General features: G+C 39.7%; 7 protein-coding genes across 14 annotated transcripts in view; 5 read left to right on the forward strand and 2 right to left on the reverse strand.

The window, feature by feature from the left end:
- Positions 1–9,806, forward strand: part of mrnip (MRN complex interacting protein) — a 12,545-nt gene extending 2,739 nt beyond the window's left edge. The window contains exons 3-8 of one of the 2 annotated variants that reach the window (XM_079480094.1): positions 3,044–3,150; positions 3,237–3,300; positions 3,780–3,910; positions 5,480–5,588; positions 6,772–7,252; positions 9,516–9,806. In XM_079480094.1, the coding sequence (XP_079336220.1) occupies positions 3,044–3,150; positions 3,237–3,300; positions 3,780–3,910; positions 5,480–5,588; positions 6,772–7,252; positions 9,516–9,529 (906 nt within the window). In that variant the 3' untranslated portion in view covers positions 9,530–9,806. Of the gene's footprint in view, positions 1–3,043; positions 3,151–3,236; positions 3,301–3,779; positions 3,911–5,479; positions 5,589–6,771; positions 7,995–9,515 lie in introns of those variants that run through there. The other variant, XM_079480093.1, reaches the window with a different exon arrangement.
- Positions 7,525–12,829, reverse strand: sqstm1 (sequestosome 1). The gene is made up of 8 exons (XM_079480092.1): positions 12,522–12,829; positions 11,995–12,090; positions 11,353–11,690; positions 11,128–11,251; positions 10,161–10,241; positions 9,893–10,056; positions 9,540–9,738; positions 7,525–8,161 (listed from the first exon to the last, which is right to left on the reverse strand). Exons 1-8 carry the CDS (start codon positions 12,688–12,690, stop codon positions 8,010–8,012), a joined length of 1,323 nt encoding a protein of 440 aa, XP_079336218.1. The 5' UTR covers positions 12,691–12,829; the 3' UTR covers positions 7,525–8,009.
- A 3,541-nt stretch (positions 12,830–16,370) lies between these two features.
- On the forward strand, positions 16,371–141,878 carry mgat4b (alpha-1,3-mannosyl-glycoprotein 4-beta-N-acetylglucosaminyltransferase B). The gene is made up of 15 exons (XM_079480525.1): positions 16,371–16,715; positions 52,098–52,277; positions 54,186–54,329; positions 61,506–61,639; positions 66,351–66,397; positions 71,966–72,079; positions 91,429–91,504; positions 91,885–91,999; positions 106,992–107,122; positions 109,040–109,147; positions 118,625–118,818; positions 120,615–120,693; positions 137,258–137,345; positions 139,002–139,114; positions 140,608–141,878. Exons 1-15 carry the CDS (start codon positions 16,619–16,621, stop codon positions 140,629–140,631), a joined length of 1,644 nt encoding a protein of 547 aa, XP_079336651.1. The 5' UTR covers positions 16,371–16,618; the 3' UTR covers positions 140,632–141,878.
- Positions 141,879–144,833: 2,955 nt separating this feature from the next.
- On the reverse strand, positions 144,834–173,669 carry canx (calnexin). Of its 6 annotated transcripts, none has more exons than XM_079479856.1 (16): positions 173,531–173,583; positions 172,742–172,821; positions 166,388–166,567; positions 165,949–166,022; positions 165,769–165,827; positions 165,239–165,380; positions 162,139–162,220; positions 155,528–155,720; positions 154,353–154,542; positions 154,146–154,259; positions 153,860–154,016; positions 150,416–150,631; positions 148,948–149,067; positions 148,719–148,839; positions 148,415–148,494; positions 144,834–146,955 (listed from the first exon to the last, which is right to left on the reverse strand). In XM_079479856.1, exons 3-16 carry the CDS (start codon positions 166,562–166,564, stop codon positions 146,896–146,898), a joined length of 1,785 nt encoding a protein of 594 aa, XP_079335982.1. In that variant the 5' UTR covers positions 166,565–166,567; positions 172,742–172,821; positions 173,531–173,583; the 3' UTR covers positions 144,834–146,895. The 6 variants fall into 6 exon arrangements, with proteins under 6 accessions (XP_079335982.1, XP_079335981.1, XP_079335980.1 ...); XM_079479855.1 differs by having other exon boundaries at positions 173,435–173,548; XM_079479854.1 differs by lacking the exon at positions 172,742–172,821 and having other exon boundaries at positions 173,531–173,667.
- Positions 173,670–178,650: 4,981 nt separating this feature from the next.
- On the forward strand, positions 178,651–216,124 carry maml1 (mastermind-like transcriptional coactivator 1). 2 transcript variants are annotated; one of them, XM_079479853.1, is made up of 6 exons: positions 178,651–178,816; positions 179,412–179,873; positions 188,568–189,941; positions 199,508–199,681; positions 202,635–202,830; positions 213,845–216,124. In XM_079479853.1, exons 2-6 carry the CDS (start codon positions 179,544–179,546, stop codon positions 214,870–214,872), a joined length of 3,102 nt encoding a protein of 1,033 aa, XP_079335979.1. In that variant the 5' UTR covers positions 178,651–178,816; positions 179,412–179,543; the 3' UTR covers positions 214,873–216,124. The 2 variants fall into 2 exon arrangements, with proteins under 2 accessions (XP_079335979.1, XP_079335978.1); XM_079479852.1 differs by having other exon boundaries at positions 178,675–179,873.
- Positions 216,125–216,526: 402 nt separating this feature from the next.
- ltc4s (leukotriene C4 synthase) lies at positions 216,527–231,595 on the forward strand. The gene is made up of 5 exons (XM_079479860.1): positions 216,527–216,703; positions 218,439–218,538; positions 218,674–218,744; positions 230,589–230,670; positions 230,752–231,595. The coding sequence occupies exons 1-5, from the start codon at positions 216,646–216,648 to the stop codon at positions 230,846–230,848; spliced, it is 408 nt and encodes a 135-aa protein (XP_079335986.1). The 5' UTR covers positions 216,527–216,645; the 3' UTR covers positions 230,849–231,595.
- Positions 231,596–261,554: 29,959 nt separating this feature from the next.
- On the forward strand, positions 261,555–270,721 carry prpf19 (pre-mRNA processing factor 19). The gene is made up of 16 exons (XM_079480598.1): positions 261,555–261,874; positions 262,217–262,366; positions 263,099–263,175; positions 263,277–263,418; positions 263,516–263,589; positions 263,665–263,730; positions 263,821–263,862; positions 263,970–264,044; positions 266,469–266,544; positions 266,633–266,742; positions 266,819–266,974; positions 267,712–267,781; positions 267,863–268,036; positions 268,117–268,199; positions 268,309–268,414; positions 270,358–270,721. Exons 1-16 carry the CDS (start codon positions 261,856–261,858, stop codon positions 270,453–270,455), a joined length of 1,518 nt encoding a protein of 505 aa, XP_079336724.1. The 5' UTR covers positions 261,555–261,855; the 3' UTR covers positions 270,456–270,721.
- The last annotated feature ends 17,637 nt before the right edge of the window (positions 270,722–288,358 follow it).

Below are 288,358 nucleotides of genomic sequence, written 5' to 3' on the forward strand. Positions count from 1 at the left end.
ATCCCATTGCACACCTGTGGAGAGATCTTAAAATTGCTGTTGGGAATAAACATGTGTATAGCAAAACATGTGTTAATGCAATACTTTTCTGTGAGGAAAAACTTGATTTTCTGAACATATCTCAGGGGTGCCAACAATTTTGGCCATGACTTTATGTATGAACCTAACTGTATGTTAAAGTTCAAAATTAAAATTCTTTCCTTTTTTCACATTATTGCTTATTTATTTAAAAACGTTTAATGCAATGCGATTTCTTACTTAATGTAATAAGCTTCTGATGATTTGTTGATTTAATAGTCTCTGGGCTCTGTAAAGAACACAGCTTCTGTATTATACAGAAAGGTTAAGTAACAGCATATGTGCATATTAAGAACATATTATGCACATATGTGACCCTGGACAACAAAACCAGTCTTATGGGTCAATTTTTCGAAATTGAGATTTTTACATCAACTGAAAGCTGAATAGTTAAGCTTTTTATTGATATATGGGTTGTTAAGATGGGGCAATATCTGGTGGAGATACAAGAGTGTAAAACTCTGGAAGTAAAGGGTGCAAAAAATCTAAATATTGAGAAAATCGCCTTTGAAGTTGTTAATCTGAGGCTCTGTAGCAGGCCATCCACTCACAAAAATAAAGTTTTTATATATTTTGGGTTGAAAATGTACATAATATCTTTATGGAATAGGATCTTTTACTCAATATCCTAATGATTTTTGACATAAAAGAAAAATCTATAATTTTGACCCACACAATGTATTTTTGGCTTTTACTAAAAATGTTCCCGTGCTACTTAAGACTGGTTTTCTGATCCAGGGTCACATATGTTAAATAAATAAATATACATAAGCAGTTGCATTACAAACATTTACTGCTCAATGCTCCAGGGGCTCGATCACCATATTAAATACAGAACTATGAAAATCTCAAATAACAAAACAAAAAAATCTGTCCCCCCACACTGGGACAACAGTGTGGTCAACTTCATTCTGCGTTGCGTTGGGCAGAACATTAAAGTACCGCGAGAGCGATTAGAAAGCACTGCTTCCTCTTTCTGGCATGACAACCTAAAGGCTATTTCTCATAATGCGTTCTTGTCTGTACTTGTGTTCTTGTTGACCTGTGAAACGTCATCAGTTGCAGCCCAAGTACTGTTCCAATTCGAGGTTCACATCTAGACAAGAACGGTTAAAATCCCTGGATTTGTCCTTGATCCGCCTCACCTTGGCAAATGTATTTGAATCTCACGACTGGTTTTGATGTATTTGTAGCGATTAAACATGAGATTTAATTGATTTCCAATTTCTCTATGCAGGAAAAACCCTGCTGTTTAGTTTAAATTTGTTAATGTTTAGGAAATTCTACTCCGATATTGATCCTAGTTTGATCTCTCTCGATTATATCTTCTTGTCCCAAACTCTTGGGTCATTTGGTATAACCGTATGTCTTTGTTGACTGATAGTCAAGGCAAGTCAGCTTTATTTATATAGCGCTTTTTAGAATTTTCATTGTTACAAAGCAGCTGTACAAGAAAACATTGACTATAAGTAAAACATAAAAGGTTATGGAAGTCAAAACATAGGTCAAATATCAGACACACAATAAATTCCTATATGCAGTGTTAATTAACTAAGACTATCAAATGCTAGCAGCCCCCCCGGCCAGGCAAACAGTGCAAAACAATATGCAAACGGTGGCGAGGAACCCAAAACTCCATTGGAGGAGAAAAAAAACCTCAGAGGGAAACCAGGGGATTCCAGTTCCCCTCTGGCAAAAACTGCAGCCTCTGCACAAGCTCGACAGTGCTTGCACAACAAGGCAAAATAAAAAAGTTAGATTTAAATTTTAAAATGATCATTAATAATCTAATAGCAGCTGAAGTTTTGTTGAGTCGCCACGTCCTTCGTCCAGCATTTGTCAGGTCTGAGAATGGATTGCGCCCTGCCCGCTCCGGTAACCTTGGACTGCATCCTGCCTGCTCCGGTAACCTTGGACTGCATCCTGCCCGCTCTAGTAACCTTGGAACAATGAGACAAGACTGGCTGAGAGTAGAGTACTGTTCTGCACTCTTTGATGCAACAAATGCATCAGTTGTTATTGGAAGTGTCCCTGGTTCCGGTTGATCTAACTAGTGCAGCCTAGATCTTTGAAATATATATATTATGATAGTTCATGCAACCACTATTTGTATGTTCACATGAGTACGTGTAGTGTTGAAAATGTGCTTGTATGTGTTAACGGGATTATGTGTAGTGTTAATAATAATAATAATAACTTTATTTTATATAGTGCCTTTTCAATGTGCTTTACGTAAATAATGAAAAAACGAACATACAGTAGGGATGAGAAATTCAAAATATAATAGAATTTAAACAAAATAACAACAAAATGGAAACAGTATTAAAACAAGAAATAATACCTAAATGCATGATATGCATATAATAATGCAAAACAACTAATAACTTAAGACAAAAACATTTGACACACAAAAGCAACCCTAAAAAGTTTCTAATCACAGAGGGCAGGGAATTCCATAATTTTGGGGCCATTGAGGTAAAAGCCCTTTCGCCCATAGTACTTAATCGAGTTGCCGGAACAGTTTAAAGACTTACTAAGAGCTCTGACAGATATTAAAGAGCTAAATCATTTAAGGCCTTATGGGTCAGCAGGAGGATTTTGAAATCAATTCAAACTTGACAGGAAGCCAGTGCAAGGTTTCTAAGATTTGTGTAATGTGAACTCCTGGTTCTAGTCAAGATACAAGCAGCAGAATTCTGTACCAACTGTATTTTACTGAGGGTGGCTTTTGTGACTTCAGCAAACAATGCATTTCAATAGTCAATTTGGGAACAAACTTAAATATTGATTAACTTTTCAGCAACAGGAAATTTCAACATGCGGTGTAATCTGGCAATATTTCTGAGATGTAAAAAGGAGGTTTTTCGAACATGAAGATCAAATGTTAAATTGGCATCAAAAACACCCCCAAATGTTTTACTTTAGTTTGAAACGGAGTTGATAATGTGCTTGTATGTGTTAACAGGAGTACGGTCGGGGCGCTGCTGTTGACTGTAGACGGCATGTTCAGAAACTAAATTATCTGCGTGGAGAACAGCTGGAGGTGAACACTGAAACAGTTTTGTCACCATGGTAAGCAGACCTTGGGAATCCTGGTGGGTAACCGCACTAATAAAATGAGTGATGAATTGTGATATTTCTTGTATGTTGTTTTGAAGGGAGCAAGACAAAGATTTTGAGAATGAATGCGTTAATGAAGAGCTGAATTCAAATAAATCAGAGGTAAAGCGCATATTTTGAGTCTTTTGGCTGGTCAGTGGGCTGATAATAATGATTATACCTGAGTATACCAATATGAAGTACCATTGTGTATAAATAGAACATGGTTAAGCTTAATTACCATGGACTATAGGTAAATTAGGACTAAAATTGCATTTTATATTAGATAGCTACAACAATAAATGTGTATTAATGTATATTGTATGAGTATTTGTCCTATGTCATATTATAAATCATCTTATTATGTAATGCCTGATAAAATGATGTCTTTACAGTCTTTTTCTGCAAAGTGAAATAATAATAATTAAAGCCAACGAGTAAATGGTTGAATGACGACATTTTAAAATACCAGTTACATCCATGACTGTGATATTAAAAAAGGGACTGCAAATCTTTTCTTGGAACTTGCTTTTTTCTGTCACTGTATAATTTTAAATGTGTTTCTGTGCAGAAATGACTGAACACATATTTTGTGTCTGTAGCAGGTAGTGGCTACTGTTAGCTGCTGGAGTAAATATGTTAATCAAACAACTGAAAGTCCTAAACAAGAAGATGAGAAGGAAGAAGACAATATTCACCCAGAAAGAGACCAATTCAAGACCCAAGGAACTAGGTCAGTTGCATGCAAAGGCATTCGTAAAAAGTACTCAAATGCATTTCTTAAAGGTGCTTTGTGTAATTTTATGAAGGATCTATAGACAGAAATGCAATATAATATACATAACTGTGTCTTCAGAGGTTTTATAAAGACCTTACATAATGAAGCGTAATGTTTTTATTACCTTGGAATGAGCAATTTTTTTCATACATGCTGGTCCCCTTTTATGTAACTGGCCATGTTGTGTCAGCCGCCGTAGTGCTTTTAAAGGGAGGGGTGGAGCTAGATGCTGCAATATTTCATGGACTGGTCCTTTAAGGTACAGTGGGCCTCATTCATAAAGCGTTCGTAAATATATAAGTAAATTCGGAGTGATTTGCTTGTGAAACTGAACTCCCCGAAAACTTTCCTCCGGATTCACAAATACTTCTAAAACATCAGATTTGATTGTTATATTTGTGTATGTTAATGAATTCCAATCATTTGTAAATAAGGGTGTGCATGCACACTAATTCATTATTAATATATTCCCCGCCTACCAACAGTGTTGGTGCAGAAGTAGTGACTAGTAGATACTAACTTTACTACCTTTTTCAGTAACTTGACAGTAGTTACTTTTTAAACATTTATCCAGTAGTTAAATACTTTTATCAGCAACCAAAAGCTACATTCTGTTTTGACTTTTGATAAACGTAACGTTCGATCCAGTGCAGAGTCTACGGATTAAATCACAATCTGAATTAGTTCATTATCGCCATCTATTGCAGCTTTACATTTCATTGAGAAGGCATTGTCTGATGATAAGGACATAGATTAGAGAAATGGACTGCTATTTTAGGTTCGATACACCCAGAAATATTTTTATATTATCTCAGGTATTTGTATTATCCCACATGGAAGAAATTTACATATTTAAGTATGTACTATATTAAAATCCAACTGTGGTAAAATGTTATAGATTATAGTAATAACTAAACTTTGTTAATGTACACTACATTTTTCTTGTCAGTGTATTGATAAACGAATAACTCCTGTAGTACATTTTAATATTTACTCTGGAAAGATTTAAAGACACTATACAATATCTAGGGATTTACCACAGTTTACTAGGAAATACTAAAGTATAGTATTTTTTTTCATGTGGTATACAGTGTCACAGTAAACAAAATCCAAGTTTGTGTAATTCAGTTAGGACATAAAGAGGTGAAATATTATTATGTTCCAATTGCAGTGTCATCAGTTTACCACACCTTCAATTCAACTTTATTTATATAGCGCTTTTCACAATTTGCATTGTTCCAAAGCAGCTTTACAGGGGAACATGAAACATGAAATATATTCACACACCATTTACACATAGTAGGGAGCAAGTGTAAATTGATTTCGTACCAACTAACATTTTGAAAATAAAAACATTTTCAGAAATCTATAAATTTATGTCAGATCTTTACAAACTATTTACACACACATTTGTTCTGCTCGTGTTTCATGAATGAGGCCCAATGATGGTTTTAAAAATGGTTCATCCAAGAATATTTTTTTTATTATCGACAGTACTTACAAAGAATGTTTGTTTTATAACAGAAAAAGACAACTAGTTTCCAAATTAAAGTTTGATGGTGACCACTGTGGTAACGGTGAGGATAAGGAGTCATGGACTGGTTGTCAGCATTTTAAGAGGTGGCGATACCAGGTAAAATGACATGCATTGTGTTAATATACAGTGAGGGAAATCATTATTTGATCCCTGCTGATTTTGTAAGTTTGCCTGCTAACAAATAAATGAAGGGTCTATCATTTTTATGGAAGTTTTATACCTGATAGAGACAGAATATAAAAAATCTGGAGAAAATTTTGTACCACAGATTAGTCCTGTCACTTTAAGAAAGTAAGCAAACCATTGGAAACACGCTATGCCACAATATATTTAAATCCTGAATCACCCGTAATGTCCTCCTGCCCAAGAAGGCCCGCATGGCTTGTCTGAAGTTTGACAATGAACAACAAAATGATTCAGAAAAGGCTTTGGAGAAAGTGCTGTGGTCATACGGGAAGAAATTTGACTCCTTTCTTTGAAGGGAGAGAAATGCTGACTATGACCCCAAGAACACCATCCCTACAGAGAGACACAGTGTTGGAAACATTATGCTTTAGGGCTTTTTCTCTGCTCGGGTACATGATGAATTCACTGCGTGAGGGAAGGGCCCATGTACCGTAAAATATTGGGCAAGAACCTCCTCCCCTTAACTAGATCACTGAATATGGGTCATGGATGCGCCTTTAACATGACAAAGACCCAAACAATATTGCAGAGACAAACAAAGATTGGCTTAAGGAGAAGCACATTAACTGTCCTAGCCAGTCTCTAGACCCTAGTCCTATAGAAAATCTATGATAGAGGTTAAAAGTCCAATTTTCTGAGCGACAGCCAAGAAACCTTAAAGATTCACAGAGGAGTGGACTAAAGTGTATCAGAAATGTCTGACCTCTGTGATTGCCAACAAGGGTTTCTCTAGTAAGTACAAAGTTATGTTTTGCTCCGGGATCATATACTTATTTCACTGAGTGAAATTCAAATATATGTATAAGCTTTATATAAGCCCCTGATTTTTTTATATTCTGTCTCTATCAGTTAAAAGAAACCTAACATAAAAATGATAAACCCTTCATTTCTTTGTAAGCAAGCAAACTTACAAAATCAGCAGGGGATCAAATAATTATTTCCCCCACTGTATGTGCACCAGTATTATGATCAGATGCTACATAAACATTTCATGACATTTGTAAAAATGTATCTGTAGAAACAATATAGTGTAGTTTGCACAACACTACACTAGAGGAAGATGAGACCTTAACAGTTTTTGTTTGCATTCCAGGAATTACAGCATCATGAGAAGTTGAGTTCATCATGGAATAAAGGCTGTTTTTCTAAATATTCCCACCATAACAGTCCAAAAAATGTCTCTGAACAATGCACTAGCACACATCTCCCATCATCCCCTCAGGCTGTTTCCAGTTACCATACAGCCTCCACCAGTTACAGCCACACAGTGGCAAACTGTAGTAAAGGCCAGTATAACTCTTCACATAGCCAGCCAAGAGTTGAAGTATCTAAACATCTTCTCCAGCCCAACAAGGGTCCTTCTGCATCTTTATCTAGTCGCAAGTTTGCTGAATCAAAGCTTGAGAACAATTCATCTAAATGGAATAAATTCCTCACTGTTGTCTCCACTAAGGAAGAGGATAATGTGAATGATCATTTGTCTCCTTCAGCTTTTATTGACAACCCAGTGGTATCTGAATCAACAGAAGCACTAACGGACATTAATTCAGAAGAATACAGATGTCCACTGGCTGGTAAGATAGACACTGGTGTTCCAGGGAAACCAAAGCCTGATGATGCCATTTGCAGGGATGGACATTCTTCCTATCAAAGCAACAGTCATATGTTAACCTCAGAACCAACTAGTTCTGAAAATCCTGTGTGTAACCAGCCTCCACTTACCAAGGTGTTGTGTCCAGGCCTTTTTTTAAACCCCCTATTTTTCTCTGAAGAAGACTTCGATGACACATTTTAATGTGTTTGTAAGTGATTACTAATGTTAGAAAAGTTGACATTCAAGGATATTCAGAAAACAGTTCATCATCATGCTTTTATTTAAGCATTCTAATAAATTTGACTCATCTAAGTAAAATTACATTTCAAAATAATTGAAACAACTATTATTTAATTAGTAGCATTTTATTAAAGATAGAAAAGCAAGAAATTATTGAATACCTAGTTTTTAATTTGTCAAAAATGTATGGTTGTGTGTTAAGTAAATATGTTTGTAAATGTAAATATCTACTTAAATGTCAAATAATAAGTAATCTGCATACATGCAAACTATCTGTATACTTATACATTATTGACTACATCTTTTGCCGAAAGCCATTAACAAAATTATATGCTAGTCACTTGAGAAATTTATTTTTGTTTACATTACAAAAATAATTTGTCATTGAAAAAGTGCAGAAAGATCTAGTTGGTGGAAGAGGCTATAGTACAGACTAGGAACTAAAAATGTCATTGAGTAAATACAGCACAGATCATCTGTTTTCCTTTGCTTCCCATTTACTTATGTTGTTTAGAGTACTGGATGGTGTCCAGAGCAGCTCCAATGTCATAATTCTTGGCATGTAGCAGTCTGGTTAGCCAGCCACCCTCATCAGGGAAGCCCATGGAGAGCATCTGAGAAAGGGACTCCACCAGCTTAGGGTCTGCATCTAGAAGAGAGAATACTTAAAATATTAGGTTGTTTGAATCTAGTTATGGTTTGCTATGGGGTAAAGACCTGGGGCCTCATTGTCTTATTTCACAAAACATGCCCTGAAAGAGACGTACAACACTTTTCACAAAATATGGGATTTATAAAAACAAAAATTTGCACATGGGGTCTCATTTATAAACGTTGTGTACACACAAAATAAGGCTGTAAACATGCATACTTTCCACACAAAGGTTGTTATACATTAAAAATAAACTTGAAGGGAGAATGGGCGCACCTGTAAGCAAACTCTTACCCATGCATATACAGCCATTCTTGAGACAAGGGGAAGTGGTGAGACAGATGGCAAGAACAATAGCTAAATTTACATGGACGTATTGGGTTGAATTTATTCAGATTGTGCAATCTGAATGTAGTGTTGAAAGGTAAATAAAGTGATCTGCTTGACATGCACGTTTACATGACAAGCTTCAAATCTGATATAATCTGCTGACATGCGCACACTGCACAAGGGTTCACCTAAATACCCTCTAAAACAGCGTTTTTAAGCACACGTTTATATTTTACATCAAAATGTCTACATATTAATGAAGCAAGGTGGTTACAGCCACCTACCAGAGCACATATAAGTAAACGATAAATAAAATAAATGTTCAGTAGCCTACCACGAATGTAAATTACATTTTAAGTTTGTACATCTGCAAATATATCGTGTTTTAAGAAAATTTGGGTTAAAAGACATTTTAAATGCATAAAAACATTGCATTTAGATGTTCATTTAGAGATGACAAGCATAAGGAAATATGTACCGCTTGTCAGATTTATTTTTATTGGTTTCTTTAGCAACAGCTGCATCGTTCCGTGCGTCATACACCCTTACGTCTCATGACCCTTCATCGTCTTTGCAGAAGGGCTAAAACTTCCTACTTCTGATTTTTCTGATCAAGCGGATTACAAACAGCATAAACCACCCCTTCCAATCCGACTGAAATTTTTAATCGGTTTGAACAATTGATTGACTGATTAGACACGTTTATAGGAAGCGTTTTTTTTTCCGATTGGTCTTTTAATTGGTTACATTGGTCTGTGTAAACGTAGCTAATGATCATCGATTTGCACTTTGATATTATTGTGGAAACTGCATGATCGGGTGGTGGAGCGGCCCATTGGCACGTATCTTCCACATGTCTTGGGCGTTATAAATCTGAAAACATATGCAAAATCTTCCTTTTGTGCGAGCACACAATTCAAGGATGAAATCTTATGATTCAATTTATTCAATTTATTGTCATTACACACATACAAGTACAGTGCAACGAAATGAGACCCCTGAACTGAATATTTTTCTTCAGGGATAAGCCGATGATGCAGTATACCTTGAGGAAGATGTGGGTAGAGAGCTGCTTCATGCAAACCAGTTGGACCATGTGTGGCACCTGTACTGGAGGTGATACTTGGAGGGGCTTCTGTCCCATCCTGCTCAATCTTGAGGGACTGTAGTTCTCCTGTGGAGGGGTCAACTTCTTTGGAGCTGAGATGAGTCCATTCCTCATCGCTGCATTGGTCTTTCTGCCCCTTTTAGATCGTGGTTTTAAAAGACAGAGTATTAAAAGGATACCCAGACTGTCACATTTAAGTCTAGATAACAGCTTTGTTGGTTCTCAAATTTTATATCTAACTTGATTTGATAGGTTAATATTTACCATTGTGTCTTTTGATATGAAATTACCTTTGTTTCCTCACTGGTGATCTGACTTTCTGGGCCTGAACCTCTGGAGAGAAGCCCAATAGATCCACTATTGTCACTCTGGCCACTAGGTGGTCCACTGGAAGTAGTTGGAGTAACTTTGGTCCGCTTGCCTTCGTGCTCAACATCAATGTCTACATCTATGCCTGTGAAAAAACAAAAAGCATTTTATTCAAATTATGTACCAAGATGGAGCTTAGAATCCAAGATAATTTAGGAAAGAAAAGAATAAATCAAGCAAGACGTTTACCAAGAGGGCCTAACATGGCAGCCACACCTTCTCCAATGTTCTTTAGGTATTCCACATTAGCCTGGGAGCAGGTAGTTGTACCTGTTGGGGGAAAATAACACTGAGTAACAGACATCTTAAAAATGCAGTGAGAAAGAAAGTGATCAAGGAATAAATGCTTAAGTGTTTTGTCAGTGTACTACATAAAGCACATAAAAACTAAGGGTGTGAATCGTCACTGGTCTAACGATTCTATTTGATTACTATATCTAACTGTACTGTTCTGACATTTCATGTCGGATTGTGCTACCCTATAATTGACCAGGTTTAGGGTTTGAGGAGGCTTTAGAATATTTTTTATGGGAGGTGGCACAATGTGAGCTAGTAGTACAGATCATCAGAATACTAATGCCTGGTTTCACAGACAAGGTTTAGCTTTAGCCAGGACTATGAATTAGGATATATTAGTCCCTTTTGTAATAATGCCTTGGAAAGAAACATTACTGGTGTGCATCTTGAAACAAAAAATGGCACTGATATATTTTAAGATATGTCAGGCAGGTATTTTCAGTTAAGACAAACATTCTTTAAGTCTGGGACTAGCCTTAAAGGCAGGGCGTCTGATTTCTCTTAGTCTTTGTTGATGTTAAAATCTCCAAAACAAACACAGCCCCCATATTTTGCTTTCTTAAGCGCTCGGCTCGACAAATGTCCTTCATGTGCACTATGGACCGTAGTCATTTAGCAGACGCTTTAATCCAAACAATTTACAAAAAGTTCAGGGACCAATAAGCGAAATGTCATACAGGCGCAATAATACAATAACCTGCTGTTACTCCTGGTTGGCTACAAGGTTGTTTTGGTACTCGGCCCGACTTGTCTAAACAAGCGTAATTCAGAGATCGGACAACCCCGCCTTTAAACCTTATCTGTGAAACCGGGCATACATCAGCTTTATGTTTGGGTACTTTGACCAACATCGTCTCACCATTGTCCTCGCTGTTCGGCGAGGTATTCTGGTTCTCCTGGGCTCCAGAAGGACCTGGCTGGGCCTGCATATTGGACCACATGCAAGGTCTGGTTTTGCGCCAAAACTTCCCACGAGGGAACCACTGAACCACAAAAAGATGTGACTGGTTATAATCTTATTTCTCAAGATAATTTTTCATATCGTTTTACATGTTGAAACAAAACACTGAATACGATGATTCACCTCAAACATGTTGGCCATAGGGTGAAGGATGGGAAGGAAAGGGTGCTCCTTGTGGAGGCCTTTTCCCTGACAGGTAGAACACAAATCGTAATCGGGGCAGACGGTGCACTTGAAACGTGTTCCAGCCACCGCGCCCTCACACCCATCACAGGTCACACCTTGGTGCAGCATTGGTAAGTTATGAGGAGGACCTGCATGGGGATGTCCAGGAGGCCCCATATGAGGAGGGCCCATATGGGGAGGGCCCATATGGGGAGATCCCGGAGAACAAAAGTGAGAGGGGAATGGAAACCCTGGGACCCCATGAGAGAACAGGTCCCGTTTGTGTTCCTTTCTTTCTGAAATGGTAAGGAATAAAGCAAAATTTGAGAGAAAATACACCACGGTGCTTGTATGACATTTTAAAATGGTTTCTTGCCTCTTAGATTTAGTTTTATGTTCACACTTTTTGCACACACAACTAAAACATTACAAGCAAATACTGGCTAAATGTCATCAAAAATTACTGCAGCTAATAGATCTTTTATTGTGAAAGTTACTCTAATATAGCTTGCTATCACACATAGCACTTATGTGCATGTAACAAAAGCATATATATAGCAAGGACCTATAACGTGCAACAAAGCTTTGATAGGGCCTTACGTTTAATGAATAGACGAAAGGTGTCATCCTTTACCAGAGTCAAACCCATCACCAGTTCATCATCAGAGGAGAAAGCGATCATGTCACCATCCTCATCTATACAGCAAGTCCAGAAATATTCACGCATGGTGTTATAAAGATTATTATCATTGTTCTTATGGTTGCATTTAGTTCGAAGTAAATGTTGCTATCGTTACAAACATCGGATTTCACATGACATAGACCCTAATACACCGGGAATTTAACTTCTTAAAAACAAATACACAAATAGCATGTGGGTGTATCAGTATGCAAAGTATTTAACCAATAGTGTTGTAAGGCATAACTTATCACTAAAACATTATGAATTATGCATTTACCAATAATATTTTATACGTACGTATGCCGAAAGGCGTGTTTTAAAATCAAAGCCACGCCCACTGTAAATTTTATAGATGTATTTTAAATGTATTTTGTATATAATGATAACACGTTGAATGTGCAGCAGATTTAAACACATATAACCACATAAAACAGATCTGTCTTACCTTTATAGTACATTTGAAAGGGCGCAGTACCGAGACCGACAAAAACATCAAGCACTTTTCGTTTCAGATATTCAAAACTTGTGGAGACATCCTGGTCTACGGCAAAGCGACGAATCTCCTTGTTGCATTCATCCTTGCCAATAAGATAAGCTTTGACTGTCATCGACATTCTGATAATTCTTCGAAAAATCGCGACTGAAATGGGATCTGGATGTGTTGCGCAGTTGAAAATGCTTTTCTTCTACGTAGGAGCCTTTACAGGTCGCGTTCGTGAATGCGTTTCCTCCTACTTCAGTCGACAGTGCTGTATATAAGCCGGCACGGGGAGTGCACGTCATATGCAAATGACACGAGAAACCAGCCAATTATCGAAACGAGCGCGAGTTGAGGGGCGTGCCCGAAAGCGTCTGGACAGAAGGGGATGTCCACGTACACCGTCATCGCAGGGCATGGTTCATATTGTTTATGATCATGTGAGTTAGGTTTGAAAACAGAAGCGACAAGCTTCAGTGATCTCAGGAATGACACATCTTTTTATGAGAGGAAATTCCCTTTCCACTCACCAACAGGGCGAATATTATATATAGGCCTACTTTCATAATAAATATGTTACATACATACTATATTAATAAATTCACTTAGTGAAATTACTTGCTAAACATTCTACAAATGACACAGGAAATGTCAAGTAGACTAAATGTTAAGCAAACAAACAATGTTTTTTTAAAAGTAGGTTATTAGGCACAGCATGCTACTTTTGCTTGGGTGTTACATATTCATTTTTTTTTTAGGCTAAATCTTTGCAATTCTGTTGTAATAAGCATGAGAAAACAACACTATAGCTGTGCCGAAGGGGGAAAATTATGAAATCTGGATATTGGTATGAGGTTGACATGGGGAGTGTTCAAATTAAATGCTGTGTCATCATGAATGGGAGCTGTATGCTCATTCAACATAAAAACTCCAGAAAAAAGGAATCCGCGCGTAATAAATAAATCAATAACGTTTAAAGTCATAACTATATAATAATTTTGAAGTGAAATTGATTTAATATTTACATTTCCACCTGTCACGTTTTGATATAGGCCAAATGGGCATTGGGCACTATGGACTTTGTTTTTAAATAACTTTTTAATGGCATTTTCGATTGATTCCACACATTGGTCTTCGTGATGACATGGTCAACGTTTCTGTTCTTTCTAGAAAGCTCATGAAATGTCTGAGAGTGGAAAGCATGTTGTCATTCTCGAGGAGCGTGGCTCTGTCAGCTGATGCTGACTCACTTGCATCACATGACTTCCTTTGTTTACATGCAACGTCATTCGTGGATTCAAGTTCTCCGTCGCTACGACGAATGTCCGTCAACTTTTCATAATGTAAACCGTTTAACGTGTACCAACCATATAGGTACCAACATACCGGTGTTATGATTCTGGCTGATCCCTGCAGCGTACGACCACCCCGGGTCTGATTAGAACATTCAGTGCCGGCTCAATCCTGACTACAACTGTGCCGTGCTTTCAACCACATAATATTTATCGTAGGATTCAGACACGTGCCCACAAGCACAGCATACATCTAGAGATTGTAAAATACACACTGATGTCTATGGACGTGCAATAAAAATATAATTTGACGGATGTGTTTCACATCAGATACACATTATCTATTCTTCTAGATTTAGTTCACCAGGCATTTACATTTGTTAGAAAATGGATGAATTCACATGCCGTATATGCGATATACCTCAGACCGCGGCAGAAACAAACATGGCAGCGCCCACTTGGCTCAACTAACGCGACCATTATAAAAGTGTTTAAACTACAAAACACATTCACATGCATATATTTGACCATCGGAATATGTATTGTATTAAAGCAAAATATGTCACACAGCTGGAGCAAAACCGGTGCGTAACGTTTTGCTACCGACACGTTTCCTTGAAACGGTGCGCAACGGCGTTTGAGATACGTTTTCTCTTTTTTGGTGGGTGTGTCAAGAATGTCATCCCAATCTCCAGCAACATGTATATAACCCACGCGGTAGAAAGAGACAGCTCGCACAGTCGTTGAAATGTGTCCGCAGCAGGGTATATGCAACAATTAAAGATATAGAAAACATGTAGTTTGCCGTATAAAACACGTATTTGTACCGATTTCATCAGGCTCTGAAAATTATTCAAAAATAACTTAAAGAATGGTCTTCTCAGCTGCCATGGTTCAACACTTGCGTCATCACAGCAGGGTGTTCTGCGGTTTTTCACATGATAGTAGTGCCGCGTCGCCATGGAAATGTTAGTGATAGCTTCCCTATTAAAAGTTAGTCAAACACTGAAACGGGTGTCAGGTCAGGTGTAGGCAAGCTTCAGGAATGTGTTCACAGCCAAAAGGCAGAAAAAGTGAAAAGCACTTAGGAGACTTTTGCACAAGAGGCACTTTTTTTTGGAAGCCCGTTTCCGCCAGGGTTGGGAATATTTTTTGAATTAGTATCTCATTATAATGATTTAAGTATGTCAAAATAATGAGAAACTAAGTCGAAATTTCGACTTAGTAAGTCAAAATAATGAATTAGTATCTCATAATAATGACTTAGTAAGTCATAATAATGACTTAGTATCTCATAATAATGACTTTGTAAGTCATAATAATTACTTAGTATCTCAAAATAATGACTTCGTATCTCATAATAATGACTTAGTAAGTCAAAATAATGACTTAGTATCTCATAATAATGACTTAGTATCTTATAATAATGAGAAACTTTTTTGAGATACTTAAGTCATTATTATGAGATACCAAGTCATTATTTTGACTTACTAAATCATTATTATGAGATACTAAGTCATTATTATGAGATACTAAGTCATTATTATGAGATACTAAGTCATTATTATGAGATACTAAGTCATTATTTTGACTTACTAAGTCATTATTATGAGATACTAATTCAAAAAATATTCCCAACCCTGGCGGAAACGGGCTTCCATATTATTATGACTTACTAAGTCGAAATTTCGACTTAGTTTCTCATTATTTTGACATACTTAAGTCATTATTATGAGATACTTATTCAAAAAATATTCCCAACCCTGGCGGAAACGGGCTTCCATATTAAGCAGGCCTGTAATAAAAATATATTTTATCTTTTGCATTTGTCTTACCTTGTTTTTTTTTGTTTAGCATCATAGAAGTAAATAAAAAGGTAAACACCTATAACAGGATGGGTTAATGTCATGATTGATCATGTGAACTACAGTTACCCAAGAAATTACAATGCATTACAATATGAGACTATCCGTGAAATTTGGGTTTAAATCTCATAATCCAATTAGAAGATTACCATTACAAATTTTTTTTTCAGAGTAACTTTACTATGATTTTAATCTTGGACTTGGCCTCACTCGTAATATTAACAAATACGAGTTGTATTGTCACAGAATGTACTTATATTATGTAGGACACATTACATAATGTCACACATGCTTCTATTCTATTCTACTCTACTCTACTCTACTCTACTCTACTCTACTCTACTCTACTCTACTCTACTCTACTCTACTCTACTCTACTCTACTCTACTCTACTCTACTCTACTCTACTCTACTCTACTCTACTCTACTCTACTCTACTCTACCCTACCCTACCCTACCCTACTCTACTCTACTCTACTCTACTCTACTCTACCCTACTTTACTCTACTCTACTCTACTCTACTCTACTCTACTCTACTCTACTCTAGATAATGTATATATTTAGTAGGCCTACTATTAATAAAACATATCCACTATATTGCACACACAATGAATTGAATTGCTGGCACAAAAGCTGTGCGTTTTTCTGTTCTGACCACAAGGAGGAGCAACTGCACAAGCCCGCGCGCACAACATGGGAACGAATACATTTCCACGCACAAACACACCCTCGCGTTTAAACGCCGTCTTCTCTCTGTAAACGCGCAGTCTGGCGTTGGGACAAAACCTTCGTCTTCACTCATGCGAGCGCCGCTGTCATCAGCTATCGGACGTACCACGGCAGCGCACTCCATACGCGCTTAAGCACACGGTTCGGTTCGGACATGATACCCGCGCGGATCCGGAGATGAGGCTCAGAAATGGCACCTTCCTAACAGTCTTACTATTCGGCTTATGTGGGCTAATATCGTTATCCTGGTACACAGCATTCAGCAATTCAAAAGGTAGGACAGACTTTGAGGACGCTGGGGGCGTGTTTTTACTGTGGCCATATGTATAATGTGTTTAATGCAATGCTTTTATGCATTCTGTCAAGCATCCTTATGCAGCACTGAATCATAGCTGCACGATATATAAACAGCTGTTTGTGCGAGACCTTCAGGTTGGCGTCTGTGTTTGAGCCGTCTGTGTTCAACTCACCCTGAAACTATCCAGAAGGCCCGATGATATTTACAAAAATAAACGACTTGAAGCTATAAATAGGGTTATGTAACGAAATGAAAAGCGATAATGCAAACCATTTATGATTCACCTTTTATGCTGATATGTTGCTAATGTGTTTAAAATAGGGTTGCCAACATTGGCTTTTTGGTTGGAGTGATACTGATCTTTTTTGGTTGGGTGGGTACTTGGTGGAGGTGGGGGAGTAGAGGAATTAGAAAATAAGCATCCTAACATTACAAATTAGGGGTGTCATATATTTATACAGCACTATTCATGCAGCTACCTTTTAAATGTTCTATATTCTTCTTGCTATGTGCATGTGCTTTCTCAACAACACCACAAACGTATCCATACAAAGTGTAAAGAACTTAATTCCCCTTTTTACCAATGATTAAACAATACGTTTCTAAATACAACCCTCTGTTAAGGGCTCATACTGGGCTCCATTTAAACTATTTCATAGATTTTTTCAACTTTTGTAATTTTTTACCAAAACAAATTTCAGATCATTTTGGTTTGATAAGTACAAAGTTTTGCATTATGATTACAGTTAAACATAAAAAATGGTTATAAAGGGAACACATGGAAAGCTTTCTTGTTACTTAGTATTTGATAATTAAAGGTGCCGTCTAGGACTGTTACTCTGGCCGCACAACCTCGGTGAACCGGAGGTATAGCACCTCACTGTGACAAATATAAGTGTTATAAAAATGACAGTTGTGATAAGGATTGGCAGCCTTTCAGTTGTGGAGGTTTTTATTTAAATAATTTTACATTAACCTAGAAATAATTTGTTAACGTTACCGTTGGTGCGTTCAAGTGCAGTCTTGCACAGCAAAACCTAGGTTACTCTGCAGGTTGTTTTCTTGTTGTGAAATGAACCGCTTGCCTGGTGTTGGAACGCACGCAGGTTGCACTCTGAGCACATCTTCTGAGCACATCTTCTGAGCACGCATTTAGTGCAGCTGTACACATCTTAAACTGGATAATGCAACATGTTAGTTTCCCATCAACGAGTAGTAAAAGGTCACTTTTTTTATGGCAATCTGAATAGTAAATCCAAACTTAAACAGTGTATCAAATGGAATTGTTAAGGACTTCAAGGGTTAATAGCCACTGACTCAAGTTGTCACTGCAAAAATTGCTTTTTTATTTCTATTCAACTTTCTTATATTATTTAAGTTTTCATTATTTACTTATGTTTATTTAAATGTAACTGCTGTGTGCCGTTTCACTGATGGATTTGAGCATTAAACATGGACATTTTGCACATGGATTCCAACATTTGTGCATTAAACACCATCCTCATTTATTTCAGATAAACAAGGACTATATTTCTCTTTCACATTCATGTGGTTGCTACACGCAAATATAATAATATAAATATTATTTATATAAATAAATAAATAATGTATACTTCCCAACCACATTAATTTGTCCATTACCACCGCTGTGATAAACAACTGCCACCGTCACAGCCCTAGTGCCGTTCTTTGGCAGCCCTAGTGCCGTTCTAAGTTTTTATTTCGTTTTTTTGTGTTTAAAGTGGATATTCATGTATATAGTTTCAAAAAACGCTTTATATTTGACATATTTTATCTTCTCACAAAACGATCAGATTTCTTCTGGAACGCTCTGATTGGTAAAGCTGACCCAGTCTATCCTGATCGGTTCCCCAATTAGAGCATGTGCCTTAAGATGTCCCACCCATACCATATCAGCAAGCTTCCACTTCTCAGGCTGTTGTGATTGGTCGGTCCCCCTCTCATTGCATGTGTATTCATAAGCTTAAGCTTTAAGCAATACACAGTAACAATGGCGTTAACTTCACTTAATCAGTGAAAAACATGCAGATTAATCGAAGTGAAACAGAGGTCTGTGCAAACGTTAATTAGTGACTGGCGGTATACCGGTATGGCGGTTAAACAATGTGCGGATTGTATTTTAAATTAATTTATTGATTTTATTTAACAAATTTTCAAAATCTTGCTCTATTGCAACCTTACCAGTTTTTTTTTTGAGTGTGTGTGTTTGTGTGTCTCAAGTCTACTTTATTTATAGAGCCCTTTCCATTGCAAAGTAGACCAAAGGACTGTACAGCCACAACAAAATAAGAAAAAACAACAAGATCAAATATAACAGAAAACAAGAAAAATTAAAACAATTCATCTTCCCAAAATCAACAATTTAAAGCAGTAGAAAACATCAATTGAGGGTGGGGATCTGATGTCAGGTGGAAGGGTATTCCATAGTCTTGGGCCGCCGACCGAAAATTTGCGATCCCCTTTGGTTTTTAGCCGAGCTTTCAGAACTGAAAGCACTAAGCAATTAAATGATCTTTGAGGTCTAACCGAGTTCATATGAATCAAGTCTGTAACATATCCTGGGGCCTTATCATGGACAGCTTTAAAAACGTACAGCAACACCTTGTACTGAATCTGATATTTAACTGGAAGCCAATGCAACTTTTCCAAGACTGGAGTAATATGCTCCCTTTTCTTTGTACTATGCAGCCTCACAGCTGCATTTTCGGACCAATTGCATTTTTGAAATAAGAGATTTCTGTGTCTGTCATTTTTGACCACAAAGGAGCACAGTGTAACAATTTTTTGTGTGGCCCTTTAAGATATACGAATCATGTCCATAATTTTTTTGTATGTTCACTAAGCTAATATGACTAAAAAATTTTCATCTCATTCTGATGAAGCTACGATCTCTAACATTTCAAAATGTAAATTTTTTCGGTTAAGAATGTCCCAGAGGCTTAAACTAGAAAATTGCATATTTAAGATTTCATATGTATTGGACAGAAATACTAAGGTTACAAATGCATAAAGTGCCATTTACAATTAGTTTTGGAAAGATTGATTTATTACATTTGTCTAGCTTTTGTAAGTAAACTTGTCATTTTGTATCACATCTACCGATGGCTAGTAACACTTTTATTCAAATATTGTTTTTAGGGCCGAAATTAAATTTTTTAGGGGGGTTTCAAATTTAGTTTGATTGCTTGGTACTAACCAAAAAAACATATACAAATAAAAAACATATACAGTACATGTCATCAATCCAGCAGCTGTTTACCTGGTTACTTGTAGCGACGATGCAGGGGAAGGGGTAAAACTCATGACATGGCTCACTTAAATACATTTATTAGTTAGTTTTATTTCCAAAGCCTCAGTACATAGCAGCACTTTCATCTTTTTTTTGCAAATGCTCTTAACACTTAAAGTTCTGTTCAGGGCTGATCTTTAACCTTTCTCATGATCATCTCTACCCATTGGGGAAATCTTGCAGGGAGCTCCAGACCTAGGACAATTGATAGTTATTTTGTATTTCTTCTATTTCAAACTAATAATAAATAATCGCGCCAACAGTTGTCTCCTTCTAACCAAGCTTATGTCTGTAGCCTATTCAAGGTTTGAGCTGGTCTACAATCTTGTCCCTGACATCCTTTGAAACCTATTTGGTCTTGACCATGGTGGTGGAGAGGTTGAAATGAAAGATACAGATTCTGTTGGCAGGCATCTTTTATATACATAACAAGCTGATTTAGGAGTACTTTTTTTAAAGTGACTAGACTAATCTGTGGTCCATATAGGCACATAGCCAATCTGTGGAGCCTGAATTCTTGCTGGTTGGTAGATGATCAAATACTTATTTCACTTATTGAAATGCAAATCAATTTATAACCTTTATATAATTTTTTTCCACAGATGTTTTGATTGATATTTGGTTTCCATCAGGTTAAATAAACCTACCATACAAATTATAAACCCTTCATTTCTTTGTAAGCAGACAAACTTACACAGTCGGCGGGGATCAAATCATTATTTCCCCACTGTATGAGTTGTTAAGATAAAAAAAAGTAGTCGGCGCCAATAGCCCTGTGGTTAGCGGCCGACATATAGTGCCAGTGCACTTGCGGTCCGACCCGAGTTAGATTTCTGTCTTGAGCGCCCTTTGCTGGTCCCACTACCCCATTTATGTCCAAAAGCTTTCCTGTCTGTTCTCCACTGTCCTATCATACAAAATAACAAAAAGACACAAAAAAAGGAAAACAATAAAGCTTGTTTTTGATGCTTTGATTATGTTTTTTGGGTGTTTATTTTTATATTTCACAGATTTCAAGTCTATTTTTCACGTTTGTCCATCTTTTAACAAATTACTGGATTTCTTTCGGTCTAGATAAAGTCCCTCATTCCGAAACGCTCTGATTGGTAAAGTTGACCATTTCTGTCGTGATTGGTTCCCCGCTTCGAGTGTGTGTGTGGATGTCCCGCCCATACCATATCAGCGAGCTTCTGCTTCTCAGGCTGTTGTGATTGGTCGGGCCCCCTCTCAGTGCACGTGTATTCATAAAGTTTGGCTTTTAGCAATAAACAGTAACAATGGCATCAGCTTCATTTTATCAGTTATAAAAATGGCGATCGATTGAAGTGTAACACAGAGGTCTGCTAGTGCAAACGTCAATCTTTGTTAGAGATATTAAAATGTTTTGACCTACGATGGCGGGGGAAATGACACTGGACCGAATGGTGTCAGACCGGTTATATTAATTAACACTAATAACAGAAGCGTTAGTTTTGCCTTTTTATATTGGACCCGAGTTGGATAATCAAGTCATGGAAGCTGTTATTTGACTGCTGGTTACCCAAATGTGTGTAGCTGAATTCTTATTACCAGCTGTAGGACTGTGATTAAAGTGAAAGTTTAAGTTTGGCGTAATCCTTTGGGCGGAGGTTATTAAAAGCACTCGGAATAGTGACATTATGTACCCGGGAAGTAGAGGGCTGTAGTCCGATTCCAGCCATTCTCTGTAGTCCTTGAAAAGCGAATTCTGTTAAAGACAATATCTCGCTTGGCACTGAACTTTGAGATTTATAATTTTGCAGGTATTGTGTATGCTCTTAACACCACTAAAGGTTGAAAAATTTAGTCAAAAGCGCAAGGAAGCTCTTCAATACAAAGTTAAATAAAAAATACACTGCCCGTCCAAAAAAAGAGACACCACCTGGATTTAACTAAGCGAATAGGGAGGAGCCTTCCATTGGATTGGAGGACTAGTGCCCAAAGAATGAGGTCAGCTGACTACCTGAATAAACTGAATGACTAGGTTATTCCATTAATACTTTTTTCTTCCCTGATGGCACGGGCATATTCCTGGATGACAATGCCAGAATTCATCGGGATCAAATTGTGAAAGAGTGGTTCAGGGAGCATGATACATAATTTTCACACATGGATAGTCCAGACCCTAACCCCATTAAAAATCGTTGGGATGTGCTGGAGAAGACTTTGCGCAGCTGTCCAACTCTCCCATCATCAATGCAAGATCTTGGTGAAAAATGAATGAAAAAATTGACATTCTGGACATTGCAGAAGCTTATCAAAATGATGCCACAGCGAATGCATGCCATATTCAAAGGCAGTCCTTTTTTGGGATGGGCAGTGTATAAAGTTATGAAACTTATTAATTAAACAAATTAATTATACGTATATCATGGTTATCTGCTACTGCGCCAGTCGCAAAGGCCTGTTCACGAGTGTACCCAACGGATGTGCGTAGTCTTATATTGTATTAATGATAAAATACCAGAAATGTAATCATGTCTTTTAGCACTGAATTTATGTTCAAATGTAGACACCCACTTCATTCTGCTACATCATTGAATCATGTATGTATACATAACATTACATTATATGAAATTATAAATGGCTTAAACTTTAAAATTAATAGAATTGAAATATGCATTAAAGCAAAATTTTTCAACTAATGTGGAGAAACATAATGACCTTAATTATCATTATTTATTCTTTCAGAGCTTTAATTCTGAATTTGTGAATAAAGCATCTCTTTTTCAAAAATATAACATTGAACACTTAAAAATAGTTTAGTTTATATTACACCTTTAATAAGCATCATAAACTAGTGATAGTTCACAAAATTTGTCCCGGTTACACTGTTTGACTTTTCAATTTAAAATCATATGTTACAAGCATAAATGGAAGCCTATGTATTTTTGCATGTACTTTCTATGTACTATGCATTTTATAATAACTATGAATTATAAACTTACTCCTGGAGTCAGACCATTTGACATATATACACCTATGAATTCCTGAACTTACTGAAGAGAAAAGCAAAAAACGTTCCAAAAGGAACCATACAAATTTTATTTTCTCTCAAAATGATTTAAAACCAAAATTTCAGTCTTGGTCCTCAGGAAGAGAAAGTAATTTGCCAATTTATTTTGAAATGTTTTAAACAGGGTTTTATTTTGGCATAAAACGTCGAACAAGACAGCCCTGGCTATATTGTAGTCTCAGATGGTTTTGTGCATTAACTTGTTTTGTCTACTCTTCAACTGAAAGTTTCATTGGTTGAATTAATGACAGACAGTTTTAGGAGTTTTAGGGGTAGTCATTGTGACAGCGATTCTTTGTCTGTAGCTTGTTATATTGAAATATAGGTATTGGATTTAACCCATTACAGCTAGGCAGCATTCATAAAAAATGTATAAACACATTGCTTAAGCTAAAAGCGTCTTCTAAATCTAAATGTAAATGATACCACACTTCTACTCGAGTGATATTGCGTTCATATGGCTGCATGTTGACAACTTGAAATTTCTTCACCGTACACATGGATACAAAGCCTTTTATTGACTGAATCAACTCAAAATATTAATTGCTTTCTCCCAAACATATTGTTTTTCAAATTTCCAGTCATATTTCTCATTCAGGTTACTTGCGGTCCTGGCAGAGACACGGTTTGGTAAATACATCTGCCCACACTCAGCTGTCGACGGTGTTATAGTTAGCTACAGGAATATTAATGCATTCGGTTTAGAGCAGGTGTATGAGTGCAGAAGTCTGTTACCATCACTCAGATACAAGAGTAGTACTTAAAGTTTACTTAAGCAAGCGTGTTTGCTCATGTTTTCAGGCCCTAAATAAAATATAGAGAACATAGTAATCAATTCGAGGTTTCGGATTACCTCATTATAGCAAGTCTATTTTGTGTCTCTTCAACCTATTTGAACCAGCCGCAGTCTCACAGGAGATGGGCTGAGGGGGAATCGGTTCAATCGAGGAGAAAGAGATGTTAACTTTCCTGCTTAAATGTGCCCGTGGGTCGGACTCTGTTTGTACTTGGTATTAAGATGCGTTTTGGTCAATCTTTCTATCAAATGGATGAAATAAGTGCACACAATTTATAAATAAACGTGACCAGGGCAAATAAACATACAGAGAGAAGGGTGTGTTAAAATTCTGAAATGAACAGGAAACATTCTGCTTGCTTGGTACGTTTTTCGTCATCAAATCAAAAAAGTCTTCAGCCAAATTTTAATTCCTGACTTGTTGTTGTTTCCTCTTATTTACGCATTATGTCTGTAGGTGGTCTTTTGTGGCTGTTTAAAAGCATTCGACTACAAGAGCTTCTACTTTCCTGTCAGGCGTTCTACTATTCAATAAAATTTTAAAAGGCTAAAAGATAAATATAACAAAAAAAACCTTTCAGTTTTCACTTAGATTATGACCATTTGACTAATAGCAGTGTCTGCCAATAAACATAAACCAAAAGCATGCTTCAGAGAATTTAAGAAGGTGCTTAAAAGTTTGAAACAATGTATTATTATTACTGTAGTGGTTTTAGCTGCGTGTTAAAATAATGGTGAGCTTAGCTCACCAAATAAAATTCTCCACAGATCTATTAAGATCAAATTCATGAACTGAGTTTTTTATAACATCAGTTTCAGTTAAGGAATTAGTTTAGCTAAAATACGTATAATAATCGTTATTAAATATACATATTTTACAGTCTCTGATTAGTAATGTACAGTGAATGGATCAATGATTAATACACTTTCCGTTATCTCAATGCCATAAGTAACGTGACTTTACCAAACAGAATTTAGAGCAAAGGTAGCGTAAATCTAAACACGGTTTAAGTGACTTTGCATTGTGAGCATTGAGCACAGAAAACTAATCACAAGTGGTTGTTTGTTAAACTCTACATGGTAAATCGCAAAACACAAACATTACACAACATGAAACACAAAACAACACATGAATTTAGGGAGCGCTGAGAGAGAGATAGATAGATTGTGAAAGCCGCGATTTCTGAACACCAAACAAAGAGGCACAAACTTAACGCAGCTATTCTCTAAATAGAAACGGATGCTTGCGAGCTCTGTGCTAGATGTGTATCCGTATGCCAATCCTAATGCAGCATTATTTTACGTAATGAATGACCAAGAAATGTGTTGTTGAAGTTCTTTCATTATAATTATCTAGAGTGTTGAACTAGTGGCTGTTTTAACATTTGTGATTGTGTATGTGTTGGTGTGTGCGTGTACACACCTTTGGAAAGAGCTGAGTTATTCAATACTGAAGTGACTCTAGACCTCTTGAAACTCCCCCTTTGAAGGGACCCGACTGAAAGAGAGCCAAAGCCAAATCTATCTGAGTGAGAAGAACATCTGAATATTTTATTCATCCAAGGCCATAAATTAAGTAAAAGCCCTGATCAGTTTGCAAGGGTAATTAATGAGGCTTTTAGACTTGCTCTTTTACCTGATTTTTGACAGGAAATTGGAATAGTATATTGAAAGGATATTGAGGATGCTGCATTTCTCTATATACAGTCATATTTAACCGTTCGGTATGACATTCATGGTTCAATGCTGTGTTGAATTGTGAATTTATTTTGCGCTAAAATAATTTCTGTGCATTTTGTTACTTTCAACTTTAAGTATAGCTAGCTACCTTATGTAAGTGCTCCATCCACGTTACTTTTGTGGTCTAGGCGTTCCAAAGTCATTTTGTGACCTTGAAAGGTACTGCTGAAAAGGACGTAATGGAAAGTGTCGTCTCAGATGAAGAGAAAATGGTGTTGTTTTTATTTCTCAGTTTGCCAAGTGAGATCCAAGGCACTTGGGTGCGATTGATATTTTCAAATAAGTTTTAAATGCTTTTCTATAGATTACACTAATAATAAATAATTATTGCATAGACCGATCGATTTCCTTCACACCGCACGCGCAAGCAGTGCGTACAGAGCAGAGTAGGAGCAGTGTCGCCATTTTCCTTTCACATCGGCAGCATGCAGCTAAACCACGGCTTTTCTATAGCAGCCTGTAAATAATGGGTAAGTTTTTTTTTATTCTCTATCAAATCGATTTAAGATAAACTCTTGTCAAAAACTATCTATGCGTGTCGTTTAACTTTTGTTTGTTTCATCTTTCATCTTTCTTTTCCGAGTAGTGCGAACTGTTGACAGAAGAAAATCCATTGCACTATAAGTGTTGCTTAGGAGGTTTGCTTATGAGGTTATGCAGAAGAAGGAGATGCAGACTTTGGATTCACTCAATGAATCAAAGGACGAGACAGTTTTGCATATATTATCATCTGGTTGCTGAACGACCAAATGGATCCAATACTTTCTCTGATCGGAGCCAACCTGATGAGACAAACTACAAATTACAGGATGGCCATTGTACCGAAACAGCAGCTTGCAGTTACACTGAGGTAAGATCAATATAAAAGAACAATACTTAAGTATTGATATATTGTTTTTCAAGAGAAAATATAAATTCTGAGTGAATTACGTTAAAAGGACGAAATCCAGCAGATTATGGGTGCTGGCTAACAATTCTGGTATTCTGTGTGCTGCTGCTGCCTGTTTCCTCCAGGTCAAGCCAGGATGGTCAAAATCAAATTTAATTTTTGCCCTTGTACTCCTAGGATGCATTTGATTCAGTTTTGGAACCAAACTGAGGGCAAAGTGGTACATTTCGTCCTCTTGTTTGGGGACGTTTGGGGGTGCAGAGGTAGCGGGATGAGTTAGTAGCTGTGGTTCTATTGCAGTCGTTGAAACCGTTCTTTTTCTTTTCTGTCTGTGTTGTTGGCTGTCTAACCCCATTCACACAGACCACTGATCCCAGAAAATTGCTGTTAAATTGCAGAGTGCCTTCTGTGTGAACACAAACGCATCCCGGATTGATACGAAAAGTGATTCCAGAAAGGGGACCTTTTAACATTAACAGGACAAGGGCAGAAACAATGCCGTAAAAGCACACATCTATAATAAATCGTAAATAATTTGGCTATGAAAACAAATATAGTTTAGCGAGTAATTTTGTACGTTAGTAATTATAAAAAATAATAGGCCTACTATTTCTCTTAAGCTATTGAAATTATTGTAAACGATATAAACATGATGATAATATACTGACCTAAGCGTTTTACAACACGTTCAATGAAAGGGAAGGAGACTGGAACCGGCGAACATAAAATAGACTTTTAATTAATAAAATCAAACGTAAATAGACAGCCGGCAGCCCCCTCATGGGCGCCTGCCGGCGACACACACAAACCATAACATAAAGTCCAGGCATGGTCCTCTCTCACTGACGGTCCGGTCACTCGTCCTCTTATGCTCCCAATCTCCTCCATGATACGAGACCGGTGCATGTACAGCTGACGCTCGTAATCACTCACCGGCCTCGAAATCCCGGCTCCTCACTACAAGTTTATTTATGGTTTATGGCTGAAGAACTTTCACCAGTGTGAAATAGGCCTATATGCTTGTTTTTTCCGTATAAAGATACAAGATAACCATATATCACAGACTTTCAGTGGACGTTTTGTGTGTATTGATTTGTACAGTATGTTTTCTTTTTAAATCATACTGTATGTAGGCTATTTTTTCTTTTTTTCTACATCGAAAAAAACATATACTGGATATAATATTAATGTATTATGAATATTTAATGATAATTAGAAGTGTGATATGAAATTGTGACTAAATAAAAAAATTAACAAATTACGTCATTATTAACTTAATTAAAACAAACGAATATTCGAATATTCGTTTTTTTATGAGCTCAAATATTCCATTATGAAATTATTGAAAATGCCCATCCCTACTAAAAACACAGCAAGGAAATATCTTTCACTGTGATCAACCCTATTTTCACGACAAAAAAGTGCACATAACATTATATTGCAGTATATAGCGTCATGTGTCTTCATTGGATGTTTGTTAATGCACGCACAGATTCCAGAAATCATGTTATGAATGTATTAGCAATAACAATGTTGTGATGCTAATTATTTTTTTTATATACTTGACTTTAAAAAAATAGGGACAGCACTTCACAATTTTGGTGGATGGTGGATGTCAACCACTGTTCTATGCTAACCTTATTTATAGGGCACAAGATATTACAACACTGACATATTTCCACTCCCGCACTGTGCCACCAGAACCACTGGTGTTTCGCACAAAAGTATCTCTCAACACCTTTCATTTCCACTTGGACTCATTTGCTCTAAAATAAAAGCTCTCTGTGTGTGTTTGTTTATATATATTTTGTTTGTGAGCATATAAATGTGCATACACAGAAAACAATTTTTTTTTTATTCATGTCTTCCACAGATATCTTGCCATTGGCTAGAGCTTTACCAGCCTGGCCTTCCAGTACCCTCTAGGAATTAGCACCGAGTCGGAGTCTGTTCACATGACTTGTAGAGCCATTGAGCAGCAAATGATGGAATCATTTGTCTAAATTAACAGAGGGAAGGTGGACAGCCATAGCCTCCAAGTTTTGGGAGAAATGGAACTTCCCAAACTGCCTAGGTGCTATTGATGGTAAACACTTCACCATTGTGTCACCTGCACATTCCGGAAGATTGTACTTTAACTACAAAAGGACTTTCTGCATGGTTCTACTGGCACTTACTGATGCAGACTATAAATTCACATTCATCCAGGCTGCTGATTTTGGATGAACAAGTGATGGTGAAGTTTACAGTGGGTCTGCTCCTGGAAGTGGCATTGAGGAAATACTTTGTCGATCCCTGCAGACATGCCCGTTGCCAGGATCTGGTGTGCAAGACCCAATGCCCTACACCATTGTAGGAGACGGAGCATTACCACTCAAAACATATATAACTCGATGGAGACGGATTTTCAATACAAAGACTGTCACGAGCCAGGATGGTTGTTAAATGTGCATTTCGAATTTTGTCATCCAGGTGGAGGTTACTCCATACTAGGATGAATGTGAAACTAGAAAATGCAGACCCTATCGTCATAGCTATGTGTCCTGCACAATTACCTCACAAACCCATCTGAAAATCAGAGATGGCTGGATGAGGCAGAACAAAGAGGTGAAAAACATTTTCTGTTTACTTAGTTTGTGTATATGTATGTATATATAATTTTTTCAGTTTATTTTATTTTTGATTGTAAATTATGTGTGCTTACAGTTTAAATAAATGCTTTGCCTTGTTTTTATTTAAAGAAAACATAAAACGATTAAAATGCACATTATTTTTATGTTGCTGGGACCAAATGCAATTGCCCCTTTGCAAGCACTTTGATTGACAGGCGATCTGACCAAATCATAACGCTGATGTTATGTACCCCGTGACGGAGCACCATTTTGTCCGACAAACAAACTAGTCCGACAAACTTGGCGTAGCAGAGCTTTGGTGATTAATCTGAAAAAATAACTTTTTAATTATTGTAATAGTAAACAGAGAGATATATACCCAGCTTTAATAGACGTTCACACTATAATGATAACTAAGTTATACATTTTACTAATTATTAGAAATAATGGAGTATAGCGGAGTTCACATCACAACTATTTTTATACCAATACAGATATGAGACATCAGGCTGTCCGCGCGGTAGTAAAAAGAATCTACCACAATTATGTCCCTTTAAAGGTAGTAAAAGGTAACAAACGCAATTTGACTTAGTAGTAAATTTTGCATCACCACCCCAATATATAAAGAGTTTCCATTTTTTGCTTAATATTTGTGTCTCCATGTTTTAACTTCATCTAGCCTAGTTTAAAAATATATACGGTGCTAACAGGACCCTGAGTGAGTCGGAGTTGATAGTAATGACGTAGAAGTAACCTGTGTAGAGTTCCGTGTGTGATAGGCTATCAGCAATGCCAACAACATTTTCCTCAGTTGATATTAGCCACTTGCTTCTATTTTCTACCAATTTTACAGTGTGAAATGGGGAAATGTAAGTTTTCGCGAACTTGGGATGACGACCCGTCATTTAATGACTGGCTTAAGCCCGTCAGGGGGTATGACCGGGAAGCATTTTGCACTGTCTTCAAAAAAACTATAAATGTTACCTTCAACGGCATAACCGCTATGAAGTCACACAGTGGATCGAACATTCAGCAGCAGCGGCTTCGCGTGAGGGGGGAGCAGCTCCCTATTTCGTTGTTTTGCAATGCTAGCAGCACTACACAGGTCGCGGCAAATCATGCCAACTCGAGGTCAGCTGTTGTCGCACCACCTAAGCAGTGCCACCAGCACCACCACGACCAGACAGCAGACCTTAACTCAGGGCTGAGTTTCTCTGGTGCCTGAACCATCATTAATATAATTCAAATCAGGGCATTGTGGAATTGTTCAAAAACATGTTCACTGACTCCGATAGCCAAACGTTTTGCATGTGGCAAGGATAAAATGGCGTACATACTTGAATTCGGCATTGCTCCACATTTTAAGAAGCTGCTTATAAATGGTTAGGATAACTCAAGGGCTAGGGTTAAGGTAAAGACAACTGAAACTCAACTCGACACTACAAAAAACATAATTCACAATGACAATACTTAATGATCACAATTAAACATTAGTGTACCTAATATGTATGATGGGTGTGACAGTGTGATGATAGAGTGTTCACACCAAACGCAGGAAATTGCGCTATTCGCGTGTTGAACGCTTGAACATTTTGAGTTTACTCGCATCATTCGCGTGTGAAATTCACTTCATTACAGACGCAAATTCGCGTCATGGGAGGGGCTTCTGCCGCTCTCTCACGGCCCTACTAGAGCAAGCTCCTGATTGGTTAACACTGAACTAAAAAGTTCTGATTTTTCAACTTACGCAAATGCTCAATTATCGCCGCCTTATTCGCACGAATCGCACCGCAAGTAGGTCATTGCGTCTTTGCATTGACTTAACATGTTAATCACTCGCGCTTAACGCTTCATTCGCGCTTGGTGTGAACCAGTGGTCTCCAACGTGGTGAATGTAGGCACCTGGTAGCCCGCATGAACTCTGTAAGGTGCCCGCTAAACACAGTGCTCCCCAATAATGCTCAAGACAGTTGACAAATCTGTGACTATACCGATCAGCCAAGTGCTACATCGTCATGAAAGTTTATTATTAACAAATGTTATAAGCTTTAATATATTCAAGTGCAAAAATATCTGAAAGAAAACTGAATTTGGTTCTGTGAGCGTAAAAATAAGGCATCACATGTTTAAAGTTTGAAAGTATGTTATCATCAAGTAGCCCTCTAAAGGATTTTGGTAGCCCTCGCTTGCAAAAAGGTTGGAGACCCCTGGTGTGAACACACCCTTATAGTAAGTAGTAAGTGGTGTTTTGCATACCCCCCACCCCCCCAAAAAAGGGCTGCTGCTTGATGTCGTGTTGGTAGTAAAAAATATTTTGGAGGTGGTTAAAAAGGTAGTAAAAGGTAAATTAATCTCTATGATTCCTGCATATACCCTGGACATGATATTGTTGGCATTATTAATGTGCGAATCACAGACAGGAGTGTTCGGGAAATTGTGTTTTAAGTCGGAATATAATACTTACGAATGTATGAGCAAGCTGGCAAGAAGAAGGGTTTTGTGAAGGGTCAATTGTGAGGTCGTGAGATCGCATTGCCAGAGTTAATGAAGTGTTCTTCATTAAGTTTTCTCATGGTACAGTGAAATTCTCTCTCTCTGTTTCGAATTTTTTTATTTTATTTTGACTGCTCATTAATGCTCAGTTAAGTTTGGGTGCCATTATGTTAACATGGTGTTTATGTTTTAAAAGGGAAACATTCAAACTTTGCTGGTTTCTAGTCTCAAACGTGTCCTCTCTGAATGTTTATGTGGATTTGACTGTTTGATCAGTCCTAGTGTTTCACCTCCTGGTTGCTTGTGAATTTTGTTTTTATTTCTTCTCATTTGTTTCTTTCCATTTCATACTTGAGGTCATGTTTACTCAGAGTTCACTGAAACCAAGGAGGACAGATTTTTCCGTAAGCCATTGCACCTGCAACCCTTTCAAAGTTCGCTCTTAATTTTACTTTTACAGTGCATTTAGAGCGCCATACCTTTGATTCAAGCCCTGACATCTAGACAAGCCTACCCTGAAACTAAGAAATTGTCTCTTTCAATAGAAGAGGAATGCGCTCACGGATTTAACAGTAAAATCCCTCAGATACAAGGCAATACACTGCTGAACTTCCAGTTTTATTAATTTAAACCAAGAGTGTGACTCAATTGTAAATGAGGCAGGGAGGTCTATAATTCTTAAAAATGCCATAGAATGGAAACCTGTATTTACCTAGGCAAAGCTCAATAATAAGAGGTCTGTACATGGAAATTACATATCGTGAGCCTCAAACACATTTGTTTCCTCCTTTTGTAAATCTTGTACATGCAAAAGACCACTGAAAAAGAGGCTGATTCATTAAGAATGTGGCATAAGAACATTGCTCCAGAAGAACCATGCTACATTACCACCTTCAATAAACTCTGTACCCCACAAGCACTTGGTCATGCTTTCTTCATTTATGTACTAGAAGCATTCTAGTACACTGGCGAGCCATCCAACGACTGCTCAGCCAAATTCAAGAAAATCGAACACTCTTCTGACAGTTAAACGGGCGCATATCCATATGAGTGTTGGGGGGGATAAAGACCTGTCTGATAGACTTGTGTGAGGATGTGTTTTAAATGATTTATGGCCTGCTCGTCTGAACGTTACATGTATCACGTAATAAACACTTATACATATGTACACAACGCAAATGTGTTTTCTTCAAATTAAAAAGATGAGTCGTAGATTTCACAGTAAAAGAAAGTGTTATGGGTGTCTTCTGTGGTTTCACATACGCAGTCCAATTGATATTCAGATATGAGTGTGACTTTTGGTATACTTTTGTTGGTTTAGATTGGTTTTGATGTAGTCTTGCAAGCCAGACTTTTAACTATGGACATAAAACCTAGTGGATATATTACCACATTCAGCACAAAGTTGATTCGCCTTGAAATTGTGTTCTGCAACATGTCAAAAAACTAATTCCATTCTTGATATAAAATCCCTGGCATACACATACAAATGCAGAAAAGAAAACATTGGTTAGACTATTATTGTTATTTGCCTCCATCCAATAAGCACCAACAATTTCAAAAACATTAAGTTATTACGTACAAAACACAATATACAGTTTTAGGATTTTGTTGGCAGGGGTGGGTAGAAACATGCTACATTCACTTTGTTACATTTACTGAGTAACATTTTGGAAAATATGTACTTTTAATGTCAAATTAAAAGTGGGTACTTTTACTCTTACTTGTACAGATTATTAGAAATACTCATTTATTTTGTTACACTGCGTGAGGTTCCTTCATTTTAAGAACAATTTCATTTAAAGCGTTGTTTATTTCAAGGTTGTCATTACTTTTTACTGGGGCATTCCCCGAGTTGTTGATTCTTTTGAAAGTATTAATTTAACAATGGGGAAAACCTTCTGAATAGGTTCAGGAATAAGTTCAACTGATTTGTTCAGTTCGCAGCACGATCTAAAGCTGCAGATTACTCACTCCTCGTAGCGCGAAACTTAACACGCAAAACAAAAAGAGCATTGGATGAAGTAAATATAGAGCTATATCTATCCATTCAAAACTGCAAATCCGTCATATTGTTTGCCAGCAATGATAAATGCCCTCCATATTTGCGCACCCGCACGACCTGCTCGTCAGACACAGCAACATGCACGCGACCTGTTAGACACAGACATGTGGGGTTGCAGAAAGAGCTTTTCACAACACAGACATGTGACACATGAGTTTTGTCTAAAATCAGTGCATTTCATATAAGAGAGCACTGCAAATATTCTAGATCATTTTAGGAAATGCTCATTGTAAACACAAAGCTCTGCAGCTTCACTTTAGTTGACATGGTCTATATTATTCTAAATAAATTGTAGTTGTGTAGGCTACATTGATATTGGGACTAAATTACATTTACAGAAATGCTTGTCTCTTCTGTGCTTGTCTGTCATGATCTCGGGTGGTGAGACACGGACAGAGGACCCAGGTGCAGACATCGGGTAAGGGGTTAACAGAAGACTTTAATAAGTATAAAACAAACACCCACGAGGGGGTAACATAACAAAACAGGGAACTATAACAACAAGACAGGACTAAAACTAAACTTAAGAAGACTTAAATAAACTCAAAACAAGAACTACGAATACAATAGACTAGACTAGACTGACAAGACACCAAAACTCACCACACAACCACATTGAAACAGCACAAGTAACTAGCTACTTGAGTAGTTTTTTCATTGCTTTTACTCAAGTCATTTTTCAAATAGAGACTTTTACTCAACAATTTCTCCAGTTACTTCGATTTTGGCCACTCCACCCACCTATGTTTGTTGGCAAACCTTCATATGCAAGAAACCATCTGACATAGGTCAGGTGACCACATCAGAGACCAAATTTAAAACCATTAGTTGAGCCTGTGTTGTTAAATCCAGCCCAGATGGCCATTCTTCTTTGGTCAAGTTTGGAAAACTCTTTAATAATCTTCATCTGTTTTGTGATTAAGAGAGTATGGGAAAACTAACACTGTTACACATAAACGTTTTTAGAGAAGACCATCTTCAGTCGGTGATAGAAAAATACCCAAAATACAACTTGCTGACTCATGGGGGATCTTGCGGGTTTATACAGAACAACAATAAAGGATAAGTTAACACTGCTGGGGCCTGTACCATGAAGCTGGTTTAGGTGGCTAGCCAGCTATGTTTCAGTTTAGTTTGTGCCAACCCTGGGTTTTAGGTACCATGAGAGTATCTCGGCTTTATTCTGTGTTTATTCGGTGTTCGTCGCCATGGTATCTTACGCAAAGAAACATATAGGTGACGTAACTGACTCACAGTGCGTGTTAGAATGGCTAGTTATTTTTTATACTGTTTAATAAAATAAAAATACTAATATAAAAATATATATTACAAATATAAAATCAAATATTGTTTACTATATAGGTAAAATCTGATTTTACAGATTTGCTGGCTTTCCCTTACACTCTTACATGAAATTCAATTTACTTACTTATATTCCACTTTTATTGTATCACGTGTATTTGCATTGCAGTTTTTACATTCTTGTCTGTGTTGCAGAACATCTAGAAATACTTTCTGTTTCACTGTATTAGGACATTTTTCTTTGTCCTGAACCGTAGTTTTCATTAAGGCTTCAATGAAATGACTGACCCTGGTTAATGGCGCAAAGACTAGTCTATTAAAGGTAAAGGCTTATGCATTCTGTTGTAAAAGCAGGCCGTTTTATTAAGTGTTATTCTTATATTTTCTTCCGCTTCTCTGTGTTGCAGAACACACCGCTATTTATAATTCTGAGCTCCGTTGCCTTTCTGCAAAAAAATAAACTAGTTTTTTTCCTGCAGAGCATCATATCAGACTAAAAGGAGACCAACATGCAACCAGTCCGCGTAATTTTTTGGGCAACTTGTTTGACACGCATTCATTGATTTTAAACACGTAAGATGTCAGAGTTTACAATGCAGAAGCTGTGTGGTGTCATTTGCCTGTCAAATTAGCCGTTTACAGCTTTAACAAATTTGTACAGAAGTTCAGAATATATGAGAATGACTTTATTTGCACGCAACTCCTCTCATGTGTACTCGGAAGGGAAATGATGAAGCAGATGTAAGGTTAACTTTCTTGCTTCTGCTGCCTGAATGGATGTTTTTTGTCCGCACGAGGGTTAAAATTGCAATGCGGGAGCTTCAATTAACATTTGTTGTAATATTTCTGTACCCATGCCATACATAAAAAAAGTTGCCCGCAAGGACACGGACCCCTTGTAGTTCCACCGAGGACCCCGCGGATCCTGTTTGCACTACAGTAAATGTGTGTACTATATAGTGTTTAACTTGCACATTAACGCAATCAGCAGTGTTTCTGAAACACTTCTCTCTTGCGTAGACAGCAGAAACATATCAGTCCATGGCTGAAATTCATTTTTGTGTTCATATTGTGGAAATCGCTTTATCCATTTATAATGCGATTGGTTTAGCCATGCTGACGTCACTCGTTCATGTGCACACGCGAGCAAACTAATCTTAGCAGGATCAAAGCTTGAGTTGACAAAGAAACTCCATGAGCTGCTTCATGGTACCAACAAAGCTTGATCACGTTGGTTTGGTTTTGTCAACCCAAAACTAATCCAATTACCCTGAGTTTGTTCAGCTACATTCATGGTACAGGCCCCTGGTCTCTGAGTACCTTGGCCCGATTGCAAGAAACCCCTTTAGGTAAGAATGTTTTGTCTACGTCAGGCGCAACGCGATATCAAACTCAACATTTGTGGAAGATCCCAAAATGCATCTTAAGTTGACCAATTGTTTATCTTTCTCTCTGCTGTATGGAAAATGCCACCAACATTTCTGTGCCCACTAGAACTACATAATGAAATAACTTTGACTATTTGCAGGAAGCCTTCAGCTCCTTCTGTTAAAAACTGAAAATAAAATCTATTTGAAAAATATTTCTGTCATTTGAACTCAATCGACCCACCATCACAATGAGCTGATGCAACCTGCTAACTTGTCTATTGAGCATCTTAAGCTTTGTACGGTATGTATGGCGTGATTTCAATGAGTGATTTCAAACAAAAAAATAAGAGCTTTGGTTTACCCTAATGGATCAGACATTAGCCAGGAAAAAAACATATGCAGATTCAAGTGATCCAATAATTCTGATTTATGTTCAGGATGAGGTTTTGTTAGCGGTACACCAGGATCCATTAGAAGCACTCTTTCAATGTTCTGCCCTACCTCAAACCCCCTCATGAGGACATTGTCTCATTATAGATTGTAGATTCTCTCAGTTTTGGAAAGTATAATGGTAAATTTCAGTTTTTTCTCTGCACTGTAAAACTTGCTTGAACTTTCTGCTCAGCATTCATTTTTATTGCGTTAATACTGAATGTATTTCCCAAAATGTTTTCAGTTAACTATAAGTTTGAAAGGTTGGTCTGGAGCACTAAGCTATACCTTATATTATCTAAAGGTGCATCAGCTGGCAAACCAAAGACTTACAAGTATATTTAAAGGGAAAGATTGTTTGAAAAGATTGAAGTTTAGTCAAACTGCAGCGATACAGCAAATATTTTTGCTAAATCAAAGACCCCGCCATACACTCCCCTTTTATTACCCTACTTTTTACTTTTCTTGTCATGAATGAATACATTTAATTGTGATATCAAAATAACTTATTGTAGGGCTGCACAGTTAAGGCATACTTGTTTATATTTCTCCCTTTGATATTGTAAGTGTGATTAATATTTTTATTATTATTTTATAAAGAACTATCTGAACTATCATTGAAGCAGTCACTGTATATAGTGAATAATTGATTGCCAAATTATCGATATCCATTAATTCAGCACCACTGCCATGGACAGCACCTGGTAAAGTGGGACGTAAGAAAGTAACCTCCTAAGGTATAGAACTATATATAAAACTTCACTCTTCTCCCCCAAATGCTGTAGCTCGTGAGCCTCATTCAGGGTAGACCAATAACGGCAGACTAGAAAATCACGCTCTGGTAACCTTGGAACAATGAGACAAGAGAGTAGAGTACTGTTTTGCACTCTATGATGCAACAAATACATCAGTTGTTATTGGAAGTGTTCCTGGTTCCGGTTGATCTAACTAGTGCAGCCTAAACCTTTGGAATTTCTATATTATGATAGTGTAGTGTATGCAAGATTAAACGTATGGAAAGAGGCCTGCACATCACCTGTTACGTGTAGAGGTTTTCGGTCCAATAAGTAACTCTTCTGTTTTGTCTGAGTTCAGTAATAAGAAATTGTTACTCATCCACTTTTTTATATAGATTATGCATTCCACTATTCGATGGAATTGCTGTTTTTCATGAGGCTTTGAGGAAATATAAAGTTGCGTATCATCAGCATAACTGTGAATCTAACTCTGGGTTGTTTTATTATATCTCCTAGAGGTAGCATGTATAATGCGAAGAGCATTGGCCCTGAGACGAAGCCCTGTGGTTCACCGTACTGGACTTGTGATTTGTGTGACACCTCATTGTTTATTGCTACATATTGAAAACGGTCGGATAAATAAGATCTAAGCCATTTCAAAGCTATTCCCTTTATGTCGACATCATTTTCGAGTCTATGGAGGAGCGTGCTGTGGTCAATGGTGTTGAATGCAGCACTAAGATCTAACAGCACCATTAAGGAGATACAATATCGGTCAGACGCCAAAAGCAGATAATTTGTAACTCTGATCAAAGCAGTCTCTGTACTGTCATGTGCTCTAAATTCAGACTGGGAATCTTCATTGATGTCATTCCTTTGGAGGAAGGAACACAATTGAGTTGAGACTTCTTTTTCCAGAACATTAGATATGAAAGGTAATTTCTCCTTAAGGGCGCTGTAGTTAGTTGTTTGCTAGGCGGGTTTCACTTCTGGTTGCATATTTTAAAAAAATTCTCTAATATCTTGTATTTTATTTGTGAAATAGTTCATAAATTCATCACGCTATGCTGGTTTACAGAATCAGAAGTCACTGACGATTTATTTTTGGTCAATTTAGCCACTGTGTTAAATAAAAACCTAGGGTTGTGCTGGTTTTCTTCTATTAATGATGAAAGGTAGGCTAGATGTTTTTGGGTATTTTCTGTATTTTCTAATAGTATCCTTCCACGCTATACGAACTACCTCTTTCCGTGCCGCTTTCTTTAGAGCCTGAGTGTGTTCATTATACCATGCTGTCGGACTGTCATTTTTAATCTTCTTTAAGCGCATAGGAGCAACTGTGTAGTTGCTCCTAGTGTTTCCGAGAAGGTGGCGTTAAAAATTTCAATGGTAAAGTCAAGATCTTCAGCGTTATTACTCATGCTAGAGATTTGAGACAATTCAGGCAGATTATCAAGAAACGCACCTTTGGTGGTTTAGTTTATTGTTCTACCATATTTATAACAAGGAGTTTGATTTGCAGCCATAGACCACGGAAGCAAGGAAGATACCAGATATTGATCTGGAATGTCTTTGCTCTGCTGAAGGATTTAATCATAATCCACATTTATACCGTAAAACAGTATTAAATCTAAAATATGAATACGAAGGTGAGTGGGTCCTGACACATGTTGGCTAACGCCCATTGAGTTAAGAGTGTCTTTAAAAGCCATTCCTAAAGAATCTGTATCGTTATCTACATGAATGTTAAAGTCACCAACAACAAGGACTCTGTCTGCGGCCAGTACTAGTTCAGATAAGAACCCACCAAATTCTTTAATAAAATCTATGTGGTGCACCTCTAGATAATATAATTAAAAAGCTAACAACCATCAGTTTAATGACAATTATAGTCCTTGCATGAAAACACATTAATATACTGGTGTATATATATATATATTTTTTTTTCATAGACTGGGATGTAAAGAAGCTTTTTTTCACAGTGGCCACTAGAGGAGTGAACTCTTAACAGTGATAAACTTAAGGTTGGTCCGTGCCAAGTCCGTGCATCATGACGTCATATCTGCATGGTTAAGTTAAATAAGTTTACAGTTCTAAGTTGCAATTCAGAAAGCATTGACTCTAATAAACATCAATTTTCATTTTTTACAGTGCAGAGAAAAAACTTAAATATACCATTTCACTTTCCAAAACTGAGAGAAAAAAATCTATAAGGAGACAATGTCCTCATGAGGGGGTTTGAGGTAGGGCAGAACATTTAAAGAGTGCTTCTAATGGATCCTGGTGTACCGCTAACAAAACCTCATCCTGAACATAAACCAGAATTATTGGATCACATGAATTTCTTATAATTTTTTTCCTGGCTAATGTCTGATCCATTAGGGTAAACCAAAGCTCTTATTTTTTTGTTTTAATCACTCTGCCATACATACCGTACAAAGCTTAAGATGCTCAATAGACAAGTTAGCAGGTTGCATCAGCTCATTGTGATGGTGGGTCGATTGAGTTCAAATGATATTTTTCAAATTGACATTTTTTTTCAGTTTTTAACAGAAGGAGCTGAAGGCTTCCTGCAAATAGTCAAAGTTATTTCATTATGTAGTACTAGTGGTCACAGAAATGTTGGTGGCATTTTCCATACAGAAAAGAGAAAGATAAACTATTGGTCAACTTAAGATGCATTTTGGGATTCTCACTTACTCTTTTAACACCTAATGAATCTCAGAGTAGCAGTTTTGCTTTAGCCGGGGGTTTAAACATTTGTGAAGGATAGGGTGGGTTGTAAAGAATTGTGCTATAATCTTACCAATAAATGTTTTTAAAAATTACACGTTTATAGTAAATAATAAACCTTAAAAATTACCTATACCTATGAATAAACTCATTCTTGGAAGTTTATATGCAGGATTTTCATTTGACATTGCTATTGCTCACATGCTACTGGGTAAGTCTTTCGGGAAGATGGATATCATTGTTTGCAGTGAGCAAACAAACAAAGGTCAAATTCCATCAGCCGATTGAAGTGGCATTGATGGGTTTGCTCTTTCTCATGCTGGCTGGTTGACACGTGGGCATGCTGTTCTAGGAGAATTGTCCAATAAGGGACTACGAAACCCTTTTTACAAATCGTGAATCCATGTTAAAAAAACTGTATGAACCCTGGCACAAAGAATCAGGCATAGAAATACTACGTCATAAGCTCAACTTGTTTTTTGACAAGTTGACCATCTAAAGCTTGAGAAGTCAGCACGTTTACCAGTGTAAAGTACGGAAGCCGTGAAGTGCCAAACAAAACAACAAATCGCAAAACGCAACACCAAATCTGAAAACACATTAACAAACCATAAAGCACAACAACAAATCCGGAAAAAAAATAACAAATCAGAAAACACAACGACAAGTCAGAAAACACAACGACAAATCCGGAAACAAAATAACAAATCAGAAAACACAACGACAAGTCAGAAAACACAACGACAAATCCGGAAACAAAATAACAAATCAGAAAACACAACGACAAGTCAGAAAACACAACGACAATTCGGTCAAACCGGAAAAGGTAGGTCTTTTGTGTGACAGGGTAGTTACTGCTGATTGGACGGAACCCCTGTCAATCAAGATAAACAGTCAGGTGTGTTTTTTCATAGAAAATAATGGAGTTTGTTCAGCACTACTTTCAAGAAGGACATTCATATGGCGTGATTCTAGATATGCTTCTAAACATATCATGATATTAAGATCAGCTTGCGCTCTATTGAAAGACACCTCAAGAATGCAGGTTTATTCAGACGAAAAAACGATTCCCTATTAATCGATGTCAGGAATGCTTTCAGAGCAGATGCAAAACACCAAATTTGAACCCACAATAAGGATAATACATTATATATTTGTGTACACTGACGCCAGCTACTTCTTGTTATTCTGTGCCGCTAGCTACAGAACAGTACTTCCTGTTTATCTTGATTGACAGGGGTTCCTTCCAATCAGCAGTAACTACCCCGGTCACACAAAAGACCTACCTTTTCCGGTTTGACCGAATTGTCGTTGTGTTTTCTGACTTGTCGTTGTGTTTTCTGATTTGTTATTTTGTTTCCGGATTTGTCGTTGTGTTTTCTGACTTGTCGTTGTGTTTTCTGATTTGTTATTTTGTTTCCGGATTTGTTGTTGTGCTTTATGGTTTGTTAATGTGTTTTCAGATTTGGTGTTGCGTTTTGCGATTTGTTGTTTTGTTTGGCACTTTACGGCTTCCGTAGTAAAGAAGTCAAAATGCATGAAATAGCACGTTACCTCCCCTTAAAAAAACTTGAATGAACACTTTGTGGAGGCATGAAATTTGAGTGCTTCTGCTTTCAAATTTTATGCCATAATGCTTCAACAGTAAACAAATACAATATGTATCTTTCCACTTGTTTCATTCCCACCCACATGTAGAGATCCAATATCCAAAAAACGAAAACATTTAGCTCAATTCTTGTTTGTGTTTTTTTCTAAATGAAAAAACAAAAAAGGAGCTTGTTTTCTCATTTTCAAATTTAAATAAAAAACGACTTAACAGATGATGCATAGATTCAAACAGCAATTGACAATTTGAGAGCCTTGTCCTTCTAATTGAGTAGGGAACTTGGGCACGATTGGTGTTCACCTGAAGTTTCAGAAAAGACTAATTGTTTCTAACGTTTTGTATTTCAAAGTTGCAAAACAACAACTAGTATTTTAGTATTTGCGTTTCAGCTTGGTAATGTGTCATGTTATAAGTTGCTGCTTCTACAATAGTTATGTGGAGCACTTAAAAAAACCCAGACCCCCCCAATGGGGAAAGTCACTGTAACTTGCCTTGTTTCCTTAGTCGTGCATATACATGCCTGTGGACAAATTAACATGCTCAGACTGTCAGAGCTGTAGTCAGTTGTTCATGTGACACCAGTCTCTCACCGGCCCTTTGTGCGTGTAAGTTATCCATCTCCTGTTTCACTCCACTGAGCGAGACTGAGATAGAGAGGAGAAACATACACCAGAACAAACAATCAGCTGCTCTGAGCTCCAGGTTTACCCAGGGGAATTACCTGCTAATGGGTCTCAGCATTGGAATACTTCTCTTGGGGAACCACGGGTGGATGTTTCCCTGTGCTGGGCTGGAGGGTTTTAGGTTTCGCGATGACATAGTTCTCGGTCCATTAGTCAATAAAGGATTAATACTGCTACAGACTGTACTGCAAAAACACCTACGATGAGAAACTGTAAAAAGGTGCTGTAAACTTACATTAAGCACCAGTTGTGTTGTGATATACACAGTGTTAAAATTGTGCTGGGGCACATAGGCTGACGGTCTCGCTCTGCTCCGCACCAGTGTGCGGCTCATCTAGTGTTTGGTGCAGCACTCCATCATGCCCCAGTAAAATACTGCTGCTCTCCAGTATAAATCTTAAGTTTACATTCAGATTTTGCTTTTTTGTCAGTGTTTTTATTTAGATTAATAATCGCGGAAAAATATGTTTGCAACATTGTAACCCAATTCAAGCTTGTAACGCATACATTTTTATAATTTTCATAATTGATCATAAATAATGAACTGTTTTTCAAATTATGTCATTTTAATAAAATGAATGCATTAAATTCGTTTTTTTTTTCATGATGTGTGCAGCAGCAACGGCAGTAGCGATGCACAAGTTAAAACTGTAGATCATCTCAGTCATGGCAAATGTTGCATGAAGCTTTGACAAAAAAGAACTGGAAATAAACAGGTCATACATAAAATTCTGTGGACGTTAATAAATGAAGATTTTTAATTAAGACAAATGTCTAAATGCTCTAAAGATAACATGATGCTGAAAAAGTAATAGGAGGCCTGTGCCCCGTTAGAGCTTTATGCCTAGCAATGCCCCTCTTTGAAGTTATGAAATTCTAATTTATGTTCTACTCAAAGTATTTTGTATTTATATTCTTTCTTTTTATGGTAACATCATTCCAAAAAAGGCACAGGCCTACATAAAAATATTTTATTCTTATCATATGTAGCTTTGCACACTGCTGGCACCTTAAATGATTTTGATAATCATTTTATTGTTCATAGTAGAAGGCTCTCTTAACTTTTTTTTACAGTTTGACAATTGATTAGATTTTATAAGCTTTGCATATGTACCCCTCGAAAGCTCCCCCAAAGAGCCCCCCACATAAGAAATCATAATTTAAACCCTGAATATACAGTATGTACATGCAGAATGGCATGCTATATACTGTTCTGGACCACACCTGTAAACACTCCGGTTTTCACCGGGAGCCTCCTGATTTTCCACCCATCTCCCACCACCCTTTTGTTATGTCTCCAGGGAAACCCTGTTTTTTCTGTTATTCTGTTTTCCCATGAAACGCAATCGTGAGGTCTCTTGGATTTTAGTACCCACATGTTGACAGGTAGCCTGTGCTTGGTTTGAAGGGGTATATCGTGCAATTACACTACATGACTTAATTTTGCCTGTACAGTGGTTTCAGCAAACATTATTCATATTAGTAGAATAATAGAAACAGAGACTCGATACAAGACTTGGACTCCACCTCAGAGTCTTACAACTTGACTTGGATTTCACTTCAAAGACTTGAGACTTGACTTGGACCTCAGAGACTTAAGACTTGACTTGGACTCCACTTGAGAATTGACTTGTACCTCATAAACTTGTGAAAATTTCTGATTCATACACAACATGATTTTAAGACCAGCCTGATCAAAAGTTTATAAACAATACTTGATTTATTGCTGTAAGATGCAAATGCAGATGTGTATTTAGTGATGATTACTTTAATGATGAAGAGTGAATGTAACATCTAGGTTAAGGGCAAGTATATTTTTGCATGTGACTTTATTCAGTGTTTAAATACTGGTAGCAAAATTATGTCATGTAAAGGAAGTACCGTAACAAGTTATTCTTAATATTTCTGTAACTACAGTATTTATAATAGTGAAATAGAAGTTGTTAATAAGTTATTGTAAATTAGTTTATGTATTACACAAGCTTAAACCACAGTTCCTCACCTAACATTTATTTAATCAATTCATTGAATGTGATGTTTTAGCTTAAATAAAATGTTCCCTCCAGGCGGTCCGTCAAAGAACGCGACACACTCATCTACCGGAAATCCTGTGAAATTTAACCAATCAGATGACGACTTTGAACGTGCTGAAGTGTTTCCAAAAAAGTGTGCCAAATGCATCATACCTTCAGCCAACAGATCGTGGGCATGACATCTGAGGCTGAGACTAGTATAGTGTATGCTTTTGTTTACTATTTTACTAGATTTTTTACAAACAATCGTGTGCACTTTGTTTATATGAAGGCAGATATGTTTAATGAAAAGGATACATTTTATTTTGTTACTTTCAACAAAACACTGAAAGAAAACAAAAAAAGAATAAAAAACATTTAGTAATAATATGTTAGTAATAATTTTTAATGCTTTGTTTATTTAAAATGTAGCCTATATTTATTTGGCATTTATTTTTTCTAAAGGGAGAAGTTGTTTAGGTATTATGTTTTTGTTTCTGAACAAATACAAATCTAAGTTTTAAAACTTTCCACTAAATAAATAAACTAATATTTTTGCCATTCACTATAGTCCTTGAAAAGCGAATTCTGTTAAAACCAAATCTAGCTTGGCATTGAACTTTGAGTTTTATAATTTTGTAGATATGATTTATGCTCTAACAGCAACATTACACACAAACTAAAGTTTGAATATTGGCATCACAGGGAATAGCACCTTTAAACAAATAGAGTTTATTCAGCCTGCCACCATGATGATTTCAATACGAGCCTGAGAGGCATAGAAGTCTAGAGCGCAGCATTACACTGCATTGATTTCTTCCTGAATGTCGATTGTTCGTCCATTCCAAAGGACAGGAAATAACTATGGAAAACAGGGATTATTTAAATTAGAAGGGTGTAACCACCTAATTTTTAGTAGTACATTGTGTGTATAAAATCTATTTTGAGCATTTAATGTTCACATGTTCACATTTATTTAAAACACTAATCTAGTGCTTCAATATTACAACAACTGAGTTTAAGTCTACAATTTGTATTGATTACATAGAATGCAAGTGTGTGTCAAATTTTTTTCTACTGCAAATTTTTCCAAGAGCATATTTTTTGGAACACTCTTGTTTTCTTTGCAATTCCCATTTTACAAATGGGATGATGCAGGGCAAGGACAATTTTGCGCTCTTGGATATAAAATTGTATAGAAAAGATTTTAGTTGCTTTTTCTCTCTTGTGAGGTCTGGCCTCAGGTGGTAACTTCGGAGAACTGCATTGTTAAGAGACTGTAATTTAAAACCTGACTTTGATTTTTCGTACAATAGACATAAACAATACGTGTTTAAAATAAATGATCTGCTTGACTATCAGAGTTCCCCTGATCTCTCCATTTCTATGCGAATATGGTGTAGTTGATGTCAGAAAATATACTGAAAGAAGGTAAACATGCTTAGAACCTTATAAGCTAGGAATTAGCAACAGCTTAATATCCAAATATATTTTTATATAGACAAATCACTATTCTTAATCCCCAAATTGGGTGCTAACACTATTATTTTAAATAATTCCTGTTTTCCTTAGTTCTCTACTCCATGGAAAATAGTGAAATTACTGTATGTATTTTATGTGTTTGATGACCAAACGACTGGCATCCTGATAGAAAGCAATGCTGCGCAATGGACTTCTATCCTTCCCTGCCTTGTTTTGAAATAATCATGAAAAAACTAAAAGGGCAGTTCCATGCATATGTCAACCTTACCATGAAAAAAAGAGATGTTTTCGGCATACTGATAGCTCAGATGCAAATGGTGGTCTAAAAACCATTTACCGTCTCTAATAAAAATGTCTTACATTTTTTTAAAGCATTTTCCAGTCAGATAAATGCTACTTTCAGAACTGTCACATTTATAACTGTCTTTATTATTAATTTATGGGCATATTTTTGACTCTGGACCACAAAAAACAGTTACATTTACATTACATTTACATTTAGTCATTTAGCAGACGCTTTTATCCAAAGCGACTTACAGATGAGGAAACATTGGAAGCAAATTATAACAACTTATGCCACAAAATAAATAAGTGCATCAAACTAGTCCATTAAAGCCTAGCACAGTATAAAAAGCTAAGAATAGTGAGGTTAGTAAGGTTTTTTTTTTTTATAAAGAAGGAAAGGGAAGAGAATTAGGAAAAAATCAATCAGCGACGTGTTGACGGAAGAGATGCGTTTTTAGGCGTTTTTTGAAGATGGCAACCGAGTCTGCTGATCTTGTAGCAGCTGGTAGATCGTTCCACCAATGTGGAACAGATCCAGAGAAGGTACGGGAGAGTGACTTTTTACCTTTTTGGGATGGTACCACTAGTCGTTGTTCCTTTGCAGACCACAGTGATCTGGCAGGAACATAGATCTGCATTAGCGGGTGGAGATACGATGGTGCAGATCCGGTGTTGGTCTTGTAGGCCAGGAGAATAGCTTTGAACTTTATGCGGGCGGCAACAGGGAGCCAGTGTAACATGATGAAGAGCGGAGTTACATGCGCTCTCTTCGGTTCATTGAAGACCACTCTTGCCGCCGCATTCTGGATCATCTGAAGAGGTTTGATTGTGGAAGCAGGAAGTCCAGCCAGAAGCGCATTGCAATAATTCAGTTTGGACAGGACAAGAGCCTGGACTAGGACTTGCGTAGAGTGCTCCGGTAGGAAAGGTCTAATTTTCCTAATGTTGTAGAGGATGAATCTACAGGACCGGGCGGTGCTGGCAACATGACTTGTGAAGTTAAGCTGATCATCGATTACCACTCCCAGGTTTCTGGGTGTGCTGGACGGTGTAATCGTTGATGAGCCTAGTTGAATGGCAAGGTTGTGGTGAATCTTTGGGTTGGCTGGGATCACAAGCAGTTCCATTTTTGCAAGGTTTAGCTGCAGGTGATGATCCTTCATCCAAAGCGAGATGTCACTCAGGCATGCCGCAATGCAAGTAACGACCGTCGGATCGTCCGGTTGAAATGACAAGTAGAGTTGTGTGTCGTCGGCATAGCAGTGATAGGATAAGCCATGCTTCTGAATGACCGAGCCGAGGGATGTCATGTAAATGGAGAAGAGTAGCGGTCCAAGCACTGAGCCCTGTGGCACCCCCGTGTTTAGATGTTGGGACGCGGAGACCTCATCTCTCCAGGATACTCTGAATGACCTACCCGAGAGGTAGGACTCAAACCATTGCAACTCCATTCCAGAGACACCCATATCCCTGAGAGAAGCATAGAGGATGTGATGATTGACAGTGTCAAAGGCAGCAGACAGATCCAGTAGGATGAGCACAGAAGACATGGATGATGCTTTTGCCAGTCTCAGGGCTTCGATGACTGAGAGCAGTGCAGTCTCTGTGGAATGACCGGTCTTGAACCCAGACTGATTGCTGTCCAGGATCAATGATTTGCAATGATTTGCATGAGAAAGGAGGAGAGCTGGTTGAACACAACTCGCTCCAGGGCTTTGGCGATGAAGGGAAGAAGGGAGACAGGCCTGTAGTTTTCTAGCAGTGTAGGGTCCAGGGTGGGTTTCTTTAGAAGCGGTGTGATGCGGGCCTCTTTGAACGCTGTGGGAAATGTCCCAATGGTGAGCGAAGAGTTGATGATGTGGGTCAGAGCAGGCACAACCGTTGGAGAGATGGCCTGGAGGAGATGGGTGGGGATGGGATCCAGTGGGCAGGTGGTAGGGTGGTTGGAGCCAATGACCTTGGAGACATCAGCTTCAGACAGAGGAGAAAAGGTGGGGAGCACACACGTGTCAGGGATGTGGGCGGGTTCGACAGGTGGTGGCGTAGAGAACTGGCTGCTGATGGCAGTAGTTTTCTTTACGAAGAACGATGCAAAATCAGCAGCTGTTAACTCAGATGAAGGTGCAGGAGCAGGCGGACAGAGGAGAGCAGAGAAGGTTTTGAAGAGCGTTCAAGAGTCCGGAGAGTTGCAGATCCTCGAGTGGTAGTAATCTGTTTTTGCAGAGGTGACATCTACGGAGAAAGAAGAGAGAAGAGATTGGTAGAGAGAGAGGTCTGCAGGGTCTTTTGACTTGCGCCATTTTCTCTCAGCTGACCGGAGGCTGGCGCGATGCTCACGCAGTACATCCGATAACCAGGGAGCCGACGGGGATGCACGGGCTGGTCCAGATGCAAGAGGGCATAGGTTGTCCAAGCAGGATGAAAGCGTGGAACACAGAGTGTCTGTGGCATTGTCTGTATTCAAAAGAGAGAGCTCATCAGAGGGGGGGAGTGCAGAGAAGACAGCAGAGGAAAAACAGGAGTTATAAGTAGCATGAGTTTATTTGTAGCAATAGCCAACAAAACATTGTATGGGTAAAAATGATAGAGTTTTCTTTTATGATCTTTATGATTCTTATGTTCTTTAGGATCATGTTCAATGAAGATGTTTTGTAAATTTCTGTAATTCTGTAACTATAAATATATAAAAACTATTTTTTTGCAGCAAAACTGCGAACAGAAATGGCTGGAAACATTCCCACAAACTTTGTACCCCCTCAAGTTCGAAATCTATGTATATCTTAGAATTTGCACTTCCGGGTTCATCTACTCTCCATAACATCATTACAGCTCCAATCCAAAAGAAAGCTTTAAAAAACGGTTTCTTCTTAGCAATGACCTGCTTTAACACATCTGATGGACAAGCTTATTTTCTCAATATTTTGTTTTTTGCACCTTCATATTTCATATTTTCAAATAGTTGTATCTATGGCAAAATTATCCTACCCTAATAAATCCTACATCAATGGAAATCTTATTTATTCTACTTTCAGATGTGTATAAATCCCAATTTCAGAATATTTACCCTTATGACAGTTTTTGTGGTCCAGGGTCACATTTAATGTTCTGTGAAGATACATGTTTTTCTTAGATATTCTTGCTGCTTTTTGCATATTTCATGTTTTCTCTGCAAATGTCACACCCAAAACTAGGGTTGGGTACCAGACTCTGTACTTTTTTAAGGAGAGAGAGAGAGAGTGAGAGACATTTCAACACACTCAAAGCTAAAGTTAAACATTTTAACTTTTAAAAATTGAGAGCGCTCTCGGTTCCGTCAAGAAAACCGACCTTGTAGCCCTCTCATGGACTGCATGCCAAATGCGCATACCATTCCCTCTTTATTTATCTGCTAAGGCGAACTCGTGAAGTGTACAATGTACAAATTGATTTTATTGACACACATTCTGTTGTGCGATTGACATCATATGCCCTCGTCTGGGAAACCTTGTATACTTCCGATTAGTTTAAAACCGTTAAGTATTCCATTTGGGACGATTAATTCTCATCTTAAAATCATACATTAGAAGATGTTTGAGGGCATAGTGCATAGTTTAAGGACATAGTGTATATTATGTCATTTGGAACACAAATTCTGTTCAAATGCATCGCTTTAAGAAGTCATTCGTTTGCGAGAGGTTCTGATCACAATGTGAGTTCATACCAGCGAACTCGCTGTGTGTACAGTTTAATGCTGATTCCCACGAGCCAACTCCACAGTTTTAAACATTACACTGATGTACGCCACGTTAAATGTTAAGTACTTTGAAGCAAAATAAACAATATTCACATGAACAGCTGAAAAATACAGCAGGTAACAAGCGCTATATAAATGAAGTTGAGTTGAGTTGACTTTCTCGTTTTGGTTGCCATTTTAAAGCATTTGAATAAAATTTTAGCTGAGCAGCCTATTATTTTCCGCACTTTATATGTTTTATGCTTTTCTTCTGAACAATGTGTGGAAAGACCCATTTTACTCAGGTTTTCACAGAGAAATGCACAGTAAAACATTTGCTGGTTTTGTTGGTTTTCTATTACTCTACTACACCTACTAGTAAAATATTTGCCATTTAGAAATATAATTTCTACCAAAAACAGTGACTGATCTAGTTAGTGATGTTGGACTGCTATTACTTTGAACATAACTATATGATGTTGTTAATTAACATTATTGGTGCATTGATGTTTTTTTAATTTATAAGATTGGTTAATTGAACACACTGTAGGGCTGTTTTAATCTACATAAACGTGTCATATTCTCTAAAATAAAATATTTTTTTTCTAGCTCTGTATTTGTTAAAATAAGTAAAATAAGATATGAAATATCTCTGCTGTGTCCTGCTGCTGTTACCACGAAACATGAGCAACAGGAGACGCAATTAGGAAATCCTCTGCGAGGCTCATTTCAGTTCGGTTCTTGGACTTTTGAGGGTGCCTGCTTTGAAGAATAAGTCCTTGTTTTTATGTCCACGACCTTAGAAGGTTGCAAATTGGGACACAGCTAGGGAGTAGAAATATTCCCCATGTCATTTAAATCAGAGGTCTTCAACGTTTTTCGGGACAAGGACCCTTTAGATGAGAGATGCATGGAGCAGGGACCCCCTTATACAAAATTTGTAAACCGAACTATTTAAATAGAAACAATCCTCATTGTCACAGCACTATTATGTTAAGACATTACTTTAGCACTATTATGCATGTTATTGTTGCACATACACACTTTTCTGTGTATTATTTTTATTATTAATATACATTGTTTGATTCTTTTAGGGGATTTGCAGTATCATACATTTTCATTTTACTGTGATATGGACAATTTTCTTGTCCTGAACCTTTTCAACGATTTTATTAAGGCTTATGAGATGACTGACCCTGGCTAATGGCACAAAGCCTATTCTAGTGGAGGTAGAAGTCGTCTCTGCAGGTGAAAGAAATCAGTGCAGAAGTTATGCATTCTGTTGTAAAAGCAGGCAGTTTTATGGATCAGCATTGCTGTGTGTTTTACACGAAAATTCACACTTTTTTCTACAGAGCATCATAACAGACACAACACGCAACAGTTATTTTTGGGGCAACTTGTTTGACGTGCACCATATGCACACGGTACGCGTTTCATTGATTTTAAACACGTACAATAGTTTTGTCAGAGTTTATAATGCAGAAGCGACAGCTTTAACATATTTGAACAGAATATAAAACTCCTTTCATGCGTTATTCTCTGAACTTATCGTAAGGGAGACGATGAAGCAGATTTACCATTTATTTTATTGCTTCTGCTGCCTGAATGGATGTTTTTATATGCACGCAGGTTAAAATTGCAATAAGCGGACGTGGCAGCTTAAAGAGAACATTGATTGCAATATTAACATTTTTAACAAACGTTGCCTGTGAGTAAACCATAATTAGCGGACCCCTTGAAGTTCCACCAAGGACCCCCTATAGTTGACCCGGACCCCTGGTTGAAAACCCCTGATACAAAGCATAAGGAAAAAAACTTTATTTTAGAAAAAGTTGCATAATACTTGATTAATTATTAAATTATTTATTGAAGTAAAATTTTAAGGTTTCTGTATCTGGATTGTTGAATACCATGTAAAACATATTAAACAAGCAGCCGAAATTAAATATAATTGTTTTAACTAGTTAAAAAACAATGGCTGCAGAAATAAAAAAAAAATGAAATCAAAGAAATTACCAGTAAGTTTCTATCTCACTTTATCTTCTGGTTGTTTTTTTAGGTGATGTAGTAAACATTTACCAGAGGGAATTTCTGGCTCTTCGAGACCGTCTCCACTCTGCCGAACAAGAGAACCTTAAACGCTCCAAAGAGCTCAATCTGGTGCTGGATGAGATCAAGCAAGCCATCGCTGAGAAACAAGCATTGCGGGACATCAACCGTACCTGGAACAGTCTGTCGGGTAAAATACAGACACAGAACTGCTAGAATAACAACACACACAGCAAGACATATAATCAGTCAAAACCAAAGCGATGTTATATACCTACAGTACTTTAGTTAATGCACTTGTGTACCATGGACTTAAAAGTTCTGTCATCATTTACTCACCCTCTTGTCATTTCACAAAATAAGATACAGTATTTTGAACAAAGTTGATAACCGAATAGCACTGCACCCAATGGCGCCTCCAGAAATTTTTCAAAGGGGTGGCCAGATGGGGCCACTTAAAATCTTGGGGTGGCACACCAAAACTATAAACCATAATTTCAGAGTTGTATTCTACTGTTGAAGTAAACCGGCCTGTAGAAAACAATCAGAAAGACTTGAAAGTGAAGACAATCAGAAAGTGTAGAAGACAATCAGAAAGTGTATCTTTGTCATGCTGCTCTGTCTGTTCCTCTCCTCCATCGTCCTCCTCCTCACTATTACTAAGCCTCTGTTGCTCCCCTGCCATCTCTTTCACTCCTCCTTCTGTACTTTTCTTCTTAAAATAAGAAGAGATGTCTGTGGACTTTCTCTTCATTGTCTGATAATTGACATAACATATACATGCACCAGCGTTAGCTAGGTAACTCTTGTCAAAACGTGTCAAAGACACATCAAAAAGCTACTGTAACAGTATACTGTAATTATTTGTCACTTAAAATGCACATCACGAAACATAATTCCCCGTCTTCATTTACTTAAGAATATTTTTGACTTATTTACTTACCAGTAGTCTTCTTCGTCTTCTTTCTTAACTTCTTTTGAAATTGTTGACCAACGGGCACGTGCTGAGCTGTAGCTGCGCAACAGCAGCATGGATGTAGAAGGGCAGGGCCAGGGGGAGGGGCGGACTACTGCGTGCGATCGAAGGTCTAGTGCGGCTTGCCTGCCTGGCTGTGCATTAGGGATGAAATGCATAACTGATGCTACTAAAATGTATACTGGCCAGTGGGGTGGGGTATACCCTCTGGTGGCTCCCCTGACTGCACCCCATGCACTTGTATTGTATGGAGAGATAACCAATTCAAGTGAATGGGGTCCAGTTAACATTTTTTAAAATATACTGGTTTGAAATGATACAAGGGTGAGTTACTGATGAGACCATTTTAATTTTTGTGTGAACTATCACTTTAAAAGGGATAATAATTCCTTCTACTATGGTAGTCAATGGTGCCCCAGATATCTTAGTGGCTAGTCTTAGTTGCTAACATTCTTCCAAATATCTTTCTTTGTGTTTAAAAGGCTGTGCCAGTCTGCAGATTTGATCAGTTAATATGTTTCTATCTGAAACTTTCATAAAGTCTGCTAGTGTATGATGTCTAGTTTAAAAAATATCAACATTCTTATTTCTGCAGCCACATGCCGGGTAGTACAGCATACTATGCAATCTATGACCCGAAATCAAGCTCTACATAACTGTATATCAAATATATTATGTCTACTTGAAACCTGTTACATTGCATCGATAAAGGCAGATCTTTAAGCTATGGGGCGTGGTCACAGTAAGACTTTGTTCCTACCATTCCCCTTTTCTTTTTAAGGGTTTGCCAATGGTTGGGGTAATATGCATGTTATTCTAGCACAAAGAAAGGATTGGAGTTATAAACCATGAATACTAATAGGGTAAATCATGTGAGGATTATGATAGAAAAGCATTTAAAGTCAAGTCAAATCAGTTTTATTTATATAGCGCTTTTTACAATTTTCATTGTTACAAAGCAGCTGTACAAGAAAACATTGACTATAAGCAAAACATATGGTTATGCAAGTCAAAACACAGGACAAATATCAGACGGACTATAAATTCCAATATGCAGTGTTAATTAAATAAAACTATAATGCATGCAAAAAAGTGACTGGAGACATTCTGTGTGACTTTAAGATGAGACCAAGCTAAAGTTGTGGAACGTGACCAGCAGTAAGAATATTCTGCAGCTTCCCAGCATCTTCCATCATCTGCCACACCTACTTGCCAAGGAGACCAGCCTTCAGCCAGCTGTGCACATCGGCCAGGGTCGCACAGGAGGTCAGTGTGTGTGTGTGTTCCCTTTCTGTCGGTCTCTCGACGTTGTGTCGAAGCCGACAGATGGGGTTCGCCCTTGAGAACCAATCGTCTCTGTCTATTTTGAAAAGGCCGATGAAATTGGCGAATGAAATTTGCATGCCGGGCTCCGCCCTCGGATATCCGGGTATAAAAGGGGAGCCGGCGTGCCCATTCATTCACCTTTTTGTTCTTCGGAGCCTTCGCATGGAATGACTACTAGAGCTGAATTCTTGACGTGGTGCAGCGGATTGTCCCTTCCAAGCGATCATCCCCCCGGCGTTTCAGCAGTTCTAGAAGTGTTTTCTGAAAGAGTAAATTTCCTAAAAGAGCAAATTTCTCAGCGTGGCATGTCCCGCTGCTCTCGTGGTTGCGGTTCCTTCATTGAGGAGGGGGACGGACACGATGCTTGCGTCAGGTGTTTGGGGGTCCAACACGCTGAAGCAGCCTTCGTGGAGTCATCCTGCCCGCACTGCGGGCGGATGGCTATACAGACGTTGCGGTCACGGGTGGCTGCGCTCTTTCGAGAGCCGGCCACCACCTCGTCTGATTCCCGCACTGCGACCGCGATGGCCACGGCCCCGCCGTCAGCGGCGGCGAGCAGCTTGGGTGGCATGGGGATTTCCGTGAGCGTAAATCCGTCAGCCGCTGGCTCGCGGACCGTTCATGCCCCGCCTCGCTCGTCTGGCCGTTCCCAGGGAGGCGGTTCCACACCGTCTTACTCCTCCGTCACGCAATCGGGCTCGATGCGTGACGACGATGAGATGTCCCTCGCAGCATCGGAGGGCGACCTTCTGGCATCCGACCCTGACGATTCCTTCGAGCCGTTTCCGTCCGGAGATAGAGTTCAGGAAAAGGCAGACGTCGAGATGTCGGCCATGCTCTATCGGGCCACCGCACCACCCACGCCCCAGCGCTCGCGGCTTGATAATTGGTACATCGGGTCCGAGCACGGCTCCAAGCCGCGCACACCCCCTGTACCTTTTTTCCCCGAGGTGCATGAGGAGATCAGCAAGACCTGGAACGCCACCTTTTCGGCTCGTTCCCGTCATGCTGACTCTGTCGCCCTCTCTTCCCTCGATGGTGGGGCAGCTAGGGGCTATGTCGATGTCCCCCAGGCTGAATGTGCAGTCGCGGTGCACCTGTGCCCGCAGACGGCGGCCACCTGGAGGTCTCGACCTAGACTCCCGTCTAAGCCGTGTAGGGTTTCGGCATCGCTGGTGTCGAAATCCTATAACGCTGCTGGACAAGCTGCCTCAGCTCTTCATGCCATGGCCATCCTGCAGGTCCATCAGGCCAAGGCACTGAAAGAGCTCCACGAGGGTAAGACCGACCCAAAGATCATGCAGGAGCTCCGCACTGCCACCGACCTTACCCTCCGGGCGACGAAGGTGACAGCGCGAGCTTTGGGTCGGACGATGTCCACACTAGTGGTCCACGAGAGACACCTCTGGCTGAACCTTTGTGCAGATGCGTGAAGCCGAGAAAGTTTGCTTTCTCGATGCTCCCATCTCGCAAGGGGGGCTGTTTGGTGACACTGTCGAGGACTTCTCTCAGCAGTTCTCGGCAGTACAGAAGCATACGGAGGCCATCAAACACATCCTGCCCCGCTGCGACCCGGCCGCCTTTCGGCCGTCGAGGTCCCGCGGACCGTCTGCCTCCCAGCAGCCCCGGCCTTCTTCGTCGTCAGCCCCGGCTACGGTGCCCCCTCCTCAGGCAGCCCCCCGGAAGAGGACGGCGAGGAAGCGACCACCGTCTTGTCAGCAGCCGCCGCGAAAGCAGAAGCGTTCGTGACGAGCCGGACCCGGGGAGATCGAGATCAGGCCCGACCCCAGCCATTCCATCTCTGATGGGTCGGAAAGGGACGGTCCCTGCCCCGTCCCAACATCTGCTAGGCCCTTTTCCACTTCCTCACAAAAAGAGCAGTCTCTCTCTCTGGGTCCCTCTATCAGCCGCACTCACTCTCCACAGGACGGTGTTCGGCAACTCGACGTTGCGTTGTGGCGACACGCAAGGCCGAGTATAAAATTGCGCAGCCCTCAGCACTCTCACCTCGACGGTGCGTTGAGCTGCGCAACCGCCAGGCAGGTAAGTCAGCGGAGCCAGACCCCCCACGAGGTGGGGCCGGCACCGCTAGCCAGCGAACCGCCCTCCCCAGGGGCGATGAAGCAGATCGTACCTCTAGTGCCCCTTTCGCAGTCTTTGAGTGCTTGGTTAGCACTCACCAGACCGTCAAGGTGACTGGAGAACACGATCCGTCTCGGCTACTCGATCCAGTTTGCCAGACCTCCGCCCAGGTTTCGGGGCATCCTCTTTACCTCGGTCAGAGGCAGGGATGCTCCCGTGCTGCGGGAGGAGGTGGCAACCCTTCTGGTGAAGGGAGCGATCGAGCCCGTCCCCTCGGCCGAGATGTCCAGCGGGTTCTACAGCCCGTACTTCATCGTCCCCAAGAAGGGTGGAGGGTTGCGCCCCATTCTAGATCTGCGTGCCCTACAAGCACCTCCAAAAGCTGCCGTTCAGGATGCTCACGCAGAGGCGCATCTTGACGTCCGTCAGACGTCAGGATTGGTTCGGGGCTATCGACCTGAAGGACGCGTACTTTCATGTCTCGATTCTCCCTCGTCACCGGCCGTACCTACGGTTTGCTTTCGAGGGGCGGGCATATCAGTACAGGGTCCTCCCATTCGGTCTGTCCCTGTCCCCACCTGCCTTTACGAAGGTCGTGGAAGCCGCCCTCACTCCCCTCAGGGAGAGAGGTGTGCGGGTGCTCAACTATCTCGACGACTGGCTTATCTTGGCGCACTCGCGAGATCTGTTGTGTACACACAGGGATATGGTGCTCCGGCACCTAGACCGTTTGGGGTTACGGGTCAACCGAGAAAAGAGCCAACTCTCCCCTGCGCAGAGTTCCTTTTTTCTCGTTATGGAACTCGACTCTGTCTCCATGACGGCGCGGCTCACTGCAGAGCGTGCACAGTCAGTGCTGAACTGCCTGAAACTCTTCAGGCAGCGACCAGCGGTCCCACTGAAACTTTTTCAGAGGCTCCTGGGCCACATGTCATCCTCGGCAGAGGTAATTCCCCTCGGGTTGATGCACATGAGACCGCTGCAGCACTGGCTACAGAGACGAGTTCCCTGGAGAGCGTGACACACAGGCAGGAGGTGTATCGTCATTACACCTCTCTGCCGTCGTATCCTAACCCCGTGGTCATCAGTGACCTTTTTACGGACTGACGTCCCCATGGGGCAGGTCCCGAGGCGCGTCGTGGGTCAACGACCGACGCCTCCTTACAGGGTTGGGGTGCGGTGTGCAAAGGGCACACAGTGTCGGGTCTCTGGACAGGGGTCCCAACTGTGTTGGCATATCAACCGCCTAGAGTTGTTAGCTGTTCTGTTGGCACTGAGGGGACTACGGTCCCTCGTGCAGGGCCAGCACGACTGCCGTAGCGTATATCAACCACCAGGGGGGTATCCGCTCACGACAGTTAACGCAACTTGCCCGACGCGTCCTCCTGTGGAGTCCAGCTTATTTGGGTGCAGTTCGGGCGGGCACAGGTGGACCTGTTTGCCTCCCTGGACACCACCCATTGCCCGCTTTGGTACTCCCTGACCGAGGGCCCCCTCGGCACGGATGCCCTGGCGCACAGCTGGCCACGGGACAAGTGGAAGTACGCCTTCCCCCCAGTGAGCCTCATTGCACAGGTCCTGTGCAAAGTCAGGTAAGAGGAGCATCAAGTGGTACTAGTTGCGCCGTACTGGCCCAACCGGACTTGGTTCTCGGAGCTAATGCTTCTGACGACAACTCCCCTCTGGCCAATTCCTCTGACGAAGGACCTTCTCTCGCAGGGGAAGGGCATGTTGTGGCACCCGAGACCAGACCTCTGGAACCTCCACGTCTGGCTCCTGGATGGGACGAGGAGATCCTGAGTGGTCTACCCCCCGCGGTGGTGGAGACCATCACTCAGGCTAGGGCACCTGCCACAAGGCGGCTGTACGCCTTTAAGTGGCGGCTCTTCTCGTCTTGGTGTTCTTCTCGCAGAGAAGACCCACGGATTTGCTCGGTCAGGCACGTGCTGTCCTTCCTGCAGGAGAGGTTGGAGAGTAATCTCTCCCCTTCCACACTGAAAGTGTATGTAGCCGCTATCGCCGCTCATCACGAACCAGTTGCTGGAAAGCCTCTAGGGCAGCATGACCTGATCATCAGGTTCCTCAGGGGCGCGAGGAGGCTTAACCCGCCTCAGCCGCGCTCCGTACCCTCTTGGGACCTCAATGTGGTCCTGGCGGGCCTTCAGAGGCCTCCCTTCGAGCCCTTCGGAGAGACCGATCTTTCTCATCTCACGATAAAGACGGCTCTCCTGATGGCGCTCGCATCCATCAAGAGGGTGGGGGATCTGCAAGCATTTTCCGTGTCCACAGAGTGCCTAAATTTCGGGCCCGGTGATTCTCACGTGATCCTGAGACCTCGGCCCGGCTACCTGCCCAAGGTTCCCACCACTCCCTTCCGGGACCAGGTGGTGACCTTGCAGGCGCTCCCCACCGGGGAGGAAGACCCAACCCCGTCCGTGTTGTGTCCAGTACACGCCTTGCGCCTCTACGTGGACCGCACGCAGAGCTTCAGAGGCTCTGAGCAGCTCTTTGTTTGTTTTCGAGGTCAGCAGAAGGGGAGAGCTGTCTCCAAACAGAGACTGGCGCACTGGATCGTGGACGCCGTTACGACGGCATACCGATCTCAGGATTGCCCGTGCCCGCTGGCAGTGAGGGCACACTCCACCAGGGGTGTTGCCTCCTCGTGGGCACTGGCTCGGGGCGCCTCTCTGGCAGACATATGCAGAGCTGCGGGTTGGGCTACGCCCAACACCTTCACGAGGTTCTACAACCTCTGCGTGGAACCGGTGTCAGCTCGAGTCTTGCAGGATAACACCAGGTGAGACCGGCGACCGGCAGGGCGTACGCCTGCGAAAAGCGCCATCCCCCCTCTTTAGGTGGGTCAGTGCACAATCATCTGCCTCCCTTCTTTCCCCTCGGGCGAAGAATAGGCATTCCATCCATCACTAAGCACTCAAGGCAGCGGGCTGGGTGGAGCAGCCTGCCACCTTTGGCGGGCACAAGTTGAGTTATCTACGTGTAGCTCTAACCGACCTCAGTGCTCCAGACGTGGTAACCCCCCAGCAGGGTGGTTCCGTCTGAGATTCCGTCATGAGTTGTTCCCCTCCTGGAACCCGTGACCTTCCCCAGGTGGACATCCACCTTGCGGCTTCTCGCACATACCTCCCATGAGTTCTTCTCTACCAGTAAGACCATGCTGATTCCCCACTGTATTCCCCCCGAGGGTTGGAAGTGGTCTCCGTAGCGCACCTCCCCCTTGAGGGAATAGCGCTTACCCAGTGGTCCTACGGCCGGATGGCTCTCGCCATTGGGGCCGTCTGAGTTGGCAGAGGGCAGGGGCTACCCATCTTTTCTAAAGCTCTGGGTCCCCCTGTCTACCTACTGGAAGGTTACAATTTCGCGAGAGCGCTTACGTCTGACTCGCCTAGGCTGGTCAACGTCGCTTCGCTGGAGATTGTGACGTGGCTATTGCCTTGCCGTTTTCAATAGGAACCCCATCTGTCGGCTTCGACACAACGTCGATAGACCGACAGAAAGGGAACGTCTCGGTTACGTATGTAACCTCTGTTCCCTGATGGAGGGAACAAGACGTTGTGTCCTTCATGCCACGACAATAGCCGTCCGCTGCAGCAGTCACGAGATGCTCTCAGGCTCCTCAGCACAAAAGGTGAATGAATGGGCACGCCGGCTCCCCTTTTATACCCGGATATCCGGGGGCGGAGCCCGGCATGCAAATTTCTTTCGCCAATTTCATTGGCCTTTTCAAAATAGTCAGAGACGATTGGTTCTCAAGGGCGAACCCCATCTGTCGGCTTCGACACAACGTCTTGTTCCCTCCATCAGGGAACAGAGGTTACATACGTTACCGAGACGTTTGGTCTTGGTAAACCCCACAGAGACTATGTTTACATAGACAGCAGTAATAAAAAACTTTCCTTACTCCGTCTAAAACGATATTATAATATAATATAGGTGTTATATACAAGAGTTTCTCATAGAATATTCCTTTCATGTTCCCGTTTTAAATGTTATAGAACATTTATTATTGTATTGTACGTATCGTCATTACGTCGCCACACCACGCCAGCAAACGTTTAATGCTCTCTTTTTCCGTCAAACGACCACTGTTTATGTCTGTTGTTGCAAAATGCGCTAAAAACTCCAACATAATGTTAATAGTATGAATAAGGTATAATTTTCTCTAATGCACTTTGATAAAGCAACTAAAATAGGAGAACTCCACATGTCTTAATTCAATATGTGCTTACTTCGAGTATGACTTTAGCCAGATTAAGGCCGTTTCATACTGAACGTTACCGGTTCAAATCTGCCTCACACATACTTTTTCCACCATGACATATCAGATCATGAAGCCACTTATTCTTAATAAAATGAAAAAATATTATCTAACGAGTGTTTAATAATAAAGTTGGATGATTGGCTTATAGCTAGCTCTTGCAAAATGAAATCACTTTTTTTTTACCGAACTATTTAACTATTTAACAGAAATGTCCTGATGACCGACCCCTCTTAAAAACACGAAGGCTATCTCTCTCTTCTCTAAGATGCACGCGACCTGCCCGCTCTGTCTGGGGCCTGACATGTGCAAATTAAACTTAAAATGGAGTAAGAACTGGTCAGCACATGCATAACACATACATTTTTGGGGATAAAAGATGGTAGCGGTCGGAAACTCTGGTACTATGGACTGGCGCGGGTCTTTGGACGGGTGCCCACTCCCAAATGCAGACCTCTATTCTAGGCCTGGCTGTGTCTAGGTCTCTATCCTGTCTGAGTGGACGTTCTTTAGAGTGCTGTCCACAGTTCTGCGACCACCGGTGAGGAGGTGCTCTACTGTCTCACATGCCCAGCAAGGCTGCTGGTCTCTATCCAGCTTCAATTCTTACTTAGCTCTCATAAATGCAAATGTGCGTCAATAAAACCTCCATGCTACATGTTGTGCATTTCTACAGTAGAGCGTAATTTAACATTAATCTTTACAAATTGACTATACTAAATTAGAAGTGATCAGTGACTTTAACTTTTTATCTCCAGTGTCAATAGTGATGGGTGTGCCCAGTATAAAGAGGGAGATGCATTCCTACCTGGCGGATACACTGAATTCGCTGATGTCAGAGTTAAGTCCAACTGAGAAAGAGGACTCTGTCATCGTTGTCTTCATTGCAGAGGTAAGAACCCTCTAAGGATTCTTTAAGATACACAGTGTGAATTTAGGGAACACAAATACTAACAAAGAATGTGTAGCTCCACTGAAAATTAGTTTGAATAAAAGTGTGAGCCAAATGCACAAATGTATTACATATATTTTTAAACTTATCACCTACTCCTACACTTATTTATTTATTGTTAACTTGCTTGCAGTTGTGTGTATGAGAAAGAGTCAAGAAGAGCTCTTCAACAACACAAAGTATTTTTTGTGCCAGATAGATACTGATCTGATTAGAAAAAACATTTTATCATCTTTATATTTAAAAATAAAATACATTGCACCCCTAATTGCTTCAGTGTATGTTATATGATTTTGAAATTTAGAGTAGTTCATTATTGTTATAAAGGGTTACTTCCTTGTAGTTTTATTTCTTGAAATTATGATTAGCTTTTAGTTACATTGAATTTAGCACATAGATAACGACTGCCAATTTTGCTGAAAGAAACACTGACCCAAAATAACACGTCAGTGCCCTGCTGTTCAGCCATTATCTTCTGTACACATCAGTTAACACAAACAAGCTCGGTGGTAAGAGCATTGCGTCAACAATGCAAGGTTGTGGGTTCGATACCAGGGGATTGCAGATACCTATGTAAAATGTATAGGATAATGCTATGTAAGTTGCTTTGGATAAAAGCGTCTGCCAAATGCCTAAATGTAGATTGGGGCTGGGCAATCATCCAAAAAAAGCATATCACGATCTTCGTAACAAAGAATCTCGATCCATTACCTGAATTGAAAATATTAACTTTTTTTGCACATTGCACTGCTGCTACAGAGGTTTAAAGTTTTGTAGCACATGCTAGAACAGTTGTACAGGTAGCTCAATTATAAAATGTATTTTATCATCTTTAAAAAACACAAATGCAGGTCATCACATAAATAGACTGCTTAACGATAATTGACATGTTATATACAAATAGGTAAATTAGGGTGTAACAAAGTTTCATAGAAGGGAAGGAAGGAGGCAGGAACCGGCGGACATTTAAACAATAAAACTTTAATTAAACAAACAATAAACACGGAGGTAAAGACAGGCAGCCACCTTACGGTCGACTGCCGGCCATAAAACATAAACACAAACTTAACATATGTCCGCTGGAAGATATGCGGGACCGGTGCGTGCACAGCTGATTGCACTTATCGCTCATGCCAGTCAGTCCTGTGGGCGAAAATACATTGTTGATGCAAGAGGTCAGAGGAGAATGGTCAGAGGAGAATGGGCCGACTGATTCAAGCTGATAGAAGAGCAAATTTAACTGAAATATCCACTCGTTACAACCAAGGTATGTAACAAAGCATTTGTGAAGCCACAACACGCACAACCTTGAGGCGGATGGGCTACAACAGCAGAAGACCCCACCGGGTACCACTCATCTCCACTACAAATAGGAAAAAGAGGCTACAATTTGCACGAGCTCACCAAAATTGGACAGTTGAAGACTGGAAAAATGTTGCCTGGTCTGATGAGTCTCGATTTCTGTTGGGACATTCAGATGGTAGAGTCAGAATTTGGCATAAACAGAATGAGAACATTGATCCATCATGCCTTGTTACCACTGTCCAGGCTTGTGGTGTAATGGTGTGGGGATGTTTTCTTGGCACACTTTAGGCCCCTTAGTGCCAATTGGGCATCGTTTAAATGCCACGGCCTACCTGAGCATTGTTTCTGACCATGTCCATCCCTTATGACCACCATGTACCCATCCTCTGATGGCTACTTCCAGCAGGATAATGCACCATGTCACAAACCACGAATAATTTCAAATTGGTTTCTTGAACATGACAATGAGTTCACTGTACTAAAATGGCCCCCACAGTCACCAGATCTCAACCCAATAGAGCATCTTTGGGATGTGGTGGAACGGGAGCTTCGTGCCCTGGATGTGCATCCCACAAATCTCCATCAACTGCATAATGCTATCCCATCAATATGGGCCATCATTTGCTTTCAGCACCTTGTTGAATCAACGCAACGTAGAATTAAGGCAGTTCGGAAGGCGAAAGGGGGTCAAACACAGTATTATTATGGTGTTCCTAATAATCCTTTAGGTGAGTGTATGTTTCAGTCACACATTTCAACTAGAAAATAGTGGGTATGACAGTTTTGTTTTTAGCACTACATTAGCATATTTATATACAGATAATAATAATCTGGCATTACCTTAGAAAAGACTGATGTATGCAGTTATGTAAAAAAATAATCACATGGGTCATAGACTGAATAAATTACTATATTAATATTCATAGTTAATAAAATTGTGAATAATGCTGTGTAATATGAAGGACTTCATAGGAATCTAGTGTTTTTGCTTTAGTTACAACAAAATGTGTATTTGATGCGAAGTACACCAGCAGATAATGCATCAAGCAAACGGATAAAGACAATCATATACAGTCAAACATATGTTGAATTAAACCACTGCTAAATGTGTTTCTTTTTAACTACGTTCATTTCAAGAATAATTTCATTAGTTATCATTGTTCTTGTCAGCAAATGTGCCATACAAGTTTTAATTGTTTAGGATGTTAAGAAACACTAAAATGCTAGCTAGATAGCATTGGTTTAGCGAAAACGAGATTATGCTCCCAGCAGTGTTACAGTGGTATGCAAAGGTTTGGGCACCCCTCTGAGATTTCATGATAATTTGCTCTACCTTTATAAGAGAAGATCACAGCAACAATATTTGTTTTCATACAGAGATATAGACATTTGAGTGTTTTCCAAGCCGAAATTCTTAGAGTAGCATTACATTTTTTATTATAATAAAATAAAATGTACTAAATGTTCAATTACAAAGACAGGTGGAACCAATCATGAAAAAGGCTGTTTAACATAGGTCATGGCTGGCTGTGCTTGTCCCTGGTTCTTTCTTAGAGTGTGGCAACATGGGAGCCTCTAAACAACTAAAATCATTAATTATTATGAATTAGGAGAAGGGTACAAGAAATTATCTGGAAGGTTTGGACTATCCGTCTCCACAGTCAGAAATTGAAGGCCACAAGAACAGTCCTTGTGAAGGAAAGATGTGGTAGGCCGAAAACAAATACAGGAAAGGCACAGGCGAAGGATGGTTAGAATGGTCACAGACCACCTCCAGAGAACTACAAGAACATTTAGATGCTGATGGTGTAGTTGCGTACTTTGCACCAGGAAAAGCTCATTGGAATGGTGATGTGCAAAAAGCCTGAGGTAAGCAAAAGCACATTTGGACAAGCCAAAAGCATTTTGGAAAATTTACTGTGGTCAGATGAGACTAAGAGGAGGTATGCATGGCGAAAAAAACACACTTAATTCCATGAGAAGAACTTATTGCCTACTGTGAAATTTGGTGAAGGGGCCATCATGTTATGGGGCGGCATGGCTAGCACAGGTACTGGAAACCTTGTTTAAGTTGAGGGCCACATGAATTCCTCTCAGTATCAGCAGATTCTTGACAAGAATTTTCAAGAGTCTGTCACAAAGTCGATGATCCTAAGCACTGTTCAAGTACAATGTTCTGGAATGGCCATCCCAGTCCCCAGACCTTAACATCATGTAATGTATGGATTGATTCGAAGCAGGCTGTCTACGCAGGGAAGCCAAGAAACCTGACTGAATTGGAGGCATTTTTTATGGAGGAATGGGCCAAAATACCACCTGCCAGACTTCAGGGACTTAGGAGGCGTCTACAGGCTGTTATTGCAGCCAAATGAGGCTCTACTAAATATGAATGGAATTATTTATTTGGGGTGCCCAAACTTATGCACATGCCTATATTTGCATAAACATAAAAAAGTTTTCTGTTGGACCAATAAAAATGATTTCACTACTGAGATGTTTCTGTTTCCATAAGGTATAAAATATGTTAAAATGAAGTTGCGGCTTCAAAAGCTCAGCAAGTGACAAACTGATGCAGTGATTTTCCTAAGGGGTGCCCAAACTTTTGCATACTACTGTATCTGTTGCAGTAATTAATTTTTGCTGGAGTTTTGGCTATTTGAGCTTGCTGTTCGAAGTCGCTCCGTCATTTCTTATCAAGTTCACTATATCAGCAGGGATAGATGTTTGCAAACAAAGAATTTTGAATGCTTGTTTATTCCTGCACGTGTCAGAGATCTGCATCTGTTAGAAACTGCTTTGTACTTTAATTGTGAGCAAAATATATGTTCGGTAAGGTTGAATAATTTTAAATACTTTGCGATGCTTTGCTTCAAGCACATGGCATTTAAACAGTACACACAGGATGTGGAGGTACTGGAGGGCATTCAGTATTCGGAGGAGGACTCCCTCTGGTGATGGGAGGAACAAGTCTCTTACTGTGTTTTTATACATGGCTGTTTTTGCCTCTTTACTAAAGCCGGTGCATGAGAACAAACTCTTATGTCATTGGTGTCAAACTCCTGGATGGTCGCAGCTCTGCACAGTAGATTCAGCTAATCAAGATCTTCAGGATTACTAGAAACCTCCAAGCATGGGTGTGGGCTGGAGCTAAACTGTGCAGAGCTGCGGCCCTCCAGGAACTGAGTTTGACACCTGTGCTTTATATTAACATCATCCACCCATATAACGCTTACAAACCCAGAGCGTTCTCCCTCTCCAAGCTGAAAGTTTATAATTTGGGAAGGTTATTATGATTTCTGAGAGTCGTGTTTGTAGTTATGGTATTAATCTGTGCTTTGTTTCGCAGACAGATCAACAGTATGCAAATGGTGTAGCTGACAACCTTAAGCGCCTGTGAGTACATTTCTTCTCTATTTTTGCTATCATGTGATCAGGGCCTAAACAGCAGTAAATGTTTTTAGTTAAGATATTCCTCTTAAAACCTTTTCACAATGCTGCTGATAGCATATTTTACTTAGGAGCAGAAAGAAATCCTTAACCAAGAGAAAGGGCGGGGGTTGACCTTGTTTTTTCTGGATGATGTCAGCAAGCTCAATGACTATGACCACAGTGATTGGCTGATAGAGGATTGGTCTCTGTCAGTCATTTAATAGAAATATTATAGAATGAGTTATCATGCTGACATACTTAAATTAAGATCTTAAAAATTAAATTTAGTCATATTCAAATAAAATTATTTTAAAATATAATTGTTGCCATGTTCAAATTAAGATAAAACATACGCTAATTACTTAGTTAATTTGTAAACAGATGACTTCAAAATCATGTTTTGTATTGTGCATTCCAGTTATACAGAATCAATCAAAAAGCATTTAGTTTTTTAGTGATAATAACAAAAAAAGACAGCTAACAAACACAATAAACATATGATAACACAATAAAAACATGATTTTATACAATAATTTTAAAAAGGGGTTATCTCTTCTGGCAAATAAACCTTATTTTCATTTAAAGTATATATGAATATGTTCAGTTGTCAATTTGTTGCATGTTTGCATCTCATAAACAGTCAGTAGATATTAGTGGTCTTTATGGTTAAGCTCAATTGTCTTGAAATCTTTCTAAACTGTTTAAGTTCAAAGGCAGACTGACGATATAACAGCTTTTTGGGATTGTTGTGAGTTAGTCTTAGTGTCTTAGGAGTATTCACTACTCCTAACGTTTCACAGATTTAGGAGCTAGTTTTAGCTCTAAAACACTTTTTTAAATATTCCTAGTACTTAAGAGTTGCTCTAAAATCGGCAAGTTAGGAGATACTTTTAGTCTTAACATGTTGTTAAATTGTTGTGGGACTTCTCTTTCGCTTCCGTAATGCTGTATTATTATATATTCGCTGGATTCGGGTTTATTAATCCGTTCAATTTAAGCCACTCTGAATGTTGACTGAATTTGAAAATAAGTCTTAATTTAATGTTTTTTAAAAATATTTTTGCAGGCTTTAGGCCTATATATCAAGTTGTCTTAACTAAAGTCCAATTAAGAATATTGCTTCAACTGAGATGTTTTTACAGTGTATACATGCACCGATATATCAGTTTGACGTTCACCAGTTTGATGTTCAATATAAGTAGCTATAGGAATTAATGATATTCAGAAAGACATAGTTATTTAATCTTTAGAATCAGTATCGGCAGATATCAATCTTAATAATCAGATAAGCCTATTGGTGGAGATATTTTTTATCAGGGCATATTTAATACATACATGCATGCATATATACTAGAGCTGTCAATGTTAACGCTTTACCGCATGCAATTAATTTGATCTGATTAATGCGTTAAAAATGTTTAACGCCATTAACGCAGAATCAATTTTTTCTGTCATTATTGTATATCGTTTCATCATAGAATCACACTTTTATTTAATAAAGGCTTTTAAACTATTTAGAGGCAATTTGAAATGGTTGTACTGATGACACGTAATGAGTAAAATAGGAAGCACATTAAGACCTGCTTAGAGTGGCAGCACTTAAAGGGGACGCATTCTTAAACGTGCTGCTGTGACTCCTGTCACTAATGTTAATCAAGGAACAAAAGAAAAGAAGAAATCAATGTGATTTCATAGGTTTAATGAGGATTCTTCTATATTTCATGTATTTAGCAGTTAAGACGGTAAAGGGGTTTGAGAACCTAATTTTATTTTTCTGTATATTTCCTACCGGTTAGACAGGTAGGGAGGTCAAACGGGTTTGTTTAGTAGAATAATATATTTAATAAAGACATCACTTGCAATATTAGAATGTTGGCTTTCATTCATAAAATAATGCTGTTAAAGAAATTGTGTTGGGTCTACATTAATTTGGAGATCAAGTGTGAAATTATTAGATAAATGCTGTATGTGATTAGTTAGTCAATTGTTTTAAGCGATTGACAGAACTAAAATAAACATGTTAAACCAATTTTTGTGTTTGACTGAATGTTTGTGAAAATGTACATTCTATTGGTAATCTTGAACATTTCTTCATTTGTTCAGTGACAGCTAAATTGCATGAAAGTCACTACAAAGACCTGTTTTATCAATGAAAATGTCACATGCGGTACGTTTTTTAGGGCTTGTGGGTTATTTTTAAGGCTGTGAAGCGATTCAATTTTTTTATCTGATTAATTTCATGATGTTGATATTAATTAACCTAATTCATCACAATTTAATCACATATCACATTTGGGGCCAAAATATCCTAAAGCCATGAGAAGACAATACAGAAAGTAGCTTCAGATGTTCAGAATTTTTTCAGAAGCTGAATTGTTATAATTAAAGACCAGAACACTTTGGTTATTAAATTCTTAAGAAATATCTTCCTTTTCCCCGAAGAAATAGTAATTCAAGTTTGAAATGACATAAGGGTAAGTAAATGTAAATAAGCAGATGTTAATTTAAAAACCACGCTGAGTGTTCCTCATAGACACGCAACACTTCTCCTGAGGCTTGAAAATATTTTCATTGAAAATTTAGGAAAACCAACAATGTTGTCTATAAAACATATATTATATAACATACAAACATATATATTAAAAATTTATTTTATTAACTGTTGTATAAAATCAGCATGACATGTGCACTTGTAGTTTTCTGGACAAAAATAGCACTGCTATGATATTGCGCTTGTGTAATTGCAAATGTGAAGTGTGATGTAGCTCTGCGTCGCGAACTCTGAACGGACTTTGACGTTTTTTGTTTGTTTTGTAAATTTTTCTTATAATATTTATATTGGATACTGCCTGCCTTATTGTCTATGACAGACAAACACTTTTGGTTATTGTTTCTGAAGTGGCACATCGAAAACCGGACTTTAAACACTTCAATGCTGACCCGCTGTTTACAAACATGCAAGCGGAGCCCTTTGTCTGGATAGCCCGGCCACGAAAAATGCAGAAAAAGGAGAAGCAGAGCCGGTGTTCTCATCAGATTAAGACTCCTAGTTGACCGACCCCCACTACCCAGTATTTTACTGGCAAACTCTGGAAAACAAACTTTGCAAACTGAGTGCGTAGATCTCTTTTCACAGAGAGACGAGAGACTGCTGCATTATCTGCCTTACTAAAACCTGGCTAACTGCAGGAATTCAAGATATGGCCATCAAACTCGCGGTGTTCTCTGTGCACCTAGCGGATCAAAAGACATCTTGGGGAAAAGATGAGGAGGTGGGGTGTGTTTTATGATCATCAAATCATGGTGCGATCAAAGGAACGTACATGCTATCAAGTCTTTCTGCTCCCCTGATCTTGAATTTCTCATGCTTTTGTGTTGACCATTCTGGCTACCGAGGGAATTCACAGCGGTCATTATCACAGATAAAGTATGTATATCCCCCCACAAGCCAACACAGACGGGCTCTTCCGGAAGTGTATGGGAGTTTAAGCAACCAGGAAATTGCGCAACCAGAAGCCGCATTTACTGTTACTGGAGACTTTAACAAAGCCAACCTCAAATCTGTAGCACCGAAATACCACCAGCATATCAATGTCAACACACGAGGGGAACGAGTGCTGGACCATTGCTATTCTCCCTTCCGCTATGGCTACAAATCCCTGCCCCGCCCACTATTTGGCAAATCAGACTACTCTTCCGTCTTTCTCCTTCCGGCTTACAGACAGAAACTAAAGCAGGAAGCACCCGCCCTCAAGAGCTGGCAGCTCAAATGCCATCATAAAGTTTGCCGATGACACAGCGGTGGTAGGTCTGATCACTGACACTGATGAAACAGCCTACAGAGAATAGGTGTACACTCTGTCACGTTGGTGTGAAGAACACAACCTCTCTCTCAATGTCAGTAAGACCAAGGAGCTGGTCTTTAGGGGGAAAGACAGATAACACAGTTCTATCACCATCAACAGAGCACCAGTGGAGAGAGTCAATAGATTCAAGTTACTTGGTGTCAATATAACAGAGGAGCTCACATGGACCACTCACACTGAAGCCGTACTGAAGAAGGTTCACCAGCGTCTCTTCTTCCTGAGACAACTGAAGAAGTTTGGCCTGAATAACCACATCCTCACTCGATTCTACAGAGAGCTCAATAGAGAGTATCCTAACTGTCAGTGTCACTACCTGGTACCGTTTTGGCTCCGCTCTCAACCGGAATGCCCTGCAGAGAGTGGCACAAACTGCCAGGCACACTGTTAGAGGTGAGCTTCCCTCCCTCCAGGGAATTTACACCAGACGGTGTGTGAAAAAACCAAGGAGGATTACCAGAGACACTAGCCACCCTAGTCATGGCCTGTTCTCACTCCTTCCATCAGGAAAGAGATACCACAGCATCAGAACCCGCACCAGCAGGCTATTTGGCAGCTTCTTTCCCAGAGCAGTCATACTCAATCTACTTTATCCCCCACTAGCATGCACAACCAACAAGAACTCTAACCCAGTCAGACGAATTTACACACTTACAGTAATACCACAATACGTACCAATAACTTTACACCACGCACATTGTGTGTGCATTTGCCGCTTTGTCGTTATATGTAAATATGTGTCATCATTATGTGTACACTACGCACATTATGTGTACATTTGCTGATGTGTGGTTATATGAAAATGATATGTCATGCCTTATACTATGGTTATACACTTGTACATAAATGTTTACTGTGTAAATGTGTACAGGAAAATGTCTATTGTAAAATATTGTAGTTCTTTGTTACATAAAATCTACAAATCTGTCTCATCTGTCATATTGCCATGTTGGTCAGAACTGCAAATAATTTTTTTACCAACTGTTGCACTTGTGTATATGGTTGAGTGACAATAAAGGGTTTGATATGATGTTAGACACTGTGCACAGTGTTGCTGCTACCTTTTGAGAACTTGGATAATCAGGATTTCTTTAGTGGTTGCTTTTTTCCTGTGGAAGTGGAAAGAATGTTGTTCATGATATTTAGGCTATGCAAGGTCATTTGAGCTAGCTACCCTAGCTGTGCAGTTGCGCAGAAATTCTGTTCGTAATATATTTCAGGTACATACAATCATTTTTTTATCATATTGCAACATTAAGGTGACATGTAAATAGCACTTTCATAATCTGCAATCAGATTGAATTAATTTGCATTGATGAAAATGGTCGCATTTAAACAAAGATAATGTTTCTTCTCATAATTTATCTCATAATATTTGTTTGATTGGGGTGAATAAATAATTTTGAATGCCTGTTTTTATAAGAAAATATTTGATCTCAATTGATTTTTAAACGTTTTATGTAACTTGATATAAATAATTAATCTAAATTATTATTAATAACAAGTGCTGTACAGTCCGTCAACAGCTAAGCACTATGAAACACTTTTGTTAAAAACAAATACATAAAACAATCATATAATTCAATTTAAAGGTCCACACAGACCTACTGCTTTAATTTGGTTTTGTACAGTATACTGACTGAACCTATCCTCTCTCTCTGTGGTTTAGCTTTCCAGGGGAGATTCAATCCGGACTGCTTGAGATAATCTCTCCCTCCATCCATTTTTATCCAGACTTCTCTCACCTCAAAGAGTCATTTGGTGACCCTAAAGAACGAGTCAGGTAATACAAATGCTTGTACAAATGCTTCGCATCCCCATAAATGTGTGTGTTTCTAATGTGTGAATGCTGAGCTATTTAAGCAAGTACATTACACCCTGACAGCTTTAGGATTACAAATCATGTATGTATGCCTTGTATTATATATAATACAGTATAAACAGTACCAGTCATGAGATTGGAAACACTAACTCATTATTTATATTTTTCTGTATTTTATAATAATAAATTCATTTGTGTTTTTGTGTGCATGCGTGCGTGCGGGAGAGTCCCTGAGGAGCACCGTTTAAAGGAATAGTTAAACCAAAAATAAACATTTTATCATCATTTACTCACCTTCGAGTTTTTCCAAATCTGTACATATTTCTTTTTTTTGATGAACACAGAAAAACATATTTGGATGAATGCTTATCACCAAACAGTTCTTGGACCCCGTTGACTACCATAATAGTAAAAATACTTTGTATTGTTCTGAACTCTGATTTATTTAAAGAATGTAGGACAGCAAACAGTTCTAGGGCACATTTGACTAATGTTGTAATCTTTCCTATTATGGTAGTCAATGGGGTCCAAAAACTGTTTGGTTACAAGCATTTTTTTAAATATCTTTCTCTGTGTTCTATACAGTTTGGAACAACTAGAAAGTATTCAATTTATGACACAATTTTCATTTTTGGGGGAACTACTATGGAGGGATTTTTTGGTCAGATTGTAAACTAAAAGTCTAAAACTAAATGTCTTAAACCAAAACTAAAAGTCTAAATTTGAAACTAAAAGTCCAAGTCAAAAATTAATTTGGTATATAGGATTGGGCATTTGGTATTTAGGATAGGGCATTTTGTATGTAGGATTGGGCATTTAATCATTTGGCCATTTAGGCTGAGGATTTGGGGATTTAGGATTAGGAATTTGAGGATTGGGCATTTAATCATTTAGCCATTTAGGTTTGAGGATTTTGGGATTTAGGATTGGGAATTTAAGGATGGAGGATTGGGCATTTGAGGCTGTATACAGGAGTGTATACAAATTAGAAGGCGTGGCCCAAATACTGGGGATATACGTGCATACTGCTGTATACGTCTAAGGCAGTGTAAAACACCATTAAAGAAATCGGCTATATCATCTTCATTGCAACTTGCACAAGCAAGTAAAGGACTTATGAACGTCAATGCTATCGCTCTCAGTGTTTTATAGACGTGTGTGTGTGCAGAGTTTATATGTATGTGCGAGTGTTGTATAGGTGTGTTTGCACGCATCGAGTTTGTATGTATGTGCGAGTGTTTTATAGATGTGTGTGTGCAGAGCATAACTGTCAAGTATCCCATTTGGCCGGGAAAGTCCCATATTTTACCTTGCTATCCCGCTATAATAACGTTTAAATATTTTCCCGTATTTCTCCCGTATTTTTTATATTTCTATAAAAAAAAAACACTGGGCGCAAAACAGTTAAGAGGAAAGCCCGCCCTGCAGCTAATTTAATTGGTTAGGCTTATAATGACGGGTAGGTTTAGGGATCAGTGTTTGGTGTAGGCAATCAGTACTGTGATTCACATGACCAATAAAATCTTTACAATCAGCTGCAGGGCCGGATTTTCCCGCGAAGTAGTTAGGGGAAAAAAAAAGTTGCGCGAAGAAGAACAGCAGCATCCCGAGTATGGACGAACATATCCATAAATGTAAATGGCAAAATAAAAATCCTTCCTTAGTGGTGTTTAAAATTGAATGGAGGGATCACTTTACTTCTTTGAAACTCCTGAAAGATTCCAGTGATAATATTTACTCTCTGTGTTAAGATGTATTAAAATATTTGTCATTATATTTTTCCAAGTTTTTCCAAGATGGCGCCGCGAATGGCTGCCTCGGTGTGGAGCTCTCCAGTAGTCTTGCTGTTTTTGTTAGTTTGTCCTGTTTTATGTCTGTCAAACACTATCAGTTTTACAAGGAACGAACTGCTGAACATTCGGCAGTGGACACCAACTAATCTGCAACCAGTTTTCGATTTTTCTGACGTTTTGCTGGATATTTTAGTCAGTGCAGTCGCGAGGAGAGGACGCCGGAAGAAACGCAAGCGCGGGAAGCGAGCCGGCGCGCTCGTCAAGCTCAGACAGCGCGGCCTAAGAACGCCGTTGCCAATCATTCATCTTGCGAATCTCCGCTCTCTACCTAACAAAATGGACGAACTTCGCCTGCATTCAAGCAAAAATTAGGTTTTTACAAACTCTGCTGCTCTGTGTTTTTGAAACCATTCCAGACAGCGCGTTACATCTGCCAGACTTTCAGCTGTTCAGAGCGGATCGCGATACGGAGACAACGGGGAAAACGCTCGGTGGTGGGACATGCTTCTACATCAACAGAAGGTGGTGTATGGATGTAACTGTGTTAAAGAAGATGTGCTGTCCTGATGTGGAAGCGCTTTTCATTAACTGTAAACCGTTCTACTCGCCGCGGGAGTTTTCATCAGTCATCCTCGTAAGTGTTTACATTCCACCACAAGCACACGTGTGGACTGCGCTGCAACAGCTGGCTGATCTGATCACAGACATAGAACAACAACACCCGGATTCTGTCTTTATCATTCTAGGAGACTTTAATCAGGCAAAACTCACACGTGAGCTGCCTAAATTTAAACAACATATCACATGCCCCACAAGAGACAATAATATTTTAGACCATTGCTACACTACTATAAAAGGTGCATATCGCTCTGTCGCCCGAGCAGCTCTAGGACTCTCTGATCACTGCCTGGTTCATCTGCTACCAACTTACAGACAAAAACTTAAAACTGCTAAGCCAGAAATAAGGACTGTAAAGAGATGGACCAACGACACAGAGCAGGTCTTACAAGCCTGTTTTGAATGCACTGACTGGAGTGTTTTTGAAGCTGCTGCCACCGATCTGGACGAGTTCACAGAAACTGTTACATCATACATCAGGATTTATGCATCCCTACAAAGACTTATTTATCATTCAACAATGATAAACCATGGTTCACACCAAAACTCAGACAGCTGCGTCAGGCCAAAGAGGATGCCTACAGGAGCGGGGACAGGATCTGGTATAATCAGGCCAGAAACACTCTGACAAAGGAGATTGGGGTGGCTAAAAAGAGCTACACCAAAAAGCTGGGAAACCAGTTTTCTGCCAACGACCCTGCATCAGTGTGGAAAGGCCTGAAAGACATTACCAACTACAAGACACCATCCCCTAGCATCGAGAGCAATAAACAGCTTGTTGAAGATTTAAATCACTTCTATTGTAGATTTGAGACCCTAGACCAGACACTTTACACCCACCCTGACCATCTCTATACACAGCCATCAACACCTCCAACCATCCCCCTCTCCTCCCACCCTGCACTTCAGATCAGTGAGGATAACGTACGCCAGATCTTTAGAAAACACCAGGCCCAGAAGGTGTTTCACCAGCCTGTCTGAAGACCTGCGCTGACCAGCTGGCCTCCATCTTCTCACTGATCTTCAATAGATCACTGGAGCTGTGCAAAGTCCCTTCGTGCTTTAAACGCTCCTTCATCATCCCAATCCCAAAGAAACCAAATATCACTGGACTCAATGACTACAGACCTGTGGCTTTAACATCTGTTGCCATTAAGTCATTTGAAAGACTGGTGTTGGCTTATTTGAAGGTCATCACTGACCCTTTGCTGGACCCCCTGCAGTTTGCCTAAAGAGCAAACCGGTCTGTGGATGATGCAGTTAACATGGGACTGCATTACACCCTACAACATCTGGACAAACCAGGGACTTATGCGAGGATCTTGTTCGTGGACTTCAGTTCTGCCTTCAACACAATCATCCCATCACTGCTCCAGACCAAACTGACCCAGCTCTCTGTCCCTAGCTCTGTCTGTCAATGGATCACCAGCTTTCTGACAGTCAGACAACAGTTAGTCAGAATGGGCAAAATCATGTCAGACAGCCGCGCCATCAGCACTGGTGCCCCACAGGGATGTGTTCTCTCCCCACTGCTCTTCTCCCTGTACACCAACGACTGCACCTCTAAAGACATTCGTCAAGCTCCTGAAGTTTGCAGACGACACTACTGTTATCGGCCTCATCCGGAATGGTGACGAGTCTGCGTACAGACAGGAGGTGGAGCAGTTGGCTCTATGGTGCAGGTACAACAACCTGGAGCTGAACACGCTCAAAACAGTGGAGATGATAGTGGACTTTAGGAGAAACCCCCCTGCACTTCCCCCACTCACCATCATGAACAGCACTGTGATTGCAGTAGAGTCATTCAGGTTCCTGGGCACCACCATCTCTCAGGATCTGAAGTGGGACGCTCACATCGACTCTATTGTAAAAAAAAAGCCCAGTAGAGACTTTACTTCCTCCGGCAGCTGAGGAAGTTCAACCTGCCACAGGAGCTGCTCGTACAGTTCTACTCAGCTGTCATCGAATCCATCATCTGCACCTCCATCACCGTCTGGTTCGGCTCAGCCTCCAAAACTGACCTCGGAGGACTACAGCGGATAGTCCAGACTGCAGAGCGAATCATTTGCACTACTCTTCCTACACTTAAAGAACTGTACTCATCCAGATTGGGTAAAAGGGCTCACAAAATTACCCTGGACCCCTCACACCCAGCACACTGTCTGTTTGAACTCTTACCATCTGGTCGACGCTACAGAGCACCAAGCACTAAAACTTCCAGACACAGGAAGAGCTTCTTTCCTCAGGCCATCTACCTCATGAACAGTTAAATGTTCACCTTTTGCAATAAATGTGTGCAATATTTTTGTGCCAGATTTTTCGTATATAGCACCTTAAAATGTGTATATTTTAAACACCTGTAGATATCTCATAGAATCTGTATACACATATCATACACCCTACAGTGCAATAAATGTGTGCAATACTTTCCCTCAGACATTTCACATATATAAACTCATAACTTGTATATTTTAAACAAAAATTCCGGAGCTCTTCTGTCACACTGCACTTTCACCTTTGTGTGCTTAACTTTTATTTTTATTCTGTACTTTCGTTGCCTTTGTTGATTGTTACTTGTCTTGTAACCTTACTTGTGTACTGGAAGCTTCTGTAACCAAGACAAATTCCTCGTGTGTGTAAGCACACCTGGCAATAAAGCTTGTTCTGATTCTGATTATAATTTGTTAAGCTTCCATGTAACTTTATTTTAAGAATATTTGAAGACTGAGGAAAATATATGAATGTGAACAACTTTGACATGCCTTAAGGACTGTAATGCTTTTGCTTAATTTATTTTATATTATTTGTATTTACTTTCTTTAACGTATTTGTTGTCAGGATCTCGGGGAGATATCTCAGGGGAGAACCCAAATGCAGGCAAACACAGGGATGAAGGGGTTAACAAGGGATTTAATGAAAAAAACAGGAACAAAACAAAAGCCCACAATGGGGTAAAAGAACATACAAGAACTGGAGGAGGAGGACTAAACTAACAAGGATTTAAACAACAGTCGGCACAGTCGGCACAGTAGGCACAGTAGGCGCAGTAGGCACAGTAGGCACAGGGAGATACAAACACATGAATGCAAAACAAACCAGCACAGGACAATGAACACGAGGATGTTTTAAAGGGAGACAGACAAATAATAATTAACAAGGAGCAGGTGCTGGAAATGAAACACTCAGGGAAGGTTAACAAGGAAACGAGACGGCGGGAACAAAGACACGGACCGGGGAGAGAGTATTGAAGGCCGATAGGGCCAACATCACTCTCTCACAAAAAAAATAAGACCTCGTCATGAATCCGCCTCAAGACCAAGAATAGACATGACATGAAGGCAGACTCATGACATTTGTTCTACTTAACTGTGTTAACTATGTTTTGTACTTTAGTCTCCCAACGAGAGATTTTGTAAATTGTGTTTTGTAAAGAATTGTGTCATAATAAAATACACATAAAAAAATGAGAGGTGGTTGGTTATAAAATGTCCCTTATTTTCAAATCTCAATGTTGACAGGTATGGTGCAGAGTATGTATGTATGTATTTACTGATCATAGACTCCTATTTGTAAAAGGCCCAGATGGATATCTATTCATCACAATGTCATAGAAACAAGGGGGTGGGCTTATCTCCCTGACCCTGGCTCCCTTCTCATTGGGACACGTTCACTTTTTCATGTGATGTGACTGCTTAAGCGCGTTGTGATACTTCACATCTGGTATTAATCAACAACCGGTAAAACCTACATAAAAAACTAAATTTTTTTAATAGTGGTTAAAGTACATATGAGAAACACTTTCATTATTCTGTTACATCAGTACACAAATTTGGTCTATTATTAAATTGTTTTTTTGCGGTGCATATTGGGAATTTTCAAGGAACGGACGTCAGAGTGCACTGGAAGGATTTTGCGAATGAGACTTATATTTAACAAGACCTACAGTATATCTCTGCATCAGATAACCGTAGAGACATGAGGGGTTTTGGTTTGGTCGGGGCATCATCAATTGGCATCTGCCAGGCCATGCCCATAGCAACCAAACAGATTATTTTAGCAACCGCTAAGCAAAACCTACATCTCTAATTCAGAACATGATAGAGACAAGGTTGTCGTCTCTTTTTACTGGCAATCCCGAGTGATTGATTCTTTTCAAGTCGATTCTTTTAAAAGTATTACTTGAACAATGGGCAAAACCGTTTGAATAGGTTCACGAATCAGAACAATGATTTGTTCAGTTCACAGTACGATCTGAATCATTTGAAGCAACAGATTACTCACTCCTCGTAGCGCGAAACCTAAGAACACGCTGAACACAAAGAGCGGATATGAAGTGGATATGGATCTATACCTATACACACAAAACTGCAAATGTGTCATATTGTTTGCCAGCGATGATAAATGTCCGCCATATGCACGCACTCGCACGACCTGTTCGACACAGAGACGTGGGCTTGGAGAAATGTACATTGGAAGAACAGAAGGAAGAAAAGTTGTGGATGGGCGTGTGGTTCACTGTTTACTGTATGTTTACTGGTCTATTATTCTAAATAAGTGGTAGTTGTGTAGACTGCATTGATATTGGGACTAGATCAAATTTACTGAAATGCTTGTGTTTGTCTATTCTTTTGTCTCTATGTGTATATTGCAAAGATATATTATAATGTATATTAGTAATAATAATAATAAATATTGATTAAAATATAATATAAAAATGTTGGTTTATATACGTTAAGCTACATTAAGTGTTTTTTCACGTTAAGCATTTTAGAATGTCTCATTTGTGACTTGCTCGATCAAATGCTCCTCAGGCCTATCTAATTTTGGTATAGGTCGTAATTTGCAGATGGGAAATGTCCCCAACCAATTTTTTAAAGAAATTATGAAATGGAAAACGCAGGATGCGGCACTTTCTCACCATCTCCCATTGCTCAAACTCGTAAGTTATATTTGCGGAAGACAGATGGCCGCGCCTTCAGGAACGTGGCCAGTATAAAAATTTACTCATCATCCACACTTTCGTCACTCGCTTGTGATTCCAGTGTCCAAGCACAAGGCGTGTAGAGGATCAGATTTCGGCCGCAACATCGGGTGCCGATTTCCTGACATCAGGAAGCTGAGAACTCCCTGCAGCTCCCGGCTACGGTCGGACGATGTGGCGATGTGAGCTGTGTTTCCCCGGACCGCCGTGAGCATCGGGTGGCAGTGCAGTGCATACAGAATCCTGGTACCTGGACACAGGTTTCCCGGCAGTGAACGACAAGCTCACACATGCAAAACCGACAGGGGAAAGCATGCTTTTGTCCTGGTTCACCCGTAGGCCCAATCGGTCGAGGTGCTAGGCAAATGGTCCCTGTGTGTAGGCCACAGATCCCATGAGTGCCAAGATAGGTCAATCGTCAAGATAGTTAGCATACGCACGCCCTGCTCCCAGGGGGAGTGACGGGCCCCAGCCTGCAGTGGCAATCGAATTGCCTGGAGTTGCTTACAGCTTGCCTTGCGATGTAGAGGCCCCTGCCTCTCATTTGGCGCAAGCACATGCTGCAGACAGCATAGCTGCCCTAGCGTACGTCAACCGTCAGGAGGCGTTTGTTCATGGTAGAAGTCGCAACTCGCCTCTGGAGTCAGCAGTGGGTGGTGTCCCTGCAGGCCATTCATATCCCTGACGACCTCGATCAAACAGCCGACGTGCTCTCTTGGCAGGTTGCTCCGTGGAAGTTGGCGACTCCATCCCACTCTTTATGGTGAATAATAAAGAGAAACTTCCCAAAATCTGGAAACCGGTCATCAGCTTTACACAACCCTACAAGCCACCATCTTAGATCTGACCATAGATGGCGCTCCATTCTTGCCAATTGCGGTTAGTTTTGATAACGGCAGATTGGCTTTCTCAACAACTGTCATCAGTGTCTCTTTCAGATCGATGCCACAAGTCCTATCTGTTAGTGGCATAATGTCAAGCAGCACTTTTTTAATCGTGCAGTCTTCTGACACAGACCAAACAAATATTGCCATCTGTGGCTTATCCTGAACCTTGCAGGATTCATCAACAGCAATGCTGAAGTACATAAACTTCTGAAGATCTGAATATAAATTTGTTTCAACAGTGTTATTATTGTCGGATATTCTTTGTTCAACAGTGTGTGGTGACAATTGAAGGTCCCTACCAAACGTTTCAAATGTTCATTTTCGGGACGGAAACGTTTAATGAAGTCCCCTTCACTGTATGGCTTTTTAGCACCCGCAATATTCCAAAACAGCTATTGTGACTGTCTCTGAATGTTTGGTAAATTTCCAAAAGAACCGCTTCTCTGACTGACGTTTCAACGTTTTTACCTTGTGCTTTTGAAGTTCACTGCCTTTGGGAAATTCCCGACCCTCGGTAGGATGGAGTACGGTGAAATGGCACTCAAGATTTGAAGCCTTAAAATGCGACGTCTGCCATATCAAGCAGAATGGTTTTTCGTTTCTTTCCACAAAAAAAAAATCCTCCCACTCAGATGATTGACAATTACAGTATGAACTAGACGATGCTAGCCGCTTGTAGTAGCGCAAAATTAATTTGTATATATTTATGTTTAGTTCAGTTCAGTTTAAAATTATAAAAAAAATGTGATTAAGAAGCAACTTGTTAATAGAGGATTTAAGAGCCACAAACAGGCAGTCAAAGATCCACATGTGGTTCGCGAGCCACGGGTTCGCCACCCCTGGATTTGTGTGTCTTTATTTAGTTTGGCTGCCTAGCTGTAGTTTACGTCATCAAAAAAGAACATGGTGGCCTCCTTAGTTTAAAATGAGTTTTACAATTAGGTTTTTTTTAAGAATTGAAAATATTTAATGTGTTGCTAACGACAAATGCTAGTAGTGTAAGGCTATTACAACACATTAAGCCATACATCTCTCTATACACCAGGTTCTCTTTAAATTAAATGGTCTTGTCTTAATAGCATTGCGTAGACTTCCATTCTAAGTGCACCAATAAAACATTATTTTATTTGGAGATTCAAGTCAAGTAAAGTCAACTTTATTTATATAGCGCTACAATTTTCATTGTTACAAGAAAACATATCGTCTATAAGCAAAACATATAAGATTATGCAAGTCAAAACAAAAAAGGTGAAAACACAGAAGACAGACACACTGATTCAGCCACACCCACACACAAAACACTACAAACACACACACACACACACACAAACACACACACACACAGGGGCCATCACCTAGAACCACCCCTGCAAGATAAGGAGAGGGAAACACAGGTAAAATATCAGACAGACTATAAATTCCTATATGCAGTGTTAATAAAACTAGCTTCTAGCACTTCTAGCAGCCCCCCTGGCACCCCGGCCCGGCAAACAGTATGCAAACGGTGGCGAGGAATCCAAAACTCCATTGCAGGACAAAAAAAAACCTCAGAGGGAAACCAGGCCTAGCCAGGCGATTCCAGTTCCCCTCTGGCAAAAGCTGCAGCCTCTTCACAAGCTCGACAGTGCTTGCATAACAAGGCAAAATAAAACAAATTAGATTTAACATTATCATTAATAATCTAATAGCAGCTGAGATTTTGTAGTAAAGATGTGTCAAGTCGCCGCGTCCTTCTTTATCCGGTTCTATCATCTCAGCTTTTGTCAGGTCTGGGCATGGACTGCATGGGACAAGACTGGCTAGGAGTAGAGTACTGTTATGCACTCTTTGATGCAACAAATACATCAGTTGTTATTGGAAGTGTTCCTGGTTCAGGTTGATCTAATTAGTGCAGCCTAAAAGTGTAGTGTACGCAAGATTCAAAAGATGCGTCTTTAGTCTAGATTTAAACTGACAGAGTGCGTCTGCCTCCCGGACAGTGCAGAGAAGACTGTTCCAAAGTTTAGGCCCTAGATAGGAAAAGGATCTGCCACCTGCACTTGATTTTGGAATTCTATGTATTACCAACTGACCAGACGCCTGAGAGCATAGTGCATGTGAAGGACTGTAAGGCAAGAGAAGTTCACTCAAGTAGTGAGAAGCTAAACCATGTAGGGCTTATAGGTGTAACGGTCACCAGCTGGAGTGCCCTTGAGAACCACCAGAGGGCACTCCACATCAGACTTTTCACTCACTCACAAACTACATTTCCCATAACTCACTACCCGGACTCATCAGCACTGATTGCACACACACCTGCATATCATTCACAAATATACTACTTCCACACACCCATTCATGGCAAAGTCTTGTTTAGTTTTTACTGCATTTCTGAGCGTTCCCCTGGTTCCTTGTCTTTTGGTTTTTGGATTTCTTGCCTTGTTCCCTGATTACTCTTTTGCCTCTGGTCCCTGCCTGTTTCGTTTGTTCTTTGTTTGGACTGCCTGTCTGTGTATGACCCTTGCCTGTTATTTGGATTACGCCTTTGGATTGCCCTCTAAAAAAGCTGCAATTGGATCTCAACTTCAAGTCTCAGAGCAGTTCGTAACAGAAGACTTCGCCAACTGAGATCCAGCAGCAACACCTACCATGGACCCTGTCATCCGTCTCTTCCACCTCAGCCACGGTAACCGCCCGATAGAGGAGTATGTTAAGGAGTTTTGTGAGCTCCAACATGAGGTGGACGAGCAGGAGGCAGTATTAAAGGACATGTTCCGCTATGGGCTGGAGGACATGTTAGAATACCTTATGCCTGACAACACTCCTCAATGGACTTTAGGTCAATATATTGACCTTGCCCTTCGGATAAGCGGCTCGCCCTTTACTGTGGGAGAGGTAGAGGACAGTGTTGAAACCCCAAATAACGTTTTTTGGGGGGGCAACAGTGTCCAGCGCAGTTGGCAGCCCAGCGCCCCTGCACGAGATGGCTGCCAAAAGAACAGTCTCTGGCGGGGCAGACGTGACGTGAACAGTCTCTGGCTGGGCAGACGTGACGTGATCTGACTCTGGAAGATCGACTCGGACTTGACTTGACTCTGGAAGATCGACTCGGACTTGACTCGACTCTGGAAGATCGACTGTTCTTTTGTCTTGGGACAAGATGGCCTTCTCCACGCCTGTGTCTTCGGACAAGATGGCCTTCTCCACCCCTGTGTCTTTGGACAAGATGGCCGTCTCCACGCCTGTGTCTTCGGACAAGATGGCCTTCTCCACGCCTGTGTCTTCGGACAAGATGGCCTTCTCCATGCCTGTGTCTTTAGACAAGATATCCGAATCCACGCCTGTTCCTGAGCCTGTGCCGGTTCCTGAACCGTCGGATCCACGCTATACCCCTGAACCGACAGGCCTGCCTGGTCCCCTTGAAGGGACGTCTCAGCCCTGGCCGCCTGCACAGCCTGATCCACCCTGGTTGCCAGCTCAGCCTGCTCCGCCCAGTTCCGCCTCCGCCCCACCTCCCTCCTGGACAGTTTTAGGAGCGTCTGGAATCCGCTCCTTAAAGGGGGGGCTATCTAACGGTCACCAGTTGGAGTGCCCTTGAGAACCACCAGAGGGCACTCCACATCAGACTTTTCACTCACTCACAAACTACATTTCCCATAACTCACTACCCGGACTCATCAGCACTGATTGCACACACACCTGCATATCATTCACATACACACATATATACCAATTCCACACAGCCATTAATGGCGAAGTCTTGTTTTGTTCTTACTGCATTTCTGAGCGTTTCCCTGGTTCCTTGTCTATTGGTTTTTAGATTTCTTACCTTGTTCCCTGATTACTCTTTTGCCTCTGGTCCCTGCCTGTTTCCTTTGTTTCTTTGTTTTGTTTGTTTCTTTGTTTGGACTGCCTTGTCTGTGTATGACCCTTGCATGTTATTTGGATTACGCCTTTGGATTGCCCTCTAATAAAGCTGCAATTGGATCTCACCTTCAAGTCTCAGAGCAGTTCGTAACAGAAGGCAATAAGCAAGATTTTAAAGTTAGTGCGATGCTTTATAGGTAACCATTACAAGGTTGACAGAACCGGGCTAATATACTCTTTTGTACGTGTAAGCACTCGAGCTGCTGCATTTTGGACCGGTTGGAGTTTTTGTAATAAACCTGCAGGGCAACCACCTAATAGTGCAATACACTGATCTAATCTTGATGTCATAAATCCATGAATTAACTTCTCTGCATCTGATGGTGACAGCATATGACGTAGTTTAGATATATTTTTAAGATTGAAAAATGCAATTTTACAGGTGTTGGCGACATGGTTCTCAAATGACAAATTACTATTGAATAAAACGGCAAGATTCTTTGCTGAAGATGAGGGTTTTGTGGAACATCCATCAATAGTTCAGCAGTATTGTTGTTACGTATGGCGGTTTTCGGTCCAATAAGTGACACTTTTGAGTTCAGTTTCGATTTTTTTACTCATCCAGTTCGATTATGCATGCCTTTATTCGATGGAATTGCTGTGTTTCATGAGGTTTGGAGGAAATAAAGTTGCGTATGATCAGCAATGAAAGGTTACTCTGTGTCGCTTTATAAAATCTTCTAGAGGTAGCATGTATAATTTGAAGAGCATAGGCCCTAAAACGGAGCCCTGTGGTACACTGTACTGGACTTGCAATTTGCGTGACACAGAGGAGCAACTGTGTCTAGCGTTTCAGAGAAGGTGGCGTTAAAATTTTCATTGGTAAAGTCAAGATCTTCTACGGTATTACTCATGCTAGAGATTTGAGACCATTCAGGCAGATTATCAAGAAACGCACTTTTGGTAGTTTTAGTTATTGTTCTACCATATTTGTAACTAAGCATTTGATTTGCAGCCATAGGCTGATACCAGTGTCATGAAAATGGGGTGAGACACGGACAGAGGACCCAAGTGCAGACAGAGGGTAAGGGTTAACAGATAATTTAATAAATAATAAAACAAAGACACACGTGGGGGTAACATAACAAGTCAAGTCAAGTCAAGTCAGCTTTATTTATATAGCGCTTTTTACAATTTTCATTGTTACAAAGCAGCTGTACAAGAAAAAATGACTAAGTAAAACATAAAAGGTTATGGAATTCAAAACACAGGTCAAATATCAGACACACAATAAATTCCTATATGCAGTGTTATTTAAATAAGACTACCAAATTCTAGCAGCCCCCCCGGCTAGGCAAAACAGTGCAAAACAGTATGCAAACGGTGGCGAGGAACCCAAAACTCCATTGGAGGAGAAAAAAAACCTCGGCCTAGGCCTAACCAGGGGATTCCAGTTCCCCTCTGGCAAAAACTGCAGCCTCTGCACAAGCTCAACAGTGCTTGCACAACAAGGCAAAATAAAAAAGTTAGATTTAAAATTATCATTAATAATCTAATAGTGGCTGAAGTTTTGTAGGGACGTCACTTCCTTCGTCCAGCATTTGTCAGGTCTAGGAATGGATTGCGCCCTGCCCGCTCCGCTCTTGTAACCTTGGAACAATGAGACAAGACTGGCTGAGAGTAGAGTACTGTTCTGCACTCTTTGATGCAACAAATGCATCAGTTGTTATTGGAAGTGTCCCTGGTTCCGGTTGATCTAACTAGTGCAGCCTAGATCTTTGAAATACATATATTATGATAATGTAGTGTATGCAAGATTAAAAAGATGCGTCTTTAGTCTAGATTTAAACTGAAAGAGTGTGTCTGCCTCCCGGACATTGCAGGGAAGACTGTTCCAAAGTTTAGGCGCTAGATAAGAAAAGGATCTGCCGCCTGCACTTGATTTTGAAATTCTAGGTATTACCAACTGACCTGACGCCTGAGAGCGTAGTGCACGTGATGGACTATAATACGTAAGAAGTTCTCTCAAGTAGTGAGGAGCTAAACCATGCAAGGCTTTATAGGTAATAAGCAAGATTTTAAAATTTATGCGATGCTTTATAGGTAACCAGTGCAAGGTTGACAGAACCGGGCTAATATGCTCATAGTTTTTTGTACGTGTAAGAACTCGAGCTGCCGCATTTTGGACCAGTTGGAGTTTTTGTAATAGGCCTGCAGGGCAACCACCTAATAGTGCATTACAGTAATCTAGTCTTGATGTCATAAAGGCATGTATAAGCTTCTCCGCATCTGATGATGACAGCATATGACGTAATTTAGATATATTTTTAAGATGGAAAAACGCAATCTTACAGGTGTTGGCGACCTGGTTCTCAAATGACAGAGTACTATCGAATATAAAGCCAAGATTCTTAGCTGAAGATGAGGGTTTTATGGAACATCCATCAATAGTTAAGCAGTATTCTTGGTTGTTACGTAGGGCGGTTTTCGGTCCGATAAGTAGCACTTCAGTTTTGTCCGAGTTCAGTAATAAAAAATTGCTACTCATCCACTTTTTTATATCGACTATGCATTCCACTATTCGATGGAATTGCTGTGTTTCGTGAGGCTTCGAGGAAATATAAAGTTGCGTATCATCAGCATAGCAGTGAAAGCTTATTCCGTGTCGCTTTATTATATCTCCTAGGGGTAACATGTATAATGCGAAGAGCATAGGCCCTAGTACTGAGCCCTGTGGTACACCGTACTGGACTTGCGATTTGCGTGATACCTCATTGTTTATTTTTACATATTGGAAACGGTCGCATAAATAAGATCTAAGCCATTTCAAAGCTATTTCCTTAATACCGACATCATTTTCAAGTCTATGTAGGAGCATGCTGTGGTCAATGGTGTCGAATGCAGCACTAAGATCTAGCAGCACCAATAAGGAGATACAACCTCGGTCAGACGCCATAAGCAGATCATTTGTAACTCTAATCAGAGCAGTCTCTGTACTGTGATGTGCTCTAAATCCAGACTGGAAATCTTCATTAATCTCATTCCTTTGGAGGAAGGAACATATTTGAGTTGAGACTACTTTTTCCAGAACTTTAGATAAGAAAGGTAGATTCGAAATAGGTCTATAGTTAACTAGATCTCCAGGGTCCAGATGGGGTTTTTTGACAAGGGGCCTTATAACAGCCACCTTATATGCTTTAGGCATATGTCCTAATGTCAGAGATGAGTTAATAATGCTAAGTAGAGGATCTATAATTTCTGGGAGCATCTCTTTCAGAAGATTTGTAGGTATAGGGTCTAGCATGCATGTAGTCGATTTAGATGATCTAATGATTTTCGATAGTTCATCGTGATCTATAGTAGAAAATAAACATAATTTCTCCTTAGGGGTGCTGTAGTTAATCATATGTTCAGCGGGTTTCGCATCTGGTTGCATAGTTATAATTTTCTCTCGAATATCTTGGATTTTATTTGTGAAATAGTTCATAAAATCATCACTGCTATGCTGGTATACAGCATCAGAAGTCGCTGACGATTTATTTTTGGTTAATTTAGCCACTGTATCAAATAAAAACCTAGGGTTATTTTGGTTTTCTTCTATTAATGATGAAATGTAGGCGGATCGAGACGTTTTTAGGGCTTTCCTGTATTTTTTAATAATATCCTTCCAGGCAGTACGAAATACCTCTAATTTAGTCTTCTTAAAGTTGCGCTCCATTTTTCGTGCCGCTTTCTTTAGAGCCTGAGTGTGTTCATTTTTCCACGGTGTCGGTCTGTCATTTTTAATCTTCTTTAAGCGCAAGGGAGCAACTATTTCTAGCGTTTCCGAGAAGGTGGCATTAATATTTTCAATGGTAAAGTCAAGATCTTCAACGTTATTACTCATGCTAGAGATTTGAGACAATTCATGGCAAATTATCAAGAAACGCACCTTTTGTAGTCGAAGTTATTGTTCTACAATATTTGTAACTTGGAGTTTGATTTGCCACCATTGGGTATTGAAGCAAGCATGATACCAGATAATGATCTGAGATGTCTTCGCTCTGCTGAAGGATTTTAACATCGACCACGTTTATACCGTAAGACAAAATTAAATCTAAAGTATGATTACGAAGGTGAGTAGGTCCTGACACATGTTGACTAACGCCCATGGAGTTAAGAGTGTCTTTAAAAGCCATTCCTAAAGCATCTGTATCATTATCTACATGATTGTTAAAGTCCCCAGCAACAAGGACTCTGTCTGCAGACAGTACTAGTTCTGTAAAGAACCCACCAAATTCTTTAATTAAATCTGTGTGGTGCCCTGGAGGCCTATATACAATAGCCAGAGTAAATTTTAAAGATGTTTTGTCCTTAGTATTAGGTATTGATGCATCAAGTACCATGACTTCAAAAGAATTGTATTTAGGATTAGACTTCTGGGAAATGCTAAAAGAGTTACGGTAAAGTGCAGCAACACCTCCCCCTCTGCCTTTTAGGCGAGGCTCGTGTGTATAATAGTAATCTTGGGGGACAGACTCATTTAACGCAATATAATCATCTGGCTTTAGCCATGTTTCTGTCAGACAGAGCATGTCTATTTTATGATCTGTTATCATGTATAGCAATCCGAGTCGTAACAGTTGATTATCTGTATTATGTTCATGTTTAGTTAGTTTAACGTTAACTAAATTACCTTTGAGAGGTTTACGCTTTATTTTATGTTTACTAACAAAATATGGATAAATGACAGGACTAAGACTAACTACACATAACAAGACTAAAATAAACTTTAAACATTAACTACAAAACTACACATGACTAAACTAGACTGACAAGAACTCACCACACAACCACAATGAACCAGCACAAGACAGAAGACACAAGGGCATTAAATAATGGAGCAAATCAAGAGGGAAACAGGTGTAGGACATTAATCAATAACGAGAGGATGGGAACAGAGACGAGACTCGGAGAGAGCGTATGGAAGGCAATAACAACAATAATTGCCTCTCTCCACATTAAACATGAGGTTCTGTCATGATCCTGCCACTATACTAAGAGAAACATGACATGATGCAGCAGAATCATGACAACCAGATTATGATCCAAAATTTCTTCAGTCTGCTGTCGTCCACATAAATACTGTAAAACAGTATTAAATCTAAAGTTTGATTACGAAGGTGAGTGGGTCCTGACACATGTTGTTAACGCCCATGGAGTTAAGAGTGTCTTTAAAAGCCCCCCTGCCTTTTAGGTGAGGCTCATGCTTATAATAATAATTATGGGGGACAGACTCATTTAAAGTAGTATAATCATCTGGCTTTAGTCATGTTTCTGAGTGGGGAAAACTAATAACTGCATATTCATTCTAGTAAACAAATAAAACAACACAGCATATAAACTACTTTGTATTTAATTAATTAATCAATTGTAGTTTGCAAACAATATGCTCGCACTTTAATTGCCATAGCCACACCCAGTCCGCTGCTAGCCATATTGGTGCCCTAAGCATAATTCCATTATGATGCCCCTCAACCTGAAATATTTTTTTTTTTGCTTTTTATTACCAAACATACAACTCAATACCAGTAACACAATAGCAGCATCACAGTATAAAAACACTAAATAGAGAAAGTAAAATCTTCACAGCTTTGCTGACTTTGTAAACATATGTAGAATAGCCAACACACACTACACATTTGAAAGTGCAAACGTTTCTTCAGTAAACAGAATAGCAAAACAAAAAAAACTATCAATGTTTAACAGTAAAATTTCAATTCAGATTGCAAGCTGTACCGAAATTAAAGTTATAGCAGCATAATTTGCTAACATACGTCAGCAAGTTCGAGGCGCATTACAATTAGTAGCAGCACATCCACATTTCCCGAATTTAAGTTGATTAAACATGGAATTACCTGCAAGTGATGCACGGGCATCATCTCGCAGTTTCTTCTTCTTTCTTTTCTCTGATCTTGACTCCTGCTGTCTTTTCGGGTACATTTCTAAATAAGTTGCCTAGGCTACCATCTGTCGAACTGCGCCAGGCGCAGGCGCAATCAACAGGCGCTGCCGCGTGGACCGTACATGGGCGGGTGGTGGTGTGGGGGGGGTTATATGGGATTGTTCGGCCATTTTTGTTTACATATACATGGCTGAAATGTGCCTGCCTAATCGTTTTTTCTATAGTCTAATGAAATAATATTAGAATTTACATTTTTTGTTTCATTTGGCTATTTTTGGTATCCCCTCAGCACTTGGTGCCCTACGCACAGCGCGTGATGCGCGTGGTGGGAGCGGCGGCGCTGGACACACCAATGACAGAAAACATATTTTCAATCCAAAAGAACGACGCGCTTTTAATTTTAGTTGAAGCTGTTTTGGTTTCTCGGCTGGGCCATGGATTAAATCCCCCGTTAAATCCTCTCCGCCATCAGGAATCCCACCATCCGTGCCCGCTGTAGTGCTCGATGAGGCGCCATTTCTTTCCATCTGCTCACCTGTCTCCTCCGCCTCGGGGGCTGCGAGTTGCTCCTGTCCCACATCCTCATCCTCCAATTCCTTGTTGTCCTCTGTTTTTAATTCAAGCAGGGCTCGCTTTGGAAGGGTCTTGAGACCCCCCAAGACCCCCCCTGGCACCACCGGTGGGTGCAAGTAACAATGATAAGAGGAGAAGCCGTAACTCAACGAGTTTGAAGAGTAATTCTGCTCGATGAATCATAGTATATACGCTTAAAAGAGGAACAGTTAGCACACAAGACAACTAGAAGGCAAGATGATATTCAACAGTGTAAACAGAAAGCAAGTCAGCACACTTGCTATGCTAACGGTGTTGACTATCAATTTTGGTCTATCTTCAAGTATATAACCAGGACAGGGTTATTGAGATTTCAGGATAAGTTAGCAACGACAGTGATAAGTAACGATAATAAAATACACTAATATTAAAACAGTAGAAGTACAAGTAAAGTACAAGTGCAGTAATACAAACAAATCCCAGCAGCAATGCATGCAGTAACCGGAACCAATGGTGTCCGGGTCAAAGTTACAGAACAAATAACAAAGAAACAGTTCAAAGTTCATTTCTGTTGTCACTGTCCCCTCGTTTGTTAGCAGCAGATCTATTTTACAATTGTTTATCTTAAGTCTGTTGATTTGTGTGCCTGTGGCTTTTGCTTCTTTATTGACCAAACGCTGTTTTTGCAGGTGGCGAACAAAGCAAAATTTGGATTACAGTTTTCTAATGATGTATGCCCAGACCAAAGGGACATATTATGTACAGGTAAACACAAATTCATTTGAAATTTATTTTTAAAAAGTCATGAAATTGAATTAAAGGATAGTTCACCCGAAAATAAAAATAATCTAATAATTTACTCACCCTCATGCCATTCTTGGCATAGGTTATAGACCATTTTGCAAGAATGAAACAACAGCGTCTAGATGGTTTTGATTCGAAAAACACACACAGCAATATTGTAAAAATCACTAGTTTTAAGGTATACGGAAAGTTAGTCAGCAGATGCTTCTCATAACTCTCTCTCTTCATAATAAATCGGAACGGGTTATTTAGCTCCATCTAAAAGAGATGCATTGCACATGTCCCTTCAGAAACACTTTATAGCAGCTTCGGTTTCCCTTAACATTCCCTCTCTCCCACAGCTAGAGGATGACATTGTCGCACGCCCAAATTACTTCACAACAATGAAAAACTTTGCCCTACAGCAGCCATCAGAGGAGTGGATGATACTTGAGTTCTCCCAGCTGGGCTTCATCGGTGAGTCTTAGCAAAGTCTTGTTACAAAATTTGTGCCCCTCGCTGGCCATGTTTGCAATGCTTCCGGGCAGTTATTTTACGTTATAAAAAAAGTCCATGGTCTTATCCACTTGAATGGGGGAAGGCAGATATTTGTTCAATTGCTGGGAAAAATTAAACAGCATATTTCCCAGGGGTGTTGCTAGACCTATAGCTCCACTGGGGCACAGGCCCCCATTATTTTTTAGATAGATTTTTCTATCACTTTTTTCTTAAAAACCTGCTGTTTGCAAGTATGCAACATAATGCATAATACAAACTTTTCTTAAAGTGCAACAATACGGGGGAAGGAAAACATGTATTTAAAAATATAAAAAGTATCTTCAACATACTTAACACAAACTTTATTAACATAGTTGCATCGATGTATGGAAATAATGCAAGCAGAGATAATTTGGCATTCATTACACAATGATAACAATCAATAATTACATCTTTTCAAGATTTTACAATTACAGTATTTTACAGTTACAGTTATCACTTCAAACTTCGAACTCTCCTCTTTCGCCCCACTGACTGACACCGAAGTCACCCGACTTCTCTCCCGCCACCCCACCACCTGTCTGCTTGACCCAATCCCCTCCCATCTCCTTCAGGTCATATCCAGCACACTTACACCTGCACTCACACACATCATCAACACCTCCCTGCTCACCGGCACTTTTCCATCAACATTCAAACAGGCCCAGGTCACGCCCCTACTCCTTCTGCTAGACCTATCTGCAGCGTTTGACACGGTCAATCACCAGATACTGCTAGCAAACCTGTCATCCTTAGGAATCTCAGGCTCCCCTCTCCGCTGGTTCCAATCCTTCCTCTCTGGCAGATCATTCAAGGTGTCATGGAGGGGTTTGCTGTCCACTGCTAACCACATGATCACTGGGGTCCCTTAGGGATCGGTGCTTGGACCGCTGCTTTTTTCCATATACATGACATCCTTAGGACCCATCATACGGGCACACGGCTTCTTGTATCACTGTTACAAGATGCTGACGACACCCAGGTCTATATCTCGTTTCACCCAGACGATACCACTACAGCAGCTCGCATAACAGCCTGCCTAGATGACATCTCAGCTTGGATGAAAGAACCTGAACCTGGCAAAGACAGAACTACTCGTGTTTCCGGCACACCCCACGGTGAAACACGATCTCACCATCCAATTCGGCAAATCCACAATCACTCCCTCCGAATCAGCCAGGAACCTCAGAGTCATATTTGATGAACAACTGTCCTTCAATGATCACATTGCAAAGACAACGCGATCCTGTCGATATGCCTTATTCAACATTCGAAAGGTTAGACCCTACCTCAATGAGCAAGCGGCGCAACTCCTTGTCCAGGCCCTGGTAATCTCAAGGTTAGACTACTGCAATGCTCTCCTTGCTGGTCTTTCTGCAAAGGCTATCAAACCACTTCAGCTGGTTCAAAACGCAGCAGCATCTTCCAACACCTCAAAAGGGCTAATGTCTCTCTCCACTGGATACCGGTTGAAGCCCTTACAGATTCAAGTCACCGATGTTTGCCTGCACCGGCATACTTTCACACCCTGATACCCTGGAAAATTCTTCCTAATGCGGTCCGGTCAACCACATCTCTCACAACCTTCAAAAAACTACTTAAAACACACCTCTTCTGTGAATACTTGACAGACAAATGAAAAAAGTACACTAACCTCTTCTCTCAACAGGTAGTGATCTAGCTTTTGTTTGAAACTAGTAACTTTGTATAAGCACCTAATGTACTATTGCTCTTTTATGACATATCGCTTATTGCTCCCCGAACTCTTTGTAAGTCGCTTTGGATAAAAGCGTCTGCTAAATTACTAAATGTAAATGTTTCTCTAAGCAACAATGCAATTTTACAGACTTGACAAAGGTTTTCCTGAGACATTTTCCTCTAAAATTAATGTCTGAGAACCTGACTGGCTGGGTATGTACAGTAGTTTGTTTATTAAGTCTTACCTCCCTCAAACTCATTATCTCCTTACTACTTCCATTACCCTGCTTTGCACAAACAAATTCTGTTGTTCATCTACAAGGGTCATTACAGATCAGGTCAAAATAAGATGATCTATATTATTTAGAAATTCACTTCCTAATCTCCTCCGTGATACGAGACCGGTGCAAGTACATGCTTAACATGATTAAAACTTATTACGTATTTTTTCTGTGCTCACTGTGCTTCCCCAGTGTTTGTGCAGGTTTCGTAAAGTTTTTTCGAACATAAAAATCATTACGTAACAACTTTTCTTATTGCACAAGTCACTTTCAATTGTGCAGGTATGCAGTGTGAGGCTTATTCAAAAAACATGTTTAAACATGCACACCTCTGTCACAAATTGGTTTTGACAGAACCCAGATGCAGGCAGACGAAGGGTTAATCAGAAAACTTTATTTAAATAAAACACCCACAATGGGGAAAACATGAACCAAAAACCAAGGCAAACAAACACTTCCCACGAGTGGGACAAAACAAAACAAGGATTCTTGGAATAGAAATAAAAAGTTCACAAACTGAAACAGGAACAGGGTAATCCAACAAACGCGAGAAATCGTATGCAGGTAAGACTATCGTGAGAGCAAGACATCTAGTGTTGAGAACTAGCACTAACATTAGACAATGCACCGACACTGAACAGAGGGAAACTGAGACTGTATAAAGGGAGACACTAACGAGGAGTGATTACATGGGGAGAGTGGTGACAGGTGATTGGAATGAAACCATACCGAGAGTGATTAACAGACCAGGTGATGGGAATAAAACCCTAACGAAGGTGAAACACAAAGCAGATGATGGGAATTTAACCCTAATGAAACAATTACAGGAGAAAGGAGGGCGGGGCTGAGAGACATAACAGGAAGACACGTGGCACCAAGTAAAAACATAAAGCCACGTGTCTTGTACCGTCTCGCAGAGTTTGATGGTTGCCCAGATGAAAAATAGAAGACAGTACAACCGGACTGTTGGTTTCACGGATCGTTTATATTATGGTTTCATTAGTTAAACCCACTCTTCACACACATGTTAATGGGTGAGTATTAACAGGGGAATACACTGCGAAACGCGTTACAAATCAAATAACACTCTCTCCGCGCATGCGCTCCCAAGAACAGCACGCATATATTAACATACGTCTTAAAGGGACATCAACCTCCAACATTATGAATACTTAAACACTAGGTGGCCGTTACAGATCCCCCCCCAGGAAGGTAAAGGCTGCCCTCAGCCGTGCACAACTGAGTACAGCATCACTTAACACAACTCCATACATGAAAAGTCGTAAAAGCAACAGAACCATACAGGAGAATCTTGCATTAAGGTACACACTGGCACACATGTCAGTACAGATGGACCAAAACACAACATCCGCAGCAGCAAAAGAAAATGGCATTCAACAAACCAGAATTGTAATACACGACATATTGCATTATCCACTCTCAACTCCCATCGTGTCCAACATTATAACAAAAACAAGTCAACAGACAAATCAACAATGGTAAATATTAAATTTACATCATCACACAAATTTCAACATCACCCCTCCCACATGAACAAACCAAACAAATCAACACACATTATTATTGAGCAACACTATTCAAGGCCCAGTCTGTCTGTGTGGTACTCATTCGTCCACCTATTAGTCGACCAGTCCGAAGTGATTCTCGGTACACGTCGAGGTCTCAAGGCATAGCGGCCCATGTTAGGATCATCCTCATCACCAACAGCCAAGCCCGTTGGGTTCACAGCATTAGCATCACCACCATCCTCCGAAATTTCAGGCACATCAGCAGGCAAAGAACAGTCACGCACCAACCGCATGGCGTCCATAGTTAGCAAGCTAGTCAGCAAAAAGTTGCCGCAATGCAAAAACTCCCGCAACGAAATCCTCTTCCAAGAAAAAAATAATAATCCAAACCTCCTTGTAGGCAAAGGACAAAAGATGACCGGTGAATCCAGTTGTTCGGGCGCCAATTTGTAACGTCTCGCAGAGTTTGATGGTTGCCCAGATGAAAAATAGAAGACAGTACAACCGGACTGTTGGTTTCACGGATCGTTTATATTATGGTTTCATTAGTTAAACCCACTCTTCACACACATGTTAATGGGTGAGTATTAACAGGGGAATACACTGCGAAACGCATTACAAATCAAATAAACGGAAAACATATCAACATAAAGCAAGTCAGCAGTAGAGCGGTTCTCTCCGCGCATGCGCTCCCAAGAACAGCACGCATATATTAACATACGTCTTAAAGGGACATCAACCTCCAACATTATGAATACTTAAACACTAGGTGGCCGTTACAGTCTCCACACATAATACAACAGAAACCCGAAAGACGTGGCTTTCCGCGCCGAGAGCAACCAAACTCAGACCACCATAATCACTTTTGAAAAAGTGAAAAAGCTGTAACGAGAACATACGTTTCCTTTACCCAAACGCTGCTTTCAATCAGCCTGATTACAAGTTGTTTGATAACAAACTGCTTTATTAATTAGAGAAGCCGAAACAAGATTCGCACCTCCTCAAGTTTTGCACCTACAACCATATGTGGCACCTAAAAGCTCAGGTTAAAATTGGTTTCTTAATTCATGACACCTTTAAGGCTACAAGAATCCCAAAATCCACGCTCTCACACGTGCCTCTCACACACCAGACTCACTCCAATAATGCTAAAGAGAGAGATAAAGAAAGAAAGAGCATAGCAGTTGTGATTCATTCAGATTTATGAATACAAGCAGAACCTAAATCAAACTCGCATATTTACTGGTTACAGATCAATTCAAATGGCAGGGGAGCCAACATACAGCATATTTATATAGTAACATATATATATATACAGTAGGCAGTCAATCAAAATGCCTAATACCGCTGCATTGAGTTAAAAACATTTACGAATGAATGAGGCATTTATATAGCGTTTTATATAAACCCAAAGTGCTTTACAATAATATGAGGGGGGTCTCTCCTCAACCACCACCAGTGTGCAGCATCTACCTGGATGATGTTACAGCAGCCACAGTACAACGGCACACACACCAGCTATTGGTGGAGAGTAGAGAGAGACAATTCACAGGGTGGGGATTATCAGGAGGCCATAATTGACAAGGGCCAGTTGAGGGAATCTGGCCAGGACACCAGGGTTACACCCCACTATCTTACATGAGAAGTGCCATGGGATCTTTAATGACCACAGGTTCAACGTGTCATCCGAAGGATGGAATACGAAATATTACCAGGAGGCGCCTGTTTCTGCCTTCAGTATTATACCACATGTACTTTGAAACAGTAAAATGGAATGTGATAAATTCATTATTACATGACAGAAGGAAACGTTGGGTTCACTCGGAAAATGTCGTCAGTACTGCCCCGCTGTGCAGGAAACACCTCTCCCTGTGTCTGTAGGGAGAAGCCTAAGACACTAGATGGAAAGACTAAAACCTTTAGCCAAAAATGTGTAACAGCGAATAGTATATTTTAACATTAATTAAGCCTTCCATTCCATTAATTATTTCCGCCTTGAAGTGAGAATCATTTAAATTCAGAGAGCGTGTAAAGGCAGCAAAAGTTGCAACTTCAAAACCGTTTCGATTCTAGACTCTGAACATTTGATACAGCTTATTGCCCAATAAAGCTGTTTTCATTTACATATTTTCTGTTGTAACCATGACACATAGTCTGATAAAATCACCACACAGAGATTTTGGCTATATTCTGTGACACAGCGCATGCACAGCCTCTATCTCTGTAACCATGTGCTCATTTACAGACAAACTGTGTTTGTGCTTTTATATCCAAACAGTCGATAACTGTGGAAGATTTCAGATATATTCGCAAGCCAGTGAAATGAACAGCGCTGCTTCTCCAGAGATACTCATTGTATAAAGAGATGTAAGGGTCTGTAATACCTACAATTAGAGAAACCGTAACGGCTAACAAAACATGGGTGCAGCAGATGAAATTTCACATTCCTGGTCTATGTGCTGGATTTTTCCACTTACAATGTCTGGATTCAACAGTCACCTTAAATCTAAAGGGGGATCCTGCAGTTGCTTCTAAAAAGTAGCAGGAAACTACATTTCCATTTGCCGATACACCAGCTAATGCTGATAGGCAGCCAATAACTGGTATTTCTTATTTGACATAAGAGACAAGTTTGATTTTGGGTTATTGACGGACTTTTTCGCTTCAGTCCTGCATGTTCAAAAATTTGCAGAAAAGTCAAAGAGACAGTTTTTCCCAATAAGTTTAAGTAGAATTTATTATCAGATGTAAAAGCTTCTTTCCAGCTGGGGTTGCCTCTCAACATATATATGAGCGAACAACTGAAAAACACACTTCCGGGTTACAGATATTTATAATATATGTGACGTCGATTCTCTCTTCAGGCTCCTCCCCTTCCTTGGGCGGGCGTTCAATCCTCTGGAACCAATCACCTCGGGACATGTTAATCTGACTCCATTCTCCCCCAACCGTTGGTTCCCTGCAAAACATTTTGAAAATAGCCGTCCTGCCGAAAAATGCGATTTACGCACACACACACACGTTATTTGAAACTCAGCTTCCGCATTCCTCAAAGCTCTCGTTTCACACTCCTGCCAACTAGTTTTCAAGATTTAAAAAACCCAGCACAGCATGGACATACTCATATCATTGTATTTGACAGTAAAACAACAGTAAACATAAACTTATAATGCATAGAACATCATAACCCCAACAATCCCTCTCTTGACCTCGAAAGAGGTCAAAATTCTTGGTCCTCCGTGTCGTTATTATAGCTAGATAACAATGACATATTAAATGGTTTGGGGCTTTCCGGTCTCTCAATAGCTGAAATTATTAATCGATTACACAATGATCTAAGGCAAGGCATGCAACAACAACCACACGTAATCAAAATTGCTACAAATACCCCTATGGACATCACAATAGACATTACTATTGCTTTCCATCTTCCCAATGTTTTGTCTAGCCAATCTCCAATAGGATTATTTACTCCTGAAATTATTAATAGGATCCCCGACAGCTTACAGTTTTTCCACAGCTTCATCTTGTTGCGCTCTCTTGGACTTTAAAGGAACAATAAACACACTCTTGGAAATAAAAATGGTTAAACACACAGTATACTTAATGGGAATATGCAATTAAGGAAAAATATATGGTTAAAATCCCACAAATAGAAATGTATGGAATAAATGGTTATACGTTAATGAATATGACAATATAAAAAGTATGAAAAATAGTAAATATAAATAATATGAAATATATGAAAAATATGAAAAATAATAAATATGAAAATAATAAATATGGAAAAATGTGAATATTTAAAATATGTATATTGTATATATTGATATATATATTGATTATAAAGAATAAATGGTAATACGTATTTCCACCTCCGTTATTATTCACTCAAAGTTTGTTGCACTTTTGGAAAATGATTCTACCGTCCTTCTCTTTGGTCACAGCACATTCACCTGGTTGTCTGTTCTGTGCAATCACCTTTTCAGTACCGCATCTGTGTATGGACTTGTGAACAAGACACCTGTCTTGTGAATGATTTGCAATTGTTATTGTACTGGTGGTGTTGTGATTTCACCTGTGGCTTCTTCAGCCTCTGGTTCTCCACCCGCACTTTCCCTCTCTTGGACCTGACTACTCAGGTCCACCCGTGTCTCTGCAAGATCCCTTGAGGGGGGGTCACAAGCTACACATGAGGTTAAATGAAACCAAGTGTCACCCTTGCCCTGCAATTGAACACAGTGTGATGTCCTCGCTGTCACCCTATAGGGTTTCGACCACCTTGGCTCATTCCACTTTCTCCTGAACGTCCTCAGCCTCACCCACTGTACCGTCGTTGGAGGGGGGTCTGCTGCTGGAGATGGATTGACCTGATGAGAGCAGTCAGTTTATCAAAATAGACAGTGTGTGATAATGGTATCACAATGGCATCCGACAGTGCATTCCGTGGCCCTGGAAACTGGCGACCTGTAAGCAATTCAAAAGGGGTGAATCCTGTGATTCGGTTAACAGATGATCTTACTGACATTAAGGCCAATGGCAAAGCTGACAACCAATTTAGTTTTGTCTGTGCACAGATTTTAGCCAATTTGAGTTTGTGTGAGATTCATTCGTTCAACCTTACCTTGGCTGGCAGGATGCCAGACAGCACCAAATGCATGTTTTAGGCCTAGGGCCTTTTCGACGATTCGCAAATGTTCATTTTTAAAGTGACTGCCATTATCTGATTGTAAACGGCGAGGAAAACCGTAACGAGGTATATAATGATTTATTAAACATTTTATCACCGCCGTACTGTCTTCTCTGCCGACAGGATAAGCTTCAGGCCATCCAGTGAAATAGTCTACGATTACCAGAACATAACGCTTACTCTGTACCCTCGTGATCATGTCTGTGAAATCAATCACGATTTCGTCCCCTGGACCACCGGTCAAAGGAAACGAACCCCTTGTTGGTTTAATCGTGGGTTTAACGTTATATCCCTGACAAACTTCACACGTGCTCACATGTGCTGAGACCATAGCTTTTAAAAAAGGATGCCACCAATATTCAAGCGCTCTCATCATCTGTTTGTCCCCGACATGGCTCACTCCATGAACCGCTACCATGATGGAATAACACAGACTCGCTGGGAGCGCCGGACGTCCGTCCGGAGCTTGCCACAGTCCGTCAGAGGCACGAACGGCTCCATGTTGTGCCCACACAGAGACTTCTTCAGGGGTACAGCGCTGATGCTCTTTACAAAGGTATTCCCTTGTGAATCTCGGCAATAGATCGTTAGATGTTCTTTCTGATGTGCACATCATCTGCGAGGACACATAACCAGCAGCAGCTTTTGCCGCCAAGTCTGCTGCGTCATTGCCTCGGCTCAAAGAGCTATCCACCTTAGAGTGACCAGCGCATTTAATCACTGCCACCTCTGAGGGGATCATCAGAGCCTCTAAAAGGTCTCTGTCTTCACATGCATGTGTTATTGGTCGACCTGACGAAGTGATAAAGCCACAACGTTTCCACATCGGCATTTCTACATGTAAAGCTGTAACAACATATGCAGAGTCAGTATAGATGTTTACACGGTGTCCACCAGCATGTTGCAAGGCTTTGATCACTGCTACCATTTCTGCCCTCTGTGCTGACTGCTTCCCATCTAACCTTGCTGCATCCCTCGTAATCATCTCATGTCCTACCTGCTCTACCACTGCATAAGCCGCTTTCAAACTTCCGTTCTCAGCCCTGAAACAGCACCCGTCAGTGAACAAAGTCATGACTGGCTCAGGGCCAGTCAATGGTTTTGCAAACAACCCTGGTCTGACCACTGATGCCCTCTCTGTGATCGGTGCACAGTCGTGCGGTTCTCCCTCCTCCACCAAATCTGCCATGTTAATGCCCTCATGTGTGTATATGATATGGTCGGCGAGCAAAATTGCTGCAATGCGTCGCTGTCGCAAAGGGGAAAATGTGAATGATTCAGAATTAACAAAAGATGCGATTGAATGCGTGGTTAAAACAATTAGGTGGTGGCCCATAACGATGTGAGACGTTTTCTTCACTATCTTTGCCAGTCCTGCGACAAACCTGCTGCATGGTGGCTGTCTTTGTTCTACACTGTCCAGCAACATGCTAACATACATCAACACTTTTCTGCCCCCCTGGTCTTTTTGATAAAGTACCCCATGTGCACTTGACCCTGTCTCAGAGACGTCTAAGTGAAATGGTGATCTGTAATCGGCACTGCTGAGATTAGCTGCATGTGCCATTTGTTGTTTCAGGTTGATGAACGTCCGTTCAGCTTCCTGTGTCCACTCAATGTCTGCTCTCAAATTCTTCATACCCTGTTGTTTTACAAGATCTCTCAAAGGGACTGTTAATGAAACATACATTGGAATATAATGTCTACTATACCCTGTTAGGCCTAGGAATGACAACATCTCCTTAACCGTGGTTGGCTTTGGATGACTCAGAATTCCTCGTCTATGGGCTTACCGTTAGCGTGGAGCCCTCTGGGGTTATCATGCGACCTAGAAATGTAACACAAGGTCTGCAAAATTGCAGCTTTTCCTTGCTTACCTTGAAGCCACTTTTGTGTAATTGTCTTAACACAGCTTCTCTCCCCTCCAGGCATCCTTGCTCTGTTTTGGCTGCCAAAAGGAGGTCATCAACATACATGATCAACACACAGTCTCCAGGCTCACTACAGTCCTGTAATTGTTGTTTTAGTGCATGGTTAAAAATTCCTGGTGATAAGACAAACCCCTGGGGTAATCGGTTGTAAGAATATTGACAACCTTTGTACGTGAAAGCCACACACGCCTTGCATTCCTCTGCTAAAGGGATACAGAAAAATGCGTTAGCCAAATCAATACATGTAAACCAATTGTGCTCAGGTGTTATCACAGAGAGTGCAGTATACAGATTAGGCACTGTTAATGATGGTGTAGCCACAACAGCATTAATTGCTCTCAAATCATGTACCAACCTGTACTTATTCGTGCCTGGTTTTGGCACCGGAAAAATAGGCGTGTTCCACCTAGATTTATATGGTGTAATAACACCACTCTCTAGGAGACCTTTTACTGTTGCGGCCACACCCTCGTCCGCCTCAGGTTTGTTGCGGTATTGTGGAATCCAGATGGGGTCAGGTGTGCTTAACTGAAAGTAAACTGGAGACATGTTACAAAAACCTACATCTGTTGGGCCCTGAGACCAAAGATCCTCAGGTAAATTTTTTATGATATCTGGTTCTCCCACACTATCTGACAGCTCCCTGCCATGGAATCTAGAAACCTGCACATGCTCTAGAGCTCCAGTGTCTCGTGTGGCACCTTCTATCCAATAGGCTTTGTGTTTAGGTGAATATTTAACATCCGTCTTCTCCGTGGGCTCCCAATCCTGGGTGGCCAACAGTGTTTTTGTAATCTTACCTAGCTCCCTGGCTTCATGGCTTGGGTGTAAGGCTAACGATATGTGCGGTGCTGCTGTGTCTGCCATCTCATACCACTTCAACTGCTCTTCTGTCAGCTTCACTGGAGCCATCACTCCTTCTTTACTCACAAAAATTCCGGCTCCCTCCAACACCCATCTGTCTCCCTCCACTTCCTGAAACATTTCTTCATAAATGGTTATGTCATTCCTGTCATAAAACAATGTACAATGCAATGGGTCTATGGGGGGTAAATAGATATCTAAATTTGAAATCCATGAACGGTATTTATTATACAGTTCCATTGCTGTGCCCCACTGTGTGTCATCATCTAATTTTACCCAGTAAAGATCAGCTGCCTCCTCCTCCCCACACGAGGTCAGCATCCACTGGCTGTCTGTCATATTACCTGATAGGGAACAGTTAATGGTTGTACCATCTGGAAATGTAACTATAACCCCTTCTACTGAGCACAGAATGCTAGCCCCTAACTTTATTATTAAATCTCTACCCAAAAGAGGAATGGGAGCATTGCTGGAGAAAAGGAACGAGTGTGATAAGCATTGATTTGCCACTTCTACTTTAAATGGTTGTGTCATTTGCCAGCTTTCACTTCCCCCAGAGAACCCGATGACCGTCACAGTTTTGTCACTCAGATCAGATTGTTTTATGCCGCCTGTGACAGTCGAATAGGTGGCTCCGGTGTCCACCAGAGCTTGTAATGGTTTGTTGTTTACCATTAAAGAAATGAGAGGTTCAGCCCCAGCCCTCATTTCAGCTCTCTGGGGGTCCCATCAACAATCCCTCGCGCCACCTTCCGGGCCCAATGATGGGAGCACCGGCGCCTGGAGGTTGGAGGGTGGTGGAGGGTGTTGCCCCGGGTTGTATGGGGTTTGTGGTTCCCTGCCGCAACCACCGGCACCACCTCTTCGAGGACCCCATCCCTCCGCAGGTGGTCCGTTATACTGACCTGAAAGCTGTGGACACTCTCTCATCCAGTGGCCTGCCTCACCACACACGTAACAATTTCCCCCGCCCTGCTGCCTCCCTCCATAAGACCCCCTCCCTCTATTACTACCCCTCCAATTGCTACTTTGTCTATTTCCCCTCCCACCTGCTGCATGGGCTTCTGTATCATAGGGTGGGCCGTTATATTGGTAAGGGGGTGGCTGATAGGATTGTTGTGGCATCTGCTTACTCTTTTTTGTCCCTCCCTCATTCTTTGCTTGTTCTAACTGTAGTTTTAGCAACTCTATTTTTATCTTTTCTAATTGTTCTTCCTCTTTTCCTGTTTTCTCAACAGCCCTATCTGTGTGGTGGACTAAATGCCTTTCCCATATTTCGTTACTAGCAATTGGAATGTCTGGGTTATTTTCCATTATTTGTTTAACACCACTAGGGGCACCTGCCATGACTGCTGCTCTGAATATGTCTCGTGTAATTGGGTTGTTTAAACTATTTTCTTCCACCATCTGTTCCCACTCAGCCGCGCACCTGAAATAATATGCTGCACCTGTCTCACCTGGTTTTATGCAAAACTTTATGTTTTGGTATACGGTGGGTGGCAATGGGTACAATCGACCGAGTGCCCTGCCCACCATTGTGATTACCTTTGAAAAATCAAGATCATTTGGATATTGTAAAGTTTGGGCTTCGAGTTCAAAACTCCCCATCTGAGAGGCTGTCAAAATCTGACCCAACAGACACCTTATGTCACCCAAAGCCAGAACGGTACCATGACTCAAGGCCGTTAATTTACTCAACCACTTAGAGCCCCCTGATGTAATTGGAGGAAGTTTACTGGAAATAGCGGTCATGTCACTGTGTGACCAGGGCTGGTACTGCAATGGGGCTTGTACGCCTGGATATAACTGATTAGTATGGTGACTCATTGCCTGCTCTCTCTGCTCTGGCTCGTTAGGGGGGCAATGATCAATTGAAAAATTAGACAACTGCTGCTCTCTTTCCCTTCCCCTAGAACGTTTTGCTATTGGCTCCTCCTCCATTACCATCGTTCCCGTAATACATACTGTGTGCATTGTGCCATGGGCCTGACCTGTTGTTCCTACAGGGCTAGATGCTCTAAAACTGCGCCCTTCCTCTTCGCTTCCTGCTCCGTTTTTACTACCACCACTTCCCTCTGGAAGCTGCATATTTTCTGCCACGTGGTGCATTGTCTCATCTACTTTCCCTCGTGCCGCATTGACCTGTTCTGTTACTATCTTGCCCAGGTGTTGTACCTCTTGTCGAAGCTCTCCTAATTCTTTCAAATGACAGTCAAGGACCCCTTCTTTCACTTCAATCATGACCTGTTGTTTGCTGTGAGTCGTGTTTGGTGAAATGTACGGTGGGGGCTGAGCGAGGATCGGATACAAGGGGTGGTACTGTTCAGGGGGCGGTGCTAGTGACTCAGTCTCACTGTTTCCGTCCTTCACTTCCTGTCTAACCTCAGCCTCTGTCGCCTTCACTTCCTTTCTACCCTCAGCCTCTGTTGCCTTCACTTCCTTTCTATCATGTCTAATGGGTGATAAAGCTGTTGCCACGAGGGCAATGCGAGTCCATTTTCTTAACTGTTTTTCTAAGTCACACCCTTTACTCTTATGTCTGCTTGTATTATACCATTTAATTGTTTTTTCATCACTTTTATGTCTGACTAACCTGCAATGAGCCTTTTTCTCCATATTCCTTACTTTCGGGGCCAGGGGCACTTTAAGTTCTTCGGCCTCCTTAGCCCATGCGTAATCATCACACAACGCTACCCAACATTCTTCAGATTCTTTCTGCCTTTGTTTCCTCTCTTTTGGTTCAGCCTGAGCTATCATCATCTCATCGATATTCTGCCATTGCTCTACTACGGTTGGACACTCGTATTGGTCACATTCCTTTTGAAACTCTGCCATTCAATTATATTTATTTACTTATATATATATATATATATTCAATATAATTTCCCTCCTGGTTTCTTTACGATCGTCTCCTCACCCCAACTTAAATTATACACATACACACAGCCTATTCAATTTAATTGCATCACATTCACACCAAAATAACGAATTTGTGTTTTTTTTTTTAAACCACAGGACTTTAACCCGAAAACAGACTTTAACTGTTTTAAAATTTATGGCTTTCTCTCTTTGCCAAGGGACTCGAACCCGTAAAACAGACTCTAACTGTTTTAAAAGAATCTTTTAAATCTGATTTTCCTTATTTCACTATTTCAATTTTTTGAGATCTTTTCCCTCCCCCGCAGGGTCCGCCGGAATGTGGCGCGAAAACTTCTCTTTGTCTTCAAATCACGTCGACGGTCACCATTTGACAGACTTTTTCGCTTCAGTCCTGCATGTTCAAAAATTTGAAGAAAAGTCAAAGAGACAGTTTTTCCCAATAAGTTTAAGTAGAATTTATTATCAGATGTAAAAGCTTCTTTCCAGCTGGGGTTGCCTCTCAACATATATATGAGCGAACAACTGAAAAACACACTTCCGGGTTACAGATATTTATAATATATGTGACGTCGATTCTCTCTTCAGGCTCCTCCCCTTCCTTGGGCGGGCGTTCAATCCTCTGGAACCTCGGGACATGTTAATCTGACTCCATTCTCCCCCAACCGTTGGTTCCCTGCAAAACATTTTGAAAATAGCCGTCCTGCCGAAAAATGCGATTTACGCACACACACACACGTTATTTGACACTCAGCTTCCGCATTTCTCAAAGCTCTCGTTTCACACTCCTGCCAACTAGTTTTCAAGATTTAGAAAACCCAGCACAGCATGGACATACTCATATCATTATATTTGACAGTAAAACAACAGTAAACATAAACTTATAATGCATAGAACATCGTAACCCCAACATTATGTCAATGTGCATTGCAAGAAGTGTTTCTAGTACAAAGCTTATGCAAGTATGAAACCGATGCACCTGTATTCACAACCAGTGTTGGGTTAGTTACTCTGAAAATGTAATAAACTACTAGTTACTACCAGGGTCTGGTTTGCTTGTTTCAGGTAAAATGTTCAAATCGTTGGACTTGCCTTTGATTGTGGAGTTTATGCTAATGTTCTACAAAGACAAGCCCATTGATTGGCTGTTGGACCACATCATGTGGGTGAAGGTGTGCAACCCAGAAAAAGATGCGGTAAGTATAAATTATATATGCTATAGTTGCAAGTAGAGTATATCAATTGTTTAATTGTTTCTTTTTGTGCTCATTTGATATTTGATTTTTTGATTTTGATTTTGATTCAATTTATTGTCATTACACACATACAAGTACAGTGCAACAAAATGTATTTTTAGAAGAAGATAAAGCATAACATGGGGAAGGTGGGGAGAAAAACATGTACACAATACACCAAAGACAAGACTTGCAACAGGGATAGGTAATCTAGTTCCGACAAGCAGCATCTGATTCTGCTGCCATGATGGCGCCGCATGCAGACCCACTTGTCAGGCTGGCGGGTCAAAGCGACGAAGGCATTGGATCTGGGTGCGGCCTATGTTTGTGTCTGTGTGTAAAAGTCTGTGTGTAAGAGTCTGTGCAGGTGTTTCAGTAGAATTAGGGAGGGACGCAAGAGCGTCTCTCCGTACTGCTCCACTCAGGGTTGAATTTCAGCAGCAGCCTTGGCCAAGGCTGATACGGGGGAGTCGAAAGAGATAAGATTGATTGTTTGGTCTTTGGGCGAGCAACCGCATTCCATTTACACGGCTACTCTCTTTGTCCATTTTGTCCAATATGGTCTCCAACAATATCAATTTTCCTTTGCAAAGTCGTGAGCTTCTCCGTGATAGAATCCATATTGCGGTTAATAGTCTCATTTCCAGAGCCGACTGCTCTTCCCACGACTTCCATCATAACGGTCAGCCTTGTGAGACTTTTGAGAGCTGTTACCGTTTTCTTAATTTCTCGATAACAAACGGCACAGCCTAATCCAATCAGCATAATACCTGTTATCATGGTTCCGAATAGGTAGACATCTTCAATGTCCTCCACGGAAAGAGGAGCCAGACACACGATCCGCCATCTCTCCCATGCGTCCATCGTGTAGCCAGCTGCAAACGTTCCGTCAGGGCAGGCAGGTTCCCCCAAACCCAAGCTTCTCGTCGAGAAGATCGTGTCAATAGCGTTTAAGTCAAGTCAAGTCAGCTTTATTTATATAGCGCTTTTTACCATTTTCATTGTTACAAAGCAGCTGTACAAGAAAAAATTACTATAAGTAAAACATAAAAGGTTATGGTTATTTAGAGACCATTTATCCATAATTTCAGTTGTAGAGCAGTGCAGAGAAAATCTCTCAAAAGATGATACGAGATGAGACACAAGGTCAGCAGGAAAAGTAAAGGGGAGGACGGGAGCAAGAGAAAATGCGACTGCCTCCGTTGAGAGAGCGAAGAGAAGAGATGATCACATAGATGCTGTGTTTAATTTTTTGGGGGATCGATTGAGAGAAATGCAATATAAAATACATAACTATGTCTTCAGGGGTGTATAAAGACCTTACATAATGCAGCGATATGTTTTTATTACCTTGGATTGAGCTATTTCTATCTACATAAACCATGTGTATATTACCTGTTTGCGATAATTGAAAAATCAGCTCTGTTTCCTTATTTAAATGTCCTAAAACTATTATATAATGAAGAGGTGGATCATTTTGTGAAGAGCCAGCTTGATACTTAGACACTGTTGTCATGATGTTGTCTTTGTTAGATATTAAATACTGAATACTGGATTAATAAATTGTTAAACTCTGTTACCCCAGGTGTTTGTAGTTATACTCAAAAAAATATTAAGACAAAGTGTATTTACTGTATTTAGATGACACAAAGCAATTCACTAACATAAAAAAGTGTGTGATGTAACATTTAAACTTTTACATAGACTGCCTTTTTAAATTGGAATAGACACTTGTTGAGACCACAACACCTGCCAAGTTTGACAGGAGTAAATGCAGTGTAAATCTAGGGTATATCATCAAAATGACTTAACTGTGTGTATAACTGAGAATGTGATCATTATTGTGACACATATAAACCTGTTCTTTGTGCTCCACAGAAACATTGTGATAGACAGAAGGCAAATCTGCGCATCCGCTTTAAACCGTCTCTCTTTCAACATGTCGGAACACACTCTTCCCTCTCTGGAAAGATCCAGAAACTCAAGGTGATCTATTTGGTGATAAATTATTTTTAATTGCGTACATTTTATGTGTTGTATACAGTTTATTAGTTTCTCAGAAGACCTTTGGCAAGCTTTCACACAACCTAGTTGCTTGTTAATGGTATCTGCTATTCGTCTATTCCGAATAGGGATCGCAATTTGATGTGAAATGATGAAATGGTGCCACAACTGATGTATAGTCATAATTTTTGTAAAGTGATGGATTTTATGAATGATATAGTTTAGAACTGTCACAATATCAGATTTTCCCTACATTACTAGTACATGTACTATATTATTGTTGTTAACAACAAAGCATTGTATTATAATTATTGTTAACACTATTATTGTGTTAAAAATTATTAAGTTAAAAATTATTAATGCTATCAGTCAAAGTAATGTTTATTTTTTAGGGCCCATAGTTGAAAACGGCTAGGTTTCGGTCCAGTTTGGGGCCTTTAACATGCTCAAAATATTGTTGATGGCCATGAGGCCTGGGCAAAGGTTGGCAGGAGGGATGTGTAGCGTCCCTTAAACGGGGCACATAAACTTGGTGCACAGATCACGCACAAATGTACTCATTTGGACGAAACTTGGTACGTATATAGTTTTTATAACTTTGCACTTTCATCCAGGAACAGGAATTTGGCTTATTTAAAATGTTGCTCTTCTTTGGAGATTCATGCTATTGTCACCAAATAATACATTTGGAAATAAATATATTGTGAAATCTGGGAAACTGGAACTGTGATATACAAGAAGATCATACTGGAACTGTTTAATCATGGGGTGTTATCACATTGGTGTTGAGTCCTAAACATGTTCGCCGGTTCCCGTCTCCTTTCTTTCCTTTTATGGAACTTCATTACATAGACTGAATGTTTCTTGACTTTTAACAAGAACAAAAAAAATCCCATACATTAAAAATAATAATAAAATCAAGTAGAAAAAGAGTAAAAAAAAACATGTATAAACAAACCCACTGTAACGCCACGCCAGCAGAGGGAGCCATCCCCTGAATACTGACGGAGATCTACTCCCTCTGCTGCTTCTACCTTGACTTCCTGTTTGGTGACTATTTAGCCAGAGATGCTACATCCATGCTTTGCGAAGTATTGCTAGTTACACTGCCTTACCGAGCGGTTCCCTTTGTTTTCCTGTTTGCTGACCGTGTATGATTCTGCCTGTTTGTCTTTGATTGTCTGGATTATCCCTTCTGATTTGACGGCCTGATTGGACTGATTTTCTGGTATTGACCCACTGCCTGTCTACGATATCTGTTTGTTTCTGTTGCTGCTCAATAAATCCTCTGCAAATGGATTCTACTTCGGACTCCACATCCTCTTTAAAGAATACTTCGCCTTACATGAATCCAGCAGAGGTAGCCAACCTGCAAGCAGCGTTTGCTTACCAGACAGAAGCCATAAAGGGCTTTCAAAAGCATCTCGTTCAACTACGATCAGTCAATGAACTTCCGACTCACTACATCTGCTCACTAAACCTAATACTCTTCCTGACAAATTTGATGGTTCTGCTGAACGTTGTAAAGGCTTTATTCACAGTCAGAGTATACTTTGATCATCAAAGAAATAAGTTTGAGTCCGATGAAAAGAAGTGTGCGTTTCTAATGACACTATTGACTGGCCGAGCAATCGACTGGGCTTCTGCTGTATGGGATAGCGATGTACAAATTAAAACCTGGATTATTTTATTCAACAATTGCGAGAAGTGTTTGAATATCCTGCTGGGGCAAGAATATATCAACTCAACTACTTCACCTCTCCCAGAACAACCGCACAGCAGCTGATTATACAGTCGAGTTTAGAACACTTGTAGCCCAGAGCGGTTGGAATTATATCTCTCTTAAGGCCGTGTTTCAGCAAAGTCTCAGCCACAAACTACAAATAAAGTTGGCATGCAAAGGAGATGATTTGTCATTTTCTGAGTATGTAAACCTGGCCATACATGTTGACAATCTTATGAGACAAGCTCCTCTGCGTAGAAGTGCAAGAGGAGTTCTACAGAGTAATTTAACATCTGCCTTCAATGTATCTACCCCAGAAACTGCAATCAGCGATGAACCCATGCAACTAAACTTCTCTAGGCTTTCATCAAGAATCCATTTGTCTATACCTCATAGACTCCCCCCAGCATGAGCTCGTCCTTGGATTTCCATGGCTAAGCGCTCACGATCCAAGCATCTCCTGGCAGCAGGGTGAGCTCATTCATTGGTCCTGTATGAATCATTGTCTTGCCGCAAGCCGACCTTCCATATCTCCTAACCAGTGTGGAAAGCCCGGAAACAAACCTGAATGTTGAAATCCCAACATGCTACCATGACTTAATAGAGGTCTTCAGCAAAGTCAAAGCTACACGACTACCTCCTCATCGTCCTTGGGATTGTGCTATCGACCTCCTACCTAACACAATGCCCCCCAAGAGTTAGATCTACCCTCTATCTTGAAATGAAAGTCAAGCCATGGAGGAATACATCACAGAGGTCTTGAATTCTGGCTTCATCCGACCTACTACTTCACTGGCAGCTGCAGGCTTTTTCTTCGTCAAGAAAAAATTTCAAGTCAAACAAACTTCATTTCTAGGCTTCCAAATAAGTCATCAAGGGGTCAAAATGAATACAACCAAAGTGAAAGCAGTCACTGAATGGCTCAGCCCTCAACAGTGAAAGAAATCCAATGGTTTCTGGGATTTGCAAACTTCTATAGACATTTCATTCGTAACTATAGCATGATAGCATCACCTCTGACCTCTCTCTACAAAATGAAGGTGGACAGATGAAGCCAACAACGCTTTCAACTCCCTGAAAGAGAGATTCACCAAAGCACCCATCTTGAAACATCCCGAACCCGATCTGCCCGATCTCATCATGGAGGTAGACGCATCCAATAGTGGAATCGGGGCAGTACTTTCTCAACGATATGGTCAACCAAGTAAGCTGTATCCTTGTGCATTCTTCTCCAGGAAATTAACGGCAGCCGCAAGAAACTATGATTTGGGAAACAAGGAACTTCTTTCCATGAAATCCGCCCTTGAAGAATGGCGACACTGGCTAGAAGGTGCAGCACATCCACTCCAGATCATAACTGACCATAAAAACCTTGAATACATAAAGAGTGCAAAACGTCTGAACCCACGCCAAGCTCGATGGTCGCTGTTCTTCACCCGCTTCCAGTTTACTGTAACCTATAGGCCAGGCAGTAAGAACAGTAATGCCGACGCTCTATCTAGACAGTATGACCTCTCCACTGACAATGTCCATCCTGAACCCATTCTTCCACCATCCATTGTCTTAGCTCCTGTAACTTGGGATATCATGGAGGACATTCAGAAAGAACAACAATCAGAACCAGCACCATCCAACTGCAAACCTGGCAAACAATATGTACCACAAAGTTTACGCCTCCGTGTCATGCAGTGGGTCCATTCATCCATTGGCTCAGGTCATCCTGGTATATCTCGCATTACAAAACACGTTCTGGTGGCCAGCTATGTCACAAGCTGTTACCGACTATGTAAAATCATGCAAAGTCTGCGCTCAATCTAAGACCCCCAAGGAATTACCCTCAGGCCTCCTACAACCATTACCAATTCCCCAACGTCCATAGATTTTGTCACTGATCTACCCCCTTCAAACCGATAACACACGATCCTGCCATGTGGTACCATTAAAGGGACTCCCCACAGCCTGGGAAACCGCCCAAGCCTTATTTCATCATATCTTCAGAGTATATGGTTTACCTGATGACATAGTCAGCGACAGAGGCATCCAATTAACTTCTCAGGTTTGGAGGGCCCTTCTGTAAGCCCCTTGATTTCAACATCAGCCCTACCTCGGGTTATCACCCTAAAGCTAACGGCCAAGTGGAGCGTCTGAATCCAGAAATCGGCAGATACCTCCGAACATATTGTAGTAGAGAACAACACCGTTGGTCAGAATTCCTGCCCTGGGCAGAATATGCCCAAAATTCATTGGTTCACTCATCTACAAGTATAACTAGTATAACCCTTCCAGTGTGTCCTAGGCTTCAAATCCCCCCTTTTCCCTTGGTCCGGAGAACCCTCATCAGTCCCAGCACCGGACGACTGGATTCGAAGCAGCGAGATGGTGTGGGACAGTGCTCACATCCATCTGCAGAGAGCATTGAGAACTAATAAGGAAGTATTAATGAGGTCACTTACCAATTAGAGCTTCCTGCTAACTACAGTATCTCTCCCTCCTTTCATGTTTCCCTCCTGAAACCGGACCTGAGGAGAGATAATGGGTAGCCACCCGTGACATTCTGGACCCGGACCCGTCTCTCATCGAGGAGTTTCATCAAGCCAGACCCGACCAACCAGCACCATGACCCAGGGGACGGCCTCGGAGAGTGTCAGGAAACGCTCTTAGTGGAAGGGGTTCTGTAACGCCACGCCAGCAGAGGGAGCCATCCCCTGAAAACTGACTGAGATCTGCTCCCTCTGCTGCTTCTACCTTGACTTCCTGTTTGGTGACTATTTAGCCAGAGAAGCTACATCCATGCTTTGCGAAGTATTTCCAGTTACACTGCCTTAGCGGTTCCCTTTGTTTTCCTGTTTGCTGACCATGTGTATGATTCTGCCTGTTTGTCTTTGATTGTCTGGATTATCCCATCTGATTTGGCTGCCCGATTGGACTGATTTTCTGGTATTGACCCACTGCCTGTCTACGATATCTGTTTGTTTCTGTTGCTGCTCAATAAATCCTCTGCAAATGGATTCTACTTCGGACTCCTCGTCTTCTTTAGACCCACCCCCAAGCCCGAGGTTAGTGTGCGTACATTACAACAACATTAAGGAGGCAATACAATATGTTTTAAGGTTGAAAAGAAACTCACTAAAATAACTTTTTCGCATACCGTACATTATTGTAGCTCCTCTATGCCCCGCCTTTCTTAAACACATTGATTTTTACAAAACTCATTACTCTGAAAAGCACAGTGTGCTCTGATTAGCCAGTTGACTGAATGCATCGAGATTGGCTGAATACCTCAAGCATGTGGCGTAAATGTTACACCCACAGACATAATAAATACCTAGACACCGCATTGGCCCCCGTATCGTACATCAACACCGCCGCCATCTTGGCTAGGGCAAAAGCAGACTATAAACACATTGGTGAATGGTGGAGCTGAGAATATCTTTAAAATTGTATAAAATGATTGCTGAAAAAGCCATTTCTCAAATTAATATTTCAATTTTGAAGATAATATGTAAATTAAATTTGTTCGATTGTTTCTGAGTTTTAAATGAATCAATCTTAAACCTGTAGTTATTTTATTCTTCCATTCACTTTCATGAATTTAATTTGCCCTTACCAATACCATCGACTATTGCCAATGCTTGATTATTCGCACACTATAAATCTAACACACCCAATTACATTAGTTGTAGCTGTGTTTGGGATGTGGAAATGTAAATAAAACTAAAGTAAACCGTAAATTACAATGGGATTGTGATTGTAAAAAAGAACATCAGATTTGTTTTTACAATTTTGGGTGAACTGTCCATTTACATTTTAAGCTCAGACCATACATAAATTGTTGTGGAATTTATTGTTAAATGCATTAAACTAACGTTATTTGCGAAGATTTTTATTAAAACAATTCTATGTGCTGGGCATGGGCAGAGTTAGCGGGGGCTGGCCCCCCAAACAATGTAAATATTGACGTCACGTTTTTACTCAGACACACAAAGATAAATTAAATTAAGACTTATCACCATGGCTGATTTAAAAAGAATTCTGCCAAGGCTTTACATTCACGCAAAATAGAAAGCAGAAAAATATCACGCTATGATTCAATAGAAAAGAAACATACAAGAGGGCCTAGGGGCAGTCCAAAAGGCTATGGATAGGGTGGGACAGTCTTAGGGGGAGTCATAGTCCGGGGTGGCGCTCGGGAGCGCGAAGCCCTGGGGGGATCGACGGGGGAAGTCCAGTGAGGAACAGGGGCAGGCTTGGCTTCCACCTGCAAAGCCGGCTGGGCGGGGCTTGGCACCGGCTGAAAGGCCGGCAGGAACACTGAATGGATTGCCGGCTTGGCAGGACTTGACACTGGCTGGATTGCCGGCTGGGCAGGACTTGACACCGGCTGGAAGGCCGGCTGGGCAGGACTGGGTACCGGACTCGGGACCACCGGACTCGGGACTCCCTGGGCTGGTAGTCGGCAGAAGGAACGAGGTGAATGGGGTGGGCGGCTCGGGATTGGAGGTCTCAGTCAATGACCCCCAGGCTCTCCGTCTCCCCCGCTTGCCAGTGAGACCGCGAGGTTGTGGAGAGGCTGAGGGGGGAGTTCGATCTGCAGAGGACCACCCTCTGGTGACGAGCCCAGCGGAGACGAGTAGCTGGTACGCGAGATGGTCACAGACTCCGCACGAGCCGCGGCGGCAAACCACATGGCGTCGAAGTCCAACGGCCTCAGCACTCTCATCTTCGATCGGGAGAGTGGATCTCTGAGACCGGTGTTTAACAGCACCGCCAGCTCCTCCTCCCCGAAGACGCCTTGTCCAGCAATGTCGAGGAACCTCTCAACAAACTCATGCACATTCTCACTCCCCTGCCGAAGACTGCAGAGGCGGCAAGCAACACCACAACAGCCAGTGTTCATGGCTGCTTGCTGGGTTCAGATTTGGCTCGTTTGTTCTGTAACGAAACGTATGGTGAGAGAACCCAAATGCAGGCAGTGAAGGTGTTAACAAAATACTTTAATAAAATGAAACAAAAAACCCACAATGGGGTAAAATACAGGGGATAACGAAGACAGGCAAAACAGGAACGAAAAACTCACGGAGGGTAACCAGCTGTAACAAAAAAAGGATGATAACGCTGGGACACAGCATAAGGGACAAATCCTCAATTGGGCAGTTCCAAAGAGCATACAGGTACCACGATGTACAAGAACAAACGAGCACAGGACAGAGAATACAAGGGCATTTAATAGGGAGACGAACAAAGGATAATTAACAATAGGCAGGTGTGGATAATAAAACACTGAAGGGAAGCTAACAAGGAACGAGAGGGCGGGGCCATAGACGAGACACGAGAAAGCGCATGACAGCCAATATCTACGCCATGCCATGTCCTTCTCACACAAAAGCCTAGGCTATGCCATGACTCCACTGCAACAACAACAATAAACATGACATGATAGCGGAATCATGACAATAGGCTATTTGTCAAACTTTACTTTGTATTTAAAACAAGCATCTGCCAACATGGCAAGAAAAGAAATATTGAAATCAGTGCTTAATAAAAGCACAAAACTTAATTCAAGGTTTTGTTCTTGCCCCATTTGCATTTTGCTTGTTTTAAGCACAAATTCACCCAAATGTGATATATTTTTTTGTCTTGATTTAAGATTTTTGTACTGGGAAAACAAGACGAAAATACTTTTTTATTTTTGCTGTGTAGGCTACTGAGCTGCGACGCAAGTGTGAATCAATTAGCTTTATAAGTGTGAAACAAAACACCATTTAGAATACACCCCTGATATTAAAAAAGGCCCAGTGGCCCAAAGCCCAATTCAAATACAGACCAGTCTGCCACCGCAGTTAAAATTTCTAGCTATGCCTATGGTGCTGGTTTACTGTATACTTGCTTAGTGTATGCCTGTGCATACAAGGGTATTTTTAGCAATTTAGCAAATTATGTAAATAAAAGCAGAAAACAGTGACAAATTATTTTTGGCTGCTCTTTTGGAACGTGTTGCAGGCATCAAATTCAAAATGAGTAAATATTTGCTGATAAAAAGTGTATCTGTTTGAATATTAAATATCTTGTCTTTGTGGCGTATTCAATTAAATATGGGTCAAAAAGAATTTGCAAGTCACTTCATTCTGCTTTTATTTACATTTTACACAACATCCCAACTTCATTGGAATTGGGGTTTGTAATAAACACTCCTTTTATATTACCAAAGCACTTGATTTTGGTGTTGTATATTGTTATCACTTCCTGTTTTTGGTTCGGAGTTCATTTGAAAGTGGACAGAGACCCATCTTTTCAGCGGTCTCGGTCCAGTTGTTTGGTGCACGCCAGGGTTCGGGTGGCAGCATTCACACTTACACAAATAAACCGCACAAAGCAATGGCACCAGAGTTTGGTTTAATCGAACCAAACATGGCATATGTGAACACACCCTTAAATGAAAACAAAAAAGTATATTCTTAAAAAGGACTTATGTGGGGCTGAGTAGAAGGTAAAATCTTTGTCTTTAGGGTGTAAGAGTCTCCACATATTAACAAGGTTAATATCAATACAAAGATCCCTTCATGCCCTAGATTTTCTGGTGTCACTAGTTGGCAGAGGTAAGGTCAGTGTCCATGATACAATTGTGGTTGCCACCCAAAACTGTAAATGGGCTGAAACAGGAAGCAAAATCCCTAAGGTAGCAAAAACTAAATTTGAAAAGAATTAGGGGCATACACAGATCCTAATGTGATTATTTCACTATAGAGGTATCCCATAATAATCACATATCTGCCCTCTTTTTCTTTAATCACTCTTTCTAAATGAAAGGGGAAATGTTTGTGAACTAATATGGCGACACCTCTACCTTTTTTTTTAAAAGAAGAGAAAGATATTTGGCACACCCAATCGTGTTGTAATCGTGCATGTTCAATGTCATTTAAAAAAGTTGCTTCTAAAAAGGAAACTCTGAAATCTTTTTTTGCCAGGACAGTACCCTTTTGCGTTTGATCTCATGGTTCACACCCACCCTTCACATTAAGAGTCAGCTTTTTCAAATCACTCATAAAATAATATTACAATAACAAAAAAGATTCAAAGAAAAGTTGAAAAATCTGACCACGTGTTTACCTTGTCTCCCCAACCAAAACCCTGATAAAAGACAACATATCGAACACATAACAACCATGTCCAAAAAGTGCAATAGCAGGCAAAGAAAAATAACCCAAAACATATGTTAAGACTTTACTACCTAAAATCATAATTCCGTAGGATCATGTCTGCGCGGTTCAGTCCAAACATCGTCTGAGGCAATTTTCATGACACTTTGTCACAATTTATAGGACTAGTAGCAAAGAAACACAATACTGTACTTTTCAACATGGCAGCTAATGTTATGGCCGGAGCCTTAATGTAAGACATGGAATGCGCTGAGCGTGATGAGTGGAATGATATGCATGAAGTCGAATTTCTTTAGATCAATGGGTTCAAACAGCCATTTGAAATTTGTATTATTAAACTGCTGGTGGCGATATAAAGTGAGTGCTAGAGACCCCTCACCTGGTCAGATGACTGTTGACCACCACCTCGAGTGTGCCAAGTTTCATAATTTTCCTCCGTACGGTTCATAGTGCTGCCTAGACTCCCATTGGTTTAGAATAATAATTATACCAACAGAAGCCGCAGTGGCCATAGCCCCTATGGGGGTTGGCCCCTAATTATTCACACGCCTGTATGTTCAAATCCTTTTGTTTTATCAGGATAAGGATTTCGGAAAGCAGACGCTACATAAAGGTCATGCTAATCCTCTTGCTGAGGTCACCACCTGTCTGAAAACCTACCAGCACTTCACGCTGGAGAAGGCCTATCTGGGAGAAGACTTCTTTTGGGCCTTTACACCTGTGGCTGGAGACTTTATACGCATCCGATTCTTTACGCCTGTCCGTGTAGAGAGGTATATATTTAATGCTTCCATTTAACCAAAGCGACTTACAGTGCATTTACTGGTTTTTCTGAGTTTCTGCATTGTAGGGGATTCAAACTTACCTTACAGTTGTAAGCGTCATGCTCTACCAACTACAGGAACTCCTTGCTTTGGAAGACAGCTGCCTTTGAGAGCAGTAGACAGCAAGGAAGCTCACTAGGTTAAGGGAACTAGCCTCATTTCCTCCCCCTCTGAGTAGGGTAATGCATTAATCATAGTAAGCCACAGTCATCCATACATTTTTAGTCCAAATGAAAAGTTCATGCCTATTCCAGACTTAATTGAGAGCTAACCGTGCTCAGACTAGCTGTGTACAGAATCCAGGATTCAACAAGCACTGGTGTCTATTAACAAAACATCAGCTCTAACTGTGTAATTATAGAAAAAACGCTGCTGTTCGGTGTGTCTTCATGTTTCTGTTACCTATAGAAAAGAAGAGGATGAGCATGAGGAATATAAGCAATATAGAGTGGCCTCATCTTTAAGTGTATACACTGCAAAAATGACATTCTTACTGTGCATTTTTGTCTTATTTTTAGTAAAAATATCTAATTGAAAAATTCATTCATTCATTCATTCATTTTCTACCGCTTATCCGGGGCCAAAGCTCATGACCATAGGTGAGAGTAGGAACGTAGATTGACCGGTAAATTGAGAGCTTCGCCTTGCGGCTCAGCTCTTTCTTCACCACGACGGACCGGTACATCGACCGCATTACTGCAGAAGCTGCACCGATCCGTCTGTCAATCTCCCGTTCCATCCTTCCCTCACTCGTGAACAAGACCTCGAGATACTTAAACTCCTCCACTTGAGGAAGGAACTCTCCACCAACCTGAAGTGGGCAAGCCACCCTTTTCCGACTGAGGACCATGGCCTCGGATCTCGAGAGAGGATGGACACTATAATTGAAAAATAATATGAGAATTAAGTGTTTATTGTAAAAACAAGCAAAAAAATATGTTTATGGGGTGAGAAAAATAAACTTGAATTTAGAAAAAAAAATCTCACCCCATGGACAGATTTCTTTGCATGTTTTGACCATAAAATCACTTAATTCTTATATTATTTTTCGTAAAACAAGACTAAATATCTTAGGTCACTTTTCTTGTCAAGTAATTGTATATTGATTTAAGACATTATATATATATATTTACTAAAAACAAGACAAAAATGCTTAGCAAGAATGTAATTTTTTGCAGTGTAAATGAAGTTTAGAAAAATGTTTTTTTATTGTGCATTACAATTAATATTTAATCCAACTGCAGTTGGTTTGTTTTGATTTAAGCCATAATAGCTCAATAAATACAGCTAATTAACAGAATTAAACATAATAAAAAAACTTTTGAAATATCAAAAAACAGAGTTTTCTCAATTTGGAACTAAACTCTTTAAATGTTTCTACATTAGATACATTTTATTAAAATCACTTTTCAGAGCCATTTATTTGCAATAACTGTTAACCAGCTTTTGTCTTTAGTGAATGTGAATCTAGTTTGTCTAGTTGGTTTTAGTTTTTATAAAATGGTAAAATGTCATATGATTGTGAAAGATAGAAACATCAAGTTCCATGGTTTAAATATAAATTTAAGGTTCTTTTAAATTTTCATACTTTTATTTACAGTTTGAATTTCTGTAAATATAATGGTTCAGGTTGTAGGTTTACACAGTAATATCAACTAAATATGAATTGAAATAGATAAGATACCTTAGAACAAGAAAAGATGGCACATTTGACAAGCACAAAACATTAACGTGTGTGTGTATAGGTATTTCTTCCGCAGTGGAAACATCGAGCACCCTGGAGACAAGCTTTTCAACACAACAGTGGAGGTTCTTCCATTTGATGTAAGTTTATGACACTAACACGCAATGGCGGTTCTACATTGAAATACACCCCGGGCGAGAACACCTTTGTGCGAAAAAACTAAAATGATGTCATGAGGCCATTATAACTGTGTCATGAATATTTTCTCAACTACTGTAGTTAAGGTCAAGAAAAGTATACATGACAGTGTTATAAAACAATTTGGCAGAGTATTAACACTTCATGATTTTGTACTGACATTCAATTTGTACCACTGGAAAAAAAAGTGGTCATAAAAAAAATTCTCATTTATAATGGCCTCATGACAGCTAATGTCAAAACCAATATGACAGTTTACCCAGCTAAGTAGTGTCTTAAGTTCAATAATTAATCTGCTATGTCATGTTTTTTATGACAATTATGACAGGTTATGATGTATTAGTTAATGTAAAGTTGTCAACAAAGACCTCAAACAAACAATATTTGCATTAAAAATGTCATAATTGAGCGATTGACACTTAATGACAGTTGTCATAAACATGCATAAAACCTCCTTCATATTCATGACATGTGTCATGTAGCAAATAAATAGCAAAGGTTATGTGCGTTTTTGAAACTAGCTACAGATTTGAAAATTCTGTTTGCTAATTACAGGGCCTAACGTTAACCCAACTGATGGAAATAAATAATATTAACTGAACTTGTAACAGTTTTGTTGCAAAGCACAATATTATGGTGAAATTAGATATCGTGTTTGTTGACTTAAAACCAAATTTGTTGTATAAGTGACGCCGGTTCTACCCGCCCCGCTCAACGCGTGCCCCGAACCGACGTCGGTCCGAATGAGAGTAGGGCGTTCTAACGAGGAGGCTAAACACCTGTTGGTTGGGTACTGAGGTGTACACAGTAATCATACCACAGAGAGAACATTATAGTTTCATACCTTTATCTTTTCAGCATACAGGGGCGCCAATTCCCCACAGAATGAATGAATGATAGTTTATAGAAAACCGCTTTGCGGCGGCCCAGAGTTTTATTTTTTTTACTGCTCGTGCTGGCGCCGCCCCCCATGTGACATTAAAAAAATGCCGCCCCGGGCAACTGCCCGGTTCGCCCGTGCCTAAAACCGCTACTGCTAACTACTGCTAACACGTTTTTGCAGGAGGATCTTTACTGTTTGAGTGTATCATTCCAAGTGAGTTAAATCAGCCTGCATGCAGCTTTGACAGTCCTTAGCAGAATTCCCTTTTGAGGCACATCAGGAGCTGAATTTTTCATGTTTGAGTTAGACACTAGTTCCCTTTCTGTCGGTCTCTCGACGTTGTGTCGAGACTGACAGAATGGGGTTTGACTTGAGAACCTATCATCTCTGATTATACTTTGAAAAGGCCAATGAACTTGGCAAATTGGAAGGCACTCCATTCATTCACCTTTTGTTCTTCGGAACCTGCAAGGCTTATGCTGGGCGATCTTTGATTCTTCCACCTGGATCTACGATGCAGAGCAACGAAACTCGTCCTGGTGTTTTGCGACTTACATTTATTCATTTGGCAGACGCTTTTATCCAAAGCGCCTTACAAGTAGTTTATTTTTATTTATTTATTATTTTTTTTACAGTTGCACATTACTGCAGAGCAATCAGGGTAAGGTGCCTTGCTCAAGGGCACTTTAGTCATGACCTGCTGGCACTGAGATTTGAACCAGTTGGTTTGAACCTGGAACCTTCTGATCACAAGCCCAACGCTTTAACCAGAGTGCCTCTCAAGTTCCTCAGCCCCTAAAAAGGTGAATGAATAGGCATTAGCCAAGTTCATTTGCCTTTTCAATTTATAATCGGAGATGGTTCTCAAGTCAAACTCCATTCTATCAGTCTCTACACAACGTCTCGTTCCCTCCATCAGGGAACCAAGCCAGGTCACATCTGTAACCAAGACGTTTTCATGTGTGGAGACAATAATGTAGTAGCTAGAGATTATGATGATCCACTGTTGACAGTCTTCGATGTAAGATGTAAAGGATTTAAAGAGTCAGTGTTTTAGCCAGTATTCGGGGGAAGACACATTTATTGGTCCTTACAAACCCAGAACACTGAAGATTTAGAGAGCACAAAGCACAATTTGATCAATTATTTATTGAAAAAACAAAAATTTTTACTTTGGTCTAAAGGGGAATTTCATTACATCATTGGCTAGTTAGGGAAATAGCATGAAATCAAAGCAAGTAGTGGAAATAAAAATGTACTCATGTTTTTTGGGGTAATGGCACTTTACTGGCTCACAGAAATAAAATGTGACTTACTCTGCGTGCGGTTGGTGGTCGATAAATATTATCTCCTGAGGAAGAGTCCAGTAGGGGCACTCTATTTAAGATTACAGCCGAAAACGGGCGCTCACTGCAAGATTGATAGTGGGATTTTCTAGGAGCGAGAGGTTGGTTCTTAATTAATATCGCTCTTTTTCCCCTTGTGATTTCCAGCCCCTCCTGGCTGACTTGTTATGTATCTGTTGCTGCCTCATTTTCTCTATTGTAAAGCTCCCTTTAGGGATATTTATGGAATTTTTGTCAAGTAGAGAAAATTGGAAGGTAATGTCTAGGGGGCAAGAGGTATGTTTTTATGCTGTTAATGCAGTTTGGGAAATCAAGGTGGCGGCCTACTGGGGTCTATGCTATATAAGTGATTATATATGTCATCTCTTGGGTCATATCAGGATGCTAAAAGCTTGCAAGACACTTTTTCTAAAGCTGTTTACGTTGCCAGCAACATCAGAAAATTACTTTTAGGGCGATGTATTTCACTAGCATCATGTGAAGACATTTGTTTGGAAAAAAATTGTAAGTCATCAATTTGTGTCATATGAATCAATTAATTAAAATAAATTCTTATCAGCATGGGAGAAGGCCTCTATAATATACAGGCTGTCTTACCTCCTTTCTCCCGGCAGTATCAGCATTGTTCCACCCAATCACCGCTATGTCCAAGAACAAAGTCAACTCCTCCATGCAAAGCCGCTAACAAAGCAAGCCAGAACTACAAGGTCCCTTATTCACACCCCGACCCAAGTGCTTACGTTTCTCCGGGCCCCTGCAAGAAAGTTTAGGCGCTAGATTGGAAAAGGATCTACCACCTCAACTTGATTTAGAAATTCTAGGTATTTCCAACTGACCGGAGCCCTAAGAAAGGTTGTGAACGTGCAGGACTGTAATACAAGATAAGCTAAACTGTTAAGGGCAACTGTATTGAATTAAAGTTCCATGAGGTCTGGTCTTTATATTTTCTTCCAAACTGAGGTACAGACAACATGTTTTTTGAAAATAAATAAAAATGTAATCAATTTAGACCAGTTGGATATACTGTATAAAAGATATGATCTTTTATCGTGCCATTTATTTTATATTTTGATATATGTAGCCTATGAATAGGCTTTGTGATTTTAGGGGAATGCCCTCTTAATAGAAGTCTGATAATTCATATTTGTAAATTAAAAAACTACTGACAACATGTAAACAGCAAATGTAATGTTATAATAGCAATTAAAATGCTATATAAAAATTAAAATCATAAACAGAAAACAGAGTTACTAACTAAATTAGCCTTTCCATGCCATTTTCACTTTCATTCCAGAACTATTTCTATCTTTAAATAATTTCCCAAATTAGACGTTTGTTCATTACAAAATGTGAACCTGATGAAAACCCAGCAAAGCCCTTTAATATATCTTTAATATTGACTGAATAATACCAAAACCTTAGTTAAATCAATGCTTGAAATTAATCTTTGATATAATAATCAATTCGATTCGAGATGTTAACAAAATTTATCACAAATGTTAACATTAACTCAAGTCAACTTTATTTATATAGCGCTTTTTACAATTTTCATTGTTACAAAGCAGCTGTACAAGAAAACATATTGACTATAAGCAAACCATATAAGGTTATGCAAGTCAAAACACAGGTCAAATATCAGACAGACTATAAATTCCTATACGCAGTGTTAAATAAAACAAAAAAATCAACCAGCCCCCTGGCCGGACGAACAGTGCAAAACAGTATGCAAACGATGGAACCCAAAACTCCACTGGCGGAGAAAAAAAACCTCAAAAAGGGAAACCAGGCCTAGCCAGGGGATTCCAGTTCCCCTCTGGCAAAGGCTGCAGCCTCTGCACAAGCTCGACAGTGCTTGCACAACAAGGGGAAATTAATACATTTTTATATTTAAGATTATCATTAATAATCTCATAGCAGCTGAAATTTTGTAGTGAAGACATATCAATTCGCTGCGTCTTTCTTTGTCCACCTCTATCATACAGCTTTTTTCAGGTCTGGGCATGGACTGTGTCCTTAAATTAACATTTACATTTATTCATTTAGCAGACGCTTTTATCCAAAGCAACTTACAAAGAGTTCAGGGAGCGATAATACAATAGGTGCTAATACAAAGTTACCGGTAGCCAGTGGAGAGAGATAAAAACTGGTGTCACACATGAGCCCATTTGGGCTGTTGGAAGATGAGGCGTGCTGCTGCATTTTGAACCAGCTGGAGTGGTTTGATGCCTTGTTTTTGAGCCTTTGCAGGAAGACCAGCAAGGAGAGCATTGCAGTAGTCCAAACCTGATGTTGCCAGGGCCTAGACAAGGAGTTGTGCCGCATGCTCAGTGAGATAGGGTCTAACCTCTCGAATGTTGAATAAGGCATAATCGTGCACAGTGTTGGTAAAATAAGCACAAGTTTGCTGCTCTTCATTCGGCGCATCTTTGCGTGCGCCGAGCGGAAGGCAAAAGATCAATTATATAGCCTGAGAGCGCGTGTAATGTGATTCTCCATTGTGAAGACACGCGGCTCATTTTAAACAACCAAAATAGTCAAAAGTTTTAAAGGGTTTATTAGGCTATGTCTGGCGGTCCGGATGGACTAAGCAATGGTCCAGATCCGGACCACGGTCCGCCTATTGAGGATGACTGGTGTAGGGCTTTGTAGCAAAATTTTTAAAGTGAATGCGTTGCTTATTAGGTAACCAGTCCAATGTTGATAGAACCGGGCTAATATGCTCATACTTTGTAGTTTGTGTAAGGAATGGACCTGCTGCGTTTTGAACCTGCTGGAGTTTTTTTCCTGTTAATCCTCTCTGATGGATTATCTCGAATAGCTATTCAGTCCCTTACGTAATTATTTTTTAGACAATTTCTTAATCATCTCGCCTTCATCCCATCCACGCATCTCTTATCAGTCCAATGGGTTTTTGCATTTACAGGACAAAGTTTGCTGCATCCAACCTTCTAGACAACCCAATCTTTTCCAAACGCAAGCTGCTATCTATTCTCGGTCAGTAAAACTTTGTGATGCGCATCATCCTGCAGGGCCCTATTTCATCTCTCACCTCCTCTCCCTCGCATCTTCGCTTCAGACACTTGAGGATCAAAGATCCCTGACTAACTCACACTTTTTTATGTGGGGGGGATAGGAGAGTAGAAAAGATCAATATTTTTATTTTCAGATGTCACAGCAGTGCCAGCTACCGCAAGAGCCTATATCTTTCTTTTCAGATGCCATAGGAGTCCTAGTTCCCTCAGGAACCTATAGCTGGAATTTCCCCTGCCTTAGCAACTTTCCCTTTCAGACATCGCAGCAGTGACTCTACTCCAAGCTTTCTATCTTCCCTGCTCTCGCAGGAGACAAATTCTCTGTTCAGATGCCACAGCTGTGCCCATCTACCATGGATCTGCCCCCTTTCTCGTCTCTGTTGCGCCTTGCTTCTGGCTCCTTTTCTGGTGTATTGAATAAATGTAAAGATTTACACTGGCAGCTCAGGGTAGTTTTGGGTTTACTGTTCATCAACAGGCCAGTAAAATAAGCTTCTTGAAGAGGTTTTGTACATTAGAGTATTTCAAATAACGTAATGCAAAACTTGCCATTGCTGTAATGGAATTAAATATGCGGTGCGCGTAACACTGCAAACACCAGCGCTGGAAAAGGCCCGGTCTGATGGACAAAACAACATTGGTCTCCGTATCCGGAGTGAACGCAGGAACACATTTTGCTGCCGCTGCTCTTGGAGATACTATCAACATTAATGATTTTAGCATTGTTTTATCAATGATTTTATTACATTGACTTTATCACTGCTTTATAGCTGCTGCTGTTTTACGAGGATATCGTCGACTCCTGGAGGTGCTTGGGCGGTTTCTGCGCTTGTGAACGTACGAAGGAAATTAGGATTAACAGCACACTACTATATATCCCATTTGTTTGGATTTTACTATCTTCTGTTTTCCCTTTTGTTGCTATTACTCACTGATACACGTCTGCTGAACTGTTTAAACTGAGGTTTTGCTTTTGCAAGGTACCTTCTATGTTGAATCTGCATCAAGATACTGTCTATCAGCCACGATGCAAATATATACATCGAGGATCTCAACATAGCTATTGGATTGGCTCTTCGAGTGCAATAACAACTTTTAGGTCGTCTATTTGCCGTCCAGCTAGGTAACTCTCTCGGGCTGTGGACCACAGCATGCTTGCAAAGCTATCAAGAATGGCTGCTACAACTGCTGGTAAGAATGATCTTACCCTTGCACTGTGGAATGTTTGCTCACTGTCTAACAAAGGCCCTATAGTCTGTGACCTACTCATGGACCGTGCGTTTGACTTTCTTTGCCTGTCGGAGCAGATTGATGACTTTTCCTAATTTATAAACTCTGCTCCCGTGGACTATGCTTACATCTGCAAATCCCGCGCCACTGGTCGTGGAGGAGGTATAGCAATACTGTATAATAAAAAGTGGAAATTCTCTGACATATCACTACCCGACATCACTTCATTTGAGTCACTTTCTCTGCAAATAAATGGGTAAATTCCTTCCTCCTTGTAGGAGGAAAAATGTAGAATGAACACATGCAACACTATAAGGTATCTCTTTCTAAAGCTAAAACAGATTACTATGCTAAATTAATTAGCTCCGGTCGAGGGGAATTCACAGTCACTTTTCTCTGTGGTGAATAATATCTTGAAACCACCAAGCTCGCTCTCTCCTTAGTTTTACACGGTAGACCATTGTGATGATTTTATGTCCTATTTCAACAGGATAATTTAAAATATCGATCAACAAATTTCTGCATCTAATAGAGGTCACTGTGTTTCCAATATGCACTCTGACCGATTTTTTATTTCCTTACTTACCAATTTTAATCTTCAGAGTATCGATGAAGTGGTCTGTTTAATCAAATAATCTAAACCCACTACCTGTCAGTGGGCCCCATTCCAACATCTTTAGTTAAAGCTTGCTTACCATCAGTTTCTTCCCTAATCACTGACATTATACACTCTTTACTTATCTCTGGTGTGTTTCAAGAATTTCGATGAGTATTCTATGAAAGCGCATTCTTGCGTATATCTTAACATAAACTTATGCGTAAGGCTAGCTGTGAAGCTAATGTTGTGTTGAGTCAAAGCGCAAATTACACCCCATAAGTGATCTACAAAAAATGAAGTGGTCGCCACTCATTTAATGCATTTGAGAAGACTAGAGAAAGCCAGTAGAGACACTAACAAAAACATAAAAAAGCCGGAATATTAATGCCTAATTTTCTAACAAAAGTATTTTTTAGAATTTCAAGCTGATTTAATAACAATTTGGTTTCTGTGATACTTTTAATCGCTACACCACCAATGGCTAGTAGGTGTCTTGTATGCTCTATTGGTTTGCTTCACACTATTTTACAAATTAATAAATTACTGCTACTACAGTAGTAAAATCCCAATAAAATATCGGATTCAGTATAAGGTGTTGCTATTTGTTTTTAAAGCTGTTCATGTTATGGCCCAGAATATATTTTGGAACTGATCCACATGAATTCTCTGAGAACTCTCCTAAAAGCTTAAGGAGATGCATTTTTCGTAGTGTTTGCCGCTGGTGTTTTTTAAAGCCAATTTTTTCTATGGTTTTTACTGACTGACCTAATGTTTTGGTAAGTGTGTTTATTTCTTTATGTTTCCTTATTTGGCTGTTTTCTAGTTCTATTTTATTATATTATGTGTATTTACTGTGTACAGCCCTTTTGTCTACTGTGTAGTGGGCTTTATAAATAAATTAGACTTGAGACTTGCAAGTAGACTTGAAATAATTACAATCCAATCCAACTTTATTTGATTGAGCGCTTTACACAGCCAAAGCTGACCAAAGTGCTGTACATAAATTAAGACATTATATATATAATTTAGGAGCCGACAAGGCACGGTCCCCTCTGAACTTACGCTTAGTTTTAGGCACACTCAGGAGGAGCTGATCATCAGATCTGAGAGAGCGGCTGGGTATATTAGGGCATAGTAGCTCTGAGAGGTAGGGCGGGGCAAGACCATTTAGATTTTTAAAAGCAAATAAAAGAATTTTAAAATTAATCCTAAATTGAATGGGCAGCCAGTGAAGTGCAGCTAATATGGGGGAAATGTGCTCATGCTTACGTGTGCTAGTTAAAAGACGTGCAGCAGCATTCTGTACCAACTGGAGATGGGCGATGGAGGACCCACTTACCCCCACATATAGTGCATTACAGTAGTCCAGCCTTGTGGTAACAAAGGCGTGGATTATCATTTTAAAATGCTGCCTTGATAGTATTGGCTTTATTTTTGACAGCTGCCTCAAGTGGAAGAAACTTGCTTTAACAACCGCATTGATCTGACCACTAAACTTCAGCTCCCGGTCTACTTTAACTCCTAGGTTTTTGATGCTAGGTTTAATGTACTGGCCCAAGGAACCCAAATCTACAGGGACCCCCGGGAGTACTTTTCATTTTTTCATCATTGAAATTTAAAAAGTTCAAAGCCATCCAAGCCTTTATGTCATCAAGACACTTAAGTAGTAGATTGGCAGAGTATGAATCTTTCCTTTTCAGTGGTATATAAATCTGACTGTCATCTGCATAACAGTGTAAAGAAATGTCATGCTTCCTAAGTATGGAACCAAGTGGGAGCAGATAGAGAGAGAAAAGAAGAGGGCCAAGTACTGAGCCTTGTGGAACCCCACACATAAGAGGAGCCGAGGAGGATACACAGCCAGCAAGGCTGACACAGAAAGTTCGATCAGCCAAGTACGACCTGAACCACTCCAGTGCTATGCCCCCAATACCCACCCACTGCTTCAAACGTGAGATCAATATCTCATGATCCACCGTGTCAAATGCAGCGGTAAAATCTAAAACCACAAGGATAACACAGTCACCAGAGTCAGTAGCTAAAAAAATATCATTAAAAACTCTTAAAAGAGCTGATTCCGTGCTGTGCAGGGTTTTAAACCCAGATTGGAAAACCTCTAGAATATTGTGACCTTCCAAAAAGGCTATTAATTGATTGTGCACAATCTTCTCCAGGATTTTTGCAAGGAAAGGCAGTTTAGAGAGAGGCCTGAAATTAGCAAGTACAGATGGATCTAAAGCTGGTTTTTTAATCAGAGGTTGCACTACTGCATGTTTAAAATTTCCCGGGACCACACCTGAGGACAGACTACTATTTACGACTGCTATAACAGATGGTCCTATAGTGGGGAAAACCTCTTTAAATAGTCGGGGAGGGACAGTATCCTTAATAGAACCTGAGGGCTTCAATTGATCAACAATGTTCTGTAAAAGGGAAAGGGTCACAGGCTCAAATTGATCAAAAACAGCAGAGCAGGAGGCAGGGATTGAGGGATCATAAACTGGAGATGAGATTTGAGCCCTAATAAAAATTACTTTATCAATAAAAAAGTGAAGGAAATTTTCACACACAGCAGTGGTTACCTCCATACAGGCGGTCTACGGGGCATTTAGAAGTGAGTCAATAGTTTTAAACAAAACGCGAGGTTTATGACAATTTGACAGTATAATATCTGAGAAATGTTTACTTTTAGCATCTTTCACAGTTTTCTGATAAAGCTGCCAGCCTTCCCTTAACATTTGCAAAGACACCTGCAGTTTGTCCTTCTTCTACTTATGCTCAGCTCTACGGCACTCACGTCTGACAACACGGGTTGTATCATTTAGCCAGGGCTCAGATTTAATTTTTGGCTGCCTGAGTTTTAATGGAGCCACAGTGTCTAAAGCAGTTTGGCAGGTGGAGTGAAACCATGAGCTAAGCTTCTCTGTAGTGCACACAGAATCCGGGATGATGGAGTCCTTACTGAAAGCATCCGAGAACCGAGCAGCAGTGGAAGGGTTAATAATACGACAGCATCGAGCAACATCACTAGGTTTAACTGTATTTAACTGTAGAAAAAACAGTGTTTCACATATCTCCAAATTCGAAATGGGCAAACCAAATGATAGGACAAGATCAAGTGTATGTCCATGTTCTTGTGTGGGTCCCGACACAGATTGCACAAGATTAAATGAATCTATGAGATTTAAAAAATCCTTTGCCATTGGCTTGTCAGGACAACACACATGGACATTAAAATCCCCAACAATAAGAACACGATCATATTTAGGCATGATTTCAGCCAGAAAATCAGAAAACTCATCTAAAAAATCCTTATTGTACTTAGGAGGGCGATAGACCACAGCACACATTACTGTGTTAGAGCGACCACACTCAAATAAACTCAGTTCAAAGCTGGTGAAAGAGGATGATAACAATAACTGCTTACATTTATAATGTTTATTATAGACAATCGCTGTTCCTCCTCCTCGACCCGATATCCGCGGGGAGTTAAAGTATCAGCAATCACTAGGTAGAAGTTCAATAAATGCGCTGGTTTGCTAGCGATCTAGCATTTACCAAGCCAATCCTGGCAGGAACCGGTGCGACCGTGGTGTTGACTGTCCGGGGAACCCGACACAGCAGCTGCAGGTTGCGGTGATTCAACCCGCACCAGACAGGACGAAGCGAGCAGCGGCCGCGAGGCTGTAACACCTGCCAGGCGTCGACAGGGTCCAACGAGCGTCGACGAACAACGAGGTTAGGTACGACCCCAGTCTCAGTCCAAAAAGGCGTAGGAGCCTCACACAGAGTCCGTTAATTACCCAGATTTACCCCGTGCCTGCAAGGATGAGTAGAGCAAGGGCCGCGGGGCTGGAACACCTCATCCGTGCCAACGACAGGTATCCGCCAGGCACCATGCACGACCCCAATCTCAGTTCAAACAGGCGTAGAAGAACGTGCAAGACGGGACTTCAACCTAACCATCCAGCCGCTGTAAAATTGTGCCGGGACCCTCACCAGAAACGGGGACAAAGTTTCACGTCCACCCTCATCCCATTTTACAACATCTTCGACGAAAAATCGAAGATCCAGCATTGTTTGGCGATCGTATACTAGTAGAGCGTCCACATCAAAAGCAATGAGAGAAAGAAATAACACAAACACAAACAACACAGACAGTGACAGACGGCAAGCCACACACACTGGCGCCATCTTTTAAGGCGGAAATGAAATGTCCGTATGAAATGAGTATTTTTAATAAGCGTTAATTAATTTTCATTTGCCACCTCCCGGATGGATTTACCCGCCGTCTAGCTTTTCTAGGAGACTGTCTGCTTGAAAGTCATACCCTTGAAGGGAAGCCCCGCCCACACTCCCACCGCTGAGAGTGAGCTAAAACTTGCCTCTGGCAGATAGACTGGTTTGGAGAAGTTGTTCCGAGTTTCCCTGATCCTCCATTGTGTTCTGTATCTCCCATGTTCCCTGAGTCTCCGCTGATCCTGCTCTGCTCTCCTTTGTCTCCCAAGTCTCCGCTAATCCTGCTCAGCTCTCCTTTGTCTCCCAAATCTCTGCTGGTCCTGACCAGCTCTCCTTCGTCCCCCGAGTCTCTGCTGGTCCTGACCAGCTCTCCTTCGTGACCCAAGTCTTCGCTGGTCCCGCCCAGCTTTCTGTCAGCCAGCACCTCCTCTCCAGCCTCCATGAAAGTCCCACCCAGCCTCCCACTCCTGCCTCCTCTTTATCTGCCAGCCAGGCCATCATTCCTGGGTCCGCTGGCATCTGAAGACACCTCAGCTCACCCTCAGCACACCAATGCCATTGGGTCGGATGAGCTTCGGGATCTCCAGCTTCCAGCTACCTCTGGGGTTGATTACCCCATGTCTCTGCCTCCAGCCTTCGAGACCCGGACTCCTCCTCGGCCCTCCGACCCATCGGCTTCACCTTGGCTCCTGCCTCCCTAATGTTTACCCTGGCCCGTCATCCCACCAGCTCCATAAGGCTTCCTCTTCCCTCCAGCTCCACCTCGGTCAGTCGTCGACCATCCACCGCCTCGGGACTCCAATCCTCCTGCTACGCCTCGTCACTTTGGCTCCCCCTCCATTCACGGTCACTCTGGTCTTCCGGGTCCCCGCCTCTGCCACTTTTCCACTTCCCGTCCTGTGTCTTGTTGTTTACATAGCAAATGCAAATGTACCCATTTGTGTGCCCATTGGTGTGCTTGGTCTAAAAAAAGACGTGTTCAGGCACATTTTTGGCGCTTCTGGGTGGGCATTCACTTTGCTTATTACACAGAGGGAAGTGAAGCCGCACACAAACATTTAAAAAGGTGAAACAATAAAAGATTAAAATGTAAAAATTAATATTGTGTACAGAAATATAAAACGTCCTACATGTCACTTAGATCTTTGAAATAGGGCCCATTGAATTAAACGTGACATTTAAAAGAAGAAAGACAAAATACTACTTGCTTGTAAAACATACTCAAGTAATGCTAATTTTATTTACAATCTGTAATTTAACAAAAAGTGACATGAAATTTGTCAAATCTTTGTTCTTGAAACTTCATGTTTACTGTCAGACCAGCTGTTAGTTAGAACCGGCCCATTTTGCATGAAGTGTTGACTTTGAACTTTAACTGAAATGTGCACGGGCCGGTGTTCACCCTTTACCAGACATTAGAGCTGCAAATTATTATTTTGATAGTCGATTAATCCCACGATTTTTCAGAGCATGAAATGTTAGATTTCTTTGTAAATGTTTCTTTCTTAACGCCATTTAAGGCCATATTCATGGCGAGAACTAGTCAATCTATACACATGTCTGTTCTATACACAAGTTGGGGGGACAATTTGGAATCCTCAATCAACCTAACCTTCATTACCTTCAAACAGGAGCACTGGACATGAAATGTGAATTTGAAATATTTTATTACCTAATTTTTAAGGAATGCAGAGCTTCCGCGAGGAAAAGAAGAAACAACGTTCAAATGTCACAAACAGGCAATTTGGTTACATAATTTGTAAATATAATGTCATATATATTATGAAAAGATCTGTTTTAATGTATATTTAATTTGTCAAAAAAATTGCATCTGGGTTACCATGTGTTGTTAGTTTTAAGAGGATTTTGTCTGGTAATAACAAACCTGCAAATGTTGCGAAGAATCATTATCAGAATAATTAAGAATCAGAATAATGTAAGAGGGTATGTACGTGACATCATCGCACACGAAAGCCAAGCGAGTCACTGAGTGGCAAAAAGACTGAATTCAGCAGTGTTTACCGCTAAAGGTACTCTATTTAAAACTGGGAAAAGTTGTTGTGTGATTGATTGTAAAAACAGTTATAGCACAAAATTGTAAAGTAGAATTTAGTCTTTCTACTTTAAAATGTCTTGTTTAATTCAATGGGCCCTACTTTAACGATCTGAAAGATAAAAAGAAGCAAATGGGTCGCTGATTTCTTGGCTTACAATTTGATTCCTAAATTCAGTTTGATATATAAAAATGATGCATAAAATAGGTTCTTACAGTAAATGCTGATAAAACAAAATGTATAGCTTAAATTGTAACATCCCCACTCGCCGGCTACACCCCCGCCCTTGGTCTCTATTTACACTGTGTTTCTGTTTTCCCTCATTGTCTGGTCTATTTGTAAAGTTGTCGAGTTCTTTATTGTTAAGTTGCTTGTTTCTTGTTCCGACCCTTTGTTACCTGTGGATTTATGTTTACCCATGGATGTTAACCTGTGGATGTGTACCTGTGGATGTTAACCTGTGGATGTCTGCCCTCCTCCCTCGCCGGCTGCATCGCTTGAGCCATCAGCTGCTCGAAACCCGGCCAGTCCCTCCCGAGGAGAACTAGGACAGGTAGGTCGGCCACTATTCCGACCTCCAGAGACCACGATCCGGTCCTGGCGGCAATAGTCACTCTTCACGCAGGGACGCTGCGGGTGTCTAGATGGTAATCGGGATCGCCATTTTCCTCCGAGGACGGACCAACGACGGCTGGACCAGGGTCACGGAGCTTCCGGAATCCAGAGTTGCAGTTACTCGTCTCCCATCCAGATGCACAGTCCTCTTCGGAGCACTCCAGGGGAGGTCTAGATGTCCGACGCAGCAAGCTAGCCATGCCCTGGGTCCTGGGGTAGCGGGCTCTGTCGGCATGAGCTCATCGTGAGGGGAGGGGGCCGCTGGTCCGTCTACTGGTCGCGAGGTACCCTCTGTGCGCCGCCACGGGGCTGCCACCCTCCTGGGTGGGTCCGCCACTCTCTCTCCCGCATCATTCCCAACCAGTTGTAGCGAGCAGGACACGAGACAGTCAACGTGGTGGGTGAAAACAGCCCCGGAGGGTGGTTTATTCAAAACACGCATGAAAAGTCTACAGATGACAAGCTCCTCCACAATGGTGCCAGTGGGGAAATCCGGTCCTGTAAAGGTGCGCAGTCGTGCTCTGTGTTGGTGATGTGGGTGTCTTTTCTTCTAAGCTTTGTAGGGCTGCCAATCGTCAGGTGCTAGGCTCTTTGAAAAGGAAGCAGAGAGATACAGGGTCAATATCATGCAATCCTGCGGGGCTCCTCCCTGGACTCCCCCTTCATCGTCTTTGTCGTTCATCCCCAGTGTGTCTGTCAACTCTCCACCATGGCTCCTCCCAAGTAGTACTGACGCTATGAGTGCTAGATCAAATTCACCTTTTGCCGAACTACATTCACATTTCAGATCATACAGGCATTTATTTTCACATAAAATAAAAATTGAATGAAGAAAAGACAAGATAGTTTTGGGTAGAGAAAGGGGAGTGAAACTGTCAAAAGATGCTTGAGATGGGAATCGTACTCAGATAGTGCTGCAGGTGAACCACCTAACTTGCTATGCCACTATTCACAGACATATGTGGAGGTCTCTGGGCTAAGCCCTGGATATCCACTCACCTTAGAATCGCACCTGGTTTAAAAGTCATACAGTACATCCACTCTCTGACTGTAGCCTACACGTTTACATCCGATCCAAAACACTGCAGTAATCGGAGCATGAGCAACGGCCTACTGGTTCTCTCACAAAAGGGCACGCAATATTTCCCGTTCATTCTTCATCTTTAATCCGATCACATTAAATTCTCACAAACAGAAGGTAGGCTCCATGTCTTTTCTACTTTAAAAAGAAATATTGAACTTAGCGGTTAATTATATTAATACGAAGATAATTAAACAACAATAGTTCTAAAATGTTCTATGCTTGTTTAGCAGCACATTTACGGAGCCTTAATACAAAACATTGAAACGTGGTGTCTTTAAGTAGGCTACAAAACTGAATTTGTGTGACTGTAACTGCAAAATCAATGCAATATAAACAAATATAAAAATAATAAACGAGACTAAATGTTTTAGTCTGAACTAAACGGTTAGACATGTCCTTCTGCTGCGTGTACTTGAAAGGGGTCCCTGGCTGCTCAAAAAACTCATGCATTTGTGCAATGAGCACACCATCACAGTGTATTTGCTAGTGACTTTGGAGATACCAGTTTGGTTGCCGGTCAAAAGTTCCCAAACTTGTGAAATTACATTTATTTATTTATATCCGTATTCCAGATCCCGTTTTTAATGACAGTAAATGGTGTCGAACTCCAAAAAACCCAGAATCAAACACCCCTACTCAGTAATTGACCAGAGTAGACTGGGCATTTTAGTAGGGGGGATTTAAGCCATAATGATGCAGGCTTTAAATTGGGACATTGTTAGGTGCAGCGGTCATAGCTGAATCAGGGACTGGACTAAACGTTTTAAACATTGTATTATTTATTTCATAAATTCATGTTTTCTTTTTCACTACTATTTTTAATAATATAAAGCAACTTTGAACAAGCTTAGAATAAACCTAACGTCATTAAATATCTCATGTGTTATATAGACATCTTTGGATGATTTGAACAGCGCTGGTTTAATGCTGGTCCAGCAGAACTTCACTACACAAATGTACAAACTAAATACAACCAACAGAATATTTAGAACCAATTTAAAATTGAAAATAAATATCTTTAAGATTTAATTATGTTTTAAATTAATTAAGATTTAAAATTGTAATAATAATAAAGAAATTAAAAACTGTGTGCTTCTGGACTAGTGTTTAAATCTTGCGAAGTGGTTTATAGTTATCGCTGTAGTTATCATGTGTCAGTTCCTTTTCTGTTTGTTTTTTAGAAACTAAGCTTTAGTTGTAAACATGTTTTAGTTTTATGAACTGACAAAAGAGTATTTAACGTAAAACAGGCTTTTAAAATTAAAATACTTTTTTATTGTTTGTTAAGATTGTTAATATTGTTTGTTTTATTATAATGAGGACTAATGCTTGTAAAACAGAAAGCTTATGCTTTTAGGGCTGTAAAATTATTTACAATAGAGCTTGAGGAATGGGCAGTCACATCACCTGTTTTTCTTTTTTAAGAATTTTCAGTCAGAGAAAGAGGCATTAAAAGAGGGACGAGAGAAGACCCCAAAGTACCAGCGCACAGAGGATGGCTTCATCAGAATAGGTGAGAGAAACAGGTTAGCTCTATGCTTCACACTAAATACAGTATATCACCATGATTTGGGATGTAAATGTCATGCTTTTATGAGGCATGTGATAGCTGATAAAGAAAGCTAAAGTCCTGGCTTTGTTCTCACAGCAGCAGATATCGGCCATCAGTCTTGTTCAAGTATGGTTAGAGCGTTGGGCTTGTGATCAAAAGGTTGCCAGTTCAAATCTCAGTGCCAGCAGGTCATGACTGAAGTGCCCTTGAGCAAGGCTCAAGGCTCAAGATTGCTCACTGTAAAAAACTACTTGTAAGTCGCTTTGGATAAAAGCGTCTGCCAAATGAATGAATAAATGTAAATATTGTCAGTGTCAATGCGACAAATTAGCCACTGAATAATGACTTAGTGTGTTTTAAAAGGACACATGTACCTGTTCCTGTGTCATAATGGTGAAGACAAAGGAGCTCTCTGAGGACATCAGAAGTGCAATTATTAGCAAACACAAGACCTCCAAATGGTATTATCTCCAAAGACCTTGGTATAACAAATGTATTTTTATGAAGTTTGGAGATCGGCGCTAGTGGACTTTTTGCTGGGTTACGCAGTTAGGGCTCCCCCTTCTGTTTGACTAAACATATTGAACCACCTTTGAGGTCCCTGACGTCCGTGTAGTTTTTCTAGGTATGTAGGTATGCAATAAAATTGTGAAAAAAATTGCCTAATAGGACAAAACTTTACTTAGTGCTGCCTAACTGAACTCGGATCTGGTCTATGTCAGCTGTCTAACAGCGCTCTCTGATGGAGTTGGCCTATCAAATGAAGGAAGCCTAGGATTACTGTCCAATCAAATGAAAGCGGCCGGAAGCTCAAAGTCAGCTAATTGTGAAAGAGCATGTTGCTAAACGTAAAATATTTTATCATAGAAATGTTAGGGGGTCACTCAAATGTTAGGGAGACACGTGCAAAACGCTGGCTGTGTTCTCCCTCTTTCCATAACGCTCAGGAGTTTGTACTCCCAATTTGAGCGTGCTTTACGCCCGTTAACATTTAAATAAGAATGCTTTCCTGTAAGCTCAGTGGTAAGAGCATGGCAATAGCAATTTTGAATTTTGAAATGGAGTAATTCATGACAGAGTTTTCATTTTTGGGTGAATTTAAAAATCATAATATCATAAAAATCTAAAAATCAATATAACTCAAGATTAAAATAAATTATCTTTGACCAACAATCATAAAATCAATCAAATAAAAATGTAACACAAAGTCAAAACAAAGCCTCGGAGGAACCTGCATGCTTCATTCGCGCTGTTTTGCTTGCAAAAAATCTCAAGACATATATTTAACCCATATTTCATGTTTGCTATAATAATCAAATAAGAACCCCATAGTTCATTATCATCCACTGTGGTTTATGGATGGGTACATTGTGATTGCAATTGTTGTATAGCATAATGCAGGTCATGCACACCACTAAATAATTATCTAATGATGCTTAGTTTTTTACACAATCAGTTACAATGTAAACTTTATAACAATATAACTTGGCAAAGTGTCATAATTGTCCTACATCTTAAAATGACTAAATATATTTAGACTTTAGACTTGTTCTAAATATATTAACAAAGGATGATCTGAAGAAATAAAGATATTACTGCATTCCTGCCGCCCCACAGGGAAGTTTGAGAATGGTATAGCAGAGGGGGAGGTGGATGCTTCCTTTGGTCCACTGGAGGCTCTGCGGCTATCATTTCTGACTGACTCTCCTGTGTGGGTGATTCTCAGCGAGGTACGTATACCACAACCATTAACTATTTGCTCCTCACTCACTAGAAACCTATGAATAGTCATCACTTATATTCACTTAGTAACCAGCCCGATATTCATTTATAGGTAAAAATGCATTTAACCAGTTACCTAATTTATTACCACGTTTCTATTACTGAAGATTTAATTTGTCACATGGGTGATTAAGTATGCAAAAAAATCGAACAGACCTTATTTAAAGGAGGAACAGAGCCTCAAGATTTATTTGATTTTGGCCAGTAAACCACCCTAGCAACCTTGTAGCACTTTGCTGAAAAATACTCTCAACATCTTTAGTATTTTAGTATAGTTTACTACACTACCACTACTACTAAAGTATACTACAGCATTTTAGCATGTGGGCTTATTATTTTAAAGCAAAGTAACCACATCTGCAGAATACATTATAAACATTTGTATAACTATTGTTTTAAAAAATAGTTGGTATGGTTACGGCAGTTAAACCTTGGTTAATTTGTGGTTACTATGATGTTACTATAAATAAAACAAACTACTTCTAAAGTATACTATAGCAATTTTTTCATGTAGGTTTATTATATTAAAAACATTGTAAGGTCTTCCTGCAAAGGCTTATCAAACCACACAAAACGCAGGTTCAAAACGCAGCAGCCTCATCTTCCAACAGCCCAAAAGGGCTAATGGAAACCCCTTTTCATTTCTATCCACTGGCTACTGGTTGAAGCCCGAATCATATTCAATTCACTGATGCTTGCCAACAGGACTATCACTGTATCTGCGCCGGCATACTTTCACACCATTTTACACTCTTACGCCCCATCAAGAACCCTACGTTCAGCAGCACCTTGTAATGCCTTCGCATGAGGGCAGTAAATCTCTTTCCTGCTCATTCTGCTTCACAACTCCTTCCTGGTGGAACATTCTTACTAACTCGGTCCGGTCAACCACATCTCTCACAACCTTCAAAAAACTACTTAAAACCCATCTCTTCTGTGAATACTTGACAGACAAATGAAAAAAAAATTATGATAATTTAATGTACACTAACCCTCTCTCTTTCTCTCAACAGGTAGTGGTCTAGCTTTTGTTGTAACTAGTAACTTTGTATTAGCACCTAATGTACTATTGCTCTTTGTATGACATATCGCTTATTGCTCCCTGAACTATTTGTAAGTCGCTTTGGATAAAAGGGTCTGCTAAATGACTAAATGTAAATGTTCACTGTGGGGCAGAATACATAATAACCATTTGTACAACTATTGCTTTAAAAATAGTTACACTACGGTTACTGCGGTTAAAACTTGGTTAATTTAAGGTTACCATTATGTTAATACATATTAAACAAATAAAAAAACAATGTTTAGTCTTGTTAAATGAACTTGCAACACGCTGGTGGCACCCTCGGTAGTTTTTGACATGGGAAGCCCCAATTACATTTTACGATTAATGTGATATTATTTATTAAGTAATGCAATCTTGACCCTTTTCTATTGACAGATTTTTATCAAGAAAGCAGAGTGATGGATGTTCAACAATACCTCATGATTTCAGCAGAGTCACTGGTGCTGCATGGAGTCTGCTCAGTCAGTGCCTCCACATGAGCTCATGAGTTTCTATTGCACCAAGTAACAGTGCTAACTGCTGGTGACAAGCTGTTAAAGCAGGCTAGAGAATGTGCCCTATTGGCTGATTAGGAGCTTCCACAAAGATAAACAGCTTGTATGGTCATACCTGACAGATGACTGACTGATGTTGTATTTTGTTAACTGTTTATATGTATACATGCCCATGGCTTGTTTATGTAATTACATATGTATATTGTCGAGGGCTTCATGGACAGTTCCCTTTTGACGATAAACTTTGAAATCCAACAAGTGCTGCTTTTGGAGAACTTAATTTCCTATCCTATATTATGTTTAGGTTTTTCAAGATGGTGTGTATTTATTGTATTTAATACAATACCTTAAAAGGTACACTAAGGCATACTGTCAAATATGTGTTTGTTTGTGCACAAGGCCTATTGTCTGTTCCAAATTCAATCCAAACTATTTCCTGTTACAGAACAATTACAGATGTGTTGTATGCTGCAAATATGTTTCTTTCTGAAATTGCTGAACTTTTCTTGAGATAGTTAAAATGAAATCAATCACAACTAACGAAAGGAAGCCTTAAAAACATTTTACTATGATTAACGTTATTTACTTTCAAAATGAAGTTCCTTAATGCAGTGTGACGATGGGCAATAGCGTGCTGGTAGTGGCATAATGTGTGTAAGAGCTAGTAAACTAAACAAAAACAAATCTTCATGGTTTATGTACATACATAGAAAGAATTATAAATGAGATATTAGATATTATGTCTGTAAATCAATGCACTGGTACTTAATAGACTTTGGTGATAGGGCTAACCTGTTTCTTTTGACATTTTTTGTTCATCAAATTATTCCCTGATTTGTATGCCTTAAAATGGTCAATTTAGCTCAATACACAGAACATTTGATACGATGATGAGCTTGTTCAAAGCTTCTGAAATATATTTATTTATCCATTATATATTTTCACTTGTGTACAACAGAGGGGTTTTAAACAGATCACTCCACCTGATCTATAAAGATGCTTATAATCTTGAATTTTTCTAGAAAGCTCATCTACCTGGTTTAGGTAAAGAATGAACCCTCTCAACCTCTACTGTCCTATTATGTTTCCTCCAGGTAAACTGATTGAGGAAAATGAAAATATAATACTCATGTCAATCGAATTTAATAAAGTAAAAATTACAAAAACAACTTCAGTGTGTACATGTAATTGAGTCGTTTTGTTTTCAGGAAATGTAAATTTTTAAAAACAGTGTACATTACTTGAGCACATTTTTAGTGCTGTATCGGTACTTTTACGGCGCTAAATTTCCTAACATTGTCGTCGCTACTTTATATGTTTAATTTTCATGTGGGCTAAGGAGAATAATCAGTTCTGTCATGTGACCCCGTCCACACAAATCGTGGATAGAAAACTTGCGTTACACAGATTTCAAGACATTTTCCGGCAATTTAGTTTTATCATGGAGTAGGACAAACATGTGTGGCAGGCAGGGCGCATATCAAACTGCGGTTTTGCGCACTTGAAAGTCATTGCGGGAAAGGGACACAGAGATATGGTTCGTCCGAGATATGGAGAAATATTGAGTCCCTGTATCGCTCTGTTCGCCAAGTTTCATCCAAATGGCTATATCAAGTCAAGTCAGCTTTATTTATATAGCTTATATATTTATATTTATATTTATTTTACAATTTTCGTTGTTAATGTGAAAACATTGACTATAAGCAAAACATATAAGGTTCTGCAAGTCAAAGCACAGGTCAAATATCAGACAGACTATAAATTCCTATATGCAGTGTTAATTAAATAAAACTTTAAAATTCTAGCAGCCCCCCCCCCCCGGCCAGGCAAACAGTGCAAATAGTATGCAAAAGGTGGCGAGGTTCCCAAAACTCCATTGGAGGAGAAAAGAAACCTCAGAGGGAAACCAGGCCTAACCAGGGGATTCCAGTCCCCTCTGGCAAAAGCTGCAGCCTCTGCACAAGCTCGACCGTGCTTGCACAACAAGGCAAAATAAAAAAATTATAAGATTTAAGATTACAATTATTGATGTCTTAATTATAATAGAGTCGCCACGTCCTTTGTCCAGCTCTATCATCACAGCATTTGTCAGGTCTGGGCATGGACTGCGTCCTGCCCGCTCTAGTCACCTTGGAACAATGAGACAAGACTGGCTGAGAGTAGAGTACTGTTCTGCACTCTTTGATGTAACAAATACATCAGTTATATTGGAAATGTTCCTGGTTCCGGTTGATCTATAGTGCAGCCTTAACCTTCAGAATATATACATTATGATAGTGTAGTGTATGCAAGATTAAAAAGATGCATCTTTAGTCTGGATTTAAACTGACAGAGTGTGTCTGCCTCCCGGACTGTGCAGGGAAGACTGTTCCAAAGTTTATGCTCTAGATAGGAAAAGGATCTGCCACCTGCACTTGATTTAGAAAATCTAGGTATTACCAACTGACTGGACGCAGGACTGTAATACGAGAGAAGTTCATTCAAGTAGTGAGGAGCTAAACCATGCAGGGCTTTATAGGCAATAAGCAAGATTTGAAAGTTAATGCGATGCTTTATAGGTAACCAGTGCAAGGTTGACAGGGGCACTGTTGTTAGTCGTTTGTTCAGCGGGTTTCACTTCTGGTTGCATAGTTGTACTTTTTTCTCTAATATCTGGTATAAAGAATCAGAAGTCGCTGGCGATTTATTTTTGGTTAATTTAGCCACTGTGTTAAATAAAAACCTAGGGTTGTGCTGGTTTTCTTCTATTAGTGATAAAAGCTAGGCGGATAGACGTTTATTGGGCTTTCCTGTATTCTTCGAATACTATCCTTCCATGCTGTATGAAATATCTCTAATTTAGTTTTCTTAAAGTTGTGCTCCATTTTTCGTGGAGTTTTTTCATTATACCACGGTGTCGAACTGTCATTTTTAATCTTCTTTAAGTGCAGAGGAGCAATAGGCCTACTGTGTCTAGCGTTTCCGAGAAGGTGGCGTTAAATTTTTCAATGGCAAAGTCAAGATCTTCGAAGTTATTGCTCATGCTAGAGATTTGAGACAATTCAGGCATATTATCAAGAAACGCACCTTTGGTAGTTTAATTTATTGTTCTACCATATTAATACAAGGAGTTTGATTTGCAGCCATAGGGCAGTGAAGCAAGTATGATACCAGATAATGATCAGAAATGTCTTCGCTCTGCTGAAGGATTTTTACGTCGTCCACATTTATACTGTAAAACAGTATTAAATCTAAAATATGATTACGAAGGTGAGTGGGTCCTGACACATGTTGTCTAACGACCATAGAGTTAAGAGTGTCTTTAAAAGCCATTCCTAAAGCATTAGGAAATGCTAAAAGAGTTACTGTAAAGAGCAGCAACACCTCCCCCTCTGCCTTTCAGGTGAGGCTCATGTTTATAATAATAATAATCTTGAGGGACAGACTCATTTAAAGTAATAGATCATAAAATAGACATGCCCTGTCTTGACAGAAACGGTTAAAGGCAGATGATTATGTTATCATATCGTTAACAATTTAAATACTCACTTCATATTTACATATAATACCATACTGCCTTTATTTTTTATTAATCTATGGCCACATACACACTGCAAAGTGAGAGATGCTGCATTTTTTTAATCGTAAGAGGGCTGCTTCAATGAGCGCTCTTCGCAGTGTTGCCATGTTCGCTTATTTATAACTGGAACTTATTGGACATCCAAAACAATGCTGTGTGCTGGGTTATATATGCTAAGTGTATGCCTGCACAAATGAGGGTATTTTTAGCGAGGCCGGTAATTCGCGACGATGTAATTGTTTAAAGCAGTCAAAATGGCATTCCTCAGTTACATGCTTGCAGTTCGTTTTAATCAAACCAAACTTAACTAAGGGAGTGTTCACATATGTCAAGTGTGTGAACATCACAGGATTAACACTGAAGTGACAACCGAATTTAGATGCAGTGTGTACGTGGCCTATAAGTATGTAATTATTTTAATGATGTATGTAGGTGCTTCAGCAATAAAAAAAAATTAAAAGTGCTACATAAATCAAATTGAATTAAAATGTAATTAATAAAAATGTAGCCACATGTACACACAACCACCAGTATAAAAATACATACTTAATTTGAAAGTAAAATTGCTTTATTTTAAAATGTTCAATTCAAAGGCAAACTCATCACTCAGACTAATAATCTCAATGTCCCCAATGACACAAATCCATTTATTTTTACATTCTTAAATCCGTCAACTCTATTAATCACCTACATCTGTGAAACAAAGGTTAGCATAAAAGATCAAAAGAAAAAAAAAGAAAAACAGCTTAAAACAGATGTACAGAAATAATGTATGGTTGGAGATTAGGGCCATTAGAGGAAGTAGAGTAGGTATTTGTACAGCAGATTTCGGTCTGTGATCTTTTTTTAGTTGAGATGTTTTCTTAATTACCTTTGAAAGTGACAATTTTCGGCAGAGCTCATGTTATGGCATTGTCCCTGGCTTGATGGAATACAAGTAGATGAGGCTTATTTGCCATTTTGGGTAAAAAAACAAGTAGGCTTACTTTAGATATTCTTAATTATATTGAGATCAGGGTAAGACTCTTAAAGAGTGCCTTTTTTTCGTAAGCATTTCAGAGCAGAGTCAATGTAAAATGGTTGAGGAAATTATTTAACATCTTGCTTTACGTTCACACAAAATCTTGTTTTCTATGTTTTCTCAAAGAATCTTCAGTACTATTTCAAGAACACATCCATGACATATTTCATTCCAAAAGCAAAAGAAATAAAAATAATTATATTGTGCAAAAACAAGTCTATTACAGGACCATTAAGATGTTTTGTATCAAGACATTTTTCATGAACTTTATGCCAAAAGGACATTTCAGACATGTAGAGTATGTAGATATCATGATGGTACACGATACAGTTAACAAATGGCTAAATTACGAAGTCTAATAAGATTCAACACTCAGAATAACTGGGGAAAATTGCCAAAATTCAAAACATCGTTGTGGTCCTAAAATATAATTAAATTTCTTCTTATTTTGTCATAAAATGGGACCAAGCTATATCATCATTAAATTCACCCTGATATATTGGAACTGTCACTTAGTCATCTCACATCGTGTGAATGTAATTAGTTCTATAAACAGGAAACTGCTACTGCTACAAACATAGCTCAAATTAGATGTCTAAAAAACAGTAACACAAAAAAAAGCAGAATTATTCACCACTTATCAGGTAACCCACTATATTGTGCACCTATATGGGCAGTAAATAAGATCTGTGGGCCTTGCATCTTTCCAAACTTTCTCCCATACACTTGTAAAACAAAAACAAAAATAAAAGATCTGACATGTTTTAGTGCCAGTTTAAGACAAAAAAAACAAACATAACAGCAATTCACGATTCAGCAAGTCCATTCAAATTACAGAAAACAAAAAAACATAAAAATTATAAAGACAACTCACATTACATTCACAGAAAACACATTAGCAGATCTTCCATCCTACAAATAAGGCAGTGCACAATAGATCTATCTGGCATTCTCCCTGGAATACTTGCGGAGCGTGTCTGGGTATATATTAAGGTTATGGTCAGCCCATAAGACCAGTTTATGCCATAACAAAACATGAATCTTGTGAAAGAATATATGGTGTAAAGTTAACAGCTTTTTAATTTATAATGAATAAAAAAATATGAATATCAAATCAATTATTCAAATCAATTGTTTGCAACAGTTGACCTTCTATGGCTTCTTTTGTGCATCTACACCATCTTGCCTAAAATGCAGGAAAAAGCCTGTAATCCATACAAAACACGGTGTGACATAGTGTTGTTGTATGTGAGAGTGTAGGAACACTGTCTGGAAGTGTGTGTGACAGCTGAAAGGAGGTATGAGATCTTTACACCAATGTCAAATTCACAGTCTGGGAATGGTAAAAAGTTGTTTCTTTTGGAGACATGGAAAACGTTTCTAAGCTATTCTATCATTATCATCTTTATCGTTATTGTCACCACCGTGGCAGCCATCAACATCCTCAAGCCTGTTTGAGGAGTCCACTTTGCTGTTGGTTGCATGGTGGACTGCATCGTTTCTCTCTGACTGCTACCACATCAGTGATGAAGAACAGGAAAGGGAGGAGAGGGGAGTCGGGATACGGTTGATGAGATTCAGGAAGTCTATCAGTCCTTTCTCGGTTTTCTGTTTCTGGGAGACCTTCTCAGAATGTCATCTTCTGACTTCTGCACATGACAGAATTAAAAAGAAACATTGAGAATGAAGCAGTTCCTCTGTTGAAATTACACTCAAATTGAAATCAGATTTTTTTCACCACGTATTTAAATTGTATTATTAAAGCCTTGTTTGCTCAATTAGGGCCCAAACATCTGATTCACATACTGTTTGAATGTCACTCCACCGTAGAAGAGAAAACTGTGTGGGAATAAAAGCTGGAACTATAATCAACGAATAAAAATCTTGGTTTTCATGTACCTTATCATAAATTTGTATAAAAACAATTCAGTGCGTTTCTTTCTTTACGACTGGACATTGTTGTTAAAGGGCGCCTAATGTAGAAAATTAGCTTTTAAATGTTTTTTGAACATCATTGTGTGTCAAGAGTATGTGTATAGAACCACCCTAGATTAAAAAACAGCTTTTTTTGACCACTGATGGACTCTGCTGTATTGGCGTAGTCTCAGCACTCATCGAGTTGTACACTGTCCTCCTTTTTTTCTACACTGGACTATTTACAGTGAGCTACAAGAGGTTTTGTTGTTGGATAAAAGACTGAACATTGTTCTTAATTTATTCCCGATATCTGAGACGCTGAGGATTGTGCAGGAAATGTGCAGAAAGACATCAGGTGAACTCACTTTACACTGGGCTGCTCCACAAACGGACTTCAGTAACATGCTGGATTCATAATATGTCATGTTTTCACTTTTTAAACTTGTGATGCGTTTGTCCTTTGTACTTTCACTTATAAAAAGCAAGGTGCAGGATTCAAAGATGTGACGCTATTGTCCATTTACTGTGAATACAGCATGTTAGGTTTTTAAACACACAATGTGTTAGTAAAAAATATATATTTTTTGGTATGACAATGCAGATAATAAATAATAGATTTTCATGTTTTTTGCATGACAACGAAAGATGTGCTAATACTTGTTAATTTACGTCAACACGTGAAAGACATCGGCGCGTGAAGCCACACGTGCCAACAGACATTGTCGCTGAGAACGCAAAATGAAGAGAGCGAAAAAAGGTAATGTGTGAGAGCATTTCGACAGAATTATGTGCATCTTTGGCAATGGCCACTACAGAATATGAACAAGCGGTATCGGATGATGAGGCTGCGCAGGCACAGGCATAACAGTTAACAGGCTGCGGTCCAAAATTATCCGAAATGAACATCCCTAGTTGAGATACATGTTTCTCATTCGCTTTGTGACAATTTTCTTTTGTTTTGTTGTTACTGAAAGCACAGGCAGACACAGCCCTGAGCTTTTTGCTGGGAAGAGTCAGACCAAAACGGCGTCTTTCCTCACAGGCAGAAATTGGTGTTTAGTTCATAGTATAATAAAAGATCTGTGGTGTATTCTGAGCTGAAACTTCACAGACACATTCTGTGCAGTCCTAAGATTTACAGTATATTACATTTTGTAAAAGGGCTATTTAGGGCCCTTTAAAGGGGTGTACCTCATTAGATGTATGCTGCTCTTTTTGTTCGTTCTCTGCAGACTCTTCTCCTGTAGAATCTTCGTCACTCTTCTTCTCTTCTAATGGAAAAACAAAATTCAAGACAATCCTTAAATCTCCACAAGCATCAAGCCTTTCATTTTGTCAAGAATTAAGAAAACAAAAAAAAACACTCCTTATTCAGTTAAACAAATAAAATCTTATGAAACACAGCAAAGCTTATTGACCAGAAAATTTCCAAAGACTATGATCTTTGATGTCACACTGTAAAGCACAGAAGAAAAAATTTGAATATTTATTAGACCTTGTTCTTCGTCCTTGGCTTCCTCTTCCTCAGGTTTGTCTTCCTCCTCAGCATCATCCTTCATGTCAGGCTGAGCAGCATCGGTCTTCTTGTACTCAGCAGCTGCGGACGCAGAGCTCTTCTGAAGCAAAGAGAGACATTCACCCGACAATTTACCCTTAGGCTTATAAGGCCCAAAGCTTTGAATGGCAATAGTAGTGAAATACTTAATTTTTGTGGTCTCACACACCTTTCCAGTGCAACAGAAGACAATGAAGAGAACCAGAGGCAGAGCCACAGTCAGAACATAGACAATCCAGAGCCAAGGTCTCTCTTCAGCAGCTGATATCATCTGACTCACCAAACCAGGCTGTAAACAAACACAAAATCTCTTAATTCACCACATCAGACTAATGTAGACAATTTTTTTATTTTTGGCTTTTATATTGATAAGTGAGTCAAAATGGGAAATGGTCAGGGGAAGCACTGGATCAGAAAATAAAGTGACCTATATTTGAATTTGAGTTCCACACAAAAAACAACTTTGCTCATTGTGTCAAAGCTTAAGACCAGGCCATGACTTCTACAAAAGTGTCGTGTTTGCTATAGGTCTCTGTCACAGATGAACTTCACAGAACTTATGTATAGCAAATTTGACTGTTTGTTTAGCCTTAAGCACAAACCTCAAAGATAAAACTATGTGAAAATACACATAGTTTGCAGGTTACTCCCAATTTCATTGTGCACTTGGTCCGGTTTTAGCTGTTACAAAACGTACTCTGGTGATACCCTAGCGGTCCACTCCTTCAGGATGCAGTCACGATAAAATCTGAATGCCGTCCGTCAATTGTCAGATTACAATGAGGGCAATTGTAATTCCCCTTTTTGTCGAATTGGTGGCATCCAATCATTTCAGAACATGATCGTAAGCGGTCGGAGATACCTCTACCCTAAACGCGATCGCAAAAGGAAAAATATGTTTCCCTTTGTTACTCCTTAACGCCTCGTCCATTCAGGAAAACCCACCGGGATAAGCAGATGATGGCCTGCCACAGTCTAATTTGTTTCGCCATAGTTTCAAAACAAATTGAATTTTTTTTTACGCTTTTCATAAAAACACAGCGAACTCTAACTTTGCAGAATCAGATCCAGAAGCATCGCCTTAAAGCATTCATCTATCACTCAATCAGACCCCTCGTCACATGCCCAAATACACACACAGGCACGCACAAATCAATGGTGCAGTGTTTACAGACTTTTTTCCTTGAGAGCTATAGCGTCCAGTGTTAGTTTGCATAAACCTGAACTTTCAGTGAGTGGAAAAATGTCTCCCTTCGTCTTCTTCATTTAATGAGTGGCAGAAGCAGCACATTCATGATCAAACATCAGCTTAAAATTACTCATAAACGCCATTTTGTAATTTATTCATTCACTTATAAGCACCTGTCATTGTTACTGACTGAAAATATGATAAAATAACTACACACAAATGTTTTCGATGTGTCAACAGAAACATAAATAAATATATAAACGGCTTCAACTTTATTGGGTATCCAGTTGTATTAAAAAAATATATCGATGCATGCATGCTCTCAGAAAGTCGACACAAAAACAACTACAGCCGTTTTAGGTAAAGTATGCATGAGATGCCTGTAAACATTTAAAAAACAAAGGACTGAAGAAATTGTAGAGAAAGACTAAATAGAGGTATTTCGTACCTCAGCAGCTCCCTCAGCTGCTTTCTTCAAACCCCAGCCATCCGCAGCCCACCGATCAGCCACACTGCGGTCAGAGGTGATAAAGAAGTTGTCAAAGAAGATATCAGAGGACATGGACCAGAGCTCCAGACCCACTGCACTGAATGAAGTCATACGGAATGGGTGCAGGTCCTCAAAGAAGTCTGGGTTAGGAATCTTCCTGGGCTTCCACACTCCCTGCGTAAAAACACATTATTATATTAACATTACATTTATGCATTTGGCAGACGCTTTTATCCAAAGCGACTTACATTGCATTGTACTATACATTTGCTTTTTTTAAGTATGTCCAATCCCTGGGATCGAACCCATGACCTTGGCGTTGCAAGCGCTATGCTCTTACCACTGAACCACAGTAGAGGACTAACGAATAAGCTGCTCCAGACTAACTTTACTACACTGTAGCCCCTGACTGACATTTTTAGGTGCGCAAGCTGAAAATTCAGGGATACACCTTAAAATGTTCAAATACTTAACAAAATACTTAATATAAAAAGATAATTTCAGAGGGATAAGACATTACTCAATAGCAGGGACGTATGGAATCTGCAGACTTTTATGTTAATTTTGTGTTAAAATAGTAGAAAAACTGCAGAATTCATTGTTTAAAAAGAGTCAGAGCCTACAGAGAAGCTTTAAGTGCAAAGTAAAGAGACAGTTTAAACTCTGAATACGCCAGACCAAATTAGTACTCTAAATTGAACCAACAGAAAATGTGCATGTCATTTTGTATAAAAAGCGATATATTTGTAAAGTGTTAAAGCAAAATGAATGGGCTCATATTTCGTTCTTTTGATTAATTAATTGTGTATGAAGGACAATTTTGTCATTCACAACACAATGTAAAGAAAGCTTCAAATAAACTTAACAAGAGCATTCGCCTGTCCTTTGGATTGGAAATGATTCGGCACGGTCTTGAGTAATCAAAAGATAAAAGGCGTATTCTGAACTCCTCCACTATAAGTTTAGTTTAAATGTCTCCTAACAAAGTGAAACATCACGTAAAAAAGAGACTAGGTGCGTATCTTTAGCGAGGCAGCGCAGAGAGCCGCTTTGGGATGCTTTGCTGCTGTTACAAACAAAAGTATAGACTAGATTGGCCGCGATCTGTTCCCTTTAAATGATGAGCCAACCATTTGGTCGCAGTCTGGAGCCCTGCAAGGATTATAGCGTAAGCAATCTAGTTGCTGTTAACTGTAAAAGACGGGTACAAGCAAAAGGTACTTGAACGGTTAACCTGTGCCAGCGTCAAAATTTTCTCCATCATTAGAGTTGCGTGAAATGTCCGGAGCGTGCAAAGTTCTGTCACCACAACGAAAGGCTTCGCATTTCATTCGATTGGATAATGGGGGAAAAGGCGCATCAGAGCCGTTAAATATGAGATTTACAACCCTCAATCTTGCCGCAGTGTGGTCACGTGGTTCATGGAGCGTTCAATAGTTCCAAACAAATCCATACTGTCAACCTATTTAAATGGATTTAGGTGGAACAGACAACAGCAACTGTACACAAATTACTACATTGACTACATTTATAGCAGCATTTATCTTGGAAGTATACAATCAGTCTTTTCTGTTTAGTTTTTTTTAAATGAATGGGATTCAGTGCAATGTTTGGAACTATCAGACGCTCCATGATGCGAGTTACTTCCGCATTCTATTCTTCTTATGGAGGTTTATGTGAATGATGCAACTCTCATATTCAACAGCTCTGAGACACATGATCAACCGCTTTCCTGCTCAGAATAATTTTTTTTCCAAATTTAGGCGCTACCTGAATTGCGAGCCGCAGCAGCAAAACGCTTCCTGTCAACTGAAAAAAATTCAAATGAGGCGTGTCTAACAGCAAAAAAATCATTCTGTCCTGATGCAGCATCATCGCAGCGCTGATAACATAACTCGTCAAGTCTATAAAATACACTCAGCACATTTTTATATATAAACCAGTAATCATAACTTCGTCATTATCTGACATGTTACTTACATATAAGTTTTGCAACTAAAGCACCCAAATACAGACGGTTCGGTGTGTCCTGGTGATCTGAAAGCTGCTGCAACTATCGAGAACAAGAACCGCTCTATCAGCTGATCGTGCTCAGTTTTCTCTTCACCCCACTTCAGTTCAGTACAGCTGGAGTAAGTGAATAATAAAATGGTTTGTTTCGAGTCAGAGTGAAACACACAAGTGAGTAATTAAAGTAATTTGTGATAAAGTGCCTATGTGAGACGCGAACTGTTTAGAACGATTCTGTTCATTTTGGTGAACCAGATCATCACTACTGTGTGCGCTTATCCAGCACTTCTACCAAATACACGTGGATGTCGGCTTGTAATTGCACATGCATGTTATGAAGCGAAGCGGTTAAATATCTGAAACAGTATGTTGGCATTTAAGCAATCTTGCTTTTACTGAAGAGCCTGAACATTATACGAGCGGAGGAATGAGACTGTGTTCAATTGGTCTGTGTCTGTGTGCTTAAATGTAGCACATGTGAATGAAGCGAAATAACTCCATATTACCCTTCATTTGTGTGTTCTCAGTGCAAAATATCTTCTGATGGGCTTGCGTTTCCAGTCTGTCAGAAGGTCAAGTGTGACCATGGCGTAACACTATGAAACTGAACATTTTCTGCATTGCATACTGAAATTAGTGTGCCGCTCAAACCAAGAAGCATATCCTTCTCTATACTTTTTGGTTGTTGTTCATTGTTGTCTTGCTGTTTGCTCAGATTGTTTGGCGAATTATTCCTTTATCATTCATTTGCAGTGGGTCTGTGAATGACACGACTCAGCGCTGCCCTCTGACGGTCTGGTAGAGCACACATACTCATTTGTACTGCGCGTGTGTTGAACTCCGACATCCACCCTTTAATCCGGTAAGAGTATGCTCACAAAGCTGTGCAGACACGTCTGTGCTCGAGACGGACACTGTTGTATATGCGGGTATGCTTGACTTTCCATGTCAAAGGACAGGTCCAAAACACTCACCGATATTAAAGTAATTGTCTTCTATTATAAAAGTTGTTCACAATAAATAAAGGAAGAAAGTAGCTTCAAGAAAGATGTGCTTTAAATACTTTAATTTATTTTTGTTACTTTACCCAATTACTTTTTATACCAAATTAAGGGCTGGTGCCACATACTGTATAACTTTGAACCACCAGTGCCTCCTCTCTCAAATTTAAGTCTAGAGCACTGGAGTGGAAACTGAACTGTCTGTCAAAAATGAACTGTCTGATCAAGTAAATATTATTTATTAAAGTATGGTTAATCAGGCCGAAATCTTACATCTGTGCACTTAGCAATTGCAACCAACATCTGTTGTTATTTATATAATGGCTCACCATCAAAGAGCATCAACAAAAATTTCCCTAGGAGACCCCAACTAAAATGATTATAACATTACCTGATAGTTAGAGTTGTCAATCATGGGCGGCTTCCACTTGCCCTTGTAGTTGGGGTTGTCAATCATTGGTCTTTGCCATGTGCCACAACCAGGGGCGGACTCACAGGCTGGGTTTGGAATCTGAGGAGCCTCCCACTCACCATCCATATCTTCATCCCTAATAACAAAAACCCACGAGTAAGTGTATTTAGACGCACAGTTTTAAAATTACCTTAGATGTTATCAGTTTATGAAGCTTAACGTAAACACGCAAAATTATTTTCTTTATCTGGATAAGGTCAATCACCAGTCTTCTGGTTTGATGGCGTCAGGGTCACCAATGTATTCAGGTTCGTCATTCAGCCAGCCATCAGGTTTCAGAGCATCTTCATCAGGAATCTTAGCAGGAGCATCTTCATCCCTGAGGAAGGGTAACAAAAACAAATATTTAAGAAAATCAGCCATAGGACACATGCAATATCAAACACACGTGCATTGAGGTATTGTGCCTCACCAGTCCTCAGGTTTGACAGCATCTGGGTCCTGGATCTTGGGTCTTTCGTCCCAGTCCTCTGGCTTGTGGTCATCAGGATCCTCAATCTCCGCAGGAGGGTTTACGGGGGGAGTCATGTCATTTAACAGATTACCGCTGTTTACCACAGCCTGATCAATCATAATCTCAAAGGTGTTGTCAGGGTTGAGCACTGCAGGGTTAACATATTGATAAATATAAACGCTCTCATTCTTCATGTAATGCAGTTTTGATCAGTAAATTTCAGTCACTTCCTTTTTTCTGGATATTTGAACTCTCTGCTTACATAAACTTTGCTGAACTACAATACAAGATGTCTGTTGGCATTGTGAGACGCACTTTCAAGTTAACTCTACAAATTTCTACTATTCACTTTAGTGTTTATTCATTTGATTTTCTATGGCAGTTATTAGGTGGTACTTGTAACTAGAGATGTAACTGAAAATTTCAGATAGTGAAGAACATTGTCACGGTTATCAATATTTTTACGGTTTTATTGACGTGTTCTGGATATGTCAAAAAGTACTGATGTAAGCCAAATTAAATTGAGTTTACCTATTAATGTACTTTAGTTTGATTTAATTTAAATAAATAACATTAATATTCGTCATGGCACGTTGGGGGCATTAGGTTAAAGTTTCCTAGTTCAGATTAAACAACATTGAGTAACACAATCAGCAAATCATCTGCTGCGACAAAATAATATACAAAATACAGCTTTGAATTAAAGCACTGTGGCATAATATGATAACAATAAGAAATAGTTTACTTATCTATATTAGCCTATTTTAGCACCCTGAAATTTAACCAGAAATATTAAGGCAATCTGTGCATAGAGTCTATTTTACGTATTTATGTTTTGATTTGAAGACAAAACTGATATTAACCATAAAACTGTACACGACAGCTCATTTTATATAATTAATATTTGCTTTGTTTTTAACAATGAAATTGAATGTGCTTGCACAATAGATTTTTGTTTATTTTAACTCAAAAAGGTTTTGGGTTGCAGCATTAAATTAAATCGCAAACATAAGTTTTATTATAAATGAACGATCAATCAAACTTTCCACCTTCGATATTATTGGTGTGTGCAATACAGCAGTTCTTAGATAAAAAATTCTCATCGGTATGCATGTACAAGTTTTTGTTGTTACCCAGTGTGTAGAGGTGAGTCTTCTTGTCGGTGTAGTATGTGCGCAGGTCTGCATCAGGCTTCTTGGCATGTTTCTCCTCAGACTCGCCTGTTTTGGGATTCTTGTGTCTAAAGATGAAGTGTAGTTTGTAATCCTCGCCACACTTATCAGGCCCAAACATGATGGTGTATGGAGTCTTATCCACAAACTGCTCCTGTGAGAGAGACAGTTAGGGTTAGACTGGAAAGCACATGGCTCTACAGGATGTCACTCAACTACATTAACAGACCTCAGGCAAAGCAGTAGCACATTTAAAAGAATACCAGACTGGAAATGAACATGCATTCCTAGTGATGACTGTTCGACTAACAAAACCAAAATATAGCTTGAAGCAGCGATGACAGCCACTGTACAGTAGCTCTTAGCCAGTGCACGATGTGTATGTGCATTTAAGTGGTTAAATAAAACGTCTTTGTTACGACTGTAACGTCGGTTTCCTGATGGAGGAAACAAGATGTTATGTCAAAAAGTAAAAGGCTCTCAAGTTTAAAAACCCATGCTATCGTTTATTACATGTGCCTTGTCACTTTAACTTGAATGTGAACTGGAAGCTTCTGGTACTAGGACAAATTCCTTGTGTGTTAAGCACACTTGGCAATTAAGCCATTTCTGATTCCGATTCAGTATCACCACAGGAACTGCTTCACCGTTTGTATCAATCAAGTCATACATATAATACTGTAAAACACCCATATTTGCCTAGGTCTCTTAGTTAAAAAAGTAATAGCTGAGAAATAGCTGAACTCATTTGCTTTCTCCCAAAAGATTGTAGATGTCTCCCTAATTAACACCAAGGCTGAGTTGATTAAGGTGTGTAATATTAAAAGCAGCCAACTAATAGTCTCTCCCAAACGTAGGTTGGTCAAGGAAATATATTTGTTTTTGTGGCATGAAAAGCGAGATATGTATCATTTAAATGTAGTAAAGTTCAGTAAAAAAAAAATCAAGAAAAAAGATTCAATTATAGTACAGATACTCCGTGTACTTAAGAACAGTACTCAAGTAAATGTACTTCGCCTCTGAACTAAATAAACCCCAAACCAGGGTATTTAGCCTGTTAGGTACTTTGCAAAATGCAAACGCCAACAAATTAGGTTTTACAAACATAATCTTAAAAGGGGTCATATAACACACCTAAAACAAAAAAAAAGTTTGATGCAATGCGTATACACGATTTGAGGTTAAAAACGCTGTATTTTCCACATACCGTGCATGTTTGTTTTTCCTCTTTGCCCCGTCTCACTGAGACTCGCAGATTTTTTACAAAGCTAATCGCTCTGAAAAGTGAGGTGTGCTATTATTGGCCAGTGCGTAGTGATCCGTAGATACTGCAAGCATGTGACGGAAATGTAACACCTCTTACCATACGTGGAATATCAGGTTCCACAGAAATTGTATTGATAGGTACTCCCACCTTACTTGCGTATACATTTTGGCAGTCTAAGTCGAATCATACCACGAACTGATGTATTTTCTGGGTTGGGTTACATGCATTTCAGGCAGGTCTAGGTGAGCTTTTAGATAGAATGCATCTTTTGTTCCTACACTTAATTTTTTTTTGCATTTTACATGTCTATTACATGCATGGGCAACTGTGCCAAAGACACAGAAAAACACGTATTCACACCATATTGCCAATTTCATTTTGTCATTTAAAACACCAGTCCTCTTTAAACTTTGAAACTTGAAGAGATGCATGAAAAACACGTCTGACAAAAACTGCACAGCTCATGCTGCACAGAGGGACACTTTCTTAAGCAGTCATTTAAAAGGGAAGACGTGCTTGATTTATAACTGTGCAGCTCGCAAGTGGTTCCAGACCATCTAGTCGATAATTAAATTCATTGAGATATCAAACTGTAACATACACTTTGATACACAAAATGTGATTGTGTGCAGTCCTTCACGCAAGCTCTGACCCAGGCGTACGCACAAAAACGGGTGAAATGAGAAATGGCGACACCGTCGGCAGATGGAAGAAACACGTGAAAGTGTGTGAAACTGCAGAACGTTGTTTAACAGAAATGGCAATACTGAGTCTTATAAATAACATGAAGACTTCACAAAGCAAGTCTTACAATTTTAACAGCCTACACGAACACCCGTTATCAAAACTGATATTCTCGTCAATGTGTCCGTCTGGCGGAGCAGATAGATGCAATTAGATACACAGATAGATAAATAGATAGATAGATGTACTAATTGTCCACTGGGGAAAGTTGTTTTCATAGTAAAAATGTCTTCATCAGCTACGGAATCATGGTATTCATGCATATGCCTTTAGTTTGTTTTATTTTTTATAAAATAATGTATGACGTATGTCTCAACCATTCAGAAAGCTGCAAGAAATTACATTTGCACTGAACTATTTCCCATTCCCCCCACCCGTGGAAAACACACTCTGGCGATGGAGCACTAGGCGCTTCTTGCCTCGACCTTGATGTCCGACCATTTATTTTTTATTTCGGCCACGGTCCGAGGTTGAGAGGCTACAGCATTTACGGCATCTGCAACCTTTTGCCACTCAAGTGCCTTTTTGGCATTAGTAAGGCCCACACTGTGCCCTCCAAACAACATTTGTCTCCTGTTTTCCACCTCGCCAACGAAAACTTCTACTTCATATTGAGTGAAGTTAAGTTTTTTTTATTTCCTCTCTGTGTTGAATATTAACTTGTGGGCGTTTCACAGACTATTTATGGGCAACTATGGGCGTGACATGAAGCTGCGCTACATTTAGAATTGATTGCGATTTATTAAGGGAAAACTGCGTAGTATGTTTGTGCGCACGGTTTTATAAGTCTGAATATTTCTGTGCGTACGCACAGCCTATGTTTCATCCGTACGCCACTTCTGACGCAAATCCTACACAAAGTTTTATAAATGAGGCCCAGGTCTTTATATTTGCATCCAAACTGAGTTCAGGAGGTTTTAGAAAATATATATATTTAATCAATTTAGCCCAGTTGGATATACTGAATAAAAAAAAGGATCTTTTATCAGGCAATTTATATTTTGATATATGTATATATAGGGTCTGTGGCTAATAGAAGTCTGATAATTAGTATTAATAAATAAAAAAACTACCTGACAACATGCAAACAGCTACATAATTAAAACGCTATATAATTAAAATCACTAAAGTCACTAAATTACCCTTTCCATTTACCTGCTCTTCAGAACTGTTGTTAAAATAAGCACGTGTTTGCTGCTCTTCATGTGGCGTGTCCTTGGCGGGAGAGAAGCAGTGCACGGAGTAGGAAGGGTTCAAATGAAGCGCTTTTGGCGCTAAATAAAGATGGAGGATATAGCAGCAAAAGATAAAGTACATAAATGTTCCTGAGAGCACGTTTTGGTTGATACTTTGTTTCTAGGAGTTAAAATAAACCTACCATAAAAATTATAGACCCTTCACTTTGTAAGCAGGCAAACTTAACGATTTGATTCCCTGCTGATTTTTTATATATTCTGCTTTGCTCTGTTGTTTTTTTAATCGTCAGTAGTCCCTTTTCCCTGAACATTGCACATACCGTCCAAACCAGTTATGCTAAAACCACGACACAAAATGAACTGAGTAACTTGAACCGTTACACCCCTAATATTTATAATATATATATATATATATAAATAAATAAATAAATAAAAAGGGGTGTAACAGTTCAAATTACTGACAGTTCGATAAATAATTATGCATAGAGGTAGATTTTATTTGAAAATTATTTCATCATATACAGTGAAAGAGTAAGACAGACAGTAAGCTGTGTTCTAACACAGACAAGAGTTCGACAGGTTTCTCTGAGTAACAGCGCTTTTACAGCCAGCTAACGAGAACTCTGTAAAACGCTCATGTATGATTAAAAGGACTTGGAATTACTTGCTAGAGCGTGTCTATAGACAGCGTCACATGGGGTCACATGGAGTGACTTAGTGACGACAGGTGGTAAATGAATGGTTGGGTGGAAAGCCCTAACATGGAGATGGACTGGGTGTGTTTTATGCTAATGACTGAACCTTGTGCTCGCGGGCACTCATTTAGAATACTCCAAATTCACTCAAATTAGAACAAGGTTGAGAACAAATTCATGTACGTACACATTAGGCGGAAAGTTTTTGTGAGAGGATCAAATGTGCAAATAAATATGAAAAATTACAACAGCATAAGAAGTGGAAAGAAATGGTGGGACATCTCAGACACATTGTAAGCGGAGAACCAATCACGACACACTGGGTCAGTTTTACCAGTCAGAGTGTTTTGCAAGGTGGCACCGGAACAAATCTGATCGTTTTGTTGAAAGAGAGATAGCAGTGAAGAATGCAGATGAAATGCGAATTATAAAGCATTTTTAAAACTCGAAACATGAACATACATTATTAATCACCCAAAAAACAATCAACGCTTCGAAAATAGGCAAGCAATAACAACTTTAAATTGTTTTCTATGCAATGTACAAGTTTGATATCAGATGTCGACCGGTCTGCTCAGCGCCAAATGAAGTCAAACATGCCAGTTTGTCTCTTTTCAATGCATATATTAATCAAATGCAAAATTAATAAAAATAGCTTTGGATAAAAGCGTCTGCTAAATGACTAAATGTCAAATGCAACTGACACGATGACAAAAAGTCAGAACACTGAATCCGCATTTCACATGGCACCTTCTGTGAATTACTGCTTACCTTTTTCTGACAAGGGTTCTACTCATGCAACTAACATAAACGAATGAAAAAAATCTTATCCAGCAATGAAGTTCTTTTCGTGCGTCTATGTTTTGCAATGACCTAACAGCTGTGACAGCGTGTTTGCTAATGTACGATTCGTGACCCAATGATTCCTTTGAACAGATTCTATTAAATCATTTAAAACTTACAACTCACTGAATCATCAAATCAGTCACTCAAAACACCCATATCAATATAATTATCAAGTCTGTAAACTTGCCTTCAATTATTTTTATTTGCAAAATTAGACTATTTTGCAAAGTGCGCAAGAAAAGAGGACAGTGACAGGTAATATCGGTTTTCAATAGTAGAGTACATTCATCTGTGTGTGGCCGACTACGTTCGTCAGTTACCACCAAAGACCAATTTTGACCCAGGCAAAACCTTAAAACATGCCCCCCTTCATTATCACATGGACACAGAAATAAAAAATGTGAAAAATATTTAGATGTGTAAATGCATAAACACGACGTCAATAAATAAATGAAGAGTTCAGATGCAAAACCCTCTAAATTAGTCAGACGACTTTTGTTTAAAGGAGACATTATTCAGGGTTCACTCTTAGTTTGTAAAAAACGTTATTATTATATTACATTTTACCTTTATTCTTCGTCACTCCTCACAAAAATATCCCTCGTTCCGTTACTCCAGTGGCCTTTATCACAAAGCGAGGTGAAAAAACGCAAATTAGAAGTTTAAGTTTTGAGTTGACAAAACCAGGCAAAGCCAATCTGTCTTAAATCAAGTTTAGCTGTCGCACAACTTTTGGTTTAAAGGTTCTCTGTAAACTCTGGTTTGATCCAGAGTTTGTGAGGTGCGTGCACCTGAAACTGTAACACTTGCAGCAAATTGCCAATCACACAAAACATGGAAAGCATCATCAGTTTGATTAACTTCTCGCAAGTTTCAGCGCAATTCACTTCTCTGCTGAAGATGAAGAGATCATTCCGAAAATAATAATTTATTGAAACATTAACCGTGCATCCCTACTTGTAAATCGAAAAGAAACTGCACACAATATTTTATGCGCAGGTTGTCACTATAGTACAGTTAAATGCAGAATGCGGAAGCCATAGGGTGATTTTGTGCAGAAACTCCAAAGCTCCATAGAAGTTCCACCACATTTATAACGAGGAAATGCAATCTTCCTATCTGCATCTGTTTGGCAACCTCCTCAGGTATTTTCGTGATAATAAAGTGCTCAAACTAAACGTGATCTTACCTGGGAAAAAAACTAAACCGGCTTTGTGATAGAGGCCACAGGACTTCAAAGGGGTATAGAAGTGTTTTTAGAGGTATGTAAACACACACCATATCAGTGTTCTACACAGAACAGCTTTCACAGCAGAAATAAAATTGCACTCAAAAATATTATGTAACCAGGATGTCCTCAGTGAAAAGTCTATGAAAACTTTTATGCTAATTGGTACATCCCAAAACACTACATCTGTAATGCCATTTTGGCACTGACATCGTGCGAGAATACAACAGTGGCAGACTCTGTACTTATAACCCTGCGATGTGTGTTTGCTAATAGGGCAGGTCATTGCCAGTTGCGGGTGGAGTGTTCCCTACGATGATGTCAACGTAGTGGAGAATCTAAAACTGCTTGCTGGAAGAGACTACTTCTGGTTTGTGGATTATAAAAAAAAGATCTTGTTTGAACATTAATAATAAGTGTCTGTGAGGTGTGTACAAACACCTTTTGCAGAATACGTCTCCTTAAATGTAGCTTATACATGTATACTATGTGGGCAGAGCATCAATTTAACATTGTAATCTCATTTTTGACGGAGGTGGCTTTTAAAGGGTTTTGCATCTGAAGTATGTAGGGAAACACTGTATGTGCAGTCTTACCAGGTTGAGGTCATCAGTTTGAGACAGCAGTTTAACATAAGCACCACCACAGTCAATGCCTGTCTGAAAGTTCACCTCATACCTGAGGAAACAATTTTTTTTTTATTTACACAAACCTTAAATTTACACTATTATAATGATACAAAGTGCTCAAAAGCATTATAATTTCAAAGTGTCTACAGACTAAAACGGTCGCTTTTGCAACTAAAAATATTAATTTGCAAATTATATTTTTGCAGTGATCGCCACTGGCAACCATGCAAATGTACTCATTTTTAAATTGTTTCCAATAAAAGTGCCAGATTAGTGAGCCTGAGGACAAACAATGATGTTTGAGACGTTTATAACGAAACTATCCACAGAGGAGTTAAAGGAATGTTATTTAACTCTCTATTACTTGAGACATCACTGGATCATTTCAAAACGTTCAAAGCGAGATCAAATTATATGTAAATTCTTTTAAGTTTTATTTGAAGTTATCTTTACATTGTAATAATGAAATTTTCCCGCATGTTCACAACTCAAACTAAAATCAACATAACATTAACACAACCCCTTTCTTTTTGCTTTAAACTCTAAGCAATAAAATGTTTACGCTTTCATGCAGTATATATAATATATTCGTATGGTCTGGACATGCACCTATTCTGTTGGTTCAATTCAGAGTACGAATTTGGTCTGGTGTATTCAGAGGTACACCAGATGGTCCTTTTAGCACAAATCAATAAAAAAGCTTATCTGCCTCTTTTTAAATAAGCAGAACCAAATCTGCGATCAACTGCATTCAAATATACACTATAAACAGGCAGCATTTTAATACTATTTGAACACATATACACACAATTATAGTTGTGGACAAATTAAAACACTTTTGATACTATTCCACAGAATTCTGCAGATCTTTCACAAATATTAACATGTAAAGTTTGCAGAGTCTCTCTTATGAGGATAAAACAACATGTGAGCAAAACCTACGAGGGGGAAGATATACAATCACTGGCCACTTTATGTACATCTTACTAGTACCGGGTTGGACCCCCTTTTGCCTTCAGAACTGCCTTAATCCTTCGTGCCATAGATTCAACAAGGTACTGGAAACATTCCTCAGAGATTTTGGTCCATATTGACGTGATAGCATCACGCAGTTGCTGCAGATTTGTCAGCTGCACATCCATGATGTGAATCTCCCGTTCCACCACATCCCAAAGGTGCTCTATTGGATGGAGATCTGGTGACTGTGGAGGCCATTTGAATACAGTGAACTCATTGTCATGTTCAAGAAACCAGTCTGAGATGATTCGCGCTTTATGACATGGCGCGTTATCCTGCTGGAAGTAGCCATCAGAAGATGGGTACACTGTGGTCATAAAGGGATGGACATGGTCAGCAACAATACTCAGGTAGGATGTGGCATTGACATGATGCTCAATTGGTACAAATGGGCCCAAAGTGTGCCAAGAAAATATCCCCCACACCATTATACCACCAACACCAGCCTGAACCATTGATACAAGGCAGAATGGATCCATGCTTTCATGTTGTTGTCCAAATTCTGACCCTACCATCTGAATGTCGCAGTAGAAATCGAGACTCATCAGACCAGGCAATGTTTTTCCAATCTTCGATTGTCCAATTTTGGTGAGCCAGTGCGAATTGTAGCCTCAGTTTCAGCTCGAACCAGTCTGGCCATTCTCCTCTGAGCTCTGGCATCAACAAGGCATTTGTGACACAGAACTGCCGCTCACTGGATATTTTCTCTTTTTCGGAACATTCTCTGTAAACCCTAGAGATGGTTGTGCGTGAAAATCCCAGTAGATCAGCAGTTTCTGAAATATTCAGACCAGCCCGTCTGGCACCAACAACCATGCCACGTTCAAAGTAACTTAAATCACCTTTCTTCCCCATTCTGACGCTCGGTTTGAACTGCAGCAGATCGTCTTGACCATGTCTACATGCCTAAATGCATTGAGTTGCTGCCATGTGATTGGCTGATTAGAAATTTGCGTTAACGACCAGTTGGACCGGTGTACCTAATAAAGTGGCCAGCGAGTGTATATACAACAGGATAACAAAGTAGTTTCAAGGTTTAATATTGTGTGTTTAATATTCACAAATAAAACAAATATAAATGCCTAATTAATAACATATGAGATTTTTTACCCATATTGCGTTTTTATTCAACATATTCCTCACATAGGTTTGTATTTGTTAACAAAAACATTTTAAATCAATATTTTGCGTCCAATAATTTCAAGTGGTAAGTAATGTTAGCCGTTTAATATGCAGAATATGTACATACAGCAGATTGAAATGGGTTTTACTCTATCCAATTATATCGATACAATGTACAGCTGCTTGATATCGCAGAGTTCAAAACATATCCAACAAACAGCAGAGTTTGCCTTACAGACATTTCCAGGCACCGGATTTAACTACCATGAGAACTCATCGTTCTAGCCATTTTTATTTAACTTGCATTTAAACAATTTAAACTAGCTGGGATGCCGTAAACTAGCTGTACTTCAACCTGTATTCTGCAACCTCAGGTTGTCCCTGATGACAGTAATTATCGTGCAGAGAAAAATATTAGGTCTGTTCGATTATTTTAAATACAGTCATTTGGTCCGTCAGACTGAAATATTTTTTTGCTAAAATGAGACCAAAATATTTAAGATCTGTAGAATCTGAATGTAATACTTTTAAAAACATTTAAAGTCATTATATTAGGAAAAGTTTATTCAAGACGTTAAGGACATGTATTAAATCCCTTATAGGTATGTAACTATTACCAGTTTAATGGTTTACCGTGATAATATCCAATGGTTAGTATTACAGCATCATATTTTAATTACAGTTAAACCAGTGTATTACGGCTTGAAAAACCATGTCCGGCATCAAACAAAGTTATCAAGAGTATAACCTAGATGCAACATGAAATATAATTTTGTTCATTTATGTCAGGAGAGTAAATCAGGAGTCATCAGCATTGACAGATGACTTGCTGAATTTGTGTTGTATTTGTATCAAAATCTGATTACTCACTTTTTCCAACTCCTAGTTGTAAATAAAAGTACAGTTAAGAGAACAGAGGAATACTCACTGGACTATGAGAGATTTGGTTTCAAAGACGAAGGGTCTCAGCAGGAGACCAGAAATGGCGTGATGTTTGGCTCTGGACTTTAAAACCAGACCTTTATCACCCGGTAGTTTGGTGTCCTGCATCTCTTCAACTTCCCATTTGCCTTCACAAAACACACCACAACTTGATCAAATAATACAGGCAATTTTTATTAAAAACATTAGCTTAAAGCTGACTGCTTGTCATCAATGTTGGTTTTGCATAGAATATGACCACATGAGAATGACACATACCCATCTCATTTACACTATACTGTTTAGGGACTGTTTAGGGCTTTGAGGTAGTTTACTGAATTTGAGGAATTAGTGAATCTTGTTTAGCTATGATGCAAAAAATTACATTATTGGGCTTAATACGCTATTTAGAAAGGCACTTCGTTTTATACCTTCAAAGAAAATATAACAGCAAAAAGTCAATGATGGCAGTATAGCATAACTGAATACTGAAAGATCTCCAGTGTGTAATTTTGGTTGAAGAAATGAAAGAATTACCATCATACTTTGCTATTTCCTCATCGATACCTTCCTTCTTGGCCTGGGATAAAACCCACCTAGGAAAGAAAAAACAACTATCAATCAAAAGCAATTCATCTGCCTTCATTTGTCATAAATATGAGAGAACATTCTTATGAAGCATTCAAATACACGGTGTGAATACAGTAGATATCTTACCCCTGAAGTGTTCCTGTATCAAAAGACTGCGCAAAGTAGTGCTCCCCCATTGGCTCTGGAACTTTGTATGTCACCTTTAATAGACAATAACGTTTGTGTTAGATGTTAAATCTAAATACTACTTCACTCAAACGTTACACTTCTGGAATATTTTAGTTAGATCTTAATCAACAGGAACCATTAGTTCAACCTTATCATGTTTTGTTTAGTTTTACGAATATCTGGTATTTCAGTTAGTGGTGATTATTGTAAATTCTGCATTTTAAAGTTTGGCACCGAGGTGGTAATGAGATGGTTTGTAGGTCATCAGGTTAACTCCGATGTCCTCCGTTTACCCTGTGTCACCTAATTTTTTAAGTTAGAGTGAGTGATTGAATTAATCAAGTTTATCCTGGCCTTTTTCAAACAACTTGCAATCTGAGCCGGGATAAGGTCTTACGGTGGGTGCTGACAGGGATGGAGGGGGCTTCTGTTCTTCATCATTTTCCGGCATGTCGTCTACAGCATTCTCAACATCCATCTCCATGTCATCAGGCTTTTCATTTGCCCTCACGTAACCCGTTAGGGCTAGACCCAGAGAGAGCAGCACCACACATAACCGTATCTTCAGCTCCATAGTCTACAAAGAGACAAGAACAAATGAAAGGTTCAAATGAACTAACGATTCAAAATACTTGTTCTTAAGGTTAAACTTCATTGTAATATCCTAAACAAAGTAGTAAGCGACGTGACGTAGTTCCTTTTTGAGTCAAGACTTCAGTTTTCTTAGCCAGCGGAAAACAATGCAACTGATGTCGTGGAAGCACAATCAAAATGCTATTAAAACGGTAGATAAATATTTTGTATTGCACAGTGTGAGGATGAAATGACTGAGAGAAAATACAAAATAATTGAAAATATGTTCATGATATTTCAGGCCACTTCAGAGTTGACGGGTCTAGGGCTGCAACAACGAATCGATAAAATCGATAAAAATCGATTATTAAAAATGTTGGCAACGAATTTCATTATCGATTCGTTGTATCGCGCGACTATAACGCGCGCCACATGTTTGAGTGGCGTGAGCGTGGCGTTTCTGTTGCGTGTCAGCTCTGTGGCGGCTGCGTCGTGTTTTCTGTATCTTTGCACACCAGCACCGTGCCTGACGCGGCGCTGGCGCGCTGCTGCTGCTATAGGTGACATAGAGGGAGGCCGCCGACAGACAAGGGTCTTTTATTCACGACATGTTTAAACTTTTTTCACATAACCTACACCTTCCAAAATCCGAAAAATGAGTAAGTAGGCTGTCTGTTTATTTAAATAACATTTCCAAATGTTTTGTAGATTTATTACCTGATGTTGGACCGTCACTCAGATGACACACTAGACTACGTTGTTATTGTAGTGTGTCATATTTTTTTCCATTTTTAATCACATTGTTAAGAGCATAAAAAACAAAAATAATTCAGTCACCAATACATTTTGGGGATGATTCTCAGATATGTTATTAAAGATGTAACGTAATCAATTGATGCACGAGTTTACTTTATGCAATATGTGTTTAAGATGGACATAAATTAATATTCCCATTCAATGCAATGTATCTTTTCATTGGATATAGCCTAAGCATTTTCTTGGAGGAAGATTTTATGGAAAAAAGTAGTTAATTGGAGTATTCATTTGCAACATTTTAGTAATAATATCTCATACTTAATAGGAATATTAATGTATAATTTATTTCAATATTCACTTGTTGTTTCTCCAAAAATGCATTATAAACATGATTTAAGTCCTGATGTTTTCTACAGTGGACATGTTAACCCCCGTAACGTGTAGATGTTGGTTTAATGAAATTCAATTTGAAAATACGTTCAAATAAATGATGATTAGCTTTCAAACATCAAAATGGCATTCATTAATATGTATTCGTGTACAAAATTACATATAAACATCTTTTCCTATTCTATTTTGCCTGGAAACGCTTCCAACACGCTTGCGTGTCTCGTGAAAAATAGGCGTCGATTCAATTCCTAGCATGCACGCGTTTTCCGTGCGGCTCGTCTCACGCAGGCAGTGTGCAAGCTCTAACCTGTTAACATGGGAGCCGATTTAAAAACGGTCACGCCAGGCTTCTGAGACGCTCACGCCACGCATCTAGTGTGTCACAGGACTAAAAAAAGTTGATCGCGCCGCGCAGCATAGCGGAGAAAAAATAAATTAAAAAAGCAGAGCGGAGGTAGAGGAAAGACCATCAGAGAGACCCGAAAATGAATGTAGTGGAAACACAGAACTTTCAGTTTTTGTATCTATTAAACAAAAAAAAACTGTCTTTTATGTTGTTCACCACAGGACACTGCTTCAGGGCAGACAAGAATGCAGAAAGAAATAATTAGGTATTTCAAGAGCAGGGGATTGGATAAGTAAGGAATAATCGACGACAGGCTGTTCAATTATTTCAAAAGTTAATGCACCCCCCCGAGGTGGTAATGCCGTTACAGCTCTGGGGTCTCAATTATAAAACTGTGTGTGCGCCCAAAATCCCAAAAAAAGCGTAAGCAAACAAAATTGAGACTTATAAAACTGTGCGCATGCACACCTGCACGCAATTTTCCATTTATAAATAACAGTCTACCTGATAATTTGCGCACGTGAAAAAAAAAGACAGTTCCCGAAATAAAGTGGTGGTCCGACTTAAAAGTGGGGGCAAAAACCCCATGGCACGGTTGGAAGTGGCCGGGTGTTAACGGAGGCTGTCCTTCAGACACAGAGGGAGACTATTGACACAATTACAGTTATAACAGATGAGCTAAAACAAATAAGGGTTGTTTTGGGCGACATTGCGTCTATATTGAAAGATCTTGTTAAAAAATTAACCTTTGTGTTGTTAACCACAAAAATTAACCTTTGTGCAGCACACAGATCCAAAAGCATGGCTCTAGGTAATCTAAACCGTCTTATTAGCCAGTCATCATCGCGGTCTCTAAACACTCTTTCCCTCCTAAATCTGCCATTGGCATAGTCCTTCAGCAATGCCAGCGCATCCATCATGCCGTAGATGCAGGGGTGTCACCGTAGTATTTGTTTACAGCGATCACTTTCAATCCTTTACACCTTGTCATACCAATCAGACAATAAGTGGTAAACCCATACGCCCACACTTAGATCATTAGCAAATGAAAGTAAAATAAATCAAATGCATGCACTTTTATTTGATAATTTATTACCATTTATTTGTATAAATTTGTATTGTGGAAATGCATGTTTTATAATTAGGAAGCATAATGACGATTGAAAGTGATTTGTATGTTTATGGTTATATGGATAGGTCTATATGCGCAACTTTTCAAGCTCACTGGGTTTAATTTCATCAATCTACCGTCAATCCCTCAGCTCACCATCGGTTGTTGGCAAAACTGATCCGTCTCAAATGTTCGCACGCATGGGTCACATTTTGCGCGCAGGTACGCAAATATTCCCGACAAGTTTGTTTTTATAAATCACAATTTATGCGTCTGAAGTGTGTCAGGGGCCTTTTTTGTGTGTACGCAACGGTTATAAATGAGGCCCCTAGTTCAGTGTCGGTCTGCTCTGCATCCATTTTTCCCATTTTTTTTCCTCGCATAGAAATTTGGCATATATCTCTTTGAATGGATGCCTTGTCACATCCACGAATGCACTTGTTTCTTTAATATAATAACATAGCCTGACATAGGGCTGGGCGATAAAACGATAACGATATGTATCGCGATAGACATGTAATCAATATCAATAAAAAATGCGCTCGATAAAGTTTTTTTTTTTTTTTTTTTTTTCTTCTTCGTCGGAAGAAACCCATAAAGAAACCAGAGGTTTCAAAGCAAGTTTGGTTGCATGAACAAAGGCACTCGCTCTCTGGTAGCCTAGCAACGTAGGGAGTGACAAGCTAACAGCCAATCGTGTAACAGTATCAAGTTTGGTTGCGCTGTTTCGTTGTCTCGTGCTGGTCTGCTGGATTCCTCTCAGAAACCGGCGACTGATAAGCAGAAAATGAGTGCCGCGGCGAGCGAGGAAATTGTAAATAAAAGAGGAAAAGTCAGCTCGCCAGTATGGCAGTTTTTCTTTGTTCTTTGTTGTTTTTCCAGTTCTTTGTTTACAAAACATTGTACATATTTTAAAAAACTTTATTCACCAGAAGGTGAACAGCTAGTGAACTTCCTAGCACTAAGTTTGCACTAAATTCTCAGGTTTTTCTTTATTTATATTTAACACTTTGCACTATTGTATTACACTTTATTAAGCATTTCTTACATTTTATTTTCATTTTGCACCTTAAATGTTAAGAGATAATTGTTAAGTGTTCATTGTGACTTTAGACTTATGTTTACATTTTAATTATTTGAGTTTTGCATGATTGTGTTGACATTTCTGTCTCAATAACTGAGGGGATTATGATCAGAGGAAGTTTAAGTTTAAAATAAAAATGTTTAAATGTACAATATTTTTCTCCTGGTCCTTATTTTAAATGGGTCATAAAAATATCAATAATTATCGATATCGGCCGATATGAAACACTGATATCGTGATACAGTTTTCAGCCATATCGCCCAGCCCTAGCCTGACATCGTGTTTGCGATATGATTAATCGTGCAGCACTAACTTAAGGTTTTTCATCCTGACTGTATTACTTAAAAATATATTTCTGATCCTCAGCATCATCTTACTGTCTGTTCACACAAAACGCAAATGATTTACATGTTAAGTCAATGCAAAGATTCGATGACCTACTTGCGGTGCTCTAATTGAACTCGCTCTAATTGAACTAAATCTGAACTTTGGCGAAAATTCACACCGCATTAACCAATCAGGAGCTTGCTCTAGTAGGGCCGTGAGCGAGCGGCAAAAGCCCCTCCCATGACGCAAATTCACATCTGTAATGAAGCGAATTTCATGCGCGAATGATACAATTAAAACTTTTTCGCATTTGGTGTGAACACTCGATTACATGTTAGTATTGAAAAACCCTTCTCAAAATTACAATTAGCTGATAGGCCGTTTACACCTCTTTTAACAAAACATTTTAATGGATATTTTTAAATACATTCATTTAAAATCTATATATTGGACATGTAACTGTGGGCCTAACATTTCATTCTCTACCCCGTCACAGCAGACCTTCCTCCTCTAATGCAAACGAATAAACATGGCTAATGTGTACTGAAGTGCTAAACAGGATTAAGGATAAAGATTATGACAAATGTAGGAGTGTCTTCAATTAAAGGAGTCTCCATTAATATGACACATCAGGAAAAACGTTAAGCTTCTTAACAGTTTCCATGGTGACTCGTGAAATCTGTGATCCATTGACAATGTCTTCAAGTTGTTCCTGTGTGTGCACGTTAACTCTGGAAAGTTTAATCAACCTTTTAAGTTACCCATTCAAACATGTTCTGGAACCGACAAACCTTGCTGGGTAAGCAAGGTTTGGGTTAATCAACCCAGAGTTCTGGGTTTTGCTGAAGGTACTTTAATCCTGCTTTCTGGAATACACCCCTGGAACACCTTTATAGGTGTGCATTTACTGAAACTTAATGCATACCAGGGCTCTAGACTACTACAAAAATGGTCGCAAATGCGCTAATTTTTTTATAACGTGCAATGTAAAATTTCACAGGGTGCTGTCAGACCCCCGCAAAAGAGTTATTTTAACATTTAATGTGATTTTTGAGTGGTGAATGGCGTGCTTTTGATAAGTGCAGGAAAGAGCGAGCATAGAGCTCCTTCTGTCTCCAATCTAAAGAGTGTGTCTGACCGAAAGGCATAAAAGCATCATGGGACAGACTGCTCCATATGCTTTTGAAATGCTCGGACGGAAACATAGAAGTCACATTCCGATCGTTCTGTGCAGCGCATAATGAAGTCAAACGCGTGGTTTCAGAACTATCGCTCTCCCTCACACGTCTATCAAAAGCAGGGTCGGAAGACAAAAATCCACGTGTCACATTCAGAGAAAATGAATTACAGCACGGTGTGAATGTGCGCAAAAACAAGTTGCCTTTTCTTCCCTAATTAGTGATCCGCACATGCAGCTGACATAAAAGAAATCATCCTATCCAGTGAAGTGTTTTCCGTGTTAACTTATATCTTGTGCGATGTCCCAACAGCTGTGAAAAACAAACAGCGCGTCAATGTCCGCTAATGTCGATTTGCGACCTAATGACTAATTTGAACAGATTCAGTTTGTTGAGACAACCCGTATATCAAACACTGATCTCACAAGACTCACTCTCTCAACCCATCAAATTAGTCACTCAAAACACAAGCGTGCTTAGACCATTTAACAAGACTGTAAGATTTGGCGTTTAAAAGTTTATTTATGACAATGTGTAGTAAAGTACATATATAATACTTAAGTCCGGGGTTACTTTGAGTTTTGAGCGAGCTAATCCAAATTAATTTAATGTGGTAAAAATAAAACACTTATTTAAAATAAGGTCTGGCAAATGAAGGCCAGTGGCAAAAATACAGGGCAACAAAGGAGGATTGTGAAGAGTGACAGGTTGTATTTGTGTCAGATAAATTCATAGCCAATATATACCTTAAATAAATAAATTACGGTATGGTCAAGGTCTTTATGATTTCTATAAAAATAGGTGCAACCAAATTACAAGTTGGTGCGAACAACTGAGAAAGTGATTTGCAACAGTGCGACTTGTTTAGCAAAGCTGATAATTCTTATTTAGTTCACTCACCAGGCATAAAAAAAGAACGTTTCTCAACCAATCGGATTGAAGCGTTCAACAGCAGTGTGGTAAAAAATAATTTAAGATATACTTACTCTTTTTTGTAATGTTTTGTTCTTCCCATTAATGCTTCACGCTCCAGTCCAGTTGGTGGCGGTAATACACAATAAATTGGCTGGTCAACCGCAAATAAACGATACAAGAAGTCACATGACCATCAACATGGTGGATGCAGTACTTCCGAAATCTATTCATGCTACTCCCACTGATACGAAGTTATAAAGAACGTACTGTTTTAACGGTCGAAAGGTCGGTACTTATTCAAATTCAGTTGATACTGTCACAATATGCGTTTTTGGACGCAGCGCGAAAATTATCTGCAGTACAAGCGCCCGATGAAACGTCTAACGTAATAATCTGATGTTATTTCTTGCTCAGAACACGACATGAATTGAACATCCTAAATCGCGTAATCTGACACAGTGAATACAGACAAAAAGAAATTGAACAGCGGTCCAAGTTTAGAAATATAAGAAAGAGTACGTATACCCACCGCCAACGTCAAACAAGAAAGCATTATCTGAAAACTACCGGTATTCCAATAAAACATTGAACACAACACACATATCACAAGATAAAAATAAGGTTTGTGTCAATTACTTTAAATTGGTAGGATATATTTAATTGACATGACACCTGTGTCAGTTAGCTTAGCCTAGTCAGTTAGCCCAAACATATTTTAATTTCCACCCTAATACATTTCAGATAAACTAAATAATACAGCTTACTTGGAAAAAAAACTTTCCATTACATCCTTAATAATTCCAAAGAAATAACGAACAAATTCAGCAAAGCTGATAATTCTGTTCATTTAGTGCACTCACTCCGATCACTGAAGAAACACTCCGCCTGCAGTCAGAGCCAGCGCATCACGTGTGGCTATGGACGAAGAATCCCGAACACAAAGCTCTGCCTCACACGCGATTGGCCACTGTTTGTAACGTGGACGCGCCCCATGGACGAAGCGCGATTAGGATTGTTCAGATATTACGTCTGTCACGAACTGTAGTCCCCGCCTTCGACAGGCACCTCGTGGACACCGCTGATTGGCCTTCGAGTATGCGGAAATAGATTCTTGTTTAAATTAGTCAAAGGTGACGTCAGATACCTACGAATGGTTACATTTTGTAAGGGTCTAGAGTAGGTTTGTTATTTGAATGTGTTTCTTTTTATGAATAACCTTTTGTACCATGGTATGTTGTCCAACTGTATTCATAGCTTAACGTAAACAGTTAAACAACTATGATAAAATTAATACATGAAATAGCAAAATATACACCACAAGTTAACAGACAAAAGTATCAAACAATTGTTTGAGTGATAATTGTAATGAATATGAAATAACAAATTACTTGACTTTTTACAACTTAAATATTGTGTCCAAGCCTGTAGGCAGGGGGGGTTCGGGTGGTTCGAACGAACCCCCCCTCACTGCCAAAGGTCCAGAATTTAAGTCGGGTTTTTTCATGTGATTATTGTCATCATTGTTTTAATCAATCCTTGTGACCAATTTCTTGGTTGCTGTTTCAAATTAATATGATTATTATTGCAGGACGCGTGTGTGCGTGCAGACAGAGAGAGTTCTCGCAATACACTTTTCAAAGCAACGTGAAGAAGCATCGCCTCTGAATGATGCGGGGGGAGGGGTTATATATATATATATATATGAATGTGGCCCGCCCACAGATTTGGACCGGCCCTCTGAACAATGCCTTATAGTGTGTTCACACCAAACGCGAATGAAGCGTTAAGCGCGAGTGATTTACATGTTAAGTCAATGCAAAGATGCGATGACCTACTTGCGGCGCGATTCGCGCGAATGAGTTGAAAAATCTAAACTTTGGCGAAAATTCACTCAGCGCTAACAAATCAGGAGCTTGCTCTAGTAGGGCCGTGAGCGAGCGTCCGAACATTGGCTTTCAGACTTAAATTTCTCTAAGTTACTCACATAGCCTAATAATTTATTAAATTCATAACATATCATTGCGATAGAACTGACGAACCATCGGAAAATTTCAAAGTGACGATAAAATGGCCAAGTGGTTGGGAAAGAGAAAGGTTAATTAATATGCATAAGAAAATGTTTTGAATTTGAGTAGCACTAAACTATTAACTATTAATAAACTATTATACCATTAGGAGGCATCAAAAATACATTTCAAATCATAATTAAATCTCCACAATAATTCAAGTAGTTCCTCCGACCTGTGTAGTTTTCTGTTACAAATCGACCCGGCCCCCCATTAAAGACAGGGAGAATTATGTGGCCCTTGCAGAAAAAAGTTTGGGGATCCCTGGTCTACAATATAATAGCCATATAAACGTAGCGTAATTATAATAATAAAACATAGCAAAGAGGCATTGACAGAGAGTCAAGAAATGATGATTAGAAGAAATATTATTTATATTTCAGTTAAAGTTCATTAAATCTATTCTGTTGTTAGTGTGGCTTTAAACTTATGAACTGTGTATGGACTGACAAAGGTGTTACATGAGGAAGCAATTTGACAATGCAATAAATATTTCAGGTGCATCAAAAAGCGTGCTGGTTAAGATACCAGCAAACAAGCTAATCCAGCACAAATGAGTGCATAAAAGGTCACCAAAATTAAGTATTTGAACCTCATAATTAATACAAGAGGAGGAGAAAAACTGCAAAAAGGTCCACTTTTTGAAAAAAAGAACCTCCCCTTTCAACTGGCTGGTTACGGACCTGGTGTCCTAAGAACACCAATCTTGTTGATATACTGTATATTATCTTTGGCTAAACTCACATACATAAACATACTTTTTATAGTGGGTATGCACATGACCAGGGCTGGCCCAAACCTTTATGGGGGCCCTACAACTATTGTAAATGCTTGATTAAACTTCAAATATAAATCTAACACCCCCATTATCAATTATATTAGTTGAAGCTGTTTTGGGGATTTATTAATATTTTTTATAAAAGTGTATTGTGATGCTCAAACCATTTGATAACAATTTCCCTACTTTCAATTTAAGGAGACCTTTACATTTTATGCACAGGAAGGGTATCACATTCATTTTGCTCATACAAAGTTTTGCAGTAACGTTTGAAAGCATGGAAGGACAATTAGTGATTTGACGCAGATTTAATTATTGGGGAAGTTTTTTCATTATTCATATTCAGCAGGAATATATGCACATATTTATACCTGATAATAATCTGACAAAATACTTAAAACGGATCCATTAGTTTTTCTTGTGAATTACATTACATGAATCACATAAATTTCCATCTAAAACAGTGTTTCTGTGGTTTACACCAGCTGATAAAACTGTTGGTTGTTCAACATCTCTACCGTTAAACAGTTCCCGAACGTTGAATGTTTAGCTGCACTCTTTCCAGTCTTTTTAACAAACGGAAGTGTCTTCCTGAAGCCATGAACAGTAGCTCCCTTAAAGTGTGTCAAAGTGACCCAATCTTTCTGTGCAGCATCACAGGACTTGACGAACCATGGAGGGTATAGACATTGACATTGCATAAAATCAAGTGCCATTTAAAATTGACACCGGTGCAGATGTTACCTTCATACCTGCAAAAATGTTCAAGGACATTTTTAAACAAATATCACCTGCTGTCAGGGATCTAACGCTGTCAGGGATCTAACGCAGGATCCGTTAGAAAATATCTTAGGGATACTCACTTGTCGGACTCCACACGCTCTGTGGCCTCTTGACATGTCCCCGAGAAAGCACGGGCTGGCTTTGGCCTATCTCATGCTCTGAGGGCCAGGTGTGAGTTGTGGATAGTGGCCATTCGGTCGCCAGCCAGCTGCTGGATTTACCGACTCCTTCAATTAAATGCTTTTAAATGCGCTCTGTGAACAGTAAAGCTCTGCTTTTTTCAGATTTTTGTAAGATTTTAACTTGTGAACCATTTATTGATGAGTTGCAAAATGTTATGAAAGTGCACTGTAACAAAGATAAATATAAAAGGGAAGGAGACAGGAACCGGCGAACGTAAAGTAACTTTTATTTAAATAAACAAACAATAACACAAACTTAAAATCCAGGCCTGGTCCTCTCTCACTGACGGTCCAGTCGCTCGTCCTCTTATATGCTCCCAATCTCCTCCGTGATACGAGAACGGTGCGCGTATAGCTTGAATCCCGGCTCTCGTCCTGCCTACCTCACTACATGCACCTCAATGCTTAATGTAAACCATCTACATGGCAAATAAATTTCATTTTTGGGTGAGCTATCCTGTTAAAATATGGCTTTTATGGAATAAAGTTGGAGCTGGAAAACATATTAAGGGTGCAGAAAGATGATGAGTCAGTTGGGTGTAAAATGCCAGGGCTGATTTTTTTTGTTCCGATCCATTCAAGGCTAAAAAATTCAAATAAAATAAAATTTGTTCCTCAAAAGACGTGATGTAGTTTCATTCTTACCCTGAAATGTAACGGTTAGCGAAATAAAATCTTAAATTATAAACCTCAATGACATATCAGGCCGAAAAATGCAACCTCTGGAGGATGCAGCCTTCGAAATGAGACACAACTAGCTTGTTTCTGAGCCGTTTTTTGACATAATGCAACTGATTTCTTCCTAACGCGGTCCGGTCAACCACATCTCTCTCAACCTTCAAAAAACTACTTAAAACACACCTCTTCTGTGACTACTTCACAGACAAATAAAAAAAAGTACACTAACCATCTTCTCTCAACAGGTAGTGGTCTAGCTTTTGTTGAAACTAGTAACTTTGTAGCAACTAATGTACTATTGCTCTTTTATGACATATCGCTTATTGCTCCCCGAACTCTTTTTAAGTCGCTTTGATTAAAAGCGTCTGCTAAATGACTTAATATAAATCATCGAAGTATAATGTCAAAATTCTGAGAGCTTTTCTTTAGAAGGGTTCTCAATCACTCTCGCAATATTTTTATATATTTTATGTATGAACACACTTAGGTAAATTGTGTAAATTACCGTATCCAGATATAATTTAATTAATTAATATGTTATTGACCTGCTTTTATTGGAGAGGTAACAATAAAGAATTTTTCATTGGGAGCTGATTTTTCAGCTCAAAACTAATCTTGCATACTCCTTCAGAAAATGTGCAGTTGGGCCCCTGCCTAAAGGGTGGGGTGTTTAATATAATAATCCATCGTGTTACAAACTAAAATAAACTGAATTGAAGAAAGAGACTTGTGTTTTTAAAGTCACCATGAAAGTCACATTAAGCTCCCCCTCTCAACAACAACGTCAGCAACGAAAAAGAGGTAGGACTACTGGCTGTCCGATGGCCAAGCATTTTAGCCCTCCCCTCCAAGCCCAACTTACAACAAACCAATCAAAAACAGAAAGAAAAAAAAGCCCCACCCTACATTTTTTATTTCAGAAGCCATTTCACTTAGATAAACCTCACGATGAGGAAAAGAAGTCAATCACTTCCGTTTCATGGTGACTTTTACTTTTTTGATTAAAAATTACGAGTGCAAATTAATTTTTAAAAGGTAATGGTGTGAACATTAATAATAATCATTGAAACATTGTGTAAACACTTACACACATTTGATTTTATAGTGACTTTAATGCACTGTGTGATCATTGTGTATGTGGATACACTTTAACGGATAGAGTAAAATTGAGCCCTTATGTTTAGTTTAAGAAATGAATATCATATGTAAATATAAAAAAGCTGTACAAAGACTCTAAAACTATTTATCATTAACATACCAACAATACATCACAGTACTAAGAATCAACTTTGAGAGAAATGGAAATGACAAAAAATCCCCCCAAATTAAAATAAAAAAATGTATGTACTTAGCCTACATTAAATTAAAATATAATTGAGGGAAACCCTTAGTCTTCCTCAATTAATCCTATTGTCAAAATGTGTTAGAGCTATAGTACATTATTAGGGCTAATAATAAATATATATATAAGTTTGTGATTGCCCGACTGAGCTGTCAGTCAGAGCGCGTGAAAAAACAGACAACAAATGGAAAATAGTTGTAAGATGGCGTCCAGTCGTTCAACAACTGCATGAACACTGGACAACAATAGAGACAGCGCACTGGGGCAGAGTTTATTTTTAAAATTGCTGTTTTGCTTTCGTGTCATGTTAAACGCAGGTATGGAAGTCGCGTGGGGTTAGCTTAACACTTTGAATGAAAATTTAGTTCATAATGCTTTGTTTAAAGATTGGTTAGCAGTCAAGCTAGGCTAAATCCGTAGCTCCAATGTAACGTTAACTGTGAGGATCAGCAGTTAGCCGCACTGCTACTTTAAAAGTTACTTTTATTACGAAAACTTACCGTCAACTTTAGAAATGCGTATTTTTGCGCTGAATGTATGTAATGCGTACAGATTCTATCGTTTTAAAATCTGAAAAACACTTTAACGTCTCGCAAGTTTTTGTATTTTTTCCCCCAAAGTTTAAATGGAGTAGAAGTCTGCGCGAACTTAGATTGGTAACATTTTACGTTAAGTGAAGAAATCGCAGTTTGTTAAACTAGATGCCTTAAATAAGCTTAATTTAAATATTTGTAATAGCAACGTAAGTTACGTTTTCATGAAAGACCATTGAGACTAAGCTCAAATATTTTCTAGACCGTTAAAAATGATTTGTTTTTTGTCTATATTCGTGTCAAAGAAACTTTTACTAGAGTTGTTATGTCTCTGAACACAAGTGTACAGATCTGAATTAATATGCTTGTGGTTTTTTAGTGAGGATGCTGATGTAGTGGGAAAATGGAGGCAGCTGAGTATGTTTTGTAAAGACACTCTTAACACACTAAAGCAGCTCCACCGGGTCGTAGTCGACACTCGAGTCTGTTTTTAAACACGCTGTTGTTCTGGATGATGGCGGATTTTGTGGTGCCGGGGCACAGCGCCGTGGTGGAGCGGCTCCGGCGGCGGATCGAACTTATTCGGCGACATCACAGCAACTGTGAGAACCGCTATGAGAAAACAGCGATGGAGCGGCTGGAAATGGACAGACAGCAGACCTTCGCGATGCATCAGCGCTGCCAGCAGACCAAGGCCAAACACAAGAACAAGCACAGACAGCCGTCGGTGGCGAGCACGGACCCAGTGCCGCAGAGAGGGACGGGCGGCGGAGGCGCGGAGCTGGCGGATGGTGGGAACGGGACGCCCGGGGAGCAGAGCAGAAACAGCACGCTGATCGCGGTGAGTGTCTGAACAATGTTTGGCTGCATAGGAACTGGTGATGATGTGTTATGAACTGCACGTGAGTGTTATTTGAGGAACTTTGTATAAAAGCGGTACTACGTGATAGCTCATTTAGGTTTTATTTAGAAAGCAACTTTGCTGTTTTTTTAAGTACAGTGTTTAATGCATTTAAATGTAGATAAACTGTGTAGCAAGAGCAGTAACTTTAAGCAAGTGTAGTATTCATCTGAGGTGCATGATGGTTGCATTTAGCAGCGTTCAAGACATCTCGGATTCGGGATGTTTCTCGCCACAAAACCGGAAATTACGTCTGGATTTAGAGTCAGCCGCCACTTCGAAAACAACGGTCAAACTAGACCTCCCGCTGTTTTGTTATGCGCGCATGTACTGCGCTTTACTGTAAATGTGTACGCGTATTTTTGTATTTCGAAATGAAAGCGATCTATGGAGAACGCGTTTTCTATATCAGTCTGTCAATAAATAAAAATAAATAAAAATACATATCAAATTAAATATAAAAATATTAGGCATAAAACGATAAATATGGTATTGAAAAAGAACCCAAATTGCACGAGAATTGAAGGCTTTAAAGACGCAGTTTATGATTTACAGCGGCCACTAGCGTTGTATTATAGATTTGCAACGAAAATTTCTGTCCAAACACGACGGTGTCCACCACAGTACAAAAATATGTCGTCGGCTGCAACAACGCGTCTTCTCATGTTAATAATAATAATAATACATTTTATTTATGACGGAGAAGTTTTGAGCGTCATTGTTTATCTGGAACCTCTTTAATAGTGTACACGTCCAGAGGCTGGAGAGCGAGATCGCGTTTTACAGTGGAGGGGGGAAAGGAAATGCAGGCTGTATAGTTGTTTCTTTGTTTATGACTGCTGTACAAAACATGGCACAGAATTAAATTCAAATAGGGCTGAACGATTAATCAAAATCGAATGGCAATCACAATGTGAGACGTTGCAATTTGCTAATCGCAAGAGGCTGCGATGTGGACGCGATGTGAAAAATATGAAACACGTCCGTTCCAAGCCCGCTGTAACATGGTTCAATAAAAGAAAGGAAGGAGGCGGGAACCGGCATACATAAAACAACTTTTAAAATAATATACAAACAAACAAAATTAAAGTAAAAGGATGGCAGCTCCCTCACGGTCGACTGTCGGCCACACAAACACATTACATAAAGTCCATGCCTGGTCCTTTCTCATCGTACACTCCTGTCGCTCGTCCTTTTATGGTCCCGGAGCTCCTCATTATCATTTGCGTCATTGGCCTCGGCCGTTCCCTCAGTGCTCTCGTCCCGCCCTTGCTCGTTACACTCGCTTTGATTGGCATTCTTGCTAACCAATTGAGTGACCTCCATTATGCCCAACCAGCACTACCCTAGCCAACTGCGTAAACCACGTCGCGAGAGAGAGAGATTATGGCGCTTGCAGAATAGGGATGGGCCGGTATGAGATTTTGACGGTATGATAACCTTGCACAAATCTATCACGGTTTGATGGTTTCACGGTATTACTATAACATCTCTTAAATGTGTAATTTTTTTAATAAAAACAACTTTTCCACTGAACATAATACATTTTATTTTGAAGAAACCTATACAACATTTTGGAACAGTAAACATGTCAGGTTAAATAATTTCAATGAATATGTGAGATCTTCTAAATTAAATTTGTCATCACAATAATGCTCTGAAATCCATTATTGTTATTTCAGTGTTGATGCGCACACACACATATAGCCATAAACACACAGTACGAGAGAAAGAGTGCGAGATTGCTAGTGTGTTGCATACACACTTTCTGTACATTACCAGCAGTTTGCGTTTTTAAATTTCGTTACTGTTAACAGATGTAACGTTACACAAATTACGGGAGCCTTAAAAGTATAAACGTGAACGGGATATCAGCTAAATTGATTTATTAGACTCGTCCCCGCTCTGTGAAGTAATGTGAGGGAAGATTTTTTGGCTAGTTGATTAGCGATGTTTGTGTAACCGGTCCCACTCGGGTTTCTATGATGGCATTACAATGCCGCATGGGAGATGGGCGCTCTAACGAGGAGGCTAAAGACCGCAGCGGCGTCTCTGTTGTTCGGGGAGTGAGGTTTTACACACTGCACAGCTCTTCACTAGCTGGCCTCCGTTACATTTGCTTGGGGTAGAAAGCAGAATAGTATTTATTTTAACAGTGCTAAACACGCAAACTCTCTTAGATGGTTGCAAATGTTTATTTAAAGACAGCATTGCCTTGAATTTAGCGAAGAGTGATGGGTGGTGCTCCCGTAGATGGGCTATCATATTTGACGTATTGCCTCCCCGAGCAGCCACTCTTTTTAAAAATAAATTACAAGTTGGATGTCCTTCCTCCTCCAAGCCGCTGCCGTCTGAAATTTTTCGGTACCCAAAAAATTCTCACACGGCAGACTTTGTCTTTTTTGACGGGGGAAAAAGTTCCAAAGATTCACCTCCTTCGGCCATCCTCCATACACGTGACTCACTCCCTCTGACTGCGTGTACCAACCGGAGAGGGAGGGGTCATGTGACTCGTTACATTCGCACACAACCTGAGGGATTCCTTTAACATACTTTTCGCCTATGACGACGAGAAAAACTGCGCATACCGCAGAGACGGTATAGCGGACATTTTTAGTGGTTTTGAAACCGCGAGAATATTAAACCGCGGTAAACCGTGAAACCGGTTATCGTCCCATGACTACTGCAGAATAAGATAGATCATATTAGGCAAATAAATACTAAAGAAAATTCCAATTCAGAAGACCGCACACAAAGCCAGTATCACACTTGTGATTATCTGCCCCGCGTTTTGTGGAAGAGCTGTTTAAACTTGATGTGCACACACAGCCTGTTTCGTAATGCTCGTTTATACTCAAGTCCGGCTCCGCGCCGCAAGTCTCCACAAGCGCATTTGGCAATATGGACGAGGCTTGACGCACTGTGTCAAATCATGACTGGCTCTGTGTTTCAAACTAATTAAAATTCTTTTAACCGTTTTGTTCATTTCACATGAAATAAATTAACCATTAGCACATTTCTACTTGTTTTTAAAATCCAGAATACAAATAAATCAGCCTATGTAACCTATGTACTTTTTTAATAATTCACTAACATAATTGGAATCTTTATGGATTTAAGGGTTATTTACATTTAGTCATTTAGCAGACACTTTTATCCAAAGCAACTTACAATTGAGGTGAACAATGGAAGCAATTGGAGTTGTACTATATTGGGAGTTGTATTTGTTTTAATTGGAAACTATAATGGTGTAGGCCTTCACTGCATTGGTATTTGGATTCTACTGATGTGATGTAATCTAGCAGCTGGGAACCAATAGAAAAACAGTAATTCCTATTTGAATAATGCCCAAAACGCACCACAAAAGGAATTTTGTAAAAGGTTTAATGGAAACAATTCTGAATTCTGTACTGGTTTTTATTGTTTTATGCTTCACACTATTGACAATTTTGAGCTGAAACTTGACTTAGAAAAATAGAATTGCAAATCAAATCGCAATGTCTGTCAAAGAATCGCTATTACACTGTGTGCACAATTATTAGGCAAGTGATTATTTTGACCATATCATCATTTTATCCATAATTTCAAACTCCAAGCTGTATAAACTTGAATGCATATTGGATTTAATGCATATCAGGTGATGTGTATTTGTGTTTTTTGTGGAATTTTCTGAAATGTTTATTTGTAAATTGAGTTTGTTTATTATTCTCACTTTAACAGGTGAAAATAAACAATGAAAAACAAAGATTTTCATGTCTCACTTAAGTTGCATAATAATTCTGCACACTAATAGTTGCCTAATAATGGTGTACATATAGATATTCTCTTAAGAAAGCCAAAACTTCACTTTTACTACTTAAATGTTCAGGTTTGAGGGTTTGTTAACATTTTGGATTGACCAAGAGCACTGTAGTTGTACAATAACAAAAGTAATCCTCAAAAATACAACTTGCCTAATAATTGTGCACACGCAGAGACCTATGTATGTTCAGATAATAAAAAAGTCTCCTGTTCACTGTATATATTTGTTCATGTTTTCAAAGGCTAAATCTGAAGCAAACCACAAAATAATTCATACAGGGCTAGCAGTATATACAGATGTACACCTAGGTTTCAGCTCAGTACTCTGTATTGGCCAATACCCTGAGCTCAGGTATTGGCCGATACCCTCAGCACAGGTATCGGAATCAGTATCGGGAAGGGAAAAGGGTATAGGAACGTCCCTATTATAAACCCTGTATTGACGGATAGACAGTTAAGTTGATATGTGTTCTTAGTGGATGCTGAGCTCTTTTTAAGCAGTTTAGGTCTCCTACAACTCTCTGTAGTTGTTAAAGTGTTGCTTTGTAGGCTGTTCTGGGTAATTGCGAGGTGCTTCCTATTAGGAATGGGTGATATTGCCTAAATTATGTATCCCGATAATTTCAGGTATTTATTGCGATAACGATAATACCAATGACGATAATATATATATATATACATTTATATATATTATTATTATACATTATTTTCTTCTGTAAAATTGCAGATTATGTTGTTTAAGTTGTGTTCAGTGACTGTGCTGAAATGCATCACACACAAACAATTACACAATAATAATTAAAATCAATTACAAGTTTAAAATGTAAATAAAGTTTCTGTATTTCTTTATACTCACATGGTGCAACAGTGGCAATAACCAACCATGTCTTGTGTCTCAAATTTACAAGTACAACTGCAAAAAAATCCTAATAAAGTTACAAACGTGTTAAAGTAACCTGATAAAGTAAATAAATTCAGTGAGAATGACACACTCTTTGAATGTAAATGTTATACGTATGTGGAACATGCTACCACCAATTAGGTGGCTATATTTGATTGCTGTAAATTATGGCGTTTTCACTGTAGAAATGCAGTTAAAAAATTGTTACGAAACCAAGAAGAGTGAAAAGGAGACGGAAGCACAAGGAGGTTCACAGGCGAGAGAGGGAAGAGAGGAACAAAATAATCCTGGTCCGGTTCCCTATAGCGGTTTTCTATTATCTATCATTCATTCGTTGTGTGGGGAATTGGCAAATTGGCGCCCCTGCATGCTGAGAAGGTGCCGTGTGTGTGAAGGGTAAAGGGGCGAGCAGGGGATAGTTCACCTCTAGGTGTTCAAACCTAACGCGAATGATTTACATGTTAAGTCAATGCAAAGACGCGATGACCTACGAGCGGTGCGATTCGCGCGAATGAGTTGAAAAATCTGAACATTTGCTAATCAGGAGCTTGCTCTAGTAGTGCCGTGATTATTTACATTTACATTTAGTCATTTAGCAGACGCTTTTATCCAAAGCGACTTACAAAGAGTTCGGGGAGCAATAAGCGATAGCCTATGTCATACAAAGAGCAATACAAAGTTACTAGTTTCAACAAAAGCTAGACCACTACCTGTTGAGAGAACATTTTTTTATTTTTATTTGTCTGTCAGGTATTCGCCGAAGATGTGCGTTATTTGGAAGAAATTATTATGATTTAGCGAGCGGCAGAAGCCCCTCCCATGATGCGAATTCAATTAGTGGGCTAAAGTCAGTCACACACCACCTCGACTTTCTTCCAAATATCGCACATTTTATCTATAATGCAATGAATACAGGCCTATAGTTCCTGCACATTTTAGTTTTTCTGAATTGTGTGAAATGGCTAATAAAAAATAAGTAATACAAAACGATTATGGCCGTGACTCGTTTCCTGAGTGACAGTGTTGTGGGGCGTGAGGGAAATCTGTTGATTGTCGAGTGCCAAATAAACAGAGATGGACAGGAAAAGGTCAAAGCCATCAGGTGGACAAAAAAAACTGATTTGTGCAATTGAGGAATATAATTTTCTCTTTCACCTATGTTGTTATAAAACAATATGACGGTTTGTCTTAAATAAAAATAAAACACACAAATGGGGGGGGGGTTGGGGCACTTAAAGATGTTCTCGCCAGGGGTGCAATTCAATGTAGAAACGCCATTGTGTATGAGAAATGTAAGGCAGACGTTGAATGCGAACTTCAGCAGGTAAACATGCCAATACCACCGATATATGGTCCAGCAGAACGATGGAACCGTATATGAGCTTAACGGTGCATTATATTAATGACAACTTTGAAATGGAAAGTCGATGCTTGCAAACAACATTCTTTCCAGAAGATCACACTTTAGTTTATTTTAGGAATTTAGGTAAGTTAACCAGAATTTATTTTATGTTGTCTGTTTTAAAGACATTTATTTAAAGTTGTATTACTGTTAATACTATGTTATTCCACTGTGGAATGTTTTGTTATGCACTTCTGGTACATTTAGAATGTTACATGCTTGAAAAAGTAAAACAATTACCAAAATCGCAAATAAAATCGCAATTGCAATATTACTTATAAAAATCGCAATGTGATTATTTTTTCCATATTGCACAGCCCTAATCTGAAGTCTTTGTGAGTGTTGGTGTCATCGGAAGTCTTCAAAAGTGATATAGTATACGAACTGGAGCTAATGTAATATCTAGTTACTTAAGGATGTGCTCCGAGAGAGAAACAGGAAAGCAAAAGGAGAAGGCTTGGCATAGCTGCTGTTTACTTTATTTCAAGCAAACTAGGGATGCACCGATACCACTTTTTAAGGATCGAGTATGAGTGCCGATACTTTTTCCCTGGTACTCGCCGATACCGATACCGACGCCTGTTGTACAGTTTTGTTTTGTTTGTGGCAATTTTCTAAGAACAACTCAATGAGACTAATGAACATATCAGCATCTTTATTTTTAACAACTTCAACTCATATTATGAAAAAATAAATAAATCTTATGTGCTTATCAAAAATTTTCAAAGCCCAAAATTCACAGTGTCCAATAACCTCCAAAGGGCAAAACCAAGGATATAAGCATGCAGATTGCCATGCGTGGGTCGTCATCATTGATTTTGAAATATTTCCACACTGCTAAGCGTGAATGAAGCGTTAAGAGAGAGTGATTTACCTGTTAAGTCAATGCAAAGACGCGATAGACCTACTTGCGGTGCGATTCACGCGAATGAGGCGGCGCGAATTGAGCGTTCGCGTTATTTGCGCGAGTTGAAAAATCAGAACTTTGGTGAAAATTTGTGCCGCGTTAAACAAACAGGAGCGGAGGCAGAAATCTGAAACAACAATGAAGGACTGCGCCTCTGAAGGATTTGATGGACCCAGACACGGTGCCGAACGAGTCTACGTCTATCTTCAGCCTTCCATAGCACATAATGCGCAGCTACCTGCTCAACAAAATCCATTTCCGCCATTTCGCAACAAGACTGGAGCCGCCTGCCAGAAGCCCCTCCCATGACGAGAATTTCACTCGCGAATTCCACGCCGAATGAACTACACACGAATAGCGCGATTTAGGTGTGAACACTCTATGACATTGTGTCTGCTACGGCAGGTGTCTCTGTGTCCACTGGAACGTTCTGTCAATTACGTCACGTGAGGTATCGGTCTTTGGTATCGGGGAATTTTTACGAGTACGAGTACATGAGCTTGGTATCGGGCCTGCATCCCTAAAGCAACGATGATCATGTGCATTTTTTACTATTTCATTACTAGAGAACAAGGTTTCAAGATGTGTTATGTGAATGCTTGAATAATTAGTTGTGTTTTAATATAGATTTAAACTTTGAGAGTTTAGGAGTAAAATGTTTTTAGTGTGATATCCTGGGTACTACCAAAGTTCAGAGCTTTGTGACCTTACTTTGCTTATTTATAGCAAATCATTCTGATACGCAGAGGTTTCTTGAACGTCTTCAGGTGCTCTCAATAGTATCCAGGGTAGGGTTGCACCAGCCATTTGAAAGTTCTTTCTTAAATGTAAATGTAAAGTCAACACTAGAGGCTTAGTAACCACTAGCTAGCTTGTAACTAACTATGCATCATATTTGGTTGGACAATTTGGTCTTAAGGAAGAACATAACTAGTTGTTTGTAAACCTTTAAATTTGTGAGAAAGTTGTCTTTTTCAAAATGTTCTTTATTTAAACTTATTTTACATCATATAACAAGATTTTTTATCGAATACTACCTAATCATGAATAGCATATTAGGTATCTGCATAATAAAATCATATTGAATGACACGAGTGATTTCCTTTTACTGCCAACAACCAAAGAAATATAAAGAACATGATTTTATTTTGACGTGCACAGCACAGGCAGATACACACACGGAGGTGCGCTAGGACTGGTTCATGTTAGAGCCGCTAATAATGTAATGTCATCACATAATGTTCTCTATTTTAAAAGTGTCTTTTGTGTCACTGTCTTTCAAGCTGCCTCAGGTTATTTTTATGATAGTAAAGTTTATTAATAATGATTTTTTTTAAATGCACGATAGATTGGGAAAAAAGGTGTTCTATTACACAGAGTAAAGTATCCATAAAAGGGTCCAAATGATTTTTTTTATATTTTCCAAATTCCGTTTTTTTCAGTAGATTTTTTTGGGATTCTGATTTCTGTTTTTAACAATACAATAGTAATATTTTTGATTACATGAACATACTACAGTATACTATACCATTTACTCATTAACTATAGTAAGATATCTAGATACTACAGCATGTTCTAACTTTACGGAAAATTATTGTGTAATGCATATTTTTTTCTGTGTAGTTGCAGGAGACTGTCAAGAGGAAATTGGAGAATGCTGGTTCTCCTCTTGGCCATGAGCATGGTTTCGGCGATGGATACCCACCCTCCAAAAATGCCTGTGTTGAGGATGCACGAGGAGGTGTTAAGAATGGCATGGTGCCACCTCTGTCACCCATAGAAACCAAACATGGCACAAGTACTGACTCCATAGTGCCCAATGACAACCATAGGGTAGCTGCTGTTGTGCCCAATGGCGTGGCCATTACCGACAGTGGTATGTCATGTGGCCCAGAGTCGGATTTTCATCTCAAAGAGATGAAGCAGGAGCCAGTAGATGATATCTTGCCCTGCATAATGCATTCTGAAGGTGCAAATGGCAGCAACAACCTGTTCCCTGACCTTAACCTCAATGATCAGGACTGGACTGAGATTATGGAGGAGTTCAATCGCTCCGTACCCTATGAGGACATTCAGGAGCTCTTCAGTGATGGTTTTGGAGATCGCAAAGACCCGGAGGTCCTGTCCACCGGTACATCCCTGGGCTTGATACCTCCAGATCTGGCCAGTGTGAAGACTGAATTTCCTCCTGCCTCGGCTATCTCTGCCTTTGATCAGGACTCTTGCAGTGGTTCGCCTCTGGTGAGACCCACCTCGTCTGGACCTTTGTTGCAGACCAACTCCCCCGTAACAGCTCCGCCCACATCCCCAGCCCTGCCTGTGCCGCAACATCCAAAACAGCCTACTATTCAGCCCACCAGACCTCTCCAGAATCACCTTTTGCCCGGGCCACCCAAAGACATGTCCCCTGCACAACAGCTGCAGCAGTTAGCAGCGCGTGAACATCAAAGAACGCAGATATTTCAAAGCCAGCCACAGCATGTGATTCAAAAACAGCAGCAAGCAACAAAATTCCTCCAGCAGCCCAACCATTCTTCATCTTGGCCCCAAAACACACCTACCCAAAGTCAACTGGGTGGGACTTTCCGGCTTGAGACGCCCACTAGCCCTTCCTTGTACCCTAAAGACCTCCCCAACCCCAAAAACATTCTCATGCCAGGACAGCATCCCAATAAGGGCTCTTCCAAGCCAGGGACTTCTGCAGGGTACATGCAGTCTGCTGGACGTGGAAACATACTTAGCCATCCGGCAGCTCCTATAGGTCCCCTAAACCACCAGCCCAACCCAGGGGGACAAGCAGCGATGTTGAACTACAGTAACACAAAACCTTTGTCCCACTATGAGGCTGGAGTACCAGGGGCCTCTAAGGGCCCTCCCACCACCCAGAACCAGAACAAACCAAACCAGGCAATCCTTAACCTTTTGCGACATCAACAGATGCAGAAGCAGAGGCCACTGGGCATAAACTTTCTACCAGCACACATTCAACACCCCCCGGTAAGACCACCCTTCCTTTGCACATAAACATTCTGCTAAGTATTAGTCAACTGAAAAACTGAAAATTAAGATGGCATATATAAAGTTGGTCACACACAAGCAAGCATCAGGCTTGAAGAAGAAATGAATATTTCAATTTAAAGGGCTCCTATTTTGCAAATCCGTTTTTAAAATGAATATAGTGTATAATGTTGCTGTTTGGCTATAAAGATACATCTACAAAGTTACAAAACTTAAATATAACTGCAAAGGGAGATATTCTCTTTAATAAAAATAGCTTTTCAAGGACTACAGCAAACGGCTGAAACAAACTACAGCTTTCTTTCCGGTCATCCTTACACAACGATGGTCACCAATTCCATCCATGACTTTAACATCTGCTGTCAAAGCTGTTCTGTGTAATAAACTGATATAGTGTGTCACACCTCTAAAAACATGTCCTCGAAGTCCTGCTTGCAAATGTCTCCTGGTCCATCTGCTTGTTTTATTATCCATTTCGGATCTGAACTGACGCTACTGTTATTACTGTTTATGTAACCGTTTCAACACGAACCTGTCTTGTGTTCAGTCCCTTGCCATAGTAGGGTTGTTCCGACTGACGATACTCCAACATATCGGCAATAGCTGATTCCTTAGATGATAGTTGGCAGTTTGCCAAAATATGTTGCAAATTTATACTACAAACGCGGATTTCTTCGTGCAAGAGAGCTGACAATGGCTTTTCCTCACACAAGAGATAGTTTGTAATGTACAGGCTTTGAGTTTTCCGTGCATGAGAGCGCTTGTGATGAGTGTGGCTCAGGCTTTTCCTGACAGAAATTGCTATGCGCGTGAGTGCTTAAAACCAGTGCACGATTTGTTCCTGTTTGGCAATCAAATAATCACAGTGCACGCGGGCATCAATGAAGCATTTGGATTAATGATATTGACTTACAGCAATAGTTTACTTTATCTCGTTTAAAAGGTTGTGGTGGTAAGTAGCGAAATGAGGGAATATGCCATAACCGTGGAATAAAATGTCAACCATAAGAGATTTATCTATTCCGTGTATTCTGCATATGTAAATAACTAGGTGTGGTTAACTCGGCGCTCTGCAAGTTGGGAGTTTTGATTTAAAAAATCCTTGTGAATTAATTCATCCATAACAAATCAAACATTCTTTTGACCTTCTTTCAGTCCGTAGTTTCGTCATCCGATCCAGTCCGGTGCTTGCTCTCTCACCCTCAGTGCTTGTGAAGGGGTGCGGGATCTGCTTGTGCATAGCCCATTTTAAAAAAAAAATTGAAGTCAGGCAGCTTTGTAAAGCTTTTATTAGTTTTAATAAAGTTTAACTTTAGGTGAGCGAAGGCGAATCTTGCATTCAAACGTGCGATGAGACAATGTTACCAACTGCACTGAACTTACACTCTGATAGAATGCTAATTGCAGAAACACATGAGCATTTTCTTGCCACATAATCCAGCTTGTCATATATAAATGCGTAAATTGCCCAGCCCCTCGATACTATCATGTATCAGCGATCCAAAGGCTAGCTATAGTCAAGTCAAGTCAGCTTTATTTATATAGCGCTTTTTACAATTTTCATTGTTACAGAGCAGCTGTACAAGAAAAAATGACTATAAGTAAAACATAAAGGTTATGGAATTCAAAACACAGGTCAAATATCAGACACACAATAAATTCCTATATGCAGTGTTAATTAAATAAGACTACCAAATTCTAGCAGCCCCCCCGGCCAGGCAAAACAGTGCAAAACAGTATGCAAACGGTGGCGAGGAACCCAAAACTCCATTGGAGGAGAAAAAAAACCTCGGAGGGAAACCAGGCCTAACCAGGGGATTCCAGTTCCCCTCTGGCAAAAACTGCAGCCTCTGCACAAGCTCAACAGTGCTTGCACAACAAGGCAAAAATAAAAAAAAATTAGATTTAAAATTATCATTAATAGTCTAATAGTGGCTGAAGTTTTGTAGGGACGTCACTTCCTTCGTCCAGCATTTGTCAGGTCTAGGAATGGATTGCGCCCTGCCCGCTCCGCTCTTGTAACCTTGGAACAATGAGACAAGACTGGCTGAGAGTAGAGTACTGTTCTGCACTCTTTGATGCAACAAATGCATCAGTTGTTATTGGAAGTGTCCCTGGTTCCGGTTGATCTAACTAGTGCAGCCTAGATCTTTGAAATACATATATTATGATAATGTAGTGTATGCAAGATTAAAAAGATGCGTCTTTAGTCTAGATTTAAACTGACAGAGTGTGTCCGCCTCCCGGATATTGCAGGGAAGACTGTTCCAAAGTTTAGGCGCTAGATAAGAAAAGGATCTGCCGCCTGCACTTGATTTTAAAATTCTAGGTATTACCAACTGACCTGACGCCTGAGAGCGTAGTGCACGTGATGGACTATAATACGTAAGAAGTTCTCTCAAGTAGTGAGGAGCTAAACCATGCAAGGCTTTATAGGTAATAAGCAAGATTTTAAAATTTATGCGATGCTTTATAGGTAACCAGTGCAAGGTTGACAGAACCGGGCTAATATGCTCATACTTTTTTGTACGTGTAAGAACTCGAGCTGCCGCATTTTGGACCAGTTGGAGTTTTTGTAATAGGCCTGCAGGGCAACCACCTAATAGTGCATTACAGTAATCTAGTCTTGATGTCATAAAGGCATGTATAAGCTTCTCCGCATCTGATGATGACAGCATATGACGTAATTTAGATATATTTTTAAGATGGAAAAACGCAATCTTACAGGTGTTGGCGACCTGGTTCTCAAATGACAGAGTACTATTGAATATAAAGCCAAGATTCTTAGCTAAAGATGAGGGTTTTATGGAACATCCATCAATAGTTAAGCAGTATTCTTGGTTGTTACGTAGGGCGGTTTTCGGTCCGATAAGTAACACCTCAGTTTTGTCCGAGTTCAGTAATAAAAAATTGCTACTCATCCACTTTTTTATATCGACTATGCATTCCACTATTCGATGGAATTGCTGTGTTTCGTGAGGCTTCGAGGAAATATAAAGTTGCGTATCATCAGCATAGCAGTGAAAGCTTATTCCGTGTCGCTTTATTATATCTCCTAGGGGTAACATGTATAATGTGAAGAGCATAGGCCCTAGTACTGAGCCCTGTGGTACACCGTACCGGACTTGCGATTTGCGTGATACCTCATTGTTTATTTTTACATATTGGAAACGGTCGCATAAATAAGATCTAAGCCATTTCAAAGCTATTTCCTTAATACCGACATCATTTTCAAGTCTATGTAGGAGCATGCTGTGGTCAATGGTGTCGAATGCAGCACTAAGATCTAGCAGCACCAATAAGGAGATACAACCTCGGTCAGACGCCATAAGCAGATCATTTGTAACTCTAATCAGAGCAGTCTCTGTACTGTGATGTGCTCTAAATCCAGACTGGAAATCTTCATTAATCTCATTCCTTTGGAGGAAGGAGCATATTTGAATTGAGACTACTTTTTCCAGAACTTTAGATAAGAAAGGTAGATTCGAAATAGGTCTATAGTTTACTAGTTCTCCAGGGTCCAGATGGGGTTTTTTGACAAGGGGCCTTATAACAGCCACCTTATATGCTTTAGGCACATGTCCTAATGTCAGAGATGAGTTAATAATGCTAAGTAGAGGATCTATAATTTCTGGGAGCATCTCTTTCAGAAGATTTGTAGGTATAGGGTCTAGCATGCATGTAGTCGATTTAGATGATCTAATGATTTTCGATAGTTCATCGTGATCTATAGTAGAAAATAAACATGATTTCTCCTTAGGGGTGCTGTAGTTAGTCATATGTTCAGCGGGTTTCGCATCTGGTTGCATAGTTATAATTTTCTCCCGAATATCTTGGATTTTATTTGTGAAATAGTTCATAAAATCATCACTGCTATGCTGGTATACAGCATCAGAAGTCGCTGACGATTTATTTTTTGGTTAATTTAGCCACTGTATCAAATAAAAACCTAGGGTTATTTTGGTTTTCTTCTATTAATGATGAAATGTAGGCGGATCGAGACGTTTTTAGGGCTTTCCTGTATTTTTTTGTACTATCCTTCCAGGCAGTACGAAATACCTCTAATTTAGTCTTCTTAAAGTTGCGCTCCATTTTTCGTGCCGCTTTCTTTAGAGCCTGAGTGTGTTCATTTTTCCACGGTGTCGGTCTGTCATTTTAAATCTTCTTTAAGCGCAAGGGAGCAACTATGTCTAGCGTTTCCGAGAAGGTGGCATTAATATTTTCAATGGTAAAGTCAAGATCTTCAACGTTATTACTCATGCTAGAGATTTGAGTCAATTCAGGCAAATTATCAAGAAACGCACCTTTTGTAGTCGAAGTGATTGTTCTACAATATTTGTAACTTGGAGTTTGATTTGCCACCATTGGGTATTGAAGCAAGCATGATACCAGATAATGATCTGAGATGTCTTCGCTCTGCTGAAGGATTTTAACATCGACCACATTTATACCGTAAGACAAAATTAAATCTAAAGTATGATTACGAAGGTGAGTAGGTCCTGACACATGTTGACTAACGCCCATGGAGTTAAGAGTGTCTTTAAAAGCCATTCCTAAAGCATCTGTATCATTATCTACATGAATGTTAAAGTCCCCAGCAACAAGGACTCTGTCTGCAGACAGTACTAGTTCTGATAAGAACCCACCAAATTCTTTAATAAAATCTGCGTGGTGCCCTGGAGGCCTATATACAATAGCCAGAATAAATTTTAAAGATGTTTTGTCCTTAGTATTAGGTATTGATGCATCAAGTACCATGACTTCAAAAGAATTGTATTTAGGATTAGACTTCTGGGAAATGCTAAAAGAGTTACGGTAAAGTGCAGCAACACCTCTCCCTCTGCCTTTTAGGCGAGGCTCGTGTTCATAATAATAATCTTGGGGGACAGACTCATTTAACGCAATATAATCATCTGGCTTTAGCCATGTTTCTGTGAGACAGAGCATGTCTATTTTATGATCTGTTATCATATCATTAACAAAAAGTGCTTTATTAGAGAGAGATCTAATATTTAGCAATCCGAGTCGTAACAGTTGATTATCTGTATTATGTTCATGTTTAGTTAGTTTAACGTTAACTAAATTACCTTTGAGAGGTTTACGCTTTATTTTATGTTTACTAATCCGGGGGACAGACACAGTCTCTATTTTATGATGTTTGGTAGAAAGTATTATCGCATGTTGTGTATTATGTGTGTTCTGCAACGTGAGACGGCAAGCAGACCGTTGGTTAAGCCATACAGTCTGCTCCCTGACCTGGGCCCCAGTGAGTCAAGTTTTAGCTATTGTTCGATTGTTCGATAGAACAATCTGACTTTAGAGAATATCGCCCAACACTATGCCATAGTAGATACAGTGGGGCAAAAAAGTATTTAGTCAGCCACCAATTGTGCAAGTTCTCCCACTTAAAAAGATGAGAGAGGCCTGTAATTTTCATCATAGGTACACTTCAACTATGAGAAACAGAAATGAGAAAAAATTCCAGAAAATCACATTGTCTGATTCTTGAAGAAATTATTTGCAAATTATGGTGGAAAAGAAGTATTTGGTCACCTACAAAAAAGCAAGATTTCTGGCTCTCACCGACCTGTAACTTATTCTTTAAGAGGCTCCTCTGTCCTCCACTCGTTACCTGTATTAATGGCACCTGTTTGAACTCATTATCAGTATAAAAGACACCTGTCCACAACCTCAAACTCCACTATGGCCAAGACCAAAGAGCTGTCAAAGGACACCAGAAACAAAATTGTAGACCTGCACCAGACTGAGAAGAGTGAATCTGCAATAGGCAAGCAGCTTGGTGTGAAGAAATCAAATGTGGGAGCAATTATAAAAAAATGGAAGAAATACAAGACCACTGATAATCTCCCTCGATCTGGGGCTCCACGCAAGATCTCACCCCGTGGGGTCAAAATGATCACAAGAACGTTGAGCAAAAATCCCAGAAGCACACAGGGGGACCTAGTGAATGACCTGCAGAGAGCTGGGACCAAAGTAACAAAGGCTACTCCGCCAGGGTCTCAAATCCTGCAGTGCCAGATGTGTCCCCCTGCTTAAACCAGTACATGTCCGGGCCCGTCTGAAGTTTGCTAGAGAGCATTTGGATGATCCAGAAGAGGATTGGGAGAATGTCATATGGTCAGATGAAACCAAAATATAACTTTTTGGTTAAAATGTAACTTTTGTGTTTGGACTTGAAAGAATTCTGAGTTGCATCCAAAGAACACCATACCTACTGTGAAGCATGGGTGTGGAAACATCATGCTTTGGGGCTGTTTTTCTGCAAAGGGACCAGGACGACTCATCTGTGTAAAGAAAATAATTAATGGGGCCATGTTTCGTGAGATTTTGAGTAAAAACCTCCTTCTATCAGCAATCGCATTGAAGATGAAACGTGCAGTTTGTCTGGCTGGGTCTTTCAGCATGACAATGATCCCAAACACACCGCCCTGGCAACGAAGGAGTGGTTTCGTAAGAAGCATTTCAAGGTCCTGGAGTGGCCTAGCCAGTCTCCAGATCTCTACCCCATAGAAAGTTTTTCTAGGGAGTTGAAAATCTGTGTTGCCCAGCGACAGCCCCAAAACATCACTGCTCTAGAGGAGATGGAGGAGTGGGCCAAACTACCAGCAACAGTGTGTAAAAACCTTGTGGAGACTTAGTCAAGTTAGCTTTATTTATATAGCGCTTTTTACAATTTTCATTGTTACAAAGCAGCTGTACAAGAAAACATTGACTATAAGCAAAACATAAAAGGTTATGCAAGTTAAAACACAGGTCAAATATCAGACACACTATTAACTAAACTTTAGACTAAAGACGCATCTTTTTAATCTTGCATACACTAGACAATAATATATACATTCCGAAGGTTTAGGCTGCACTAGTTTGATCAATCAACCGGAACCAGGAACACTTCCAATAACAACTGATGTATTTGTTGCATCAAAGAGTGCAGAATTTTATAGTTTTATTTAATTAACACTGCATATAGAAATCAATAGTCCGTCTGATATTTGACCTGTGTTTTGACTTGCATATCCTTATATGTTTTGCTTACAGTCAATGTTTAATCTAAATAAAGCTGACTTGACTTATTATACGATTAATCAGGCGATTAATTTAAATGATTAGTCGACTAATCTAACGACTAATTGGACAATTAATCGAACAATAATTTTTCTGTTGCTCGATTAATATCAAATACATTTATTTATCAAATAAATAACAAAAAATTCTTAATATACTTTATTAAACAACAGTTTTGCACGTCACGAAATATTCTGCTTTACACAAAATAAATAAAATAATTTTACTGTTATACAAAATGAAAGGCCAGCCTGTTTACTCTTAACAGTACCAACAAAGCTTTTCAAGAAATTTTAAACGAATGAGACCATCTCCCAAGATAGGACGCCAAGGTTCTTTGCTTTATCCTAGAAAACACAAAAGCAATCAAATTTAGAACAACAGCTATGACAGTGGGGCATTTTAAATCTACTCTTAACCTCATTGCAGTGCTATGCTATGATTAGTTTATTTGAATGCAAACGTGGCTATCTAGCAGCTGTGCACTTTGGTGGTGCTAGGCTAACCAAGTAACCCAGACATCTTAGCTCTCTGTGCAGTTTGTTTGTGCTAGGTTAGTAGCTAACTTTCACGTTAGCTAACGTCAGCTACTATAGATAGCTTTGTTCTGCAGCTGTTAAACTAGCTTCCATTCAAGCCAACATTAGATGAAAACTAATGTTAGCTAAACACAGCTGTCTAGGCACCAGTAGTAGGGTGGCCATACGTCCGGATTTTTAGCCCCCTGTCCGGCGTCCGGCGCAGCCTCAAGCCGGACACTCATTTGTCCTCCTTTTCGGAGTTGCGCTGAATCGGCCTTAAAAAACGCGCTTTAAAACCTTTATTGGGACGCAGCAGCATAGCGTCTGACGCCGTAAGATCTCCGGTCAAACAAATGATTGGCTGAAAGAGGTGTCAAATAAATATATGATATATCATTGGTTAAAAACGTAAACAAGCCTCCACGAATTGAGGTGGAGTCCACGTACTGGCTACGTCACATCATAACGTTAACAACATACCTAAACGTCAGAAATCATTTAATCCGGAATGGACAAAAGACCAAGAAGTCATATAAAAAAGCAGTAGAGATGCTTTCCGTGGATTTTGCACACTATGTCGCTGTGAAGTGGACACTATTAGTAAAGGGAAAGGGCCATTGACCGACATGCCAGCACTGAAAAACATAAAGGTAACCGATGAGCTGCTGGTACGTCTTCCCTTAGGTCTTATTTTCAAGAGGCAACATTACCTCAGGATGACAAAATCTCCGCTGCAGAGCTTTGTCAAGTCTATCATGCAGTCACCAGTCATACAGGAGTGTCTTGAATAAATACAAATACTGTGAACAAACACACATAGGTCTACATCAAGATATGTTGTTGATCAAATTGTCTGGCAATGAATAGAGTAGGCTATTTCAGAATCACTGTATAATGATCCCATAGATATGGGATCATACATCCCATAGATATGATAGACAAAATAGACACAAAAAAAACACCAGATGCAGTTATTCTTGCCTCACTAAATGCCGCAAAGTGTCCTCCTTTTTGGTGTTATGGAAATGGCCACCCTAACCAGTAGCTACCTAGCACGAAAAAACTGCACGGCAAGCTAAGATAGTTAGTTAGCACCACCGAAGTGTGCAGAGCTCAAGCTACACAATATACTACACAAACATAAAATTAATTTAGCCAACGTTAGTACTTACTTGTTACTGTCTCCTTCACGAGTGACAATGGGGTGTCTCTGTTTCAGATGCTCCAACATTGCTGTTGTGCTGGTGTGAAAAGTGAAAGTGACCTATTTGTCAGTTATGGTGAACCATACCTGAAATGTGACCTCTGCATTTAACCCATCCAGTGAGTAGTGAACACACGCACACCCGGAGCAGTGGGCAGCTATCACTGCAGCGCCCGGGGAGCAGGTAGGGGTAAGGTGCCTTGCTCAAGGGCACCTCAGTCGTTTCCTGCCGGCCCTGATGCCGTCCTCCGTTCTACAATGTTTTGGTCTCCCACGTGTGTGGTGAAGCGTCGACTCAAAAATATGAGGCCGACGTAGCGACGCGTTGCTACAGGCCTACTTTCCAGGGTTCTTCTCCATATTATGGACTTGAATATGGGGACTGTTGGTTAAGGTCCAAATTTGAACTTCTAAAACCATTCTTGAAAATATTTTTTTTAGTTCAGTAGGTTAAGGATCCTGTCCTCTATTGGTCGTTTTCATTTTTCTCACTTTTTTATTTTAACAATAATAATAAAATGTTTCTTCCTTCATCTATTTTCATCTATTGATTAACTTGTTAACCCTAACCCTCGTTTTTCAGATTACGGAGCTGAACTGCACTCAGTTGCACAGATATTAGATAGATGAGTAATATGCACTAACAAAGTAAATATGGTTAAAATGATCTTCACAGAGGCTGAAGTTAGTTTTTTGGTAGTTTAAATAAGCATGTTTTCTCTTTTTCTGTACAGGAGCCAGGGTCCTACACCTCCACCTCTCCTGTTCCTGGTAACACTATGACGCCACAACCAAGCAGCAACAGCGTTTCGGGTAACCATGGTAATGCAGCATACATGAAGCAGCAGCAGATGCAGTTGAGTCAGCAGCAAAAACAGTTCCTGCAGAGACAGATGATGGCTGAACAGGTGCTAGTCTTACCTCTTTCTATTGTATGACTACTCGAAAAAAAAAAACTGTGTAGATACCTTGTAGATTTCTTCTAAATGCATAATCTACTATTTACTATGCTAGTCACTTACCCTTATCATTTACAGACCTCTGTCCCCTCCTGTCTTTTTTTTGTTTCATTTGAATCATCTTTTCATGAGTGCAATACAGTCAGCTTTGTTTAACACATTGTCTGTGTACCAGTTCAAAAAAGATTGGTACATTTGAATATACTTTTGGTTGAGCTGCACGATTCTGGATAAATTGATAATTACGATTCTTTTGTTTTAAATGGAGATCACGATTCTGTTAGAATTCTAGGACAAACAAAAAGTAATTAAGACATTTTTTACAACAATTACCATAGGGGAATTTTTTTTACTTCAAATGCAGAAGTTTAACTTTACAAAAAGTATTCATGCATTGAAGTGACTTATGAAAATATGATATATTTATACAGTAAAAAAATTCATAAGGTCACACCTGCAATTAAAGGTCTTTAGAAAGATTGATCAATTTGCCTGACATTTACAGATTGCTTGAAGAGGTCTTCAAAGAATGTTATTTACCTATAAACAGTTTAAAATAACCTGAAAACATGGAATGCAGAGCAGCTTGATGAAATACAACATATAGTCCAAATAACCTTACTTGATGTTAAGCAGCTTCTCTATTTGTGCAAATAAGCACCATACACTCTCACAACGTGTTTATATCATAGTGACAGAAATAAGCGGGCTACTCGGATTTGTCCACGCTTCAAACTGCAATCGTTAGAGTTTTGTTTGAAACCTGTCCAGTTAAGATGTGAAGCATATTCCAAAAAATTTAACACAATCCTGAAAGACAATCATAAGAGCAGTTTTGTTGTTAGGATGCATTTACTTTGTGTTTGTTTGTTATTTGGTTTGAGATTAATTTGGCAAGATTGAGAGTTTATAAATGCGTGTCTCATGCATTCGAGTTGGCAACTCTCTGCTTTAATCCCAGTACTTCTGAGATCATTCAACACAGAAATAACAATAGTGTGTTGTTGAAAAGACTGTTAAGAACGCCGTTTTATACTGAATGATGATAATACTTTCTCTACATTAAATCTCACGTTAAATCTCATGAATATCTTCATTAGCAGTGTTAACAGTTGACAAATTTAACAAAACAATATAAATGCATAATTTGATATAATGAATAGATAACGGTATGCATGATATAGGAAAATTAATATTATGGCGCAAAATAATACTGGTAGTCACGTACATACCGGTATATCGCCCAGCCCTACTTTAATATTGACTGAATAATCCCAAAATATAAGTGAAATCAATGCTTGAAATTAATCTTTGATGCTTGTTAAAATAATCAATTCGATTATGAGATGTTAACCTGTGTTTTTACAGGGTCATACATTTTTACATGCTGACTAATAATGCTACTGCTAAATGTAGAAAATCTCAAATCTGTTTGAAAGATTGGAGACATACAGTATAGCAAACAGTAAAAAGACTGACAGATACAAATGCTTTAATATTCGCTGCATTTAGTTAACTGTTGTGTGTCCATTTACCTGCCCTGCATGGCTGCACTAGTGTTGTTAAAATAGGCACGTGTTTTCTGCTCTTCATGTGGTGCGTCTTCTGTGAGAAGCAGGGCCCACGGAGCAGAAAGGGTTAAAATTAAGCGCGTTTGGCGCTAAATAAAGATATTAGAGAATATATTGGTAAAAATAAATTACATAAATGTTCCTGAGAGCACGTGTGATGTGATTTCTCCGTTGTGAAGATTTAAATGACACAACAGACTTCCAGGTCAAGACGCAGCCTTTGAAGGCAATATCTCCTATAAAATCAATAGAGAACATGTCAAAAAGGTCTTAAGAATTCTTTGTAATAAACTAGTTGCTAAAGGTTGTTCGGTAAAAGCGTTTTAATTAAATGTCAAAAGCAATATATTTAAAATACAAAAATGTTTAATATTGACATTGATTGCTTTAGTAATTTCACTTAACATTTATATGTACCTACCTGTTTTACTAATCTTAGTTTGTATATATTGTATTCAGATTTGTCAGTTATGGATGTAGTCCTGTATTTTTATATTGTGTTTCTGAGATGGACAATAAGTTCAATGTTGTTTCAGTAAAGAAGACTGATATGCACTCGGGGAAGAAACCCAGGGAAGCAAGCACAATGTATCATCATTATACACATGAAAAATAAACACGAGTTTAGAAAATGTCTGAATGTTTTCATACCTTTCATTTGACTAGAAAATTATCCGACTGGTTAGGACTTTTGTGTTTACAGTACTACGTAAACATATTATCAAGTTATATATGTGCTGTTTAGTGTAAAAAATAAAAATGCAGATCATAGACATTCACCTGTGTTATATTTCACTGCAGAGTTTAGTGGTTTAACTAAAGTTGGTTTAGTTAAGTGGTTTAGTGGTTTAACTAAAGCAGAGTTTAGTTGTTTAACTATTTAATTAACACTGCATATAGGAATTTATTGTGTGTCTGATATTTGACCTGTGTTTTGACTTCCATAACCTTTTATGTTTTACTTATAGTCAATGTTTTCTTGTACAGCTGCTTTGTAACAATGAAAATTGTAAAAAGCGCTATATAAATAAAGCTGACTTGACTTGACTTAAAGGAAATATAAATAGGCACTTTGTATACTGAACATTTATTTATTCTGAACGTGATTGATCCCACACTGTAAAAGGCTTCATGCGATCTATTGGTTTTATTCCATCACACAGTTGATTCTGCTCTATTGCAGAGAGTGTGAAAGCCACTTAAGTGTCAGCTAATTTTTAAACTTAAACACAGTACTGTTTCTTACCTGGACATCACCAATAAAGTTAACTTACTACAAGACTTCAGCTTATCCAACAGCATCAGTAAGATATTATGTCTGTTGCCTGCAGGAGAAACAGAGGCAGCAACAAGAACAGCAGTTGCAGAGGCACCTGACCCGTCCTCCACCCCAGTACCAGGACCAACAGAACCAGCAGGCCCAGCAGAACCCATTCCAACAACAACAGCAGGTGTCCCAGTTCGCGGGTACAATGCCCTGCCTTGCCCAGCAGCATCCCTCTGGCTATACAGAGCATTCGATCTCTGGTATTTTGCTTTATTTATTATTAACTGAATCAACCATTCAATACTGTACTTGATCACACCTGGTAATAATCATACAGTATATCAACCAAAATGCCTATTACCACCATGCCGGAGCTGCGACCTGTCGCATGTGAAAGTCATTCATGAATTCACCACAAGGTGGTGTAAAGGGACAGTTAATTGCTTAATTTTGACTAATAGAAATAGAATAGAAATTATAAGTACATATTACAATGACTGTGGTGCTTGTCTATTTACTTTTTTGTAATATTAATGTTTAAATATTACACCAGAGATGTGCATTATGGTCAGGGTGTCCGCAAGCGGGGTCTTAAAAAGTAATGAAAGGTGATAAATAAATTTAGAGAAGATTAAGGCCCTTAAAAGTTTTAAGTCTTATATGCTATTTTCCAAGGTATTACATTTTGTATAATTTTTTTGTATTCGTCCAAAGTAGGGATGCACCGAATGGAGAGAGAGAGGTACTCGCTTTATTATGCCGCAAACATGTCGGCTGTGTGTGGAGCATTTTCTGTAGAAGAGTAAATTTCTGAATGAAAGCTTCTTTACCGGTCGGAAACATGTGCATTTCAGACTGGAGCGGGCGGACTGACAGTAGCCCCGAAGCTAGCAAAATCCTTTGACATCATACACTGGTCACGTACACGCAATTATTTGTACTAAACAAAGTATTCTTTGCATCCCGGCCACGAATGCACCTTCCGTGAGAACAGTCAGGTTTTGTGGGCAGAGTTTGGAGGAGAGACGTAAACTGAAATAGTTGTCAGTCAGAATTGCTAGCATGGATGTTTTTTTTTTCATTAAATCATTTTGGAGCCTAAAATAATCCAACAATTTGTTTAATCACAGTTTTAGGTTTTTAATGTTGAAGGACACTTGTTGTACAGTACATTCTTTAAGCAGTCAGTTTATAGGCCTAATATAAGCTATTCAAAAAGGGAGAGGGCTACATTTTTGTTTTAATTTAGCCTTCTTGTTTTTCTAAATTTTAATTTTAATTATATTGTTTTATATTGAAAAGTCAAAATATAAAAAGCACATATTGACCATTCAGTTTATGCAATAGTGAAAAAATCTTTATTTCAATTAACAATCAATTAATTGATTACTCGATTACATTAATACTGCAATATGCCTCTGCAGTGGCATATAGGCATGAGGGTGTGCAAATGCTATGCAAAACGCATATGAGCAATTGCATATCATTGCATGGGTCTGCATGGGAAAATAGGTTGATTTGTTTCTGAATGTCAGCTGTGGCCTAGTGGTTAGAGCGTTGGGCTTATGATCAGAATGTTGCCGCTTCGAATCTCAGTGCCAGCAGGTCATGACTGAAGTGCCCTTGAGCAAGTAATGTGCCACTGTAAAAAACTACTTGCAAGTCGCTTTTGAAAAAAGCGTCAGCCAAATGAATAAATGTAAATGTAATGAATGTACATGGACACAAGGATGGGCATTTTTCAATTATTTCATATTTTAATATTTGAGCTCATAAAAGACTTATATTTATTTATTTAAATTAAGTTAATAAAGACATAATTTGTTAAGTTTTTATGTAGTCACAATTTCACATCAAGCTTACTGTATAATTATAATTAAATATTCATAACGCACTAATATTATATCCTATTAATATAATATTAATATTAGCAACCTTGGGGGAAAAAATGTAAAAATACATCATAAATGCATTTAAACCTGCGCGAAGCAATCATATAAAAACAAAACAAAAGGACCAAATTGCAATGCATATTGACAGTCTGTGATATATGGTTATCTTGTAACAAACATATAGGTCTATTTTACTCTGGTGAAAGTCTGATAAACAAGCCGACGGCTAACAAGCCTACAGCGAAGACGTGCTTCTCTAACTCCTGGAAACAAAACCTAGATCTGACAAGAATATCTGGCTTTATTTATAATCAATGTTACAAACATTAAAGTAAAGAGGCTTGGTACCTCCATGCCGACTGTCAATTGTTCCTAAAAACAAAGACGTAGCCATTGTGCCTGTTGTCCTCTTTATTTGTGACCGTCATGTGAGGAAGAATTACTTGTGCTGCTGATCACCACCGCATATAAATATTGTCTTTGTCGTTTTATCGTCAGTGTTTGTCTTGTTTAGCTTTGTATTGCATTTGCATCAATAAATAAAATCAACTTAGGTAGCCTAACTTAGGAATTACAGCACGTTTAAAAAAATAAAATAAAAACATCTGTGCAAATGTATTTACAGGTCACGACCCTATTTAAAGTTCTTAAGAGGAAAATACAGGCTTCATATGCTAAGGGTAACTTGTAACATTTTAATGTTTCAAGTTGTTGAAATCCGCATTAGTTAACTTAATATTTTTCTAACGAACGAATGACTGCTCCAAACAAGTTATGGACAACACTGCTTATATTAAACGAAGAAAGGAAACTTTTAAAAAAGCTCTCCTCCACCTTGACCTGTTAATCATCGCGCCTCATGGCTGCAGCTCGCACTGACAGACGTGAGCCTCATGAACTCTTGCGTCCATAGTCCAAACTGTCTTTCTTTTATATGCCTTGTTTATAATATGTTTTATTCATGTTGTGTTGAGACAGAGTGTCACAGGTTGCTCAAGAAGTTAGATACAAGTTACGCTAGTAAATCTGTTACGCTCTTCTAAAGTTACGCTGGCAAAATTGGTTGATCAGCTTGATCATCTGCATTTTCTGGATCATATTCGGGCTCAAACTCCTATGGTACCGATGACATGATCACCTGTCAATATGCTTTGGAAGCTGATTTGGAAGGGGTTACATTTCCGCCACATGTTTTAATGCAAAAACGCATTTATTTACTATGCAAACAAATAACGAGTAAACATCACGAGTATTTAAAGAAGATAAAACGAAAAACAAAATAAACAAGACTAAAAAAACAACAATAGCCAATATAGTGCGTGCTTGCTTGTGTGTGATAGGGTGTCGAAGCAAAGGTAAGACACAAGCAGGAGCCAACCCATGCACCGCTTTAAAAACAAACAAAAGAGTTTTATATTTGATCCTGTTGTTCACTGGTAGCCACTTTATCGATGCCAAGATGGGGAATATATGATGACGTTTCTTAGCATTCTGAACTAATTGAAAACATGGAAAAAATGGTCTGGCAGGACTCTACATACAATACATTGCAATAGTCGAGACGAGACAAAACAAAGGTATTCATAACCGTCTCCTATCTTTTGGGCCCGGGGTACAAACGACCCCTTCCCCGATACACTCCATAAACCCGGGTCTATCCCCAAAAAATGTTTTCTTACTTTTCCCCTTTCCCCCCGCCAGACATTTATGCCAACTAGTACTTGAGTGATGCATTAAAAAAAGCTTTGATCTAGCCCAATTCAAAGCCCACACCACGCCACACTTACCTTCTACCTTGTGCTAAGTGCTAACTTTAGCTTGCAAGCGCTGAAATCTTGATCCCACCCTCATGCGAATCGCCGTCCAAAGCCTCCAAAACCCATGACGTTGCACAAACCAGAAGCTCTTTGATCAATTCCAATAAAATCATGTCTCATTCACCAGTGAAAACACGTTAAAGTGCAAATTAAATAACATTACTACAATAGCGAGAACAGCTAGCTTTAAAATGGGATTAGATGCAGCATAGTTACGTTAGACGCTGGGTAACGATGTCGTTGAGCTAATACATAAAGGTCCACAAACTAAGCAGCATAATCAAAATAGAACCATAACAAGTAACGTTATCTACCTGTCCAGAAGTTACCATGGCATCATCTTTGAAACCCTTGACTCATGTAGCCACTCCCAAGGTGGACAATCAACATAGATTATAATCATACCCGTTGACACTTCTGTAGTGGCCAGGATTTTCCCGTGTTTCACACCCATCTCCTGCGAAAACCTCTGAAATACAATCGCGAACAGACCGAGTGGAAAAACCCCTGGAAAGCGGTGTATGTTACCCGAGATTCTGGGAGAGGTTCCAACCCCCCCTGACCTTGTATAGGATAAGTCTGTTTGGAAAATGCATGAATGGATGGATATATGGAATAATAAGTAGTGCTCAGACTATGACGGTGCCTTAATAAACTTAACCCTGTGCATGTTTAAAGTCAAAGTACAAAAAAAGATGCTTTAATTTATCAGTGTGGAATTGTTGATGAAATATGACAGTTCTGTACTATTAAGGCAGTTTAGAGATCCAATTGTGTTAAATAGACATCCCTGGTCAATAAATCCCTGAATATGTAATAACGAAATCGACAAACATACATGTGCATATTTTGCACGATCACCTGCATCTGTTATACCAAGTAATAAATGACCTCAATACCATTATGGCTCTGTAGGTCAACACAGGCAGCCTTTTGTTACTTGTTAATAAACAATCCCATCTAATTTGCAAAGTCTGTGTGTAAAGGAACTTATTTGAATGGCAGGCACTTTGATGGCGTCAGCACCATTACAACAGAGGTTCTTATGCTGTTCACTTCCTCATGTTTCTGAAATGTGTTCACCTTTATTTCCTGTTTTTAGTGTTAACAATAAGTTGCAGGATATTGTTATTTTGAGTATATAGCAAGATATAAACTTTGTTTAATTCTGTGCTAAATTTTTTTGAATATCTGCTAAATGCTTTAGAGCAGTTTAAAATTTGCTAAATAGAGCTAAGAGTGTGTAAACTGAAAACATAAGTAAAATCTAAAATATTATCTTAACCTTTAGGGATTTCAATGTTTAAACTCTAAATACACCAATACTAATTACCACTCTGAATTAAATTCTTCTTTCTTCTTCGGCGGTCACTCGAAACGAGTATAACTGTCCTCTCCGTCGGGTCGCCTTATTTGTGGATCCTCAGGTGGCTGTAAAGGCCGATCTGTGATCCACAGATTCTGCTGCAATGTTGACATTTGAAATCCGAGGTGGTGTGTAGTGGTGGAGCCCTTCTCTGTTTGTCCTTGCGGTGTTGCCGCCTTGCATCTGCGGCACGGCGGAGTTCTGTTTCATGGTGTGCTGCACCCTCCTGCACTGCCTTTCTCCAGTAGTCCCTGTTAAACACTAGATTTTCCCAGTCACCGGACGTGATGTTAAACTTTTTCAGGCTGGTCTTGATATTGTCCTTAAAGCGTTTCTTTGGCCCACCAGGGGCTCGCTGTCCTTCCTTTAGCTTGGAGTACAGGATCTGCTTTGGGAGACGGTCATCGGGCATGCGGATGACATATCCTGTCCATCGGAGTTGGTTCTGCATTATGGTTGTAGTGATGCTGGGCATATTCGTTTCCTCCAGAATACTGGAGTTTGTACGTCTGTCTTCCCAGTTGATCCTCAATATTTTTCTTAAGGTTCTTTGGTGGAATTGTTCCAGAGCTCTCAGATGTCTGCTGTAGGTTGTCCAGGATTCCGCTCCATACAGCAGAGTTGGGAGAATCACAGCTCTGTAAACCTGGACCTTGGTTTCAGCCCTCAGGTCCCGGTCATCAAAGACTCTTGTCCTAAGTTTGGCAAAGGCTCCGCTGGCACAGCTCAGGCGATGTTTAACTTCATAGTCTATATCAGCCTTGGAAGATAGAATGCTGCCAAGGTAGGTGAAGTGGTCCACACTTTCCAGAGTGGTGTTATCTAGTTTGATGATGGGCTGGAGTGATGGCTGGTTGGATGGTGGCTGATACAGAACCTGAGTTTTCTTGATGTTCAAGGCCAGACCCAGGGCTCTGTATGCCTTGGCAAAGGCATTTAGGATGCCTTGGAGGTCTTCAGGGGAGTGTGCTGCAATAGCATTATCATCAGCGTATTGCAGCTCCATGACGTTGGTAATCCTGACTTTACTCTTGGCTTTAAACCTGTTGAGGTTAAAGAGCCTACCGTCCGTCCTATAAAGGATTGGGATCCCTGTGACAACTCTTGGCCAGTAAGGTGAAGTATGGCTGCAATGAAGATGGCAAATAGGGTAGGTGCAATGATACATCCCTGTTTGACCCCGGTTTCTACAGTGAAAGACTCAGATTCAGAGCCACTGTTGAGCACTGTGGCTGACATGCCGTCATGCAATAGCCTCAGTACACGGATGTATTTGGCATGACATCCATACTTTGATAGTATGCTCCACAGTGCCTGCCGATCCACGGAGTCAAAGGCCTTTGCCAGGTCTATAAAGGCCATGTACAGAGGCAGTCCTTGTTCCCGACACTTTTCTTGTAGTTGGCGAGCAGAAAAGATCATGTCAATTGTTCCCCTAAATGGTCGGAACCCGCACTGTGATTCAGGGAGTATCTCCTCAGCTTGTGGTACCAGGCGGTTAGCAAGGACACGAGCTAGGACTTTGCCGGTTGTTGACAAGAGCGAAATGCCTCTGTAGTTTCCGCATTCAGCCTTGTCCCCTTTCTTGAAGATGGTAACAATTTGGGCATCCCGGAGCTCTGAGGGGAGCTCTTCCCTTTCCCAGACCTTGATAAGTAGATGGTAGATGTGGTGCCAGAGCCTTGGTCCTCCTTCCTTTAAAATCTCCGCGGGGATCCCGTCAGGACCAGTGGCCTTGTTGTTCCTAAGATTTCTGATGGCATTGTAAACCTCAGTTAGAGTAGGAGGTTCCCCCATGTCTTCTCTGATGGGTCTCTGCGGAATGTGGTCGGCGATGTCTGGTTCGGCTGAACTGTCACAGTTCAGAAGTTCTTTGGAAGTGCTCCTTCCAACGTGCGTTGATGGAGTCATTGTCTTTCAGCAGAGTCTGTCCATCTTTTGAGCGAAGGGGATTAAACCGCGGTGGCTAGGGCCATAGACAGCCTTAGTGGCGCTAAAGAAGCCTCTGGTGTTACCTGAATCTGACAGTCTCTGGAGTTCTAGAGACTTTTCTGTCCACCAGTTGTTCTTGAGCTCCCTCACCAATCTCTGAACGTCAGCCTTGGCTCTAGAGTGTGCTGCCCTTTTGGCCTTACATGTTATGTCATTTTGCCACACTCTGAAGGCTTTTCGTTTTCTGGAGATAAGTTGTTCTCTCTCTGTATCATTTCCATCAAACCAGTCCTGATTTTTCCTGGTCTGATATCCAAGGGTGGATTTACATGAGTCATGGATGGTGGATTTGAGAAGGCCCCAGTGCTCTTCGATGTTATCAGGATATTCTTGCTGAAGACCTTTCTCGAGAGAGTCCTGAAGTAGTTGCTGGATGGCAGTTTCATTCAGGCTGTCAAGGTTCAGTCTTTGCCGGGGTTGCTTCTTCTAAATCCTCCTCCTTTTTTTTTAAGTTTGATGGACATTGTGGATCGGATGAGGCGGTGGTCTGTCCAGCAGTTATCAGAGCCTATCATGGCCCTTGTGATGTTCACATCACAGTGGTCCCTGGCCCTTACAATTACATAGTCAATAAGGTGCCATTGCTTGGAGCGAGGGTGTCTCCAGGATGCCTTAAATTTGTTTTTCTGTCGATAAAGAGTATTGGTAATGACGAGGTTATGCTGAGCGCACTTACTCAGAAGCAGCACTCCATTGGAGTTGATGTTACCGATGCCCTCCTTGCCAATAGTGCCCTTCCAGAGGTGTTGGTCCCGGCCTACCCTAGCATTAAAGTCTCCAAGGAGGATGATCTTGTCCTCCCTGGGGATTTTTGACAGGGTGTCTTCTAGGCAGGCATAAAAAGCTTCTTTTTCTTCCACCTAGGAGTCTAGGGTAGGGGCATAGGCGCTCAATACTGTCGCTGTCTGGTTGTTGGCCAACACCAGACGGATTGTCATGAGGCGCTCGCTGATCCCCAAGGGAAGTTCGGAGAGGTGGTTGACAAGCTGGTTTTTGATGGCAAGTCCAACTCCATGGTTTCTAGCCGCATTGGCTGGCTTTCCTTTCCAAAAGAAAGTGTAACCACCTTTGTTCTCCTTCAGTTGCCCTTCACCTGCCAGTCGGGTTTCGGAAAGAGCAGCTATATCAATCCTCTTACCACTGAGCTACAGGAATTTGAGCACTCAAGACTGCTTAAAGCATGGAATACAGTACCAGACCCTAGGGATGCACCGATACCACTTTTAAAGGATCTGGTACGAGTACCTATATTTTGTCCCTGGTACTTACACAGTGTCCAATAACCTCCAAAGGGCAATACCAAGGACATAAGCGTGCAGATTGCCATGCGTGGGTCTTCATCATTGATTTTGAAATATTTCCACACTGCTAATAGTGTTCACACCAAACGCGGTAAATCACACTATTCGCGTGTAGTTGGACACTTGAACTTTTTGAGTTTACTCGCCTCATTCGCGCCGTTCACGCGTGGAATTCGCTTCATTCGCATGGGAGGGGCTTCTGGCAGGCGGCTCCCATCTAATTGCGAAATGGCGGACATGGATTTTGTTGAGAGGGTAGCTGTGCATTAAGTGCTATGGAAGGCTGAAGATAGACACAGACTCGTTCGGTGCCGTGTCTGGGTCAATCAGATCCTTCAGAGTCCTTCATTGTTTTCAGATTTCTGCCTCCGCTTGCTATGTCATAATCACGTCACTACTAGAGCAGGCTCCTGATTGGTTAACGCGGCGCAAATTTTCAAGACATCCATTCTTAGAGATATATGGCTATTTTCTATGCGACAAAAAAAACGAGTCGTCTTGTGTGGCGGTGGCACGTGTGCTTGGTCACGTGACTTGCGGGGCGCAGTGTGGAGACGGGAGAAATGGATGCAGAGGAGACCGACACTGAACTAGTTTCCAGAAAAAAATGCTACCTCTATTATTTGCTGATATTTATGTTTCAGGATATCAGACACTGATCAGAGAGAGGTACTGTGCAGAATTTGCTAAACTAAAGATCTAAATAAAGTACTAAATAGAATGTTTTAGAAAGAGGATTCAACCAATTGGTTTAGTAACAACCATTTAAAGTAATAACAAAGATTATAGAGGTTTAGGTTTTAAAGAGTGAACCACACATTTACAGTGGGTACGGAAAGTATTCAGACCCCCTTAAATTTTTCACTCTTTGTTATATTGCAGCCATTTGCTCAAAGCATTTAAGTTAAAAAAAAATCTCATTAATGTAGACACAGCACACCAGATTGACAGAAAAACACAGAATTGTTGACATTTTTGCAGATTTAAAAAAAAAACTGAACAGCAGAGTCAACCATCACCACAGCCCTCCATCAGTCGGGGCTTTATGGCAGAGTGCCCTGACGGAAGCCTCTCCTAAGTGCAAGATACATGAAAGCTGCATGAAGTTTGCTAAAAAACATTTGAAGGGCTCCAAGATGGTGAGAAATAAGATTCTCTGGTCTGATGAGACCAAAATATAACTTTTTGGCCTTAATTCTAAGCGGTATGTGTGGAGAAAACCAGGCACTGCTCATCAACTGTCCAATACAGTCCCAACCGTGAAGCATGGTGGTTCACCTTCCAACAAGACAATGACCCTAAGCACACAGCCAAAATAACGAAGGAGTGGCTTCACAACAACTCTGTGACTGTTCTTGAATGGCCCAGCCAGAGCCCTGACTAAAACCCAATTTAGCATCTCTGGAGAGACCTGAAAATGGCTGTCCACCAACATTAACCATCCAGCCTGACAGAACTGGAGAGGATCTGCAAGGAGGAATGGCAGAGGATCCCAAATCCAGGTGTGAAAAACTTGTTGCATCCTTCCCCAAAAAGACTCATGGCTGTATTAGATTGAAAGGGTGCGTATACTTAATACTGAGCAAAGGGTCAGAATACTTACGACCATGTGATATTTCAGTTTTTCCTTTTTAATAAATCTGCAAAAATGTCAACAATTCTGTGTTTTTCTGTCAATATGGGCTGCTGTGTGTACATTAATCAGAAAAAAATGAACTTGAATGATTTTAGCAAATGGCTGCAATATAACAAAAAGTGAAATATTTAAGGGGGTCTGAATATTTCCGTACCCACTGTATATTCAGTTTCTTTTTCAAAAGAGTTCATACAAGTTTGCTACAATCTGCTTAAATGTCCAGATAATTCGTTTGTTGGGATTATTTTCCACAAAATGTGTTCATCCGTATTTATGTGCTATTTGTTTCATTTACCTGTACCGTTGAGAATGTATATATTTTTTAAATTAATTTAATTCAGTAATGCAAAGATGTTACTATTATTTAATTTTATAACATTTGTTACGACCATTTCGTTTCAAATCGCAACATGAAAGAGGGATCAACCAAAATGTTCAATCAATATAATTTTTATTGATTTAAACATATGCCACAAATAATAATAATAAACAGAAGCCTAGGGATAAGGGAAAACAAAGAAACAACAAGCAACTGTAACAAAATTTACGCTACACGTGTAAGAAAAAACATACGAAAGAGAAATCCGGACAAGTTCTACTCTAACTAATTATCAATTAACATAAGAAAACCAATCAGGAACTCCCACAATCAGCACCAATTGAATCAGGAGGAGGAGACTCCGGGTCGTCACACATTTTAATTTAAAAACTTTGTGCAATTCTAGTTGTTAGTTTGAACTGTATATCTCAGTTGAGAAATACAAATTTCAGCATTTTCAGTTATCTGTGTTTGCATTTTCCTTGATATCAACCAAGTTGACTCATTAAACCAGTTTGTCGTTGTCGCAATCGCACATCGCAATTTTTACGCAATTTTCATCGCAATGTTACATGTATACAACCCTGATGGCAACACGGTTAAAGAGATCAAAAATCAGTTCACAATTTAGCATCTCCACTGTCTTGGCATCATGTTCACCACGGTTAGTGGCAATCAAATGAATCGCCTAGGAGGAATCTAAAATGGCCAATTTTCTGTGGGGAGGAGCTAATGGGTATGTGAATGTTGTTTGGGTCGATGAGAACTATATACATACCAAGTTTTGGGCCCTAAGAGAAATCCTAAGAAAAACAATAGGGTCCTAATTAAACTTAAGCACTCAATTTACCTGTACCGTTTTTTACCTTTTAATGTTAGAAGGGAAATTGGGCTACAAAATTATCCATTGCATGATATTTTGAGTGTATTGTTAATTTTTTTTCTCTTTAGGCACGTCACAGACAATCGTTAATGTTAACTCTTGTGGCCCTGCCTCAGGAGCTCAGAGAATGTTCTCTCAGACACAAAGCATGATGGGAATGGGTCAGGGCCAGAGTAGCGGCCCCCCTTCTGGAGTCCCTTCCGTTGCCAGTCAAGCAGATATGAATCTCCCACCCTGTGCAAGGGGTCTTGATGTCATTTATGGGAACATGCCTCTGCATTCCTCCCACCCCAACCAACAGAGACCATTAGTACAAACTATGTCTGCTGCCTACCGCCAGAACATTTTAACAGTCCAGCAGCAAGCACATTTGAAGAGCCAACCCAACACTGCCATGCTTAAACAACAACAGAAGGACATTGTGCGGCTTCCTAAGAGCATGTCCAATGTCATGCCTAATAACATGAGCTCTTCCATGCCATCCAGTATTCAAGGTGCCTTGCCCACACAGGCCCAACCCTGGCAGCAGCAGCCCCAGCAGCATCCTGGTCTGCAACAGGCTATGGGGTCCCAGCCAGGCTCTGCTAATGGAGGCATGACTGCAGGCTTTCCCAACTCTGGCTTCCATGCGCAGTCGAGGATGACTAAACTTCCCAACAATGCCCAATTTTCCCAGGTTGGACTGGGTAACAGTGTGGCTGGAAGAGCCCTGGCTGGTATGAACACTGGACAGATAATGCCTAATATGAAGCAACAACGGACAAATAACCCAGCCATGGAGCAGCAGATGCCTCCTTCCAACCAGCTGACTCTCCAGCAAGGCCAACCGGTGCCTCAAAGCCAGCAGGTTCTGCCAGATCTTGGGCCTTTTAGCCAGACTCAGACTGTATCCAGCTGCACTGCAGGGCTTCAAAGCAATCAAGCCTATCAGCTTAACAGGACAGCCAATCAGCAACTCCAGTTTGGCTACAATAGCCAATCGAGTGGCAGCTTGTCTGGTTTCCCTGCTGAAACTGAACTGGACTCACTGTTGAAAAATCATTCAACGCAGGAGTGGATGGATGATTTAGATGAGCTGTTGGCCAGTCACCAATGACTGACACATACTGACCAATAACAGACTTTTTAAGCAAATGTTGGTGCCTTTGTTATGGGGAGGTATAATGGATTTACTGGTTGTATAGTTGTCAGAATGTCTGTTTCCTCTATTGAGTATGTACTTGGTGTATGTAATCTAATATGAGTTCAGTACAGGACCAAGAGCCTGTGTAGTATTGAAATGTTGTCTGGGCTAGGAAGAAAATGCTCTACTACTGAACATGTGGCTCAATAAAACCACTGAATTTTACTATATGATAAGTGTATGCAAAGAAAAAAACGGTATGTTCCGCTGTTCGTGCAGTTTTTTATTTATTTGCATTGCCTGTAGGTGTGTGGAGAGTGTTAAATATGAGTAGTCCCTTTAAACAGCCTCACAAGCCTTCATTTTGCACTCTTTAGTTGCATAACTGATTTACACATGCAACTGAATATGTAAGTAAAAAGTGTGGTCAATTACTTAAAGGAAAAGATCACCCAAAAGTAAGAATTCTGTCATTATGTACTCACTCTCCTGTCTTTCAGAACTTTCTTTTTGAATTCCAAAGAAATTTGGCATCTGAAACTGAGCTCTGTGGTTGTTAGTCGATTTGCTGTCACATAACGCCTTTGTAATGCAGATGCAGTGAAATGGTGATATGTAAAACGAGGATCAGGAAAATAAATGTTTGAAATCTGGACTGACACATCAAGGCTAAAGTATAACATGCAATAACTTATATTCCTTTTTACTTTCTGTGACTCAAACAGTAAGTCACACAGGTTTGAAAAGATATAAGAGTGAGAAAATAATGTAAGTTTTCATATTTGAGTGAAGTAACCTATTAGGTTCTATACCCTCTGTGTTCATTATAAGAATTGGATACTTTGACAGGATGTGTCAGGTTATATGAATAAAAGTTATTTGATAAAGACTTGCAGCGCAGTTTAGAACACTACAATGACAAAGTGAAAGTGTGTATACCTATGTGGTCTTTGATCAGTCATATTACACTTTTTTTACTTTGAAAAGCTGTGTTACAGACTTCTGCATTGGTTAGAGGGTTAATATTGCATGAATAAGTGTAACCTGCATAACGGCTGTGACATGAGTTATTTTATATATTATGTATTTAGTTCTTATTGTTCAGGAGACGATAGATCTTATTTTATATATGTACATTATTGAAAAAGTTTTGTAAGTATTTTATACTTTTTTATTGTTCTTTGTAAACAAGAGTATGATGTAAATATAGCTCTTTAGAAATTGACTTGTTTGGTGTGTGTTTACATGTACTTTGGGTTTGAAGGTCTTACTGTGGTATTTGTTATGTTTGCGATTCGTTGTAGTCTTGGTTTTATCAGTTAATATGAAATGTAGGTTGTAATTTTGATTCATATTCATCAAGTCTAAACAGTATGCTATCTTTAACAAAATTATAGTTCGGTAATTTGTAAGCCAGTGAATAGAATGAGGTTTAAGTTTTAGTTGGACAATAAAAACTGCTAATGAACTAAATAATAACATGGATGAGGTATCCTGAGAAATGGAAAGAGACAATTGTATAAATGGTTGGGATCTGAACCTGTTTCTGCCCTGGTTGTATCCCAGATTTTTGTTCAAACCTTTTTTCTGGCAGTTTATAGTGTCAGATTTCACCCTAACATGAGAATATTGTCCAGAACTTTGCTCCACCTGCTCTGGTCAAAATGAGGTAAGTGAACAAGGAAGAACTTTAATAGTGTTGTGTAGGCTGAGACTGTATCTTACTGTCCTGTTGCTTTTGCAATAATGCTGGATCAGGTGGTTTGTCTAGCAGCGGTCACTGTGTTGGGACTTCTGGAACAAGGTAAATTATTAATAGGTTAATATTTGTAAAAAAGGAAACTATGTTTACACTGTACAAGAATAATGGTATTGTCTTGTGACCTCTGATTTGTCATTTTAAATGTGAAATGTGATTTTTAATTCTCTGTAGATATTTGTATACATATACACTATAACGTGATTCAGTCTGTGACAACCCAGCTAAAGTCATTGTTTTGTGATTTACTGTTTTCTACATAATTTAAAGAACATTCCTTGAAAATATAACATTGATATCTTTAATATTAACTAGGGTCATATCAAATATTGAAATCATAGTGAAGTAAATGATCGAAATCACACATTATGCTGATAACTAGATGAGGTTAAAGTTTGTGAACAAACTTTATGTTGGCTTGAGAAAGTCTGGTGAAAAGGTTTGAATTGTGAGATAGAAAGGTTATAGATGTGTTACGGATAGAAAGATAAAAAGATAAGTAGATAGGTAGGTCTAATTTTAAAGAAATTTAATAATTAAAGTTAATAATTTTAAAGAAAGAAATATTTTAAGAAAAGAGATAGAAAGGAAAAAGAGGTTAGTGTTATAGATAAAAAGATAATTAGAAAAAAAGATAAGTAGGTAAGTAGACAGACAGACAGACTTGCATTTAGCATTAAGCAGACGCATTTATCCAAAGCAACATTTAAAACATTTTATTCCAAAGCGACAAAAATATTACTCTTTTTTTTTTTTTTAAGAAAAGAGATAGAAAGGAAAAAGAGGTTAGTATTATAGATAAAAAGATAAATTGATAAGTAGATAGGTAGGTCTAATTTAAAAGATATTTAATAATTAAAGTTAATAATTTTAAAGAAAACTATATTTTAAGAAAAGAGCTAGAAAGGAAAAGAGGTTAATAAAAAGATAAAGAGATAAATAGACAATAAGATAGGTATGTAGAGAATAATGCAGAGATTTATAGAGAGTGAGTGAATGTTCATGTTTAAAAGATAAGAATTGTAAAGAAAGAAAGAATAAATGTAAAGAAAGAAGGATGGATGGATAAATAGATAGAGATTAGTGCATTCAGCAGACACGTTTATCCTTTCTACATTTTTTCTTTAAAAATATAATAATTTTGTCTCATTGAAAAACAACTTATCTTTAAAAGATAAGAATTGTAAAGAAACAAAGAATAAATGTAAAGAAAGAAAGATGGATGAATAGATAGAGATAAGTGCACTCAGCAGACACGTTTATCCAAAGCGACTATTCATTTTTTTTCAAAGAGATAAAATTATTATTGTATTTTTAAAGAAAAGAGCTAGAAAGGAAAAGAGGTTAATAAAAAGATAAAAAGAAAGATAAAAAGATAAATAGTAGTAAGATAGGTAGGTAGAGATGAATGCAGAGATTTATAGAGAGTGAGTGAATGTTTATGTTTGAAAGTTGCCAGTTGACATTTGGAACATAAACATCTTCCCTGAACATTCCGTCAATGTAAATCAATGGGACTTTTTTGAGAGTATGATCGGCATTTTTAGGAAAACCGTAAGTCCAATCCCTTAGAAAAGATATAGCAACACGAGTGAGACCAGACTGAAGATGCGTGGGAAGTGGCTGTAGCTTAAAAGCTCTAGCAGTCAGAAAATTTCAGTAAGAAGAATAATAATAAGTTTATTTAGCATATCAGTATGTTGGCTCTCTCAAGCCAACATAATTAGATTGATTCTTTAGCCTGGTTTTCACAGACTATCACAATATCTCTTTCTATTAGCATACTTCGCTCTCATGGTGATCTATGCTAGGAGGAAGTATTCAGTCTCTCCTCCAGCCACTACAGGACCACCAGAGTTTGACAGAGTTTTTAGAGCCCAGTAAGTTTCTAAAGGAAATTCAGACATATTTTTGTATAATCCAATAGATATTTAGATCGATTAAATTATTTAAATATATCTTCCTTGTTATGAATTATGTGTATGTTCTGTGTAATTTGTCTCATACTTTTACAGGGCAAACTGTTCTGAATATTTTCCTATATTTGTCTTCTCTCTTTGGTTGGCTGGAGTTTTCTTTAGTCAAGGTGAGTTTACAACTTGACAAGTAATGTTAATTACACTTATTTGGACATGAAGTTTTTTATTTCAATAATATATGAAGAAATCATGTGTTAATTTTTTGTGTAGAGAAACTTACTTAATCCATATAAAAAAAATCCACAATAATGCAAATACATATGTTAATTCATACACAAGTTTTAAAGTGTCTTTATAGTGCACACACTCACAGAAGCAACCTATGCATAATTTCCCGTATAAATCCCAGTCAGAGGGGAAACTGTTTGTACATGTATCTCCACCGCATCCCCCCAATAATATATATACCATATATGGAACTTACAACGCCTAATTGCATAATGTTACAATATCTGCACATATGCATATTTTCAGCCTGCTCCTTTTTAAAATAACCAATAGGGTTACGTTTACGGCACAGTCAGCCTGGCAAAGCTGCATTTAACAGTTAATGCCTTCTCATAAGGGCACTAAATCCCTTTCCCTCTCATTCTCCTTCCTGGTGGAACATTCTTCCCAATGCGGGTCGGTCAACCACATCTCTCACAAATTAAAAAAAACTACTTAAAACACACCTCTTCGGCGACTACTTGACAGACAAATAAAATAAAAATAAAACGTACACTATCCCTCTTCTCTCAACAGGTAGTGGTCTAGCTTTTGTTGAAACTAGTAACTTTGTATTAGCACATGACATATCGCTTATTGCTCCCTGAACTCTTTGTAAGTCACTTTGGATAAAAGCGTCTGCTAAATGATTAAATGTAAACAGCGTGATAGCCACAGTGGTGTAAAAGTATATTGAAAAGAAAAGAAAGATCAGTGAAACCAGTGATATGTCATTTGTAGCTTGTTATTTACGTTGGTGAGTGACGTAAATTACGCGTTTGTCTTCTCCTTTACCAATCAAGGCTGCAATTTCCGATCTCATCCATAGAACATTAACATTCAATATTATTTGTTGACTTGACTTGAAACGAGTCAGAAACGTTTTGTTATGATCAACACATATGATCAGCTTTGTGCAATCTTGTCTCTGAACCGGAGGACACTCACGTGCAACCTGCTTGCATGACACTAACCCGAAATTAAGACTTAAATGTTAATATTTACTCTGTCTGGATCATCCCCATCTCCCATCTAGTGCATTATGTGTTGTTCACCATGGACATAATAAATGTGGCTGATATGAGGCGCTGCTTCCACGTCTCTTATAGTGAAGGGACTTCTTTAAGACTTTGGATTCTAAGCTTCTCTTCACTACAAATGAGGAGAAATGCAGCCCTCTGTATTGTATGGTCTCTTTAGCGACGGAAGTCCGCCTTCCAATAAACCGTCAATCAATCATCATGGGCTCTGATATTTTTTCTTTACAAAGTGATGTCACTAACTTCTGGCGTGGCATGTGCAATACAGTGTTTTGGTCATTATTGTTTGCGGGTAATGTTTTAAATGATGCACATACTCTCTCATGAATCAATATTAGATGTAGTCGAATTACGCAGCATCTGCGCATTTCTGGCTTTAACATAACAAACACTTTACTTGTTGCTTCATGACGTTTAAGTGTTTATATTTACTCCGAAATGTGTAGTAATGACAATTTTAGAGAGAGCGTAACCACTAACTATTAGTTCAGTACAGAAAAGAATAACAGTCTATCAGTGTCTTAATCTTTATTTGTGATAAATACAACAAACACAGTACAGCTGTTGCTTTATGACTTCAATCGCTGAAAACTTATTTTCTTTAAAATGTCACTGCAAATTCTGCTCTCTGAAGGTGCACTCATCACATCACAGGGACGAAAAGCATATCTTGCTAGCTTGCTCATACATGTAATATCTAAGTAATATATCAATAAGTATTATATTCCGCCTTAAAACACCACTTCCCAAACGCTTCCATCTGTAATTCGTACATTAATAATTCCAACAATATCGTGTCCTGTATCTGTATTGGTATAACGATAGTTGAGACGTAAACTCTGCTGTTCTCCTTCATTTAGAATGACTTTTAAAAATTAAACCTTGGTTTTCATTAATCGTTATAAAGCTAGGTTTTTATCTCTGTTTACTATTACAATAATTAAAAAGCTGTTTTTTCATATTAATCAACAAAGCTCTACTACGCTAGGTTTGTCGCACAAAATGGCGATAAGTCACTGGGGCACATAATATCGCTGTGATGGGTCACATCGCCTTTCAATCAAACTCCTTGTGAAGGGTCAATTATGACAGCAATATCATATTCTACGATCATATATATCAGACTTTGTGTAGTTCCACAACTGATAACAATAACTTTACTTGATGCTCGTGCATGCACCCTTGCTATCTAAAGTTGTGTTGCTGACAGAAGTTTGAGTTTTCTAACCCTGCCATCACTTCCAGGGAAGACTTCTTCCACCTTGGCTAGCTTCCAATGACTTTGTGGGGCTGAATCATTTCGGAGCAAAAGAATATAATTTGCCTTGGCGTTTCTTCTGCTCTTATGCCATTTAAGACCTCTGTTGCAAAGTTATGAGTCACTCCTTCCTCCACCTGGACCAAATCTAATTCGCGATTCTGTTTTACAAATTCTCCTAGGGGTGGTGCAATGATGCTGGATTTCACTGCAAGTATGTGATTCGGCATCAATGGTTCTGGTCCCATGGGATCATTTGATGTTTTCCAGGGTAAATGGTCGGCTATTAATGATCGCCATTACCTCATACTTGAATGTTCTTAAGGAAGAGGTATCCAATCTTGTGGCTTGATGATCGAGAATAGCTGTAATCACACTCCTCACAGTCCTAATCTTTCTCTCCTAGACACCACCCATGTGAATGGAGACAGGCGGATTCATGACAAAGTTACATCCTAACTCTTTCAAACTTCCTAGTTACTTTCCCTTCATCAATTCCAAGAACTCTCCCTTTACAGCAATTAAGTTGCTACCCTGGTCGCTATAGAGTTTACTTACATTGCCACGGAAATAAAGCAACGAAGTGCGTTTATGGAAGGAATCTGTACTAAGATAATCTAGAACCTCAAGAAAAATAAATTGAGACTACTTTTTCCAGAACTTTAGATAAGAAAGGTAGATTCGAAATGGGTCTGTAGTTAACTAGTTCTCCAGGGTCGAGATGGTTTTTTTTGACAAGGGGCCTTATAACAGCCACCTTATATGCTTTAGGCACATGTCCTAATGTCAGAGATGAGTTAATAATGCTAAGTAGAGGATCTATCATTTCTGGGAGCATCTCTTTCAGTAGATTTGTAGGTATAGGGTCTAGCATGCATGCAGTTGATTTAGATGATCTAATGATTTTAGAGAGTTCATTGTGATCTATAGTAGAAAATAATCGCAATTTCTCCTTAGAGACGCTGTAGTTAGTCGTTTGTTCAGCGGGTTTCACTTCTGGTTGCTTAGTTATAATTCTTTCTCGAATATCTTGGATTTTATTTGTGAAATAGTTCATAAATTCATCACTGCTATGCTGGTATACAGAATCAGAAGTCGCTGACGATTTATTTTTGGTTAATTTAGCCACTGTATCAAATAAAAACCTAGGGTTATGCTGTTTTTCTTCTATTAGTGATGAAAGGTAGGCGGATCTAGACATGTTTTGGCTTTCCTGTATTTTTTAATACTATCCTTCCAGGCAGTACGAAATACCTCTAATTTAGTTTTCTTAAAGTTGCGCTCCATTTTTCGTGCCGCTTTCTTTAGAGCCTGAGTGTGTTCATTATTCCTTGGTGTCGGTCTGTCATTTTTAATCTTCTTTAAGTGCAGAGGAGCAACTATGTCTAGTGCTTCCGAGAAGGTGGCATTAATATTTTCAATGGTAAAGTCAAGATCTTCAACGTTATTACTCATGCTAGAGATCTGAGACAATTGAGGCAAATTATCAAGAAACGCACCTTTTGTAGTCGAAGTTATTGTTCTACAATATTTGTAACTTGGAGTTTGATTTGCCACCATTGGGTAGTGAAGCAAGCATGAAATGCTGCGCCCTTTTAATAGCCAACCTTTGTTCCATGCTGCAGCCACAGAACCAGGCGGGACCACGGTTAAGATACTCAATTGTTTAAACTATTAAATAAATACCTCAATGAAGAATATTAAACCTGTATCTGTGTAGTGATTTATTCAAACACTAGCGTGCACTCTAGTCCTGAAATGTTGTCCCGCTAGTAGATATTCAATGCGCGCATACCGACAACATGCAACTTACACAATACTTTCGAGTGAATTGTTAACAAAACAAAAAAAATTATAACATTTTTTATAAACCCACAGAAACCAAATAGTAAAGACAAATTCAATTTTCCCTAAAGAAATAATATATGGAGGAAACTCTTATAACTCTTCGCCTTAGCCATCACAGTATCTCATAATAATGAATAATTTTGAGTTAGTTTTCCATTATTATGAGATACTAGGTAATTATTATGAGATACTAAGTCGAAAATATTCATTATTTCATTATTATGAGATACTAAGTCATTATAATGAGAAGGTTTCTTATTATTTTGAGATACTAAGTCATTATTATGAGAAGCTAATTTAAAAAAATTCCAAACCCTGGCGAAACGGGCTTACATGTTTGTGTAATCAAGTGAAGGATCAATGAAGACATCCTCTCCAATCATTTGGGGTGAAATTTGTTTTTATTTTTCAGATATAATTGTAACATAGGTTTACTTTCAATAATGAAATGTACACATTTTAATACAAATACAAAACCATAACATTTAGTGCACGCACATTACATGAATTTGGAAGGAGAAGGCAGGTAGAGGGTCATGAATCTGGAATCGGCCTCAAACCAGGCTGTGGCCTAGTAGAGCATTGGGCTTGTTATCAGAAGGTTGCCGGTTCGAATCTCAGTGCCAGCAGGTCATGACTGAAGTGCCCTTGAGCAAGTCATCTTACCCCTGATTGCTCTGCAGTAATGTGCCACTGTAAAAAAAACTACTTGTAAGTCGCTTTGGAAAAAAGCGTCTGCCAAATGAATAAATGTAAATGAACAACCTCGCCATGGTGGAACCTGACACATTAACGTAGGTGACCCCTTCACCTTGACAGGCCGGCTCAGTTTAGATGTGCAGCGTTATAACAGACAAGTAATGGTGTTCCGTCCACTGTGACGAGTTTTGGCCACGTTAAAGACCGCTTCATCAACAAAGATCTACTTGTGATGGTTCACATCAGCAACAAGCACCATCGCCTGCTAAAAAATACAGCTGCAGGGGCATACTGCTGGGCAGTCAGCACACGGCCACCACTATGGGGTTAATTCTAAGCATAGAACAGAGTATACTGTATTGACAAAGTAAAGTAAAGATCATACTGTAACATGTCTGATGAATTTACATGCATTACAGTTTACCGTAAATGTATGGTAAAGCATAGTAGATATCCTTCACACTTACCGGTTTTCTTGGCGAAAAGTTTGGATGATAGAATTCCACATGTCCTTGCTGTCTATCCTGCCCCACTTGTATTCATGGTGACCAATTGTGATTACCACTATGTGAAATCAATTAGCAATAATGAGTATTCATCATCTGTGGTAACAAGTGATTTAGATGTTTGTACAAACACACATTTTATTTGTGTAGTTCTCGAATTCCATCCATTTACTCAAATCAGAAGAGAAGGATATCAAAAGAATTGTGAGCATTAAAGCGATCAACCAAAGCGATAATAGCACCAAAGTGATCAACAAAAACTGTAATTGATCAAAACCTTTGCGTGGAAAGTGGCAAACACAAGTTTCCAGCCCCATTTTGTGAGTACACAACATTTATAAATGAGACAACTGCGCATCCACCCACAATCTCTACTCAACTCCGTAACTCTCCCAATCCACCAAATACTGGAGGTGACCCCCTTGACGCCCCCTAAATAAATTATTTGAAAGGGGTGAGACCAGTTAAAGAGTAGACAATGGAGTTCTGTGTGAAATACTGTATGTTCTGTTAATGGCCGTAATACCACCTGAGGTATCCACCGATCTCCGGGTTGAGATGTGAAATTGGCCATTGGCTTGCAGATAGTAACCTGAGGTAAGGCTTACATTGATATCCAGTTGTTTGCAAAAGGCTCTGCAGACTTGAGATGTGAATTGTGGACCTCTTTCTGTGACAATGCTCTCTGGCATAGTTTCGGAACCATTTTTACGGTGGTTTGTTGTGACTGCTTGTACTTTGGAATAATCCATCTCTGGTACATGGTTGCTAATGTGGTACGCCAAAAAAAGAGCATATTGCGCTGCACATGACAGGACTATACACACCAAATCAGATACTTTTACCGAAGTTGTTTTGGAATTTGTGACTTGTAACTTTTAATCATCATCGTGAACAGCTTGATGAGAGCGACGAAAGGCTGTAAGGAAAGCGTGTGCAGAAAACCCCTTAAATGGAAACTGTTTGGTCATGTTTAATTCAAATTACTAGTCTTGTGCACGAAAAATAGTAGTAGGACTGAAAGAACAAAGTCTATAACAACCTCTTACAACAGAATGTAATTTTCTGTTGCTTTTTGTGAGGTTTTTCCCCACCTTGTTACACTTGTGTTGTTTCCGGTCAAAATGACCCGCCTAAAAAAATAAACCTCCACGTTATGCAGTTTTATCACCAAACATTGGATTCAATATTTTTGTCAACTTGTTTTCTCCCATTTAGGACTGGTCTTGTGATTAATTTTTAAACAGATTAATCGTAGTTAATCTGATTTTAGGCAAAAAAAAATGTTTTTTAATAATTTTGTCGATATTACACAAAATATGACAAAAAATTGCACTGATGTTCACACTAGCCTACTTTAATCTAGACCAGTGTTTCTCAAACTGTGGTACGCGTACCACTGGTGGTACATGAAGATACCCCTGACAGGGCCCCAACCAAGAGGTTAAAACTAATGAATTTTTTATTATATTATACACTATATAAATCATCATCATTTAGTATATTTAAAATAATAATAAAATGAATGATGTCTTTTATTTTACTTATTTTGGCAATAAAAGTTGAATATCTCCAATTGACCAAAAAGTAAACATCCATGTTGACCGAGCACCCCCCTTTGTCTGCATGAAATGGTTTGGTCCTGCCTTAGCGCACTCATCAGTGACGTGTTTAGTTGCAGAAAGTCGCGACGTGTCAGAAACAGAGACCACTATGTTGCGCAGAAAAAATCTGGTTTCCAAAAAAGATAAAGAAAGACAATTGAGCGATGAGAGACAAAAGAAATCTGTAACCCAGTTTTTCACCAAGAAAGGTGGGTAGGATTCAGTCTGTGAGTGGTATTAACCTGTTGTCCATAGTGAAATAAGCTAGCTAGCTGCAGGCTAGTGTCAGCCTACATTTCATTAACATTTAATCATTGTAGGGAAACGTTTAGCAAGATATTCATATTAAATCATTGTCCATGCCCATCTTAGCAGACTTAACAACAAATGAGTCAGCAGCACCCCAGTCTCCCCATAACTGCACCCCTCCCTGTCCCAGTGAAGAAGGTGAGCAACATTGTGTTAATGACTTAACCATAACAAAAAAGAAAGTGGAATATTTATTAATGACAGAAATCAAACACACATTATTTTCTCACATAATGACCATTATGACATAAAAAAAGAAAAAAAGAACCTCTTGTCTGTATTAGATGTATTTAGAAACAATGAGTAGCTCACCTCAACCTGCATGTAGGTTACAGATAATATTAAAATAATCCAGTTTGATGCGTTCATTTAGACTGAATTTTGGCCGTTAAATGACATCTATAGATACAGACCTTATTATTCCCATCATGAAGGGCAATTTATTTCAGAAGCTTGTACACACACACAAATCCATCATATCTAATGTATGTAATCAAGTGATGATAATACAGAACTATAGGTAATTTGGGTCAATGTTCTGTAGTGTTAGTGTAATTTATTGGTATATATTTCCATTGTTCTTATTTGTACCATGTTAACTAATGAGGGGGCCCAATTAGATTTTTTGTCATGGGGCCCAAAATTCCTGGCAGCGCCCCTGTTCACATGCACTCTTTCTCGATGAGCTCTGTGTAAGCTTGCGAGTCCTCTGTCCTTACAAACGTGCAGTGTTTGCGTTTTGGTTTCAGACCCCTCTATTTTTTATTGATTAGCATTATTTATTTTTGAACAAAGCGACTTAAGTAACAGTGCACTTTATTTTCACTCTTTCAGACCCCTCTATTTATTTTTTTAAGTGGTTACAATTATTTATTGTTTAACATAGACATTTTATTAACAGTGCACTTTATTTTCACTCTTTCAGACCCCTCTATTTATTGGTGTATAGATGCAAGGAGGGAGTGATTGTTCTTAATAAAATAGTTTGTTCGGTTGTGTTGTAATCAGTCGCAAAAACAGAAATATAACAGTAAATAAACATCTGTTCTGCCTATCGGGTATCGGGCACATAAACATGCAAATAATCGGTATCTGTTTAAAAAAAAAAAACGATATCAGTTAATCTGTTTTATCAGTTTGCATTTGGAGTGTATTAGTAAGCGCTTTAAAAATATTCCTTACAAAAGTCGTATCTGTGTGTAAAGTACTGTTTGTTTGTAGTTATGCCCCCTTATTTTAATTTCATCCTACAGCCGGCCCTGTGAGAAGTTATCCTCTGCGTACAAATATGAAACAATCCACACAGATATTAGTGAATCTTTTCCCCATCATTGGAACTAGATCACGTTAGCCATTATGGTCTACATAAAATCAATTTTTCCATTCAACAGAGCAAGATGCATAGAAATCCAGAGCCGTATAGGGTGTAAGACGTGCAGTATCTGTGGCTGAAGAAACTACCCAGCGGAATGTTGTCGTTTTGTGACATTTTGTTTTGTTACCTGATTGAGTCTCCTGCTAGGCGACAACTGGAATATCAGAATCCCAGGGTTATTCAATAGTCTATTTTTTATCACACGTTCATTAAAGCTATGATAGAAAAGACCAGTATGTCCTCACATGTTAAAAGAATACATTTTATGCACAGTTTTGACTGTAGCACGTCCATTATAAGGAAACGTGGCTCATTATAATTTCAATTTTATTCATATAGCGCTTTTCACAATGTGCATTGTTCCAAAGAAGCTTTACATGGGAAAAATAAGAAACCGAAAAACACAGTACATGGTGTTTATATAACAAGTTAAATTATTCTAGTTATTAATATCTAATAAATGCAGTCTCCCAATGCTTGGCTGAAAAGATGTGTCTTTAATCTAGATTTAAATTGGGCGAGTGTGTTTGATCATAGAATAGTGTTGGGAAGGATATTCCAGAGTTTAGGTGCTACGTATGAGAAAGCTCGACCCCCTTTGGTGAATTTAGTTATTCTAGGTGTTATCAAAAGTCCTGAGTTTTTAGATTTTAGAGAGCGTGATGGGTTGAAGTGTGATATAAAGCCTTAAACAGTTTAGCCCCTACCTACATAACAGAGCTGCTAAGTTATAAAATGAACTTTAAAGTCAATACGAAACTTAATGGGTAGCCAGTGAATGGTTGATAACATTGGGGTTATGTAGTCAAGTCTTAAGGTCACAAATGCATGAATAAGCTTCTCTGGCTTTCTTATAAGGGCATTAAATCGTTTCCCGCTCATTCTCCTTCACAACTCCTTCCTGGTGGATATTCTTCCTAACACGGTCCGGTCAACCACACCTCTCACAACCTTCAAAAAACAACTTAAAACCCGTCTCTTCTGTGAATACTTGACAGACAAATGAGAAAAAAACTAACCCTCTTTTCTCAACAGGTAGTGGTCTAACTTTTGTTGAAACTAGTAACTTTGTATAAGCACCTATCGCACTATTGCTCTTTTATGACATATCGCTTATTGCTCCCTTTGTAAGTCGCTTTGGATAAAAGCGTCTGCTAAATGACAATGTAAATGTTGATCATGATTTCAAAGGAGCTGAAGTGTCCAGGCCAGATGAGAGAATCAGATTCAGTTTAGCAACTTTGTCATTTAGCGCATCAGATGGTGAAAAACAACTTAAGGAAGAGACAATGAGATCAGAAAAGTCAGAGGGCTCCATTTGCGATAATGAATAATGTGAGGAGCTGGGGTATTTATTAAAGGAAGTTTCATATTTAAAACTGTAGCCCTGAAGTCTCTTGTTGTTGTAGAATCTTTTATGTCCATGAGGATGTTATAATCCCCCAAAATGAGAATTCTCTCATAGACAGCATTTCTGCAAAATCAGAGAGTAAGTGCCTTTATTTCTCTTTGGGGGCCTGTAGACAGTAACTATGGAAGTAGATAGTGATGAAGAAATACTCAGAACAAGACATTCCAATGTGTTAAATTGGGGAACAAGCCACATGTTATAAGTTTGTGTAATACAATGATACCCCCACCTCTACCAGAGGATCGCGTGATCACATAAACCATTGCCGGCAAGAGACAATTAATTAAAAAGAAGATCATCGGACTCTTTATGCCAGGTTTCCATTAGGCATACTTAGGCATAAGTCCAGATCTTGTTCTCTGATTTAATGAAACCTCCTCATGCAATGCAGCTAAATTGTTCAAATTAACACCTGTCAGTCTCCACAGCAGTCTTTGTGGTTTGCGCAGAAATGTCGGGTACGTGAAAGGTTCCAAGGAGCCTATACAGGCCTAGGAGCCACCAAGGCAAATTTAAATAAATAAATAAAATAAAAATCGCTAGAGAGGAGCGGCAGCCAAACACGCCAGCGTACCTGTCATGATTCTGCCTTCTCGTCTTGATTTTCAAGTCTAGTGGTAGGATCATGACAGGGCCACATGTTTTGTGTGGAGAGACATATTTCTTGACATAATATGTGTTCTCTCCGGTCTCGTCTCTGACCCCGCCTCTCTTGTTTCCTCGTTAGCTTCCCCTCAGTGTTTCATGACCCACACCTGTCCCTTACCTTGCCTCGTGTTTGTTGAGTAAGTCGTGTCCTAGTCTTTAGCTTTAAGCATTTTTGTCTTTTGTTTCATGCCCCCGTCGAGGGAAGTCTTTGTTTACAGTTTGGATTTTAGTTTGTCAGTGTTTTCCCCCATTGTGGGTGTTTTGTTTTGTGTTTTAATATATTAAAATTGTGTGTTGTGGAATTTTCTTATTCCTTAAACTAGGCTCTTTCCTCCTGCACACAGAGTTTATATGTGACCCTGGACAACAAAACCAGTCTTATGGGTAAATTTTTCGAAATTGAGATTTTTACATCAACTGAAAGCTGAATAGTTAAGCTTTTTATTGATATATGGGTTGTTAAGATGGGACAATATCTGGTGGAGATACAAGAGTGTAAAACTCTGGAAGTAAAGGGTGCAAAAAATCTAAATAATGAGAAAATCGCAGGCCATCCACTCACAAAAATAAAGTTTTTATATATTTTGGGTTGAAAATTTACAAAATCTTTATGGAACATGATCTTTACTTAATATCCTAATGATTTGTGGCATAAAAGAAAATCTATAATTTTGACCCACACAATGTACATGAAGGACCCCTTCATTACTGCCTGCAATTGGGTTCTTCCTACACCATCCCTGACAATACCCTTTCAACCAGAAACCTGATTTTAGGAAACGCTCCATGGGGTCGTATTTGGGGAATGTTGAAAAAGACCAATGTGGCCGTATGTGTTGGAGGACTTGTTGAAAATAACATTGATATAATAAACTCATTATCAAGCAGTTTTTTTTGTAAAAAAACAACCCTTGTTGGGTCAGTTTAGTCTATTGTGTGTTCTGTCCTATATTTACCCAGCCACTGGGCTAAAACAATTTTAACAATTATTTTAGTGTAAGTATACAGTGTTTTTTATCTCTGTAATATATTTTTTATTTTTAAAGCAATAGCTGTCATCAGTGGGCTTCTGTACCTTTATGGACGGTACCGGTACTTCCATGGCTATGCAGAATCCACTCAGGGAAGGTAGTGGATTGGCATTCTAATTGAGTTATGTTTGTATTTGCAATGTTTTGTTTCTCACCTATCATGTTTCTGTTCTGGCAGACTGGGACCACTATACTTTAGTGCAAAGGTGCAGTGGGTGCTGATAGCTCTGGCTGGGCTGGGGATCATTTGCACCATGATACAAGTCTACCTTTAATCATGTTGTGGGCCATCCTAAACACACAGAGAATTTAAGTACTGAATTTCTGCATGAAGCTGAAGACAGCGGAAGCTTCACCCATGATGATTTACCTAAAAAGGAAAGACCATATATTAAAGGAAAAATTCTAAGTCAGCAAGACTCTTGGTATATTATCATTATTATTATTAAAATATGTTTATTATGAGTTATTACATTAAGGTACATTATGCTGATAATTCTTTGGCGTTACTATATTTATATAAATACATGATTTTATAATTAAGAATGAAAATTTTAAATTTGCTCAAAGTCGCATGGTTAAGTAATCTGATGTAGTGCCAATACCATGTGGCACTACCACACATCTGCAATACATTTTTAACTGTCTTACTAACAAAATATTGTCTTCTGTATATAACGTAAATTCCTATATAACGTTGTGTTTACATTTTCTCTGATTAGAATAATTGCTGACCCAATGCATTTTGTTTTCAGTTAATCTGTTAATAAAACCTTGTAGCTGGTGACATCTCTTGGTTTGTCTAAATTAAGGAATGTAAAGCAAGCATTAGCTTGCAACGAGGCTTAGGTATTGTCAGCTGTGATTCCCAACATTATAAATTCAACTATGTTTGTTGGATTGGTGATTTTAAACTCTTAAAGTGACCAGTTCCTTATTTAGGTTGTTCGTTGTTCAGTAAGATGTCACAAATTTCGGTACTGTTATTACAATATTTCAAATAAAGCTGTGTCAAAGTCTCTATTTATTTGTATTATTATTTTATTACACTTAGATTCTTACCTGCCTACTGCTTACTGTTAAGAGCTTGCTTAAACTACCTATGCACTTTTACTTCATCTGCACGTACAAATGAATTGATATTATGTAGAAACTCAAACAAATAGAATTAAATATGTGTTTGTAGGTAAAGGACGTTTCATGACGGGTGTATGTTGGTGGTGGGTATCTGGTGGAGCTCGAAAACATGTTTTTCTACAAAAGTGGGGCCTGACAAAAAAATTGGGAACCACTGCTATAACAAATGTAAAGAATTAAATGAATTAAATAAACACCATAAAGCAATGGAATACCCTGCATGTCAATACGCATAAACTTAGATCATAAAAGGATGCTGAAAGACGCTCATTAAACCACTTCATCTGCAGAGATCGCTGTGGCCCTGCGACTTTAGCCTAATTGTTGTTGCTTGCATTCATTGTATGTTTAAAGCAGTGGTTATCAACCCTGGCCCTTGAGATCGACCTTCCTGTTTTGCTTAGACCCAACCCTGATAAAACATCAAGCTAATCAAAGTCTTCAGGAATTTGGTGTAAGGTTTAGAGGTAGTCTGTGTCTTTGTTGTATTTATCTTTGTCCCTGTGTTTGTTTTTGTGTTGAGCACATGGCAGTTTTTTTTGACAGATTGCCATTTGCTCTCATGTCATCATGTTGTGTTTTCCCGCCCTCTTGTTATCCCATGAAGCATCTCGTCAAGGTTTACCACTCTCCTGACCTGTACCTAGTTTCTCTACCTCTTATTCTCCTCTATTTATTCCTTGCGTTTCTCTTGTCTTGTGGCAGTTTGTTGAGTGGTCTAGCCTAGCTATCACTTGTGTTCTAGCCACTATATTATACAGCATTTTCTGGCTGAGGCAAGACATTTGCTCAGAGTAAATATTTTGTCCTATTAATAGTTTAGTCTAGTGAAGTTGTTTTGTGTGTCCAGGTGCAGACTTGGTGATTTGGGGGCCCTAAGTGATTTCAAGCATGGGGCCTCAAAAGTACACTGTACACCACGAAAAGCAGAAAAAGAGAGATTAAACTCATACAAAAAAATTGTCTAACAGACTTGAAAGTTTGCAAAAAGAAGGAAAAACAAATGTGAACAAAATTTAAGGACTGATTCCAGAGATTAAAGGTCTGATGACAAGAAATGAAAATGCCTCTGTGGTGAGGAAGGCGGGACGAGAGCCTTGAGGCGGGGCCGGTGGCGTGAGTGATAGTTGCAATCAGCTGTGCGCACACCGGTCCCGCATCTCTCACAGAGGAGACCGGGAGCTTAAAAGGACGAACAGCAGGACTGTTGATGAGAGAGTACCGGGCCCGGACATTGTGTGTTTGTTTTATGGCCGGCAGTCGACCGTGAGGTGGCTGCCGTTCTTTACTTCCGTGTTTGTTTATTTGATTTAATTAAAGTTTTATTGTTTGAATGTTCGCCGGTTCCTGCCTCCTTCCTTCCCTTCTATGGAACTTTATAACTAAAGTGTAAATGCTGCTTACAAGTCTTGTTCAGCTTTGTAAAGATACCAGCAAACTGCATGACATGGTAATTCCTTTACTTCCTTAAACTGATTTGGAAAACAAAATGAATGGTTCTGGAGTATTATAAAATGCAGCGATGCATTTAAAGAAACAGTTACACAGTGGTTCATTACGGAAGCCGTAAAGTGCCAAACAAAACAACAAAACAAAAAAATAATCCTGAATCACAATTACAAATCTGAAAACACAACACCAAATCTGAAAACACATTAACCAACCAGAAAGCACAACGACAAATCTGTAAAACGCCCCTCTCGTTTCCTTGTTAGCTTCCACTGAGTGTTTCATTACCCACACCTGTACCTTGTTAGTTATCCTTTTTTAGTTTCCCTACTTAATGCCCTCATGTCTATTGTCTTGTGCTCGTTCGGTGTTGAAAGAGCCCTAGTTTGTTGTCTTGCTCGTGTTTAGGGTCCTTGCCTGTTGTCTACTAGTCTTGCCTTGCCTGTTGTCTACTAGTCTTGCCTTGCCTGTTGTCTACTAGTCTTGCCTTGCCTGTTGTCTACTAGTCTTGCCTTGCCTGTTGTCTACTTGCCTTGCCTTGCCTTGCCTGTTGTCTACTTGCCTTGCCTTGCCTTGCCTGTTGTCTACCTGCCTTGCCTTGCCTTGCCTGTTGTCTACCTGCCTTGCCTTGCCTGTTGTCTACCTGCCTTGCCTTGCCGGTTGTCTACTTGCCTTGCCTTGCCTGTTGTCTACTTGCCTTGCCTTGCCTGTTGTCTCCTTGCCTTGCCTTGCCTTGCCTGTTGTCTACTTGCCTTGCCTTGCCTTGCCTGTTGTCTACTTGCCTTGCCTTGCCTTGCCTGTTGTCTACTTGCCTTGCCTTGCCTTGCCTGTTGTCTACTTGCCTTGCCTTGCCTTGCCTTGCCTTGCCTTGCCTTGCCTTGCCTTGCCTTGCCTGTTGTCTACTTGCCTTGCCTTGCCTTGCCTTGCCTGTTGTCGCCTTGCCTTGCCTTGCCTTGCCTTGCCTTGCCTGTTGTCTACTTGCCTTGCCTTGCCTGTTGTCTACTTGCCTTGCCTTGCCTTGCCTGTTGTCTACTTGCCTTGCCTTGCCTGTTGTCTACTTGCCTTGCCTTGCCTTGCCTTGCCTGTTGTCTACTTGCCTTGCCTTGCCTTGCCTGTTGTCTACTTGCCTTGCCTTGCCTTGCCTGTTGTCTACTTGCCTTGCCTTGCCTTGCCTGTTGTCTACTTGCCTTGCCTTGCCTTGCCTTGCCTGTTGTCTACTTGCCTTGCCTTGCCTTGCCTGTTGTCTACTTGCCTTGCCTGTTGTCTACTTGCCTTGCCTGTTGTCTACCATCCCTGTGTTTGTTAAGATTTTGTGTCATTGTTCTTATTTAGTTTTTAGTATAAGGTTTTGCCCCTTCGTGGGAAGTGTTTATTTTTCAGTCTGTATTTTAGTCCCATCAGTGTTTACCCATCGTGGGTGTTTGTTTTGTGTCTATTTATATTAAAGTCTTCACCGCTGCCTGCATTTGGGTTCTTCCTCCACGATTGTGACAAATCCAGTGTTTGGAAATATACTATATGTCCCTGTAATAATGAACAAGGATGTTAAGAGAATAAAATTACAGTCTCATTCTGGATTAATGCGAACTAGCATTGCTACCACTGTTGTTGCAAGCAAAGCAAGGGAACCTGAAAGAAAGATAAATATTGTTTGGAGAAGGAAGAATGTCTTTGCTGTGGAGGTGCACATGCAATGGGTATATTAATACCACAAGATGGCGCCGGAGCATGGCGACATGGTGCTACTCTGGTTACTTTGGCTGATAATTGTTTGTCTGAATGTGGATCGTGTGGATTGTCTTGTAAAATATGAGAGACTGGAATTACTGCATATTCGGGACACTGTGCAGCAGTCTCCCCCAAGACTGCTGTACTCATCAAGTGACTTTGAAACCACATCGATATCGCCGTCCGAGGGTGCCTCTGCACGCAACCAACCACCCCGGAAGCGAGGGAGAAGAGCCGGGGCTCTCGTGCGTCTACGGAGGCGCAAACACCGGTGCCCACAGCCCAGCATAATCCTGTCTAACGTCCGATCGCTAGCTAACAAGACGGACGAGCTGTCCCTCCGAATTAGCTCCAGACGTGACGTGGCGGACTGCTCTGTGATGTGTTTCACAGAAACATGGCTTCACGAGGGAGTGCCAGACTCCGCAATACTACCAGCCGGCTTTTCACTGTTTCGGGCGGACCGTACAGCGGACTCGCAAAAACAGAAGGGCGGCGGGGTCTCTTTCCTGGTGAATGAAAGGTGGTGTACCAACACTACAACAATACATCGGTCATGCTCGCCTGAACTAGAGGCCCTCACAATACAATGTCGGCCCTTCTATTTGCCGAGGGAATTCGCCTCCATTATCCTGGTGGCTGTATATATCCCCCCGCAGACCGTAGCCACAACTGCAATGCAGCAACTGGCTGCCCAGGTCACGGAGATTGAAAGAGCGCACCCGGACTCGGTACTTCTGTTAATGGGGGACTTCAACCATGTCAACCTCAACAAATCACTCCCTAGATACAAACGACAGATTCACCTTGCCACGAGAGGTGAGAAAACACTGGACCAATGTTACTGCACTATTCCACAGGCGTTCCGTGCTGTGGCACGGGCGCCTCTAGGTAAGTCCGACCATAATATGATCTTTTTAATGCCTCAGTACCGTCAACAATTAAAAACTGTTAAACGATCCATAAGGACAGTAAGACAATGGACGCCTGCTGCTGCGGGAATGCTAAGTGACTGTATGGAACAAACGGACTGGAATGTTTTTAGGGCAGCATGCGATGGTTTAGATGAATTCACTGACACAGTCACCTCCTATATCAACTTTGTAGAGAACTCATGCATAACGTCAAAGCCTGTGGTTGTTTTTAGTAATAATAAGCCATGGTTCAATAAAGAGATTAAACAATTATGCACAGAGAAAAATCGTGCCTTTAAAAGTGGTGACAAAGATCTATATAGAGTTGCTAGATTTGAATTTGAACGTGCTGTGAAGAAAGCAAAGGCTAGATACAGAGATAATCTAGAAGATAAATTAAAAGCTAAAGATACTAGAGGGGTATGGCAGGGACTACAGAGTATAACTGGGTACAAGACTAAACAGGCACCTCAAGACATAGACCCCCAGCTTCCAGATAAGCTTAATGAATTTTGCTGGAGATTTGATTGCCCCCAGCTTGACACAGCCCCTGCACCTACAACAGACCCTGTTACCCCACCATTTGTGATTAGAGAACATGAAGTCAAAGCCCTGCTCCACAAACAGAATGTGAGGAAGGCAGCAGGGCCAGACGGTGTGTCTGCTTTTACTCTCAAGAACTGTGCCCATCAACTCGCCTCTGTCTTCACAGATATTTTTAACTGGTCTCTTTGTGAGTGCCAAGTCCCAGCATGTTTTAAATCTGCTGTAATCATCCCTGTACCTAAGAAATCAAATAGTAGTTGTTTGAACGATTACAGGCCTGTTGCTCTGACCTCCATTGCAATGAAGGTTTTTGAACGGCTTGTCTGTAAACAATTAGCCAGTGTTGATATGGACAGCTATCAGTTTGCCTACCGTGCTAACAGGTCTGTAGAGGATGCTGTATCCTTGTGCCTCCACAGCATCCTGCAGCACCTAGAGGCCCCAGCTACATATGCAAGAGTTTTATTTATAGATTACAGTTCTGCTTTTAATACTATTATACCCATTACATTATTTGCTAAACTCCAGCTGATGGGAATCAATCAATCCCTCTGTCACTGGATCTTAAACTTTTTATTAGACAGGAGGCAGGTTGTGAAAATGGGCAACCTGTTATCCAAACCCAGGACCATCAACACTGGGGCCCCACAGGGGTGTGTACTCTCTCCTCTGCTTTATTCTCTCTATACCAATGACTGTGTGTCCCATTCTGACAATGTGAAAATCCTTAAATATGCTGATGACACAACAGTTGTAGGACTGATCAGTAACAACTGCGAGTCAGACTACAGATCTGAGGTGGCAGCCTTGGAGGTATGGGGTAAGAGGAATAACCTATTTTTAAATGTCAACAAGACAAAGGAACTAATCATAGATTTTAGGAAAAGTAGGTTAGTGCACTCCCCTCTGATCATCGACGACCAGGCAGTGGAGAGAGTGTCCAATTTTAAATTCCTTGGCACCACCATATGTCAGTCCCTGAAGTGGGAGGTTAACACCAACCTCATCATAAGTAAAGCCCACCAGAGGCTTCACTTTCTGCGCCAGCTCAGGAAGTTTGGTGTAGCTAGGGATGCAATGCTCCAATTTTACAGAGCTACAGTGGAAAGTGTGCTAGCCTTCTCGATTACTGTCTGGTACGGCAACTCCACCTCTTTAGAGAGGAAACAGTTGGAGAAGGTGGTGCATTCAGCATCCAAAATCATTGGACATGCAATCCCATCAGTAGCCTCTATCTACGCCACTCGGGCCAGCCATAAAGCCCGGAAAATTCTGGATGATCCCTCGCACCCTGCCAGGTACCTCTTCAAACTACTGCCCTCTGGTAGGAGAGTCCAAAGCCTTGGGGGTAAAAAATCCCGGTTCTGCAATAGTACTTACCCTGCCACTATTAGGCTCCTGAATGCTTCTAAACGACCTCTTTCAAAAGCACTTTACTGAACTGCACAAGACACTTTATTGGGTAGTTAAAAGTAGCACAAGTGTTTTTTTTTTTTGTTTTTTTTTTTACAGTCTTGTATTGGTTTGAATGATTGTCTATGTGAGGGTTTTTTTTATGTACTGTATGTTATGTGTATGTATATGTATTGCCTTTTTAACTGGAGTGGCACTAAGACAAATTCCAATCAACTGTTGTTGATATGGCAATAAATTACTTACTTACTTACTTATATGTCATCAGTTAAGAAAACAAGGAGAAGATATGTTTGTTTTGGTTGTCTGTGTATCGGTCACATTGGTAAAGATTGCAAAAAGCATCTTTTTTGTGATGTTCCTGTTGTTCCTCATGTTGTGGACAACCTACATTGCTGCATGTTTTTCTCAAGGAAAAGGGTATAGCAGGGCTCTTCAATAGGCGGCCCGCGGGCCACATCCGGCCCGCAAATGATTTTTTTTGGCCCGCTTGATGCACTAAAAGTGTATTCAGTTTCATTTGGGTTGGCATGACATCACCGCACGAAAACACACGAAGCACTCTGATCTCACATAGCTCTCGCGGTACTCCATCAGCCAATCACAATGCTGGCGCGAAAATGCAAACGGCGCAGGTTCATTGACAGCTAGTGACAAGGGTTGACAGCGAAATCATGGTGATTGTAAAAAAGAGAAAGGTAGACACAGAATATTTAAAAGCGAATGGACTTAACAGTTTTGTTTTATTTTGCCTGACCACCACAATGCAAAGCCAACGTGTTTATTTTGCACAAGACCGTGGCGGTCTGCAAGAATGATAACTTGAAACGGCATTTCGGGGCATTGCGCAGAAATTTCAAATGCAGTTATCCGGAACATTCTGAAAGCCTGTAACCGCAGCATTCTTACGTGTGGCTTGGAACCTGGCAAAGGCCAAAAAACCGTTCAATGAGGCCGAATTAATTAAAACCTGTGCAACTGACATGGTGGATAAACTTCTAAATCACGACGCGAAAATAAAGAAAATGGTAACGGAGCAGGTTCCATTATCTGATTGCACAGCAACAAGAAGAGTGGAGCCATTGGCGGGTGAGTGCCTGTCTAATCTGTTATAAGACATAAAGAAAGCAGAAGCCATATCACTCGCAATAGACTAGAATAGAACTAACCGACATTGCACAGCGGTGTTTGTCCGATTTTTTTTATGGGAAGGATTTCCGCGAAGAGCTGCTTTGTTTGCTGCCGATGCATGGCCGCACAACCGGTGAAATACTTTTTAATGAACTAACGGAGTTCTTTAAAAATAATGAATTAGATTTGAGCAAAGTTGTTTCTGTCATTACTGACGGGGCTCCCTCAATGGTTGGACATCAAAAAGGCCTGATAAGCACTAGCTTCATAAATCGGTGTTGAAAAATGAAAGAGACGATGGATGCAGTCACGAGGCTGGTAAACTTTATTCGCGAGAGCTCGAGTCTGCCACATCGTCGTTTCCGAGCTCGTCGTGTGCTGAAGAGAGTTTGTGAATATAATGTTACTGTTTTATCAAAACTGAGGAAATAGAACTAATAAAAAACATATTTATATTGTGATTTTTTTTTAAAACAAATAAACAACTGTAAAAAAAAAAAATAATAATAATGACAATAATAATAGCAGAACAAACATTGTAGTTATCCAATTATAGTCGGTGGCCCTTGACTTGCTATTGTTAGTAGAATTTGGCCCTTGGTGAAAACTAATTGAGGAACCCTGGGGTATAGTAACAATTGAGAAGAAACCAAAGATGACAGTGGATGATGTTTTGGTTTCAAGTGATCTTACTAGCTGGTGATTCTGATTGTAAACTCCCAATTGTGCCTGTTCAGATTAAGGCCAAGAAAGGCAGCACAATTGTCACTACATATTGTAGATTAAGGAAGCACAGCTGTGTTTTGCAATGAAAGTTTAATGAGAAAACTGAACCTCACAGGAACCAAATTACGGTTCCGTTACGAACTATGGGACAAGAAAAGGTTGTATGTAGTCATGTTCTGTCTAGAATGGAGGTAGCAGGTGTAAATAACACTGACTTCTGTGAATTGCATCGAGACTGTACCCAAGAAAGTATGCCTGTTCATGAAGGGCCCAATATACCCAAAGAAGGTGATCTGCACAGGTGGCCTCATCTAAAGAGTGTAATTTACCAGAAATTGAGACAGGAATTGAGTTACTAATTGGAACAAATGTTCCTTAGCATTGAAACCATTGGAGGTTATCCGCAGTGTGATTGATGGACCCTACGCAATGAGGACTATGTTAGGATGGACTGTGAATGGACCACCCTTTGACAGTAAAACTGTGAGGGACTGTGCTCAGCCAGAGTTCACAGTAAATAGAATTTCATTCATACATTTGGAAAACATGTGGCAGCAGTTTAAAATGGACTTTCCATTTTGTGTAGCCAGGATGAACAAACTAGCTACTCAAAAGAAGATGACAAAAATCATAGAAATTGTGACACGTTCTGCTAAACTTGTTGACGGTCACTATGAGATGTGTTTACCTCTGAGAAAGAAAGTTTGTATCCCAAGTAATCTGAGAATTATGGAACAACATACTCATTACCTAAAAAGGAGATTTCTAAAGGATCTTGATCACTATATGACAAAATCTGGTATATTCCTCATCATGGTGTTTACCATCTTACAAATAATAAATATGTGTGGTGTTTGATTGTGCAGCAAGTGTTCAATGAGCATCACTTAATGCTGAGCTCTTACAAGGACCAGACCTCACCAGCTCAATCATTGAAGTAGTGACGAGATTCAGAATGGAACCAGTGGTGATTATGGAAGATATTGAATCAATGTTCCATCAAGTCAATGTACAAGCTGATGATGTTGATTTGTTAAGGTTTTTTTGGTGGCCTGATGAAGACGGAAGTCAAGATCCAGCTGACTTTAGGATGTTAGTACACCTATTTGGTGCAATGTCCTCTCCTAGCTGCGATAATTTTGCCCTTAGGAAATGTGCAGAACACAGGAAAGAATTCAGCATGGAACTGTGACCTTTTTGTTGTTACGTAGTGTAGCAGGAAGGGTTATTACCCCTCCTACTTGTACTTGTCATCGTTTAGTGTTCGGCCAATATCCTGGCGTCCGGTGCGTATAAGAGCACGGGCTACCACTTCCTTAGTGTGCGTCATTATCCGGGGCCGTGACGTCATACACGCGCCCTGCTGCTTATTTGCTGGAGTGCGCCGGGAGGTGTTACGATAAAAGTTTGCTGAAGCGATTTATCTACCAGCGGTGCTGGCTGCTGGTCTGTGCGCTTTCTAGAGGTGAATGTGGACATTTGAGACAGGTAAGAGAAGTATTTGTATGCGGCGTTGTTTTGTAGATTAAGTTTCTTTGGGTTGCTCGGACTAAGTGAGCAGTCTGACTAATTTGTATACTTAATGTAGTAGTGAAAGATCTATCTGCGCTTCCTGCCAATGAGCTTTGTTGGAGACATTTGACTCCATCCACCGCATAGTTCGGGGGTAGTAATCCCGGGGCAGCATGCTTTGTTGTGAGTATACAGTTTGAGCGTGAAACCAAGGAGGAACTCTCAGTGTAACACCTTCCGTTTCGTTTCTAGGTATGCGTTAACGACGGTACCAACGTTTTGAACGAGGATTATCTGCGCTGTGCGTCATAGTAAAGCCCTGGTTGTGCTGTGCCTCATCAGCTGCTGTTCTGTTTTGTCTGTGTTTGGAGTGCATCACTTGGAATTAACCGCTCCGAGTAAACCTTTCTAACGCGAACCGTTCAAGTGAGCTGTTCCCAGCGAGCGGTGACTCTGTTCGGTGATATGCCTGGAGTTTTCCCTGTTTACTTTTCCTTGTTTATTTCTTTAATTCATTTCCTTATTTCTTTAATTTCCATGACGAATATTTTCAAATTTGTATTTTTATTTTGAATTTACTTATCGTATTGTTGAATTTGTTTATTTATTATGGTTGGATCTATGTGATTTGTGTCATTTCTGGTTTTGGGTTGAGACGGCGAGGTCAGGACCAAGGAGTTGGTTCCTTCCCAGAACTGTACCATAATTCCATATATTATTATTTTTGATTTGCATGAAACTGCTCTTTAATGTTTCTTTTCTTTTGTTTGCTGGCAGGGCCTGGGCACCCGGGGGCAGACGAGTGACCAATCAGGTGGTAGCATCTTCACTGTTTGTCGTGGCCTTTTCTGACCTGAGTGGTTGAGTGTGTGTGCGGTGCTAGCGTGTGTGTGCACTGGATAGAGTAATTCCCCTAAAGGTGAATTCTTGAGACTGCCCCTTGGGTACACCCGGGTTTCTGCTGCAGCTAATATTGGTATTCAGCAATTTGAGAGTGATTGCTGGTCAACGCTTTTTATATTATAAATGCTTGCTTAATTATCAATAAAATATATATATTTTCCCATTACCTATGTCTCTGACTCCAACTGTGATTATGATCTGTGTATGCCTTTAGTTTAGAGGTTGTGTTAAATTCTTGGGGCGAAATTCCCCAAGTGGCGTAGTCAGAAATAATAAACTGAATTGAGCGTGCGTATAAATTGTTGTCCGTCCAATTCCACATAAAATAGAGCTGCTCGCTTACCGGCGCTTCGCTACATCTTGGCGTAGTCGGCAGGGTTGTTATCGCATTGGATTGGGTCAGTGTCATGACTCCGCTATCATGTCATGTTTATTCTTGGTCTTGCAGCGGAGCCATGGCATAGCCTTAGGTTTTGTGTGAGAAAGGCATGTCTAATCTCCCATGATATACCAGTGTCGGATGTCGTCCCTGTGCGCCAGCGGTATAGGCGCATCCCTCCTTCGGAATATGAGGTAGTCAAAACTCATATCAACCAATTGTTGGAAGCTGGTATAGTACGTGAGAGCAGTAGTCCATACGCATCGCCCATTGTATTAGTAAAGAAAAAGGATGGTAGTCTGCGCATGTGCGTAGACTACCGTCACCTTAACGCCAAAACTATGAAGGATGCCTTTCCCCTTCCTCGTATTGAGGAATCGTTAGATTCGTTGTCCGGGGCCCGCTGGTTTTCCACACTGGATTTAGCCAGCGGGTACCTGCAGGTTCCGGTGTCAGAGCATGATAGGCCGAAGACCGCATTCTGTACCCCATTTGGGCTATTCGAATTCAATCGTATGCTGTTCGGTCTCTGCAACGCGCCAAGCACGTTTCAGAGGTTGATGGAGCGCTTGTTCGGTGACCAGCAATGTCAGTCGCTCCTGTTATATCTTGACGACATTGTTGTGTTTTCTACTTCAGTAGCTCAGCATTTGCAGAGGCTGGAAATGGTCTTGTAAAGAGAGAGGGGCTGTATGCAAACTTGCAAAAATGCGCCTTTTTCAAACGGGAGGAAAAATACCTGGGGCATGTTATATCGGCTCAGGGAGTGGCGACTGACCCGGGAAAGATTGAGGCCGTGGCGCAGTGGCGTTGCCCTACGATCTTTTCAGAATTGCGGACCTTTTTGGGGTTCGCGAGCTACTACAGGCGCTTCGTTGAGGGTTTCGCCAAGCTGGCGGCTCCCTTACATAGACTGGTAGCTGAAGTTGTTGGGGCTAAGTCAGGGAAAAGGAAAAGGCAGAGTTTAGTTCAGGTGTGGACACAACAGTGTCAGGAGTCATTCGAGGCACCGAAGAGTAAGTTAATTTCTGCACCTGTACTAGTTTATGCGGATTTCTCCCGAACCTTCATTTTGGAGGTAGATGCTAGCCATGGAGGCTTAGGCGCTGTACTCTCATAAGAACATGATGGAAAAGTGCGACCCATAGCGTATGCCAGTAGAAGCTTGAGGCCCACTGAGCGTAACATGAGCAATTACAGTTCCATGAAATTGGAGTTTCTGGCGCTCAAGTGGGCCATGGTGGAGAAGTTCAGGGAGTATTTGTTGGGACAAAAGTGTCTTGTGTTTACGGATAATAACCCCCTGAGTCATTTGACCACTGCAAAGCTTGGGGCCACTGAACAGCGCTGGGCTGCTGAGCTGGCTGCCTTCGATTTTGAGGTGAGGTATAGGTCCGGGAGGAGTAATGGCAATGCGGACGCGCTGTCCCGCCAGAACCTTGTGAATCTCACCTCTCAACAGAAGAACTAGAGACCACTGAACTGGAGATTGTTAAACTTCTACAAGTAAAGATGTTTCCTAATGAGCTTGCTTGCCTGAATAGAGGTGAAGCTTGTAGAAAAGTTATCAAATTTATGGACTTTGTCCTATTCTTGGTGATGTTTTGAGAGTTGGTGGCAGATTAAGTAGAGCATCGATGCCTGAAGAATCCAAGCATCCTGTCATTCTGGCCCAAAATTCTCACATTACAGATACTCTTCTCAGACACGGACATGAGGAAGTGGGACATTGTGGACATAATTATATGTTATCTAAATTGTGACAAAAGTATTGTATTCCAGGTGTAAGCATAGCAATAAGAAGAGTACTGTCCAAATCTAAATTTAACTACCTTTCTGGATGTCAACGGATGGCTGATTTACCATCAGAAAGAGTGAAACTCCAAATGAACCTCCATTTTCCCATGTTGGAGTGGATAAAAAAGCAGAAGTACTATAGTGAAAAGGTATTGGAGTAATTTATACCTGTTTAGCCATACGAGCTACACATATTGTAGTGGCACCTGCCCTGGACACAGATTCCTTCATAAATGCACTTCGACGTTTCACTGCAAGACGTGGTCAAGTTAAGGAACTTCCATCTGATAAGGAAAATAACTTTGTTGGAGCAGAACGTGAACTATGAGTTCCTATACAAGAATGGAATCAGAGTAAAATTTATAATGTTCTCCTTAAGAAGGGAATTAAATGGACGTTTATCCCTCAGCTGGATCACATTATGGAGGAGCATTTTTCGTATATACAGTGGCACCCCTTTTTAAAATGTGGTTGTGGAGTTCTAAAAATTCTCCTTTTTTTAAACAACATAGAACCCAAAGGCAAAAAAAGATAAAACTCCAACCTTTCATTTAAGTACATTGTCAAAACACTTTCAAAAAATAACACATTTAGAAAAATAAAACTATAAATCACGTGTCCCACAATTATTGGCACCCCTGATGTTAATACTTTAAGACAACCCCCTTTTGCCAACAAGATAGCACTTAATCTCCTCCTATAACTTTTCACGAGAATGCAGAACAAAGAGAGAGGGATCTTTGACCATTCTTCTTTGCACAATCTTTCTAGATCATCCAGTGTCCTGGGTCCTCTCTTATGCACTCTCCTCTTTAGCTCGCCCCACAGGTTTTCGATTGGGTTGAGGTCTGGGGACTGAGATGGCCATGGGAGGACCTTGAGTTGTTACGTTATGATTATGACTAGTCATAACAGGCAATGAAGATATCTACAATGTTATGTTGGCTAGTCATCATATACATTTGAGATATCTACAATGCTGTTTTGACTAATCATATTCTTCCATTGATTTCCATTGGAAAATATTTTCAGATATCTACAAACAAGATTTGACTTGTAGAAACTGCTGTTTGACTAGTCATAATAAATGAATACATATTAAAGATATCCAAAAATTAATTTGTAGATATCTTAAAATAATTTATTACTAGTCAATTTACAATTGAAGATATCTTCAATTGGGGTTTTGTCTAGGTGAAACGTAATTAGAGATATCTTGAATTGGAACTCTTCCTAGTGAAATGTCATTTTCAGAAATCTTCATTTTAATTATGGATATATCATTCAGATTTTTGAATAGGGAGATCTTTCTTCAGATTATCTTCATTTAGTTTGGTGACTAGGAAGAATTTCAATATAGATATCTGGAATTAACATTCTTACTTCTCAAAATGACTTTATACAGTAGATACCTCAAATGCATGCATGCAAATAAACTTTTTTAAGCCCCACCTTAAGCGTTTTTTAACCAATCCTTCCTTGGAAACTGTTGTCATCTGCCATTTTGTAAATAATTGTATAATAAAACGTTACTGATGCATATGTAAAAGTAACACAAGGTATGTGTCACTGGTGACCAATTAAGAAGCTGCGGAACTATTAAGAAGCTCCAGTGCCCATGGGGAGCACTTCCAGGGGTGGGACTCACCATCATTGATCTCTTACTATAATATAATACAATATACAATTCTCCCACCTAAGGACACGACTAAACCTGCATCAATTAAGAACACAATACATACTGTATGCATAACAAAACATACTAATAAATGCCATCAATGCCAGTTAAACTTTTATTCACTTGTAATCTTCATTAAAATAAGTATTCACTCATTCTGAAATGGTGCAGGATGCGGGATGGCGAGAAGGTTTGCTTTCTCGACGCCCCCATCTCGCGGGGTAGGCTGTTTGGTGATATGGTCGAGGACTTCTCTCAGCAGTTCTTGATGGTAACAAAGCAGACGGAACCCATTAAGTACATCCTGCCCTGCCTCGACCAGGCTGCCTTCCGGCCATCGAGATCCTGTGCGACGTCTACTTCCCAGCAGCCCCACTCCTTTTCGACACCGGCTCAACTATCTCGACGACTTGCTCATCTTTGCACACGTGCAAGATCTGTTGTGTACACACAGGGAACTGGTGCTTCGGCACTTAGACCGTCTGGGCTTACAGGTCAACCGAGAAGAGCAAGCTCTCCCCTGTGCAGTCTCCATGACAGCACAGCTTACCACCGAGCGTGCATAGTCAGTGCTGAGCTGCTTGAACCTCTTCAGGCAGCAGCCAGCAGTCCCCCTGAAACTATTTCAGAGGCTCCTGGGACACATGTCGTCCTCTGCAGGGACGGTCCCCCTCAAGTTGATACACATGAAACAGTCTTTGTGCACAAACTTACAAATAATGTTCTTTAACGTGCGATTAAAAGTTCCACCAGACTGTCTGTTTGTGGGTGAAAGACACTGGTGCGAATCGATTCCTTGCCCAATACCTCGTACAGCTCACGAATTGTGATTGACATGAATTGTTTGTGACATGACCATGCCTTGGTCCGTGAAGATTTCCAGAGGGATCCCCACACGGGAGATTAAGCGAAACCGTGCATCCGCAACACTCTTCGCTGAGATGTTGCGGAGTGGTACCGCCTCAGGATACCGTCTTGCATAGTCCACCAGGATCAATGCAAAATTATATCCCTTTGATGACCGTGCTAATGGCCCAATGAGGTCCATACCAATTTGTTTGTAGGGGACCTGCATTAAAGGTGGGTGCAATGGCACTTTTAGGGAGACCGGTGGATTTACCAGCAGACATTCCCGACAAGACGTGCACCATCTGCGCACTTTCTCCTGAATGCCCAGCCCTGAGACTGTTAAGTGTGGTCGTCTGGCCTAAATGTCCTGCCATTGCATTACAATGAGCCGCCTGGAAAGGCATTTCCCGACGGCTCTTCGGAACTAATAGTTGTGTTGTCTCTTTCTTGGTTTGAGCGTCTTGGGTCACTCGATGTAACCAGTGTTCCTAATTGCAAAATGCGGATAGGAGGATGGATGAGAGTTGATGCAAGCGACCTGCTCAAAAACCAAATTCTGGGTTTCATGTTGAGTCTGCTCCAGGGGAAGATAATCACGATCGGAGATGATTAGCCTCTCCATTTCACTCGTTTCCCTGATGTGGTAACTAACACTTCCGGGTTCTGTCACTCCCGCCTGATCGGACACTCCCCTTTCTTCATTTTAGCACAAGACACATCAGCATACAAAATCCCCCCAAATGTGAGAAAAATACGGCCAATTCGTTCCCAGAATCAGTTTAACAGCGACCTCTATGCTATCTTTTTGTCCCTTAAATTTTATCGGCATGGACAATAGCTTATATGTCCCTACGTGCACACACCTTATCTTAACCGTGCGGCTTTTATCCAGTGCCTCAGGCCAAATCAGGCTTTGGTGGATGGAGGTTTGGTTACAACCTGAGTCCACCAGAGCCTGATATGTACCCCCCCAATACTCATAGGTATGTGGTACGAGCCAGCCGGACCTGGGACAGCCTGTGGGGCATCCAGGAGCCGGATCATTGTTCCTATGTCCATCATGGGACACCTCTGAACAAAAGGGTCTGGGTCCCCGCAACGCCAACAGGCCGGCCCAGACCTCCCCTCCGCCAGGGTTGTAGGAATTGGAGCATGTGTGTGGCGTGGGGAGACCGGAGAAGCAGAAGAGCTTGATTGTGTTGGTGTCATAAGCCCTGCCCTCCGTGCAGGCTGTCCATCCTTCCCCCAGAATATTTGTCTGTTCCCTCTGCGTCCGTGGGGCGGGGCTCTCGACGGTCCGGGGAGCAGAGACCTGGGGGTGGGCACTGGTCTTGTCAGGGCTGGTTGAGGGAGAGAAGTCGCTGTTACGGGTTCGCCGACTCCGGGCAAAACTAAATAAGACTTTGAAAAAGTACAAAAACAAATGCCTCCTTGTTCTTTTGCTTTGCGTTGTTGCCATTTTTCTCAGCTATAGATGGATAGCTCTTTTATAGCCATGGCCATATGTAAACATGCATCATCAAATCACCTGTGGTGCATGTCATCACCTGCCGAGCACTAGACGATGTCCGAGACCTATGATGTCAAAATAATAATTAAATAAATGAAGTATTAATATCAATTATTAATCTGCAAGCTATTAAAATAGCGTCTTTATTACATTATAGTTTTTGATTCGGTACTCAAGTGGGCCCCCTGGTGGTGCAGAGGCCCTAAGCAACCTGCGTAGTCTGTGTATAGGGAGGATCGGCTCTGCACAGAATGTCTGCTGTGCTTCAGGCATGGAACATTTGAGCACGTTCTGAGTTGTTGCCCAAAGGCACTGGAAAAGGGGAGGTACAGTGGGAGACATGACCAGGTGCTGAAGGCAATCGCTGAAGCCATTGCTGCAGGAGTCGAGTACTCCAAGCACTCCTGTCCCTCCAAGCAAGCCATCACCTTCATCAGAGCTGGAGAGCAGCCAAGACCAGTTACAAAACATCTACAGGCATCCTGGCCACTGCGAGGGACTGTCAGCTGTTGGTGGACCTGGTGCAGCAACTCAAGTTCCCCAACCACATTGTGACCACCACCTTAGGACAAGACGTGGTTCTCTTGTCTGAGACCACCAAACAAGTGGTTTTGTTGGAACTAACAGTCCCTTGGGAAGACTGCCGGGAAGAGGCCTTTGAAAGGATATTTGCCAAGTACGAGGAACGGGAAAGTGAGTGTCGATAAGCCAGATGGAGAGCAAGATGCCTCCCTATCAAGGTTGGAAGCAGGGGCTTTGCGGCCCGTTCCTGTGCAGACCCTTCAGTCTGTTAGGCATCGATGGAGTGTGGAGGAGAAGAGCTATCTATAATACCACCGAAGCAGCAGAGAAAGCCTCAAGGTGGCTATGGCTCAAGAGAGAAGATCCATGGGGGGAAAGTAGCTAGTTTCGCCAACTGGACACAAGCTGGGGTCTGATCAGCCTCAGCTGGGTTGCCTGGATGAGGGTGTATGATGTTGAAAGACCTGAAACACCCAATGATTCCAGGAACATCACAGACGATGTGTAGCATCAGTAGATGTATTTGTACAGTCACGTCACACAGCAGCAGATTTGACTAGGAGCAGGCACAATTCAGATATCTTAAAATATAATTGTGACTAGTCGAAACTGAATTAGAGATATCTTTAAATACTTTTGCGTATGTGTGACGCGTTAGTTTTGGATATCTATGATGGCATTACAGATATATAAATAGATATGACTAGTCAAAACATATTTACAGATATCTCGAATAAGATTTCTTACTAGCGCAATATAATTGCAGATATCTCTAATTATCAATTAAACTAGTCAAATTATAATTATGACTCGTTGAAATACAATTGAAACTATCTCAAATATATTTTATGGATAGTCAAACCAAAGGTTTATATGCTTAAAATGCTTGCCATAGTCGAGAGGTTGTGTCATGAACGCGGGGTGAGACACGGAGAGAGGACCCAGGTGCAGACAGCGGGTAAGGGGTTAACAGATAATTTAATAAATAATAAAACAAAGACACACGCGGGGGTAACATAACAAAACATGGATACATAACATGACAGGACTAAGACTAACTACACTTAAACAAGACTAAAATAAACTTTAAACATTAACTACAAAACTACACATGACTAAACTAGACTGAAAAGAACTCACCACACAACCACAATGAACCAGCACAAGACCGAAGACACAAGGGCATTAAATAAGGGACCAAATCAAGAGGGGAACGGGTGTAGGGCATTAGTCAATAACGAGGTAACGAGAGGATGGGAACAGAGACGAGACCAGAGAGAGTGTATGGAAGGCCATGACAATAATTGCCTCTCTCCACATTAAACATGAGGTTCTGTCATGATCCTGCCACTATACTAAGAGAAACATGACATGATGCAGCAGAATCATGACAGGTTGTTGCGATCCTATATTTTGAATTTCCGTTTTTCATAACATTTTTTATTGCTGTTTTTCTGCCACCAATAGATCCCAGGCAGAAAGATACGTTTTTAATGGTGGTAGGCTCACTATTGCCTATTTTTTTAAATAATTGTATACAATGTTACAACTTGGTTACAATGGCCAGTGGAAAGTATCTAGGTTTTTCGTCTCTCAACTTCTGAACTTTATTGAGGCTTCTAGGTCTCACAGACATTACTGGATTTTATATTGCTGCACAATGCAATAGCATCTGTCTGCAGACGAGATGCACTGTCAGACACATGCACTCTCAGCAGCGCATGCGCACTTTTAACTGCATCTACTCATCTATTGCACTGTAACTTCAATAACTGCATTAACTAATCTACTGCTCTGTAACCTATAAACTGCATTAACTCATCTTCTGGACTGCAACCTATTAACTGCATTAACTTGTATACTCCACCGTAACTTTAATAACTGCATTAACTCATCCACTGCACTGTAACTTCAACAACTGCATTAACTCACCTATTGCACTGCAACTTAAATAGCCAATGTCAATAATTTATGCATACCTAAGTCACTTGCACTACTTTAGTCTAAATTATTATCTGTTCATATCCACCTGTACATTAATGTTCATAGTATATAGCCATCTGTATATATTGTTCATAGTATATACCTACTGACATATTTTCATAGAACATTCCTACTGCAAAATATTTTTATAGTCCATGCCCACTGTATTATATTCTCTCATATTGTATTCTGTATTTATTCTAACTGTATATCCTGCACTTGCTAACTGCACTTCTGGTTAGACCTAAACTACATTTCGTTACACTGTACTTGTATATGTACAATAAAGTTGAATCTAATCTAATCTTAAAAAACTTGTCACATGCACGCTCTAATGTATTTCACCAGGTGAACTGTAAGATTCTGTTAATAAAATGTAAAGGTTACTGCTTTTTAAGAGTACCGTGAATACTGGTGGTTCGGGTCAAGGCCAGGTATTTATTATAATTATAGCTGAAATACATTGCTGAACATCTACACTAATAATGAAAATACATTACTAAATAAAACCTTTTCTTGTACACGTCTCTTCCGGCCTAAAATTATAAACAAACACACATATACATAAATGACTCCTTCTACAATAAACAGGTGCTTGTTAATCAATGGTTTAATGATAAAGTTTTATTATGTAGACATACTATATATATATATATATATATATATATATATATATATATATATATATATATAAAGAGCAGGACGACTCACGTCTGTTTTTGCGAAATTGAGGCTTCCATATCAGTTTTCAATGCATATGTGGCATTGTGAAAAGATTCAACATAAAATCATAACACAAAACAAAAACTGGACAACCCTGTTCAAGTTTGTACTCGACAAAAGACTCTAAGATGCATTTTGTCCACCACATTCTCTAAAAATGTTTGCATGTCCTGCATAAAAACAAACATCAAGAGGCTCTACACTATCATGTTCTATGAAATCTGTATTGAAGAACTGTTCCAAGGCCTCTGCAGCCTCATCATCCTCCATGTACATTATAAGTGGAAGCTGAACTGAGGCAAGAAGATCCCCAGAGTTCCAAGCACAACTGACTGGCAGTTTTAAGATCCGTCATTACACGCTCCTAAGAAACAAAAATGCAGAAGATGATAAATAAAAATATGCTGAACAATAATGGCCACAACCTCTCTAACAAAATCTACTTTTCCTGGAGACTGAACCACCTGCTTCTCCGATGCAAACTCAGATGATTGGTTTCATCTACCTAAAAAGCAAATATAAATTTTAGTTACCTTTAGGACTACCTTTTTAAGGTTACTGGTACTTTTCCTGAGAAGTTACCTGTCCGTCAAAAGGCTCTTCCTGTTAGGGGAGAAAACACAGCCCAAGTTTACCAAAGTTAGTCATGACAACATGCCATTCTTTACCTTGTGATTAGTCTATGCTTTTACCTGAGAGATTTCTTCCAACTTCCGTTTTGCAACCTAAATACAGGCTGCTGATCACCTCTCAGGAAGGCTTTGGACTCTGTATAGTGAGCAAACAATTTTCCATGCCTGGAAAATAGTGATTGAATGTTAGATAATTCCTTTCTCATAAAAGCTTTAAATATTCAAAATACAAACAATTCCATACCGGTCCAGTCCAAAGTTCTCCATTAACATGACGCACCACCATTTCCTCAGCTCTACCATGTCCTGCTGCTCAAAACATAAAAGTCAATGCCCTTTGTCTCAAAAAAAGTCTCAAAGTTATTGAAAATTGTACTAATACTTTTACAATTGTGTAGTCAAATGGGGCATCCAGCACACACAATGTACAATGCAGACTATACATAAAAGAGATGTCAGTATTATGGAAAAACAATATAATATTAACTACAAACATAATGCACTTACCATCAACATAAACACATCACAGTCGTTCGCATATGATTGTACTGGAAAACCCTTAAATATAATTAAAGGAGGGAATAAGCAGAATTTCATAGAAAGATAGATACATAAGACTTAAAGAGATCGATGCGATAGATAAATGGACGAAGGATACGATTTAGATGATAGATAGATAGATAGATAGATAGATAGATAGATAGATAGATAGATAGATAGATAGATAGATAGATAGATAGATAGATAGATAGATAGATAGATAGATAGATAGATAGATAGATAGATAGATAGATAGATAGATAGATAGATAGATAGATAGATAGATAGATAGATAGATAGATAGATAGATTTGAATAGACAGACGGATAGATAGATTTGAATAGACAGAAGGATATATGGATGGATAGATACCTTTCAGTCCATTTTACGGGTTTTATCCTATGTGCAATGCTTTTTTTTTATATTTATGCAAAGAATAAATATACTTACAATTGGCCTGTAGGTCCATTTGATTCACAAACGTGTCTAATAGCGCATTTGATGGAGTGCGCATGCGCCGCTGACAGTGCATCTGGCCTGAGAGTGCATCTGGTCTGCAGATCACGGTAAAGAATTCTTATCCTTTGCCGTTGATGTCTTCAGCCTTCGAGAGGTTGCAGGGAGCATCCATTTTCACGAAACTGGACTTACGTAATGCATATCATTTGGTTCGCATCAGGAAGGGGGATGAATGGAAAATCGCTTTTAATACCCCTAGAGGCCACTTTGAATATTTGGTTATGCCCTTCGGGCTTTCCAACAGCCCAGCGGTTTTCCAGGCACTCGTCAATGACGTGTTGAGAGACATGGTAGATCAATTCATATATGTTTACCTGGATGACATATAGATTTTTTCTTCGTCTCTCCAGGAACACGTTCAACACGTCAGACGAGTGCTCCAGAGACTGTTAGAGAATGGGCTTTTTGTCAAGGCGGAGAAATGCGCGTTTCATGCACAGTCTGTTCCCTTCCTAGGGTACATCATCTCCTCTGAGGGAGTGCGTATGGATCCAGACAAGGTTAAGGCTGTGGTAGATTGGCCAAGTCCAGATTCCCGTAAGGCCCAACAGCGGTTTCTGGGGTTCACCAATTTTTACCGGTGTTTCATTCGCAATTTCAGCCAACTAGTCGCACCTCTGACTGCCTTGACCTCCCCCCGAACGACGTTCAGGTGGTCGAACACTACCGAGGCAGTGTTCACCAACCTCAAGAGTCGCTTCATTTCGGCCCCCATTCTTGTCACCCCTGATCCCACACGTCAGTTCGTGGTGGAGGTCGACGCGTCAGAGGTGGGAGTAGGAGCAGTGCTTTCACAACGCGCTTCCTCAGATGACAAGATGCATCCCTGCGCGTTTCTTTCTCATCGACTATCGCCTGCCGAACGCAATTATGACATTGTTAACAGAGAGTTGGTGGCAGTCAAGTTAGCGTTGGAGGAGTGGCGTCATTGGTTAGAGGGTTCAGGGGTGCCCTTTATCGTTTGGACCGATCACAAGAACCTTGAATATATTAGATCTGCTAAAAGACTCAACTCCAGGCAGGCTCGGTGGGCACTTTTTTTCGGACGTTTTGACTTTGTTCTCTGATACCGCCCGGGTTCAAGAACATCAAACCCGACTCCTTATCTCGTATTTTTGATCCATCCGAACGCCCGGTGACTCTCGAGTGCATTTTACCTGAGAAAGTAGTTATCTCCACACTCGTATGGGAGGTCGAGTCGAAGGTCAAGTCGGCCTTAGAAGGGGTAACGCCTCCGCCCGGCTGCCCACCGAATCGGTTGTTTGTTCCGGAGGGGTTACGGTCCGACGTTGTTCGGTGGGGTCATTCGGTGGGCTCCAACGTGGCTTGTCATCCGGGAGTGACTCGCACCAGTTATTTAGTTAAGCAACGATTCTGGTGGCCGTTAATGGCTCGTGATATTCACTATTTTGTTTTGGCTTGCTCGGTCTGTGCCACTGGAAAGACATCTAACCGACCTCCGGATGGGTTACTTCGACCGCTGTCTGTCCCTTTGAGACCCTGGTCCCACATCGCGCTGGATTTTGTTACCGCCCTCCCACCCTCCAGGGGCATGATGGTTGTTTTAACCGTAGTGGACCGGTTTTCGAAGGCGGCACATTTCATCCCCTTGCCCAAATGACCTTCAGCCAAGGAGACAGCGGTCACGGTCATTGATCATTTCTTTCGGTTACATGGCCTCCCGACGGACGTGGTCTCTGACAGGGGTTCCCAATTTGTATCCAAATTTTGGCAGGAGTTCTGTAAATTATTGGTGGCTACGGTCAGTTTGTCTTCGGGTTTTCATCCCCAGACCTATGGTCAGTCTGAGCGGGCCAACCAGGATCTTGAGAGAATGTTGCGATGTTTGGTAACCAAGAATCCTTCGTCCTGGAGCCAACAACTTTCTATGGTGGAGTACGCCCATAACTCGTTACCAGTGTCATCTACGGGCCTCTCTCCGTTTAAGTGTAGCTTAGGTTACCAGCCACCAATTTTTCCGAGTCTGGAATCCGAAGTCGCGGTCCCCTCCGCTCACGCTTTCGTCCAGAGGTGTCGCCGCACTTGGACTAGAGCCCGTGAGACTCTACTCCGAGCTGGGGGGCGCATGAAGGCCAAGGCCGATCACCACCGGTCAAAGCCTCCCGTATACGTCGTGGGTCAAAAAGTGTGGCTTTCTACCAGAAACATTCCTCTCCGCTCCGTTTCTAACAAGTTAGCTCCCAAATTTATCGGCCCGTTTCCTGTCACCAAGATTATTAGTCCGACTCAAACTCCCTCCAGCGTACAGGAGAATTCACCCCACCTTTCACGTATCAAGGATCAAACCCGTGTTTTATTTTCGCATTAATCCGCCTGCCCCCGTTCCCCCCCCGCCGCGACTCATAGATGGGGAACTTACTTATTCGGTACATCGTATTCTGGACTCGAGACGGAGGGGACGCGGATTTCAGTACTTGGTGGACTAGGAGGGTTACGGTCCGGAGGAGAGAAGTTGGGTACCTGCTAGAGACATCCTGGATCAATCCCTTATCGATGATTACAATCGACAGGTAGGGTTGTCTGGGAACGCCAGGAGGCGTTCCTAGGGGAGGGGGTACTGTCACGGTTCATGAATCTGCTGTGTCATTTCTGATGTGTATGTGTGTGTATGGGTGTCTGTGTGGGGGTGTGGTTACTCATTGTGTTGATTAGTGTCGCCAGCTGGGTTCAATTCCCGTTCCCTTTATATGTGCAGTCATTCTCATCTCTTGTTGTCAGATCGTTGTGGCTTCCCCGGTGTCGTGTCCTGTTCCTGTGTTTACTCTCGTCTTCTCGTGTGGATCCTGTCTTCGTGGAACTCTTCGTTGTGCTTCACGCTGTCTGGACTGTTATTTGTTTCCTGGTTCCTGTACACGTCGAGCACCGCACGCCATTCCCGGGTTGCCCATTGAAGTCTCTGCGTCATCTTCCTCTGAGTGTTTGTCCCCGACCTGTGTTCATCTGACCAGCAAATAAACATTATTTTACTTGCAATTGTATCCTTCTCTGTTTAGCGACAAAGGGAAGAGAATTAGGATAAATCAATCAGCGAAGTGTTGACGGAAGAGATGCGTTTTTAGGCATTTTTTAAAGATGGCAACCGAGTCTGCTGATCTTGAAGCAGCTGGTAGATCATTCCACCAATTTGGAACAGATCTAGAGAAGGTACGGGAGAGTGACTTTTTTCCTTTTTGGGATGGTACCACTTGTTCCTTTGCAGACCGCAGTGATCTGGCAGGAACATAGATCTGCATTAGCGAGTGGAGATACGATGGTGGCCTACCCGGTGTTGGTCTTGTAGGCCAGGAGCATAGCTTCTCCTTGGCCCAAGGAGAGTGTCTTTCGAGAGAGTTCTCCAGCGAAGACAACGTCCCGCAGTTTGCCTAGAGACGTTGCGTCATTTGGAATTGTTTTGAGTTATTGTTCTGTGAGAGCGCCGTGGCGCCAAGTTGCAAAATTGTAAATAAAACGTGAGGTGCATCCCAGCCGACGCCGACCCTGTCTCCTTTCTTCCCGATCTGACGAATCTTATTACACTGGTGCCAAAACCCACGAAGGAAGGGGAAGCCGCAGCCAGCATGCAGTCCCCGCCAGCCTCGTAATTTGCAAAGGTGATTCAATCCCTCGCGGCTCTTCACCACGAACACCATAAGGCGCTGCTGGGTCTCCGTGAGGACAAGGAGAAGCGTTCTCTGGGGAGGCTCAACTGGCCGCCCAACAGCTTCCGGTCCAGAGTCTCTTCGTATTTGCGAGCCTGAAGAAAGCAATCCTCCAGCGGGTCGGCCTGAATCCCGAACAGCACAGCCAGCGCTTCTGCTCACTGGAGTGGTGGCCTAGGAGCCAGATGTCGATTTCAACATCGACATGGTGACACTGGAGCAGTTCGTGGCACGCCTCCCAAGGAAGACAAGGTCACTGGCCCACGTCGCTCAGCCAGGCCATCCAGCTGGCGGAGGACAAGTTGATTGCGTGCCCCGGGGTTGGCGTACCCACATCTTCTCTCTCCCCTTCTCTCCCTAATGTTACCCTCTCTCCCCCCAAACCGGTCCCTTTTCCCAGGTTACGCTTTGACCGCATGCCGTGACCGGCACCTAGGGTCCAGATGCCGCCCCGGAGTGGGCCCCATGACACCGCAGTTGGTGCCACCCTATCTCTCAACCTCTTCCCACCAATTAGTTGGCCTAGTTCCTGCCACTGGGGCGGTGGGGAAGTCGGAGTTGTAGGAGATGTGGGGATCCGTGCCATTTTATCGATAGTTGTCCTGTGATGTAGGTCAGTTGTGGCCTGGTGGTTAGAGCGTTGGGCTTGTGATCAGAAGATTGCCGGTTCTAATCTCAGTGCCAGCAGGTCATGACTGAAGTGCCCTTGAGCAAGGCACCTTACCCCTGATTGCTCTGCAGTAATGTGTCACTGTTAAAAACTACTTGTAAGTCGCTTTGGATAAAAGCGTCTGCCAAATGAATAAATGTCAAATGTCAATGTAGGTTGGTATGGTGGTCCGGATCCCTGATGCCCCGCGGGCTGTACCAGATACCTGTGAGTATTAAACGGGGGTACCTATCAGGCTTTCGTGGATTCAGGATGTAATCAGACCTGCAAGCTCATCCGAAGGGAGATGAGGTACAGCACCATTGAGAAGTGTGCCTGGTCATCCGGTGGGCCGCCCTCTGGTATTATCTCCTAGGACGCAAATTCACGCTCTGTTCGGACCACGCGCCCCTCCATTGGCTCCACCGCATGAAAGATACCAAAGCGCCGTTGGTACTTGGCATTAGAACCTTTACATTTTAAGTCGCTTTGGATAAAAGTGTCTGCTAAATGACAAAATGTTAATGTACTAGCAGAAAACCAGTTTGTGGCTGAGGAAACACTTTTATACTTTTTGGGAACAGTGTTAAACCTGCAGTTTAATTTTTGACAACAGAAATTAACGTGTCATTGTTTTCAATAGTAGTACTCAAATTAGCAATACATTACGTATAATAATTTAAATTAAATAAATAATTATAACATCAGCCCTTAGTCAATCGGCAAGCTTTGAGTTTTGTCTCTGCGTGACATGTCAGTAAGGTAACGAGGCTTTGTTTTCACAGATCACGTGACAGACTAATTTCAAGTAATGCTCCGAAAACACTGTTTTCCAAGGACTAGTATTTGAAAACTCGAGACGTGTGTCGACACAGGGTGTCAAGCAATCCATCCCTACTCAACAGTCATAATATGCACCCTTTATACAGTAATTCTTATTTTGCCATCTCGTTCTCAAGATCATTTTGTCAGCATTTTTAAATAAACTGTCTTACTGTGTGGAAAGAATTTTTCTCAAAGTAAAATAAAAATAATTTAACAAACTAACTATTTAAAACCTCTGTTTACACTTTGTGTAATTTTTGTGGGCTCTAGACCTTTCATGCATTTTTAACTGCGAATACAAAGTTAGTTATTATACCCATATACACTGAACCGATTGAAACAAAAAAAAGCAAACTACATCAGTAACTTTGTATTAGCGCCTATTGTACTATTTCTCTTGTATGACATATCTGTCACGGATGGATCAGGAGTCAGACAGGTGGTAAGTGAAATATACGTTTATTGCCATATAGACACCGATGCAGTTAGAGAAATGGTGCACAAATGAACAAAGGATAACCAGACTGGGACTGAAGAGCAGGGTGATAAAGTCTCTTGGTTGCAGATGAAGGTTTTCCTAAATGTCGATTGCCACGTACTCGGGTAAGTAGCGGTAGAGAGTCTGTGAGTCTTGTATAGACGAGACCAGACAATGAGATGATGACTGAGTGCTGAATATAAAGGTGGTGGACTGATGAGGTGCAGTTGATGGTGATTAATATTCAGGGAAATTTGAACGAGTGGGAGGAAAAAGTGATGATGGTGGAATCCTGACAATATCGCTTATTGCTCCCTGAATTCTTTGTAAGTTGCTTTGGATAAAATGTAAATTTTTACAGTTTTTCTTAATAATGAATGTTGTGGAAACGTTTCTGAGAGCAAGATTTATCTTTAAACATTTTATTTTTATTGCAAGCAGGATCAACTCAAAACAGAGTGACAATCATCAGTCTGCAGAGAGTGAAACACTTTGCATTCAACTAATCATCAGTCTCATGTTACATCATCCCATAGGTTTCACGCTTATCGACAGCTCCAGGGCCATGCACATCTTCGCTTTTTAGTAACACTAGACAATATTCATTCTACATGACTGTTAGTTCCTTGACTTACCAATAAACCATGTTAATTTTACTCTTCCCCACTATCGTCATAAATTTCAACTGCCCCATATGTGTTATTTTGAGTCATCACTTCCATTCTGATCATCTGCATAGAAACACTTGAATGAAGTAATCGCTGTATTATCCCAGTAAAGTACTGTATAAAACATGGTACACACATAAGAACAAGTAGCATCACAATCATTACAGGGATCACAGTGTTGACTAGCCAATGTGTGAAAATGATGTCTCATGCACCGAAATTCAGCTGCTGGCGGCTCTTCATTTTAATGCAATGGGGAGTTTTCTGGAGGTGGTTGGGGATAGATATGGGCTGAGTAAGACCTCAGTGAAGGCTAGTAAAAGGACAGACAGGTGTGGTGACGCCGGTGCTGGAGAAGCACTGTCGCTGCTGGAGGGTAAGAGGGCATGTTGGTGCGAGGCGTGCTCTGAGAGCATGTATCCACAACTGCTCTCAGATCAATTGCCCCTGAGATATCCTGTGAGGCTGCTTCTTCGAGGATTGCCAGGGTCTTTTCCTCGTCGGGGCTCAGTGCAGGCACAGAGCTGGGTCCTCCACCCGTTCTTTCACTGTCTCTTCGGACTGCAGCCCCTCTTGCTTTGGCAGTGCTGGCAACATCGTGCTATTTTGTGCCCAACTGTCTCGTTGGGCAGGAACTAGACGCTGCCATTTTCATGGCTATGTTTTCCCAGATTTATGTTTTGTATATTTGATACTGTTAAAAGTACACCTTCGAGGTGTCCCACCTCATCCAGCAGTTTGGCCATTTCGGCAGAAGTAAAGCTGGGGGCTCTCTTCTTGAGGACTTTTTCCCCACCATAGTGGTTGTTATGACAAAGACACTGACAGGTTATGATGTATTGGTTTATGTCAAGTTGTCATAACAAAGACATCTCACACAATGTCAACTGTATTTACACGGTTATATGTTATATGTGATGTATGTAAAAATTTGAATAACAAATATTGTATAAAAAGAAAAACTTACCCTCGGATCGTTATATCCAGCCATCGCGATGACAACCAAAGTGTCGCGAATGCGAGGCTGCGGGTGTCGTGACGTCATCGCGTAGAAAAGAAGCCCGATTTCATTGGCTAGGTGCCAACCAATAAAACGACTCCATTGCAGCCACCCACCCCCGCCTCTCGCTGCTACTGAGTTGCAAGTGCACAAATCAGTTTTGCAACTGATATATCGCGATAAGAGTAGCAAAAGTCGAAGCGCGAAATTTTAACTTGCAGTGACAGACTTGAGAAGTTGCAAGTGCCTATTTGAGGTTGTACTGCGAATGTGAATGTAAGAAGAAATGCAAATATGTATTTCAAGTTTGTGTCTGTCATTGTATAGCTGTGTCTGTCATTTACACATTTGTGACTACTTGTCTGCAGCTTCAAATTCAGAATACAGGTTTGTGACTATTGTCTGCGAGTGCAAATCTCAGCGTTCAACTTCAGATTTTTAATTTACAGGTTTTCACATCGAAGCTGTGAGTGTAAATTGTAGCATACAAGTGCAAATATTTATTTTACAAGTTCTCAAATTCACATCTACGTGCTCTCGAGTTTTGCTACTATTCTACCTTCATAGTGGAGCGGTCCATTGTCTCATACTGTCACGTGAATGGAAATATGCATATGTAAATGATATGCAAATGACGTTATGCGAAGAAAATATATGGTTCCATATATGGTTATATGGGGGAGGAGATTGGGTGGAGATACACGTACGCAGTCTTCCCGACTGGGATTTTTAAATGGAATTATGCGCAGGTACTGGCCTACACATGGTTTTATAAAACAGAAAACTTTTAGGAAAAAGGAAGATTTTTTGCGTGCGCAGACTTTAAGGGTGAAATCTACGTCAATGTGTATAAATGAGACCCATGTTACCTAACTTTCCCCTTGTTAAATGTGTGCAGGGACTTGCAAAGGACGAACAAAAATACAGACCATTTTAAAAACTGCCACGACTACGTCTAATAAGCAAAGAGGTGAAAGCGGAATTCCGGTCCCTGACGGTCGGTTAGCAGGGGTTTCCCGCACCCCATTTCGGGTGTGAATTTTTGTTAATTCTTGGCCAAAGCGGGAGTGTTGAAGAGTATGATTATAATCAGTGTTTCCCTTCCACGCTCGGGGCAACTACGGGAGTTAAGGGTTTCAAACATGATGCCTCTTGTTTAGTCCAGTAGGTGGCGGTAATGCTGCAAACGTGCTTTGCTAACCACCACAAAACTCCATAAGCAGAAGAAAAAGCAGTTCGCTCCCATCATGCAGTGCAGTTTGAGCGGCACGACGCTTCAACGTGTTCACAATAAGGACGTGCAGCACTGCGATTAAACCGAGAATCAATACTCGGCGTGGATTCAAAATAGCGCATTGGTTTAGTTTATTCTTGACTTTATTTGTAAACGGAAGCACGTCTCTTTGAGTAAAATGTCTCTTGTTTGTGCAAGTAAGTGAGGTTGTTTCTAGCATGACTGACTAGCTAATTGTAGCATTAGCCATTGTTGAGTAACATTTGCGGCACTTCTAACTGTCATTTTTAGAAAACATTTTACGTTTATTTTTCTCTTTGAAAACATATTAATTGCATAGTTCTTTGGCGGTAAACTAGACGAAATTCATAATTATTAAATTACCGAATGCTGGAGTTGTGACGCTTGAACGTGAAATTATAAAGATAAATATAGCCAAGTAATAGGTTTTTTGTACTGTTGCAAGGTAGTAAACATTATCTTTCAACCATATTTATTTTTCATCTTTGCCGTTAGTAATGATATTTCTTTCTCTTTAGTCTCAAATGAGATACCGGAGCACCCCTGCGTCTCTCCTGTGTCGAACCAAGTTTTCGAGAGACGTCTGATTGAAAAGTACATCGCAGAGAATGGAGCCGATCCCATCAATGGACAACCGTTGTCTGAAGAGCAGCTCATAGACATAAAGGGTGATAGACCAGACTATGCCAACAATGATAGATCCAAGAAATAGATTGTTCACTAGTTTTCACAGGGGTCTCACTAGATTTCTAACTCTTGTCTATTTATGTCAGGAAAATTACTTCGTCAGTTATTTAAAAGTTTGAGTTGAAACTACAAAGGTAGCACAAGGAAAATACAAAGAAGATGAAAGAAAATCAGGAATAAGACAAGAGTGATGATAGAACTAGATGATTGCATGATTTATTGAATAATCTTAGTTGCCTTTCAATGTTCAGTCTAACTGCATCTAAACATTCAGTAGATGCTAAAAAACTGCAGACAGTGCACATTTACTGCTTCACAACATTGTCCTGAAAACCTTGAGATTGAAACATTTTAAGATGACATGGATCCATTTACCATGGATTCCATTTACTAAATTACATTAAATGTAATTTAGAACGAAGAGTAAATAGAAATATGTTGGCCTAAAGCTTGGTAAATGTATGTCTCTATTTTCTAGTCTGCTTTTTAGTCGATTTGGATAATATACACACAAGTTGCTTTGAGAATCCTTCAAGGATATAGACCGCAATGAGGAATACAATGAGAAATTTTAATAAAAATTAACCTGTGGCTATGCCACTCATTTTAAATACACAACGTGTTGCATGCAATCATCTGTGGTCTCTGGCAATTATCTCTTCTGTTGTGGGTTTATATAATCTTTATATAAAGATATATTTCTTTATTTTTAGTCTATCACCCAATTCGACCAAAGGCTCCATCTGCCACAAGTATTCCTGCTATCCTTAAATCTCTGCAGGATGAATGGGTTAGTTTACTTAACCACATTATGAAACAAAGAATATATGTGTAAATCTACATTTTTTCCAACAAAGCTGCAGAGTTAATTTGTTTCTCTCTCTTTTAAAGGATGCTGTAATGCTGCACAGTTTCACTCTGAGGCAGCAGTTGCAGACCACGCGTCAGGAGCTGTCTCATGCTCTCTACCAGCATGATGCGGCCTGCAGAGTCATTGCACGTCTTACAAAAGAGGTCACCGCAGCCAGAGAGGGTAAGGGCAAATCTGCATTATATAGAGATTGGCATCAGACAGGTTTAGATTCATGCTGTAAATGATTTTTTTGTATGTAATTTTTGTTGTGTTGCAGCCTTGGCAACACTCAAACCTCAGGCTGGACTTATTGCTCCGCAGGCTGCTCCTGCTTCCCAGCCTGCTGCTGTGGTTAGTAACTGTCCTAGACAGTGATTGGTGTTTAAATGTTATGATTGTTCAATCAGAATTTACTTGGTCTTTCAGGGTGCTGGTAGTGAGCCCATGGAGATCAGTGAGCTAGTTGGAATGACTCCGGAGATCATACAGAAGGTACATTGAAAGAACAAACCAATTACTGTTTAAAAAGCTATTTGTTGTATTTGAATATAAAGTAATGAGAATGACCTTCCTATTTTACAGCTCCAAGACAAGGCCACTGTCCTGACCACAGAAAGAAAGAAGGTGAATATGTGAATTCCAGTGCTTGTATTTGTTTCATATCAATGTGCCTTTATATCATTGGCTGTGCTTGCAGGAACAGAAAATGGCTTATCTTGTGTTTTTCTTAGAGAGGAAAGACCGTGCCAGAGGAGCTGGTCAGAGCAGAAGATCTCAGCAAGTATCGGCAAGTGGCGACTCATGCTGTATGTGCCAGCTTTCATCCTTTTTACACAATATATACATGTATAGACGGTTTCATGGCAACAACATAAACAATAGTTAATTTTTTTTTAAGTTTAAATAGTTTTAGTAAAGTTAATATACGATAAAATTCTACAAATTGTAATTTTAAACTATTATTATACAATAAAATATAAATGTAAATTAATATAAATTGTCATTTTATTAGCTACTAGCCAGACCGATAAAAAATAGTCTGGGAGTAAACCTTGGACTAGGTACGTTCGTCTGATGAAACCGTCTATATACATCCAGTGTGGTTAATACATTTTCTAAGGACAATTATCTCCTTTCAGGAGATTAGATTTATTGTGCTGTTATCCTGGGTGTCCTTGTTTGGAAAGGCCGGTCACAAGCTCTAGTCACAAGTTATAAAATTTACAGTTGTGCTCAAAATTATTCAACCCTTTAGTAAATATGACCAAAGAATGCTGTGAAGACTGTGTTTACCATTCATTAATTAGACTATGTCTGCCCTCCGTAGTCTTATTTGTCGCCATAGTTTCAAAACTAAACAAAAAATTTTTATACTTCTCATAACTTATTATTGTGTTTTTTGTTTCCCATATTGATTTATTTATCGTTGCCACCATTAATACATTTGACATGGTTCCCATCTATTTATTTTACCATTTAAAGAGGCTTAAGTCATTGTAGAGTTGTGAGCGATCCGTGCTTATCTCTCTCACATGTTGCGTGCAGTGCCTCTCTCACATGACATTGAACAAATTAAAAGGTGGCAGTGTTTTCAATATGCGTTCTTCCTCCATGTACTTGCCTTTCCACATCAACAGTCACAGATGTTATTGCCAGCGAATATGGGTGATTTAGTTTATCATGACTTGATAGGAAATAGGAAGCATATTTGACCTGCTTGGAGTGGCTGCTCTTAAAGTGGCCATGTTCTTAAACGTGCTGCTGTGACTCCTGTAAATAAATCAATGTGATTTTGAAGCTTGAATGAGGATTCTTCTGTATTTTATTTATTTTGCAGTGAAGACTGTAACGTGTTTGAGAACTTTTATTTTCTGCATATTTCTTAGCTGTTAGAGAGGTAGGAAGGGTACATGTGGAATTTAACGCTTTTTTTAAAACCACATGTGGATTAACTGTATCAAGTCTCTGTAAAAAAAGATAAAAGCTGAAAAACGTTGTTCAAAACAACAGGAGGAAAACTTTGTTATCCAGTAATTTGATAATCAAAGTTATTTATAAATAGCTGCACCTCAGAGCTGCTAAATATGCTGGTGGGTGACCTCTAGGGTGAAATTGACGACTAATTCCGACTGAATTAAAACAGTTTATCCAAAAAGACTATTGGTTTACCGTTATAAGTGTCTTCTCAACAAAAATGGCAAAAAGCGTCAGAAAATGTTGCTAGTAAGTAAGAGTTGAAAACAACAATGGCTAGACAAATAAGGAATGAATGGGAAACAGTGCGTCACTGCAGTCGTGGATTTTTGGCCTGGTGCCCGCAACGGCAAAATTGAATTTAACGGAAACACTTAAAATTAAACCGTACCATGACAAACCTTTATTCCTGTTGTCTAAGTTTCTCTGACTGGTTGTGAGGACCCATAACTTCAAAGACTAGCCCGATTCATATATCGGATTGTCATGAATAATGGTCAACGGTTTGTCTGTAATGACTGTGGTTATTATTTCTATTCGAACTATCAGGCAAATACAGTCGCTTTAGAAAATTATCCTTGTTTTTTTACAATAACAGGGATTCATATGTTTGCTCGAAAGCCTTGAAAAATTAAATGAGTACTTTAATGTGTGCTGTATTTGGCTCATTCTCCACCTATAATTCTTTTTTCTGTTATTAAAATGTGAATAACTGTTGTTTTGATTTAGTTTTTCTAAATTTGTTACCTCATGTCACGTAATAAGGAATTTATCACTTTCCATTTCACAGTTTCACTTTACATGGTTAAATTCTGAAGGTGCAAACTCTCCTATTGCCCCTCCTAGAGTAGTTTCACGTATTTATATTTTTCAATTGCCGCCTTTCCCCATCAGCAGCATTCAATGTGCCGGTAATAGGCATTCTGGTTGACTACCTACTGTATAGCTTTAGGGGGTCTTGCGTCTTTGTTACCTTTTTCTCCCCTGAAATTTTTTTTTTTTCATGAGACAAACCCCCACATTTTTTTATTGAAAAAAAAGGCTTTATGAGGCAGATTGTTCACAGCCTTTTGTCATATTTACAAAGCGATTGAATAATTTTGAGCCCAACTGTAGCTACACAGCCCACAGCACTGAAGATAATGGCCTATAGAGGGCAGTCAACCACAAAGTAGCTCAATAGAGTTTAGAATACATATTTCCCGATATGATAATTTTCTTGTGTGATAATAGTTAAAACATTATTTTCTGATTAGGGTCTTCACAGTGCCAGTATCCCAGGAATCCTCTGTCTGGATCTTTGCCCAACAGACACCAACAAAGTCCTCACTGGTATATACGATCGCACACACATGCATGTATGCATACTCGTACATACGCTTCCAAAAGTATATTTCTGACATACGCTTTCTCTCATCAGGTGGTGCAGATAAGAACGTTGTGGTGTTTGACCGTAGAGAGGAGCAGATAGTTGCCACCCTCAAAGGACACACAAAGAAAGTGTCGTCTGTCATCTGCCACCCCACTCAGGTAAGTGCCCTGCTCATACATGCCGTCATTCCTGGTTACTAAATTTTTCTCACATCTCATGTGTTGTTTCTGACAGTCGGTGGTGTTCTCAGCATCTCCCGACAGCACCATCCGTGTGTGGTCTGTTACCGGGGCCAACTGTGTGCAGGTGATCCGGGCTCACGAAGCAGGTGTTACCGGTCTCTCTCTGCACGCTACTGGAGACTATCTACTTAGCTCATCTGAGGACCAGGTAACAGACACACACAGTTTGAATAACCAATCTTGGCCTAGTTACAGGAACAGTTAATAAGCAACATATTACATTTGTGATCATGGTTATGTCTTTATAAACTTTCAGAGATCAAAACATTTTTAATATCGTGAACAAGTTTTTTTTCTTTTTAAATTTAAGTAGTGGTTCAAAAGTGTTTCATGCATTCTGACTTTACAATGTTAAACATGCTGGCTTCTCATGTTTGACATGGTTAACTTGTCAAAAAACGAGTTTAACATATGAAGAATGCCCGGCATCTTTTAGCGCTGGGACCACTCCATCTATCAGTTTCAAACAAACTCCAAATCCAGCGTTATAGCCACCGCTTATATAACAATCCTCACCGAAATGCAGTGAGCAAACACATTTGAACTTCGAGAACACAGTACATTGGTTGGCGTACTCTGTCTCTTGCTCTAACTGTGTGTATGTTTTGTTGGCAATTGATGCTTGCGTGAATAAGGTAAACCACACGAACTTAGTGAACCAACAATTAATGCAGGGATAATGTGATTGTGTTGTGTGCTCGTGCTTTAGTTCCGCCTCGCACAGGTTCAGAAGGTCAACTGTTTTCGGAAAGAATGCTACTACTGTATCAGTCTTTTACAAATGTGATCAATGTGATGCAAGTATGCAATATACTATAGGTACTCATGATTCATATTAGAGGCAGAAAACGCTTTACATATTGCATTTGCAATTTTTTTTTCTAGTACTGGGCCTTCTCTGATATTCATACTGGCCGTGTTCTGACTAAAGTCTCTGATGAGACTGCTGCATGTGGTATGTATTGCTGCCTGTCAGCTTGATTTGTATATCAGCACATTTAATTTCTAACCTGTTCCCTATATCCTGTGCCTTCAGCACTGACCTGTGCTCAGTTCCACCCTGACGGTCTGATTTTTGGCACTGGTACAGCTGATTCTCAGATTAAGATCTGGGATCTGAAGGAACGGACTAATGTAGCCAACTTCCCTGGCCATTCTGGTCCTGTAACAGCCATTGCTTTTTCAGAGAATGGATACTATCTGGCCACTGGTAGGTGATATGACCCTGACACAATGGAATCTTTTGTGTGAGTTTTTGTTTCCTTATTTCTGTCTTCCTTTCACCTTTAGGTGCCCAGGACAGTTCACTGAAACTGTGGGATTTGAGGAAGCTCAAGAATTTTAAGACAATTACTCTGGATAACAATTATGAGGTCTGCTATTTTTTTAAATGTTTTTATATTCTGTATTTTGACTTGTTAATTATTGATTGTCTCATAAAAGGCTTGTCAAAAGGCAATTATTTCTGTCTTTTTCCTGCAGGTGAAATCTCTGGTCTTTGATCAGAGTGGGACGTATCTGGCTGTTGGAGGGTCAGACATTAGAGTTTATATCTGTAAACAGTGGTCTGAGGTCCTCAACTTTTCTGGTGAGTGTAATCATTTAATCAGATCATTCTATCGCCAGTCTGTGGATCGCCAAGACATATCAGTATCAAGGGGCGGAGCAATTTACGTATATACAGTGGGTAACATAAGTATTGAACTTGTCACAATTTTTCTCAGTAAATATATTTCTCAAGGTGCTGTTGAAATGAAATTCTCACCAGATGTCGGTAACACTCCAAGTAATCAATACATACAAACAAAACAAAAACGTTCACCAATTAAGTATAATAAAATGGAATGAGACAGGGAAAAATAATTGAATGCATGAAGAACAGGAGCCAACTGAAGGCAGGAACATAATTTCACCATAAACCAACCACGACCAACAGCAGTGGCCTGTATGCATGCTCACCACACAAGACTCCATTGCTGAAGAAAAAAAGTGTTAAAGCTCGTTTAACATTTGCTGCACAACATAAGGCAAGCCTGAGATAAAATTGAACTCTTTGGCACTGCACATCACCCCAAAAACACCATACCAATAGTGAAGTTTGGAGGTGGGAACATCATGGTGTGTGGCTGTTTTTCAGCATACGGCACTGGCAAACTTTGCACATTTGTCTATTCATCCGTCCTTCAATTATGGAGAGACAAAAAAATATGCTGCCGTCTACCAGAATGATCAAGATGCACAGCCAAGGAAAAACTCAATTGTTTTCAGAAAAAGAATAAAGCTGCTAGAATGGCCCAGCCTGACTTGAATCAATAGAAAATCTATGGAAAGAACTAAAGGTCAGAGTTCAAAGAAGAGGCCCACGGAACCTTCAAGATGGAAGAATGGGCCAAAATCACATCTGGGGCCCGTTTCAGAAAGGTGGTTTAGTGAAACCACTGCATATATTAACCATGAAATGCTGGAAACTGTGTTTATAATGTGAGGTAAAACAAACCTGAGAAAGTGGGTAACTTAAGCCTGTTTCTAAGAGAGGTAACTTCTACTTGGATTCCGTATCCATAGTAACTTAGTCTGTGACCCTAACCAGGTCTGGTGCAGGGTTTCTTTGGCAAACCCTGAGTTTACTTTGATCTCCTCCCCCTTTCAAACCTCAAGTGGTGTACCTCCATTCATTCTTTAATAGTCATTCATGGCACACATTTTGATTACACTGAGACAATCTCGGTGACTAATGTCATATTTTATAGAGGATTCAGTACATGAAGAGGCTGCATTAATTCATAGGGATGTACTTTGATTTCAGGAGAGCAACTTTCCCTGTGCATTTGTATTAAAACTAACATTTGTCTTTACAGTGAATTAGATCAAAATATTTCATCCATCAATAACAATAACATCAGCCATCAAACGTGCATTACATCAGAGCAAATTTTCTATGGACGATGTGAAATGACTTGCATATAGAAATGAAGCGATAAAGGATAAAACAACTAATTTTGACGTGCAGTCATACCAACTCAAAGCTGCTCAGAGCAAGGTTCAAACCGGCGTTTAGACTAACTATGCATGAGAGTCTATATGCCTATACTCCATGTCTCATTTGCATTACTAGATCACTCATGGCGACTGAGAACATAACACAAATAAGACTTAAAAATCTTGTTTATTGATTTAAACTCATTCAATGAATGAAACAAGTAAATTAAATCAAGTTATTTTCAGCACATTATAAATACACTGTATGCCGAGCGGAAAGTGTGCCTCACTCTCAAAGTGCATTCTGCCGCTATTTGGCTTTTTTTGCGTTTACCCTGTGTCATTCTTTTTTATTACATAACTTATGTTTTATTTGTATGTAATATGGATCATTTGGGATATTAACTACATCCGGTGAAAGTAGTAAATACATTTCTCAAGGTGCTGTTGACAGAAAAATGGTGGCTGCTTCAATATTTATTTTATCTGGATTTAACTATATTTGGATTGTCATTGTTTCTTTTATTTAACATTTCTGTCTGTCTTTTTTAGATCACTCTGGTCTGGTTACTGGTGTGGCTTTTGGTGAACATGCCCAGTTCCTGGCTTCCACCGGCATGGACAGAAGTCTAAAATTCTACAGCCTATAGTATAGAACTTCCGTTAGTAGAACAGAAGAGACATGACAAGGATCAGATTCCTGCAGTTTCAATGAAAATGCATCCCCTAAAATAACGTGTCAGTAAAACAATTGTGCATGTATATAAAAAGATATACATTCTTGTTCTTTACTGTTTTTTTCTTTTGCTTTTCACCTTTAGTCTGGTAAACTTTATTATTGTTCCATGACATGGCTTTTTGTATGCTTTTGTGGAGAGAGAAATGGTCTTCAATAAAGTTGAATCTTTTCTTTTTATTACTGTTTAAGGATGTTAATATTCCTGCATATTGGGGACGCAACGGTACATACCACTGTTTTCAGTTTTGTTCTGAGGATTTTTATTTTAGGTTTGGCTGACTGGAATAACAAGAGGTTTTAATGAGAATCCAATTTGGTCAGATGAAACAAAAAAGTTGCTTTTTAGCAGCATACATTTTGAGTAATTTAGCAGACGCTTTTATCCAAAGCAACTTACAAATGAGAACATTAACATTTATGCATTTGGCAGACGGCTTACATTGCATTATGCTATTTGTTTAGGAGTATGTGCAATCCCTGGAATTTAACTTATGACATTGATGTTGCTAGAGCCATGCTCCAACCACTGTGCTTCAAGAAAGCTAAAGATAACATAAGGACAACAAAAAGCATAAGCGCAGTAAAACTGGTCTCGTGTAGCCTACCATGTTTACTAGTAAAAATGTACAGTTTTTTAGATACTAGAGCCAGATAAAGATATTAGTACTGAATATTTACCTATTTAATATATGCTAGAACTTAATCATTAGATACTAGTACTTCATTATTAGATACTAGCTTTTAGTATTTATTAAACTGATGCTAGTACTTCTTTATTATACTAGTGATTTTCCCATAGTGACTAGTAACCTATTTTATTTTACCAGTAAGATCATTTATTATACTCTGTCCATTCTGACTAGTCATTAAGAGAAAAACAATCGCTTATGGACACTAGTGTATTCAATAAAGTACTAGTGCTTAATAAATAACTACATGTGTATATTAAATAGGTATCGTTCGAGATATTGTTCAGAAGTACAGCGTCCTTTGAATAAAAGAATTGGAGGGAAAAACATGCTGAAAATGATAGGCTGCTAAGCTAAAATGATATAAAATGCTTTAAAACGAGAAAGATGTTTAAGAAAACTGAAAAACCAATGGATCGAAGAATAGCCAAAATGGCAAAAACTTGGCCAATCATCAGCTCCGGGTGATCGTAGAAAGTATGATGTTACCTGTGAGTACTGTAACAATTGTGAAGCCAAGCTTTTGGCTAGAACCCCCGCAAAGTCCCATTGTTGTTCTTTTTGGGTCTAGGGGTCGCAGACAGTTTGTCAGATGACCCCCAAACACTGAATTCAAGCCACAGTAAACTGTAAAGACAGTGAAGGGTTATGGCACAAGTATCATGGTATGGGTATATTTCATGATATAGGTGTGTTCGATGGTTTTGACTAGAAGGGATACAGCCCTTCAATACCACATAATTTTAGTCCCGCTGAAAACAGGGTTGGGGTAGGTGTAGGTATTAGCTAATTGTTAAATTATTTAATTCCCAGCACAAATTAACACTTTCTTTATGAGTTCACTGAGTGCAGGCTGTCTTCTGAAAGCCCTTTTCAAGGGGGCTTTTCGGTAATAAAACAAACCCTAGAGATGAATGTTTGCAGATGTTTCCTGTACCTTATTTGGTCATAAAATAAAACTTAGACGTGTGTTTTTTGTACTCGATATAAATGCTGACCTCTGATGAAATAAACGACTGAGTGAGCTACCTTTGTGTTGTTTTTTTATTCTCAGTGGCTAGTATCACAAAGATGGTTTAGGTTTTTACCCAGGTAAATTCCTGTTTAGTTTGAGCATACTCAGAGTCTTCGGCCTCAAGAAGGTGGATTGGTTATGAGCGGGTTTCTTCGCCATGGTAACTTGGGCGACATGGCTAACCTTGGAGCACGTTTTATTCTAGGTAAGAGATCGCAAACCAAAACTGGACCAATCAGCTCTGAGAAAAGTGACCTATATCTGATGCAGTGAAGCCACTCCCCATGTATCTATCGCTTCAAATTAAAGAAAAGTTTAAAGTGATAAGATGTTAGAGGGAAAATATTTTGCTGCTAAGTGTTTATTTGTGTTGTATATTTACATTTATTGATAATGATTCAAAACATATTCATATAATTATTATATGGGTTTATAGGTAATATTAAATAGTAAATTCATAAATATGAATACTGGCATTTAAATTAATATAACAATAACCATATAAAAACTAACTTTAATATATGAAGCATTTAAAGTAATGAAGCATACATATTATCTTTTGATCTTATTGTAAACCTATATAAATACTTTAAATTCAGTTGATTCTGTATTTATATAGTCAGTAGCTGCCATCTCAAACTTTCACTGCAGCAGTGTTTATTCCTGCCTTGTAAAAGTGTTTCAGTTCATGACATTCTTAAGGATATCTTCAACAGAAAAGTGAATTGCGCTGATACTGGGGAGAACTCAATCAAACTGATGATGCTTTCCATGTTCCGTGTGATTCTATTTGCCGCACATGTCACACTTTCAGGTGCACGCGCCTCACAATCTCTAGATCAAATCGGAGTTGACAGAGAACGTTTATTCCAAGCGTTGTGCTACAGTTGAACCTGATCTAAACGAGGTTAGGTTTGTCTGGTTTTGTCAACTCAAAACTTACTCTGCATAATTTTAAATTAAATTGCGATGTATTGCATTCGCACAGGCTCAGTTGAGAGGAGCTCAGTACTGTTGCGGGTATTGGACAATGATATCACAGAAGAAATTTTCATACAACAGATTCCTATCTTATAGTTTGGTTTAGACACACCGTCTAAAGGAGGAAGTGGGAGGAACAGAAACAACCACATAGCATATTGATATTTTCGCAATATTAAAGACTGTCCTCAAAAAACGTGCTTGCAATTGTGCAGATTAGACACATGCAACTCATTAGACACAGTTAGTGTTACAATTGAATGTGGTTGTGACATTTCATTCTTTACAAAGCCAAAAACAGGAACTACTGCTTTCAGCTTCCCGGCAGCAAGTTGCTCAGATGTCAGTGAGAGACCCAAATGGTCCCCAAGGCGGTCCTTGCTGAAGTGATGTGTGCAACTACTGTGGTAGGATCGGCCACAGATTGTAGGAAGAAAGTGCAGGATTGAGAGAGATACCCTTGCTAAGAAATAATTTATTGCATCAGTTGGTACAACTTAATTCAAGTTTTTTGATTTAGACAATCCACACACAACCGTGCATAAGAAAACCAACTACCCCAAGATGGCAGTCTCATGGAGCTTTACAGAAGCCAAACCGACTTCATGACACAAGGCTCTGTTCGTTTTAATGTACATAATTTTTTTAATGTAGTGTATGGCTCCACAATAGCATACATTGCTTGCATTCAATCAGGGGTCGAATTTCGCTACGGGAAGGCACATGATTTGAATCTTTCCCGTCTAACTTTCATATGTGAGAAATTGACTTACAGTCAAAATTACATTCTAAAATTCAGCGTATATTTTTTGTTCACGTGTGTTTAAATGCATTGTTACTTCTGTGTTTTTTTCAATGTTTATGTTTATTTCAGGTAGTTGCTGTGCTGCTACTAATACTAAGGACGCTCATGTTAGGCACAGTTTACTATGACATTTTGCACATATTGTGTATTTTAACTTGCAAATCAACCCACTCTGTATTCTTTATATAAATCTCTGTATTTGTTTTCTTTTTGTTAGGTCATATAACTTCGGGAATTCCTGTATTAAAACTATGTTCTCTGTGTTTTGAGCTCATTAAAATGTTGATACCTAAAGCCAGCATGGATGCCGCTCACAAAATGAGCACTTGCGAAGAGTCGTGCCAGTGGAAGGATTTTGGGCACCGCCTGCGCACCACGTCCAACAAACATTTGCAGCTTTCCATATGTCTACCACTGAAAATGAGCTATACATACAAATAGCATTGCACTGTCACAATGCAAATATAATCTTATGGTGTATTTATATATGATGTTTGTGTAAACGTGCATACACACATTTACATTGCTTAATACATAATACAACTCGATGCGTGCAAACACACCTATACAACACTAGCACATACATATAAACTATGCGTACATACACATCTATAAAACACTCGCACATACATATAAACTCTGCGTACATACACATCTATAAAACACTCGCACATACATAAACACTCTGCATACAAACGCATCTATAATACACTCGCACATACATATAAGCTCTGCGTACACACACATCTATAAAACACTCACAAATACATATAAACTCTGCATATATACACATCTATAAAACACTCGCACATACATATAAACTCTGCGTACATGATGGACTCTGAGGTCTGGGAGGAAGAACCTCAGTGCTTGTAGTACATCTAACATCTCCAGGCAATTTATGTGCAAATGGTGATGCTGCTCTCTCCACAACCCACTGGCTGAGCGACCTTCCACTATTGCACCCCAGCCTGTGAGGGACTATCCTTCTGTGGCATTCTGGCCCCAATTTCAGCCCTTTGATTCAGAAACCAAGGTTTCTTCCATATAACCAGGGAACTAAGGCATCTGCGTGTAACCCTGATCATACAGAATGGGTTGCCTCTTGAGGAAAACCTTTTGCCTTTTAGCCACCACTGTAAAGGTCTCATATGCAGGGGGCCAAAGGAATTCACGTTGGACGCTGCCGCCATAAGACCAAATATTGGTCTAAGCTTGTTTCTGACATTCTAACAGCTCAATTTCAGAAATGATTTTTCTTATTAACAACAAATTTCTTTACAAACATTCGTTTGTACAATGAAATAAAACATAAATATAACAAAAATTTGCACAGTAGGGGGCTATTGTAAATTTACATGAAAATATTAAAGCATTTACACATTTTTTATGTTTTAATTACTTTTTGCTTCTTAGAAAATCGGATTGAATCAATATAAAGCTCAATTTCTTTCTTAAATGAGGTAAAACAGGGTTTTTACAGGAGAATTCACATTTATGAACATAGAATTTTGCCATTAAAATAATACAATTAATTAAATAAGCCTGATTATGCTTGATTCTGCTGTTCTCCCAAAGACCAAATAAAATATGTTTCCAAAACAACATAAATTGGATCAACAACATCAATGTTTTTTGTGATAAGATCACATACATTTTGCCAAAATGGTCTTATAAATGGGCAGATCCAGAATAAGTGAACCACAGTTTCAGGGCAACTGTCACAAAAGGTGCAATTAACATCAATATCACTTTTTTTGTATAAAGTAATGTTTAACAGGATATATTCTATGTATTAATTTGAATTATAGCTCCTTGACCTTGTTAGTAATTAAATATTGATTAGGAATAAGCTAAACCTTTTTCCACACAATATCTTCTGCAAATTCAGAAATGAATTGTGTTCTTTGTCAAAATTAAATTTCTCATCATCCTCTGATGCACTTAGTCAAAAAATGCAGTTTTCTGCTCAGAAAGCTTGTTTCTGACATTCTAATGGCTCAATTAGAGCATTGCAGTAATGAACAGTGTTCTTTGTCAAAACTGACATTCTCATCATCCACTGATGTACTTTGTCACAAAATGCAGTTTTCAGCTCAGAAACCTTGTTTCTGACATTCAAACAGCTCAACTAGAGCATTTCAGTAATGAACAGTGTTCTTTGTCAAAACTGAATTTCTCATCATCCACTGATGCCTTTTTTCACAAAATGCAGTTTTCAGCTCAGAAAGCTCGTTTCTGACATTCTAACAGCTCAACTAGAGCATTTCAGTAATAAACAGTGTTCTTTGTCAAAACTGACATTCTCATCATCCACTGATGCACTTTGTCAAAAAATGCAGTTTTCAGCTCAGAAAGCTTGTTTCTGACATTCTAACAGCTCAATTAGAGCATTTTAGTAATGAACAGTGTTCTTTGTCAAAACTGAATTTCTCATCATCCACTGATGCCTTTTTTCACAAAATGCAGTTTTCAGCTCAGAAAGCTTGTTTCTGACATTCTAACAGCTCAATTATAGCATTTTAGTAATGAACAGTGTTCTTTGTCAAAACTGATTTTCTCATCATCCTCTGATGCACTTTGTGACAAAATGCAGTTTTCAGCTCAGAAAGCTCGTTTCTGACATTCTAACAGCTCAACTAGAGCATTTCAGTAATGAACTGTGTTCTTTGTCAAAACTGATTTTCTCATTAACCTCTGATGCACTTTGTCACAAAATGCCGTTTTCAGCTCAGAAAGCTCGTTTCTGACATTCTTACAGATCAACTAGAGCATTTCATTAATGAACAGTGTTCTTTGTAAAAACTGACATTCTCATCATCCACTGATGCACTTTGTCACAAAATGCAGTCTTCAGCTCAGAAAGCTTGTTTCTGACATTTTAACAGCTCAATTAGAGCATTTTAGTAATGAATAGTGTTCTTTGTCAAAACTGAATTTCTCATCATCCACTGATGCCTTTTTTCACAAAATGCAGTTTTCAACTCAGAAAGCTCGTTTCTGACATTCTAACTGCTCAATTATACCATTTTAGTAATGAACAGTGTTCTTTGTCAAAACTGACATTCTCATCATCCTCTGATGCACTTTGTCACAAAATGCAGTTTTCAGCTCAGAAATCTTGTTTCTGACATTCTAACAGCTCAATTAGAGCATTTTAGTAATGAACAGTGTTCTTTGTAAAAACTGACATTCTCATCATCCACTGATGCACTTTGTCACAAAATGCAGTTTTCAGCTCAGAAAGCTCGTTTCTGACATTCTAACAGATCAACTAGAGAATTTCAGTAATGAACTGTGTTTTTGGTCAAAACTGAATTTCTCATCATCCACTGATGCCTTTTTTCACAAAATGCAGTTTTCAGCTCAGAAAGCTCGTTTCTGACATTCTAACAGCTCAACTAGAGCATTTCATTAATGAACAGTGTTCTTTGTCAAAACTGAATTTCTCATCATCCACTGATGCCTTTTTTCACAAAATGCAGTTTTCAGCTTAGAAAGCTCGTTTCTGACATTCTAACAGCTCAACTAGAGTATTTCAGTAATGAACAGTGTTCTTTGTCAAAACTGAATTTCTCATCATCCACTGATGCACTTTTTCACAAAATGCAGTTTTCATCTCAGAAAGCTTGTTTCTGACATTCTAAGAGCTCAACTAGAGCATTTCAGTAATGAACAGTGTTCTTTGTCAAAACTGACATTCTCATCATCCACTGATGCACTTTGTCACAAAATGCAGTTTTCAGCTCAGAAAGCTTGTTTCTGACATTCTAACAGCTCAATTAGAGCATTTTAGTAATGAACAGTGTTCTTTGTCAAAACTGAATTTCTCATCATCCACTGATGCACTTTGTCACAAAAAGCAGTTTTCAGCTCAGAAAGCTTGTTTCTGACATTCTAACAGCTCAACTAGAGTATTTCAGTAATGAACTGTGTTCATTGTCAAAACTGACATTCTCATCATCCACTGATGCACTTTGTCACAAAATGCAGTTTTCAGCTCAGAAAGCTTGTTTCTTACATTCTAACAGCTCAACTAGAGCATTTTAGTAATGAACAGTGTTCTTTGTCAAAACTGAATTTCTCATCATCCACTGACGCCTTTTTTCCACAAAATGCAGTTTTCAGCTCAGAAAGCTCGTTTCTGACATTCTAACAGCTCAATTAGAGCATTTTAGTAATGAACAGTGTTCTTTGTCAAAACTGACATTCTCATCATCCACTGATGCACTTTGTCACAAAATGCAGTTTTCAGCTCAGAAAGCTCGTTTCTGACATTCTAACAGCTCAACTAGAGATTTTCGGTAATGAACAGTGTTCTTTGTCAAAACTGACATTCTCATCATCCACTGAAGCACTTTGTCATAAAATGCAGTTTTCAGCTCAGAAAGCTTGTTTCTGACATTCTAACAGCTCAATTAGAGCATTTCAGTAATGAACAGTGTTCTTTGTCAAAACTGAATTTCTCATCAACCTCTGATGCACTTTGTCACAAAATGCAGTTTTCAGCTCAGAAAGCTCGTTTCTGACATTCTAACAGCTCAACTAGAGATTTTCGGTAATGAACAGTGTTCTTTGTCAAAACTGACATTCTCATCATCCACTGATGCACTTTGTCACAAAATGAAGTTTTCAGCTCAGAAAGCTTGTTTCTGAAATTCTAACAGCTCAATTAGAGCATTTTAGTAATGAACAGTGTTCTTTGTCAAAACTGACATTCTCATCATCCACTGATGCACTTTGTCACAAAATGCAGTTTTCAGCTCAGAAAGCTTGTTTCTGACATTCTAACAGCTCAATTAGAGCATTTCAGTAATGAACAGTGTTCTTTGTCAAAACTGAATTTCTCATCAACCTCTGATGCACTTTGTCACAAAATGCAGTTTTCAGCTCAGAAAGCTCGTTTCTGACATTCTAACAGCTCAACTAGAGATTTTCGGTAATGAACAGTGTTCTTTGTCAAAACTGACATTCTCATCATCCACTGATGCACTTTGTCACAAAATGAAGTTTTCAGCTCAGAAAGCTTGTTTCTGAAATTCTAACAGCTCAATTAGAGCATTTTAGTAATGAACAGTGTTCTTTGTCAAAACTGAATTTCTCATCATCCACTGATGTCTTTTTTCACAAAATGCAGTTTTCAGCTCAGAAAGCTCGTTTCTGACATTCTAACAGCTCAACTAGAGCATTTCAGTAATGAACAGTGTTCTTTGTCAAAACTGACATTCTCATCATCCACTGATGCAATTTGTCACAAAATGCAGTTTTCAGCTCAGAAAGCTTGTTTCTGACATTCTAACAGCTCAACTAGAGCATTTCAGTAATGAACAGTGTTTTTTTTGTCATAACTTATTTTCTCATCATCCTCTGATGCACTTTGTCACAAAATGCAGTTTTCATCTCAGAAAGCTTGTTTCTGAAATTCTAACAGCTCAACTAGAGCATTTTAGTAATGAACAGTCTTCTTTGTCAAAACTGACATTCTCATCATCCACTGATGCACTTTGTCACAAAATGCAGTTTTCAGGTCAGAAAGCTTGTTTCTGACATTCTAACAGCTCAACAGAGCATTTCAGTAATGAACTGTGTTCATTGTCAAAACTGACATTCTCATCATCCACGGATGCACTTTGTCACAAAATGCAGTTCTCAGCTCAGAAAGCTTGTTTCTAACATTCTAACAGCTCAATTAGAGCATTTTAGTAATGAACAGTGTTTTTTTTCAAAACTGACATTCTCATCATCCACTGATGCACTTTGTCACAAAATGCAGTTTTCAGCACAGAAAGCTTGTTTCTGACATTCTAACAGCTCAATTAGAGCATTTTAGTAATGAACAGTGTTCTTTGTCAAAACTGACATTCTCATCATCCACTGATGAACTTTGTCACAAAATACAGTTTTCAGCTCAGAAAGCTTGTTTCTGACATTATAACAGCTCAACTAGAGCATTTCTGTAATGTACTTTTTTCTTTGTCAAAACTGATTTTCTAATCATCCTCTGATGCACTTTGTCACAAAATGCAGTTTTCAGCTCAGAAAGCTTGTTTCTGACATTCTAACAGCTCAACTAGAGCATTTCTGTAATGGACTGTGTTCTTTGTCAAAACTGATTTTCTAATCATCCTCTGATGCACTTTGTCACAAAATGCAGTTTTCAGCTCAGAAAGCTTGTTTCTGACATTCTAACAGCTTAATTAGAGCATTTTAGTAATGAACAGTGTTCTTTGTCAAAACTGAATTTCTCATCATCCACTGATGCACTTTGTCACAACATGCAGTTTTCAGCTCAGAAAGCTTGTTTCTGACATTCTAACAGCTCAATTAGAGCATTTTAGTGATGTACAGTGTTCTTTGTAAAAACTGACATTCTCATCATTCACTGATGCCTATTGTCACAAAATGCAGTTTTCAGCTCAGAAAGCTTGTTTCTGACATTCTAACAGCTCAATTAGAGCATTTCTGTAATGGACTGTGTTCTTTGTCAAAACTGACATTCTCATCATCCACTTATGCACTTTGTCACAAAATGCAGTTTTCAGCTCAGAAAGCTCGTTTCTGACATTCTAACTGCTCAACAAGAGCATTTCAGTAATGAACAGTGTTCTTTGTCAAAACTGAATTTCTCATCATCCACTGATGCCTTTTTTCACAAAATACAGTTTTCAGCTCAGAAAGCTCGTTTCTGACATTCTACCAGCTAAACTAGAGCATTTCAGTAATGAACAGTGTTCTTTGTCAAAACTGACATTCTCATCATCCGCTGATGCACTTTGTCACAAAATGCAGTTTTCAGCTCAGAAAGCTTGTTTCTGACATTCTAACAGCTCAACTAGAGCATTTTAGTAATGAACAGTGTTCTTTGTCAAAACTGAATTTCTCATCATCCACTGATGCACTTTGTCACAAAATGCAGTTTTCAGCTCAGAAAGCTTGTTTCTGACATTCTAACAGCTCAACAGAGCATTTCAGTAATGAACTGTGTTCATTGTCAAAACTGACATTCTCATCATCCACTGATGCACTTTGTCACAAAATGCAGTTTTCAGCTCAGAAAGCTCGTTTCTGACATTCTAACAGCTCAACTAGAGATTTTCAGTAATGAACAGTGTTCTTTGTCAAAACTGATATTCTCATCATCCACTAAATGCACTTTGTCACAAAATGCAGTTTTCAGCTCAGAAAGCTTGTTTCTGACATTCTAACATCTCAACTAGAGCATTTCTGTAATGGACTGTGTTCTTTGTCAAAACTGATTTTCTCATCAACCTCTGATGCACTTTGTCACAAAATGCAGTTTTCAGCTCAGAAAGCTCATTTCTGACATTCTAACAGCTCAACTAGAGATTTTCAGTAATGAACAGTGTTCTTTGTCAAAACTGATATTCTCATCATCCACTGAAGCACTTTGTCATAAAATGCAGTTTTCAGCTCAGAAAGCTTGTTTCTGACATTCTAACAGCTCAATTAGAGCATTTTAGTAATGAACAGTGTTCTTTGTCAAAACTGACATTCTCATCATCCACTGATGCACTTTGTCACAAAATGCAGTTTTCAGCTCAGAAAGCTTGTTTCTGACATTCTAACAGCTCAATTAGAGCATTTCAGTAATGAACAGTCTTTTTTGTCAAAACTGACATTCTCATCATCCACTGATGCACTTTGTCACAAAATGAAGTTTTCAGCTCAGAAAGCTTGTTTCTGAAATTCTAACAGCTCAACTAGAGCATTTCAGTAATGAACAGTGTTCTTTTTCAAAACTGACATTCTCATCATCCACTTATGCACTTTGTCACAAAATGCAGTTCTCAGCTCAGAAAGCTTGTTTCTGACATTCTAACAGCTCAATTGGAGCATTTTAGTAATGATCAGTGTTCTTTGTCAAAACTGACATTCTCATCATCCACTGATGAACTATGTCACAAAATGCAGTTCTCAGCTCAGAAAGCTTGTTTCTGACATTCTAACAGCTTAATTGGAGCATTTTAGTGATGATCAGTGTTCTTTGTCAAAACTGACATTCTCATCATCCACTGATTCACTTTGTCACAAAATGCATTTCTCAGCTCAGAAAGCTTGTTTCTGACATTCTAACAGCTCAATTGGAGCATTTTAGTAATGAACAGTGTTCTTTGTCAAAACTGACATTCTCATCATCCACTGATGAACTATGTCACAAAATGCAGTTCTCAGCTCAGAAAGCTTGTTTCTAACATTCTAACAGCTCAATTAGAGCATTTTAGTAATGATCAGTGTTCTTTGTCAAAACTGACATTCTCATCATCCACTGATGCTTTTTGTCACAAAATGCAGTTCTCAGCTCAGAAAGCTTGTTTCTGACATTCTTACAGCTCAATTAGAGCATTTTAGTAATGAACAGTGTTCTTTGTCAAAACTGACATTCTCATCATCCACTGATGCACTTTGTCACAAAATGCAGTTCTCAGCTCAGAAAGCTTGTTTCTGACATTCTAACAGCTCAATTAGAGCATTTTAGTAATGAACAGTGTTCTTTGTCAAAACTGACATTCTCATCATCCACTGATGCACTTTGTCACAAAATGCAGTTTTATGCTCAGAAAGCTAGTTTCTGACATTCTAATAGCTCAATTGGAGCATTTCAGTAATGAACAGAGTTCTTTGTCAAAACTGACATTCTCATCATCCACTGATGAACTATGTCACAAAATGCGGTTCTCAGCTCAGAAAGCTTGTTTCTGACATTCTAACAGGTCAATTGGAGCATTTTAGTAATGAACAGTGTTCTTTGTCAAAACTGACATTCTCATCATCCACTGATGAACTATGTCACAAAATGCAGTTCTCAGCTCAGAAAGCTTGTTTCTAACATTCTAACAGCTCAATTAGAGCATTTTAGTAATGAACAGTGTTCTTTGTCAAAACTGACATTCTCATCATCCACTGATGAACTATGTCACAAAATGCAGTTCTCAGCTCAGAAAGCTTGTTTCTGACATTCTAACAGCTCATTTAGAGCATTTTAGTAATGAACAGTGTTCTTTGTCAAAACTGACATTCTCATCATCCACTGAAGCACTTTGTCACAAAATGCATTTCTCAGCTCAGAAAGCTTGTTTCTGACATTCTAACAGCTCAATCGGAGCATTTTAGTAATGATCAGTGTTCTTTGTCAAAACTGACATTCTCATCATCCACTGATGCTTTTTGTCACAAAATGCAGTTCTCAGCTCAGAAAGCTTGTTTCTGACATTCTAACAGCTCAATTAGAGCATTTTAGTAATGAACAGTGTTCTTTGTCAAAACTGACATTCTCATCATCCACTGATGCACTTTGTCACAAAATGCAGTTTTATGCTCAGAAAGCTTGTTTCTGACATTCTAACAGCTCAATTGGAGCATTTTAGTAATGAACAGTGTTCTTTGTCAAAACTGACATTCTCATCATCCACTGATTCACTTTCTCACAAAATGCAGTTCTCAGCTCAGAAAGCTTGTTTCTGACATTCTAACAGCTCAATTAGAGAATTTTAGTAATGAACAGTGTTCTTTGTCAAAACTGACATTCTCATCATCCACTGATGAACTATGTCACAAAATGCAGTTCTCAGCTCAGAAAGCTTGTTTCTGACATTCTAACAGCTCAATTGGAGCATTTCAGTAATGAACAGTGTTCTTTGTCAAAACTGACATTCTCATCATCCACTGATGAACTATGTCACAAAATGCAGTTCTCAGCTCAGAAAGCTTGTTTCTAACATTCTAACAGCTCAATTAGAGCATTTTAGTAATGAACAGTGTTCTTTGTCAAAACTGACATTCTCATCATCCACTGATGAACTATGTCACAAAATGCAGTTCTCAGCTCAGAAAGCTTGTTTCTGACATTCTAACAGCTCAATTAGAGAATTTTAGTAATGAACAGTGTTCTTTGTCAAAACTGACATTCTCATCATCCACTGATGAACTATGTCACAAAATGCAGTTCTCAGCTCAGAAAGCTTGTTTCTGACATTCTAACAGCTCAATTGGAGCATTTCAGTAATGAACAGTGTTCTTTGTCAAAGCTGACATTCTCATCATCCACTGATGAACTATGTCACAAAATGCAGTTCTCAGCTCAGAAAGCTTGTTTCTGACATTCTAACAGCTTAATTGGAGCATTTTAGTGATGATCAGTGTTCTTTGTCAAAACTGACATTCTCATCATCCACTGATGCACTTTGTCACAAAATGCAGTTCTCAGCTCAGAAAGCTTGTTTCTGACATTCTAACAGCTCAATTAGAGCATTTCAGTAATGAACAGTGTTCTTTGTCAAAACTGACATTCTCATCATCCACTGATGAACTATGTCACAAAATGCAGTTCTCAGCTCAGAAAGCTTGTTTCTGACATTCTAACAGCTCAATTGGAGCATTTTAGTAATGATCAGTGTTCTTTGTCAAAACTGACATTCTCATCATCCACTGATGCTTTTTGTCACAAAATGCAGTTCTCAGCTCAGAAAGCTTGTTTCTGACATTCTAACAGCTCAATTAGAGCATTTTAGTAATGAACAGTGTTCTTTGTCAAAACTGACATTCTCATCATCCACTGATGAACTTTGTCACAAAATGCAGTTCTCAGCTCAGAAAGCTTGTTTCTGACATTCTAACAGCTCAATTAGAGCATTTTAGTAATGAACAGTGTTCTTTGTCAAAACTGACATTCTCATCATCCACTGATGCACTTTGTCACAAAATGCATTTCTCAGCTCAGAAAGCTTGTTTCTGACATTCTAACAGCTCAATTGGAGCATTTTAGTAATGATCAGTGTTCTTTGTCAAAACTGACATTCTCATCATCCACTGATGCTTTTTGTCACAAAATGCAGTTTTCAGCTCAGAAAGCTTGTTTCTGACATTCTAACAGCTCAATTGGAGCATTTCAGTAATGAACAGAGTTCTTTGTCAAAACTGACATTCTCATCATCCACTGATGAACTATGTCACAAAATGCGGCTCTCAGCTCAGAAAGCTTGTTTCTGACATTCTAACAGCTCAATTAGAGCATTTTAGTAATGAACAGTGTTCTTTGTCAAAACTGACATTCTCATCATCCACTGATGAACTATGTCACAAAATGCAGTTCTCAGCTCAGAAAGCTTGTTTCTGACATTCTAACAGCTCAATTAGAGCATTTTAGTAATGAACAGTGTTCTTTGTCAAAACTGACATTCTCATCATCCACTGAAGCACTTTGTCAGAAAATGCATTTCTCAGCTCAGAAAGCTTGTTTCTGACCATTCTAACAGCTCAATCGGAGCATTTTAGTAATGATCAGTGTTCTTTGTCAAAACTGACATTCTCATCATCCACTGATGCTTTTTGTCACAAAATGCAGTTCTCAGCTCAGAAAGCTTGTTTCTGACATTCTAACAGCTCAATTAGAGCATTTTAGTAATGAACAGTGTTCTTTGTCAAAACTGACATTCTCATCATCCACTGATGCACTTTGTCACAAAATGCAGTTTTATGCTCAGAAAGCTTGTTTCTGACATTCTAACAGCTCAATTGGAGCATTTTAGTAATGAACAGTGTTCTTTGTCAAAACTGACATTCTCATCATCCACTGATTCACTTTCTCACAAAATGCAGTTCTCAGCTCAGAAAGCTTGTTTCTGACATTCTAACAGCTCAATTAGAGAATTTTAGTAATGAACAGTGTTCTTTGTCAAAACTGACATTCTCATCATCCACTGATGAACTATGTCACAAAATGCAGTTTTCAGCTCAGAAAGCTGGTTTCTGACATTCTAACAGCTCAATTGGAGCATTTCAGTAATGAACAGTGTTCTTTGTCAAAACTGACATTCTCATCCATCCACTGATTCACTTTGTCACAAAATGCAGTTCTCAGCTAAGAAAGCTTGTTTCTGACATTCTAACAGCTCAATTGGAGCATTTTAGTAATGATCAGTGTTCTTTGTCAAAACTGACATTCTTATCATCCACTGATGAACTTTGTCACAAAATGCAGTTCTCAGCTCAGAAAGCTTGTTTCTGACATTCTAACAGCTCAATTGGAGCATTTTAGTAATGAACAGTGTTCTTTGTCAAAACTGACATTCTCATCATCCACTGATTCACTTTCTCACAAAATGCAGTTCTCAGCTCAGAAAGCTTGTTTCTGACATTCTAACAGCTCAATTAGAGAATTTTAGTAATGAACAGTGTTCTTTGTCAAAACTGACATTCTCATCATCCACTGATGAACTATGTCACAAAATGCAGTTTTCAGCTCAGAAAGCTTGTTTCTGACATTCTAACAGCTCAATTGGAGCATTTCAGTAATGAACATTGTTCTTTGTCAAAACTGACATTCTCATCCATCCACTGATTCACTTTGTCACAAAATGCAGTTCTCAGCTAAGAAAGCTTGTTTCTGACATTCTAACAGCTCAATTGGAGCATTTTAGTAATGATCAGTGTTCTTTGTCAAAACTGACATTCTTATCATCCACTGATGAACTTTGTCACAAAATGCAGTTCTCAGCTCAGAAAGCTTGTTTCTGACATTCTAACAGCTTAATTGGAGCATTTTAGTGATGATCAGTGTTCTTTGTCAAAACTGACATTCTCATCATCCACTGATTCACTTTGTCACAAAATGCATTTCTCAGCTCAGAAAGCTTGTTTCTGACATTCTAACAGCTCAATTGGAGCATATCAGCAATGAACAGTGTTCTTTGTCAAAACTGACATTCTCATCATCCACTGATGAACTATGTCACAAAATGCAGTTCTCAGCTCAGAAAGCTTGTTTCTGACATTCTAATAGCTCAATTGGAGCATTTTAGTAATGAACAGTGTTCTTTGTCAAAACTGACATTCTCATCATCCACTGATGAACTATGTCACAAAATGCAGTTCTCAGCTCAGAAAGCTTGTTTCTAACATTCTAACAGCTCAATTAGAGCATTTTAGTAATGAACAGTGTTTTTTGTCAAAACTGACATTCTCATCATCCACTGATGAACTATGTCACAAAATGCAGTTCTCAGCTCAGAAAGCTTGTTTCTGACATTCTAACAGCTCAATTAGAGCATTTTAGTAATGAACAGTGTTCTTTGTCAAAAGTGACATTCTCATCATCCACTGATGCACTTTGTCACAAAATGCATTTCTCAGCTCAGAAAGCTTGTTTCTGACATTCTAACAGCTCAATTGGAGCATTTTAGTAATGATCAGTGTTCTTTGTCAAAACTGACATTCTCATCATCCACTGATGCTTTTTGTCACAAAATGCAGTTCTCAGCTCAGAAAGCTTGTTTCTGACATTCTAACAGCTCAATTAGAGCATTTTAGTAATGAACAGTGTTCTTTGTCAAAACTGACATTCTCATCATCCACTGATGAACTATGTCACAAAATGCATTTCTCAGCTCAGAAAGCTTGTTTCTGACATTCTAACAGCTCAATTGGAGCATTTCAGTAATGAACAGTGTTCTTTGTCAAAACTGACATTCTCATCATCCACTGATGAACTTTGTCACAAAATGCAGTTCTCAGCTCAGAAAGCTTGTTTCTGACATTCTAACAGCTCAATTAGAGCATTTTAGTAATGAACAGTGTTCTTTGTCAAAACTGACATTCTCATCAGCCACTGATGAACTATGTCACAAAATGCATTTCTCAGCTCAGAAAGCTTGTTTCTGACATTCTAACAGCTCAATTGGAGCATTTCAGTAATGAACAGTGTTCTTTGTCAAAACTGACATTCTCATCATCCACTGATGAACTTTGTCACAAAATGCAGTTCTCAGCTCAGAAAGCTTGTTTCTGACATTCTAACAGCTCAATCGGAGCATTTTAGTAATGATCAGTGTTCTTTGTCAAAACTGACATTCTCATCATCCACTGATGCTTTTTGTCACAAAATGCAGTTCTCAGCTCAGAAAGCTTGTTTCTGACATTCTAACAGCTCAATTAGAGCATTTTAGTAATGAACAGTGTTCTTTGTCAAAACTGACATTCTCATCATCCACTGATGCACTTTGTCACAAAATGCAGTTTTATGCTCAGAAAGCTTGTTTCTGACATTCTAACAGCTCAATTGGAGCATTTTAGTAATGAACAGTGTTCTTTGTCAAAACTGACATTCTCATCATCCACTGATTCACTTTCTCACAAAATGCAGTTCTCAACTCAGAAAGCTTGTTTCTGACATTCTAACAGCTCAATTAGAGAATTTTAGTAATGAACAGTGTTCTTTGTCAAAACTGACATTCTCATCATCCACTGATGAACTATGTCACAAAATGCAGTTTTCAGCTCAGAAAGCTTGTTTCTGACATTCTAACAGC

The sequence above is a fragment of the Barbatula barbatula genome (assembly GCF_947034865.1).
Source record: "Barbatula barbatula genome assembly, chromosome: 18".
NCBI classification, from domain to species: Eukaryota; Metazoa; Chordata; class Actinopteri; order Cypriniformes; family Nemacheilidae; genus Barbatula; species Barbatula barbatula.

Excerpts from the sequence above, each read along its gene's own strand:
- canx (XM_079479854.1), bottom strand. The coding sequence starts at position 166,564 with ATGGAGCTGAAGATACGGTTATGTGTGGTGCTGCTCTCTCTGGGTCTA. Across the intron at positions 154,543-155,527 it reads GACTCACCTCTACACACTGG|TGCTCAACCCTGACAACACC; the intron begins GTAACAACAAAA and ends TTAACCCTGCAG. Across the intron at positions 146,956-148,414 it reads AGCAGCATACATCTAATGAG|AAGTCAGAAGATGACATTCT; the intron begins GTACACCCCTTT and ends TGTCATGTGCAG.
- prpf19 (XM_079480598.1), top strand. Across the intron at positions 268,200-268,308 it reads CTCTGGATAACAATTATGAG|GTGAAATCTCTGGTCTTTGA; the intron begins GTCTGCTATTTT and ends TTTTTCCTGCAG. Across the intron at positions 268,415-270,357 it reads TGAGGTCCTCAACTTTTCTG|ATCACTCTGGTCTGGTTACT; the intron begins GTGAGTGTAATC and ends TGTCTTTTTTAG.
- ltc4s (XM_079479860.1), top strand. The coding sequence starts at position 216,646 with ATGCTGGATCAGGTGGTTTGTCTAGCAGCGGTCACTGTGTTGGGACTT. Across the intron at positions 218,745-230,588 it reads TGGAGTTTTCTTTAGTCAAG|CAATAGCTGTCATCAGTGGG; the intron begins GTGAGTTTACAA and ends TTATTTTTAAAG. Across the intron at positions 230,671-230,751 it reads GCAGAATCCACTCAGGGAAG|ACTGGGACCACTATACTTTA; the intron begins GTAGTGGATTGG and ends CTGTTCTGGCAG.
- maml1 (XM_079479853.1), top strand. The coding sequence starts at position 179,544 with ATGATGGCGGATTTTGTGGTGCCGGGGCACAGCGCCGTGGTGGAGCGG. Across the intron at positions 189,942-199,507 it reads CACACATTCAACACCCCCCG|GAGCCAGGGTCCTACACCTC; the intron begins GTAAGACCACCC and ends TTTTCTGTACAG. Across the intron at positions 202,831-213,844 it reads TACAGAGCATTCGATCTCTG|GCACGTCACAGACAATCGTT; the intron begins GTATTTTGCTTT and ends TTTTCTCTTTAG.
- sqstm1 (XM_079480092.1), bottom strand. The coding sequence starts at position 12,690 with ATGTCGATGACAGTCAAAGCTTATCTTATTGGCAAGGATGAATGCAAC. Across the intron at positions 11,252-11,352 it reads CTATGGCCAACATGTTTGAG|TGGTTCCCTCGTGGGAAGTT; the intron begins GTGAATCATCGT and ends TTTGTGGTTCAG. Across the intron at positions 10,057-10,160 it reads TGCCATGTTAGGCCCTCTTG|GCATAGATGTAGACATTGAT; the intron begins GTAAACGTCTTG and ends GTTTTTTCACAG.
- mgat4b (XM_079480525.1), top strand. The coding sequence starts at position 16,619 with ATGAGGCTCAGAAATGGCACCTTCCTAACAGTCTTACTATTCGGCTTA. Across the intron at positions 109,148-118,624 it reads GAAAGATCCAGAAACTCAAG|GATAAGGATTTCGGAAAGCA; the intron begins GTGATCTATTTG and ends TTGTTTTATCAG. Across the intron at positions 137,346-139,001 it reads GGATGGCTTCATCAGAATAG|GGAAGTTTGAGAATGGTATA; the intron begins GTGAGAGAAACA and ends GCCGCCCCACAG.